Source organism: Myxine glutinosa, chromosome 8 (genome assembly GCF_964187855.1).
Source record: "Myxine glutinosa chromosome 8, kmMyxGlut1.1, whole genome shotgun sequence".
Lineage (NCBI taxonomy): Eukaryota > Metazoa > Chordata > Myxini > Myxiniformes > Myxinidae > Myxine > Myxine glutinosa.
The window spans coordinates 107312533-107558211 of NC_136268.1; the positions used below are offsets into that span (position 1 = coordinate 107312533).

The 245679-nt window shown below is 45.5% G+C and overlaps 1 protein-coding gene across 2 annotated transcripts; it reads left to right on the forward strand.

The window, feature by feature from the left end:
- Positions 1-102226: 102226 nt before the first annotated feature.
- LOC144893313 (contactin-4-like) lies at positions 102227-232206 on the forward strand. Of its 2 annotated transcripts, XM_078783654.1 has the most exons (8): positions 102286-102510; positions 103454-103596; positions 144487-144753; positions 145406-145735; positions 202859-203125; positions 210884-210985; positions 226851-226912; positions 230355-232206. In XM_078783654.1, exons 2-8 carry the CDS (start codon positions 103512-103514, stop codon positions 230460-230462), a joined length of 1221 nt encoding a protein of 406 aa, XP_078639780.1. In that variant the 5' UTR covers positions 102286-102510; positions 103454-103511; the 3' UTR covers positions 230463-232206. The 2 variants fall into 2 exon arrangements, with proteins under 2 accessions (XP_078639781.1, XP_078639780.1); XM_078783655.1 differs by lacking the exons at positions 202859-203125; positions 210884-210985; positions 226851-226912; positions 230355-232206 and adding an exon at positions 180516-181028 and having other exon boundaries at positions 102227-102510.
- The last annotated feature ends 13473 nt before the right edge of the window (positions 232207-245679 follow it).

Below are 245679 nucleotides of genomic sequence, written 5' to 3' on the forward strand. Positions count from 1 at the left end.
GGATGGGTTTGGGACACAAGATTTAGAGGCAAACACAGAGTTGAGGCATTCAGCTTTTTCACGTGCGGAGTCAGCTGTGTAGCCGTTTGAGGTAAGGGAGGGGATGGAGGGGGAACAAACACCAGAAACGGATTTGACCAGACGCCACCAGGATTTGGAAGAGGGAGACAGATAAGAGAGTTCAGTCTTGAGAACGGAGAGATATTGTTTCCTGGCTCTCCTGAGGGTGGACACACACTTGTTTCGGGCTTTGTGAAAGGAAATGAGATTTCCTTCCGTTGGATTTGCTTTCCAGGAGACGAAGGCAAGTTGTTTCTGGGCAACAGCCTCACCACAAGATTCCGTGTACCATGGACGGGAGGAAGGGTATGACAACTGAAGACGAGATGGGATAAATCTGTGCATGAGAGAGAGCAATTTACTTTGGAAGAATTCCCAGGATGAGTTGATGTTAGAGGTGGTAGAGATGGGAGACCAGTCCAGATGATTGATGGCTGCTTGAAGGCCGTGCCAGTTGGCCTGAGTGAAATGCCAGACTTTCTCACTTTCTCAAAAGTGAGACTCAAAACCACTTTCTCAAAGTGTGGAAAGAACTTGGCTACCTCCTTCTCATTGAAGGGTGGGACCAGCCTCACATGTCTGACAACATCCCAGGTGTTCTGAATTGGTGTCGAACCAGTCAGCAGGGATGGTACCTCTCCCCGTTCTCTCATTAACTCCAGCTCCTTGACTTTAATTTCCTGCTGACGCGCCAATTCACGGTCCTTTAACTCCCTTTCGGCTCTTCTCTCCTCTGCTTCGAGGTCTCTTTCCACTCTCCTTTCCTCTCTTTCCACTCTCCTTTCCTCTGTTTTTTTTTTGTCTTCTAACCTTTCCTGGAGTTCTCTTTCCAGTGCTTTTTCCCTTTCCTGGCTCCGTAATTGCATCTCCAGTTTCCGGAGCTCCACATTTTCTTGTTCTTCTGGTAACCAATCCCAGGCTACCTCTTCCCATGCTTTTAATCCCACCATAGATTGTATCACCACTATCTGCAACTCTGCCTTCTTCATATTAGTTCGGACCTCCAAGCTAAAATGTTTGGCCAATTTCCAGAGGTCCGATTTTACTAACGCTCTGAACTGTGCTTCACTCGGGGTCACCGTAAACTTCTCTGCGTCAAACGCCATAGTGACTACTGGTAACACCTGTTAACCTTCACACAAGAAATTTCTAACAAACAAAAACAAAAGTATAATTTTGTTGTTGTTGTTGTTGTTGTTGTTGTTTGTTTTTGGAAAAAATTCTGCCAACTTGGAAAAAATTTGGGAATGTTGGAAAAAGTTCCAAAGTTGGGAATTCTTTCCCGGACTAAATTTAGGAATTTTTTTTAGATGCCGGACGCAGACCCAATTGCGAGTCCACAAATATCAATTGGACGAGCCCCCAATTTCTGTTACGGGGTCCTCCCCTATCGTCTGGTCTCCGTAAACCTCCGAACCCCGAGGGAGTCCCTGGCAGAAAGATGTGTTGTCCTTGGTTGAAAACAAGCCAATCAATAACGAGTCCACACAAAGCGTTACGAACAAACCAGAATATATTATAAATCCCACACAGGAATCCCGACCCACTTAATACAGCACTTCACAATATAATTCCTATCTACAGGTGGCGCCACCTTACCGAGCCCGTTAACCCCGAAACTCACGGCCCTTGCCTCAATGTCTCTGTACGCCTCCAAGGTGACGTCGATTCGCTCCAGCGATCGTGGACTCAATTTCCGATTCCAATCTGGGGAAGCGGAGTCGATCGGACCAACCCGCAGGCCATGTGGTCCAATCTCCAGCACGATGGCGGTAGAATGGGAAACCTCCCCAAAGACGATTTCGGGTACATACCCGGTTGCAGTTCAATCCGCGAGTCTCCTCAATAACCCTCCCACAGCCACTGACTTGAACAGCCGTCCCCGGCAGCCCGCCGGAGAGTAACGCCTGGTCGACGCGCCGCAAAAACCTGGTCACTGCCGGTGATGCGCGTGGCGAAGATGGCGGTCGGCTTTCTCCTGCACCTGGGTTGGGAGGTGAGGATACTCGGCAACCTCCACCACGCGGATACCCGACTACGCAGGCGCCGCAGCAATTCGGCGATCTCCTATCGTGCGGACGTCTTTTCAAGGAGGCAAAGTTCCCTTGTCCTGCACGTTCGACTGCTCGGTCTGGAGCTGCAATCTGAACCCGTCTCCTCACGATCTTCCCCGCTCCCCCTCCCCCTCTCCTTATCTTCCAGGTCACGATCCGATTTCCGGCCACCTTTTACCCGGAGTGCTTTTAACCCTTTTAACCACAATAAGCATTATCAACATCCGCATCATCAATAAGCAAGAAGCATCAACCCTGATAACAAGAACCACCATTATTAGGGCCGGTATCCGTAACACTACACACGTGATCAAATTGCGCCAGATACGCCCTCAAATCGCTCTTGCCGTCATACGGCGCGAGCAAGACCTTATGGCCGCCCGATGGTCGGACCCCGTGCACCGCTCCTTGCGGGGTTAATGCGGGGCCGAACCGTTCGGGCCCCCATAGTACACTATTCCCCGGGGGCTCGCGTGCGTTACTCGTCCCATTAAAAACTACTCCGGTCGGTGTCGATGCCTGGGCCGCCTCTTCGCAACCCGCTGCCCATTCCATACTCGCACACCCCGGCTCACAAACACCTTTCGCACACCCCATGGTCGGACACCCATGCGCACACTCTCCCTCCACGCCCTCTGTGGCGGTCGCACACCTTACATTCGGCCTTTCACGAACGCCCGGGTCTATTCCAAACCCCAAGCTCGTCGAACCTCCCCTCACACCATACACATTTCCGCCAATATCGCCACTCACCTCGGCGCTTCTTCTTCCTCGCTTCTCCTCCGCCACCTGCAAACTCTTTATTTGGTTAACAAGCATGTCATCACGATGTGAACACAGACCTTGCACGTATTCCATCAACTCCTCCTTTATTTCTCTTTTAGTTTCCTTCCGTCTTTTCTTAATTTCACTCACCCCTTCTTCTACTTCCTCCAACTTTTGTTTCACCCCTTCTATTTCCCGGTGTGCCCCCGCAATTTCTTCTTCTAAAACCACCCTGGTCGTCTCGATATGGGTCCTGACTTCTCGTTCCCTTGTCCCCAATGTCTCTACCACGTCATCTATCCTCTTCGTCAGCCCCTCGTGTACAATTTGGCATTCCTTCTTCGTCGCTATGAGTTCTTTTTTTATTTCCCTTTGTGCTGCTTTCAGCCCCCCTATTACGTCGGTATTCTTACCCACTTGCTCCCTTAATTCCTGCTGTCCCATTGTTAGCTTCTCTACCTCCCGCGTCAATTCCTCTATACCCCCATGCAATCTAGCCGTACTCTTCCTCAACCCCTTCTCCATGCGCTCCTCACACTGCTTTACCTCGTCGCATACCAATGCGACCTCCTCACTCAACCAGCGCCTTATGTCCTCTCCCATTTCTTTTATTTCTTTCTTTGACGCCACCCTCATCTTTTCCAATTCCCGGGTGGATTTGACCCCCAATTCTTTCAATTGGCCACCCATTTTTCACCTCTTTCAATTCCCGGGTGGTTTTGTCCCCCAATTCTTTCAATTGGCCACCCATTTTGTTTTCCAATTCATTTTTCACCTCTTTCAATTCCCGGGTGGTTTTGTCCCCCAATTCTTTCCTTTCCCAGGTGGATTTGTCCCCATTACGCCTTGCTTCGTCCCTCTGCATTTCTATAGATGCTCGTAGTTGCTCTACGAGTAAATACAGGTCCCAACCCGCTGGCACCGCGGGCTCGGCTCTCGCCGCCATGTGCGAGGCGCCGCCATTTTCTACCCCTACTGCCGGCCCCTCATCAATGTCCTCCTCTTCTTCCAATTCTTCCCGTGGGTCCTGCGTCCTTAATTCTTCCTCATCTACCTCATTTTCTACCCCCACCGGCATTCGACCGCTTTGGCTATGCATGGCACGAATTTAGAATTTGGATTTTAAAACTAAATTTCGTCCACTCGCAATTTCAAGTGCGTGAAGCGCACTCCGGGTACAATCCCACTCCTGACACCAATTGTTACAGTTCTCTACGCCGGCCTTCTTCCCTTTACCAAGGGGGGATTAATCCCCTTGTCTTTACTGGGCTTGGCGGAACCTAGACTTATTACGTCCCTCCCAGACACACGCGGAGTAGGGTTTCGGGACTACTGCTCGCTCGTACCGAATTCCCCGTGCTGCCCTGGGAGCGAGGAAACAAGCCTCGCATGAACCACATGTGGTTTGAGAAAGCCGAGCGTATTGCGTACATGTGGTCCGCGCAGTCTCACTTTGTGGAACCCGATTGGAGCGATCATATTCATGCCACGCTTAGTCAAATGGAGAAACCACAGGAACGATTGAATCAGGAAGAAAGGAAGAACAAACAGTTTAATTATTGCCACACGTATGTACAGGTTCAAGGACGAAGAGACACAGAGCAATCCTTAAGCAGTCTCAACTTATCCCTTGGACAACGGGCCCGTCTCACACTCACACAGGGAATTGCAGATGGGCAGGTGTTCCCCAACGCGTCGAGAGATGGCCCCCGTCCGGCTCTCCACGGTCCCCTGCACGTCCCACGAAGCTGGTGGCAGGCGAAGGCAGGGACTCGTAGCGTGTCTCTCGAACAAACAGATGATGGGGCGGAACGGTAGAGGGCGGACTTTAGCTCGGCTGGCGGTTACTCAGCCTTGTTCACTCGCGCGTCTCAAATGCGCTATATTCGTTCTAAGCGCGCCTGGCTGCACCCGCGTATATGTAGTGGCCAACTCCTCTTCTTCTATACACTCCAAGCTGGTTAGCGCGCGCGTTCTCGTGCAAGTTCATCATGTTTGTCACAACGCGAGTCCTCTCTTTGCTGCAGTCCTGTCGAGGGCTTTCTCGCAGCCGGTTTTATAGCTACGCCCCCGAACCTTCTGGAACTCACCCGACTATTCTCACCACGCCCTCTGATGCCATGCCGCCACCCCCACCTCTAAGCTCTGATTGGCGGCTCGTGCTTACCGTCAGCGCTTCCGCCGCTCCGCCTCGACTCCGCCCTGATCCTCCTCTGCCTGCCTCGTGTTAACTCACCCAATGATCAACCAATGCTTAACAAGCTGGATCGAGGCTAGGGTGGCTGGAAAATCAGTGGCAAGTAGGGCCTATTTTCTGGCTCCTACTCAACGCAGAATTAACACTGGAAAGGAACTAAGCTCACAAATACTAATACATAACTATACTATTGCGAGGCTACATGTTGCTTGCGTGACTAACTATGGGGGACAGACTTTAACCTTTATTAAACTCACTTTACAGACTCAAAACCGCAACAATATGTATATATGTATATATGTATATATGTATGTATGTCCGCACTTCACCCATTGGTTGATGGCTGATGGGGGATTGTGATGGGATGGGGGAGGGGGAAAAGGTGGTCATGAGTATTGTTAGCTTGGGTGACAGCTGAAGGGGGATTGTGGGGGGGAAGTGGAGTGGGGAAAAGGAGTGTGGGCTTCACCCATTGGTTGGACAGCTGACCTGTCTCCACCCACAAATGTAACCTGAAATACTAAACCTAAAGTACCCAGCAGACCCCAAAGACCTCTCCCCCCATCCCCCACGAAGGCTCAAAATACCGAGAAGACCCCGAGAACCCAAAATACACCAAAGACCCTAAATCCCCCAAAAGACCCCGAAGACCCAATGTACCCCAAATACTGAAAAGACCAAAAACAAATGAATCCAGAAGGGGGAGGGGGGGAGGGGGGGAGGGGAGAGGGGAAGAAGGGGAGGAGAGGGGGGAGCGGGGGTAGGGGGAGGGAGGAGGGAATGTGGGTGAGGGGAGAAGGAGGGAGGAGAGGGGGGAAGGGGGGAATGGGGAGGAAAGGGGGGAGGGGGGAGGCAGGAGAAGAAGGGTGTTCATATATATGCTGGTGGGTGAATGGGATGAATGTGGCGTTCATCACGTTTCTGAGTTAAGTGTGATGCCGATCAGGAAGAAGAAGAAGCCGTACTACCAAACTTCGTACACTTCGGGAATTGTTTGATTTATTTGTATTCAAATGTCTGGCGAATGTGTACTTGTATATAACTGTCATTGATTTTAAAAAGCTTAGGCACTATCGAGGGGTTTTCTTTAACTAACAAAAAACGATCTTTTTCTTTCAATTTTTTTTTTTTTTTTTTTTGCCTAAAACACTCCCAGGCACTCACTGATGAACCTCTGAAAGTTTGACAAAGATCCGTTCAGTCATCTCTGAGAAAATGGCGACAAACAGACAGACACACACAGAGACAGACATCTCTCTTATAATATTGTTACGGACACGACTTAGATGTTATGATGGGCCGAGCGGAATGGCCGCCGTGTTCGCACAAGTTACCCGATTATACTCGAACGTTGGCCGAGTCGCGCTACGCTAGATCAATGAAGGAAAGGACACAACGGCTAGGTTAAATGACACGACACCAGGGGTACGGTTCTCAAGGCCTCCGGAGGAGGTTATATTAGTTCGGAACGTTTAGATTACAGGGATGAGAGAGACAGCATAGGAAGATAGGCACTTAGACACACTTATCTTATTCCCGACAGACCACAGATAAACGGGACAAAACTGACTCAAACGGGGATTGATGGCAAGGAGGGGCAGGTATTCGATGGCTCAAGGTGCACCTTGGCTCAGGGGCAAAATCGACCCGGTCCGGTCCAAAGATGCGGGGAGGTCGCTCAGCGCTCGGAGGTCGCGACTTGTCTTTCCAAGCTGGGGGCGCATCTGACCTCACGTCCGGTAAGTGGCTGCGCATATCCGGCGGGGAGTGACACGCCCTCGGCTCGTGAGCTCCGCCCCAGATGGAATCGGCCCGTTGCTTCTTATTGGCTGCGGGGGGTTACCGGGCTCCGCCCCTGACGAGGAGCTGACAGCCAGCCCCTTCGTGGTAACCCCGTGGAGCGCATGGGCAATGGCGGCTAACCAAGCCGGAGTGAGGACGCACACTCCCCGCACGCCGTTGTTGTAGTTGTTGTTTCATGGGGAAGATGGGAGGAGGTATGGGGAGGTCCTAAACTCACTACTGGTGCCATACAATCACATTCTGGTGCAACGAAGAGTCAGAATTAATGGAAACGAGTCCTTAACTGACATAGACTAAGAATAACTCGCAAGAGGTCCGAAAGTTGTCTACGTGAGATGCGGTGGACCTGGGCACGACATTTAATGGGGGAAGAAGGGGAAGGTCGGTTCTACAGAGTGTTGTTTACAGACAATGGGACTAGGGAATGGGGGATTGGGGATAGTTGGGGAGTATTGGGGAAATAGGGGAATATTTACAAGCGGATATGGAGGCCAAGTCCCATATCCGCAACATTGCACCCTTCTCTACCCTCGGGGCGTCCCGACCCGATAAATTTTTACCTATTTTAGTGTGGCACTCAGATGTAGTTCCCTCTACTATTAACTCTACCCTGAGTGCGACAGTTTTACAGATATTCACAAATGAGTAAATATGTCCCCTTGCGACGTTGCACCCTTCTCCTCACAGAAACACACCCACAGGATAACCGAATCGCGGAAAGAATTCGCAAACTAAACATACAGCCGGTAGGGAGCATTATTTACAAGACTACGCTGATATTTACACTACGATCCAGGACCTGTTTTTGGAGGAACACATGCAGATGTTATGCATAGAGAGAGCACGCATGCCAGCATCGATACACCAACCCACGAGTGCTCTGTGGCCTTACGGCCTTTAATAATGTGCAGAGCACCCCTTCCAAGCACCAAAAGCACCACCCCATCACACAGTCAGCACCATCCGGTGCACTAATAAAATGTTTGATAATCATGGTGTGGTGTCGCAGCCGGCCGATGTTCTGCCGCTGGTCTTGCCTTCGTGTGGTGCACTTGGCCTTCTTACTTCTTTCAAAAATAAAGAAAGGCGCCAACCGCGTCCATTTCTTTATTGTGGCCGTCAGGGGGCCAACTATAAGTGGTTCACCTGTATGGCATAGGTGCCACGTTGACCCATAGGTCCATCCACGGGTGGTGCCTGGCCGCAAAAGAACTGCGGTCCATTGTGGGTGGCCACCAAAATTGCGGTCCATATGGTGTATCGATCCAGGCAGCAAGCAGCGAAAGTGCAGGCCCACAACTGCGGAGCCAGCACCTCTCTCTCCTCTCTCTCTGCCCCAAAGCCAGATCCTCGGAGGTGGGAGACAAAAGAAGCAGACAAGTGAGTAAGGTGGTAATGGCGCAAAAGTGCACGCAATGTAAGGTAATGCACACTGGGGGCACATGGGAACCAGGTGAGACAGGTACGTTCCTACCGTATGCTCCCCCCCCCCCCCCCCCCCACCAGGTAACCTACATGGCCCCTCCCTTACTGTATCCACAAAACACAACACTACCCATAAACATCTACTTTACAAATCAACAAACGTCCCTACTGTCTTCCCCGTTCCTCCCCTAAACCAAATTCGTCTTCTCTCCCTCCTAACCAATCAAATTTGCCATTTTCAACTCCCATCAAAATTTGCCATCTCCAACTCAACATCATAATTTGCTATCACCAATTCATCATCAGTCCCTCCTAGGGAGGGAGAGATGGAATCACCCTAATGTCTCATCCACGTCGTGATGCGTCTCACCAATCCACACAGCAATTCTCATTTCCTGCACACAGAACAAGGAAAACACAGGTGTGGAGTCATCATCATCACCTCAGGTAAGTGGCTGCGTATGGTGCGACAGGTTCATCAATCCTAACTATTTCCTAAATGACTTTAACAACTTTACATTACCCGGGGTCTTTCTCCTGCCAAACCATTGGCCCTCTTACACTATGGGTTCTAAAAACCAATTCCCATTGACCAAACTGTGGTGCTTTTCAATTTGGGGTCTCACTCCCCCGATTCATCTCCCGGTGCCCTCGCACAATTTCTGGGCCGCGACGTGTACCTCTCCCAGCGGGTCTACCCACCTGCACACCCCCACCACTGCAGTTGCCTCCGAGCTTACCTGCTCCTTACCCTAACCTAATTACCTGGGGAAGGCCCTCTGGCGCTCTCCCCACTCGGTGCCCTCTCTGGCACTGGGCTACCCGGGTCCGTCCTCCGGATCCTCGGGCCCCACTGACACTAACGGCTCCCAGAGCCCACCTGCGGCCTCACCTGGCCGACATCCTCACAGTGGTGGAGTGCCCAACCAACTACACACACTAACAGGCTACACGCCCAGCCATTTCCACAACACTAATGCACCCATCCACAATACCATTCTGCAACCGCACCACAAATGCCAATATCCAACCACCATTTACCTATACCCTCTACCTAACACTTACACTACCCGCCCCGGGTATCCGTGATGGGGGTCCACTCTTCCCCCATTCACACCTTCGCACCATGCACACCACTCCGTACCACTTACTCCAACTCTCTCCACACACCTGTACTTGCACACCTGTGCTCTCACACCTGGTGCCACCTGCACCCTTCTCTCCCCAAGCGCATTCGCGCTGATCCACAACACTCACTACTCATACACTGCTCCACACACCTGTCCAGTTGCATACCTGTGCAATCACACCTGTTCCATTCTCACACACACGGTATCATCTCAGCTAACTACTCCCTTCTGAAACTTGCGCTTCCCAGTCGTCCCTTTAAACTATTGCGCTCCCTCGTCATTATCATCCACACTAAACTAACTGCGTCCCCACTACAGGTATCAGTCACTAACTAAACTTAACGTTACCTAATGTCATCTTCTAGGGCCCTATCAATATAACCTAACCCACCCGGGCTAGCTTTCACTGCCATACACCCCATAAGCTATTGCTCCTTTGCCCCACCTATGGGAAGGGTGGCAGGGATGCCACCCTTACCCACCGTCATACGGCGCGAGTGGGACCTTGTGGGACCACCTCGTATGCGAGTCGTTGCCCGCCTGCCGGACCCCGTGCGTCGCCCCTTGCGGGGTCAGCGCGGGGCCGAGCCGGCCGGGCCCCCACAGTACATTACCCCCAAGGGGCTCTCGTGCCTCCCCGGTCCCTCTAACAACTACCCCCGTTGGTGTCGATGCATGGGTCACACTTCCGCAACCCGCTACCCATTCCATACCACCACAACCTTGCTCACCCACACCTCGCACCTCCCGTTCCATACCCTCCGGACCAGCCATACACCTCACTCGTGGCCTCTCATGAACATCCGGGTCCATCTCGACCCCCAAGCTTCTTAAATCCCCTGGCGCATCATACGCACGACCATATTGGTGACCACTTACACCGGGTCCTCTTCCTCTTCGCTTCTCCTCCATCACCTGCGAATCCCTCATCCGGTTAATGAGCACATCATCACGATCCAAACACAGACTTTGGACCAATTCTTTTATCTTCTCTTTTATCTCTTTCTTATCCCCTCTTCGTCGCTTCTTAATTTCGCTCATCCCTTCTTCCACTTCTTCTAATTTCTGCTTCACCTCTTTTATTCCCCGGTACGTCTCCTCAAGCTCGTCCTCCAAGGCTACCTTGACCGTTTCCATGTGCGTCCTCACCTGCCGGTCCTTCGTCTCCATTACCTCTATCACCTCGTCCAACCTCGTTGTCAATCCCTCACGTACCATCTGACATTCCCTCTTCGTCGCTACCAAGTCATTTTTTAGGTCATTTTGTGTCGCTTTTAACCCTCCTATTACCGCAGTGTTCCTTTGTACCTGCTCCACTAACTCCGTCTGTCCCACCGTCAGCTGCTCCACCTCCTGCGTCAGGTCCTCTATGCCCCCTTGTAACTTTACAGTCCCCTTTCTCACCTCCTTCTCCATGTGCTCCTTACAGTGCCTCACCTCCTCGCGCACTCCTCCGACCTCCTCACTCACACCTCTTCTGATCTCCTCTCCCATCACTTGCATCTCCTGCCCAGATGCCACCCTCATCTGCTCCATTTCCTCCCTGTGAGCATCCAGTTTGGTTTCTACCCCCATTCTGACCCCCTCTATCTGCTGCCCCATTTGTTTAACTTCCCTTTCCGCTTGGTCCCTCATGTCCCTCAATTTGCCTTCCATACTGTTTTCTAACCCCTCTAACCCCTTTTGCATCCCTTCCATTTGATTCTCTTGAGCGGCCATTCTGTTTTCTACCCCCATTAACCCCTCCTGTATTTCCCCTAATCTATCGTCTAATTTCCCAAATTTCTTGTCTAATCCCTTAAAATTATTGTCTAATCCCTTAAAATTATTGTCTAATCCCTCACCAGTACCCCTCGCTTCGTCCCTCATTGCCCCCATTTGGCCCTCTAATCGCTCACTATCAGCCCTCATTCCCACAATTTGGTTTCCCAACCGCTCACCCAATCGCTCAATTTGGCTCCCCATACTCATCTGTACAGCTGCCTGTAGCTGCGCAATGAGGGCCTGCATGTCAATCGGCTGCATGTTAAAGCCCGTTGATACAGCGGGCTCGGCTACCGCGCGCTCTTGCGAGGCGCCATTTTGCGCGCCCGCAACGTCGGGCGCAACGACGCTATTTTGTGCGTCTGCTACCCTCACTGCTTCGCTCTCCTCATGTCCCTCAATTTGGTCCTGGATCGACCCTGCCTCACTCTCCTCTACCGGACCCCAGCCGACTTGGTCTGCCATAGCGCGACTTTCAAAATTCGGGTTTTTATATTTTGTAAAACACAATCAAATTTCGCCGTTATAATTTCGAGCGCGTAAAACGCGCTCCGGATCGAATCTCACTCCTCGACACCAATTGTTACCCTAATGGTACAATTGGTGTTCCAAAATTTGGGCTAAATGAATTTAGTCCCAGGTCCGAATCCGACACTCCTGACACCAATTGTTACGGACACGACTTAGATGTTATGATGGGCCGAGCGGAATGGCCGCCGTGTTCGCACAAGTTACCCGATTATACTCGAACGTTGGCCGAGTCGCGCTACGCTAGATCAATGAAGGAAAGGACACAACGGCTAGGTTAAATGACACGACACCAGGGGTACGGTTCTCAAGGCCTCCGGAGGAGGTTATATTAGTTCGGAACGTTTAGATTACAGGGATGAGAGAGACAGCATAGGAAGATAGGCACTTAGACACACTTATCTTATTCCCGACAGACCACAGATAAACGGGACAAAACTGACTCACACGGGGATTGATGGCAAGGAGGGGCAGGTATTCGATGGCTCAAGGTGCACCTTGGCTCAGGGGCAAAATCGACCCGGTCCGGTCCAAAGATGCGGGGAGGTCGCTCAGCGCTCGGAGGTCGCGACTTGTCTTTCCAAGCTGGGGGCGCATCTGACCTCACGTCCGGTAAGTGGCTGCGCATATCCGGCGGGGAGTGACACGCCCTCGGCTCGTTAGCTCCGCCCCAGATGGAATTGGCCCGTTGCTTCTTATTGGCTGCGGGGGGTTACCGGGCTCCGCCCCTGACGAGGAGCTGACAACCAGCCCCTTCGTGGTAACCCCGTGGAGCGCATGGGCAATGGCGGCTAACCAAGCCGGAGTGAGGACGCACACTCCCCGCACGCCGTTGTTGTAGTTGTTGTTTCATGGGGAAGATGGGAGGAGGTATGGGGAGGTCCTACACTCACTACTGGTGCCATACAATCACATTCTGGTGCAACGAAGAGTCAGAATTAATGGAAACGAGTCCTTAACTGACATAGACTAAGAATAACTAGCAAGAGGTCCGAAAGTTGTCTACGTGAGATGCGGTGGACCTGGGCACGACATTTAATGGGGGAAGAAGGGGAAGGTCGGTTCTACAGAGTGTTGTTTACAGACAATGGGACTAGGGAATGGGGGATTGGGGATAGTTGGGGAGTATTGGGGAAATAGGGGAATATTTACAAGCGGATATGGAGGCCAAGTCCCATATCCGCAACAATATATTAGATAATGAGGTTTAATACGCACTCTGTAACATGGAGATCGCCCATTGGCCCAAGGGATCGCCCATACTTCGATCAAATCTAGATATCTCAATGTGTATGTCCCAATCAGCGAGGCCAGGGTCACGTGTCAAGTGAGTTCTTTAACTTCCTTACCTTCCTTTGCTGCTCTGTCTCATCAGCTCTAATCTCTTGGCCAGTGTTTCCCAACTTTTTTCGCTATGTGGCCCAACTGGCTTTTGACCTGATATGTCATGGCCCAGTGGGGATCATAGCAATTTTTTGAAACCAAACAAATGTCAATAAGAACCACAACTTAATTCAATTTAGACTTTTAGAGTATTTAATGGAACAATTTCTTTGTGAAATGAATTTATGCGAGTGAAGTAAAGCAAATTTATTTGTGATAAAGGGTCTTGCGAGACATTTTTAGAATAGAACATCAAGAAAATCAATTGAAAAGGCAAATTAACACTTGAGATTTCAAGGCTTTTCCATAAAAAACAAATATTTATTTTAAATTAAGAAATGAAACTCTATTAACACAGTGCAATAATAACCAGGAAAATAAAAAAATATTTGAAAACTCATCTCCAGGGTGCTTTGCTTGTGGGCTGTAACACAAAACATTGCAGTATCTGCCAATTGAAAAAAAACTCAAACCAGTTTAACCTAAAGCTACTTTAATGAGATATGTTCTCCTGAATTTTCAGCACCAGTTTCCAAATTTATTCCAAATCCTAGGTTCTGTTGTAGAAAGCGCACATCTAAGATCTGCCTCACATTCAAGGCGGTTCCGAGCCTTTGTCTTCAGCTGCACCAACGTTGAGAAGCCTGATCCACAAAGATAAATTGTTGCAAAGGGCAGGAGTTTCCGAAGGCATTTCTTTGCAATGTTGGGGTAGCTTCCCATCATTTTTGGCCAAAACTCAGAGATAGAGGAAGCTTCAAAGACATCTCTGCATCCAGAATCATTTTGAAATTCAATCAGTTCATCCTGCAGGTCATCCTGGATGTCACTGACTTTAACAAGAAAAGGATTCCTCATGAGCGCCAGTCCTTCTCTCCCAATTTCTGGAAAGTACTGCAGAAATTATTCTCGGAGACAGCTGAGATGTGTCACAACATCCTTTGCAACAACAGGATCCAACGGCTCATTAATAGTGACTTCTGAAAGAGATTCGAACATGGTAAAGTTCTCTTCCTCAGCCTTTCATTTCCAGTTTTCAAGCTTCTGTATATAAATGCACTGAGAGTGTCAATGAACTGAATGATAGTTGTTCCCTTTCCTTGCAGCTTTAGATTCAGTCTGTTCAGTTGATCAAATATATCCACACGGTATGCGAGGAGAAAGACCCACAGCTTTTCATGGAAGGAAGCTTCAAGTTTGTGCTTTTCCTGCATCTGTAGGAAACTCTGCATCTCTTCTCGGAGTTCAAACACTCGTGCCACAACATTTCCTTTTGATAGCCAATGCACCTTGGTGTAGTAAAGCAGGTTTTTATGCTCTGAATCCATTTCTGTGCACAATTGCTTGAACAGTCGTGAATTCAAAGCACTGCTTTTCACAACAACAACAACAACATGCATTTTAAGGCCATGTTCCCTGCTAGAGCGGGGGTTAGCCTTCACGTAGTTCACAATTTTGATGACTTGTTCAAGAACATCCTGAAGATGAGATGGAAGGGTTTTCGAAGCAAGAGCTTGCCGATGAATCAGACAATAAACAGAAATGATGCCTGGAGATAGATTTCTAACAAGCACTTGGAAGCCACTTTTTGCTCCGAGCATAGCTGGGGCGCCATCGTTGCACACTCCACAGAGATTGTGCCAGTTCAGTTCCTCATGGTCAAAGAACTCTGTCACTTTTTCCATCACATCCACAGCTCTGGTATTTCTTTCGAGAGAACGGCAGAATAAGAATTCTTCCTTGATGGAATCACCCTTCACATACCAAACGAAGGCAAGAAGCTGGCAACAGGATGAAACATCTGTGGATTCATACAACTGGATTGAGAACAATCCAAATACAGCATCTTTGATTTCAGCAATCACCTGTTCTTTTATGTCGCTTGACAAGTCAGCATCCTCCTTTGAACCGTATTATTTGACAGAGTGATTTTGTTGAACTTTTTTCAGCTTCTTCTCCAAGCAGAATCCTAGCCATCTTTAGAGCATATGGCTTGATCAGAGTCTCTCCGACTGTGTGAGGTTTTTTCTGTTGCGCAATGTGGAGGCTGACGGCATAAGAAACCTCTGTAAGATGCTTGTTTTGCTGAAATAATGTTCACTTTGATCCAAGCGCCGGCGCTTCACGTTCTTTTCGATTCGCTTGAAGAAGTCCACATCCTTATGTTGATGATGTGGATGAATCTTCTCCAAATGGAGCTTAAACTTTGATGGCCGCAAAGATTGATTTCCGAGAACTTTCTGGCACAGAACGCATTGTCCCTTTAATTCTCCACGATCATGTAAGGGTGTGAATCCAAAATTTATGTATTGCTCATCATATCCTCGTTTTGTCATTTCAGAAGGGTTTCTGGGGAAAAAAAGGTAAAATATATTTTTAAAAACAAGACTAAAAAAATATGCAGGGAATAGTGGGTGGCTTCCACTGGCCAGCACCAACACACACAGAATTGAACTCATGTTTTAGGCCTTGTGCGTGAAAAGATTATATTATTTGGGCAAATATTGGGCAGTCTCTGTGGCCCACCTGAAAAACGTGCTGTGGCCCACCAGTGGGCCATGGCCCACTGATTGGGAACCCATGCTCTAGGCCATAGAAATACCACACCACACTGCATGCATGTTTGATGTAGTTTTTGTTAATGGTCTTGTAGCACATCTGCCTGCTGTACTGCTTCAGCATTAGTTTACCTTTCACCAAGCCCAGGTCTGCTTGGACCAGGGTGGGGATTATACGTTCGTTTTATTATTGCCAAATGGTACGAATATTATTATTGTTGTTAATATTATTACTTATTAGTGTTAATAAATGCTTTATTACAATGATATCATTGTTTTTGGTAGTTATTTTGTAATAGGAATACCATGTCATGGAAGGACATTTTAAACTGCTTGATCAACCTTAACATGGTGCATGTTTAGAAACAGAGGAATTTTTCCGGATTCTTTGAAGTTAATAAGCCTAATCATCTCAGGAGATCATATCTAAATCTATTCTCATTTTTAACAGCTACCAGAGCTCTGCTGCTGAGCCCGCTGGGGAAACTTATAGCTCTTTCATATGGCCCCCTCAGTGGGAATTTCTGACCATGTCAATCCCTGCAAGGGGGCGCTATTTTTGACCTTCGCCCCGAGCGACACAAACCATCACTACGCCACATACATACATACAGATGGACAAACACTGTTCTAGACGGCTTTGCCCAAAAGGCAGGTCCAGATTTCAATATATGTGCTTCAAAAAAAGTGATCTAGGCATTTCGTGTTAAAAGTCGGCAAACACGTTTTTAGGGTAATTTGAGGGTGCTGAATTCAAAAAAATTGTTTGCCAGGCTGAATTTTGGGGTTTTGACCCTCAAATCCCCCCCCAAAAATGGCCGCCATTTTCACCATTTTTGCACTATAGCTCGGCATATATGTATCACAGGAGGTTAAAAATTGTGACAATTGTTACGTGCTCCTCCCCAAACCCCGGTCACGGTGTACCTCCGAGCCCCGAAAGGAGTCACGGCAGAACGATGTGTTATTCTGTGTGTCAATGACCAATGGTGAAACCACACCAATTGTTACCAAAAAACAAGTATTGTATTAAGGTCACACAAGAATAACAGCACAAGAACAATATGAATCAATTGTACAACAAATATTATATCATTCCTATGATGGTACCATCAGTTTCTTACAATATAACTCACTGTGCTCCAGGGTGAGCGAAAAGAACATTCCCAAAGTCTCTGTCCCGGCACCAAGCCAAAGTCGATCCATGCTCCGGTGATCGCAAGGAAAATGTCGTATCTAGACCAGAACCCAGTTCGGCTGACAGTCACGCTGCCAAAGGGGCGCAAAGGTGCCCTCAAAAGGCGACTGGGAAATCACACCTTCGGGTATGAATGTTCAACGGCTCCCAAACGGAGGACCGCAAATTCCCAATCGAAATCCACATTACACACGCAAACCAGGTTAACGGCTGGGTGCGGTGAAATGGCTGGAGCGAGGTGAAAATGCTGGAGCGATGCATAATGGCGGGAGTGAGGCAAAGTGGCGGGCGGGCCTGTACTGGAGGCGTACCTGTTCTCCAACGATTCTCTTCGGAATCAACCGCATAACCTGATACGCAGGTTTATCTGTCACAGCGATAACCACTCTGTCACAGGAATCCCTTTCCCAGGAAACCCAAAGTTCGCTCCTGACCCCCGTTCGCCAGCGTCTCCTTGAGACCTCAAAGCAGATCGGCTTTTCTTCCCGACCTCACTTGCTCCGCTTTTTTGCTCCTCTTCTTCTTCCGGTTCCTCCCGATCCGATTTCCGGTTTCTTTTAAAAGACGAATTTTTACCTTTTGAAAACATTTATCTCCATTTCACTTAAACGATAACAATAATAGTACATGACACCAAAAATGCTTACAGTGGATGAAAACCACAACGACGGAAGTGACGAATCCATAACACTCTCCACCCTCAAGAAAGAAAGTTGGAACATAGTGAAAACTTTCTTGTCATGCAAAAACCCTTTTTAACAAACAAAAGTAAAACTCTCACCCCAAATGATCAATTCACGTGAGCAACAATAATTAATATTCCCCAGAAGAAAGCAACAAAACTTCCAAACACCCTTCAGGAATTTTAAACGTTAGTTCACTCTGGATAAAGCATCAGCAACAACATTGTCCCTGCCCTTTACATGCTCAATTTCCAAGTTGAACTCCTGCAAAGCGAAACTCCATCTAATCAACCTCTGATTTTTATTTTTCATTTTTTGAATGAAGGTTAAGGGGTTGTGATCAGTGAAGACTTTTATAGGAAAGGTAGTCGTTCCCAGATATACCTCATAATGCTGAAGCGCTAGCAGGAGAGCAAGGGTCTCTTTTTCCACAGTGGCATAATTTGCCTGATGTTTGTTAAACCTTTTCGAATAGTAGCACACCGGGTGATCCACGCCATCACCATCTTCCTGTAATAGAACTGCCACAGCCACCACATCACTTGCATCAATGGCCAACTTGAATGGTTCTTGAAAATCCGGGGCTGCTAGGACAGGAGAGCTCATTAATATTGCTTTGACGTGGGCAAAGGCAGCCTGACATTTGTCATCCCAAACAAACTTGGTCTCTTTCCTCAGCAAATTCGTGGAAGGGGCTACCACATCAGAAAAATTCCTGCAGAACCGCTGGAACCAACCAGCCATACCCAAGAATCTCATAAGCTCCTTCTTCCCTTTTGGAACTTGGAAGCGATCAATGGCTTCTATCTTGGCTGTCACCGGTTGCACCTGACCCTGACCTACTACATGGCCTCGGAACACCACCTGTGCTTTTACAAACTCACTCTCAGATAAGTTGATGGTCAACCCTGCCTCGGTCAGTTTCTTGAAAAATGCATGAATTTGTTTAATATGATCTTCCATGGTCATGGTGTGGATGATGACATCATCCAGATAAGCCTCCACCCCCTCAAGGTCTCCAATAAGCTTATTAATCAGCCGTTGAAATGTAACAGGCCCGTTTTTCAATCCAAAGTGTTACGTGGTCCCCTCGGTGACTACCTGGTCTCGGTGACCCCCGGACCGTGAAAGGAACTCCGCCAGCAAGCTGTATTATATATGCGCTTTCGCCACGCAATCCATATGAATTTCACCCAGGAGACAACTGATGTTCAAGGATATATTTCCAATGGTAATGATACCATACAATTTCAATGACACAACCACGGAGATTTTCCCCGAGCAATCAACAATACACAACCATCAACAATATTTCAATGACACCACCACGGAGATTTTCCCCGAGCAATCAACCATACTCTACCATCAACAATTCCCCAGCCACAATCAATTCCCTATGAGTAAGATGGCCATCTTATATCCGTGTGTCCCGGTGAGTACTCACTACACCCTTTTGGTCTCGGTCTCGCACAATGTCTCTGGGCCCCTCCTGACCAAGATGATAGTCGGCGTCGCCGCACTCGGGCGGTTGAACGAACCCCGGGTGGACGTGTTTCCACCGGGCAGGTATCGTACCCGGCACCCCGGCTACAGCCCCTCGCGGCCACGCGACGCGGGGACGGGAAAGCAAGCCAAAAGCCCCACGCCGCTTGCCAGGCGTGTTAGGCCCCAACGGGCGACCCGTACGCGTCTTTTTAGACGGTGTCGCGCACGGCGCCAAACGCTGGCTCGGTGCACGGCCACACGACAGTTTGACGTCCACCGGGCAGGTATTCGTCCCGGTAACTCCTCTCGCCAGACAGGCTCGGGAACGCCGCTTGTCCACACGGCTCAATCAATCCCACCTTTGGTCGGAGCGGGGCGAGGAAGAATACTACTCGTCTCTTTTCTTCCTCGTGTCTTTTCTTCTTCCGTTTCCGGTCACTTCCGTTTCCGGCCACTGGTTCAGAAGGGCTCCTGACCCTCCAATCACAACAACCCTTAATATACTACACACGGATAAGCAAAGACCTGAATGGTAATCCACATACATTCACATAAATATGTAACACTCCCCCCCTTCAAGAAAGAAAGTTTGAACCCAGCGAAAACTTTCTTTGCCGGCCAATTTGGAGAAACAAACCAGATAACTCAACCCCCCCACATTGTCAGTTGCGCCCGGGCACAGTTATCACTTAAAAATAAAGCAACCAAAATTTCACCACAACCCCTCCAGATTACTCACTCTGGACTAAGCACCAGCAACGACATTGTCCCTGCCAAATCAAACTCCATCTCATGACCCTCTGACTTTGACCGCCAGTTTCTTGTGAATGAAGGTTAAGGGGTTGATCAAAGATCCAAAGTTAAGCCACTCGATAGCACTTTTTCTGGGAGGCCAAGCCGAGTATTCACTACATGGATGCCTTTAGGAACGTGGAGTTCACGGTTAGTCCGTGCAGGAAAGTTCTCTACATGGGCGCCTTGAGGAACGTGGAGTTCACGGTTAGTCCGTGCATGAAAGTTCACTACATGGACGCCTTTAGGAACGGCGTTCACGGTTAATCCGTGTAGGAATCTTGGCTCGGCGGCTCCGCCGCATTCAGTGCTTCAACTTCTCAGAACTTCCCTAATAATTAGGGTGGGACCACTTGTCCCTGTAGTCCCATGAATAGCGGTCTCCTTCTCGGCCACTACTTTGCCAATCCTTCCTTCGGGAGCGGCCGTAACTCCGGGAGCCTACATAATAATATTGATTGCGGCCACCACCAAAACTACCGCCCAGTTGTTCTCTCCTGTAGACCTCTCGACGCCTACGAAATGCCTTCCCTACTGTTATGGTCCGACCCTCCAAATCCTTGCCATTCCAATTCTTCTCTGCCTCTCTGGCGTCTTTTGTGCTGGCAAACGTGACAAAGCCGAACCCTCTTGACTGTTGCGTTTCCCAGTCTCTTACCAACCGCACTTCCACCAGCGGCCCATATCTGTTGAAGACAGAGGTCAGAACTTCTTCCTCTGTTTTGAAGTTCAGTCCCCCTACAAATAACTTGGCACTTTTGTCGCCATCCCGAGCTGGTGTGGCGTTATTTTCCCTGCTGGGCTCTTTACCAACCCTCAGGTTACCATAAACTTGACTCCCGGCCAAATCATTCCCGATAACCACAGATACACCCTCTACAGGAAGCGTGGCTTGTAAACCGACGGTGACCGGTCCTGACACCAAATCGGACTCCAAATGGATGACATGAAGGGGAGCACTAACACCGCCCCCGATCCCCTGTAAACGAACACTATCCCCCGTTGCCGTCTCCTCGGACCATGGCAAAATGCCTTCAAGCATTAAAGATTGATGTGCCCCTGTGTCCCTCAATATCCTAACCGGTTTCCGGTTAGTCGAGGCTCCATCCCGTGACACAAACCCCTCTGAAATAAATGGTTGGTAACCCTTTTGATGGCGATTTCTCACAATGGCCATTGCGTTTGGAGTCGTAGTAGTCGGACTCCGCTCTGGGTCTTCGCTTTTCATGCGGTAACAACTGGACATCAAGTGTCCAGGTTTCTTGCAAAAAGCGCAAGTAGGCCCGGAGGAAAAACTCGTGGTCTGCCTCGGGCCCCCCGAACTATAAGTTTGTCTTGGGCCCGCATCCCTCTGATTTCGAACAGGTGGGGTATCATAGTTGTCCCCATAATCATCTCGAGGCCACCGCCATGTATGGTCGTTCTCCGCACCTGCTGTTCCCCACCTCCCCTGCGGAGATCTAGGCGAGGAGTTAGGTTCGTGGACCCCTATTCGGTGGGTTAAGGCATAATCATCTGCCATGGTGGCTGCGTCCCACAGCTTTGGTACTTTCTTTTCCTGCAGGTACACTTTGATGTCCTCGTGGACACACTGCTGGAATTCCTCCACCAGGATCAAGTCCCGCAATGTCTCGAAGTCTTTCCCGACTCCTTTTGACTCACACCACCGATCAAACATGTTTTCTTTCACTCTGGCAAACTCCACATGGGTCTCACTCTCCCTCTTCCTGGCATTCCTGAATTTTTGCCTGTAAGCTTCCGGAACCAACTCATACGCTTTGAGGATGTGCGTCTTCAGTACCTCATAATCTGCACATTGGTCCATTGGTAGCGCCGAATAAATTTCCTGAGCTTTCCCCACCAGCACACTTTGCACGAGTATGGTCCAGGCCTCCTCCGGCCAGTTTAATTGTCGAGCCACTTTCTCAAAGTGTGGAAAAAATTTCGCGACTTCTTTTTCACTGAACGGTGGAACCAGCCTCACATGTCTGCCCACATCCCAGGTTTTCTGGTAAGGTGTCGACCCCGTCAGCAAGGGTGGTGCCTCTCCCCGTTCTCTCATTAACTCCAGCTCCTTGAATTTAATTTCTTGCTGAAGCTCCATGTCGCGTTCCTTTAATTCCCTTTCCGCTTTTCTCTCCTCTGCTTCGAGTTCACTTGTTTTCATCCTTTCTTCTGCTTGTTTCTCTTCTCTCCTCTCCTCTGCTTTCCTTTCTTCTTCTTTTAACCTTTCCTGGAGTTCTCGTTCCACTCTCCTTTCCTCTGCTTGCTTCTCTTCTCTCCTCTCTTCTGCTTTCCTTTCTTCTTCTGCTCTTTCCTTTTCTGCTTTCCTTTCTTCTTCTGCTCTTTCCTTTTCTGCTTTCCTTTCTTCTTCTGCTCTTTCCTTTTCTGCTTTCCTTTTTTCTTCTGCTCTTTCCTTTTCTGCTTTCCTTTCTTCTTCTGCTCTTTCCTTTTCTGCTTTCCTTTCTTCTTCTTTAATCCGTTCCTGGCTCCGTAATTGCAACTCCAGTTTCCGGAGCTCAACATCTTCTGGTTCTTTGGGTAGCCACTCCCAGGCTAACTCGTCCCATGTTCCTAATCCCACCATAGATTGTATCACCGTGGCCTGCAACTCTGCCTTCCTCAAATTAGTTCGGACCTCCAAGTTAAAATGTTTGGCCAATTTCAAGAGGTCCGACTTTAGCAACGCTCGGAACTGTGCCTCACTCGGGGTTACCCCAAAGTTCTGTGCCACAAACGCCATGGTGCCTATCGTTAACACCTGTTAACCTTCACCCAAGACTTTACCCCAATTTCTCAAAAAAAAATTTACCAATTAATAATTAATTAATAAATTTTAATTAATAAAAAAAATTATTATTTTATTATTTTATACAATTTTAAATCCCGGACGTAGACCCAATTGCGAAACCGCAAATCGTAATTTGGACGAGCCCCCAATTCTGTTACGTGGTCCCCTCGGTGACTACCTGGTCTCGGTGACCCCCGGACCGTGAGAGGAACTCCGCCAGCAAGCTGTATTATATATGCGCTTTCGCCACGCAATCCATATGAATTTCACCCAGGAGACAACTGATGTTCAAGGATATATTTCCAATGGTAATGATACCATACAATTTCAATGACACAACCACGGAGATTTTCCCCGAGCAATCAACAATACACAACCATCAACAATATTTCAATGACACCACCACGGAGATTTTCCCCGAGCAATCAACCATACTCTACCATCAACAATTCCCCAGCCACAATCAATTCCCTATGAGTAAGATGGCCATCTTATATCCGTGTGTCCCGGTGAGTACTCACGACACCCTTTTGGTCTCGGTCTCGCACAATGTCTCTGGGCCCCTCCTGACCAAGATGATAGTCGGCGTCGCCGCACTCGGGCGGTTGAACGAACCCCGGGTGGACGTGTTTCCACCGGGCAGGTATCGTACCCGGCACCCCGGCTACAGCCCCTCGCGGCCACGCGACGCGGGGACGGGAAAGCAAGCCAAAAGCCCCACGCCGCTTGCCAGGCGTGTTAGGCCCCAACGGGCGACCCGTACGCGTCTTTTTAGACGGTGTCGCGCACGGCGCCAAACGCTGGCTCGGTGCACGGCCACACGACAGTTTGACGTCCACCGGGCAGGTATTCGTCCCGGTAACTCCTCTCGCCAGACAGGCTCGGGAACGCCGCTTGTCCACACGGCTCAATCAATCCCACCTTTGGTCGGAGCGGGGCGAGGAAGAATACTACTCGTCCCTTTTCTTCCTCGTGTCTTTTCTTCTTCCGTTTCCGGTCACTTCCGTTTCCGGCCACTGGTTCAGAAGGGCTCCTGACCCTCCAATCACAACAACCCTTAATATACTACACACGGATAAGCAAAGACCTGAATGGTAATCCACATACATTCACATAAATATGTAACAAAAGGGAAGAACCTTGTACTGATACAACCCATTTGGTGTGACTAAAGCCGAGATTTCCTTGGCTCTATCAGTAAGAGGAATCTGCCAATACCCTTTCAGCAAGTCAAATTTAGTTACAAATTTAGCGAGGCCTATTCTATCAATACAGTCATCAATCCTCGGGATGGGATATGAGTCGGTCTTGGTCACTGCATTAACCAGTTTTAAATCCGTACAACAGCGAAAACTGCCATCGGGTTTTGGAACCAACACACATGGTGAGCTCCATTCACTGCTGCTTGGTTCGATGATGTCATTCTCCAACATATACTGAACCTCCTTCCGAAGATACTCCATCTTCACAGGGTTCATCCGATAGGGGTGTTGCTTCACAGGAGTGGCTTCCCCAACCTCAATATCATGATATACCAAGTCAGTACGACCAGGTACATCTGTGAACAAATGTGCAAACTCAAAAATTAGGCTGGATAGTTGTCCTTGTTGTTCCCTCGTCAAATGACCTAATTTCTCATCTAAATGACTCAACACTTCCGTGTTCGTCAATCTGGGACCAGCCTGGTCATCAAAGTTATCAAACTTCACACCAGCCTCAACCTCTGGATTATCTTGCACCCCGCACTACACGCACGACAGGTGAGACAGGAAACATTTTTTCCACAGGCTTCCTCTCATAATATTTCTTCAGTCGGTTGACATGACACAGCTGCCGCTTTTTCCGTCGGTCGGGAGTTGTCACCACGTCATCTGTTTCATTAACCCTCCTTTCGATTGCATAGGGACCAAAATACCTAGCCTGTAGTGGCTGACCTGGAACAGGAAGCAACACTAACACCCTGTCCTAGGGACTGAAATTTCTTATCTGAGATTTCTTGTCATGTCGCACTTTCATTTTATCCTGTGTCACTTTCAAGTTTCCTCTCGCACCTTCACAAGCCTTTGCCAATCTGTGCTTAACCATTGACACATACTCTACCACTGTTGACTGTGACTCCTCCTGTAGCCACTGTTCTTTCACCAATTTCAATGGTCCTCGAACTGCGTGTCCAAACACAAGTTCAAAAGGACTGAATCCCAATGACTCCTGAACAGATTCCCTCGTAACAAACAACAATAAGGGTATTCCTTCATCCCAATCCTTGTCACATTCAAAACAGTACGTTCTGACCATATTCTTCAATATCTGGTGAAACCTTTCCAAGGCCCCTTGGCTCTCGGAATGGTAAGTACTTGATCTTACGTGCTCCACTCCCAACAGGTGTACCACTTGCTGAAAAAGCGTTGACATGAAATTGGAACCCTGATCAGACTGGATGACCTCAGGTAGGCCAACCAAAGTAAAAAATGTAATCAAGGCCTTCGCAATAACTGCTGCAGTAATTTCTCTAAGAGGCACTGCTTCTGGGAACCTCGTGGAAGCGCACATGATGGTCAGCAAATACTGATGTCCAGCCTTAGTTTTAGGTAAAGGGCCTACACAGTCAATAATGACACGGCTGAATGGCTCTTCAAAAGCTGGAATTGGTTTTAAAGGTGCGGATGGGACTTTCTGATTAGGTTTTTCCACCAGCTGGCAAGAATGGCAAGATTTACAGAACTCCGCCACATCACGTCGCAATCCTGGCCAGAAAAAATGCACCAATATTCTGTCACATGTCTTGTTCACTCCAAGGTGCCTGGCCAAAGGTGTCTCATGTGCCAAACTCAATATCTCCATCCGGTACAGCAGTGGCACCACAATTTGGTAATGAACTTTCTGCTCATCATTTGCTGGCACCTCTGGTGGTCTCCATTTTCTCATGAGTATTTCCCCTTTCATGAAGTAACCAACAGGTATCTTCATAGCCTCTTCCTCTGTAATGGCTTTATCAATCAAACTCCGGAGCTCCGAATCTCTGTGTTGTTCTTCAACAAGTCTCTTTTGGACAAGCACCGTTTGTTCAGCCTCGTTCCCAGATGTCTCTGACGGACACTCCATTTCCTCTTTTGATCCAGATGCCACCTTTTCCTTCGGTTCCTTGATGTCACTCCCTTTCCTATTACCTCTTCCAGAATTTTCCTCCAATACCTCGAAGAAACCCAAATCCACATCGCCTTCCTTCTCCTTCTCTTCAGAGCGCTTCCTACCCATAGCACGAGTCTCTGCACAGGATGGAAAGATACCCGGAATCTCCTGCTCTAACTGTGCTGTGTTATTTTCCGTACTGGGCTTTTCAATCAGCATCTGATTACCAGAAACTCGACCACCGGCCAAATCATTCCCGATAATAAAAGAGATTCCCTCCACAGGAAGAGTGGCTTGTAACCCCACAGTGACCGGTCCTGACACCAACTCAGACTCTAAATGGATGACGTGAAGAGGAGCTTTTACATAGCCACCCACCCCCTGTAAAAGAACACTAACACCAGTTGCCGTCTTCTGTGACAATGGCAAAATGCCCTCAAGCATCAAAGATTGATGTGCTCCTGTGACCCTCAATACCCTAACAGGTCTCTGGTTCGTTAAGTCCCCATCCAGTGACACAAACCCCTTGGAAATAAAAGGTTTGTAACCCTCTTGGAGAAGGTCGTTCTGTGATGCCATAACCTTGGCATGGGAACCTTCACAAGGCACTGTGCTCCAAGGACGATTTCTCGCATTGGCCAACGCATTCGGAGTTGCACTAGTCTGACTCCGCTCCTGATTTTTCCTTTTCAGGGCATAACATTGAGACATCAAATGCCCAGGTTTCTTGCAAAAGGCGCAAGTAGGCCCGGAGGAAAAACTCGTGGTCTGCCTCGGGCCCCCCAGAAGATAGTTATGTCTTGGAACTTCAGTCTTCTGATCCCTAAAAGTCGAGGTATCAGATTTGTCCCCATAGTCCTCTCGGCCGCCTCCATGAATATTTGTTCTCTGAACCCGATTTTCCGTAACTCCCCTGGCTAACTCTAGATGGGAAGTTAGGTTTGTGGAACCCCATCCTGTGTGTCAAGGCATAGTCATCTGCCACTGTTGCTGCCTCATACACCTCCGGTACTTTTTTTCATCCAGATGTACTTTAATGTCCACGTGGACACACTGTTTGAATTCCTCCACCAAGATCAATTGTCGCAAAAGGTTGAAGTCTTTCCCAATCTCCTTCGAGTCACACCACCTATCAAACACAGTTTCCTTCATTCTGGCAAACTCCACATGGGTCTCACTCTCCCTCTTCCTGGCATTCCTGAATTTTTGTCGGTAAGCTTCAGGGACCAATTCATAGGCTTTGAGAATAGCTTTCTTCACTATCTCATAATCTGCACATTGGTCAATCGGTAAAGCAGAATAGATATCTTGAGCTTTACCCACCAGAACACTTTGCACTAACATAGTCCAGGACCCTACAGGCCATTTTAACATTTGAGCCACCTTCTCAAAGTGTAAAAAAAACTTGCTACCTCCTTTTCATTGAAGGGTGGGACCAACCTCACATGCCTACCAACATCCCAAGAGTTCTGAATGGTTGTCGAACGAGCCGGCATGGATACTACTTCTCTCCGTTCCCCCATTAATTCCAGCTCCTTGAGTTTAAGTTCCTTCTGATACTCCATGTACCATTCCTTTAACTCCCTTTTGGCAGGCTGAATTTTGGGGTTTTGACCCTCAAATTCCCCCCCAAAAATGGCCGCCATTTTCACCATTTTTGCACTATAGCTCGGCATATATGTATCACAGGAGGTTAAAAATTGTGACAATTGTTACGTGCTCCTCCCCAAACCCCGGTCACGGTGTACCTCCGAGCCCCGAAAGGAGTCACGGCAGAACGATGTGTTATTCTGTGTGTCAATGACCAATGGTGAAACCACACCAATTGTTACCAAAAAACAAGTATTGTATTAAGGTCACACAAGAATAACAGCACAAGAATAATATGAATCAATTGTACAACAAATATTATATCATTCCTATGATGGTACCATCAGTTTCTTACAATATAACTCACTGTGCTCCAAGTGAGCGAAAAGAACATTCCCAAAGTCTCTGTCCCGGCACCAAGCCAAAGTCGATCCACGCTCCGGTGATCGCAATAAAAATGTCGTATCGAGACCAGAATCCAGTTCGGCTGAAGAGGCACAAAGGTGCCCTCAAAAGGCGACTGGGAAATCACACCTTCCGGTATGAACATTCAACGGCTCCCAAACGGAGGACCGCAAAATCCCAATCAAAATCCACGTTACACACGCAAACCAGGTTAACGGCTGGGTGCGGTGAAATGGCTGGAGCGAGGTGAAAAGGCTGGAGCGATGCAAAATGGCGGGAGCGAGGCAAAATGGCGGGCGGGCCCGTACTGGGGGCGTACCTGCTCTCCAACGATTCTCTTCGGAATCAACCGCAAAACCCGACACGCAGGTTTATCTGTCACAGCGATAACCACTCTGTCACAGGAATCCCTTTCCCAGGAAACCCAAAGTTCGCTCATGACCCCCGTTCGCCAGCGTCTCCTCGAGACCTCAAAGCAGCTCGGCTTTTCTTCCCGACCTCACTTGCTCTGCTTTTTTCTCCTCTTCTTCTTCCGGTTCCTCCCGATCCGGTTTCCGGTTTCTTTTGAAACACTAATTTTTACCTTTTGAAAACAGTTATCTCCATTTCACTTAAACGATAACAATAATAGTACATGGAACCAAAAATGCTTTCAGTGGATGAAAACCACAATGACGGAAGTGACGAATCCGTAACACAATACCCATGTTTGTGATACTGAGGATTCCAGATATACTGTTACATCGGGAAGAAGAGTGGAGGCATTGTGGGGATTACCAGAACAATCACAGCATTAAGCATATGGGCTCTGTCATTTAACTTGAGAAGTTGCATGTCAACTCTAACTCACCAAATGCTGATGATTGAATTGGACAATGACTATGTACAGAATGAGCTCACACCATCCAGGAAACACCGTGACAATCTTGATGAAGACAAAGTACACTACTCACAATAAGTTAGGGATATTGTGGGAGTGAGTTTTTTTATGGGGGTTAGGGTTATGGTATTGAAATCAAGAATGCTGTGTTTTTCACACTCATTAATAACCATAGAATTAGGCCCAACAACCTTTTTCAACATAATTAATACACAAAATCAACCACACCGAAGAACCTGCCAATATCCCTAACTTATTGTGAGTAGTGTAGTCTCAGCTTTCCGGCGATTCAATGTATTCAGCAAGGACGTGGCTTCTCCTGAACTGCAGAATATCGCTACCAAGGATCTGGCATCTGAGAGCATCAAGCATTCTTTGCTTGATGCAGAGAAACTTGGGGAAAATCAGCTGGATGAGTTTGTTGAGCAATGTCTCATTGAGCCTCCTGATAATGCACAGCATACTGATTTCAATGCTCCATTGCATAAGAACAAGGCAGAGACCTTCTTGTCGCCATATGCTGTCGACTCCAAACAAACCACAGCAAAGCAGACAACCATTACAGCTGATAGAAACATTCTACAGCGAATTGTGACAGCTTATAAGGCAGGACGCCCCGTAAACCTAGACCAGATACTACAGCATGAATCAGAACCAGATACTATAATGCCTGTGCCAATTTCACTTGCTGCAATGAATGGAAGTCTTCACACAGGCAAGAAATCTCTTCTAGCAGATGTGTTAACACAAGATGTCTCAACCCCTGCAAAGGTAACGCTGAGTGGAACTACTTGCTTAGTGATCAATGGCCAAGCACCAGTGATGGCCCTTGGAAAGCCCCGCGGAGTAACTACTTTTGGTGAATATGCAGATGTGTTCGTGAAGTCAATTTTTGACATGGGTGCAGCGTTTGACAAGATTGATGTAACTTTTGACAGATACCAGCAGGATTCTATCAAGACTGGCACCAGAATGAAACGAACACATGGCATTCGACCCATATGCAGGGTAATATAAAATGAATCTGTTCCTCTACCGGACAAATGGTCCAACTTTCTGTCACTTGGAGAGAATAAAGCAAATTTGGCAGAGTTTCTTTCTGAGCAGCTCATGGCACATGCTTCTTCTTTTGTATCCAAAACACTTGTAGTGGCTGGAGGATTCAAGGAGATAACAGATTTGAAATCTTCAGATCCAGGGATGGACATATCGCTCCTACAGGCTACACATGAGGAGGCGGATACACGCCTTATTCTGCATTGCATTCACACCAATGCCGAAACAGTTGTGGTTTCAGAACGTGACACTGATGTGCTTGTCTTGCTAATTGCACATTTTAATAAGATGCAATGCACTCAGCTGTGGAGGAAGGCAGGGACTTCTAAGAAGCCTAAATACATTCCCATCCACAATATCCACCAGGGACTACCCTCTAGTCAGGTGGAAGCCTTGCTCTCATTTCACGCCATTACGGGCTGTGACAGTGTGTCACAGCTTGCGGGCCATAGTAAGAAGTCAGCCTGGAAAGTATTCCAGAAAGACAGTCAACTTTTGACAGACCTAGGTACAGGAGATGCCACGGAGGATGTAATCAAAGCTGCGGAGAAGTTTGTATGCCGCTTGTACAAGCTGCCTGATAATGTTGACACCTGTGACAAGGCATGTTTCATGCTTTTCTGTGAGGGTCGTTCGCAGGAAGCACTTCCACCAACATCTGATGCAGTGAAACTACACATTAGACGTGCACATTATCAGGACTTAATTGGAAGCAAGCAAACATCTCTACACCAGCACTTCCCCAAGTAACTGACACAGGTTGGACACATGCCGCTGGGCACTTGGTGTCAAAGTTAATGACACTTCCTCCTTTTCCTAAGATGTGCCTGATATTGTCACATGCAGGCAGCTGCACCACAGGCTGTCAAAGCAACAACTGCGGCTGCAGGAAAGGGAAGCTACCTTGCACTGGAGGATGCGTATGTGCATATGGACAAGAAGAATGCAGAAACAGAAGAGACTAGGACTTACTCAGAGTAAGAATGAATACCAAAGCAATGAGTGGATGGACAGAAAGGAGGAACAATTAATAATGATTTTGTGTGCTTATTTCAAGAAATAGTAATACAAAACACCCTACTGTATTACAGAACAAAGCAAGGTGTTGGTTTTCCGGAACAACTGTTTCCAATATTGATCTTTTGTATCTAAAACTCTATGTCGGTAAATGAGGGGTATTGCACAGGTAAAGCACTGCTAAAGTAAATTTCAGCGACTTTGCAGCAAGATCCCAGGTACCGGGTGCAAGATACCATTCTGGTGTAGGTCAAGTATTGATTTGATGGACAATGGGTAGATTTTAATTATCATTGACACATAGCAATCAACCGATGATCTCTCTGAAGCATTGCTAAAGTTCAAACCAAATCATACGGCGATACCCTAAATTTCACCAAATGGACACGTCCAAATTCACCTTCATCTGCCAGGATCGCTGGAATCTAATTTAACAGGCAGCAAGTGCTTAATTAATGTATGTACTTTGAAGAATGATTTCACGTCATTCTAATTTATCATAAAACTTTGAATTCAAGATGGAAGGCAAACCAAACTGGTTACAACCTATGTGGAAGCTTTTGGGGGGGGGGAAACTTTGGTATTACAGACATGGGCATTGTCATCATTTTAAACATAAGTGTTATTCATACATATGGGCTGATTAATGCATTTGGTGAATAATGGCGGCCATCTTGGAATTCAAGATGGCAGATAAACCAAACTAGATACAACTTAGGTGACAACATATTTGGAATCCTTGGTATCACAAACATCGGTATTGCCACCATTTTAAAACTTCAATAATGCTTAGAAGCCGAGTTATAAGGCAAAAAAGATGACAAATGGCGGCCATTTTGTTTTTTCCAAATTTGAGGGCCAGAATCTAAAAATTCAGCCTGGCAAACAATTTTTTGAATTCAACACCCTCAAATTATTCTAAAAAACTTGTTTACCCACTTTTAACATGAAATGCCTACAACATTCAATTTTTCCTCAAATCTGGACCTGTCTACTATGGGCTATGCCATAAAAATGGCAGCGATTTCTGGCCCACTGGCATCGCCTGGCTAATGGACGGTGCTTGTGATGCAGGCAAACGAGGAGGCAGGGCGTGGCCTGTAGAATGGGTGGCACTTATGACCCACCACAGACACTAACTCAGAATTATAATTTTAATACAGTACTCGCAGGAGTACCCAGCATTGCCAGGTGAGGGGCAGGAGGGGGAGACTGGAGAGGGAGGGTTGCGGAGGGGAGTGGGGTGAGTGGAAGGGAGTGGGGTGAGTGGAAGGGAGTGGGGTGAGTGGAAGGGAGTGGGGTGAGTGGAAGAGGGTGGGGTGGTGAAGGGAGTGGGCGGGGAAAGATATACTACATATTGTTATGTCTGGGGGTAGAGCAAAATCTAGAGCTAGGTAGATCTGTATAGGTAGGTATTCGACTGTCGCGATAGGGAATCTACCTGTAATAAGTTCTTCATGTTTAGGCGTTTGTCGGGGTAAGATTTATAATTGTGGTTCTACCAGGAGATTCATGTGATAGTTAGATAGGGATTAAAAGATAACGCCCCTGTGAGTCTCACCTGGTCATCAAACCCTTGTCCATTATGCCACTGCAAACCACATAAACACTTAGTTAGGTCCCTAGCACAACATTAAATAATTCCTCCCCTTTGACATGACTTTGGAAGAGAATAGATGGGAAATCGGGCTAGAACACCGCCACAATTGGCCGCCACCATTTACACCTCTGCAAGGCCTACCAATCTCGGATAGCATGTGCTATGAAGAAGAGGCAGGAGTAGAGAGAGCGGCAGTGACGCAGTGGGCATGCCCCTGGGCAAGCCGGGGGAGGCTCTGATAGGCTAAGGGGTGCGCCAATGTGACGTCATCGGCCGGAGATATTATCGAGGGCAGGACGCCATTTTCGGCAGTTGGCTGCCAAGCAGTCCCGGCGTGAGTTGAGAGGAGAGGAGAGCAGAGCCCTGACTTGAGTCAAGAGTTCGAGTGCAGTTTGTTCGAGGCGTTGACGAGTGCCATACTCAAGTTCAGGCAGTTCAGATCAGAGATCCTGGAGACGAGTTCAGGGCACGAGGGGAGCTTGCTGTCCTGCTTTTGGGGCCTCGTGTGCGAACGGAGTAGGCGTTGGCTCGGGCCTTTGCATTGCTGTGGTGCTCGGAGGCGGTCGGAGAAGGCCTGGTGGTGGCCGAGCGGGGCCGTGTTACAAGAAGACGACAGAGACAGATAAGCCCGAGCTCCGCGTACACTGTACACGACGTGACGTGTTTCTTTTGTAATTCATCATCCCCCCGTTTTGTATTTGAGGTCTGGAGTGCGGGATCCCGATTTAGAATCGCTTATTACCGGCGCATATTTTCCTGTCTTGCTTTTATATAATAAACCCTTGTATTATGTTTGTATATATCTGAACGCTGTTTTCCTGGGTGTTTGATTTTAATAGGTAAGGCTGCAGAGCTTTCGCTGTGTCCCGCCATTCCGCGCGTTTAAGCACTTTGATTTGGAATCCGCTATTGAGGTTTCGCCTCGGGAGTTGAAAGCCTCGTAATCGGCCTCCGCAACTTTGATGTTAATCGCAGTTGCGCTACATTTGGTGTCAGGAGTGTGGGATTCGAACCCGTCGGACAATTTTTTTTGTCCGCGGCGAGACATCGACACGGTCGGGCGTACATTCCGCCCGACGTTCGGGCGCAAACTTTTTATAGGCGAGGCGGAGAAATTTAATACTAATAGTCAATTTTTTTATTTTTTTTTTATTTTTTTGTATACAAGATCGAGGCTCGTGAAAGAGCGAACATTAATCACACAGAAAGACAAACCGACACATAAAACATATAACATCGGGAGCGGTAGACAAGATGTAATCGTTTTATCGATTTGGAGGTATTATCTTTATCGTTTATCAATGAAGGTATTATCAATTATCAGGTATTATCAATTTGGGCATACGGAGCGCGATATCGTGTCTTCGTCAAATTTAAATTGTGTTTTTAGAATTAAAATATATACGCGTGCGGGAAGCAATCTTCCGGAAGGCAGATGTCGGAAATTGACGAAATGGAGGTGCGTAGCGAGGCTTCCGGCAGCGTAGGGAGTGAGCCGGAAATAGGGGAACTAGAGGTAGAGGTGAGCCTTGGAACCTCCCCCGTCCCGAGCACCAACTTAGGGTAGGGTGGGGCAAGAGGCCCCGTAGGGGTCAAACGCCTACCCACAATATATACTAAACCACGTGATGCAACGAGCCCCATGATGCCTTGCGAGCTTCCTTCCGCAAACTTCCTTTCCCGCCACGACGGCGACACAGGCAGAGAAAGCGGTACGTTTCTCAGATGTTCTTCTTTGTTTTCGTCCTGTTTGTTGTAAATTTCATACTTCATTTGTTCAGTACCATCATCTAAATAGCAGAAGAAACAGAACGTCTCTACTTTTTCTTGTTATAGGGATCTGTTAGCTATCTGTTGATGCCAGACTAAACTAGTTGCCTCCCTTGCTTTAAGTCAGATTTCCAAAGATAAGATTTGTAACAGATTGGGGGTCAAACGCCCACTGAGATGTTGGGGCAAGACGCCTAATGTGCCCCTCATTCCACTGAATGTAATACCGACTTGACTTGAAATGCTAGAGTACTGCATGTCTCTCTCTCTGTCTCTCTCTCTCTCTCTCTCTCTCTCTCTCTCTCTCTCTCTCTCTCTCTCTCTATCTCTCTCTCTCTCTCTCTCTCTCTCTCTCTCTCTCTCTCTCTCTCTCTTCTCTCTCTCTCTCTCTCTCTCTCTCTCTCTCTCTCTCTCTCTGTCTCTCTCTCTGTCTCTCTCTCTTCTCTCTCTCTCTCTCTCTCACTCTCTCTCGCTGTCTCTCTCTCTCATCTCTCTCTCTCTCTGTCTCTGTCTCTGTCTCTGTCTCTGTCTCTGTCTGTCTCTCTCTCTCTCACTCTCTCTCTCACTCTCTCTCTCTCTCTCTCTCTCTCACTCTCTCTGTCTCTGTCTCTGTCTCTGTCTCTGTCTCTGTCTCTGTCTCTGTCTCTCTCTCTCTCACTCTCTCTCTCACTCTCTCTGTCTCTCTCTCTCTCTCTCTCTCTCTCTCTCTCTCTCTCTCTCTCTCTCTCTCACTCTCTCACTCTCTCTCTCTCTCTCGCGCCTCTCTCTCTCGCGCCCCCTGCTGGCCGTTCGTGTGTTGGGCGTGGCGTCATGGCGGCTGTGAGCAACTGCTCTGTGGTGTAGCGAGTTCTTTGTGAGTTTTCCTCCTCTCCTGCCCTCCCCTGCCCCCCCCCCCCCCTCCCTCTCCTTTCCATCCTGTGTACTTTGGCATTTTGTTTTTCATCCTTCCTATACCTTTGTCTTCAAGAGAGAGAGGTTTGAGAGCGGACCCATTTTGGGTGCGGCCTACCGGCTTCGACGACGCTTTGTAAGCCTTTTTGTGCTTATACTGCACGTTTATTATTTATTCTAGTTTGATTTATTTCGTTTTGGTACCTACTTGTCCGGTTCGGACAAGTGGGGGGGGGGTGTTAATTCGCTGGGATGGCGAATGCACGCTCTCGGTTAGAGGCGTTCGACAACTTAACAAGGAAGCATGCATTTGTGTGTGTTCCACCCGAAGGAACTTCCACTGAGGACATTGTTTTGTCGGTGGGGAAAATAATCGGTTGTGAAAATGTACGAGCAGCGTCGAGAATGAATCAAAAAGTTGTTGTATTTGTGTCCGATGAAAAATTCGTTCACGATGTTGTAAGTGCGGGTTTAACCACAGAGACAGGTCTCTTTGTCTTGGCGTCGCCTATGGACACTCCGTCGATGAGGGTCGTCATATCTAACGTACCCCCATTTATAACCTGCAACCAGCTGATGTCCGTTTTGTCCCGATACGGAACAGCTGTGTCAAAAATCACAATGATTCCGCTCCGGTCTCAGGATGAACGTGTTAAACACGTGATGAGCTTCAGACGGCAGGTGTATATGGTGCTTCCGGATCGAGGCGATGACACGGGGTTAAACATCACGTTCAAGGTAAAGGTGAACAACCATGAGTATCAGATGTATGCGTCATCGGCCTCATTAACATGTTTTCAGTGCGGAGCTTTTGGCCATGTGAAAAGGTTTTGTCCGAAGGTATCGTGTGTAAGGTGTGGTGAAGCAGGTCATAGTGACGCTGATTGTAAAAGAAATAACACCCCGGTCTCTAACGTGCGAAACAACGTAAACCGAAATACCCGAACGGTTCCTAGCGACGCTCCCTCGCACTCGAGGAGTAGGGATAATACTCCTGTTCGTCTTAGTGTAAACGACAACACCGCTGATTCGGTAAATAATGAAATAACCCCAGATAACCCACCTGTGGTGGCAGATGCTACGTGCAGTGAGGAGATGGAAGAAAATCCCATTGTGGTGACAAAGAAACGAAGAGCACCTAGTGCTTGTAACTCCAACATTACTTTGAAAAAGGTAGTGTTGGATAAAGACAGTGTGGGTGCAGACGCCCTGGAACGTCTTTCTCAGGTGTCCACAAGCTGTGTTGACACCAGGGAGAAGGAACATGAATTAATTAATTCTGAAACATTATCGGGCAGCACCGAAAACCTGGGAGAAAAAGTAGATGGTGAGACTAAAGATGATGGTGAGCCCATTAGTGAGCCGCCACCTTCACTACCTGCTGAGACCGAGCGGATTGGGAATGTCTCAGCCCCAAGCTCCTCTTTACCCCTGCAAGATCTAAATCATGACACTGGTTCGTCAACTGAGCCAGTGAACATCTCCCTGCAGGAGGGTGAAGCCGAGATTTCAGCTCCTGCTGAATGTCCCGGGTACCAGAGTGAGGATGACTCTACCATAGAACATTCCAGCAAATCTTCGGACTTGGCTGGAATCAAAATGGTGACTGTGCAGACTGATATATGTGACCCGGGTGGAGCTGTTTCTGATTTGTCAGATTCAGAGGATGAAGTTGAGATGACTGAGTTGTCTCAATCTTCATCTGATCAGTCATCCATAGCCCCTCAACTCGTTATTTCTTTTCTGAATGACACCTACCGACACCGAAATGTGATTGTAAAAGATCATTTTCCTGATTTAATTTCATTCATCCAGGCTGCAAAGGACATAATTAGGAGGCCGGATGAATTTCATTTAACAAGGTCGCTGTTTCATCGGCTTAGAAAGGCTGTTACAAAAGCAGGGAGCGAGATTTCCCAGCAACCGCTCACGCCTTTTGATAATCCATGAAAAAAATCACCTTTGGAACCTTAAATATGAATGGCGGAGGTGCAAGCCAAAACCGCCAGGTTCAGGTGAAAAGTTTATTTGAGCGCAAGAAAATTGATGTGCTCTTACTCCAGGAAACCCATATAATTCAAAATGGGGAGTACGACTGGTGTCGCCTCTTTAAAGGACAATGCTTTTTTAGTAACATGTCTTCTTCTTCTGCTGGTGTAGCCTTTTTACTCAGACCAGGCCTGGTACCTGAGTCATGCCTCTTCCAGGAGGTGATTAAAGGCCGGTTTATTTCATTGGAACTGGTCATTAATAATTTTCGGTTTACACTATTCAACGTTTATGCACCAAGTGAGAGTGTGGAACGAAGAGCTTTCTTTTCATCTTTAATTCGACACATGCAGTCGATAGATCTCAATAATTGTATTTGCATGGGGGGTGACTTTAATTGCACCTTTAAACCCAGTATAGACCGAAATACAGCAGAACCTCATCCCGAAGGTAGTACTGATTTGTTAAATTATTTTTCGGCAGTGGGTGTGCTAGATGCTGCATTACCCCAACAAATCTGAGTATACTTGGGGACGATGTGCCAATGGGAGAATGACCTTCGCTAGACTTGACCGTTGGTACATAAACTCACAGTTCAGGAATGCGGTTATCTCTCCAAATCATTTTCCATCTTTGTTTTCTGATCATCATTTAGTTACCATAGGCCTCTTTTTCCCTCAACCCTTACGCAAAAGTGCATACTGGAAATTCAATACCAGTCTTCTCGAAGATGCTTTGTTTAAAGACGCCTTCCGTGCTTTTTGGGTCATCCAACTTTCAAGAAAGCCCTCTTTCTCTTCTTTAGCATTATGGTGGGATAATACAAAAGCTCAGATTAGAGTGTTTTGTCAGCAGTTTGTTTCAAATGGAACTGACATAAAAAATATAACAATGGCTTGTTTAGAAGCTGATATTATACGGTTAGAGTGTAAACTGGCTAAAGATAATATCAGAAGAGACCACAGGTTATTGGTTGAAAAGAAGGCTCAACTGAGAGAGCTGATTCAGGAGAAAGCAGCAGGCCTGTTAATTAGATTAAGAATAAACAATTTAAAGGTATCAGACACCCCGAGTAAATCTTTTTTCCAAATGGATTTTGTCAATAAGTCACCCAAAACCCTTTTCTCTGTACAAGACTTTAGGGGAAACATGGTTGCCAACCCTGGAGATGTAAGGTTGTGCATTAGAGAGTTTTTTTCAAAAGTCTATGCAAAACAAAATGTTTGTGAGCAAACCATGGAATTTTTAACTTCTCACCTTTCATCCCTAACTGAGCCTCAGTGCCTGGGCCTGGATTCAACAATTACTTTGCCTGAGCTAACGCAGGCCCTAAGTGAAATGGACTCGGGGAAAGCTCCTGGGATTGACGGCCTACCGGCAGAATTTTTCTTGGCTTTTTGGGACCTTTTGGGCCCTGAATTATTGAATGTCCTGGAATCATCCTTGGTGCTTGGAGAACTCCCACTAAGCTTCAGAAGAGCAGTGGTGTCGCTGATTCCAAAGACTGGGGATCTACGACAGATAAAGAATTGGCGGCCGGTCTCGTTATTATGTACGGACTATAAAATATTGTCAAAAGTGTTGGCCAGTCGGATGAAGACGGTAATCGGTGATCTAGTCCACCATGATCAGAGTTACTGCATCCCAAACAGATCTATTTATGATAATATTTTTTTGATTAGAGACTTAATGGAATGTGATTGCTTGGAAAAAGATTTTGGGATAATATTCCTGGATTTGGAAAGGGCTTTTGACAGTGTGGATCATGTTTTTTTGTATCGGGTGCTAGAAGCATGTGGCTTTGGTGTCAATTTTAGGGCCTACGTGACTTTGTTGTACAACAATATATTTAGTTTATTTAAAATAAATAACGAACTCAGCTCTCCGGTACAGGTTCAAAGAGGGGTGAGACAAGGATGCCCGGTTTCTGGGTTATTATTTTCCTTGGTAATGGAATCACTCCTAATTTTATTTAGGAAAAATATTTCAGGAGTGACTGTATCCCCTGGGAGTCCTTCAGTAGTTGTATCGGCTTATGCAGATGATGTCTGTGTGGTTGTTAAGAAGGAGAGTGATATCCCAGCACTTGTTGAATGTTTAAATCTTTTTTGCCTCGCTTCTTCTTTGAAGTGTAACTGGGACAAGAGTAAGGCCTTATGGATTCCCTGTCTCAAGAACATTCCACCTGGAAGAGTGCTGGTACCACCTGTGCATCTACCAACAAAGTTAAAATGGGTGGAAGACGGAGTCAAATACCTTGGGGTTTTCCTGGGATCTCCACATTACGTCCTCAAAAATTGGGACGGGATTGTTGAGCATGTCAAAAAAAGACTGGGACTGTGGAAACGAGCTCTGCCCCACCTTTCCTACAAAGGCAGGGTTCTAGTGGTGAATAATTTGGTGGCTTCTTCCCTGTGGCATAGGTTTATCTGCCTTCAGCCGCCAGAGGCACTACTAAAGGCAGTGCAGAGGCTACTCGTGGATTTTTTTTGGAGTGGTCACCATTGGTTACTACCAAATGTCATATGTAGCCCCTTGTCTGAAGGTGGCCAGGGACTGATCGACATAAAAAGTCGTATCATGGCTTTTCGGCTGTGTACCATACAGCAGTTGCTGTACAAGGAACGACTGCCAAGCCGACTTCTGGCCTATCACGTGCTGCGAAAAGCAAGCGGGCTCGGATATGGCCTTGAACTTTTCTTAGTCCAACTCCAACATGTCGACACATCTCATCTACCATCATTCTATCAGAGCCTTCTGAATGCCTGGCAAAGCCTTTCGACTAGTCGCCAGCAAGAAACCTATGCGACAAGCATGTTTGTGGAAGAACCCCTTTTTTACAACCTACTGTTTCCTGCAATTCCAAGAAGCCGAGACTTTTATCAACACTTTATTACAGCGGGCATAATCAAAGTGTTGGACCTCCGCCATGATTCTGGTTGGGGGTGGAAGTCGGTGCAAGAGATAGCCGATATGACTGGAATATGGTCAAACAGAATAATCGGAAGAATACTAAAGGGAATAGTAAAGAAAAGCTTCCAACTTGGACTAAGATGGACCCAGGAAGTTTTGGTGACATCCAATGACTGGCATTTTCCTGGTTTATTGGTACAGCCTAGTCACGGAGACTTGCCCCCAATTAGTGAGGGACAAAACATTTTTCAGAAATGCAGTAGTAAAGACCTGTATCGGTTATGCACTGCAGTTCTGCTTGGGAACTCACCGTTAAATGGAGTGGCCAGGTGGAAAGGGCTAATGCCGGAAGGACTCCCATCTGAGCCTGCATGGGAATCAGTATACAGTAAGCTGGTAAGCAAAAGGACAGGTGATCTCCAGTGGCGAATGATACACTGGATCATTCCATCTAATAAATTAGTGAGTCATTTTGCGTCCATATCTACGTGTTGCCCGTTCTGTGTTTACACAGAGGATGTGTTCCATGCATACGTTGATTGTGCAAGGCTTGTGCCTTTATTTCAATGGCTGAACTACATGGCTGGAAAAATGAAGATCACTTTTTCTCTGCGATCATTTATTTTTGGTTTCAATGATATGAAAGAACATGTACATATGTTGTTTTTGTTTTTAGTGGCCACGGCGAAAATGGCAATTTATTTATCGAGGAAGGAAAAACTGAAAGGAAAGCCGATTGGGCAATGTGATGTCTTGTTCTTTTTTAATGCCTTGATATCTGCAAGACTCAAACTTGAATTTTGTGATTCTGGAAGAAAGAAATGTATTGATGAGTTTATGAACATCTGGTGTTTTGATGGGATCTGCATGGTGCAGGAGAATGAATTATTGATATATTTGTAGGTTTGTTGGGATTGAATCAGTGTGTGGTCGGTTTTTCTGTTGTTGTTTTTCTTTTCTAGTTCATTGGACTGTTTTGATTTCCTGTCATTATCTCTTTTTCTTTTCTGTATTTTTGATTATTGTGCCTGTATTGAATAGTATCTTCACCGACTGGCTTGTATTTTTATATTTTTGTAATAAAAAGTCTAAAAAGTCAAAAAGTCTCTCACTCTCTCTCTCTCTCTCGCGCCCCCTGCTGGCCGTTTGTGGTGGGTGTGGCGTCATGGCGGCTGTGAGCAACTGCTCTGTGGTGTAGTGAGTTCTTTGTGAGTTTTTCTCCTCTCCTGCCCTCCCCTGCCCCCCCTCCCTCTCCTTTTCCATCCGTTGTGCTTCGGCATCGTGTTTCCATCCGTTCTGTACCCTTGTCTTCAAGAGAGAGAGGATTGAGAGCGAGCCCATTTTGGGTGCGGCCTACTGGCTTTGACGACGCTTTGTAAGCCTTTTTTTGCGCTTATAATGCACGTTTATTATTTACTTTAGTTTGATTATTTAGGTTTGACACCTTCTTGTCCGGTTCGGACAAGGGGGGGGGGGGGGGGATTTCGCCGGTATGGCGAATACACGCTCTCGTTGCGAGGCGTTCGAGAAATTGACACGTAAGCATGCATTCGCATGTGTTCCGCCCGAAGGAGCTCCTACTGAGGACATTATCCTTGCCGTGGGATCCATCATAGGAGACGGTAATGTTCGTGCGGCGTCACGAATGAACCAAAAATTTGTTGTCTTCGTGTCAGAAGAAAAACTCGTCCATGACGTCGTTAGTACCGGTCTAACCATAAAAGGGGGCCATTACATTACGGTATCCCCTATGGATACGCCGGCGACCAAGATAACAATATCCAACGTCCCACCATTTGTGCCAGGCGAGAAACTCCTATCTGTTCTGTCTCGTTATGGAAAAATTGTTTCCCGAATCTCAATGATCCCGCTCGGGTGTCGCAGTGATCGTGTTAAACACGTGATGAGCTTTAGGAGGCAGGTGTACATGATCCTCCCGGATCGCGGAGCCGATACAGGTTTAAATATATCCTTTAAAGTATCGTTGGATGATCGAGAATACCACATGTATGCTTCCTCAGCCTCCTTAACTTGCTTTAATTGTGGAGAATTCGGACACGTTAAAAGATTCTGTCCTAGGGCCGCTTGTCCGAAGTGTGGTGAACCGGGACATAACGAAAGGGCTTGCAAAAAGGCCAATCCCTCCACCGCGCCTTGTGACACCCCGACCATGCTCGCTGACACCCGGACCGTATCTCCTGTTACCCCTACCGTACCTTCCGTCACCCGGACCGTATCTCCTGTCACCCCTACCGTACCTTCCGTCACCCGGACCGTACCCTCTGACACCCCGACCGCACCTTCGGACGCCCGGACCGTACCTTCTGACACCCTGACCGTACCTTCTGACACCCCGACCGTACCTTCCGTCACCCGGACCGTACCCTCTGACACCCCGACCGCACCTTCGGACGCCCGGACCGTACCTTCTGACACCCTGACCGTACCTTCTGACACCCCGACCGTACCTTCTGACACCCCGACCGTACCTTCTGACACCCCGACCGTACCTTCTGACACCCCGACTGAGTCGTCTGTCACACCGGTGCTTTTCGATTCCAATGTGACGACACCCACCGATGCGACTGACACAACTAGCATTGCCCCCTTTCCCGAACCCATGAACGAAGAATCCACAGTGTTTTCTAAAAAGCGAAGAGCACCAGCGCCAAGCAGTTTCGCTGGTGCTGCAAAGAAGGCGGTCATGGGCGGCACCATTTCCGGCGCACACGTGTCCGAGTGCCCCTCTGACATTCCCTCACTAACTGAGAACATGGATACCGTTGCCAATGACACCAGTGAGTCTCATTATGTAAATGAGCCAAAAAATAAAATTTGTACCTCTCACCTGGAAGTTTCCGAGTGCGAAACCTCCAGTGAAAGTATTACCATTTCCGAGCTGGGAAATGGTTTTCCGCCTGCCCCCCCTTTAAATACCGAGCAGACTAAGGATTCAATAAACGCTCCCACTGTACAAACGGGGCCGGTAAATCTGAGTTTGCCGGGATCTCAAACCCAAGCTCCGACCCCAGAAACAAATATCCACCAAAGTGTTAACGAGTGCCCTCGGGAACACCTTGAGAAACTTGTGAAGGTGCCCCCAGACAAGACCGCGGGGGCAGCGGGTAATACCCCAGATCCCGACGACATGTTATCTGACGTGTCTGAGTCCGAAGATGACATTGAGGCAACCGCGCTGTCACAAACAATGACAGGTCACTCGCAGGTATCCCCTCAACTCGTTCTTACCTTCCTTAACGAAACGTATCGTCACCGCAACATTGTCATTAAAGACAATTTCCCTGACTTGGCTGCATTCATGTGCACCGCAAAGTCAATAATCAAAGCGCGTGAGGATTTTGACCTGACGAAATCTCAACTCCACAGGTTAAGAAAGTTTGTTACCCGAGCAGGTGCAGAGTGTTCCCAAGCACAGGGCGATTTCATTACCACGGAATGAAAAACATTTCCTTTGCGACCTTAAACATGAATGGTGGGGGTGCAAGCCACCTCCGTCAGGCCCAAGTCAAAAACTTGTTTGACCGTAAAAAGGCAAGTGTTCTTTTACTACAAGAGACCCACATCACACCTAACGTGGAACATGACTGGTGCCAAACTTTCAAAGGGCAATGCTATTTTAGCAATCTGTCAGCCTCATCTGCTGGGGTTGGGTTTTTTCTAAAGCCAGGCCTAGCTTTCGAGTCTTGTCATTTTCAGGAAGTCATAAAAGGCCGGCTTATTTCCCTCCAGCTTGCACATCAAAACTTCCGCTGTACCATTTTCAATGTGTACGCACCTAGTGAGAGCAGGGACCGAAAGGCCTTCTTCACTTCCATGGTAAACCACCTGAAATCAGTTGATCTCGATCAATGTGTGTGCATTGGTGGTGACTTTAATTGCACCTTTGACCCTCCGAAAGACAGAAACTCGGCAGAACCCCACCCCGAGTCCCATGCGGACCTATCCCGTTTCTTTAAGACGGCCGGTCTACTGGATGTTTGGCGATTGCACCACCCCAACACAGTCCAGTTTACCTGGTGTCGATGTGCCAATGGCCGGGTGTCTTCGGCAAGACTCGACCGCTGGTACATAAATGTACCCTTTAAGAACGTCGCGGCCTCGTCAGGTTGTTTTCCGTCATTGTTTTCAGACCACCATATGGTAACCTTAGATCTTTCCTTTCCTCGACCCACATGCAGAAATAGTTACTGGAAGTTTAACGTTAAACTTTTAGAGGACAGTTTATTTACAGACTCCTTTCGTGATTTCTGGGCTGAAATGAGTACTAAAAAATCTTCTTTCTCCTCAATTAGCCTCTGGTGGGATAACCTAAAGGCCCAAATTCGAGTATTTTGTCAACAATTTAATTCGCACTGTACCAATGTAAAACACATCACGATGGCTTGCTTGGAAGCAGACATCTTAAGGTTAGAGAGCAAGTTGGCCAATGAGAGCAACCCAGTGAACTATCGGTTGCTACTCGAGAAGAAGGCCCAATTAAGGGATTTGATCCATGAAAAAGCAGCGGGCACACTAGTTCGGCTAAGAATACAAAATATAAAGGTTTCAGATACCCCAACTAAGGCTTTCTTTCACCTAGAAACTATAGAGAAACCAGCACGACTCATATCTTCGGTTTTGGACCCAGGGGGGAACATCCTAACAAATCCGAGTGATATAAGATTAAATATAATTGATTTCTTTTCTGAACTTTTCAAGGCCAAAACAGTTTCTCACGAAATGATGAATGTTTTGACCTCTCACCTTTCTTCCGTGGCTGAGGCCCAACGTCTGGAGCTGGATGCTCCAATTACCCTTCCAGAGCTATCCGGTGCACTCGCTGAGATGGAGTCGGGAAAAGCCCCTGGCATCGATGGCCTACCGGCCGAATTTCTTTCGGCATTCTGGGACATTTTGGGCCCAGAGCTGCTCAATGTTCTGGATGCATCTCTTTTATCCGGAGAATTACCGCTCAGTTTTAGAAGAGCAGTACTCTGCCTGCTACCCAAGACTGGCGATCTCCGACACCTGTCAAACTGGCGTCCGATCTCGTTGTTGTGCACGGATTACAAACTGTTTTCCAAGGTCCTTGCGAACCGGTTGAAGACAGTTATCGGGGACCTGGTGTCACCTGATCAAAGTTGCGGCATCCCTGGCAGATCCATCTATGACAACATATTCCTAGTCAGAGATTTGTTAACTGGTAAATGTGTTAAAGAGGATTTTGGATTGGTGTTTCTTGACCTGGCAAAAGCCTTTGATAGCATTGATCACGAGTTTTTGTGTCATGTGTTACAAGCTTGTGGGCTTGGCACAAATTTTAGAGCCTACATAGCTTTGTTATATGCAAACATCTCCAGCCTGATCAAAGTTAACAACGAATTTTGCCCACCCATAAAGGTTCAGAGAGGGGTAAGGCAAGGTTGTCCACTTTCAGGTCTATTATTTGCCCTCGCCTTGGAGCCCCTCTTAATCGCCCTCAGAAAGGATATCCCTGGACTTGCCCTTTCTCCAGGACACCCACCTTTGACCCTGTCAGCTTATGCCGACGACCTGTGTGTCATTATAAAAAGAAAATGCGACAGTGACGCCATGGCAAAGTGTTTGTCGGACTTCAACCTTGCCTCATCATTAAGGTGTAATTGGGGGAAAAGCAAGGCTCTGTGGATCCCCTTTCCAAAAAACGACTTATCTATGCCACCGTTATTACCACCACCTCCCCTTCCTGCAGAACTAGTGTGGGCAAACGATGGCATCAAGTATTTGGGCGTCTTCCTCGGACCTCCTCAGTATGCCCAGAACAATTGGGACAGGATCATTGACCAGGTAGACGGGCGTTTGAGCCGATGGAAAAGAGCTCTACCCCACCTGTCCTATAAGGGTCGCGTGCTAGTTGTCAACAACCTCGTCACTACCCTTTTGTGGCACCGGTTCATCTGCCTGCAACCACCGGAGGTTTTGCTCCAAGCTATCCAGAGGAAACTGGTGGATTTTTTTTGGGGAGGCTACCACTGGCTTCGACCCAGCGCCATATGTTGTCCCTTGGCCGAGGGTGGTCATGGCCTAGTCGATGTGAAATGCCGCCTGTTGGCCTTCCGGCTCCGCTCCATCCAACGCTTGCTGTATGCAGAACACCTACCAGGAAAGCCCTTAGCCTGCTCCATTCTTCAACGAGCTGGGAGGCTCGGATACGGACAGGAACTTTTCCTGACCAACCTTCAACACACCGATACATCTCTGCTCCCAGTTTTTTATCAGAGCCTCTTGAATGCCTGGCAGGGCGTTTCGATAAGTCGCCAAACAGACTCGTATGGCACTAACATGTATGCACATGAGCCTTTATTTTTCAACCCACTTTTCCCCGATATCCCGAGGAGTCGCGACTTCTGCCAGCATTTTATAGCGGCCAACATCCTGAAAGTGTGTCATCTCCGACACGACTCTGGACAGGGATGGAAGCCTGCGAACGAGCTGGCGGACCTAACAGGTGTTCGGTCCAGGAGGCAAATCGAGAATATACTAAGAGCGGTGATCCGAAAGGGCCACCAGCTAGGCCTACATTGGACGCAGGACATAGAGGTCGAGCCCACAGTCCCAAAATTAGGGGTCACTTTTACCCCAAACGAGCTGCCCCCCATGAGCGCAGGGTCACCCCCCTTCCATGGCATGAGCAGCAAGAGTATCTATAGGTCTTGTGTGAAACTTCTTCTTGGGGACCCACCTCTAGCTGGGGTTACCCGGTGGAAAGGACTCTTGCCTCCCGGTCCCCCCTCTGAGCCTTTATGGGATACAATGTATGCTGGACTTATTTCTAAAAGAACAGGTGACCTTCAGTGGCGTTTGGCCCACTGGATTGTTCCTTCCAATGCTGTCATCCGTTTTTTTCCCCCCATTTCCGGCTGTTGCCCCTTTTGTCCGGCGAGGGAAGATTTGCTTCATGCTTTCATTAATTGTGAAAGACTTTCTCCTTTGTTTCATTGGTTAAATTTTATTTCCCATAGATTGCAGGTTACCTTTTCTTTGAAAGCTTACATCTTTGGCTTTCCTCCCAAAAAGGGAACCACATCCATTGTATTCGGGTTCCTAACCGCTACTGCTAAACTGGCAGTATACCTGTCGCGGAAGGCGAAGCTGGGCGGCAGACCCATGCAGGAATGCAGTATCATGGTGTTCTTTAGTTCATTGGTGTCAGCAAGGCTCAAGCTTGAATTTGGCTGTGTCCAAACGGCAAACGACCTTGCTAATTTTGTTGCGACTTGGTGTGTTGGAGGGATTTGTGAGGTCCAGGAAAACAAATTGTTAATCTCCGTATAATACAGTGCGGGTGTTTCTTATCGTGTGCTGTTTTTTTCTGGCATTTGCACCTTTCTGTTGCTGGGTTTGCAGTGCACCGTTTGTTTTTTTCCTTTCGGGATTGCTATGATTTTACTGATTGCCCTGATTGATTGCTTTTGGTGGTATTCTTGTTTTATACTTTTATAATAAAAAGAGCTTAAAAGTCAAAGTCTGTCTCTCTCTCTCTCTCTCTCTCGCGCCCCCTTCTGGATGGTTGTGAGTCGTGCGTGGGTGTGGTAATCATGGCGGCTGTGGGTGTTGAGCTGTGAGTACGGTGCTGTGTTGGTGGTCTTTCCTATCCTCCTTTCACTCCATTTGTGTCCTTGTACGAGTTTGTGAAGGTTTCTCCGTGTTTCCCTTCTGCTCTTGAGACAAGAGAGGGAGAGAGAGACAGCACGGTAACGGTTAGCCACCTGTATTAAATTATAACGTGGGTTGGTTATATCGTGCCGATTATTTATTTATTTATTTATTTACTTATTTAACTAATTTTGATTTGTTTGGTCAGTTTATTGCATTGTTACCGTTTAGTTTGTTTAGTTTATTGCCGATAAATGGCTAATAGGAATAGTCAAAGGACTGCTGATCGTGTTAGTGATGAGGTGTTATCGCGTAAGCACGGGCTGTGCCTTGTTCCGCCGGAAGACGTGCAAATGGACGATGTTCTACTTGCAATCGGGGAGTTGATCGGGGTAAATAACATTCGTGCTGCGTCTCGAATGAACCACAAAGTGGTGGTTTTCGTGTCACAAGTTAGCCTTGCAGACATCGTGGTGCAAAACGGGTTAACGTTGGGGAACGACCAATTTGTTCCGGTATCGTCCATGGACACGCCGGCGGTTAAAGTTATTTTAAGTAACGTTCCGCCCTTTCTGAGGAATGAAGAAATCCTACGAAAATTAGGGGAGCATGGGACTGTCGTCTCACGAATTATCACGGTCCCCCTACGAACCAGGAACGGAAGGCTGAAGCATGTAGAGTCGTTTAGACGTTTTTGTTTCGTCGTACTAAAGGATGAGGCAAAACAGCTGAACATATCTATAAATTTTAAAATAGGAGATCATGATTACCGGATCTTTGCAGCTACTGAGACCTTGATTTGCTATACATGTGGGGCATACGGACACACTCGGCAGTATTGTCCTGATGTGAGGAAGAGTTATGCCACAGCAGCTGGGGCAGCCCCCCCCCACCCCCCCCCCCCACCTGTAAATGACTTGAACGACCCTGTAGATGAGCCAGGTGTCGAAAAAAGGTCAACACCGGAATACGAGGGTGCGGGTGACAGTGGTGCTGGTGGAGAAGCCCATACGGTAGTGGAGCAACCATATGTGGAGGAGAGGCTGCAACCTCAAGAACAAAGGGACTTCGAGGAGGTGAAGCTGATGGAGACCGAGTCGAGGAGAAACTTGAAACGCTCTCTTGCGAGCGATGAGAATGGAGGAAAAGGAAACAAAATGGTTCTCGTGCAGGAAGATGGTAATACAGACCAACCTGATGACCATGAGCAAAATGGTAATGCAATAGGTAGAGATGCGAATCTGCCCATTGCACAGGATGAAGAGAATCGAAGCATTACCGAGCGTGTCACCGTGTGTGATGATGGACACCCTGCACCATGCGACGAGCAGTTAAGGACCCCCATCTCAACGGAAGATGATGAGAAAGAGATCGATAAGTCGGTGGCAGACAACAACGATGGGGTAGTTGGTGCCATGCAGACGCAACAAAAATACCATGGTGACAATGACACAGATGAGGTGCCAGTACCTGACACACCACTGGGTGAGAGTGGGGTCGAGGCTGATGAGGAAGGATGCAGTCTTGCTGCCCTGAGTGAGTCTCAGAAGGAGCAGGTGAGGCAAGCAGAGGTGACAAAAGGGAAGGTCATTGATTTCTTAAACGCAACGTTTAGACAACGTCACGTTGTAATTAGAGATCACTTCCCTGATGTTCAAGCTTTCATTAAAGTTTCGAAACCTCTTTTACAGAAAAATGACCCCATGCTCTCAGAGCCTCAATTTCAACGTCTTCGCAAAGCAGTAACAAAGGCGAACAAAGAATTGCAGGCAGACGGTGAGCTACCACCTTAGAATGACAACGCGAGAAATACATATTGCCTCCCTGAACATCAATGGGGGATGTGCCCCCTTACGGAAAATTCAAGCAATCCAGGCAATGGAGAGGGTAAAAGCAGATGTCATTCTATTGCAAGAGACCCATGCCACAAACAATTTGGCAGCTGAATGGTGTAAACTTTTTAAAGGGCAATGGTGGCTGAGTGGGGTTTCCACACCCAAGGCTGGTGTTGCCATCGCCTTAAGTCCCAGGCTTCCCACTCAGAGTGTTATTTATAGGGAGGTCTATAAGGCACATTTGATAGCGGTGGAGTTCTACTGCAATACACAAAAGCTTATTATAGTAAATGTGTATGCACCAAGTGAACCTATAGAAAGAAGAACATTCTTTTCCACACTGCGGGACTTTGTAGAGGGACTGGATCCAGCTGCTCTCACCTGTATCGCAGGGGACTTTAACTGTACAATTGATCCTTCAGTTGACAGGAATGGACATGAACCCCACGGCGCTTCTGCAAAGGTGTTAGCGAGCCTCATCAAGAACTATTGTTTTGAGGATGTGTGGAGGTTGCAGCATCCAACTTCACGGGCCTACACATGGTGCAGATGTCGTGATGGCGTCATATCAAGGGCAAGGCTGGACAGGATCTATATCAATAAGCCAATGCTGAATGTGGTGTCCACTACCCAAATACTCCCAACAGGGTTTTCAGATCATAATTTAGTGGCAATGTCCTTTAAATTACCCCTGACATCAGGAGGTAGCGCATACTGGTCACTCAATACTCGGTTGTTAAGTGATAAGAAATTTAAAGATGCCTTCCGAACCGTGTGGGGGAAAATTCGGTCATCTAAGCTTGAGCATGCCAACCTTCGCATATGGTGGGACCTTGCAAAGTGTCAAGTTAAAACGTTTTGTCAACAGTATAGTCTGTTTACTACTAAAATGCAAAGTCTCTCAATTGACTCATTAAAGGCCGAAATTGCAGAATTGGAACAGAATCGTAATGGGGCTGGGAAAGATTTTGGATATGATCAGTTGCTATGGACAAAAAGGTCATTACTGACCGAAATGGTGAGGCAGAGGGCAATGGGTACCTTGGTGCGTATGAGGATGAGTTACTTGACTTTGGATATGCCAAATAAGGACTTCTTTAGCTTGGAGAATTCGGTGAAAAACTCGCAGCAAATTCATAAGCTCTGTACTGCTAATGGGTCAACGGTTACCTCCCAACTGGAGATTAAAGCGGCCTTGAAAGCATTTTACTCTGACCTGTATTCTGCCCAGAGTATCAACAGTGAGGCGATACAGGAGCTGATTGCTGGGCTCCCAGAAGTCGAGGAGGACAAGCAGCACACACTGGAATCGTCAATTTCACCTGATGAACTTGAAGCAGCCACGCGAGGCTTGAAAGATGGTAAAGCCTCGGGGATTGACGGGCTGCCTGGAGAGTTTTATAAGACATTTTGGAATCTTGTGGGACCGGATCTGCTTGAAGTCATTGACGAAAGCCTTCGTGCTGGAGAACTTCCTCTGTCCTGTAGAAGGGCGGTCGTATGCCTTTTGCCGAAGCCTGGGAACATTCAACTCATTGAGAACTGGCGACCTGTCTCCTTACTGTGTACTGACTACAAAATCTTGTCTAAAGTATTAGCGAATCGGCTGAAAGAGGTGATCAGCTCTGTCATACAGCCGGATCAAACCTACTGTGTTCCTGGACGGTCCATGCATGATAACCTGTTTCTGGTAAGAGATATTATTTCCTGTAAAAAGTATGTGCCTGCCAGTTTTGGGTTATTGTTTCTGGATCAAACAAAGGCTTTTGATCGTGTTGATCATGCATACTTGTTTTCGGTTCTTAAGGGGATGGGTTTTGGTGAAACCTTCACAGCATATGTTAAACTGTTATATACAAACACTTTCTGTATGTTGAAAGTAAATAATAACTTATGCTCCCCCTTTCCCTTTCGACGGGGTATCCGCCAAGGCTGTCCTCTCTCGGGACTGTTGTACACAATCGCCCTTGAACCACTTTTGGCATCCTTCAGGAAGCGATTGCCTCAGGATATGGGGGTAGAGGGGTTAAAATTTGTCGTAACAGCTTATGCTGATGATGTTTGTGTTTTACTTAAAGGCCCGGGCAGTGTAGCTGCAGTACAGCAGTGCTTAAAAGACTTCTCTGCAGCCTCCTCTGGTGAAGTAAACTGGAGTAAAAGTGTAGCCTTGTGGTGTAGTTCAGGTAACCCCTCAGTCATATCACCACCATCACTCCCACAAAATCTGGTATGGAAAACAGACGGGGTCAAATATCTTGGAGTTTATCTTGGAAACCATGAAATGGAAATGAGGAATTGGGAAGGAGGTGTGGAACAAATCACATATCGTTTAAAATCATGGAAAGGACTACTGCGGTCTCTTTCATATAGAGGCCGCGCTCTTGTTATCAATAACCTGATTGCAGCGAGATTGTGGCATAAAGTCATTACCCTGCAGCCACCCAAGGAGCTGATCCCGGCCATCCAGAGGAAGCTGATAGACTTTTTTTGGAGCGGCTACCACTGGCTGCGGCCCAGTATACTGTACCACCCTCGGAAGGAGGGGGGCCAAGGAGTCATTGATGTCTCTGGGCGGCTTATGGCTTTTCGCCTGCAGTCTGTGCAGAGACTACTGTATGCGGAGGAGCTGCCCTGGCGCCCATTTGCACATTTTCTATTACAACAGGCTGGTGGAATGAACTATGATCGGCACCTTCTCTTGGTGGACCTTGATTGTGTCAGCAGTGCTTCACTTCCCGCTTTTTATCGGAGTTTGCTGGATGCATGGAAAGGCCTTGAGGTTAAACGTTGTCATGAGGCATATAATTGTCGTAATTTCCTCCAAGAGCCTCTGTTCTATAACAGCTTTTTCCCATGTATTCCTCGTAGCCATGCTTTAATTCAAAAATTCATTAAAGGAGGCGTAAGCAAAGTGAGTGATCTAAGGGATGCATCTGGAACCAAGTGGAGGTCTGCTGGGGTGGTGGCGACAGGTGTTTGTGTAGCATCTGTTCGAGTTGTTCAACAAATCAAACAGGTAGTCGTAAAAAAATTCAGGCAGCTAAACATTGGCTGGGAAGGTGCCGGAATTGTCGAAGATCTTCGACTATCTTTCCCCGAAATCAAGGTGCTGCCCTCTGTCCAGTCCAATGATGATGGGTTTCCCTCCCCCTTTCACTTAGTAACTAAGGCTGGTGTCCTTAAACTCGTGAGGGGGAAAGAAGTCTCATCCCTGTCTGGAGCGATGCGTGTGGCCTTGTGGTCAGAACGGTTAGGGCCGGGGTTTCCCTCTACTCCACTGTGGCATAATATGTTTGTTCCACCCATCTATGGGTTCTTAGCGGATATCCAATGGAGGCTAACACATTGGGCTCTCCCCTCAAACACTTTTATCCACCATCTTAATGCCTCGGTGCCTGTAAATTGTCCCTTCTGCGAACAGGAGGAGGATCTTTTTCATGCATATGTCCAGTGCAGGAGGTTAGCACCTCTACTTTCTGTGATTGCACACCTTTCTTATAAATTATCCTTCACTTTTACCGTGCATATGTTTATTCTTGGTGTACCCTTTACCTCCTCTTGTAAAAATGCTGGTGCCTTGATGAATTTCCTGATTGCCATTGCAAAATATGCAATTTATAAGTCAAGAAAATTAAGATTGACAAATGTTATGGCGATGACGTCATTCCAATATTTAAAGGGCTGGTGTCAGCAAGATTAAGGCTGGAATTTGATCACCATATGAGTAACGGGAATATTGAATTTTTTGAATGGAAATGGTGCACTCACGAGGCCTTGTGTGTGGTTCAGGACTCGAAACTCGTCATGATGTTTTAAGAATTGCATCAAGAATGTGATGCTTTGGTGTTGTTGTACCTTTTTTTTCTCTGCTCCTGCTTGTAAATACCCTTGCGGTATAGGTTGACATCCTTGTGCATTTTGTGGAAATAAACGGTGTTCAAAATTCAAATTCTCTCTCTCTCTCTCTCTCTCTCTCTCTCTCTCTCTCTCTCTCTCTCTCTCTCTCTCTCTCTCTCTCTCTCTCTCTCTCTCTCTCTCTCTCTCTCTCTCTCTCCTAGTAAAAGTGACTATCATTTGAATATATTCCGCTAAGTTATGAATAAATGAAATTATGATTTAGAGACTGAATCATTTTTAAACACTTGTCAACAGATACATGATGGTGAGAACATACAAAAGGAAGACAGAGAGGGGCAATTATGGCCAAAGCAACTTGTCTGCAGCCTTGACAGCAGTGAGCGAGGGACTTCCACTCATTCGTGCCAGCAAGGACTTTGGTGTTCCGGCACGTAGGCCTACCCTACGAAGGCACAGAGACCAGCAAGTAGCAGCACCTGGTGTGCTGAATTTTGGGAGATATAAGAACGCCCTTCCTCCTGAGATCGACGCGCAGCTGAAAGCACATGTAACGGAGATGCAGAGGCGACTGTACGGTCTGAGGATGCGGGACATGCAGCGTCTAGCGTTTGATGTTGCTGAGAAGGCTCAAATTAGCCACCCTTTCAACAGAGAGTCCCGGATGGCAGGAAAGGACTGGGTCCAGAACTTTCTCTCCCGTCACGACCTCACCCTCAGGCAGCCTCAAGCAACCAGCATAGCGCGTGTTGTGGGCTTCAATAAACCCAGGGTCCAGGGTTTCTTTGACCTCTTCAAGGAGTGTTTGACAGCTGAAGACTACACCCCTTCAAGAGTGTGGAACATGGATGAGACAGGGCTGACAACTGTTCAAAAGCCCGGGAAAGTCATGGCCACAAAAGGTGCTCGACAGGCTTCGAGTGAGGAGGAAGACTGACCTTGTCTTATATGCTGTGAGGAGTACAGCCGTGCCAGACCCAGGGAGGTGTGGGTGCAGTGCCAGTTGTGCCTTCATTGGGCACATGAACAATGTACGCCAGGACTGGCCCAGTTCCTGTGCCCAAACTGCGAGTCGGATGTCTCGGACTGACATGTGCCCATGACTGTTTGAATTTGACCAAGTCACAATTCATGACATTTTGTATTTACAGTGAAATTTCCTCTATGTAGGAGACTATGTTTTTCTAGTCAGACGTTAGTATTATCTTCTTTTTATGTAATTCGGAAGTAAGGGGCAAAACGCTCACTTCTCAGGGGTAACACGCCCACAGTAAGCGTTTTGCCCCAACCTGGTGGGCGTTTTACCTCCGGCATGGGGCAAAGAGGCCAAAAAAAATAAATAATATTTTCACTTCTTGTTCTTTTTCGTTTTTTTCTATCTTGGTGTGCTTGTGCTATTATGTAGCACTAATGTGTCCTTATTGTTTGCATTTACTTTTAGTTCTCTATAGCTGCAACAGGAGCAGATATCAGCAATCTTGCTTAATGGGGGCGTCTTGCCCCATGCTACCCTACCCCCCTCCCCTACCGGGGAGTCGGGAGCAGTAGGAGCGGCCCCGATAGATCTCCAGACCATAGTAAATTTATTAAATGCTCAGAGGGCCGATGGTGAGCGAGCCAGTTGGGAATTGAATGACAAAATTGATGGGCTGGAAAACAAAATGAGTAAAGATATGGGAGAAATGAAAAGTGGGTTGGAAAATAAAATGGAGGGAATGAGTAATGATATGGGAGAAATGAAAAGTGGGTTGGAGAATAAAATGGATGCTCAGATTGAGCAGATGGACCAAATGATTAACAAAATGAAGGAACAAACGAATGAATTGAAGGAGGGACGAACGAATGGTGCCGCCGGGGCACAGGAGAAGCCAAAGGTGGCAGGGTTTGTATCTGAACGGGGGGGGGAAGTCAAATTGGGAATTGCACCGGGAATGGCAAATTTACAGGTAGATGGGGAATGCCTACAGGTAAAGGGGGAGTGCTCACAGGTGAGCGTGGTGTGCCAATTGGGAATGGGAGAGAGTACGGCCCATGCAGATGTGCATGTTTCTCACGAGCAGGGAATTGCACCGGGAATGGCAATAGGGGAATGTGCACAGGTGAAGGTGGAATGCCAACAGGTGAGCGAGGAATGTGAGTATTGTAATAGGGAGTGTTTCCCTCCTGGTGGCCTGGTTGTTTGTCGGGACCGTGTGGATGTCACAACACCTCAACAGGGGGATGAATTGGAATTGGTGCAGTACCAGGGCGGTGGTGCAGAGCAAGAGGGTGATGGCACTCTTTCATTCCTCTTTTCTCCCGCCTCTGGAACAAACTCCCTCACTCCCTTCAATCCCACTCCTCCCTCCAGGTCTTTAAAACAGCTGTTCACCACCATCTCTTATCTTCCCCCATCCAAAACCTTGATCTTTTCTACCCCCGCTAATTCACCCCAGATCCACCTTGTTTGAAATTCCAACTTCTTTCCTGGAAGTCCTGGCAGTGTCCATATGTTTTATACCTCTCCCACTGCCCCCTTCCCACGCCCCCCCCCCCCAAAGCCCTCACCCTCTCTCAGATCTCTCGATGTCTCCATGTCTCTCGGTCCCTGCTCTCAAATGTTGTGTTTGTGTCCTTCCCCCTCTCTCCCCATCTTGTCTACCGCTCCCTATGTTATGTTTTATGTGTCGGTTTGTCTTTCTGTGTGATTAATGTTCGCTCTTTCACGAGCCTCGATCTTGTATACAAAACAAAAAAAAAAAAAAAAAAAAAAAAAAAAGGTACAGTTTTTGGGGGTCCGTGCAATGGAGCCGGACCGGGTATTTATTGGGGATAATGATGAAGACCTGGCGGGGCCAGAAATGATTTGTAATGATGATGATGATGATGAGGATGATTTGATTCAGCGGCTGGGGACCTGGGATAGTCCCATGGAGGTAGAGCTTGACCAGGCCCAAAGGAGTCTGGGTAATGAGGTGAGTTGGTCCGAGGAGGTGGTTGGAATGACCGAGGGGACTCTCACCGAACACTACGATTTGGCAACGGAGGCTCCAAAATTGGACAACCAGTTGGGGGAGTGTGTTGACTCCGGGCTGGATTCGGACATTGGAGAATCGGGAGATCGAGCCTCTGACGATTTGGTCCCCGTAGGGAATTTGGACCAACTGCAGAGAGGGGCAGAACAACCGGTGGTAGAGGTTGTTCCCTGCAGCTGCGGTTTGGCAGTGGGAATGAAAATTTGTAAAAGGAAATTTAAAATAAAATTAAAATGGGAAATTGATTTGGAGCAGCCATGGTTGGGATTGGTCCCCGGGCTGCGGGATTTGGACATTGAGAGGTCATGGGTGATGGCCTCGGGCAAAAGTTGCCCCTTTCAAAATTTGGGGATGCCAGCCAGCTGGGGGGGCTGTGCTGGCGAGATTTGGACGTGCGGTCCAGCCATGGGTGGCATGGTACGACCTGGGTCCCACGGGGGTCTGGTGGAGTGTGGCATCCCTTGTCCGTCGGGGCGCCGGCCGGGCGAGTGGCTCGGTCCGGCAGGGTCACCGGACCCTGGTGGGAGTTAAGACCTTCAGGGGGTCCGAGGTTGGCTCTCAAGCCTGGGATGGCATATATTGAGGACCACTAGGGGGAGGTGTTGTGGGTCGCACTTTGGTGGTGGCACCGTGGACGGCCAGCTTGGGCCTGATGTAGTGACCACCCGGGCATGCGACCTGGCACCCTCTCCCTGAGACTTTGGGACAACCAGCATGTGGTGACCTGGCATGGTGGTTGGTCTATGGACGCGGGTCAAACCGAATGGACAGGAATGAGACAACCTGCCGGACAACCATTGGGGCATCTGTGGAACGTGATGGTGTGAGAGTGACCTTCCACAGATGCTTCGTTATGATTTATGGACTTTCGGTTTGGGAAGAGAGCCATGGGATTGATGGATCGGGAATGTGTAACGAGCCGAGCATATGGGCCATGCTCGGCTGGCATGTGTATGGCAAAGCATCCTTCTTTGGTGAGGTTAGTGAAATGTGACAAATGTTTGGCATGGGTAATCTGTGGGTTAGATGCAAATTTAAGGGTGGATTTTGAAATGTCATGGTGGACACTGTACAGTGACGCCATTATTGATCCAGGTGTGTAGACCAAAGTGTTGGAGGCTGTGATAAAATTAATAGGGTAGCAGGACACAGCTTCAACTGGTTGCGGGGGCAACTGTGCTGATATTTGGGATGCGGGATTATGGGGATGTAGTTGTGTAGCCTGGGGGTCACCGTGGTGCTGTGTGTGTCTGAGGTGTGTGGACCATGTCTGCTGGTGCCCCCCAGGGCCGAGGTTGTGTGTGCAGTCGTGTGTGCTGTGGCAGCAAGTGCTCACCACATTGACCAGCTGGGGCTGGTGCAGTTGTGTTTCTCGCAGGGGGGCCGAAGGATGGATGGTGGGTCGCACCCTTATGGACACTCATAGGCCATGTTGGCGTTTTGACTGCTCACCTTGTCCCGATGACCCTTGCACGGTAGAGGTGCAGAGCTGTCGTTGCCACTGGTAGTTGTGTAGCGATGATCACCGTTGGATGCGGATCCACATACCTGCCAGTGTAGTGGGGACAAAAGAGAAATTCGGAAGTATTTGGAAGGCCCAATGTGAAATTTTGGGATTGGGAAGGGTGGATGGCACTTTGGACCTGATCAACCTTAGTTACCTCCATTTGAGGTAAGTGTTTTGAGGAGTACTGTCCCAGGCTTCAGGACTTGCTTGGTAAATTGAGGGACATGTAATTTGGAGTTGGGAGGCGGGTGAGAGTGATGACATGGCCAGTGAGGGGATGGAATGGGGGCCACACAGTGTCTTGTGGGTGGCGTGTGTTTATGTGTAGAGGTGATGTCTTTTCATGTGGTCGTGAGAGTGGAAACTGGAGAGTGAGTGATGATTCTTGGAGACCATGAGTGGTGATTATTGAGTTTTGAAATGTGTTTTGGAAATGGAAAGGTGTAATGATTCAATGATTTGAACTGTGAATGGGATTTCACATGTGGTGGGCCATGGAAAGCTTTGTAACACCATTACACCATCTATGGAATTGTGCTGAATTGTGCTGAGTTGTGTGGAGAATTGAATGGCAGTGGGGGAGGAAGTGTTTTGGGGTCTTGTGGGTGGGGAAGGTGTGTGTGTCCGCAGGTACAGATCAAGCTCTGAGGAGCGATGCCTGCGGCCCCCTCTCTGCGGCAATTACCTCTGGCAGCCGGTGGTAACTGGAAATTGGAGCTCGTCGGTGGAGGGTCTGGTTGGGCGCCGCGGGGTGAGGAAGTCCCCCGGTGACCCATGTTGCTGCGCTGAAGCAGGAGGCCGCGGAGGAGCCTGGTGTGTGTGGAGACCCTCACCGGCGAGGTAACGGCGGAAAGGGGCTGTTGGGCTGCCATGGGCCAAGAGGTAAAGGGGGCGTGGGGGGGGGGGAATGAACTTGTAAGTCGGTTGACTTGTTTTCAGGACTGCGGGCACCACAGCCTGAAGCGCCCCCACCATCTTTTTGTGCAGTACCTCCCCGCTGCCTAGTTGAGGAATGCACACACACATGTATATGACATCAATGCCATGGTCCTGCAGGGGGGGTGTATTGAGAAGAGCTTTGTTGATTTTTGAAATGCCTTGATGAGTTATGGAGTGAGAATGAGTGGTTAAGGGGTTTATATTGTATGAATGAGGGCGAAATCCAGCGAGCCATGTCACTCACCTGCAACATTTGGACAGGTCCCGTGGAAATTTAGGGGGTGCATTGGGGGTGGCCCTGCAGGTAAGGTTGTCTTGTGTCATCCACCGGGGGACGCCCGGGGTATGTACAAAGGTTAGAGTTTTGAGTTTTTGTAAGATGGTTAAGTTTGGTGGTGGTTAAGTTAGAGTTGCGTGTTGTTTCTTTCCTCTCTCCGCAGGAGCAAAGAAGAAATTGTAAATACATGATTGCATGATTGTTAAGGGGTTTAGCATGTTAAGGAAGTGTAGGTAGGTAGTCCGACTCACTTCCCACAGCCCTTCCTAATTTATTTCATAGGTTAATTAAGTGTGTGACAGTAAGTGTTAAGGCTGGAATGGTAGCGCCTGCAGTGAAACTTGCAGGAGCTACGGTTCCAGGGGGGGGGGGGGGGGCTGTGTTATGTCTGGGGGTAGAGCAAAATCTAGAGCGAGGTAGATCTGTATAGGTAGGTATTCGACTGTCGCGATAGGGAATCTACCTGTAATAAGTTCTTCATGTTTAGGCGTTTGTCGGGGTAAGATTTATAATTGTGGATCTACCAGGAGATTCGTGTGATGGTTAGATAGGGATTAAAAGATAACGCCCCTGTGAGTCTCACCTGGTCATCAAACCCTTGTCCAATTAGGGCACTGCAAACCACATAAACACTTAGTTAGGTCCCTAGCGCAACATTAAATAATTCCTCCCCTTTGACATGACTTTGGAAGAGAATAGACGGGAAATCTGGCTGGAACACCACCACAATTGGCCACCACCATTTACACCTCCGCAAGGCCTACCAATCTCGGATAGCACGTGCTATGAAGAAGAGGCAGGAGTAGAGAGAGCAGCAGTGATGCAGTGGGCGTGCCCCTGGGCGAGCCGGGGGAGGCTCTGATAGGCTGAGGGGTGCGCCAATGTGACGTCATCGGCCGAAGATATTATAGAGGGCAGGACGCCATTTTCGGCAGTTGGCTGCCAAGCAATCCCGGTGTGAGTTGAGAGGAGAGCAGAGCCCTGACTTGAGTCAAGAGTTCGAGTGCAGTTCGTATGAGCAGTTGACGAGTGCCATAATCAAGTTCAGGCAGTTCAGATCGGTGATCATGAAGACGAGTTCAGGGCACGAGGGGAGCTTGCTGTCCTGCTTTTGGGGCCTCGTGTGCGAACGGAGTGGGCGTTGGCTCGGGCCTTTGCATTGCTGTGGTGCTCGGAGGCGGGTCGGAGAAGGCCTGGTGGCGGCCGAGCGGGGCCGTGTTACAAGAAGACGACAGACAGATAAGCCCGAGCTCCGCGTACACTGTACACGACGTGAGGTGTTTCTTTTGTAATTCATCATCCCCCGTTTTGTATTTGAGGTCTGGAGTGCGGGATCCCGGTTTAGAATAGCTTATTACCGGCGCGTATTTTCCTGTCTTGCATTTATATAATAAACCCTTGTATTATTTTTGTATATATCTGAACGCTGTTTTCCTGGGTGTTTGATTTTAATAGGTAAGGCTGCAGAGCTTTCGCTGTGTCCTGCCATTAAACGTTTAAGCGCTTTGATTTGGAATCCGCTATTGAGGTTTCGCCTCGGGAGTTTAAAGCCTCGTAATCGGCCTCTGCAACTTTGATGTTAATCGCAGTTGCTCGACAATATACACCTTTTTGGGGGGGAGCGGGGGGAGGGGCTTTGACAGGCTCCTCCGTTTTGGGGAGGGTGGAAGGGAAGGAGGAAGAATTTACCTGTGCAAAGAGTGCTTTAACCTCAGTGTTGCCCAGGTAAAAAAGGAAATTGTAATACCCTCTGCCACCATCACCAGGTGGCGCTCCACACGGTACACATTTACATAGAGAATTTACGCTCCTCTACCGGTCCCCCACACCCCCGAATGAAGCCCCGGCCATATAGCCTATGTTACCACACAGCCTATGCCAAAGTTGTATTTGAATTTGTACCCGGAGTAACATACAAAAGTGTTTATAGCTGGAGTACCCGGTATTGCTCAAGCGAAAACGAAACATTAACATATTTGAAATGAAGGCTAATATAATGGAAAAGCAATTACATCCAAATCAGAATCCATCACAAATGTCAAATCATCATTTTACCTTTTCATTGAATATCTGCTGGTGAATGTGCAGTTCCTCACGTTTCTGAGTATAGTTTGATGCCGTCAGGAAGAAGAAGAAGCATTACTACCAACTTCGTACATTCCGGAATTGTTTGATTTATTTGTGTTCAAATGTTTGTGAATTGTTTTGTATATGTATATATATATATATATATATATATATATATATATATATATATACAGTATATATATAGTTGCGGTTTTGAGTTTGTACAGTGAGTTTAATAAAGGTTAAAATTTCCCCCTCATAGTTAGTCACACAAGCAACATGTAGCCTCACGATAGTATAGTTATATCTTAGTATTTGTGAGCTTAGTTCCTTTCCATTGTTAGTTCTGCGTTGAAGTAGAGTCAGGAGAATAGGCCCTACTGCCACCGACTATCCAGCGTCCGTAGCCTCATGCCCTTTTGTGCTAACGTTGGTTCATTTTGGGCGAGTTAACGCGAGGCAGGCTAAGAGGACCGGGGCGGAGCTGAGGGTGGAGCGGCAGAAGCGCTGACGGTAAGCACAAGCTGCCAATCAGGGCTCAGAGGTGGTGACGGCGGCGTTGCGTCACAGGGTGTGGTAAGAAGGTTCGAGAGGATGCCAGAAGGTTCGGAGGGCATAGCTATAAAACCCGCTGCACAAAGCCCTCGGGAGGACTGAAGCAGAGGACTCGCGTTGAACAGGACTTGCACGAGGAGGACTCGCGTGGAAAGGACTCGATGCAAAATGACTCACGTTGAACGGGACTCGCGTTGAACAGGACCTGCAGCAAGAGGACTAGCAGATGAACGAAGAACCCGATAGGACTTGCAGCAAAAGACTTGGTGAGCAAAGGACTCGCGCGCACTGACCAACCAGCTTGGAGGGATCGAGGAAGAGGAATTGTGAGCGTCCGAGAACTGTACCAGATACGCGGGCGAAGCCCGATGCGCATGAACCGAAAGACATGCTTTTATGAGTGACGCTCAGGTGAGTTTTCGGCCGATCGCTATACAGTGCATTTAAGACGCACGAGTGAGGAAAACGGCTGTGTAATCGCCAGCCGCGCTGAGAGTCCCGCCTTTTGCCGTTCCACCTCATGATCTGCTTTGTTCGGGAGACACGCTACGAGGTTCCTGGAATCGCCTGCTACCATCTTCACGGGACGTGCTGGGACCGTGGAGAGCCGGACGGGGGCCGTCTCTGGATGACCACGTCGACGCATTGGCTGAACATCTACCCATCTGCAATTCGCTGTGTGAGTGTGACGGGCCCGTTGTCTGGGGATAAGCTAAGACTGATTAAGGCTGCTCTGTGTCTCTGCGTCCCCGATCATTGTACATACGTGTGGGAATAATTAAACCTGTGTTCTTCCTTTCTTCCATTCGATCGTTCCTGTGGTTTCTTCATTGGCTAAGTGTGGTACGAATAGAACCGCTCCAATCGGGTTCCACTAATTAACTAAGACTGCACGGACCACGTGGTACTCAATCCGCTCGGCGTACTCAAACCACACGTGGCTCATGCGAGGCTTGCTTCCTCGCTTCCGTGGCGGTGCAGGTATTTAGGTACGTGCGAGACTTGGTCCCGAAACCCTACCTTGCGTTTGTCCGGAAGGGGCGCAAGCCTCGGTTCTGCCAAGTCCAGCAAGAACAAGGGGATTAATTCCCCTTTGGTAAGGGGAAGAAGGGCGGCGTAGAACCGCAACAATATATATATATATATATATATATATATATATTATATACAGACTTGGCATTTAATATGGAATATTTTTTTTTCTTGACTTTGGTTTACTTTCTGAACTCGGTATATCAATCTGGTGAGTTTCTTTTACGCTTCGGTGATTTCTTTGTTAAAAGAACCATGTCACTGATTGTCTGTCGTAGCAAGAAGTCAATAAAAGGATTATATCACAGGTGGCGGAACAAAATCAAAAAACGTGACAAACAGGTACATTTGACGATTGGCTTCACAATCGGGTATACTACTGTGTTCAAAAAGTATCCGACCTTTATTTTTCGTGCGTAAAAAAAAAGAAGCTAGGGAGGCGTTGATTGGTGCACGTATGTAGGCGATCCTAATGCGCACGCGTGAATTTTTTCCCACCTACAGAAGCTGTCATTCGACGGCAGACCGCCGATGAGTGAGGACATGTAAGCGAGCGCTGTCGGATTTTCGTTTTTGACAAAATGACGGAAAAACCTGAACAACGCTACTGCATCAAATTTTGTGTAAAGCTTGGCGATTCCCAAGTGGAAACGATCCGCAAGATTCAACACCGTTCATTCCATTATGAAGGAGGATTTGGGCTTCAGGAGAATCTCAGCGAAGTTCGGACCAAAGCTGCTAACGATTGAGCAGAAGCAACTCCGTTTGGAGATCGCACATGACATGCTGGAGACTGTGAACAGCGATCCCAGCTTCCTCAACACAGTGATCACTGGCGATGAGTCCTGGGTTTATGGGTACGACCCAGAAACCAAGTTTCAGTCATCACAATGGAAGCATCCAACATCCCCGAGGCCAAAAAACACAAAATTTGATGCAGTAGCGTTGTTCAAGTTTTTCCGTCATTTTGTCAAAAACGAAAATCCGACGGCGCTCGTTTACATGTCCTCACTCATTGGCAGTCTGCCGTCGAATGACAGCTTCTGCAGGTGGGAAAAAATTCACGCGTGCGCATTAGGATCGCCTATATACGTGCACCAATGAACGCCTCCCTAGCTTCTTTTTTTTATGCACGAAAAATAAAGGTCGGATACTTTTTGAACACACTACGTATAAGGGTTGTTGCGTTCTGTATTAGTGGAAAACAACTGCTGCACATCTACAAAAGTTATTGCCGCTTCCCGTGGAGATGGTCCGTCAACTCGACAATGCTGTTTGTCATGGAGTGGTGGCTTTACGAAATTACGGCATGAAACAGCGTGCTATTGCTAAGCAGTATGGCATCACTCAAGGTCAGGTGTCAAAGATCCTGAAACGAAATGCTCAGAGGGGTGTCCCTACTCCAATACCGAGGCCAGGATGTCCCCGCAGAACCACAAGGAGGGATGATCGCCAGCTGCACCGGTTAGTCCGCAATGGCCGAACCAAGTCAGCTAATCGGCTTAGGGCTGAGTGGCAGCAACTGACAAATGTGCCTGTATCCAGAAGGCTAGTCAACCAACGACTGGTTCAAGCAGGCTATCGTGCCAGGCATCCCCTGAGAAAGCCACGCCTGACCAGACAACACCGCCAGCGCCGATTGCAGTGGGCCAGAGAGCACCGTCAATGGCAGCCAGGACACTGGAATCACGTGATCTTCAGTGACGAGTCTAGATTTCTGGTCTATCGTCAAGATGGCCGCGTCCGAGTGCGCAGACAAGTGCATGAAGCCTACAACAAAGATTGTATAGTGCCAAGAGTCCAAGCTGGAGGTGGTGGGGTGACCGTTGAGGCTGCTTTTCATGCAGGGGGCAAAACTGACCTGGTTGTTCTGAATGGAAACCTGAACCAGTTCAAGTACAGGGCCATTCTGGAAGAAACATTCCTTCCATTTGCTCGTGCAGCCTTTCAAGGAAACTTTGTCTTCCAAGATGACAATGCACGGCCTCATCGTGCTCGCATGATCAAACACTTTCTTGCTGACCGTGGTGTAGAGCATATGGAGTGGCCTGCCATGTCCCCGGATATAAATCTGATAGAGAACTTGTGGGCAGAATTAACGCGTCAAATCGACCACTTGGACCAGCAGCCGACCTCTGTGCGTGAATTGCAGCAGGCTATTGTCACTGCATGGCAAGCGATTCCTGTCCAAACCTTGGCAAATCTCGTGAACAGCATGCCTCAATGTGTACGTGCTCTCCTGAATGCTCGTCGGGGTTACACGAAGTACTGAACTGTAATTTTACTGTCCGTAATCCCAGTCGTAATTTAACTTTTGTTAAAAAATTTTTTGACTAATGTGCAAAATAAACAGATACTTCTGGAAAACGTACAGAAGTTTAACAAAGTGCTGTCCATGAATTGAGTTCGATATCAGTTTACATCACTTTCAAGGATCAATTTATTTATTTCGAAATGTCAAATGTGGTTTTTCTTTCTTTTAAAGGTCACATTAACAAAATCTAGAATAATTTCAACATAATTCCAATTAACTTTAGGTTCTAAGACCTCTTGAAAAGTAAGTTCACCCCCACAAAAAAAATATTCCATATTAAATGCCAAGTCTGTATGTTGAAAAAGTCAAAACTTTACATGGGGTGTACTTACTTTTTCACGTGACTGTATATGTTGAAATTCAAATTACTCGGGGTTCTTCACTGGAATAATTTTGCTGTCTAGTCGCAAAATTGAGTTTTTTGGAATTTTAATTAACACTTCACAAAACAAAGTCAACGTCACACTGTGGTAAGTTTACAAAACAAAATAGTTGAAAAATAACAGGAATAGTAAAAGACAAAAGTCAAAAGTGGCAAAGACAAAAAATGGCGAATGGCCTGAAACAAAGTAAAATAAACAATTCCCTCGTCAGAACCATTCTCCCGGCCCACACATTAAACCGATTCCCGGGACATAATTTGTCACAGGAGGATAAAACTCCAGATTTACCCATAAAAAAACCCGTGCTATCTCTTGTCACAACCAGCACTAATCTCGTCCAAGAATATCCCCCTGGAACATCATACAACATGTGCTCAGCCACCAGATCCGAAACCATCCAGCCATTATGTGCAACATTCCGTCAATCAAACACCACACAGTGCTACTTTGTACTCCATCATGTCTTTCAATGGAAAATGCAAGTCTATTTACCACTGGAATGGCACCATATGATCCTCACATGCAAGGTCCTCACATAATAATAATAATAATACATTTATTTTATATAGCGCTTTTCAAGAAGCCCAAAGGCGCTTTGACAGAGTACAAAAAACAAGTGCAAAAAGACAAAAATCAATAGGTAAATAATCAAAGCAAAAGGAAGGAGCTTTTTTATTTCTTTTTTTTTTTGTATACAAGATCGAGGCTCGTGAAAGAGCTAACATTAATCACACAAAAAGACAAACCGACACACAAAACACAAAAAACAAGGGGAGCGGCAGACAAGATGGGGAGAGAGGGGGAAGGACACAAACACAACATTTGAGAGCAGGGACATCGGGAGGACTTGGGGGGAGGTGGGAGAGGAATAAAACATATGAACACTGCAAGGACTCTGGGGTGAATTACCGGGGGTAGAAAAGATCAAGGTTTTCGATGGGGATGAGATAGCATAAGAGATGGTGGTGAACAGCTGTTTTAAAGACCTGGAGGGAGGAGTGGGATTGAAGGGAGTGGGGGAGTTTGTTCCAGAGGCGGGAGAAAAGGGGAATGAAAGAGTGAAGGTGAGCAGAGAGCCTAGACTTTGGCAGTTTAACCATAAGAGGGTTGCAGGCAGATCTTGTGCGACCTGAAGGAATATTGGAGGGACAGAGCACAGAGAGAGCTGGGGGAGCAAGGCCGGAGAGGAGTCGGTAGAAGACAGAAAGACCACCAACCTGCCTGCGGTGAGTGAGTGAAAGGCCCTCGGAGTTGACTACATCGCAGGAGATTCCAATGATTCTGAAAGCTTTGGCCTCAACAGCGTGAAGCCGAGCAAGGTGTGAGGCAGGAGCACCAGCCCAGAGGGGGGGACAGTATTCCATTGAGCTGCGGATGAAAGCCTTGTATGTGGTGAGGAGCTCAGGTGTGCCAAGGAAGGACTTCGCACGACGGAGGATGCCCAGTCGGCGACTGGCTTTGGAGGCCAGCTTGGAAATGTGGTTTTCCCAAGAAAATGCAAATGCAGATGAAAGTAGTAGTAGCAAGGATTGGAATCTACTTTTTTGAAAGCAGTCTCAGGAGAATGACCATGTGGTGATTGTATTTGTAAATGAAAACCTCCAGGGAGTGGTATATCTGCCTACCTCGCCTGGACCAGTGCACACGTGGTGTCAATCTACCTGTGATACATGTGGACCCAGTTCACACTGTGGTTGGCTTGTAATGCTACCAGTGTAACTTCAGATGGGCATCTAAATGTTACCTTTGCAAAGACTGCCATCAATATCTATGCAAATCGGGAAAGGTAGATGAAGTATAACGACACTCGGTAGAGAGCATACCTCCTCCAGGCAGAACAGTTTACGTTTTGTATCCCAATGATAGGCCGGATCTGGAATCAGCCCTAAACCAAAATCGAATCAATTCGTCCATGTCACATTCCCAACATGCCCACCAAGTTTCATCCGAATCCGTCCATAACTTTTTAAGATGTCGTGCTCACAGACAAAAAACGAACAGACAGGGGTGAAAACATAACCTCCGTCCACCTTGAAGGTAACCATCTATTGTCCCTTTGCCCTCTAGAGAATGACCAACATGACCATGGCCGACCGTCTTCTCGGGTCTCAAACGTCACCCACAATCCCACGTGGCTTACACAACTTCTGCTCCAAATCCCGTGGCACACCAATTCTCGTGGGATTAACGGAATATTCCAGTGTGGAATTATCGGTGCTTTAACTTGTGATTTGAGCTCTGGTGTTGGGCTAGCGGCTAGGGTGCCAGCTTAGGATCCTAGGATCCTGGGTTCGAATCCCGGTCGCTCGTTGAATATAACGCCAGGGGGGTTGACTCAGCCTGTGCATCCTTCCGAGGTCGGCTAATTGAATACCAGTTCACTGGTAATTCCCTGTTTGTCGTTAAAGGCGGCAAAAAGGGTTGGCGTCAGGAAGGGCATCCGGCCGTAAAACATTGCTTCAAAAAGGGGACCAAAAAACAACAACTACCACGGTCCCCGAAAAGGCCAACCCCCGCTTTGCGGGGAAAAATGGCCTCTAAACGGTGTTTTTTTTTTTTTAACTGAGGATAATGACCTCACAACCTGAGTTGCTGTGTTCTCATGATTTACACCAAACATAACACATTTTTATGGCATAGCCGATGGGGCTACACCATCTAGAACAGTGTTTGTCCATCCGTATGTCCCCTCAAATGTATACCAATCAGAGCTGAGGATCTGGTCACATGACAGGGTGCTGTGATTACGTCTGATGCCATTATGGCAGTACGGCGGCTGACTCTCCACACGCCGGAATTTTGATTCCAATTTTGTTCAGGCCGAACATATTGTTGCGGATATGGGATTTGCATCCATCCATATCCGCTTGTAAATATTCCCCTATTTCCTCACTCTTCCCAACTATCCCCAATCCCCCATTCCCTAGTCCCATTTTCTGTAAACAACACTCTGTAGACCCGACCTTCCCCTATTTCCCCCATTAAATGTCGCATCCAGGTCCACCGCATCTCACGTAGACAACTATAGGACATCTTGCTAGTTATTCTTAGTCTATGTCAGTTAAGGACTCGTTTCCATTAATTCTGACTCTTCATTGCACCAGAATGTGATTGTATGGCACCGTTAGGAAGTTTAGGACCTCCCAATACCTCCCCGCAGCTCTTCTTCACGGTTCAGCAACAACAACAACAACAACAACGGCAGCGGCGCGGGGAGTGCGCGTCCTCACTCCGGCTTGGTTGGTAGGGGGTGTTGGGAGGGCACCAGGCCTTTCCAACGAGCCGCCATCGAGCATGTGCTTGACGGGGTTACCAAGTAGGGGCTCGCTGTCAGCTCCTCGTCAAGGGCGGATCCCGGTAACCCCCGCACCCAATAGAAGCGGCGGATCGGTCCCATCTGGGGCGGAGCCAACGAGCCGAGGGCGTGTGACTCCCCGCTGAGCATGCGCAGGAAGAGGGAGGTGACGTCAGATGCGCGCTGAGCTTGGAGAGAGAAGGACGCCACCTCCGAGCGCTGTGACACCTCCCCGCATCTCTGGACTGGACCGTGCTGTATCCTGTCCCTGAGCCAAGGTGCACCTTGTGCTATCGACTGCCTGTCCTTCCCTGCCATCAATCCCTGTGTAAGTCAGTCTTGTTCCATTTGTCTGTGGTCTGTCTGGGCGAGATAAGATTGTATCTAAGTGCCTATCTCTTCTGTGTCTTTTACCTCACTCTACCTTGTAATCTACCCCTTTTCTCCACCACTAATTATATCCTCCTCCGGAGGTCTTGGGAACTGTACCCCTTGCGTCGTTTCATTTATCCCAGTCGTTGTGTCCTTTCCATCATTGATTTAGCGTAGCGCGATTTGGCCAACGTTCGAGTGGAATCGGGTGAGTTGGGGGTAATCAGGTAAACTGGACGAACACGGCGGCCATTCCGCTCGGTCAAGCAACATCTTTAGCCGTGTCCGTAACAATTGGTGTCAGGAAGTGAGATTGGACCCGAAGCGCGCTTCACGCGCTCGAAATTATTAACGGTGAAATTTGTTTTGTTTTAAAATAAAAACCCGAATTTTGAAAGTCGCGCTATGGCAGATCAAGACGGCTGGGTTCCGGTAGAGGAGAGTGAGGCAGGGTCGATCCAGGACCAAATTGAGGGACAAGAGGAGCGAAGCAGTGAGGGCGGCAGGTTCGCAAAATGGCGTCCTCGCGCACGAGGTTGCGGGCGTGCAAAATGGCGTCTCGCACATGGCTACGGCGGCCGCACCCGCTGCACAAGTGGGAGGGATGGCCCAAATGCAGGCCCTCATGGAGCAATTTATGGTACAAATGCAGGCGTCCCTCAACCTGCAGAAGGACGAGATGAGGGCTCAGAGTGAGCAATTGGGGGTAATGAGGGACGAAGCGAGGGCTCAGAGTGAGCAATTGGGGGTAATGAGGGACGAAGCGAGGGTACCGGTGAGGGGTTAGACAATGGGATAAAAGAGGTAAAGAATGGGTTAACGGGGGTAGAAAACAGAATGGCCGCTCAAGAGAATCAAATGGAAGGGATGAAAAAGGGGTTAGAGGGGTTAGAAAACAGTATGGAAGGCAAATTGAGGGACATGAGGGACCAAGCGGAAAGGGAAGTTAAAAAAATGGGGCAGCAGATAGAGGGGGTCAGAATGGGGGTAGAAACTAAATTGGATGCTCACAGGGAGGAAATGGAGCAGATGAGGGTGGCATCTGGGCAGGAGATGCAAGTGATGGGAGAAGAGATCAGAAGAGGTGTGAGTGAGGAGGTCGGAGGAGTGCGCGAGGAGGTGAGGCACTGTAAGGAGCGCATGGAGAAGGAGGTGAGAAAGGGGACTGTAAAATTGCACGGTGGTATAGAGGAGTTGACGCTGGGAGTAGAACAACTGACAGTGGGACAAAAGGAGTTGGGGGACCAGGTAAAGAAGAACACAGCGGTAATAGAGGGTTTAAAATCGACACAGAAGGAGATGAAAAAGGACGTAGGGGTAATTAAAAAAGAGTGTCAGACGGTACATGAGGACCTGACGAGGAAAATGAACAAGGTGGTAGAGGTGATGGAGGTTAAAGAGCAGGAGGTGCGGGAACATATAGAAAAAAATAAGGTGGAGTTAGAGGAAGAACTTAAGGGGGCGCACGAGGAGATGAAGGAGGTGAAGCAGAAATTAGAAGAAGTGGAAGAAGGGGTGAGCGAAATTAAGAAGCGACGGAGAGAGGATAAGAAAGAGATAAAGGAGGAAGTAAAAGAATTGGTCCAAAGTCTGTGTTCGGATCGTGATGATATGCTCATTAACCGGATGAGGGATTCGCAGGTGATGGAGGAGAAGCGAAGAGAAAGAGGACCCGGTGTAAGTGGTGACCAATATGGTCATGCGTATGATGCGCCAGGTGATTTAATAAGCTTGGGGGTCGAGATGGACCCGGGTGTTCGTGAGGCCATTGGTGAAGTGTGCGACAGGTCTGGTGTGCGAAAAAGGAGGTGTGCGAGAAAGTCCGACTCTGGGGTGTGTGAGGAAAGAGTGCGCAGTCAAGAGTGAGGGAGGACGCACGCCTGTGGTGAGTGTTACAGAGGGTGTGACGGGAGAGTGTGCGCAAGAGTGTGCGTGAGAAAGGTGTGTAACGGACGGGTGCATGAGGAAAGAGTGCGCTGTCGAGAGTAAGGGTGAGTGCGCTGTCAAGAGTGGAGGTGAGAGTAGTAAGAGTGACACGGAGCGTGAGTTGGTTGTGACAGGTGAGAAAGGAAGCACACCTGGAATGGTAGAGCGTGTGTGGGAATGCACGCTGGAATTGGTAGTGAGGCACGTGGTTGGGTGTGCGAGTGAGAGCACACCTGTGATTGTCACAGAGGAGGTGACCGAGGAGGGGGCGCGAAGAGGTGTGTTGGTGAGGTGTGCGAGCGATGAATGTGTGCCAAGGTGTTCGGTGGTCAGGTGTGTGACCAAGTCTGTGAGTGGAATGAGTGTACCGAGGTGTGTAAGGAAAGGTACGAGGAGCATGGGAACAGCTGGAGGTATGAGCAAGAAAGGGGTAGCGTATGCGTGTAAGCATGCAGGTGAGGCATCGACGGTAACCGGGTTAGCGGTTAGAGCGACTTTTAGCCGAATCGGGCCCTCGGTGCGTGCCGGGCTTCTCGTGCCGCGAGAACCAGCGGGGATCCGAGACACGGCGGGTTCGAAAGGACCGCCGTACGCGATCCACGCTGGGCCTCGCTTGGAACGGCCGCGTCCGTGCTCAACTAGGCGGAGCGGGCAGCTCGATAGGAAGGGTCGTCATGGCGACCACTTTTTGTTGAGACGTGCCGGCAGGTCGAGATCGGGACATTGGACGGCTCGGTGCCGAGATGGTGCGTGGGATCTCGGCCCGGGTAAGCCCCCGTTCCGGCCCCGAATGCGGGACGTATCCAGCCGCTGGCACAAAAGAACCCGCGTTCATTGCTTGGCTGTACGAAGCCGGGCTGTAGACGTGAATTGGCGCACCGAGAGGACCTAATAAGTAGACGAGTGATGAGGTTAGTGTTTTGGACCCAAAAATTAGAAAAAGGCAAAATTTGATGATTGGCAGATGATTGGCAAATTTTTGATTTGTTGGATTTGGGGTGCATAATTGATAGTGGGAACGTCCCCCATGTGGCGGGATGGCAACTCTGTCATCCCTCACAAAGGGGGGCAAAGGAGCACTAGTTATGGGGTTGATGGCAGTGAAAACTAGCCCGGGTGGGTTAGGATATTGTGTGTAGGGATCTAGAAGAGATTGACATTAGGTAACGTTAAGGTTTAGTTAGTGACTGATACCTGTAGTGGGGACGCAGGTAGATTAGTATGGATGATAATGACGAGGGAGCGCAATAGTTTAAAGGGACGACTGGGAAGCGCAAGTTTCAGAGGGGAGTAGTTAGAGGAGATGATGCTGTGTGAGAACTGGACAGGTGTGTGGAGCAGTGTATGAGTAGTGAGTGTTGTGGATCAGCGCGAATGCGCTTGGGGGAGAGAAGGGTGCAGGCGGCACCAAGTATGAGAGCACAGGTGTGCAAGTACAGGTGTGTGGAATACATGGAGTATCGGAATGAGTGGTGTGGAGAGAGTTGGAGTAAGTGGTACGGAGTGGTGTGCATGGTGCGAAGGTGTGGATGGGGGAAGAGTGGACCCCTTTCACGAGTACCCGGGGCGGGTAGTGTAAGTGTTAGGTAGAGGGTATAGGTAAATTGTGGTTGGATATTGGCATTTGTGGTGCGGTTGCAGAATGGTATTGTGGATGGGTGCATTGGTGTGGTGAAATTGGCTGGTCGTGTGGCCTGTTAGTACGAGTGTGAATGGTTGGGCACTCCGCCACTGTTAGATGTCGGCCAGGTGAGGCCGCAGGTGGGCTCTGGGAGCCGTTAGTGTCAGTGGGTGCCTGAGGATCCCGGGTGTGGATCGGGCAGCCCGTGCCAGAGAGGGCACTGAGGGGGTGAGAGTGCGAGAGGGCCTTCCCCAGTTAGTTAGGTTAGGGTGAGGAGCAGGTGAGCTCGGTAGGCAACAACAGTGGTGGAGGTGTGCAGGTGGGCGGACCAGCTGGGAGCGTCACACGACCCAGCCACCGAAATTGTGCGGGGGCACTGAGTGTTGAATCGGGGGAGTGAGACCCCAACTTGAGAAGCACCACAGTTTGGTCAATGGGAATTGGTTTTTAGAACCCATAGTGTAAGTTGGCCAATGGATTGGCAGGGAAAGACCCCGGGTAATGTAAAGTTGTTAAAGTCATTTAGGAAATAGTTAGGATTGATGAACCTGTCGCACCATACGCAGCCACTTACCTGAGGTGATGATGATGACTCCACACCTGTGTTTTCTTTGTTTTGTGTTGCAGGAAATGAGAATTGCTGTGTGGATTTGTGAGACGCATCACGACATGGATGAGACATTGGGGTGATTCCATCTCTCCCTCCTTAGGAGGGACTGATGATGAATTGGAGATGGCAAATTTTGATGAGAGTTGGAAATGGCAAATTTGATTGGTTAGGAGGGAGAGAAGACGAATTTGGTTTATGGGAGGAACGGGGAAGACAGTAGGGACGTTTGTTTGATGTGTAAAGTAGATGTTTATGGGTAGTGTTGTGTTTTGTGGATACAGTAAGGGGTAAGGGAGGGGCAATGTAGGTTACCTGGTGGGGGGGGGGGGTGCGTACGGTAGGAACGTACCTGTCTCACCTGGTTCCCATGTGCCCCCAGTGTGCATTACCTTGCATTGCGTGCACTTTTGCGCCCTTACCACCTTACTCACTTGTCTTCCTTTTGTCTCCCACCTCCGAGGATCTGGCCTTGGGGCAGAGAGAGAGGAGAGAGAGGTGCTGGCTCCGCAGTTGTGGGCCTGTACTTCCGCTGCTTGCTGCCTGGATCGATACACCATATGGACCGCAATTTTTGTGGCCGCCCACAATGGACCGCAGTTCTTTTGCGGTCAAGCACCACCCGTGGATGGACCTGGGTCAACGTGGCACCTATGCCATACAGGTGAACCACTTTTAGTTGGCCCCCTGACGGCCACAATTTAGAAATGGACGTGGTTGGCGCCTTTCTTTATTTCTAAAGAAGCCAGAAGGCCAAGTGCACTCCATGAAGACAAGACCAGCGGCAGAACATCGGCCGGCTGCGACACCACCGGTGACCATGGACACTTAATTGTGCATTTTTATGAACACTTTATTGGTGCACCGGATGGTGCTGACTGTGTGTATGGGGTGGTGCTTTTGGTGCTTGGACGGGGTGCTCTGCACATTATTAAAGGCCGTAGGGCCACAGGGCACTCGTGGGTTGGTGTATCGATGCTGGCATGCGTGCTCTCTCTATGCATAACATCTGCATGTGTTCCTCAAAGAACAGGTCCTGGATCGTAGTGTAAATATCAGTGTAGTGTTGTATAAATGATGCTCCCTACCGGCTGTATGTTTAGTTTGAGGATGCTTTCCGCGATTCGGTTATCCTGTGGGTGTGTTTCTGTTAGGAGAAGGGTGCAACGTCGCAGGGGGACATATTTACTCATTTGTGAACATCTGTAAAACTGTCGCACTCAGGGTTGAGTTAATAGTAGAGGGAACTACATCTGAGTGCCACACTAACGTAGGTAAAAATTTATCGGGTCGGGACGCCCCGAGGTAGAGAAGGGTGCAATGTTGCGGATATGGGATTTGCATCCATCCATATCCGCTTGTAAATATTCCCCTATTTCCTCAATACTTCCCAACTATCCCCAATCCCCCATTCCCTAGTCCCATTTTCTGTAAACAACACTCTGTAGACCCGACCTTCCCCTATTTACCCCATTAAATGTCGCATCCAGGTCCATCGCATCTCACGTAGACAACTATAGGACATCTTGCTAGTTATTCTTAGTCTATGTCAGTTAAGGACTCGTTTCCATTAATTCTGACTCTTCGTTGCACCAGAATGTGATTGTATGGCACCGTTAGGAAGTTTAGGACCTCCCAATACCTCCCCGCAGCTCTTCCTCACGGTTCAGCAACAACAATAACAACAACAACAACGGCGGCGGCGCGGGGAGTGCGCGTCCTCACTCCGGCTTGGTTGGTAGGGGGTGTTGGGAGGGCACCAGGCCTTTCCAACGAGCCGCCATCGAGCATGTGCTCGACGGGGTTACCAAGTAGGGGCTCGCTGTCAGCTCCTCGTCAAGGGCGGAGCCCGGTAACCTCCGCACCCAATAGAAGCGGCGGACCGGTCCCAACTGGGGCGGAGCCAACGAGCCGAGGGCGTGTGACTCCCCGCTGAGCATGCGCAGGAAGAGGGAGGTGACGTCAGATGCGCGCTGAGCTTGGAGAGAGAAGGACGCCACCTCCGAGCGCTGTGACACCTCCCCGCATCTCTGGACTGGACCGTGCTGTATCCTGTCCCTGAGCCAAGGTGCACCTTGTGCTATCGACTGCCTGTCCTTCCCTGCCATCAATCCCTGTGTAAGTCAGTCTTGTTCCGTTTGTCTGTGGTCTGTCTGGGCGAGATAAGATTGTATCTAAGTGCCTATCTCTTCTGTGTCTTTTACCTCACTCTACCTTGTAATCTACCCCTTTTCTCCACCACTAATTATATCCTCCTCCGGAGGTCTTGAGAACTGTACCCCTTGCGTCGTTTCATTTATCCCAGTCGTTGTGTCCTTTCCATCATTGATTTAGCGTAGCGCGATTTGGCCAACGTTCGAGTGGAATCGGGTGAGTTGGGGGTAATCGGGTAAACTGTACGAACACGGCGGCCATTCCGCTCGGTCAAGCAACATCTTTAGCCGTGTCCGTAACAATATCGTCGAACCTGTCATATGTCACAATCGCCATGCTCTACTTTTACGTTTTCATTCTGTGTGAAGCACAAACAAACCGATTGTTAAAATGATCATCAAATATTCCAAAGCGTCGGCGTTACGGCTCTTCCAACAAAACAGTACATATAGGCCTTATGTTTCATGCCTCATCTCCGGGCCGCTCTGGACAAATTAAGCCCGGATTATTAAATACAGTAGTGTATCGTTTCAGTAGTATCGCTTTCGTAATAGTAATAATAATATTATCGTAAATATGACCATAACACTTTAATCCCAATGTCGTGAATACAAAGGCAATGGCTTGAAGCAGTGTATGGTTCATGAATCAATGATTAAGCGGTGTACGGTATCAACAACCACAGAAGTGAGGAATTTGCCTTGGTTTTTTTATAGCATGTTATTTACCCAACAATTGTGGGGTATATAGATTACAGTAGATCTTCCCTCAATTTTGTAAGTAAAACTTACCTCACGGATGTCCGGATTCCTCCAAAAGTTTTTGTTTAATGTTATACACAGCAATAATGACTGTTTGAAAAGCTCATCATACGTGTTTGTGGTTTATAATATTTTACAAACCCGCCTACTGAGGATCTGGATAAAGATTAAGCGTTAGACTTTAGGACTACTGTTTGAAGCGTTAGACTTTCGGTCTTGTTTTGTACAAATTTATTTGTAACATTGGTGATATTTACCTACGCCACTGTAGAAGTATAGCTTCTACTTAATTAATCAAATTGAGACAATCCTTATGGATGATTTTTCCTGTAGTTAATCACAATTCTGTTTGTACTTTCTTCTTTGCAGGAAAATCACAGAGATATGAGTGTTGTTGTGTAAAATACTCTGAACAACTCTGAATAGGTGCATTTGGAAAATGTATTCTTGTGTTAGTAAGTGGAAAGGGATGGTGGTGAAAATGAGTAATGCTTTACTCTCTGTGGAGCTGGAAACTATTCAACTCAGCAATTCTTTCTATGCATGCATCTTCCCTCTGCAAGTAAAATAGACTGTGGGGCAAGCCCATTTAAGATGTTGTTTCGTAGTCCCCTCATTGGCAGAGGCAAAAAACCTCTGTCAAATGTATGAAAAAATATAATAATCGCAAAATCGTTTTGTTCTCTCAATAAACATCCCATCTCTTCTTGAAAATCAATAAAATAAAAGCTTTATTTGGTTTCGGAATATCTGTTAAAATCGGCTGTAAATAACCCTGCATCGACGAAATGAACCAATCACAAAGCAGTTATAGCATCCTCGTTCGCGACTGAAGAATACTTGACAACAACATGGCGGACGACGCCACTTCCGCGAAAGCCGTGGTAGCTGATAAAAAGAGATGTTTCATTCACTTTTCTTCAGTAAATGAAGCCGTTCTGAAACCATTTACCAATACAACTTGGTCCAGAGCATTGGAATGTGCTCAGGTTTGGAAGAGTTCTGACGGAGAAAAGGCCAAAATCGCCACCGATTTCATAAGTTCCATCGGCGGTAGCTCGGACTGTGTGCAATTAGATCTACCCAGTACCAGTACGACAGCTACGACTACGAGTACGAGTGATCCGAAGCCTCATAATGCTCGATTCCATCGGCGATGCTATCAGAAATTCACCGATAAATCTAAGATAGAACAAGCCCAAAGAAAGAGTAGAAAGCCTACAAATGACTGTCCTACAGAACTAATCAAAGGTGAGCTCCGTGGGTATTATATTGTTACAGACGCGGTTGTGGATGTTGGTTTACCGAGCGGTTTGGTATGACCGCGTCTGCACGTTTACCCGATTATACTCGAACGTTTGCCGAGTCGCGCTACGCTAAATCAATTGAGGAAAAGGACACAACGGCTGGGTTAAAATGACATGACACCAAGGGTTCAGTTCTCAAGACCTCCGGAGGAGGTTATAATATTGCGGAAGGTCAGATTACAGGGATGAGAGAGACAGCATAGTAAGGTAGGCACTTAATTACGGTCTTATAATAGCCCCGACAGACGACAGATAAACAGGACAAAACTGACTCACACGGGGATTGATGGCAAGGAAAGCGGGTAGTCGATGGCTCAAGGTGCACCTTGGCTCAGGGACAGACTCGGCCCGGTCCGGTCCAGTAGATGCGGGGAGGTCGCTCAGCGCTCGGAGGTCGCGACTTGTCGTTTCAAGCTGGGGGCGCATCTCACCTCACATCCGGTGAGTCGCTGCGTATATCCGGCGGGGAGTGACACGCCCTCGGCTCGTTAGCTCCGCCCCAGATGGAATCGGCCCGTTGCTTCTCAATGGGTGCGGGGGTTACCGGGCTCCGCCCCTGACGACGAGCCGACAGGCAGCCCCTTCGTGGTAACCCCGTCGGCGCACATGGGTAATCGCGGCTAACCGAGCCGGAGTGAGGACGCACACTCCCCGCGCGCTGTTGTGGTAGTTGTTGTTGTTGTTGTTGTTGTTGTTGTAGTTGTTGTTGTTGTTGTTGCATGGGGAAGATGGGAGGAGGTATGGGGAGGTCCTAAACTCACTACTGGTGCCATACGATCACATTCTGGTGCAACGAAGAGTCAGAATTAATGGAAACGAGTCCTTAACTGACATAGACTAAGAATAACTAGCAAGATGTCCGAAAGTTGTCTACGTGAGATGCGGTGGACCTGGGCACGACATTTAATGGGGGAAAAAGGGGAAGGTCGGTTCTACAGAGTGTTATTTACAGGCAATGGGACTAGGGAATGGGGGATTGGGGATAGTTGGGGAGTGTTGGGGAAATAGGGGAATATTTACAAGCGGATATGGAGGCCAAATGCCATATCCGCAACATTGCACCCTTCTCTACCCTCGGGGCGTCCCGACCCGATAAATTTTTACCTATTTTAGTGTGGCACTCAGATGTAGTTCCCTCTACTATTAACTCTATCCTGAGTGCGACAGTTTTACAGATATTCACAAATGAGTAAATATGTCCCCCTGCGACGTTGCACCCTTCTCCTCACAGAAACACGCCCACAGGATAACCGAATCGCGGAAAGAATTCACAAACTAAACATACAGCCGGTAGGGAGCATTATTTACACAAGACTACGCTGATATTTACACTACGATCCAGGACCTGTTTTTGGAGGAACACATGCAGATGTTATGCATAGAGAGAGCACGCATGCCAGCATCGATACACCAACCCACGAGTGCTCTGTGGCCTTACGGCCTTTAATAATGTGCAGAGCACCCCTTCCAAGCACCAAAAGCACCACCCCATCACACAGTCAGCACCATCCGGTGCACCAATAAAATGTTTAATGATCATGGTGTGGTGTCGCAGCCGGCCGATGTTCTGCCGCTGGTCTTGCCTTCGTGTGGTGCACTTGGCCTTCGTACTTCTTTAAAAATAAAGAAAGGCGCCAACCGCGTCCATTTCTTTATTGTGGCCGTCAGGGGGCCAACTATTAGTGGTTCACCTGTTTGGCATAGGTGCCACGTTGACCCAGAGGTCCATCAATGGGTGGTGCTTGGCCGCAAAAGAAATGCGGTCCATTGTGGGTGGCCACCAAAATTGCGGTCCATATGGTGTATCGATCCAGGCAGCAAGCAGCGAAAGTGCAGGCCCACAACTGCGGAGCCAGCACCTCTCTCTCCTCTCTCTCTGCCCCAAAGCCAGATCCTCGGAGGTGGGAGACAAAAGAAGCAGACAAGTGAGTAAGGTGGTAAGGGCGCAAAAGTGCACGCAATATAACATGATGCACACTGGGGGCACATGGGAACCAGGTGAGACAGGTACGTTCCTACCGTACGCCCCCCCCCCCCCCACCAGGTAACCTACATGGCCCCTCCCTTACCCCTTACTGCATCCACAAAACACAACACTACCCATAAACATCTACTTTACCAATCAACAAACGTCCCTACTGTCTTCCCCGTTCCTCCCATAAACCAAATTCGTCTTCTCTCCCTCCTAACCAATCAAATTTGCCATTTTCAACTTTCATCAAAATTTGCCATTTCCAACTCAACATCATAATTTGTCATCACCAATTCATCATCAGTCCCTCCTAAGGAGGGAGAGATGGAATCACCCCAATGTCTCATCCACGTCGTGATGCGTCTCACCAATCCACACAGCAATTCTCATTTCCTGCACACAGAACAAAGAAAACACAGGTGTGGAGTCATCATCATCACCTCAGGTAAGTGGCTGCGTATGGTGCGACAGGTTCATTAATCCTAACTATTTCCTAAATGACTTTAACAACTTTACATTACCCGGGGTCTTTCTCCGGCCAAACCATTGGCCCTCTTACACTATGGGTTCTAAAAACCAATTCCCATTGAGCAAACTGTGGTGCTTTTCAATTTGGGGTCTCACTCCCCCGATTCATCTCCCGGTGCCCTCGCACAATTTCCGGGCTGTGGCGTGTACCTCTCCCAGCGGGTCTACCCACCTGCACACCTCCACCACTGCAGTTGCCTCCGAGCTTACCTGCTCCTTACCCTAACCTAACTACCTGGGGAAGGCCCTCTGGCGCTCTCCCCACTCGGTGCCCTTTCTGGCACTGGGCTGCCCGATCCACACCCGGGATCCTCAGGCACCCACTCACAACTACCGGCTCCCAGAGCCCACCTGCGGCCTCACCTGGCCGACATCCTCACAGTGGTGGAGTGCCCAACCAACTACACACACTAACAGGCTACACGCCCAGCCATTTCCACAACACTAATGCACCCATCCGCAATACCATTCTGTCACCCGCACCACAGATGCCAATATCCAACCACAATTTACCTGTACCCTCTACCTAACACTTACACTACCCGCCCCGGGTACTCGTGAAAGGGGTCCACTCTTCCCCCATTCACACCTTCGCACCATGCACACCACTCCGTACCACTTACTCCAACTCTCTCCACACACCTGTACCTGCACACCTGTGCTCTCACACCTGGTGCCACCTGCACCCTTCTCTCCCCAAGCGCATTCGCGCTGATCCACACACTCACTACTCATACACTGCTCCACACACCTGTCCAGTTGCACACCTGTGCAATCACACCTGTTCAATTCTCAACCACACGGCATCATCTCAGCTAACTACTCCCCTCTGAAACTTGCGCTTCCCAGTCGTCCCTTTAAACTATTGCGCTCCCTCGTCATTATCATCCACACTAATCTACCTGCGTCCCCACTACAGGTATCAGTCACTAACTAAACTTAACGTCACCTAATGTCATCTTCGCTAGATCCCTACACACAATATAACCTAACCCACCCGGGCTAGTTTTCACTGCCATACACCCCATAATCTATTGCTCCTTTGCCCCCATATGGGAAGGGTGGCAGGGATGCCACCCTTACCCACCGGGCCCATCGCTCACTACCAATTTTGCACATCAAATTCCAACAAATCAAAAATTTGCCAATCACTACCCATCATCTGCCAATCACTACTGCCAATCCCTTGCCAATCATCAAATTTTGTTTTTCTCTAATTTTGGGTCCAAAACACTAACCTCATCACCCAGTCTACTCACTAATGCCTCTCGGTGCGCCAATTCCTGTCCAAAGACCGGCTTCGTAAAGCCGAGCCATGAATGCGGGTTGTTCTGTGCCAGCGGCTGGATGCGTCCGGCACTCGGTGCAGGGACGGGGGCTTACCCGTGCCGAGATCCCACGCACCATCTTGGCACGGAGCCATCCAATGTCCCGCTCTCGACCTGCCGGCACGTCTCACCAAAAAGTGGTCGCCATGACGACCCTTTCTATCGGGCTGCCAGCTCAGCCTAGTGGAGCACGGACGCGGCCGTTCAAAGCGAGGCCCGGCACGCACCGAGGGCCCTATTCGGCTAAAAGTCGACCTAACCGCTGCTCCGTTTAACGTCGATGCTTCACCTGCATGCTTACACCCCGCAGCCCGTTCCTTGCTCACACATCCAGCCGTTCCCATGCTCCTCGTAACTTTCCTTACACACCCAGGTACACTCATTCCACTCACAGCCTTGGTCACACACCTGACCACCGAACACTTTGGCACACATTCGTTGGTCGCACACCTCACCAACACACCTCTTCGCGCCCCCTCCTCTGTCACCTCCTCTGTGACAATCACAGGTGTGCTCTCATTCGCACACCCAACCACGTGCCTCACTACCAATTCCAGCGTGCATTCCCACTCACGCTCTACCATTCCAGGTGTGCTTCCTTCCATCCCAGGTGTACATCCTCGCTCACCTGTCACAACCAACTCACTCTCCTTGTCACTCTCACTACTCTCACCCCCATTCTTGACAGCGCACTCACCCTTACTCTTGACAGCGCACTCTTTCCTCATGCACCCGTCCGTCACACACCTTTCTCGCGCACACTCCTGCGCACACTCTCCCATCACACCCTCTGTAACACTTACCACACCGCGCTTCCATGTGCTCCCCCGCACACGCGCTACGACCGACTCACTCTCGCCAGCACCCTCACTCCTTGGCACGCACTTTTTCCTCACACACCCCAGAGTCGGACTTTCTCGCACACCTCCTTTTTCGCACACCAGACCTGTCGCACACTTCACCAACGGCCTCTCACGAACACCCGGGTCTATCTCGACCCCCAAGCTTCTTAAATCCCCTGGCGCATCATACGCACGACCATATTGGTCACCACTTACACCGGGTCCTCTTCCTCTTCGCTTCTCCTCCATCACCTGCGAATCCCTCATCCGGTTAATGAGCACATCATCACGATCCAAACACAGACTTTGGACCAATTCTTTTATCTCCTCTTTTATCTCTTTCTTATCCCCTCTCCGTCGCTTCTTAATTTCGCTCACCCCTTCTTCCACTTCTTCTAATTTCTGCTTCACCTCTTTTATTCTCCGGTACGTCTCCTCAAGCTCATCCTCTAAGGCTACCTTGACCGTTTCCATGTGCGTCCTCACCTGCCGGTCCTTCTTCTCCATTACCTCTATCACCTCGTCCAGCCTCATTGTCAGTCCCTCACGTACCATCTGACATTCCCTCTTCGTCGCTACCAAGTCATCTTTTAGTTCTTTCTGTGTCGCCTTTAACCCTCCTAATACCGCAGTGTTCCTTTGAACCTGCTCCGTTAGTCCTTTTTGTCCCTCCGTCAGCTGTTCCACCTCCTGCGTCAGGTCCTCTATGCCCCCTTGTAACTTTACAGTCCCCTTTCTCACCTCCTTCTCCATGTGCTCCTTACAGTGCCTCACCTCCTCGCGCACTCCTCTGACCTCCTCACTCACACCTCTTCTGATCTCCTCTCCCATTTCTTGCATCTCCTGCCCAGATGCCACCCTCATCTGCTCCATTTCCTCCCTGTGAGCATCCAATTTGGTTTCTACCCCCATTCTGACCCCCTCTATCTGCTGCCCCATTTGTTTAACTTCCCTTTCCGCTTGGTCCCTCATGTCCCTCAATTTGCCTTCCATCCTGTTTTCTAACCCCTCTAACCCCTTTTGCATCCCTTCCATTTGATTCTCTTGAGCGGCCATTCTGTTTTCTACCCCCATTAACCCATTTCTCACCTCTTTTATCCCGTTGTCTAACCCCTCAAAATTATTGTCTAACTTCCCAAATTTCTTGTCTAACTCCTCAAAATTATTGTCTAACTTCCCAAATTTCTTGTCTAATCCCTTAAAATTATTGTCTAACCCCTCACCGGTACCCCTCGCTTCGTCCCTCATTACCCCCATTTGGCTCTCCAATCGCTCACCCTGAGCATCCATCCGGTTCCCCATTACCCCCATTTGGCCTTCCAATCGCTCACCCTGCAGGTTGAGGGACGCCTGCATTTGTACCATAAATTGCTCCATGAGGGCCTGCATTTGGGCCATCCCTCCCACTTGTGCAGCGGGTGCGGCCGCCGTAGCAATGTGTGAGGCGCCATTTTGTGCGCCCGCAACGTCGGGCGCAACGACGCTATTTTGTGCGTCTGCTACCCTCACTGCTTCGCTCTCCTTATGTCCCTCTATTTGGTCCTGGATCGACCCTGCCTCACTCTCCTCTACCGGACCCCAGCTGTCTTGATCCGCCATAGCGCGACTTTCAAAATTCGGGTTTTTATTTTCGTAAAACAAAATCAAATTTCGCCGTTATAATTTCGAGCGCGGGAAACGCGCTCCGGATCGAATTCTACCTCCCAACACCAATTGTTACCCTAGTGGTACAATTGGTGTTCCAAAATTTGGGCCTAATAAATTTAGTCCCAGGTCCGAATCCGACACTCCTGACACCAATTGTTACAGATGCGGTTGTGGATGTTGGTTTACCGAGCGGTTTGGTATGACCGCGTCTGCACGTTTACCCGATTATACTCGAACGTTTGCCGAGTCGCGCTACGCTAAATCAATTGAGGAAAAGGACACAACGGCAGGGTTAAAATGACACGACACCAAGGGTTCAGTTCTCAAGACCTCCGGAGGAGGTTATAATATTGCGGAAGGTCAGATTACAGGGATGAGAGAGACAGCATAGTAAGGTAGGCACTTAATTACGGTCTTATAATAGCCCCGACAGACGACAGATAAACAGGACAAAACTGACTCACACGGGGATTGATGGCAAGGAAAGCGGGTAGTCGATGGCTCAAGGTGCACCTTGGCTCAGGGACAGACTCGACCCGGTCCGGTCCAGTAGATGCGGGGAGGTCGCTCAGCGCTCGGAGGTCGCGACTTGTCGTTTCAAGCTGGGGGCGCATCTCACCTCACATCCGGTGAGTCGCTGCGTATATCCGGCGGGGAGTGACACGCCCTCGGCTCGTTAGCTCCGCCCCAGATGGAATCGGCCCGTTGCTTCTCCTTGGGTGCAGGGGTTACCGGGCTCCGCCCCTGACGAGGAGCCGACAGGCAGCCCCTTCGTGGTAACCCCGTCGGCGCACATGGGTAATCGCGGCTAACCGAGCCGGAGTGAGGACGCACACTCCCCGCGCGCTGTTGTGGTAGTTGTTGTTGTTGTTGTAGTTGTTGTAGTTGTTGTTGTTGTTGTTGTTGCATGGGGAAGATGGGAGGAGGTATGGGGAGGTCCTAAACTCACTACTGGTGCCATACGATCACATTCTGGTGCAACAAAGAGTCAGAATTAATGGAAACGAGTCCTTAACTGACATAGACTAAGAATAACTAGCAAGATGTCCGAAAGTTGTCTACGTGAGATGCGGTGGACCTGGGCACGACATTTAATGGGGGAAAAAGGGGAAGGTCGGTTCTACAGAGTGTTATTTACAGGCAATGGGACTAGGGAATGGGGGATTGGGGATAGTTGGGGAGTGTTGGGGAAATAGGGGAATATTTACAAGCGGATATGGAGGCCAAATGCCATATCCGCAACAATATTTACTAACTTAGATGTGATCTAGTGATGATGAAAGCCTAGAAAATTTGGCTTAGAAAGGCGACATTGACAACTTCGATCACAGATATTGAAGTGAAAAAGTGACATTTTACATTTTCCATTTATTTGCCATGGGTGCGGTCAGTTCTGTTTACCAATGTAAATTATGTTTCCCGAACAAAGAGTGATGATCTAACATTTCGTAACGAGCATGACGGAGGCAGTCGCTGCAATAGACCACTCCACCACCATTTGTCATATTAAAGCTAACCATGTTTTTATGAAATATAATCGATATTCATAGAAACGTATTTAAAAGGATATCAAAAGATTCAAAATCCACCGTGTGGCATAAATTACCATCATATTGATATGGATCCAGCTTCGTCTCTGTGCAAGCGCACGGGGACGACTTTGTGTTTATAGAAGTAAGCTAAGCGTTCAATTGTGCATGTTCTGTCCGAGAATGAATTATAACAATACTTTTTTATAATTACTCGGTAGGCTTACTCAGTATGCATTTTCATGGCAGCATCCTTGCAACAACACACCTTGCAACATCCTTGTATGCAACAAGCATCAGCTGGTGAAATTCCTTGTGGCAGAATGGAAGAGATGCAAGGCAGACCAGCTCAAAGGAATTCACTTGGTTGTAGCCCATGAAGACAAATGTCATTCAATTTGTACAGACACAGACAGAACTGTCAAGTTTGAAGCAATAGAAGAATTATCCTGTGATCACGAGGAAGCAGATACTCGCATGCTATTACACGCCAAGTACATAGCTGCTACAAGTAACAGCCCACCAGTTATCATCAGGAGCCCAGATACAGATGTATTTGTGATCACCTTGGGACTTACTAATCAAATCAGTTCACCGCTGTACTTTTATACTGGTAGAGAGGACAAAGTGCGCACAATTGATGTCGGTGCTGTTCAGCAGGAGTTGGGAGATGAACTGACGGAAGCTCTCATAGGATTCCACTGTTTCACCGGTTGTGATTCGGTCAGTTCCTTTTATGGAAAGGGGAAACAAAGAGCCTTTAAACTACTGCAGAAGAATCCCACCCTTATAGAGTCATTCAAGGAACTTGGTACATCTTATGACATATCTGAAGAGATGGTCAGTCGTCTAGAAGAGTTTGTATGCCTACTGTATGGGCAGAAGGAAATTACTTCAGTAAATGAAGTGAGATATCTCATGTTGAAGACAGCAACCAGAACTGAAAGTGTCATGCCCCCAAACCAGGACTCCCTCAAAAAGCACATCCAGAGAGCTAACTATCAAGCCAGCATCTACAAGAAAAGCCTGGTGCAACACCAGGATCTGCCATCGCCTGCAGGCAATGGTTGGAAGATGGATGGCACTGAGCTCACAATTGACTGGATGCACCTAGCTCCAGCTCCTGAAAGTGTTCGAGAACTTGCATTCTGCAGATGTAGGGGATCAAAGTGTAAACCTCCAAATGCTGATGAGTCATGCTGTATCTCTCTTGGACTGAGATGTACAGATCTGTGCCAGTGCAAGAAATGTGAGAACATTCAGCTCCCATCAGACATTGAAGAGACAGAAGACACCGACAATGGTGAAGGTGATGATGAGGAATATGGATAGGACCTGGAAGTTCGCAAGTAAGGTGCTCAAGTATAAAAGAATATAATACAAACATAAAGTGTATGCTACTCTATATATGACAAGGCAATTTCACCTAGTATATTTTACTAAATAAATTGGTAATAACATGATCAGACAAGTTATGTCGCTTTTTTGTGCAGATTTTTGATTGGGTTTAATGATCTGAATGCATTTTCATGAACTGTCCATTACAAAATTATAATAATCTTTGATTAGGTTAACCCATCTAGGACGAACCCCACGTATTAGTGGTTTGGTGAAATAACTGTTACAGTCATAAACATCATACATACATTAGCAGAAAGAGAAAAAAAAAATACAAACTTTGAGCCCATTTTAGTCACAGTGCGAGATATAGTTCATTCACAGCTATATTTCTTAATGTGAATAGCACTAAATCATCAAATTGGCAACAATGGAACATTCAAAATCACTATTTTTCCATTCAAATTGGCAATTTTATGCTTTGTAATTAAATTTATGTTTATATTTTCATTTCTAATAAACTACATCCCTTTGTAAATACTTTAATAGTGCAAGAAAAAAAAAATATTGCCAATTTGACTAATTAATAGTTATCTATCTATAATTCCAGTAATCTCTGTGTGTCTGTGTGTGTGTGTGTGTGTTTGTCTGTGACCGCTGTTTCTCGACAACCACGGGTCCGATCTAATTGAAACTTGCCAGATATATTGCTGGGGACCTGAGGATGTGCCTTTTCAAGGTTTCATATTAATCGGAGAAGTAGTTACCGAGCTATGTCCAAAAAACGATTCAACCAATCAGAGAGCAGCGAGCTATCACGTGTGCCGAACATGGCGAACAGACTCTGCCTCGGACGGCACATTTGAGAGCGTATTCATTTATTTCACGTTGGCAAACTATGTTGGCGCTATGTTGGCGTTAAACTATGTTTTAAAACTAATTAAAACTAATTTGCGATTCATCGTAACTGCGATATGCGACCTTCCGGACAGTCAAATGAGGACGTCACTTCCGGACTTACGGATAGTCATAGTGACGACGTACTGATGCTGAACGTGGCGAGCAGACGCTGCCTCGGACGGCACATTTGAGAGCGTATTCATTTATTTGACGTTGCAATCTGTGTTGATTGTTGTAAGGTACGATCGATTGTAGTACACGTTTATAATAACTCTGCCGATACAGGCCCGATTAACTGCAGCGCCATCCGAGCTGCGGCGTCGGGACGATACATTCATTGTACGGTCACATCACGCACTTACGGGCACGCCCATGGGCCCATGGGCACGCCCATGCATGCATGGGCGAAGACATTTTTTTATTTTTTTTTGGCAAGGAACGGGCACCCACGTACGGGCACGTCCTAGTATAATTAATGTGCACTAAAAAAAATAGGGAACAATGCATTTTTTTCCCTTGGTAACTATTGACAATTCAATTTATAAAGTTTCTTTCCAATGCCAATGAGGAGACTACGAAAATATTTATCCAAGACATTAATAAGCCATCGCCCCACTGTCTAAAATCAGATGTACATTCCTCTAATTTGACTCTCATACTCACTGGGACATTGCAGTAAAATGATTGCCAGATGATTCCAGAGGAACACTTTTGTCAAGGGATTACTCCAAGCGGTAACTTTTCTTAAACACATCTTTCAGTTTGACATCTAAAAGCATACCTACTGGTTCTCATGGCTTGTATAATAGCAGAGCAGTTAAGAGGAAGCATCGTTCATTTTTTCAGGAAAGCACCAAATGTGGCACAGATGTAGTATGGACCTATACAATTGTTTTCCTGAGGGGCGCCCAAAAATTCAGAACCCCTGGTGGCCGCCATATTGAATTTCAACATGACCGCCCTCTGTGACCTATTTCACTCAATAACTTCTATACTATGAGTGGTCTTGGTCTTGTATTGTGGTCTTGGCAATAGCACACTACTTTACCTACCAGTCACATGGTGTGGAGGAACTCTGGATTGCCATTGGCACTGGAAAAAGCTACCGCTACCTTGCCATCCATAAAATTGCCACCGGCCTTGGCCGCAGGAAGTCCGAGTCTTTGCCATTATTTCATGCCTTCACTGGCTGCGACACTGTGTCTTTTTTTGCCCAAATTGGGAAAAAGACAGCCTGGAAGGCTTGGGAGGCATACCCCAGCATCACGCAGACCTTTCATGCTCTCGCTTATAGGCCATCTGTGGACGCTATTACTATGGAACTACAGAGCATAGAAAGATATGTTGCCATCCTCTATGACCGGACTACCGAGATAAAGACAGTGAATGACATGCGCCGACACTTGTTCACGAAGAAGGCAAGAACAATTGATCACATTCCCCCAACAGCAGACGCCTTCGAACAACACCTAAAACGTGCATGTTTTCAGGCTGGACACGTATGGAGTCAGGCACTTGTGCCCTACCCAGAACTTCCATCACCAGCTGATTGGGGCTGGATGAAAACAGGGACTTCTTGGACACCAATTTGGACCACAATACCACTGATACAGGAGGCATGTTCAGAGCTTACAAGCTGCCATTGTAAGTCGGCCTGTGAAGGCAACTGTAAATGCTCCAGGGCAAATCTGCCCTGCACATCACTGTGTGACTGCGATGGACAGTGCTTGTAGTACTACGCGTCTGTGCGAGAGCCTCCACTTTTCAAGTGCCCACAATATTTTAAGTTAAAACTGCAACTGTGTGTAACTTTGATTAATTAATACCATTCCATTGTTATCAGAGACCAATAAAACAATGTGTATCACTTGGAATTGAAATTTTACCTAAAATACTATGAGAGATTCAAGGAAAATGGAAACACCATGGCGGCCATCTTGAAATTAAAGATGATGGATGCCAATCTTTATGCAATTGATCCCATTGGATTCAGAGACCATGAAAACATGGGGTAAGACACTGGAACTGTGGTGTTATCGCTCATAGTATCGAAGTTATTGAGGGAAATAGGTCACAGAGGAGGGTCATGTTGAAATTCAATATGGCGGCCACCAGGGGTTCTGAATTTTTGGGTGCCCCTCAGGAAAACAATTGTATAGGTCCATACTACATCTGTGCCAAATTTGGTGCTTTCCTGAAAAAATTAACGATATGCCCTATTTTTCGGTCTTAACTGCCTCAGTATAATGAGAGTCAGATGTTGTGGGACCAGAATGTCCCATTCCTAGTGAACCCCTCCATGCCCTTAGGCCCCTCCCGGGGAACTTCAAAGGACTTCGCTCTTATAAAAGAGAGAACTCTGGGAGAGAATTTCAGAAGACTTACCTGATTTACTGTGTTATATTGTGTACACTGTGCTGTAGCTTTTTACAATCAAGTGAGCTTTTCCATGGAACTCTGCTCAACTCTTATATGCTTATGTATTATGTGAGGTAAATCAGTGCTTTATCAAGCAAAGTTTCTTCTCCAATAAGTAATAAATCTCTCCAACCTAAAGGAAGGTGTCTGTGGACATTGCTTAGACAAGCACACCTCTTCTCATCTTCAACACCACCAAAGGTGGATGGAGGTTATGTTTTCACCCCTGTCTGTCTCTTTGTCCATTTGTCTGTCCGTTTGTGAACAAAATATCTCAAAAAGTTGTGGAAAGATTTGAACAAAACTTGGTGGACCGGTTGCGTGTCTGACAATGACGATTCGATTCGATTTTGGTGAAGATCCGGATCCAGCGAGTATAATTTTAAAAATGATTCTTCACCATCGAGTGATATGGCCAACCAGGTGGAGGTATGGTCTCTACTGAGTGCCGTTCTAGTTTTTATTTGTTATCTAAAAAGGTTGAAGTGGCCTAAACCTATAAATAGTCAAGGGTCCAAGCTGGTCTAATGGGTCTAAAGCATCTTATGGTTCTCTTTGGGTCTTCAGGGTATTTTGGGTCATCATTTTTTTGTTGTTGTTGTTGTATACAAGATCGAGGTTCATGTAAGAGCTAACGTTGATCACAAAAGACAAACTGATACATAAAACATATGATAAAGGGAGTGGAAGACAAGATGGGGAGAGAGAGGGAGGCACACAACATTTGAGAGCAGGGACATCGGGAGGGAGAGGGCTTGGGGGGAGGAGGCATGGGAAAGGGGGGGGGGTTGGGTGGAAGAGGTATAAAACACATGGACACTGCTAGGACTTCCAGGAAAGATGTCACTATTTCAAAAAAGTGGATCTGGGGTGAATTAACGGGGGAAGAAAATATCAAGGTTTTGGATGGGGGGAAGATAAGAGATAGTGGTGAACTGCTGTTTTAAAGACCTGGAGGGAGAAGTGGGATTGAAGAGAGTGAGGTAGTTTGTTCCAGGGGCGGGAAAAAAGAGGAATGAAAGAGTGAAGGTGAATAGAGAGTCGAGATTTTGGCAGTTTAACCATAAGAGAGTTGCAGCGAGATCTTGTGCGACCTGCAGGAATATTTGGGGGACGGAGCACAGACAGAGCTGGGGGAGCAAGGCTGGGGAGGAGTCGGTAGAAGACAGAAAGACCACCAAGCTGCCTGCGGTAGGTGAGTGAAAGGCCCTCGTAGTTAGCTTCATCATGGGAGATTCCAATGCTTCTGAAAGCTTTGGTTACAACAGTGCGAAGCCGAGCTAGGTGTGAGGCAGGAGCACCGACCCAGAGGGGAGAGCATTATTCCATTGAGCTGCGGATGAAAACCTTGTTTATGGTGAGGAGCGCAGGTGTGTCAAGGAAGGACTTTGCACGACGGAGGATGCCCAGTCGGCGACTGCCTTTGGAGGCCAACTTGGAATTGTGGTTTAACCAGGAAAGATCATGGCAGATAGTGAGACCCAAAAGCTTGAGTGATAGAACTTCTTCGAGAGAAAGTAGATGGGGTTGTCCAGTCGGTCTTTTCGGAGAGACATATTAAGAGTGTGAAATTTGTCAGGATTGAAAGACATGTTCCACTTGTTTGACCAGTCTGTGATTGAAAGACCAGTCTACGATTTTTTCCAGGTCTGCAGAGAGTGAGGAGGCTGCAGACTGCCGATTTGAGGGATGAGGTATGGAGCGGCAGAGAGTGGTATCATCAGCAAAGAGTGGAGTGGAGTCATCAGCATCAGTATTCGGGATATTTTAAGTCTTTGGGTTATTTGGGAACTTTACGGATCTTGAGGAACTTTATGCATCTTTGGGATATTTAAGTATCTTTGGGGTCTTTTAGGGTATTTGGGGTCTTTTGGGTGTTTAAATGGTTAAAAGGTATATTCCAACAGTACATAATTAATACAACAACACAACAACAACATGCATTTTAAGGCCATTTTCCCTGCGAGAGCGGGGGTTAGCCTTGCGGTCCCCATGACGATCTTCTCCATTTTGCCCTATTTTCTGCATCGCTCCTTGTTAACCCCCTTGCCCACATTTCTTCTTCCACCATCTTTAGCCAAGTCTTTCTCAGTCCTCCCCGTCCTCTACTTCCTTCTACATTAATTTCCATCACTCTTCTCAACCAGTCACTTTCAGCCTTCCTCAACACATGACCAAACCATCTCAACCTGTTCCTCTTCACAGCATCAATCACAGGCAATATTCCCATCATCTTTCGCAATTCATCATTTGTCTTACTCTCTCTCAACGATACTCCGCACATCCGTCGAACCATTCGCATTTCCACCCTTTCCAACCTTCGTTGCTGCTCTACGTTCATTACCCATGTCTCGCTCCCATAAATCATAACACTTCTCACACATGCAGCATACACCTTTCCCTTCAGCTTCAGCGACACTCCCCTCATCATCATCATGCCACTCAGTTCCCAAAACTTCTTCCATGCACATCTCACTCCAGCAACCGTTGCCGAGTCTGATCCACCTTCTCCATTCAGCATGTCTCCGAGGTAGCAAAATGTTTTCACACCTTCCAGCTTCACGCCATCTCCAAGATCCAACTCAACATTTCCTCCATCTGCAGCTCCCTCGGTGCACACCTTACATTTGAATGTAGCTGCCACACTGGTAAATGACCCTCTCAGACCACTACATTTTTGATGAACCCACTCAGCGCACATTGTACATTGAATGGAGTTCACTCCGACACCCTTCCTGCACACAGCACACGGCCACTTCCCAGTTCTTTCCACCACACCACATGCTTTACCACTTGCCATCACCTTCGTCTTTCCAATATTCACCTTCAGACCTTTTGTCTCCATACATTCCTTCCACTTGTTCACCTTTTCCTTCAGTCCATCCATACTGTCCGCAGTCAACACCAGATCATCTGCATACAACAACTCCCACGGTAAACCCTCCTTTACGTTCTGAGCCAGCACCTCCATCACAACTACAAATAGTAGTGGACTTAGTACCGACCCCTGATGCACTCCCACCTTCACCTCAAATTCACCACTGTTCCCGTCCTTCATCCTTACAGCTGTGCGCGCTCTTTTGTACATTGCCATCACTACTCTGATCAACCATTCCTCCACTCCTAACTTCCTCAATGCCCAATGTAGTGAAATCGTATTCGTACTGAACCCGGGGTGATGCTCGCTGCTCGTTGACACCACTAGGGGCGTGACTATAAGACCCGCTGCTGCGGACGGTGCTCCGAGACTTCTCCTGTGACACGTTACATCTGGTAGACTCGCTAACGGTACGCCTGCATAGAATATCCAGCTTGCTTGCATTGAATGTTATGAATGGTCCCATGTGATGTCACATCGTATACTTATTGTATTTCCTACTTTACAGGATGATGTCATGATCTAAATGCAATTAAACCACCCGTTGGACTAAAGTTGTGTGGACCTGATTGGTTTTCCACAACACTTAATTGCATTTAAGATCTACCGACATGGCTGGCAACAAGACGCTGACGGTTGCCGTATTCTGCGCCGACCCGCAAGCCCCGGATGGTGGCTTGCAACTGAAGCACTGGCTCAGAACATTGGAGAATCAGTTTGACGAGCCTGAGACCGCGCCGACGGCTGCCGCGAAGCTAGCAACACTACATTCAAAAATCGACTACCGGGTGTACAACTCTATCGCTCAATGCGCGACGTATGACCTCTCCATCGCGGAGCTCAAACGGCTGTACATAAAGGAAAAAAGCCCGGTGTATGCACGATATTTGCTGCAAACGCGACGTCAGCAACCCAACGAGGCGATGGACCACTACGCCCAGGAGCTCCGGCAGCTCTTGCTGGACAGCATCAGGGAGCCACGGACTCCCGCGCAGGCTCAGGATGATCTTCTTTTAGATGCCTTCATTGCGGGGGTCTCCTCCCAGGAACTAAGGCTCGAGCTCTTAGAGAAGACCGACCTGACCTTCGCTACGGCACTCGAGCAAGGGAAAGTATACACTGAAGCGCGGATGCAATCGAACACCTATGATCGCACGCGCCTCTTGGCGGGCACTACACTACACGCCCGGCCGGAGAGTGCTACCGCCGAGGACGCGGACCCGCTCGCGGAACTCCGGGATGCTCCGGAGGAAGACCCAGCCCTGACGGCTGCCGTTACGACCAGACCCAAGGCCTTACGCGGGGCCGCATGCTTTTTCTGTGGGGGGCCACGCCATGCCCGGCTCGTGTGTCCGGCACGAGACGCTATATGCCATTTGTGCTCGCAAAAGGGACATTACGCGAGAGTGTGCAGGAAAACGGCACGCTGCTCGCGGCTCATTGAATCGCGCGGTCGCGGTCGCGCGGGCGCGGCGACCTTGAATGGGCTCATTGCGGAGCCCGCGAGCCGAGCTCGAAACCCGGCGCCTTACCCGACTTCGAAGGGGAGGGCCCCTCTCTGCGGGCCCCTGGGTGCTCAGACGTCCTTGGCGGGCGTCACCGGACAGCCACCACCGTCTCATCCTCCATCGGGCACGAAGTACGTGTCCTTGACCAAACTCCGGGCCACGCAAGGGGCTTTGAAGCCTCGCCAAGCCCCAGCGGAACGTTCTCCTCGTGTCGTCCACGAGCTAACGGTGGCCCACGCCCCGACAAAGGCGATTTCGAATACTACGGAGGCCTTTTGCTGCCAAAAGTGTCAAAAGGCGATTTCAAATACTACGGAGGCCTTTTCCCGTCAGAATTGTCAGATTTTGAATCGCGAAACACCGGAATGCTTGGGAAAGCCCTCTGATGGCGTTAATGGATTCCCCATGGTCAACGCAGACTCCGGCCACGACCGCAAAACTGCTGCTGGCGTAGGATCCACCCGCGAGGCTTGTCCGACCCATTCGGGGGGCTCAGTCCCGCTCCCAGCAGCCTCGTCTGGCCTGGCTCAAGCCCTTATTCCCCTCATGGTCGAAGGCCATTGTGTTCGGGCCTTGGTGGATACAGGGTCTACGGATAGTTTTATCGACCAGCGACTTGTGCTCAGGCATGGATGGCGGATCTGGAGGTCTACGAGACGGATCTTCATGGCTTCCCAGGGGCTTCGACTCAGCACGAAGGGGGAATGCCGATTGAAACTCGTGCTAAAGGGACGGGTTTTCCCTGATGTACACATTATGGTTTTACCCGCATTATGTGCTGATATTCTGTTAGGAAACGATTTTCTTAAGCTGCATGGACGTCTGGTAATGGAGTTTGGTGGGCCTGACACGCTTGTTGTGGGGGCGGACGACGCGCTTGCGGTGTGTGCCCTAGTGCAAATGGACGTCCAGCCGCTTTCGCTGTTCCCCAATCTAACCTCCGACTGCACCCCTGTCGCGGTGAAATCACGTTGCTACTCTCGCGCAGACATGCAATTCATTGCGGATGAAACGGCTCAGCTCTTGAAAGACGGCATCATAGAACCTAGTAGGTCGCCGTGGCGCGCCCAGGTCTTGGTGGTGCGCAGCGAGGCCCATCGCAGACGCATGGTAATCGACTATTCCCAAACGATTAACCGCTTTACACAGCTGGATGCCTACCCCCTTCCGGGGATGGACGCGCTAGTGCAACAGGTGTCCCAGTATTCAGTCTATAGCACTCTCGATCTCCGTAGTGCGTACCACCAGATCCCTATCTCTAGGGCGGATCGTATCTATACCGCATTTGAGTCGGGGCAGCGGTTGTACCAATTTACACGATTGCCTTTTGGGGTAACGAACGGGGTCTCTTGTTTCCAGAGGGCCATGGATGACCTCATTGCGCGGGAGCACTTAACCGATGTTTTCGTCTACCTCGATAATCTTACGGTTTGTGGATATGACCAAGGGCACCATGATGCTAATCTGAAGCGCTTCCTTGAGGTCGCGCAGAGGTATCACTTAACTATGAACGAGGATAAGTGCCAATACTCCCTATGCACGATAGATCTTCTGGGGTACACCGTGACCCATGGCTCTGTCGCTCCGGATAAGGAGCGTCTGCGACCTTTGCTCGACATGGCCCCTCCCTGTGATCGGGCGTCCCTGAAGCGCGCCCTTGGGCTGTTCGCCCATTACTCCAAATGGGTGCAAAGTTTCTCCGCGAAACTTCGCCCCCTCGTGGCCTGCGACACCTTCCCCCTGAGTCCGGCCGCATTGGCGGCCTTTGAAGGCCTTAAGGCCGACATCGCCCGAGCCGCCGTGGCGACAATCGACGAGAGCGACTCGTTCGTCCTCGAAAGTGACGCCTCGGATCAGGCCATCGCGGCGACCCTCTCCCAAGGGGGGCGTCCCGTGGCTTTCTTTTCATGGACTCTTACCACCGCTGAGCGGAGACACTCGTCCGTTGAAAAGGAAGCGTATGCGATCGTCGAGTCTATTCGGCGATGGCGCCCGTACTTACTCGGGCGGAGCTTCCAAATCATCACGGACCAGCAAAGCGTTGCGTTCATGTACGACACGTTACACGCCCAGCGCATTAAGAATGAGAAAATCACTCGCTGGCGTATCGAACTCGCCGACTTCTGTTACACCATCAAATATCGCCCGGGGAAGGATAACCGGGCCGCCGATGCCTTATCACGACCGGCTACATGCGCGGGTATCACCTCTTTGGAGGGCCTACGGGTGCTGCATGCCACTGCGGGCCATCCCGGCGTAACGCGTTTCGCTCATTTTGTGCGGTGTGGAAATCTCCCATACTCGATTGACGATATCCGCCGTATCTGTCGCGACTGCGCTATCTGCGCGGAAATCAAACCGCGTTTCTATAACCCTCCCATGGGGACTCTGGTGAAGGCTACGCGCCCGTGGGAACGCTTGGCGATGGATTTCAAGGGCCCATTGCCGGTGTCGAGCGGCTCTCGCTATCTGCTCACTATCATTGATGAGTACTCGCGATTCCCCTTTGCTTATACGTGCGCGGACATGACTGCTGCCACGGTGATGCGATGCTTACAGAACTTGTTCTCAATGTTCGGTTACCCGGCCTATGTCCATACCGACTGGGGTGCGGTCTTCTTGTCTCAGGAGGTGCGCGGCTATCTGCTCCAAAATAACATTGCTTCTAGTTACACCACGCCGTACAGACCCCAGGCTAATGGGCAGATCGAACGCTTCAACGGGATTATCTGGAGGGCCGTCATGCTCAACCTCCGGACCCTCGGCCGGGGCCTCGATAAATGGGCTTGGTCGCTACCTGCGGCGTTGAACTCGATCAGGGCTCTCCTGAGTACGGCAACCAACCAAACTCCCCACGAGTGACTTTTCCACCACCCCAGGAGCTCGGGGTGTATACGGTCTTTGCCCAGTTGGCTCGCTGGGCCCGGGCCGGCCTACCTTAAACGGGCGGTTCGCGCGAGCAAGTACGACCCCCTAGTGGACAAAGTGCAGATTCTCCAGGCTAATCCTGAGCATGCTCGTGTGATGACGACTGATGGCCGTGAGACTACTGTCTCCGTCCGTCACCTTGCCCCTTGCGGGGTCGCCGACCTAAGTAGGGAATCGGACGAACCGATCGAACCCATCTATGAGACTATGGCCTCTCCCGACGCTCCCATCGCCGTAAGTCTACCGACCCTCCCCTCGCCGTGACTACCTGGGCCCGACGACTTGGATTTACCCCCTTCGTCACCCGACCCTGTTGGCGCCTCCGACGCCGGGGACACAGGGATACGTGATGCCGTACCCGGGGAATTTCGGACGCGTGCTGGCAGAGAAATTCGCCGCCCGGCCCGATACGGTTGGGTCGACTGATGTTCCGCACCCAGTTCGTGCTGACGCTCACTCGCTTTTAGCCGCGCTGCCATATATTCTGACGGGGGGGAGAATGTAGTGAAATCGTATTCGTACTGAACCCGGGGTGATGCTCGCTGCTCGTTGACACCACTAGGGGCGTGACTATAAGACCCGCTGCTGCGGACGGTGCTCCGAGACTTCTCCTGTGACACGTTACATCTGGTAGACTCGCTAACGGTACGCCTGCATAGAATATCCAGCTTGCTTGCATTGAATGTTATGAATGGTCCCATGTGATGTCACATCGTATACTTATTGTATTTCCTACTTTACAGGATGATGTCATGATCTAAATGCAATTAAACCACCCGTTGGACTAAAGTTGTGTGGACCTGATTGGTTTTCCACAACACCCATGTCAATACTTTGCGTGGAACCCTATCGAATGCTTTCTCCAGATCAACAAACCCAAGAAACAACTTCTTCCTCTTCTCCATGTACTTCTCCTGCAACTGCCTCACAATGAAAAGCGCGTCTGTCGTTCCTCTTCCTGGCATAAATCCAAACTGCATTTCGTCGATCTTCACTTTCTTCCTTATCCTCCTCTCCAACACCCTTTCCAATACCTTCATTCCATGCTCCAATAACTTTATCGCTCAGTACGAGCCACACTCCAGAGGGTCACCTTTCCCCTTGTATAGAGGGACGAAGGTACTCAGTTCCCAATCCACTGGAATGCGGCCTTCTTTCACCACCAGATTACAGATCTCTGTCATTCTCTTCACACCCCAACTTCCTGCTGCCTTCAACATATCTCCCACAACTCCCGTCGACCCTCCCGCTTTTCCACTCTTCATTGCTTTTATTGCTTCCTCAACTTCCTTCTCAGTTATCTTCTCTGCCGGTCCTAAAACTGGGTTACTCTCTATGTTGCCATCCCATTCATTCTCTGTATTCAACAGCATTTCCATATATCTTTTCCATCTTCCTTTAATTCCATCTGGGTCGACAACGATTTGTCCCACTTCATCCTTCAAGCGACTCACCCCCATCACATCACACCTCTCTTTCGCTATCTGCTTTGCAATCCTGAATACTGCTTTCTGACCCTCTTCCGAATCCAAGCGTTCTCCGAACATTTTCCTACATGCCTCCTGCGCCTTTGCTACCTCTTTCTTTGCAGCCTTCCTGGCTGCCTTATAACTTTCATTCTCTGCTGTCTCTGCTCCCGTACCCTTCGCCTTCTGCCACTCCTTGAACTTCTTCCTCTTCTCGTCAATCCTCTTTCCAACTTCATCATCCCACCACCATGTTTCCGAGTGCCTCGGTGGTCCTTTTGTCCATCCACATACCTCACCAACGGCTCCCAACAAACTAGCTTTCATTGACATCCAACCACTTTCAAGCTCAAACACATCATCCTCTACCCGACTCAGCCTCTCTTTTAATGCCTCCCTTACTGTCACCTCTTTCAACCTCCACACCTTCATTCTCGGTTGGTACTTCACCCGCCGAGCTCTCCTCGCACCTTTCACCCTTATGTCGCAGACAACCAAGTGGTGCTGTGAAACAGCCTCCTCCCCCGGGATCACCTTTGTGTCCCGGAGGTGGCCCCTATCTCGCCCACGCACCATCAGGTAGTCAACGGTTGACGTCGACCCACCTGACGTGTATGTAACAAGCTTATTATCCTCTTTCTGGAACTGAGTATTACAAATCAACAAATCAGCTCCATCAGCAAACTCCAAAATCCTTTCACCTTCTCCATTTCTCACACCATATCCGTAACCCCCATGAACTCCCTCAAAACCATCCATACTCCTTCCCACATGTCCATTCAGGTCTCCTCCCACCACAACAACTTCCTCATCTTTCACGTTTTCCATCAGCTTCTCTATCGCAGTCCATCCACCCCTTGGCCTGGGCACGAACGATTACACCCGGAGGAAATTTATCCTTTGGTAGCGTCTTCCTCTTGAAGATGATATACGGCGGCAGCTTTCCCCCATCAGCGGTGCACGCTAGCATCAACAGTACATAATTAATAGACATACATAATTATTATACAGGATGGAAATGAAATTCAAACGTTAAGTAATTTATAGATATATAGTTGCACGGCTTCTCCGCCTCACCGCTTCACAGACAGCTTCACGGACAGTGTTTTTCGGTTTTATATATATTTGAAGAAGAAGACGTTTTGGTCACATAATTATTAGACAGGATGGAAATGAAATTCAAACTTTAAGTAATTTATAGATATATAGTTGCACGGTTTCACCGCTTCACAGACAGCTTCACGGACTGTTTTTTCGGTTTTATATATATATTTGAAGAAGAAGACGTTTTGGTCACAATTACACACACATACTGTACATACTGTTGTGCCCGTAGCTAGTTAACACCAGCATTGGATGGATGAGCCTAACAAGCTTTAACTCCCGAGGCGACATCCCAATTATGATGGTTGTTGCACGCACAGGATGGAAGAGATGAGGAGCGTTTGACCACACAAAAACATGGGTTTAATCCGAAACCCAACCAGATACACGACAACGAAAATGTAACGATAATTATTTACAAGCAAGTAAAGCGTAGAATGAGAACATAAGAAAATAAAGCTGAGGTAACTAAATTCTACTTCGAGAATCCTCTCACACCGACACAACTACACACATGGGTAAAAGTAAGAAAATAATAGTTCACTGTCCAGCACTTAGCTGGCCCATAAGGGATCCTGTTGGTGAGGTCGGCAGTTGTCGAAGCTTATAGCCACCCATGCGGGAAGCTCGGCAAAATGGCTGTAACATCGAATGCCGCTTCCCAAAAGCGCTGGCTATCGAGCTGGTGGCGAGCACGTAGATGTCCCGCTGGTGTATGGGGAAAGACAGCGCGGCCTCCAGCTCCTCGAATAGTCCAGCAGTCAAAGCTCCTTCACGATCCCATCAAAAAACGTTCTCTTCAAAAGCGCAGAAAATGGCCAAACTCCTTGCTTGCCAAAGACCAAATTGTGCTCCTTCTTCCTCGCCCCTCGAACCAATCGTGAAGCTCCTTGCTGCCGCCAGCACTCCGCGTACGTCATTCGGGAGGCATGGCCTGCCGGCCCTTTTCCCTCGCCCACCGAACCATGGTAGCTCCGCCTCTTCACTTTATTGTGTCCATGGAGCGTGATTAGCTTGGCCGACTGCCGTTTGGCTTGGCCGGCGGCTGCCATAAATGTTAGGGATGGCCCCAGAGGGTATCTCTAACAGGGTAATTAGCCTTAAACCCTACTACTAATTAACACATCATCATCCCTCGTATGATGAAATTTAAACCCAACCTTAAGCTACATTTCATGAGCTTATTACATGGAAATGCCCTACACGTCACACAGTCCATACTATTTCATCTGCAATTCTACCTTTCCTACTGTATTATCTTACGTACCCCCAAAAACGTAACAATACATACATACATACATACATACATAGACATATATGTTTGCTCCATTATAATAAGAGATATATTAATGAGGCACAATGGACATGTTATCCTTCCTTCTGTATCCATCTTGTCCACCCCACCCATCCTCCCTTGCCCCCCATTTATCCCCACATCCATTGTTTGCCCATCTACTTCTGCCGTGGGTGTCCCCCCTCACCCCCACCACCTCTCTGCTGTTCCCTTTGTCCTCTTGCCTCCTGATCCATTCAGTGTACGAGTTTGAGCTCTTCCACGAGCCTCGACTTTGCGTATAAAAAATAAATAAATGGACAATCCAACATGGTATCTGGAATTTTAACCTGCGAGATCCCAACATCTTGTGGTAAATGCAAAGAAGGGAACAACAAAGAGGTGAAACCCAATAATTATCCCTCATGTAAAGAGAAGGTGTGAGTACATAATTCAGGCTTTTGAAATATCCTTGTGACTTTAAAACATAAAAAGAGAAACAACTTCCCCTAAACTGTGTATCAGTGTCAGTGTGAGTATGAGTAGGAGACGAAGAAGAAGAAGAAGAGGAAGAGGCGGAAGAAGAAGAAAAGGAAGAAGGAGAAGAGGAGAAAGAAGAAAGAGTAGTTGTGAAGTGCCCAGTTTTTCTTTTTGTTCAAAATTATTTTAGTTTTGTATTTGTTCAAACTGTTGTCAAGGTTTAATTGTTTATTAAACAAATGTCATCACACCGACGATATAATGTTTAACTGAATTATAGTTATGATTTTGTTACCTGCAGACACCTGAGATTTAAAATGTGAAAAGTTCATCATCAAGTTTTCGCAATTACAAAGATGAGATCAAATTCGCAGGAATGGATTCAAACTTGTACAAAATGAGACGTGATCATTGATTCCCCTCCTTATCTAAAGCACGAAAACTGTAAAATCGTTTTTGGTTTGAAAACCCATCGTCACGTGACCAGTCTCGGTGGTGGAATGGTTGGAGTGTTTGCTCTGAGTCTGGGGGTCGGAGGTTTGAACCCCGGCCGAGTGTGCTGCTTACTTGCTTGATGATCAGAATTTACAAAGGCTAGCCGGCACCGACAAAGAACCATAGGTTGGTAATAATAGCGCAGCCTTTGATGGATCCAATGGTCTCCTCGTGTGTTGAAGATCCCTCGAAGGTAACTCGTATTTCTATCATTAACTTTAACGTTTCCCTGAACAACTTTTCTCAACTTCAAATAGAGGAAGGAAAAGAGTAACATGATGTGTCAGAAAACCGAGTGGAAATAAATCCGCCATACTTCCCTCACCTCGAACCACAAACACTCCCCAAATTCTGGTTTTAACAAATCTTTCTCACCCCAAACACAGAACACACCGTGAGGGGTCAACCGAGGTCGCCCGGACAACACACCGTGAAGGGTCCACCAAGGTCGCCCGGACAACACACCGTGAAGGGTCCACCAAGGTCGCTCGGACAACACACCGTGAAGGGTCCACCAAGGTCGCCCGGACACAAGGAGACCCCGTTGATCTGCGACTACCTCCGGTGAGACTTTGGATCTGCAATCAGAATATAAACAAATTGTTATGAAATTATTTGTGGGGAAAATACAATCGATTATGAATTAAATATAATAACAAGTGACCATTGATTTCAAACTTGTGATTGTACGTTTATCTTCATTTCACATTATATATAATTATTACAATTTACAAACACTATACAGTACAGTTACTACAATGAATGATATAATATAAGTTATCTTCTAAAGAACTACAATGCAGGAGGACATGAGGCCAGTTAATCTTGCACAATGGTAGTCAACCTATGGTTGTTTGTCCTTTTTTAAGTGTTGAACATCAAGGAAGGAATCAGCACGGACCATTTAAAAATTATTTGTTGTAGCACGGCCGGGATTCGAACCACAGACCTTCCTGACTCAGAACAGACACACTAATCATTATGTGCAACCAACAATGGTGGATAAGGTGGCTGGCTGGAGATCTTAGGGCCCTGAGTTCAAGCCCCCCATTGAGATGTTAGGGTCCTGAGTTCAAGCCCCCCATTGAGATCGTAGGGTCCTGAGTTAGAGCCCCCCCACCCGCCCCCATTGAGATCTTAGGGTCCCGAGTTCGAACACCCACCCCCATCATGCCGTTGAATTAACACGAGGTGGGTTGACTCAGCCTGTAATTCCTATGAGCTTGGCAAAATGAGTACCTGCTTACTGGTAATGGGGGGCACTGCATCGGTGGCATAGCAACAGAAAATGATGAGAAAAAATAACCAGAAAATGATGCAGCCAAACAGTCGCAGGATGCACATGAACCACCACTAATTGTGGATGACACAACATGTAGAATCAGTATCGGTTGTTTTATTTTTACCTGACATTGTGAACATTCCTTGCTTACCTGTACAAGGTACAGTGATCACCTTTTTCGAGGTACGATGTTAGCTTTGTGTACCTTCTTGTCTGTTCGTGAAGGTTGCTGTTCGTTTTGAAGACCTTGTGAAGGACTGAAGTGGATTTGAGGGTGGGAAGAATGTCTGTGGCTGCAAACGTGAACCTGGATAGATCTCTCCGGGTCTTCATCACAGTTTTCTGCCTTTCCACACTTGTTGATGCAGGTGATTAAACTTGTTTATTCCAGATCGGGGTAACTCATCATCCCAAAATTACAAATCATAATATTCTCTGAAGTATAAATCTATCCAACTTTTTGTACACCTCTCCTTTCCGATTCCATCCCAAGGCACAGCATGACATCATCGCCAGGCACTAAAGGGGGGGCCCGGTGATGATGCACGCTGAAAGGGAGTACTCAGTTTTCACTCCGTTTTTTTTTTTTTTTTTTTTTTTTTTTTTGTATACTGAATCGAGGCTCGTGAAAGAGCTAACATTTATTTCACAAACAAATCAACCAGACAAACAAAATATACAAAAAGAGGGAGCGGAAGACAAGATGGGGAGAGAAGGGGAAGCACACAACCACAACATTTGAGAGCAGGGAGAAGTGTGGGAGGGAGAGGGCTTGGGGGCAGGAGGCATGGGAAGGGGAGGGGGGGAGGAGAGGTATAAAACACAAGGGGACCGAAATTAGCGGGGGTAGAAAAGATCAAGGTTTTGGATGGGGGAGGATAAGAGATGGTGGTGAACAGCTGTTTTAAAGACCTGGAGGGTGGAGTGGGATTGAAGAGAGTGAGGGAGTTTGTTCCAGAGGTGGGAGAAAAGATGAATGAAGGAGTGAAGGTGAGCAGAAAGTCTTGATTTTGGCAGTTTAACCATAAGAGGGTTGCAGGCAGATCTTGTGCGACCTGTAGGAATATTTGGGGGACAGAGCCCAGAGAGGGCTGGGGGGGCAAGGCCAGAGAGGAGTCGGTAGAAGACGGAAAGACCACCAACCTGCCTGTGGTGAGTGAGTGAAAGGCCCTTGGAGTTAGCTTCGTCGCCGGAGATTCCAATGATTCTGAACGCTTTGGTTTCAACAGCGTGAAGACGGGCTAGGTGTGAGGCAGGAGCACCAGACCAGAGGGGAGAGCAGTATTCCATTGAGCTGCGGATGAAAGCCTTGTATGTGGTGAGGAGCTCAGGTGTGCCAAGGAAGGACTTCGCACGACGGAGGATGCCCAGTCGGCGACTGGCTTTGGAGGCCAGATTTGAAATGTGGTTTTCCCAGGAAAGATCATGGCAAATAGTGAGACCCAAAAGCTTGAGTGACAGAACTTCTTGGAGAGGATTATTCAGAAAGTGGATGGGAGGGTTTTCCAGTCGGTCTTTTCGGAGAGACATCGTAAGAGTGTGAGATTTATCAGGATTGAAAGACATGTTCCATTTGTTTGCCCAGTCTGTGATTTTGTCCAGGTCTGCAGAGAGTGAGGAGACTGCAGACTGCCGATCTGAGGGATGAGGAATGGAGCGAGAGAGAGTAGAGTCGTCAGCAAAGAGATAGAGAGGATTTTCAAGAGAGTCAGAAAGATCATTGATGAAGACCAGAAAAAGCACAGGGCCCAGAACACTACCTTGGGGAACTCCAGCCTGAACAGGAAGAGGAGATGAGAGAAACCCATTCAGGGCCACACGTTGACTACGACCAGAGAGGAAGTCCGCCAGCCATGTGTGGAGATTTCCATGGATACCAAAGGAGGAGAGTTTGGTGAGCAGAGCAGGGTGCCAGACCGTATCGAAGGCACGTGAAATGTCAAGGGAGACAGCTCTAATTTCCTGTTTGGCGTTGAGGACCTCCATCCATTGTTGAGAAAGCAGAAGCAGCATGTCCAGAGTAGAGTGACCAGGTCTGAAACCAAATTGATGATCAGAGATCAAGCCATTGGAGAAGAGGAAAGATTTCATATCTGAAGCAATGATGGATTCCATGACTTTGCTGATAATTGGGAGAAGGCTGATTGGTCTGTAGTTGCTGGGATCTGTTTTTGCACCTTTTTTGTGCAAAGCGGTGATGTTGGCTGATTTCCAAGCAGATGGCAGATGACCTTGACTAAAAGAGAGGGTGAAGAGAACAGAAAGAGGGAGTGAAAGAGCGGAAGAACATGATTTTAGGACCCGTGGGCTGATGCCGTCAGGACCAGTTGCAGAATCAGAGTCGAGGGTTGACAGAAACTTTTCCACCTTGTCAGGAGGAAAGGACACAGAGTCCAGGGGCAGCTGGGTACGACTGGGTACGGTGGGTACAGAGAGGGATGGGTTTGGGACACAATATTTAGAGGCAAACACAGAGTTGAGGCATTCAGCTTTTTCACGTGCGGAGTCAGCCGTTAAGCCATTTGAGGTGAGGGAGGGGCTGGAGGGGGAACAAACACCAGAAACAGATTTGACCAGACGCCACCAGGATTTGGAAGAGGGAGACAGATAAGAGAGTTCGGTCTTGAGAATGGTGAGGTCCGTTTGTTTGTTCAGGCGATATATCACCCATCATTTGAACTAGGAAGCTAAAATTTTGGTACACTAGTGAGCACATGCTTTGATATTAACGGTATTTTTAAATTTTGATTTACATCTGTTCATTAATTTACCATTATTATTTATTTATTTTCATTATTAATCACTTATTTCTTTTCTTTCTCAACTGGGCAATATATCTGGCACGTTTTGAGCGAGGAAGCTGATATTTGGACACGACAGTGACCAAGTGATTTGGCTATAAATGTCGTTTTAGTTTTAAAAAAATCAATGAATCGATTCTTTTTCTTAATTTTTCAATTGTTTATTCGTTTCATTAATTTTCAAAAAATGACAGATTCGGTTGAAACGGTGTTGGTTTAGGTACGCTATTAGCCAATTGATGAAGAAATTAATTATTTTACGATTATTATTTATTTATTTTAGTTACACAATTAATCAATCTATTATTATACACCGCTCCCTCGCAATTCCGTCACCATGTGCTGCATGGCGGCATCGAAGGCTCTCTGGTGATGTTGCGTACTGGAGGATATGTTATGGCATGGGGCAGTGTCCTTTGAATGTAGCACTACCTTTTTCATTAATTATCTTTGCCACCAAAGGTGGATGGAGGTTATGTTTTCACACGTCTGCTTTTACCTCTGCCACCGAAGTTGGATGGAGGTTATGTTTTCACCCCTGTCTGTCTGTCTATCTGTTTGTCTGTCTGTGAACAAGATATCTTAAAAAGAGACAACGATATCTCAAAAGATATCTCAAAAGATATGGACAATATATCTCAAAAGATATCTCAAAAGATATCTCAAAAGATATGGACAATATATCTCAAAAGATATCTCAAAAGATATCTCAAAATATATCTCACACGATATCTCAAAATATATCTCACACGATATCTCAAAAGACATCTCAAAAGATATCTCAAAATATATCTCAAAATATATCTCAAAATATATCTCAAAAGATATCTCAAAAGATATGAACAATATATCTCAAAATATATCTCAAAATATATCTCAAAATATATCTCAAAAAGAGCTTAAGATATCTCAAAAGATATCTCAAAAGATATGAACAATATATCTCAAATGATATGAACAATATATCTCAAAAGATATGAACAATATATCTCAAAAAGAGCTGAAGATATTTCAAAAGATATCTCAAAAGATATTTCAAAAGATATCTCAAAATATATCTCAAAAGATATCTCAAAAGATATCTCAAAAGATATCTCAAAAGATATCTCAAAATATATGAACAATATATCTCAAAAGTAGCTTCCACGTATTCAGGCTGGCAACGAGTATGTCGTCCAGGTAGATGAACAAAAAGTCCAGGCCACGGCATCCCTCATATATGAAGCGCTGAAAGATGTGTGCGGCATTGTGCAATCCATATGGCATTGTGGTGGTTTTTGAAAAGACCTAAAGGTGTGAGGATGGCCGTCTTCGGAATGTCCGGCTCCGCCATGGGGACTTGGTGATCGGCCCTCACCAGATCAATCTTTGAAAGCACTTAGGCCCCTGCCAGCGTCGAGGAGAAATCATGGATCCGGTCAGGGATGGTGGCGCTATTGAGCACATGTTAGTCGCCGCATGGATGCCACTCACCATTTTTCTTCAGAACCATGTGTGACGGTGACGTGTAATTGCTGGAAGAACACAAACGACAAGCTTTGGCAAACACAGCTGGTCCACGGGTCTCAATATGATGTACATGGTGTGAACGGCGTGCCGACCTGACCTGTGGTGCTGTGAGTTCCGGGAACGCAGACCATAAGTCTGAAATTCACGCCTGTTGGCGATGAAAGACAGCTGGTTATCTCCTCGCGTTTGGAGAGTAGCCATCGTGGTTGAGTTGAGGAGGCGATTGTTCTTGAGCTTGACAAGGAGTGCAAATTCGCGTCAGAATTCAGCGCCAATGACCAAGTAATGCTCTAGAAAAGTTCATATAAAGGGGCGCCCAACATCTGGCAAATAAAATACATTTACTTCTTCAGGCAGGTGTATGAATCAAATTGGTACCCCTTCATATGAACTTTTCTAGAGCATTACTGGTTCCTCCTCAGAACACAAGGGTAGTCCAGAATGCACACGATATTTTTTGAATGTCCCTTATTTTGTATTGTTTGGCATTTTCTTCAAGCTTTGGAATGTCCATTCTTTTCTATACTTTGCCACATGGCACATACCATATTATAGGGGCCTTTTCTATGCCCCTGGCATTTTTCACAAGATACATTTTAAATACGAACAAAATGCATTTCTTCATCGTACAAGACTTCAGTCAAGACGATATAAAAGACTTGAAAATAAAGGGGAAAGAATATTCAACCCAGACAGAATTCAAACCCACAATCCACAGCTTGGGAGTCTGACGCTTTCTCCATGAGGCCATCTGCATTCAACAGCATTTTGGCCTTGCAGGCCCCATGACAATCTTCTCCATTTTGCCCTATTTTCCACATCTTCTCTTGTTAACCCCCTTGCCCGCATTTCTTCTTCCACCACCTTTAGCCAAGTCTTTCTCGATCTTCCCCGTCCTCTACTTCCTTCTCCATTCATTTCCATCACTCTTCTCACCCAGTCACTTGTTTCAGGACGAGGTGAAGGTTTCACCAATTTTGCCTCTTATTTTTCTTTGTAGACCGTTACAAGTTCGTGGCTTTCAGCCTTGTGTGAAGTGTTTGGTAGTTTGATAGTGTGAAGTTGTTAAGCTCATGGTCCTACACGGATTAACGTGTCCGAAGATAAACGTCCCCACTGTTATGGGACCAGGAACCCTGTACTTGACCGACAGACAGAGTGGTGTGTGGAAGGCACATCTTGTTGGTCGGGGTCCAATATTACACTGCAGAACAACCAATCACATGAGGGTCTTTAATGCACAGCAGGTTCTACTTGACAGTTTGTGCAGAGACGAAGAATTTAAACTTCTTTTTAATTTAATCTAATTCGAAGCTCAGACATTTTCATTTGTTTTCACGCACACTAATAGACTCTTAAAATTCAGGATTTACTCCTAAGTAAATTTATCAATGAACACACCTTCAGGGGAAGGATGGGATGTTGTTTTTAACAACATTGAAGTTCAAAATTAAAATATAACCTTCTTTCAACATTTCTTGGTAATTCACCTTATTAAGCATTCAATGTTCCTGAAAGCACAAAGAACGAGTCTAAATTAATTTCCTGCAACCAAGGATTCTCAGGCCTTTCAACCCCTGGGGACAAAACCAGGCTCGAGACCCCCAACCTGAAGGGAACGCATCGCTGTGTTGACCATGTCGATACAAACAACAACAACAACATGCATTTTAAAGGCCATTTTCCCTGCTAGAGCGGGGGTTAGCCTTGCGGTCCCCATGACAATCTTCTCCATTTAGCCCTATTTTCTGGATCTCTCCTTGTTAACCCCCTTGCCCGCATTTATTCTTCCACCATCTTTAGCCAAGTCTTTCTCGGTCTTCCCCGTCTTCTACTTCCTTCTACATTCATTTCCATCACTCTTCTCAACCAGTCACTTTCATCCTTCCTCAACACATGACTAAACCATCTCAACCTGTTTCTCTTCACAGCATCCATCACAGGCTCTATTTCCATCATATTTCGCAAGTCATCATTTGTCTTCCTCTCTCTCAACGATACTCCACACATCCACCTAACCATTCGCATTTCCACCCTTTCCAGCCTTCGTTGCTGCTCCATGTTCATTACCCATGTCTCGCTCCCATAAATCATAACACTTCTCACACACACAGCATAAACCTTTCCCTTCAGCTTCAATGACACTCCCCTCCTGGTCCGCACGCCACTCAGTTCCCGAAACGTATTTCATGCACATCTCACTCTCGCGACCGTTGCCAAGTCTGATCCACCTTCTCCATTCAGCATGTCTCCGAGGTAGCAAAATGTTTTCACACCTTCCAGCTTCACACCGTCTCTGAGATCCAACTCAACATTTCCTCCATCTGCAGCTCCCTCTGTGCACACCTTACACTTGAATGTAGCTGCCACACTGGTCAATGACCCTCTCAGACCACTACATTTTCGATTAACCCACTCAGCGCACATTGTACATTGAATGGAGTTCACTCCGACACCCTTACTGCACACAGCACACGGCCACTTCCCAGTTCTATCCACCTCACCACATGCTTTACCGCTTGCCATCACCTTTGTCTTGCCAATATTCACCTTCAGACGTTTTGCCTCCATACATTCCTTCCACATGTTCATCTTCTCGTTCAGTCCATCCATACTCTCCCCAATCAACACCAGATCATTTGCATACAATAACTCCCACAATAAACGCTCCTTTACGTTCCGAGCCAGCACCTCCATCACAGCGACAAATAGTAGTGGACTTAGTACCGACCCCTGATGCACTCCCACTTTCACATCAAACTCACCACTCTTCCCGTCCTTCGTCCTGACAGCTGTGCTCTCTCGTACATTGTCATCACTACTCGGATCAACCATTCCTCCACTTCTAACTTCCTCAATGCCCATGTCACTACTTGCCTTGGAAGCCGATCAAATGTTTTCTCCAGATCAACAAACTCAAGAAACAACCTCTTCCTCTTCTCCATGTACTTCTCCTACATGTATCCGATGCTCCCCCTTCCTCTTCATTAACGGTATGGAACTCAAACATCTGGGGCCTTCGTTCAAACTTAACTGATCTCTCCATACAGGTTGCTTCTGACAAACCAGACATGATCTGCTGAACAGAAACTTTCCTCCTTCATGATGTCTCTGATTCCTTAGTATATCTCACGGGTTACACCCTCCTCCGGTATGATAGACCTGAGCCTCGTCCTGGAGGTGGGGTTGCTATCTTTATCAAAAACTCTCTTTCTCACTCGCCATGCACTGCCCTCTCTCCACCTCACCCCCAGGAATACCTCTGGCTACGGCTTCCCCTTCGCTCCCACCTCTTGTTCATATGTGGGTTGAACCGTCCACCAAACAGTGATGACTCCATCTACATCTCGCTGTCTGATAATATGGGCCAACTTCTATCTACTCATCCCAACTCTCTCTTCCTCATATGTGCTGATTTCAATTGTCACCATGCCAGTTGGCTGGGTGTGGGTACCTCTCTCACCAGCCATGGCTCCTCAGCAAAGGACTTGTGCGACTCACTGGGACTGACAAAATCTGTCAATTTCCCGACCCGGATCTCAGTCAACGGAGCAGCTTCTCTTCAGGGCTTGGTTATGACTAACTTCCCTGAAAATGTCTGCTGCTCTTCTTCTGCACCAATCGGCTCATCTGATCATGTGCTTGTTAAAGTGGACATCTCTCTGACCATTCTCAGGGAGCCTCCTCAGCGTCGACGAGTCTGGCATTTCACTCAGGCCAACTGGCACAGTCTTCAAGCAGCCATCAATCATCTGGACTGGTCTCCCATCTCTACCGCCTCTGACATCAACTCATCCTGGGAATTCTTCCAAAGTAAATTGCTCTCTCTCATGCACAGATTTATCCCATCTCGTCTTCAGTTGTCATACCCCTCCTCCCGTCAATGGTACATGGAATCTTGTGGTGAGGCTGTTGCCCAGAAACAACTTGCCTTCGTCTCCTGGAAATTAAATCCAACGGAAGGAAATCTCATTTCCTTTCAGAAAGCCCGAAACAAGTGTGTGTCCACCCTCAGGAGAGCCAGGAAACAATATCTCTCCGTTCTCAAGACCGAACTCTCTTATCTGTCTCCCTCTTCCAAATCCTGGTGGCGTCTGGGCAAATCTGCTTCTGGTGTTTGTTCCCCCTCCATCCCCTCCCTCACCTCAAATGGCTACACAGCTGACTCCGCACGTGAAAAAGCTAAATGCCTCAAGTCTGTGTTTGCCTCTAAATCTTGTGTCCCAAACCCATCCCTCTCTGTACCCACCATACCCAGTCGTACCCAGCTGCTCCTGGACTCTGTGTCCTTTCCTCCTGACAAGGTGGAAACTTTTCTGTCAACCCTCGCCTCTGATTCTGCAACTGGACCTGACGGCATCAGCCCACGGGTCCTAAAATCCTGTTCTACCGCTCTTTCACTCCCTCTCTCGGTTCTCTTCACCCTCTCTTTTGCTCAAGGTCATCTGCCATATGCTTGGAAATCAGCCAACATCACTGCTTTACACAAAAAATGTGCAAAAACAGATCCGAGCAACTACAGACCAATCAGCCTTCTCCAAATTATCAGCAAAGTTATGGAATCCATCATTGCTTCAGATATGAAATCTTTCCTCTTCTCCAATGGCTTGATCTCTGATCATCAATTTGGTTTCAGACCAGGTTACGTTACTCTGGACATGCTGCTTCTGCTGTCTCAACAATGGATGGAGGTCCTCAATGCCAAACAGGAAATTCGAGCTGTCTCCCTTGACATATCACGTGCCTTCGATACGGTCTGGCACCCTGCTCTGCTCACCAAACCCTCCTCCTTTGGTATCCATGGAAATCTCAATGCATGGCTGGCGGCCTTCCTAAGTCGTAGTCAACGTGTGGCCCTGAATGGGTTTCTCTCATCTCCTCTTCCTGTTCAGGCTGGAGTTCCCCAAGGCAGTGTTCTGGGCCCTGTGCTTTTTCTGGTCTTCATCAATGATCTCTCCGACTCTCGTGAAAATCCTCTCTATCTCTTTGCTGATGACTCCACTCTCTGCCGCTCCATTCCTCATCCCTCAGATTGGCAGTCTGCAGCCTCCTCACTCTCTGCAGACCTGGACAAAATCACAGACTGGGCAAACAAGTGGAACATGTCTTTCAATCCTGACAAATCTCAAACTCTTACGATGTCTCACTGAAAAGACCGACTGCACAACCCTCCCATCCACTTTCTGAATAATCTTCTCCAAGAAGTTCTGTCACTCAAGCTTTTGGGTCTCACTATCTGCCGTGATCTTTCCTGGGAAAACCACATTTCAAATCATGCCTCCAAAGCCAGTCGCCGACTGGGCATCCTCCATCGTGCGAAGTCCTTCCTTGGCACACCTGAGCTCCTCACCACATACAAGGCTTTCATCTGCAGCTCAATGGAATACTGCTCTCCCCTCTGGGCCGGCGCTCCTGCCTCACACCTAGCTCGTCTTCATGGTGTTGAAACCAAAGCGTTCAGAATCATTGGAATCTCCCGCGATGAAGCTACCTCCGAGGGCCTTTCATTTACTCACCGCAGGCAGGTTGGTGGTCTTTCTGTCTGCTACCGCCTCCTCTCCGGCCTTGCTCCTCCAGCTCTCTCTGGGCTCTGTATCCCATATATTCCTACAGGTCGCACAAGATCTGCCTGCAACCCTCTTTTGGTTAATGCCAAAATCAAGAATCTCTGCTCACCTTCACTCCTTCATTCCTCTTTTCTCCCGCCTCTGGAACAAACTCCCTCACTCTCTTCAATCCCACTTCTCCCTCCAGGTCCTTAAAACAGCTGTTCACCACCATCTCTTGTCTTCCCCCATCCAAAACCTTGATCTTTTCTACCCCCGCTAATTTCACCCCAAATCCACTTTTTTGAAATACCAACTTCTTTCCTGGAAGTCCTTGGTGTCCTTGTGTTTATATTTCTCCCACCCCCCACCCCCCTTCCCACGCCGCCTCCCCCCAAGCCCTCTCCCTCCCACACATTCCCGATGTCCCTGCTCTCAAATGTTGTGTTTATGTGCTTCCCCTTCTCTCCCCATCTTGTCTACCGCTCCCCTTTTTATCGATTTATCGATTTTTATCGATCGATTTCATCGATCAAGATGAAATTTCTTGAGCATTATCAAGGAATAAATTAGTTTAGAAAACAAGTAATGATGACGTCATTGGTCACGTGGTTCGGCCGCCATATTTGTCCAAAATGGCCGATTAAAAGTACATTCCGGCAAGTCCTCGGTCTCTGACCGATTTTTCATTTGTTTGTCTGTTTGATTTGTTTGTGTGATAAATGTTAGCTCTTTCACGAGCCTCGATTCTGTATACAAAAGACAAAACAAAAAAAAAACTGCCTTACAATAAAAATCGTATCTGTCAATCCTCTTCCTGGCATAAATCGAAACAGCATTTCGTCGATCTTCACTTTTTTCCTTATGCTCTTCTCCAACAACCTTACCAATACCTTCATTCCATGCTCTAATAACTTTATCGCTCTATACGAGCCACAGTCCAGAGGGTCACCTTTCCCCTTGAATAGAGCGACGAGGGTACTCAGTTCCTAAACCACTGGAATGCGGCCTTCTTTCACCACCAGATTACAGATCTCTGTATTTCTCTTCACACCCCAACTTCCCGCTGCCTTCAACATATCTCACACAACTCCCGTCGGCCCTCCCATTTTCTACTCTTCATTGCTTTTATCGCTTCCTCAACTTCCTTCTCAGTTATCTTCTCTGCCGGTCCGAAAACTGTGTTACTCTCCATGTTGCCGTCCCATTCATTCTCTGCATTCAACAGCATTTCCATATATCTCTTCCACCTTCCTTGAATTCCATTTGGATCCACCACAATTTGTCCCACTTCATCCTTCAAACGACTCACCCCCATCACATCGCACCTCTCTTTCGCTATCTGCTTTGCAATCCTGAATACCGCTCTCTGACCCTTTTCCGAATCCAAGCGTTGTCCGAACATTTTCCTTCATGCCTCCTGCGCCCAAGGGTTACTTCGGGCTGTACCCTGCCCAAATGTTGGTGTAATTGTCATGGTTCCCTTTTTGAGGTAGTGTTTTATGGCCGGATGCCCTTCCTGACGCCGACCCTTTTAGTCGCCTTTTACGACATGCAGGGATATGGTGTACCTATTCTAAACTGGGGTACACACCGGGTACATTGAGCCAGCACGTTAGAATTTTTTTCATATTTTAAAGGGGTATAATGTGTGTGTGTATGTATGTATGTATATATATATATATATATATATATATATATATATATATATATATATATATATATATATTGTAGCGGATTTGAGAATCATGTAATTTTTGTAAATATCACCCTCTGTAAATAGTAATTCTTTGTAAATACCTCCGTTTCATGTGAAGGTCAAAGGTCGTCCCCTTAGCTAGTCCATGTACAAGCACGTAGCCAATCATAAGAACCTCTATAGTTATTTCTTTATTCTATGTGAGTTTAAGGCTCTGTTTCCCATTAATTGACTCTGCATTGCACCAAATGAAATAAGATAGATCCCCTACAATATCGCCGTGGCCTCCAAAGCAGCGTTTCGCCACCGTTACATTGGGTGGGGTTATTGGCATCATCATCGCCCCCAAACTCCATTGAACACGAGGTCATCTCGGAGCAGAAGGTGGGAGGAGTCAGCCAAGCGCCAGGAACAATGCGTGGCTTTGCCAACGCCTCATCAAGGGGCGGGATCGGTGAGCCCTCGCGACCAATCAAGGCCGAGGCGAGCTGACCGATGGGCGTTTCCAAAAGGCTGGCGGTTTTGATCGCCACGTGCCTCATGAAAAGGAGGTTGGGAGGGACTGCTTAGCGGATGAGTGAGGAGGACGCACTGAGCAGTTTATTCGAGGGGGAGCTGAGCATTGAGGAGGAGCTGAGCGTTGAGGAGGAGCTGGGAGTTGAGGAGTTGAGCTTTGACCCGCAGTTTCGATCCACGGCCGCGAAGCATCGCCGCCGTGGGAACCAGATTGCGATGGCGTCGGTGGCCGTCGTTTTCCAGCCCGTCGTCCCGTGCGGGATCAAGCTCCAGCCAGCGTCCAGCTGAACCTTCCTCCCCTTCCAGCCATTCATTCCTGCTTCATTCCCACCCGTGTAAGTCTGACTGTCGGCTGTCCTTTGTGTTGTCTGGGGTATAAGTTAAGCCTGTATAGATAAGCTAGAATTGCACTGTGTCTTCTTCTTCTTCTTCCAGTTACTTTCGTTTTCATTCCTTCTCCCTTGGTTTCTTTGATTGTGTAAATAGTAGTTAATAAATCCCTGTTCTTCCTACCTTTGCCTTCTTTCCTTCACATCTGTTTGTCTTTGTGATTTCCCCCATTGAGTACCTGTGGCGCGATTTCGGCCAACGTTCAGAATCGGGTTAGTCTTTGCTAATGGTTCGAACCGCGGGCTGCTAAAACCGCTCGGCAAATAACATCTTGTCCATGGTTTCGAACGGAGCTATCCACCGGCTTCGTGGAGAGGTTGGCGGAGGTTTACGGGACTCCCTTGACCAATCACCTCGGCCAATCTCACCCCACGAAGAAGCAGGATAGTTCCAGGACCGGGGAGACGGCCAGCTTAACAGGACAAGGGGATTAACCCCCCCTTGCTAACGGGAGAGCCGTCCCCCATTTCCGTAACAATTGTAGTCAGGAGTGGGATTCGGACCCGAAGTGCGCTTAACGCACTCAAAATTTGGAGCGGCCGAAAATCTATTTAACAATCTAAATTAAATCGTGCCATGGATAATCAAGGCGACCGGATGCCGGTAGGGGAGATAGAAGAAGGGGTAGAATCGACCCAGGATCCCGGGGAGGCAGTGGGAGTAATAATGGAGGAGGAGAGCAATGAGGATGTGGTCGCGGAGGTTTTGGGGGCACGAGATGGCGGCGCCTTGCATGAGGTGGGGGGGCGCACAAAATGGCGGCTCGCATGTGGTTGCGGCAGCTGAGCCTGCGCCACCGATGAATTTGGACCTGTTTATGAAGCAGATGATAACCTTTATGGTAAAGACAGACGATAATTTCAGGGGAATGGGGCAGCAATTGGGAAATCTAATTGAAGGGTGTTGTAATAGAATAGAGGGGGACAAATCAAGGGCAGAAATGAGGGCCGATTGAGAGCAAATGGGAAATAATTGGAAAACCAAATTCGGGGGATTGAGTAAGGAGGTGGAAAAGATGGATGCAATGCCAATGAGGGAAGAAGTAAGGGCCAACACCAATAACTTGGGAAGCAAATTGGAGGGACTCGGGAGCAAATTGGAGGGACTCGGAAGCAAATTTGAGGGATTCGGAAGCAGATTAGGGGACAAACTGGGGGGCATAATTGGCCAAGCCAAAGAAATTAATGAGAGGTTGGCAAGGGGGCAAGCCGCATATGAGATAAGGGAAGCCGAGAGGGAGGTTAACCGCAGGTTGAGCGAAGAGGTTGTGGTGGTGCACGACGAGGTAAAGCGGGTTGAGAAGCCCTAGTTGAGCGAGGCGGAGCAAAGCGCAGGTAAAATGACGGGTATAGAGATCGCGACCCGGGGTATGGAAAAGCCGGCAACCGCTGAGGTAGAGGGAATTTCAATAAAGCCAGCGGTCGTCGAGGTGAATAAACAAAACGAAATAGTTAAAACCGGGCTTGTAGAGACGGCAGAATTAGAAAAGCACCAGCAGAAGGAAGAAATGGATTGTGCACAAAGTCTGAATTCACATCCTGATGCCGTACTTGCTAATCCTTATAAAGACTTGCAGGGGCGCGAGGAGCGAAGAAGAGGAACCCCGAAGGTGAGACGGGCTGTGTTTGGTGCTAAGAGGTTTCTCGGCAAAATGTTTGGCGTGAAAAGAATAGTCGCGCGATTGGGGTCGATATGGTACCCGGGCGTTTGTGGGAGGTCCGTGGTGTATGAAAGAATGGCACTCGTGTGAGGAAAAAGTGTGCGTCGGCGAGTGAGTGTGTTATAAGGTGTGGGAGTAAAACCGAGTGTGAGCGGGAATGCACGTCTGAGTGTACGGAGTGTGACAGAGAGTGAGAGCGATACGGAGTGTACGTGCGAGGGTGAGAGTGATCCGGAGAGTGAGTTGGTGGAGGAGCGGGTGCGAGGATGCACGCTTGGGATGGACGGGGAGAGTGTGCGAGAAAGCACAACTGAGTTGGTTGTGGCGTGGGTGTGGGAGAGCCCATTGAAGCGCGTGAGTGGGTGGATGCGAGAGTGCACGCCCATGGTGAGTGTTATGGAGGACGTAACGGAGGAGAGGTGTGGAACGAAGTGTGCGAACGATGAGTGTGCACAAGAGGGTGCGCAAGAGGTGTGGTGTGTAACAGGGAGTGCGGTGGTGGAATGGACGGAGTGTGTGGAATGTGCGGGCGGCGTTGGAACGCCGGGTTTGGTGAGTGTGAAAAGGGTCGCGTATGCGTGTGAGCATGTGAGTAAGGCTTCGACGTGGACCGGAGCAGCGGTGAGACCAACGGTTAGGCGACGCGAGCCCTCTGTTCATGCCGGGCTTTGGGTGCTGCGGGAACCAGCGGGGATCGTAATCACGGCGGTTTCAAAGGAATACCATGTGCTCAGCCTGAGACAAGTCTGGCAAGGCCAAAGGGAGGAGCTGCAGGGGGAGGGGCCAGTGAACAGCGAGCCGCCAATCAGAGCTCGAGGGGAGTGGCTCACAACGGCGGCGAGGGGAGGGGCATGGAACATTCGGGTAGGACCGGGGAGCGGCTATATAAACCCTGCCCCAAGCCCCCGCAGCAGAGTTCGGCAGACGAGTCAGAGGTGAGAGGTGAGAGTTCGCTGTGAGACAAGGAGAGATAATCGCCCAGCCCCTGAACGAGTCGGAGTGCTTGAATCGAACTGTTTGTAATAGCCTCGTTGTACACGAACTCTCCCCGTGCCCTGCACTCTGCTACCTGTATTAAACGCGCTGTGTGGAGACAACCCATTCTGGGCCACAGACGCGCGATCTCCTTGCCTGTTCTCTCAGCATACGTGCCGTGACCACCAGAGGGCCACGCAGGGCGAGCTGTCCCGGAACGACCGACGGCAAGTCGCGTTTGGCGCGCGAACCTGCTCTTCTTCTTTTTCCCCGAGTGAGAGATTGGGCCCTTCGTCTGGGGATAAGTTAACATTGCTTAAGTGCCTGCTCTGTGTCTCTTTGGATCAATGAACATAATAAATAAATTGTGTTCTTCCTGTTATTTGATCGTCCCGTCCTCTCCATATGTTGGCCTAGAATCGTCCGAATAGAACCGCTCAATCGGGTTCAATAGAAAGTAACAGCACAAATCCTCTCTATCTCTTTGCTGATGACTCTACTCTCTGTCGCTCCATTCTTCATCCCTCAGATCGACAGTCTGCAGCCTCCTCACTCTCTGCAGACCTGGACAAAATCACAGACTGGGCAAACAAGTGGAACATGTCTTTCAATCCTGACAAATCTCACACTCTTACAATGTCTCTCCGAAAAGACCGACTGGACAACCCTCCCATCTACTTTCTGAATAATCCTCTCCAAGAAGTTCTGTCACTCAAACTTTTGGGTCTCACTATCTGCCATGATCTTTACTGGGAAAACCACATTTCAAATCTGGCCTCCAAAGCTAGTCGCCGACTGGGCATCCTCCATCGTGCGAAGTCCTTCCTTTGCACACCTGAGCTCCTCACCACGTACAAGGCTTTCATCCGCAGCTCAATGGAATACTGCTCTCCCCTCTGGGCTGGTGCTCCTGCCTCACACCTAGCTCGTCTTCACGCTGTTGAAAGCAAAGCATTCAGAATCATTGGAATCTCCCGCGATGAAGCTAACTCCAAGGGCCTTTCACTCACTCACCGCAGGCAGGTTGGTGGTCTTTCCGTCTTCTACCGACTCCTCTCTGGCCTTGCCCCCCCAGCTCTCTCTGGGCTCTGTCCCGCAAATATTCCTACAGGTCGCACAAGATCTGCCTGCAACCCTCTTATGGTTAAACTGCCAAAATCAAGACTCTCTGCTCACCTTCGCTCCTTCATTCCTCTTTTCTCCCGCCTCTGGAACAAACTCCCTCACTCTCTTCAATCCCACTCCACCCTCCAGGTCTTTAAAACAGCTGTTCACCACCATCTCTTATCTTCCCCCATCCAAAACCTTGATCTTTTCTATCCCCGATAATTTCACCCCAATTCCACTTTTTGAAATACCAACTTCTGACCTGGAAGTCCTTGGTGTCCTTGTGTTTTATACTTCTCCCACCCCCCACCCCCCACCCCTTCCCACGCCTCCTCCCTCCGAGCCCTCTCTCTCCCACACATCTCCCTGCTCTCAAATGTTGTGTGCTCTCAAGTGTTTGTGTGCTTCCCATTCTCTTGTCTTCTGCTCCCTCTTTTTATATATTTTGTTTGTCTGGTTGATTTGTTTGTGAAGTAAATGTCAGCTCTTTCACGAGCCTCGATTCAGTATACAAAAAAAAAAAAAAAAAAAAAGTCACGTGATACGCACACCGCTTGGGCGTACTCGATTAGTGTGGCTTGTGCGAGGTCCGGTCCCCGTTTTCGTGGCAGCGTGCGTCAAAGGTACATGCGGCGTCGACCCGATACCCTTTTCCACGCTCACTGTGGAAGTGACGACTCGGCCTCGTGGACACAAAGACCCTAGGGAAAGAAGGGGGTTGCCCCCCCCCTTTTGTAACGTCGACGGGCTGTGGGAGATCCGCAACAAATTGGTCTCAGAAGTGGGATGGCCCTCCCCGGAGTGTCAGGAATGTCACTACTTAATTCTCAGTCTCTACTGTCGTCTAAATCCCTAACATTATCCTAGCCCTCCCTCGGCTAGCTTCGGCGCCCTCATGGATCGCCTTGGCCTTAGAGGCCGAGGCAGGACCCAGTACCTCCAATGACGGGGGCTCAAAGTTCAGAGGACTGGGGGGGGGAGTAGTGTCCCCTCCATGGGGGAATGGTACTGATCATTCCTCACACGGGGGGGCCCATGAGCATTAGTTTAGGGGGATAGCAGTGTTAGGCACATGGAGGGGCCAGCAATGGTTGCCTCCATGGGGCACCGAAGCTAGCCGAGGGAGGGCTAGGATAATGTTAGGGATTTAGACGACAGTAGAGACTGATAATTAAGTAGTGACACCTGAACTATAGAGGGGACGTAGAGATTTTAGGTGGATGTTAAATAAAGGGTGTGCTTAGTTTAAAGGGACGACGAGGGAAGCACGAGTTTTAGGGGAAATTGGGTAGGTAGATGATGCTGTGTGTAAGTGTGAATTGTGCTGAGACAAATGGAGTTGTGTGGTAGTATTTGAGGAATTGTGTTTGAGGAATTGTGAGAGTGAGAACAAAAGGAATTGTGTAATGGTGCGTAAAAGTAGTGTGTGAGATATTTGGTGTGAGAATGCTTGGTGTTGTGGAAGTGTAACTCAGTGTAACTTATTAATTGGCACTGGTAACTTATTAATTAACCTGGTAACGAAGCAGATACATTTTACATGCAAACTCTGTGAAAGACGAGTTTGTAAATGAGTGTCAGGAATGCGCCCGAACATGATAATCTCTTGTCCACCTGGTCACAGCCCCTGGCTGAAGCACCCCCCTATCGTTTGGTAAACGGAACTCACAGCAGGAGGGGAGCGAGCTGATGCCAGGACTTGGTACATGCATGACCTCGGGGCATTAGCGGAGAAAGGATTAACGGTCAGCGGACAGAGGATTAACTCCAGTTTGTCCATATAAACGAGAGCAAACGTTGAGTCGACAGAACTTGCTACCAGAAGCTCTGACCAACGGGAGTGGCGGAGGAACATCAGCCGAACGAGAAGGACCATGCGAAAAGAGTTAATCTCAGCCATTGAATTATGCGGTATTATTTGGTAAATGGAATGAAGTGAATAACCAGTTAATAAACCAGACCTTTTGTAAACCTGTGTCCGATCATTGGAGTCTTGAGTCTCTCAGCTACAAATTCCCCCACAGTGTGGAATAAAAGGTGTGGAATGCATGGTGCGAAGGATCGAATGGGGGAGAGTGGAACCCATTCGCGAAAGCCCGGGGGGGGGGGGGAGGGGTAGTGTAAAGCCAGGTAGAGGGCAAAGGTAAATTGCATGGATATTGACACCTGTGGTGCGGGCAGTAGCAAGAAATGCTTTGTCGGGTGCAGTAATCAGTGACATGGCTGGACGTGTGGCTTAATTGGTGCGTATGGTTATTGGGGCACTCCGCCACTGGTAATTTGTCGGTCAGGTGAGGCCGCAGGTAGGCTCTGGGAGCCGGTTAGGTTCGTTTGTGAGTGGTGCCCGAGGATCCCGGGAGAGGACCCGGGTTGCCCGATGCCAAGGTGGACATAGAGGGGGTAAGTGCCAGGGACGGCCTTCCCCAGTTAGGTAGTTGCAGGAGCAGGCAAGCTCGGGAGGCGGCTTCAGTGGTGGAGGTGTGCAGGTGGGTAGACCTGCTGGTAGGGCCACACGACCCAGCCCCGAAATTGTGCGAGGGCACGAGTGAAAATTTGTGGGAGTGAGACCCAAATTCGGAGGGCACCACAGTGTGGGCAATGGGAATTCGGGTTCTTAGAACCATATAGTTTAAAGAGGCCGATTGGCAGGGTACGACCCCGGGTAGTTGAAATGAGTAAATGTCAGTAGAGTAATTAGGAAGTGAGATCCCTTCGCACCATCCACAGCCAGTCACCGAGGAAGACGAGCTCCACACCGAGGCTCTGTAAGCTGATTTGAGTAGTGAGACGCATCATGAAGTAAGTAGGACATTGTTGTGTTCCATCCCTTCCTTCCTGGGAGGGAGTTGGGGATGAATTTGGCATAGAGGGGGATATGGGAGACAGGATGTAGAGACGGATTGTAAATACAAGGGGGGGCTAGGGTAGTGTAGCCAACGGTGGGGGGTACGAACGGCTAGGGATGAGTTTGCTCTGCTCGCTCTACCGCATCCCTCGCACCGCACCAGGCATGGTAGTGCCTGGTCACCTTGTTTTCGTGGCCACTGTTTCCTTTCCACTTGCTTGTTGTGCCTTGTCTTCCCTCCCCGCCCCAGGACCATTTTGGAGGCCGAACTGTGCAGCATCCATTCTGCACCGGTGCAGGCGAACTGTGCAGCACCTTGCTGCCATGGCCTTGTTACACCTGTGCAGCCGACTTGTGCAGCACTCTGCTGCCAAACCATCTTTCTGCCATATCTTTTGCTACACTTTGTCACTTATGGACCACAAGCCTTGTGGCCTTGCACCTCTGCTGTGCAGCATCTTGCTGCAAAATCATCTTGCACTTCGGACCACTTGTTTGAGTGGCATTGATGCCACACAGTTGGACCACGTGGGAGTGGCCCTGCTAGCAATGAGAAGCATTATTTACTATTGTGTGCTTGGGATGATGAAGATGTGGAAGTTTAGATGGCCCTGATGCTTCAAATGGCCTGTATGCCGGTCAGGGCCAGCTGGTTTTGTTAGCCGCACACAGAAGAAGCAAGATGCAAGATGCAAGCAGCAAGTGCCATTCAAGTGTGTTTTTCTCTCCTCCAATTTCTTCCCAAAGTACAGGTCCTGGGTCATATATTGTAAATATACATGCATGTAAATATAAGAATGTGCCCACCAGCTATGTGTGTAGTTTGAAAATTCCGAAAATACTCGGGTAGTTGTGGGTGTGAATCTGTTAGAGTAGCTGCTCAACACAATAGGAGGGACATATCTAGTGCTAAAAATGTCGCACACATGGGTCAGAGTAAATGCTAGGGGGAATCACACCAATGTGTCACATTTAAAAGTAATGGTTAAATTTGCATGCCAGGCTCTACCGGTCATTCCATTGTTGGGGTCGACTCGGGGTGAGTCTGGTGAGAGAGGGGTGTAGTGTTATGGTTTTGTGAATAAAGGATGACCCCCCCCTCGTAGGTAGATGCACCACAACATGTAACCTCGTTTTAGTTCAGTTATTTCATAGTAAATGTAAGCGTAGTCCTTTCCTGTGTTAATTTTGCGTTGAGCAGGCCAGTGAGTAGGCCTCAATTATGCTGGAATACCATGTGCTCGGCCTGAGACAAGTCTGGCAAGGCCAAAGGGAGGAGCAGCAGGGGGAGTGCTCGGTGAGCAGTGAGCCGCCAATCAGAGCTTGACGGGAGTGGCTCACAACGGCGGTGAGGGGAGGGGCATGGAACATTCGGGTAGGACTGGGAAGGGGCTATATAAAACCCTGCCTCGAGCCCCCGCAGCAGAGTTCGGCAGACAAGTCAGAGATGAGAGGTGAGAGTTCGCTGTGAGACAAGGAGAGAGAATCGCCCAGCCCCTGAACGAGTCGGAGTGCTTGAATCGAACTGTTTGTAATAGCCTCGTTGTACACGAACTCTCCCCATGCCCTGTGCCCTGCGCTCTGCTACCTGTATTAAACGCGCTGTGTGGAGACGACCCACATCCGGGCCACAGACGCGCGATCTCCTTGCCTGCGCTCCAAGCGTACGTGCCGTGACCACCAGAGGGCCACGCCGGGCGAGCTGTCCTGGAGCGACCGACGGCAAGGCGCGTTTGGCGTGCGAACCTGCTCTTCTTCTTTTGCCCCGCATGAGTGATTGGGCCCTGTCTGGGATTAAATTAACATTGCTTAAGTGCCTGCTCTGTGTCTCTTCGGATCATTGTACATAATAAATAAATTGTGTTCTTCCTCTTATTTGATCGTCCCGTCCTCTCCATCTATTGGCCTAGCATCGTACAAATAGAACCACTCAATCGGGTTCAATAGACAGGAACGGCACAAGTCACGTGATACGCACACCGCTCGGGCGTACTCGATTAGCGTGGCTTGTGCGAGGTCCGGTCCCCGTGGCAGCGTGGGTCAAAGGTACATGTGGCATCGTGTGATTAGGGTTGAAGGGAAAGGGTTATTATAGTTAAAAGATTTAAAAGCGCTCCTGGTAAAATGTGGCCGGAAATCCGGATCGTGACCGGAAGAGGTGGAGCGAGGAAGAAGAGGCGGTAGGAGATCGTGAAGAGACGTGGTTGTTGAGGCTCCGGACTGAGCGGTCGACGTACAGTGTGAGTGAACTTTGCGTCCTTCAAAGGAAGTTCGGGCGATAAGAGATATCGCCGGAGTGTGTGGAGCCTGTGTCATCGGGTATATTCATTGAGGTTCCGGAGGATCCTGGCCTCAAAGCCCGGGTTCGAGTGAAAGCCGTCCACCATCTTCGCCACGCGAGCAACCTGCAGTGAACCAGTTTTGGTCGTGTCGGTTGTGCATTATTCCCCGGTGGTTTGCCGGGGACGGCTGTGCAAGAAAGGGCACTTGAGAAGTATACGGAGGCTTGCGGATTGAACCACAAAAGTTGTACGTCGGAGCGCGTCTTTGTGAGGTTCCTTTCCACCGCTGTATTGCTGGGTGCTGAACAACGTGACCTCGGGGTCGCCTCAATCGCCTACGCCTCAATTGACTTTGATCGGGCCTTGACTCCCCGATCGCGGGAGCGCACAGAGACATTGGGACTTCGCCTTGGAGGGGTGCAGAGACATTGGGGAGGTGCCGTAAGTTTGGGGTTAAGGGGCTTGATATTGCCCCCATTGCTGTATGGCTCTTTTTGTGTGATTTCTAATATATTATTGTTTGTTCATAACCTGGTGTGGTTGCATTATTGATTTGACTGTTTCATTTGCTGGTTCCATTGAGGGTTTCATTATTTGCTTGATTTCAACCAAGGACAACACATCTTTCTGCCGGGGACCCTCTCGGGGTTCGGAGGTCTACCGAGACCAGAGGTAGGGCGAGGACCGCGTAACAATATATATATATATATATATATATATATATATATATATATATATATATATATATATATATATATATATATGTTGGTGAATCAATCGAAGGTCCACCACGATGAAGAAAAAAAGTAACAAGATTTATTGATATACCAAGTACACGATTGCGGAGATGCTCAGGAAAGAGAAAGACTCATGCAGCCTTCGGAATCCCCAAGCATCTGACTCTACCATACCAAGAGTTGAGTTTAAATACAAATCCTATTCAAATTATTCCCCCGCGAGACAAAAGGCAGTTTCAAAGGGATAAAGGATTTGAATCGGCCCATCCTGTCTTTATCAGATTGAATTACAAATGAGGCCAGGCTCCAGCCTTATCCTTTATCAAACTGCTGAGCCAAGCCAAAAGGCTTTTGTTCTAAAGCCCTTGCAAAATTCCTTAGCCTATCTCCTTGCACAACATGTTTGAGTTCTCAGATGTTGCTTCTTCGTCAGACTCAAATCTTATCCTTAAAAACAGATGGTGAAACTGCTACCCTTTCGTTCAGCTGACCTAGGTCATGATTCGCTTTTAATATAAAGTGAAACTAACTTACTAAGAAAACAAATCGCAATCATTAATGGCACAATCTCCCACAATACCCTCCTTTGGCTCTTTTGAGACAATGTAATCAAAGACACAATTTTAATGTCAGCATGTAGGCATTTCTTTGTTCCCTGTGGTCCGTCCTCTGTACACCCGTTCGCGCCCGAGGAAATTTCCAGTTCACCCTTGGCACCACGTAGGCATCTTACCTTCGACAACCTCAATCGTTCGACTGAGAATGCAAGACTTAGGAAAACCGGCAAAAAGATACACCTGCCATGCTGGATCTCGTGGTGGGAGATTGTCACCAATCAGCCCCTCGTGGCTGGCCTCTTGCTCCTCTGCATCTTCATGTCGTGGTCGTACATGTTGTAATTGTAACGGCTCTCCAAGGGCAGTCAGATCCGAAGCTAGGTCAACGGGGGTTAGACTGGCCCCGAGAGATTGCCAAACATATAGAGAAACAGGAGTCGATAAGTCCTGCACCCGTAGGTGATTTTGTAAAAAAAATCATCACAATTATCATATTTATCGCTATCTAACGACACGTCGTCCATGTACTCGTCCATGGACTCGTTCAGATCGGTGGAAAGAACCATAGTCTACGCTGGCGCTTTCTTCGACGTCCATCCTGAAAAGTATTTCTTTACACACACAAGCACGAAGGCTTTCATTAGTGCCCCCCCCCCCCCCCCAAATTACGACCCCAATTACCACCGTAAGTGCGGTAACCAATCATTTAACAATCGTGCCTGTCCATCCTTTGAACCAATCTGCGATCCATCCCAAATCGCTCCCAATCCCAAATCCAAATTTAGAGGCCTTGAATCTAAATTGAATTTAGAGGCCTTGAATCTTGAATCTAAATCTAAATCTAAATTTCATGCATGACCAGCACTGAATCCTGTTCTGCATTTTTGCCACCTCTCTTGCTACCTTCCAATATGTGTTCTCCTTGTTTCTCACTCGGGCCTCATCCCGGGAGTATAATTTCGAAATTTGCTTTAATTGGCCATCTATAATTCCCCTTTTCGACCATCCTTTACACCTAAGCTTCATGAACATGCCTTCTTCCAAGTGTGTGCGCATCCGTATCCTTAAATTGGGTGACCCCCATTTGTACCCCGGCTGATCCTCCACCTGGAAAGTGGTTACCCCCCAGAATGATTGTACCTGAAATTTTTAATACCTGTTTGAACCTACTTCCATTCAATGACACTTCCCAGGTTACGGTTCTCCACACACTATCATGGCCGCTTATGATTGTTTCATGAAAACATGGAAGTGATATTTCCTGCCCCATTACTACGGTGAGGTTTTGTGTTTCCCAGATACCCCCTTGTGCGCTACCAATAGATGATCCGTCGCCCGTGACGCATGTTACTGTTGCTATCAGAAGCATCATTCCTGTGGCTGACAACGTCATTACTGTGTTGTGGTGTCTGATGCTGGAATGGCCAACTTACAATGCGTAGCGTGGATCCAGGAAGATTTATTCTTGCAGAAGACTGCAGTCGGTGTAGTCAATATTACCTGGAATGGCCCTGCCCACCTTGGTTCCAGGGCGTTCTTGCGAGTGAAATGCTTCGCAAGCACTTGGGTCTCCAGCTTGAAAGTCGTGGATGGCCATGCTTCTATTGGTTCGGGCATAATCTCTTGGATCAATCAGTTGCACAAAATTGTTGCATCCAACAGAAACCATTATTCCAACGATTATTTTAAACAAACCAATTTTCTCTCATCCACTTTTTCAATTTTCATTTCAATTTCAATTCAATCCAATTTTCTCTAATCCCGCTCTCAGCATCTCATGCACCTGTTCCCTGCACCTGTTTCGGCCCCTGGCCCAATATCCCTGGCCCAATAGTTGCCCAATATCTACTATGAATCCCAATATCTACATCGATATTATCCCAATAATTATATAATAATAATATTCCAATATCCCAGAAATATCAATATTTAAATTCTGAGAAAATGCCCTCTGACAAATAGCATTTTACAACTAGAATTACAACTAGAATGGCACCAAAAATTAAATAATTCTCACATCCAAAAGCCCGTCCAAAAAAACATTTGCGCTGGCCCTCTCATCAATCATCGCCTTGAAACCTCCCCCTTTATTTATTTATTTATCACAAATAAAATAAATAAAAAATAACCTCGTTCATTTATCAAAAAAAATTAGTTCTCATATGTCTTACTGTTGTCCAGACTTACCTCCATCGAACCGCGATGCCGCAATCACAACCACGGCACCCATGAAGTCATTGTCAACAACCAGGCCACAACATAAACAGAGATCCACAACATCCTGGCCGATTAACATTTCCACACTCGCCACCTGGCATTCTCCACAATGACATTGCGCACCACAACACCACAACACAAGTGCCAGGTGCAATCAGCATCACCACCGTTTGAGTCTGCACCAAACGAGCCAAAGCGAACCCACAGCTTCCTCAGGGCACACACCCCGGCCTGCCACAGGCATCTCCAAATAGTGACCTCCACCTTTTGACCATTGAGGAGTCTAACATTTTATATTTATACACAGTGAGGATACTTACATTTTATATATATACACAGTGAGGATACTTACATTTTATATATATATACACAGTGAGGATACTTACATTTTATATATATATACACAGTGAGGATACTTACATTTTATATTTATACACAGTGAGGCGTCTAACCTTTTATATTTATACACAGTGAGGATTCTTACCTTTTATATTTATACCTAGTGAGGATTGTTACCTTTTATATTTATACACAGTGAGGATTCTTACCTTTTATATTTATACACAGTGACGATTCTTACCTTTTATATTTATACACAGAGAGGAGTCTCACCTTTTATATTTATACACAGTGAGGCGTCTAACCTTTTATATTTATACACAGTGAGGATTCTTACCTTTTATATTTATACACAGTGAGGATTCTTACCTTTTATATTTATACACAGTGAGGCGTCTAACCTTTTATATTTATACACAGTGAGGATTTCTTACCTTTTATATTTATAATACACAGAGAGGAGTCTAACCTTTTTTATTTATACACAGTGAGGCGTCTCACCGTTTATATTTATACACAGTGAGGATTCTTACCTTTTATATTTAAACACAGTGAGGATTCTTACCTTTTATATTTATACACAATGAGGCGTCTAGCCTTTTATATTTATACACAGTGAGGATTTCTTACCTTTTATATTTATAATACACAGAGAGGAGTCTAACCTTTTTTATTTATACACAGTGAGGCGTCTAACCTTTTATATTTATACACAGTGAGGATTCTTACCTTTTATATTTATACACAGTGAGGATTCTTACCTTTTATATTTATACACAGTGAGGAGTCTAACCTTTTATATTTATACACAGTGAGGATTCTTACCTTTTATATTTATACCCAGTGAGGATTGTTACCTTTTATATTTATACACAGTGAGGATTCTTACCTTTTATATTTATACACAGTGAGGATACTTACATTTTATATATATACACAGTGAGGATACTTACATTTTATATTTATACACAGTGAGGCATCTAACCTTTTATATTTATACACAGTGAGGATTCTTACCTTTTATATTTATACACAGTGAGGATTCTTACCTTTTATATTTATACACAGAGAGGAGTCTCACCTTTTATATTTATACACAGTGAGGTTTCTCACCTTTTATATTTATACACAGTGAGGATTCTTACCTTTTATATTTATTCACAGTGAGGATTCTTACCTTTTATATTTATACACAATGAGGATTCTCACCTTTTATATTTAAACAAAGTGAGCATTCTTATCTTTTATATTTATACACAGTCAGGAGTCTAACCTTTCATATTTATACACAGTGAGGAGTCTAACCTTTTATATTTATACACAGTGAGGAGTCTAACCGTTCATATTTATACACAGTGAGGAGTCTAACCTTTTATAAATATATATATATATACACAGTGAGGATTCTTACCTTTTATATTTAAACACAGTGAGGATTCTTACCTTTTATATTTATACACAGTGAGGCGTCTAACCTTTTATATTTATACACAGTGAGGATTCTTACCTTTTATATTTATACACAGTGAGGATTCCTACTTTTTATATTTATACACAGTGAGGATACTTACATTTTATATATATACACAGTGAGGATACTTACATTTTATATTTATACACAGTGAGGCATCTAACCGTTTATATTTATACACAGTGAGGATTCTTACCTTTTATATTTATACACAGTGAGGATTCTTACCTTTTATATTTATACACAGAGAGGAGTCTCACCTTTTATATTTATACACAGTGAGGATTCTCACCTTTTATATTTATACACAGTGAGGATTCTTACCTTTTATATTTATACACAGTGAGGATTCTTACCTTTTATATTTATACACAATGAGGATTCTCACCTTTTATATTTAAACAAAGTGAGCATTCTTATCTTTTATATTTATACACAGTCAGGAGTCTAACCTTTCATATTTATACACAGTGAGCAGTCTAACCTTTTATATTTATGCACAGTGAGGAGTCTAACCTTTCATATTTATACACAGTGAGGAGTCTAACCTTTTATATTTATACACAGTGAGGAGTCTAACCTTTTATATATATACACAGTGAGGATACTTACATTTTATATATATACACAGTGAGGATACTTACATTTTATATATATATACACAGTGAGGATACTTACATTTTATATATATATACACAGTGAGGATACTTACATTTTATATTTATACACAGTGAGGCGTCTAACCTTTTATATTTATACACAGTGAGGATTCTTACCTTTTATATTTATACCTAGTGAGGATTGTTACCTTTTATATTTATACACAGTGAGGATTCTTACCTTTTATATTTATACACAGTGACGATTCTTACCTTTTATATTTATACACAGAGAGGAGTCTCACCTTTTATATTTATACACAGTGAGGCGTCTAACCTTTTATATTTATACACAGTGAGGATTCTTACCTTTTATATTTATACACAGTGAGGATTCTTACCTTTTATATTTATACACAGTGAGGCGTCTAACCTTTTATATTTATACACAGTGAGGATTTCTTACCTTTTATATTTATAATACACAGAGAGGAGTCTAACCTTTTTTATTTATACACAGTGAGGCGTCTCACCGTTTATATTTATACACAGTGAGGATTCTTACCTTTTATATTTAAACACAGTGAGGATTCTTACCTTTTATATTTATACACAATGAGGCGTCTAGCCTTTTATATTTATACACAGTGAGGATTTCTTACCTTTTATATTTATAATACACAGAGAGGAGTCTAACCTTTTTTATTTATACACAGTGAGGCGTCTAACCTTTTATATTTATACACAGTGAGGATTCTTACCTTTTATATTTATACACAGTGAGGATTCTTACCTTTTATATTTATACACAGTGAGGAGTCTAACCTTTTATATTTATACACAGTGAGGATTCTTACCTTTTATATTTATACCCAGTGAGGATTGTTACCTTTTATATTTATACACAGTGAGGATTCTTACCTTTTATATTTATACACAGTGAGGATACTTACATTTTATATATATACACAGTGAGGATACTTACATTTTATATTTATACACAGTGAGGCATCTAACCTTTTATATTTATACACAGTGAGGATTCTTACCTTTTATATTTATACACAGTGAGGATTCTTACCTTTTATATTTATACACAGAGAGGAGTCTCACCTTTTATATTTATACACAGTGAGGTTTCTCACCTTTTATATTTATACACAGTGAGGATTCTTACCTTTTATATTTATTCACAGTGAGGATTCTTACCTTTTATATTTATACACAATGAGGATTCTCACCTTTTATATTTAAACAAAGTGAGCATTCTTATCTTTTATATTTATACACAGTCAGGAGTCTAACCTTTCATATTTATACACAGTGAGGAGTCTAACCTTTTATATTTATACACAGTGAGGAGTCTAACCGTTCATATTTATACACAGTGAGGAGTCTAACCTTTTATAAATATATATATATATACACAGTGAGGATTCTTACCTTTTATATTTAAACACAGTGAGGATTCTTACCTTTTATATTTATACACAGTGAGGCGTCTAACCTTTTATATTTATACACAGTGAGGATTCTTACCTTTTATATTTATACACAGTGAGGATTCCTACTTTTTATATTTATACACAGTGAGGATACTTACATTTTATATATATACACAGTGAGGATACTTACATTTTATATTTATACACAGTGAGGCATCTAACCGTTTATATTTATACACAGTGAGGATTCTTACCTTTTATATTTATACACAGTGAGCAGTCTAACCTTTTATATTTATGCACAGTGAGGAGTCTAACCTTTCATATTTATACACAGTGAGGAGTCTAACCTTTTATATTTATACACAGTGAGGAGTCTAACCTTTTATATATATACACAGTGAGGATTCTTACCTTTTATATATATACACCGTGAGGATTCTTACCTTTTATATTTATACACAGTGAGGATTCTTTCCTTTTATATATATACACAGTGAGGATTCTTACCTTTTATATTTATACACAGTGAGGAGTCTTACCTTTTATATTTATACACAGTGAGGAGTCTAACCTTTTATATTTATACACAGTGAGGAGTCTAACCTTTCATATATATACACAGTGAGGAGTCTAACCTTTTATATTTATACACAGTGAGGAGTCTAACCGTTTATATTTATACACAGTGAGGATACTTACCTTTTATATTTACACACAGTGAGGATTCTAACCTTATATATTTATACCCAGTGAGGAGTCTAACCTTTTATATTTACACACAGTGAGGATTCTTACCTTTTATATTCATACCCAGTGAGGAGTCTAACCTTTTATATTTATACACAGTGAGGAGTTTAACCTTTTATATTTATACACTGTGTGGAGTCTAACCTTTTATATTTATACACAGTGAGGATACTTACATTTTATATTTATACACTGGGAGGATACTTACATTTTATATTTATACACTGTGAGGATTCTTACCTTTAATATTTATACACAGTGAGGAGTCTAACCATTTATATTTATACACAGTGAGGATACTTACATTTTATATTTATACACAGTGAGGATACTTACATTTTATATTTATACACAGTGAGGATACTTACATTTTATATTTATACACAGTGAGGATACTTACATTTTATATTTATACACAGTGAGGATACTTACATTTTATATTTATACACAGTGAGGATTATTACCTTTTATCTTTATACACAGTGAGGAGTCTAACCTTTTATATTTGTACACTGTGGGGAGTCTAACGTTTTATATTTATACACAGTGAGGATACTTACATTTTATATTTATACACAGTGAGGATACCTACATTTTATATTTATACACAATGAGGATACTTACATTTTATATTTATACACAGTGAGGATACTTACATTTTATATTTATACACAGTGAGGAGTCTAAGCTTTTATATTTATACACAGTGCGGATTGTTACCAATTATCTTTATACTGAGTGAGGATTCCTTCCTTTTATCTTCATACCCAGTGTGGATTTTTACCTTTTATATTTATACCCGTTGAGGATTGCTACCTTATATATTTATACACAGTGAGTATTGTTACCTTTTATTATTCATACCCAGTGAGGATTGTTACCTTATATATTTATACCCAGTGAGGAATGTTACCTTTTATTATTCATACCGAGTGAGGATTCTTACCTTTTATATTTGTACTGAGTGAGGATTGTTACCTTTTATATTTATACCCAGTGAGGATTGTTACCAATTATCTTTATACTGAGTGAGGATTCCTTCCTTTTATCTTCATACCCAGTGTGGAATTTTACCTTTTATACTTATACCCGTGAGGATTGTTCCCTTATATATTTATACCCAGTGAGGATTGTTACCTTTTATTATTCATACCGAGTGAGGATTGTTACCTTTTATATTTGTACTGAGGATTGTTACCTTTTATATTTATACACAGTGAGGATTCTTACCTTTTATATTTATACACAGTGAGGATTCTTACCTTTTATATTTATACACAGTGAGGAGTCTAACCTTATATATTTCTACACAGTGAGGAGTCTAACCTTTTATATATATACACAGTGAGGATTCTTACCTTATATATATATACACCGTGAGGATTCTTACCTTTTATATTTATACACAGTGAGGATTCTTTCCTTTTATATATATATACACAGTGAGAATTCTTACCTTTTATATTTATACACAGTGAGGAGTCTTACCTTTTATATTTATACACAGTGAGGAGTCTAACCTTTTATATTTATACACAGTGAGGAGTCTAACCTTTCATATTTATACACAGAGAGGAGTCTAACCTTTTATATTTATACACAGTGAGGAGTCTAACCGTTTATATTTATACACAGTGAGGATACTTACATTTTATATTTATACACAGTAAGGCATCTAACCTTTTATATTTATACACAGTGAGGATTCTTACCTTTTATATTTACACACAGTGAGGATTCTAACCTTATATATTTATACCCAGTGAGGAGTCTAACCTTTTATATTTACACACAGTGAGGATTCTTACCTTTTATATTTATACCCAGTGAGGAGTCTAACCTTTTATATTTATACACAGTGAGGAGTTTAACCTTTCATATTTATACACTGTGTGGAGTCTAACCTTTTATATTTATACACAGTGAGGATACTTACATTTTATATTTATACACTGGGAGGATACTTACATTTTATATTTATACACTGTGAGGATTCTTACCTTTAATATTTATACACCGTGAGGAGTCTAACCTTTTATATTTATACACAGTGAGGATACTTACATTTTATATTTATACACAGTGAGGATTATTACCTTTTATCTTTATACACGGTGGGGAGTCTAACCTTTTATATTTGTACACTGTGGGGAATCTAACGTTTTATATTTATACACAGTGAGGATACTTACATTTTATATTTATACACAGTGAGGATACTTACATTTTATATTTATACACAGTGAGGATACTTACATTTTATATTTATACACAGTGAGGATACTTACATTTTATATTTATACTCAGTGAGGAGTCTAACCTTTTATATTTATACACAGTGAGGAGTCTAACCTTTTATATTTATACACAGTGAGGATACTTACCTTTAATATTTATACACAGTGAGGAGTCTAACCTTTTATATTTATACACAGTGAGGATTCTTACCTTTTATATTTATACACAGTGAGGATTCTTACCTTTTATATTTATACACAATGAGGATTCTCACCTTTTATATTTAAACAAAGTGAGCATTCTTATCTTTTATATTTATACACAGTCAGGAGTCTAACCTTTCATATTTATACACAGTGAGGAGTCTAACCTTTTATATTTATACACAGTGAGGAGTCTAACCTTTCATATTTATACACAGTGAGGAGTCTAACCTTTTATATTTATACACAGTGAGGAGTCTAACCTTTTATATATATACACAGTGAGGATTCTTACCTTTTATATATATACACCGTGAGGATTCTTACCTTTTATATTTATACACAGTGAGGATTCTTTCCTTTTATATATATACACAGTGAGGATTCTTACCTTTTATATTTATACACAGTGAGGAGTCTTACCTTTTATATTTATACACAGTGAGGAGTCTAACCTTTCATATATATACACAGTGAGGAGTCTAACCTTTTATATTTATACACAGTGAGGAGTCTAACCGTTTATATTTATACACAGTGAGGATACTTACCTTTTATATTTACACACAGTGAGGATTCTAACCTTATATATTTATACCCAGTGAGGAGTCTAACCTTTTATATTTACACACAGTGAGGATTCTTACCTTTTATATTTATACCCAGTGAGGAGTCTAACCTTTTATATTTATACACAGTGAGGAGTTTAACCTTTTATATTTATACACTGTGTGGAGTCTAACCTTTTATATTTATACACAGTGAGGATACTTACATTTTATATTTATACACTGGGAGGATACTTACATTTTATATTTATACACTGTGAGGATTCTTACCTTTAATATTTATACACAGTGAGGAGTCTAACCTTTTATATTTATACACAGTGAGGATACTTACATTTTATATTTATACACAGTGAGGATACTTACATTTTATATTTATACACAGTGGGGAGTCTAACCTTTTATATTTGTACACTGTGGGGAGTCTAACGTTTTATATTTATACACAGTGAGGATACTTACATTTTATATTTATACACAGTGAGGATACTTACATTTTATATTTATACACAGTGAGGATACTTACATTTTATATTTATACACAGTGAGGATACTTACATTTTATATTTATACACAGTGAGGATTATTACCTTTTATCTTTATACACAGTGAGGAGTCTAACCTTTTATATTTGTACACTGTGGGGAGTCTAACGTTTTATATTTATACACAGTGAGGATACTTACATTTTATATTTATACACAATGAGGATACTTACATTTTATATTTATACACAATGAGGATACTTACATTTTATATTTATACACAGTGAGGAGTCTAAGCTTTTATATTTATACACAGTGCGGATTGTTACCAATTATCTTTATACTGAGTGAGGATTCCTTCCTTTTATCTTCATACCCAGTGTGGATTTTTACCTTTTATATTTATACCCGTTGAGGATTGCTACCTTATATATTTATACACAGTGAGTATTCTTACCTTTTATTATTCATACCCAGTGAGGATTGTTACCTTATATATTTATACCCAGTGAGGAATGTTACCTTTTATTATTCATACCGAGTGAGGATTCTTACCTTTTATATTTGTACTGAGTGAGGATTGTTACCTTTTATATTTATACCCAGTGAGGATTGTTACCAATTATCTTTATACTGAGTGAGGATTCCTTCCTTTTATCTTCATACCCAGTGTGGAATTTTACCTTTTATACTTATACCCGTTGAGGATTGTTCCCTTATATATTTATACCCAGTGAGGATTGTTACCTTTTATTATTCATACCGAGTGAGGATTGTTACCTTTTATATTTGTACTGAGGATTGTTACCTTTTATATTTATACACAGTGAGGATTCTTACCTTTTATATTTATACACAGTGAGGATTCTTACCTTTTATATTTATACACAGTGAGGAGTCTAACCTTATATATTTCTACACAGTGAGGAGTCTAAGCTTTTATATTTATACACAGTGCGGATTGTTACCAATTATCTTTATACTGAGTGAGGATTCCTTCCTTTTATCTTCATACCCAGTGTGGATTTTTACCTTTTATATTTATACCCGTTGAGGATTGCTACCTTATATATTTATACACAGTGAGTATTGTTACCTTTTATTATTCATACCCAGTGAGGATTGTTACCTTATATATTTATACCCAGTGAGGAATGTTACCTTTTATTATTCATACCGAGTGAGGATTCTTACCTTTTATATTTGTACTGAGTGAGGATTGTTACCTTTTATATTTATACCCAGTGAGGATTGTTACCAATTATCTTTATACTGAGTGAGGATTCCTTCCTTTTATCTTCATACCCAGTGTGGAATTTTACCTTTTATACTTATACCCGTTGAGGATTGTTCCCTTATATATTTATACCCAGTGAGGATTGTTACCTTTTATTATTCATACCGAGTGAGGATTGTTACCTTTTATATTTGTACTGAGGATTGTTACCTTTTATATTTATACACAGTGAGGATTCTTACCTTTTATATTTATACACAGTGAGGATTCTTACCTTTTATATTTATACACAGTGAGGAGTCTAACCTTATATATTTCTACACAGTGAGGAGTCTAACCTTTTATATATATACACAGTGAGGATTCTTACCTTATATATATATACACCGTGAGGATTCTTACCTTTTATATTTATACACAGTGAGGATTCTTTCCTTTTATATATATACACAGTGAGGATTCTTACCTTTTATATTTATACACAGTGAGGAGTCTTACCTTTTATATTTATACACAGTGAGGAGTCTAACCTTTTATATTTATACACAGTGAGGAGTCTAACCTTTCATATTTATACACAGTGAGGAGTCTAACCTTTTATATTTATACACAGTGAGGAGTCTAACCGTTTATATTTATACACAGTGAGGATACTTACATTTTATATTTATACACCGTAAGGCATCTAACCTTTTATATTTATACACAGTGAGGATTCTTACCTTTTATATTTACACACAGTGAGGATTCTAACCTTATATATTTATACCCAGTGAGGAGTCTAACCTTTTATATTTACACACAGTGAGGATTCTTACCTTTTATATTTATACCCAGTGAGGAGTCTAACCTTTTATATTTATACAGAGTGAGGAGTTTAACCTTTCATATTTATACACTGTGTGGAGTCTAACCTTTTATATTTATACACAGTGAGGATACTTACATTTTATATTTATACACTGGGAGGATACTTACATTTTATATTTATACACTGTGAGGATTCTTACCTTTAATATTTATACACAGTGAGGAGTCTAACCTTTTATATTTATACACAGTGAGGATACTTACATTTTATATTTATACACAGTGAGGATTATTACCTTTTATCTTTATACACAGTGGGGAGTCTAACCTTTTATATTTGTACACTGTGGGGAGTCTAACGTTTTATATTTATACACAGTGAGGATACTTACATTTTATATTTATACACAGTGAGGATACTTACATTTTATATTTATACACAGTGAGGATACTTACATTTTATATTTATACACAGTGAGGATACTTACCTTTTATATTTGTACACTGTGGGGAGTCTAACGTTTTATATTTATACACAGTGAGGATACTTACCTTTAATATTTATACACAGTGAGGAGTCTAACCTTTTATATTTATACACAGTGAGGAGTCTAACCTTTTATATATATACACAGTGAGGATTCTTACCTTTTATATATATACACCGTGAGGATTCTTACCTTTTATATTTATACACAGTGAGGATTCTTTCCTTTTATATATATACACAGTGAGGATTCTTACCTTTTATATTTATACACAGTGAGGAGTCTTACCTTTTATATTTATACACAGTGAGGAGTCTAGCCTTTTATATTTATACACAGTGAGGAGTCTAACCTTTCATATATATACACAGTGAGGAGTCTAACCTTTTATATTTATACACAGTGAGGAGTCTAACCGTTTATATTTATACACAGTGAGGATACTTACCTTTTATATTTACACACAGTGAGGATTCTAACCTTATATATTTATACCCAGTGAGGAGTCTAACCTTTTATATTTACACACAGTGAGGATTCTTACCTTTTATATTTATACCCAGTGAGGAGTCTAACCTTTTATATTTATACACAGTGAGGAGTTTAACCTTTTATATTTATACACTGTGTGGAGTCTAACCTTTTATATTTATACACAGTGAGGATACTTACATTTTATATTTATACACTGGGAGGATACTTACATTTTATATTTATACACTGTGAGGATTCTTACCTTTAATATTTATACACAGTGAGGAGTCTAACCTTTTATATTTATACACAGTGAGGATACTTACATTTTATATTTATACACAGTGAGGATACTTACATTTTATATTTATACACAGTGGGGAGTCTAACCTTTTATATTTGTACACTGTGGGGAGTCTAACGTTTTATATTTATACACAGTGAGGATACTTACATTTTATATTTATACACAGTGAGGATACTTACATTTTATATTTATACACAGTGAGGATACTTACATTTTATATTTATACACAGTGAGGATACTTACATTTTATATTTATACACAGTGAGGATTATTACCTTTTATCTTTATACACAGTGAGGAGTCTAACCTTTTATATTTGTACACTGTGGGGAGTCTAACGTTTTATATTTATACACAGTGAGGATACTTACATTTTATATTTATACACAGTGAGGATACTTACATTTTATATTTATACACAATGAGGATACTTACATTTTATATTTATACACAGTGAGGAGTCTAAGCTTTTATATTTATACACAGTGCGGATTGTTACCAATTATCTTTATACTGAGTGAGGATTCCTTCCTTTTATCTTCATACCCAGTGTGGATTTTTACCTTTTATATTTATACCCGTTGAGGATTGCTACCTTATATATTTATACACAGTGAGTATTGTTACCTTTTATTATTCATACCCAGTGAGGATTGTTACCTTATATATTTATACCCAGTGAGGAATGTTACCTTTTATTATTCATACCGAGTGAGGATTCTTACCTTTTATATTTGTACTGAGTGAGGATTGTTACCTTTTATATTGATACCCAGTGAGGATTGTTACCAATTATCTTTATACTGAGTGAGGATTCCTTCCTTTTATCTTCATACCCAGTGTGGAATTTTACCTTTTATACTTATACCCGTTGAGGATTGTTCCCTTATATATTTATACCCAGTGAGGATTGTTACCTTTTATTATTCATACCGAGTGAGGATTGTTACCTTTTATATTTGTACTGAGGATTGTTACCTTTTATATTTATACACAGTGAGGATTCTTACCTTTTATATTTATACACAGTGAGGATTCTTACCTTTTATATTTATACACAGTGAGGAGTCTAACCTTATATATTTCTACACAGTGAGGAGTCTAACCTTTTATATATATACACAGTGAGGATTCTTACCTTATATATATATATATACACCGTGAGGATTCTTACCTTTTATATTTATACACAGTGAGGATTCTTTCCTTTTATATATATACACAGTGAGGATTCTTACCTTTTATATTTATACACAGTGAGGAGTCTTACCTTTTATATTTATACACAGTGAGGAGTCTAACCTTTTATATTTATACACAGTGAGGAGTCTAACCTTTCATATTTATACACAGTGAGGAGTCTAACCTTTTATATTTATACACAGTGAGGAGTCTAACCGTTTATATTTATACACAGTGAGGATACTTACATTTTATATTTATACACCGTAAGGCATCTAACCTTTTATATTTATACACAGTGAGGATTCTTACCTTTTATATTTACACACAGTGAGGATTCTAACCTTATATATTTATACCCAGTGAGGAGTCTAACCTTTTATATTTACACACAGTGAGGATTCTTACCTTTTATATTTATACCCAGTGAGGAGTCTAACCTTTTATATTTATACACAGTGAGGAGTTTAACCTTTCATATTTATACACTGTGTGGAGTCTAACCTTTTATATTTATACACAGTGAGGATACTTACATTTTATATTTATACACTGGGAGGATACTTACATTTTATATTTATACACTGTGAGGATTCTTACCTTTAATATTTATACACAGTGAGGAGTCTAACCTTTTATATTTATACACAGTGAGGATACTTACATTTTATATTTATACACAGTGAGGATTATTACCTTTTATCTTTATACACAGTGGGGAGTCTAACCTTTTATATTTGTACACTGTGGGGAGTCTAACGTTTTATATTTATACACAGTGAGGATACTTACATTTTATATTTATACACAGTGAGGATACTTACATTTTATATTTATACACAGTGAGGATACTTACATTTTATATTTATACACAGTGAGGATACTTACCTTTTATATTTGTACACTGTGGGGAGTCTAACGTTTTATATTTATACACAGTGAGGATACTTACCTTTAATATTTATACACAGTGAGGAGTCTAACCTTTTATATTTATACACAGTGAGGATACTTACATTTTATATTTATACACAGTGAGGATTATTACCTTTTATCTTTATACACAGTGGGGAGTCTAACCTTTTATATGTGTACACTGTGGGGAGTCTAACGTTTTATATTTATACACAGTGAGGATACTTACATTTTATATTTATACACAGTGAGGATACTTACATTTTATATTTATACACAGTGAGGATACTTACATTTTATATTTATACACAGTGAGGATTCTTACCTTTTATATTTATACACAGTGGGGAGTCTAACGTTTTATATTTATACACAGTGAGGATACTTACATTTTATATTTATACACTGTGGGGAGTCTCACGTTTTATATTTATACACAGTGAGGATACTTACCTTTTATATTTGTACACTGTGGGGAGTCTAACGTTTTATATTTATACACAGTGAGGATACTTACCTTTTATATTTGTACCCGTTGAGGATTGTTACCTTATATATTTATACACAGTGAGTATTGTTACCTTTTATCATTCATACCGAGTGAGGAGTCTTACCTTTTATATTTGTACTGAGTGAGGATTGTTACCTTTTATTATTCATACCGAGTGAGGAGTCTTACCTTTTATATTTGTACTGAGTGAGGATTGTTACCTTTTATATTTATACACAGTGAGGATTGTTACAAATTATCTTCATACTGAGTGAGGATTCCTTCCTTTTATCTTCATACCCAGTGTGGAATTTAACTTTTATACTTATACCCGTTAAGGATTGTTCCCTTATATATTTATACCCAGTGAGGATTGTTACCTTTTATCTTTATACCTGTTGAGGATTGTTACCTTTTATATTTATACCCAGTGAGGATTGTTACCTTTTATATTTATACCCAGTGAGGATTGTTACCTTTTTTATTTATACCTGTTGAGGATTATTACCTTTTATATTTACACCCAGTGAGGATTGTTGCCTTTTATTATTCATACCGAGTGAGGATTCTTACCTTTTATATTTGTACTGAGTGAGGATTGTTACCTTTTATATTTATACCCAGTGAGGATTGTTACCAATTATTTTTATACTGAGTGAGGATTCCTTCCTTTTATCTTCAGACTCAGTGTGGATTTTTACCTTTTATACTTATACCCGTTGAGGATTGTTCCCTTATATATTTATACCCAGTGAGGATTGTTACCTTTTATCTTTATACCTGTTGAGGATTGTTACCTTTTATATTTATACCCAGTGAGGATTGTTACCTTTTATATTTATACCCAGTGAGGATTGTTACCTTTTTTATTTATACCTGTTGAGGATTATTACCTTTTATCTTTATACCTGTTGAGGATTGTTACCTTTTATATTTATACCCAGTGAGGATTGTTACCTTTTATATTTATACCCAGTGAGGATTGTTACCTTTTTTATTTATACCTGTTGAGGATTATTACCTTTTATATTTATACCCAGTGAGGATTGTTACCTTTTATATTTATACCAAGTGAGGAATCTTCCCTTTTATCTTTATACCCATTGAGGATTGTTACCTTTTATATTTATACCGAGTGAGTATTCTTACCTTTTATCTTTATTCCCGTTGAGGATTGTTACCTTTTATCTGTACACCCAGTGAGGATTGTTGCCTTTTATTATTCATACCGTGTGAGGATTCTTCCCTTTTATCTTCATACCCAGTGAGGAATGTTACCTTTTATATTTATACCCAGTGAGGATTGTTACCTTTTATATTTATACCCATTGAGGATTGTTACCTTTTATATTTACACCCAGTGAGGATTGTTGCCTTTTATTATTCATACCGTGTGAGGATTCTTCCCTTTTATCTTCATACCCAGTGAGGATTGTTACCTTTTATATTTATACCGAGTGAGGATTCTTCCCTTTTATCTTCATACCCAGTGAGGATTGTTACCTTTTATATTTACACCCAGTGAGGATTGTTGCCTTTTATTATTCATACCGTGTGAGGATTCTTCCCTTTTATCTTCATACCGAGTGAGGATTGTTACCTTTTATATTTATACCGAGTGAGGATTCTTCCCTTTATCTTCATACCCAGTGAGGATTGTTACCCTTTATATTTATACCGAGTGAGGATTCTTCCCTTTTATATTTATACCGAGTGAGTATTCTTACCTTTTATCTTTATACCCGTTGAGGATTGTTACCTTTTATCTGTACACCCAGTGAGGATTGTTACCTTTTATATTTATACTCAGTGAGGATTGTTACCTTTTATATTTATACCCGTTGAGGATTGTTACCTTTTATATTTACACCCAGTGAGGATTGTTGCCTTTTATTATTCATACCATGTGAGGATTCTTCACTTTTATCTTCATACCCAGTGAGGATTATTACCTTTTATATTTATACCGAGTGAGGATTCTTCCCTTTTATCTTCATACCCAGTGAGGATTGTTACCCTTTATATTTATACCGAGTGAGGATTCTTCCCTTTTATCTTCATACCCAGTGAGGATTGTTACCCTTTATATTTATACCGAGTGAGGATTCTTCCCTTTTATCTTCATACCCAGTGAGGATTGTTACCCTTTATATTTATACCGAGTGAGGATTCTTCCCTTTTATCTTCATACCCAGTGAGGATTGTTACCCTTTATATTTATACCGAGTGAGGATTCTTCACTTTTATATTTATACACAGTGAGGAGTCTAACCTTTTATATTTATACCCAGTGAGGAGTCTAACCTTTTATATTTATACCCAGTGAGGAGTCTAACCTTTTATATTTATACCCAGTGAGGAGTCTAACCTTTAATATTTATACAAAGTGAGGATTATTTAATCTTCTCCTTACAGATAAACCACAGAAAACGACGGTGACAACAAAGGGTTCTTTTTCACTCGGACAATCACTCACTCTGTTGTGTGAAACGGAGAGCAACCCTCCCTCCACAATCTCATGGGACAAGGACTATAAATGGAGGCGAAATGGGAAATGTCCGAAAGAGACAAATACTTGTTCTCATGAACTGAACCCCCTGCAGTGGGAACACGCCGGAGATTATGACTGCGTTGCCAGAAACACCGATGGGGTCCACTACAGTCCGACGTTCACACTTACCTGTAAGTATGACGTTATAATCACAGAATGGATCACACAGTAACCAACATTCACTCTTTTCATCAAACCCTCGACGACATAAATCTGTCCTCAGGTAACACTGATTAAACAAGCCGACAAGACGTGTACATCGGGTTATTCCACATTGTCCGATAATTGTCCAAAATCCCCACATCGGCTCGGTCTGTCCACCTGCGGCCGATGTTGGTCCCACAAACCAGTGTCTCCTTTACCTCTGATTTACCTGTGATTGTTGTAGTAATTATACAAATCACAATATAGTTGATAGTACAATGCGTTGTATTATTTATTAATAAACACAGTCCAAACCACAGAACACCTTGTGTCAGGTCTGGCACAGATTCCATGTTTTTGATCCAAAGGAATTTTCACATCACAATAATTAACGTTTATATTTCTCTGTTTTATTGTTTAAAATTTCAATGGATTTGTTAAACAAATTCAACAGCATCATTCATTCTGATGAGAAAGACTAAATATGTCTCACATTATAGAGTGTGGAGTGAAAATCAGTGTTAAATGTTGTGGTTTTACCATGCCTGGCATCGTTTAAATATATTCAATAAATACCTGGTATTACCTGTACTTGGTATTAACCCTTTTTTCTCCCTGTGCCATGTTCTCTCTCCACAGTGTATGACGTCACATATGGGGTGAAGGTTTACGGATTTACTGGAGGAACAGTCATGTTACCATGTAAACTCCGGTACGAACCAAAACAGGTCGGATCAGTGTTCCCAACTGGAGAGTGGTTCATCAAAAGCACATCATATTATACACAGGATGTTTCCATTGACTCTCTGAGTTCAACAAATCGTTTCACATTTAAAAGAACCAGAATGAATAACAATTGTTCTTTAACAATCACAAACCTGATCAAATCCGACACTGGAACTTATTACTTCAAGCTAACGGAACCGAGAGAGCAATCGTGGGAATCTGGAATTCGAGTGGAAGTTTATGGTGAGTACAAGGATAAGACTAAGAGTAGAGGGAATATAACAGCCTGTTAAAATGATCTATTTTATCATGAAAAGTGTGGTGTCTATCATGCGTTTGTACGTTTGTCTTCCATGCGTTTGTGCGTTTGTCTGTCTCCAGTTTCCGGCGTCCCCTTTCCGCGCTGCTTTTGAATATCTCCGCATGCAGGCAAAGCTCAATATTCAATATTCTACCATAAGAACAGCTTTGTACCGAACGAGATACGTTTTAACGGAATAAATACAACATGGAACCGCAGTTTGTGTATTAACAGTGCGTTAAGATACAAACTAGGCTGACAGGATGGCCTCAAAGTGTGCACACTCGCCTCCAAGCTGTCTAGCCTGGGTTCGAATCCCGACCGAGCTGTAAACTCTCATCCCGTTGTTTCACAGAGTGGAGGAATTAATCAATGTGTGTGTCTTCCATCCGATTGATGTGAAACTGAGCGTCCCGTACATCTGCTGACATTAGTTGGTGGACGATAAAGATCCCACAGACCACAGTGTCCTCCAGAAAGAGTCGGCGTGCTATCGCTGGCACCATGAACAGATTACAAATGCCTGCTCGAACTACTGCTGGGAAGGCAATGGCAAACCACCCAGTGTAACCCTTGCTCAGGAAGCTGCTCCTGAGGACCCGACACGCTGTGACAGATTATGAGGATCATCACAAAGTTGAACAAACCATGTCGGTGTTATTGTCCCCCGTCGCACAGCGGAGCGAAAGGGGGACTATGGTTTTCCCCTCCGTCCATGTGTTCGTCCGTCCGTCCGTCCGTGCGTGCTTGCATGCGGGCGTGCGTGCGGGCATGCATGCGTGCGTGCGTAAGCGAAGTACCAACTTCTAATCTGGTGTGTGGGTGTATCTAGGCATAAGGAAGAACGCTATTGAAAATTGGGTCGCCACGTCAAAATCCAAGATGGCCGCCTCCATGTGTGTCTGACCCTTGTGAGCGAAATATCATATCATCGCATGTTTTCTGCGTCTTCCACTTTGTCAACTCACATCACTTCACCGACGGGGGACCTAGGCGTAACGCTTGTTAATAACAGTAGCCCACACTGAAAATCTTTGAACAAACGTTCCAGTACAAGATTGTTATTTAAAATATAACCCTATATTTAGTAATGTTGACCTAAAAATAACGTTTCATAATGAACCTCAAAGAGGTCAAAATAAGCTCAAACTTAATTATTGATGGAATTGACCTAATTCGTTTGGAGTTGAGGAGTTTGTCATTTCCAACCCGGCCTGTTGATGAGTTCCATGAGACTCTCTTCAACAATCAATCTCTTCGATCTCGTTCTTCCCTCCGGATATTCAAGACAACTGCTCACCCTCATCCAGTCATCATACCCTATTCAAAGCCATGAGATTTTCTACACCCGTTAAACCACTCTTATTCCTCCCAAAAAATTACCTGTGTATGCACCTTGTTCACACCTTGCGTTCTCCCCTCACCATCATCGTTATCTACATCCCTTCTTTGTCCGTTTCTGTCTTCTTTCTCCCTCCGCCCTGATGTTGGCATTTCCATTTTCTCCTGCTGTTCCCTCTGCCATGTTGTGTCCCAGGTCTTCCACGAGCCAAGGCCTTCTATTAAAAAAAATATTGTCGTGTTCACCGGGATTAACACCCCTGGATGACCAACCGAGTTTTAACTCCGAGGCGTATACTCAACTATGGCGGTAGTGACACACGGGGTGGGGGGTGTGGGTATTGGAGGGCAGCGAGAGCTTACCTGTACGGCCAGATGCGACGCCGGTTTTACGAACCACAAACAAATGGACAAGACAAGGGATTTAAAATGTAACAAATAATGATTTAATGAAAGTTATGCCAGGATAACAAAGAATGTGTTGCAAAACTAAAATTCCTATATTGAGGATCCTCCAGTCAGACACAATTACAGTCATCCCTCACTATATCGCGGTTCACTTTTCGCGGCTTCGGTACATCGCGGGTTTTTCTCGCTAGTATATGTAAAATTATATCGCGGATTTTTCGCTATATCGCGGGATTTTGCGGTATAAATGTATTTTTATACACTATTATTTTAAATATTTTTGTGGTAAAATAAGCATTTTCTAGCCTAAAAAATTAAAAAACGTAAAAAAATAAGAAAAATACAGTATTTAAAACATATTACAAGAAATAAAATACTGTACATAGTGTACAGTAGTAGACAAAGAGACAAAGAGTCGTGCGTATGGAAAACGCAGATGCGGCAGCTTCCACTTGCGCTAGTTACCCATGTAATGGGTAACTGTAATGCTCTTTCTGGCTGTGCAGTACATTCATCATCGTCATCACCTTCATCGTCATCAGTACTGCACAGCTAATTCATCATCATCCTCATCACGCAAGTTGTAGTATTGAAGAGCCGGGGCTCTTTCTTGATACGGACGAAATGACGGGCAAGACACAAACTCGTCCGAGAAGATATTTATTCTCAAAACCAATTCGGGAACACTGAAAAGCCCGTTTATCGGGCTGAATTATAAAGCACAACCAGAAACCGAAAGCCACGCCTCTCAAGCATGGCGTGCTTGGTGGTCACGTGATCAACAGGTGTAGCTGATTATACCCGCACGCGCGGAACGCTTTGGCGGTCACGTGACCAGCCACTCTGGCGCCGGGGATCCCCGCCGGTGACGTCACCGGCTGGAGCAAGGAGATTCTAATGCTGGTCTTGCTTGGGGAACCCATGGGTCGCTACAGTATCTTCAATGGTGAGTACCCATTAGAATTTTATATGTTGTTAAAATTACGTATGTTTAAGAGTGTAAAAAGTGTTTAAGAGTATAGGAAGTGTTTATAAGAGTATGGGAAAGGTTAATAAGAGTGTGGGGAGGGTCATAAAGCTTTAAAATATATATAAATAATAAAATAAAAATATGGTCGCTACTTCGCGGATTTTCCTCTATCGCGGGGGGTTCTGGAACGTAACCCCCGCGATAAACGAGGGATCACTGTACACACGAGGGGATGATTAAATAACGAAAGTAAAGATGTGTGTAATGTTAGCTGGGACTCAGTTCTGGTCTCTTTGACCGTCCAGGGTCGTCAAAGGTCCCGCACCCCTGCACGAGAAAACACGCGTTGGGGTGAAGTTGCGTTAACTGCCAGTCACCGACGTGAAGCGAACAGGCCCGAGCTCCTCCCACGTTCTTCTTGCTCAGCTTCACCGAGCTCCAACCGTCCCGGACTTCCCAGGTGCACATGGCACCAAATGCAGCCATCATGATTCAACACCAAGGAGAGGAAATAGAAGGATGCGTCCGCTCGCAATGAAGGCCAGGACAGACGAGAGTAAATGTTCAACAACAACAACAACATGCATTTTAAGGCCATTTTCCCTGCTAGAGCGGGGGTTAGCCTTGCGTCCTCATGACAATCTTCTCCATTTTGCCCTATTTTCTGCATCTCCCCTTGTTAACCCCCTTGCCCGCATTTCTTCTTCCACCATCTTTAGCCAAGTCTTTCTCGGTCTTCCCTGTCCTCTACTGCCTTCTACATTCATTGCCATCACTCTTCTCAACCAGTCACTTTCATCCTTCCTCAACACATGACCAAACCATCTCAAACTGTTTCTCTTCACAGCATCCATCACAGGCTCTATTCCCAGCATCTTTCACAATTCATAATTTGTCTTCCTCTCTCTCAACGATACTCCACACATCCACCGAACCATTCGCATTTCCACCCTTTCCAGCCTTCGTTGCTGCTCTACGTTCATTACCCGTGTCTCGCTCCCATAAATCATAACACTTCTCACACATGCAGCATACACCTTTCCCTTCAGCTTCAACGACACTCCCTTCCTCGTCAGCACGCCACTCAGTTCCCGAAACTTCTTCCATGCACATCTCACTCGAGCAACCGTTGCCGAGTCTGATCCACCTTCTCCATTCAGCATGTCTCCTCGGTAACAAAATGTTTTCACACCTTCCAGCTTCACGCCGTCTCCAAGATCCAACTCAACATTTCCTCCATCTGCAGCTCCCTCTGTGCACACCTTACATTTGAATGTAGCTGCCACACTGGTTAATGACCCTCTCAGACCACTACATTTTTGATGAACCCACTCAGCGTACATTGTACATGGAAGAGTTCACTCCGACATCCTTCCTGCACACAGCACAGGGCCACTTCCCAGTTGTTTCCACCTCACCACATGCTTTACCACTTGCCATCACCTTCGTCTTTCCGATATTCACCTTCAGACCTTTTGTCTCCATACATTCCTTCCACTTGTTCATCTTTTCCTTCAGCCCATCCATACTTTCCGCAATCAACACCAGATCATCTGCATACAACAACTCCCACGGTAAACCCTCCTTCACATTCCGAGCCAGCACCTCCATCACAGCTACAAATAGTAGTGGGCTTAGTACCGACCCCTGATGCACTCCCACCTTCACCTCAAACTCACCACTGTTCCCGTCCTTTGTCCCTTACGAGAGTAAATGTTTGTCCGTCCGTAATCAAACCCAGCGCAAGAGAGCAAATGCGACTGCTCGTTATGAAAACCTGAACCAAGAGAGGGAAAATGGCGGTGCTCTGCCTTTTTGTTCCTTGGTGCTCGAATATTCTCTCTGATGTCACGCGCGCTCCAACCACACCGAGCGCCATCCACTCACCCCATCGTTTCTTAACCAATCGTCCTTTGGGACATGGCCTCACTGCCCTCATCGCGCCCATCGAGATGATTCGCATTATTAATTTCGTCCTGGGGATATTTGACGGACCGACTCAACTCATCTCCCAAACTCTTGGACCCGAGCAATCTCCTCCTTGACGATATTGTCCAAGGTGCTCGGCCGCTCCTGTACAAAATCATTCATACTTTCCCCTGTCAATTGTGGCCATAACAGGTCTTTATCTACCACCACCCGCTCTGGTTCCTCCAATATTTCCACCACGTCTTGCTCCAAACCACCGCCCTGGTGATGCAAGCATCCCAATTAGTACATGAGCCAATCATAAAATTTTTGAAGTTGAGTATCAATTGGGGGAGTAATTCTCACTATTATTTTCAGTTAGACCAATGTTTGTAGTATTTGAAAAAATGTGATGGACGTGTCACAGGCATAGCTTTGTGCCATTTTGGACGCCATATTTAAAGATGGCCGCCACGTTCGAGAGTAGCGGTAGGAGCACACTGTTTCATAAATATGTCATAAACCGTTTGGTGCACATTGCTCAAACTTTGCAATATTATAGACATAATCTGGGCATCATGTTGAAAAATATCATTGAATTTTATCATGGTCAAGGTCACTCAAATTGACCTTGAGTTACAGATATTCGCAAAAAAATCAGACTTAACCCAGTTCAGAAATATTTTTAAAATATAAAATATTAAAGAAATTGCATTTTTTGTAAATATTTGGTTTCCATGGTTTATTACCAATATATATATATATATATATATATATATATATATATATATATATATATATATATGTATATATATATATGTATATATATATGTATATATATATATATATATATATATATATATATATATATATATATATATGTGTATATATATATATATATATGTGTATATATATATATATATATAAATATATATATATATATATACAGTATATATGTATATATATATATATATATTATATATATATATATATATATATTATATATATATATATATATATATATATATGTTAGGTAGTTGAAATATTTTCTTGCAGAAAAAAACTTTTTTTTATGAAAACATTCAAATAATCAGAAAACATTGATTACGCATGTTTTTGTTTATATATAGCCAACAACATAATGCAGACAATTCATATTCCATACTTCTATAAATAAAAACCGTCTATAACAACATAAAGATTATGGTTAAATTTCAGAAAGGTTAAGGTCACTTGCAATGACCTTTTTTGTGAAAAAGGTCAATTAATTAAAAACATTGTGATTACGCACACAAATATGAACTTATGACACAACATTTTACTTTTAATTGTCTTCACTGTCACAATCACTGTCACTGGATTATTGTTGGTCTCCAGCATCTTCCTCATCCCGGGCCATGTTGGAGCAAGTCTGCAGCTTGCAGACATCAGTGCACTTCAAGCCATTAAGTAGCAAAACAGTCCGACTGGCAACTACGTGTGCACTTGCATGAAATGAGACTCAGGACGACATTTGGAGCTGCCTGACCAGTCATCCAGAGGATTGTCAGGTCGCCTTCATTGTTTAGTTCCCAACCATGACCTGCAGATGGCTGTGGAATATCTGGAGAGCTCTTGAGGCTGCGCCTCCAGATGGCAGCTTGGTAATTGTCACGGAGTGTGTGCTGCATCAGAGTGTCCTCACAGGGTAGGAGCTGCCCAGATTCAATGTCACCCTTCTTGCGCAGAACATCTTATGGCGCGGATCATTCACTCCTGCAATCTTTGTGTTCCTGCAGTACAGCTGACACCGACTCCTCTCTGGCCTTGCCCCCCCCCCAGCTCTCTCTGGGCTCTGTCCCCCAAATATTCCTACAGGTCGCACAAGATCTGCCTGCAACCCTCTTATGGTTAAACTGCCAAAATCAAGACTCTCTGCTCACCTTCACTCTTTCATTCCTCTTTTTTTCCACCTCTGGAACAAACTCCCTCACTCTCTTCAATCCCACTCCTCCCTCCAGGTCTTTAAAACAGCTGTTCACCACCATCTCTTATCTTCCCCCATCCAAAACCTTGATCTTTTCTACCCCCGCCAATTTCACCCCAAATCCACTTTTTTAAAATACCAACTTCTTTCCTGGAAGTCCTTGGTGTCCTTGTGTTTTATACTTCTCCCACCCCCCCCCCCCTTCCCACGCCTCCTCCCCCCAAGCCCTCTCCTTCCCACACTTCTCCCTGCTCTCAAATGTTGTGGTTGTGTGCTTCCCCTTCTCTCCCCATCTTGTCTTCCGCTCCCTCTTTTTGTATATTTTGTTTGTCTGGTTGTTTTGTTTGTGAAATAAATGTTAGCTCTTTCATGAGCCTCGATTCAGTATACAAAAAAAGAAAACTACCCCCGCTAATTTCGGTCCCCTTGTGTTTTATACCTCTCCCCCCCCCCCCCCCTCCCTTCCCACGCCTCCTCCCCCCAAGCCCTCTCCCTCCCACACTTCTCCCTGCTCTCAAATGCTGTGGTTGTGTGCTTCCCCTTCTCTCCCCATCTTGTCTTCCGCTCCCTCTTTTTGTATATTTTGTTTGTCTGGTTGTTTTGTTTGTGAAATAAATGTTAGCTCTTTCACGAGCCTCGATTCAGTATACAAAAAAAAAAAAAAAAAAAAAAAAGACTTCCGTTGTCAGGGACCACGATTCCCCGAGAGACTTAAAAGCTCCTCTGTATTTTGGATTCTGCTGCACAATCTTCAGGGCTTTCATCTTTCCTTGGTTTGCAAGGGCACTCACTGTGTCACATCCAGTCCACGAGTGTAGTCCAGGCAGTGCTGCACACACTTCACTTCCTTATACTGCAGACAATTTGGTAATGTCAACTAGCCTGACACGAGCCTTTGTTCCATGCCTAAGGTAAATATTACTGGTAATGTAACTGCTTAGGCTGAGACAGATAATAAATACATCGGTGTCATCTGATACAAAAACAAGGGACTGGTATTTCCTTGCAGCATGATGTGCATGCAGGAGCAAGCGCGTGTCAGCTTCCTCGTGGCTGCATTTGAGGTCCTGGACCTCCTCCCACTTTTCTTGGGTCAGCTTCAAGCATTTGTCTTCGTATGTGACAAACATCATTTGATCATCATATGATTTGCTCTCGCAGTGACAGAGCTGTTTCTACAATGGAGTTGTCTTTGTTGTCTTTTTGAAAAGCTTCTAGCTTGTATTTCAAATGATACACTCTGCAGCTAACACCTCTTTTTTCAGATTGTCTAGCATGAAGTACACGTGACGATTCTCAGTGAAGAATATTAGGGAGTCACGAAACTCAATCTCTAATTTCCATCGAAGATTTTTCTTGGTGGAGTCTGTAACCTCATTTATACCTGCAGAATCCATTTTTGACAAGCTTGGATGTAATATCAACAAGTGAAACAACCCTTGGATTCAAGAATAAATTGCTTCGGATGTATTCGAAAAAGGTACTGAATGAAGAGTTCTCAACAAAGTTCATATTTTAACTTTTCTTCACTTGGTTCTGTCTGTGGAAGTTCCACTTTCGGAGGTCTGGTGTAATCTCTGTAGCAGGTACCGTGGTAGTGAGCTTCAGCTGCAACAATGTCTCGGGCAGTTATAGCCAAGAGCCTTTCATCCCCACGGGCTGCAGCAATTTCTCTAACTTTTTGGTCTGCTCGAAGCTCAACAGCTGCAATGAGTCTCTCTCGTGTACCTGTCCCCTTGATGTATTTTGTTACTTGCAAACAGAAGATGATTTTTTTTTCATACAATCTTCCTTGTTCAGGTGAAGGCCCATCGCGTATTGATCTTCTAAATTAAGTGTCTGACTCATTTCCCGCATCACTACTGCTATGCTTTTGAAATTTGTGCATCACTACTGCTATGCATGATAAAATTCAAAAATTTTTGCCTTCGTCTCCTGGAAAGCAAATCCAACAGAAAGAAATCTCATTTCCTTTCACAAAGCCCGAAACAAGTGTGTGTCCACCCTCAGGAGAGCCAGAAAACAATATCTCTCCGTTCTCAAGTCCGAACTCTCTTATCTGTCTCCCTCTTCCAAATCCTGGTGGCGTCTGGTCAAATCTGTTTCTGTTGTTTGTTCCCCCTCCATTACCTCAAACAGCTACACAGCTGACTCCGCACGTGAAAAAGCAGAATGCCTCAACTCTGTGTTTGCCTCTAAATCTTGTGGCCCAAAGCCATCCCTCTCTGTACCCAGTCGTACCCAGCTGCTCCTGGACTCCGTGTCCTTTCCTCCTGACAAGGTGGAAAAGTTTCTGTCAACCCCCGACTCTGATTCTGCAACTGGACCTGACGGCATCAGCCCACGGGTCCTAAAATCCTGTTCTTCCGCTCTTTCACTCCCTCTCTCTGCTCTCTTCACCCTCTCTTTTGCTCAAGGTCAACTGCCATCTGCTTGGAAATCAGCCAACATCACCGCTTTGCACAAAAAAGGTGCAAAAACAGATCCTAGCAACTACAGACCAATCAGCCTTCTCCCAATTATCAGCAAAGTCATGGAATCCATCATTGCTTCGGATATGAAATCTTTCCTCTTCTCCAATGGCTTGATCTCTGATCATCAATTTGGTTTCAGACCGGGTCACTCTTCTCTGGACATGCTGCTTCTGCTGTCTCAACAATGGATGGAGTTCCTTAATGCCAAACAGGAAATTAGAGCTGTCTCCCTCGACATATCACATGCCTTCGATATGGTCTGGCACCCCGCTCTGCTCACCAAACTCTCCTCCATTGGTATCCATGGAAATCTCCACGCATGGCTGGCGGACTTCCTTTCTCGTTGTAGTCAACGTGTGGCCCTGAATGGGTTTCTCTCATCTCCTCTTCCTGTTCAGGCTGGAGTTCCCCAAGGAAGTGTGCTGGGCCCTGTGCTTTTTCTGGTCTTCATCAATGATCTCTCTGACTCTCTTGAAAATCCTCTCTCTGTCTTTGCTGATGACTCCACTCTCTGCCGCTCCATTCCTCATCCCTCAGATTGGCAGTCTGCAGCCTCCTCACTCTCTGCAGACCTGGACAAAATCACAGACTGGGCAAACAAGTGGAACATGTCTTTCAATCCTGACAAATCTCACACTCTTACGACGTCTCTCCGAAAAGACCGACTGGACAACCCTCCCATCTACTTTCTGAATAATCCTCTCCAAGAAGTTCTGTCACTCAAGCTTTTGGGTCTCACTATCTGCCATGATCTTTCCTGAGAAAACCACATTTCCAAGCTGGCCTCCAAAGCCAGTCGCCGACTGGGCATCCTCCGTCGTGCGAAGTCCTTCCTTGGCACACCTGAGCTCCTCACCACATACAAGGCTTTCATCCGCAGCTCAATGGAATACTGCTCTCCCCTCTGGGCTGGTGCTCCTGCCTCCCACCTAGCTCGTCTTCACGCTGTTGAAACCAAAGCGTTCAGAATCATTGGAATCTCCCGCGATGACGCTATCTCCGAGGGCCTTTCACTTACTCACCGCAGGCAGGTTGGTGGTCTTTCCGTCTTCTACTGACTCCTCTCCGGCCTTGCTCCCCCAGCTCTCTCTGGGCTCTGTCCCCCAAATATTCCTGCAGGTCGCACAAGATCTGCCTGCAACCCTCTTATGGTTAAACTGCCAAAATCAAGACTCTCTGCTCACCTTCACACCTTCATTCCTCTTTTCTCCCACCTCTGGGACAAACTCCCTCACTCTCTTCAATCCCATTCCTCCCTCCAGGTCTTTAAAACGGCTGTTCACCACCATCTCTTATCTTCCCCAATCCAAAACCTTGATCTTTTCTACCGCCACTAATTTCACCCCAAATCCACTTTTTTGAGGTGAATTTTGTCTTCTTTCCTGGAAGTCCTTTGTGTCCTTGCGTTTTATACCTGTCCTGCCTCCCCCCAGGCCCTCTCCCTCCCACACATCTCCCGATGTCCCTGCTCTCAAATGTTGTGTTTGTGTGCTTCCTCCCCTTCTCTCCCCATCTTGTCGACCGCTCCCCTTTTTATATACTTTGTTTGCTTGTTTGTTTGTTTTGTTTGTTTGATAAATGTTAGCTCTTTCACGAGCCTCGACTCTGTATACAAAAAAAAAAAAAAAATTTTGCCAAAGATTTTTTCTTGGTAAAGTCTGATCTGCATCTCCTGTGATAATATACAGGAAAACTTGGCAGTTCAGTTGAGCTGTCTTTGGCAATCCACAAAATTGGTTCAAAGTCTCACAGTGCTGCTGCATCACACAGCTTCTGCCATGAATCATTTATCATTTGGGCTGCTCAGGTCTGACAAAGGTGAATTTTTGTTACAAATGATGCAAATGTCTTTTCCATGCTGCAGCTTTCTCCGTTTTTCCTTTTCTTCTGGTCCTACCATTTTAGAATTCATTCAACATCACTGCGTATTGTTCAGAGTTAAGCATAATCCTGCAACCTGAAATAAAAATATAAAGGTAAAATTTACATAACAGTCAACCAGTAACACAACATGAAATACACAAAATTTACACAAAAAAATAAGGTTTAATTAGCATCATTTTCAATGGACAAACTGTTATAGTATTATGAAATATTGTTGAAAATATTTTTAAGATCATAAATGTAAAAAAATTCTTTAAAAGTTTACAATAAACCTGGTGAAATTTTCAATTACATGTACTTATTGTGGCACTTATGGGCCACCGTAGTAAAAAAAAAAAACAGAGGCTATTTATAGAACAGATATATTTCATTGTTTCAAGAAATGCATCTATTATCACTCAGCTAAAGTTAATCTGCATATAACTGGGGGAGTGGATACATATAATTTAAGTGTGTTTTTGATGTCGATAAATTAATGTTTTCCTAATATGCTCATACATTTGATTGGTTAAACCTGTTTAAGTGATGTTCTCGTGGGAAATGTTGGTGCCACAATTTGTACTTGCCTCAGCATGATCCCTGTCATCAGCATCCTCAACATCCTCAGCATCCTGAGAAATTTTAGTACCATGGCTCATAGGTGCCATGGCAGTGATGCAAAAACAATTGCATGATTGCCAAAATAAAAACAGCATGAGCAGCAGAGAATTGATTTGTGTGCAACAGCTTTTAATAATGATTATAACGACACTACTATTATCTATGTATTTATCCGAGTATGTATTTATGTATTTTACCTCGACATACAAAGCATTTACTTCGGAAATTTGGAACATTTTACCTCGACATACAAAGCATTTACTTCGGAAATTTGGAACATTTTATCTCGACATACGAAGCATTTACTTCTGAAATTTGGAACATATTACCTCGACATACAAAGCATTTACTTCTGAAATTTGGAACATATTACTTCGACATACAAAGCATTTACTTCTGAAATTTGGAACACTAGGGCATGCCCGTACTATATATATATCTAAAATTATATCCCCCCCCTCTATTTACATGAAATGGTTTGGTCCATGAAATGTTTTGGTCCATTCGCAACGCCAAAGCGAACGGCGAACGCTTTACATGAAATGGTTTGGTTCATGAAATGTTTTGGTCCATTCGCAACGCCAAAGCGAACGGCGAACGGCTTGCGAGTACAGTGACAATCCCCCCCATCTATTTACATGAAATGGTTTTAATTAGTTTTAAAACATAGTTTAACGCCAACATAGCGGCAACATAGTTTGCCAACGTGAAATAAATGAATACGCTCTCAAATGTGCCGTCCGAGGCAGAGTGTGTTCGCCACGTTCGGCACACGCGATAGCTCGCTGCTCTCTGATTGGTTGAATCGTTTTTTGGACATAGCTCGGTAAGTAATTGTCCGATTAATATGAAACCTTGAAAAGGCACATCCTCGGGTCCCCAGCAATATACCTGGCAAGTTTCAAGTATATCGGACCGGTAGTTGTCGAGAAACAGCGGTCGCATACACACACACACACACACACACACACACACAGACAGAGATTAGTGGAATTATTTGGAACATATTACCTCGACATACAAAGCATTTACTTCTGAAATTTGGAACATATTACCTCGACATACAAAGCATTTACTTCTGAAATTTGGAACCTCTTACCTCAACGTACAAAGCATTTACTTCTGAAATTTAGAACATATTACCTCGACATACAAAGCATTTACTTCTGAAATTTGGAACCTCTTACCTCAACGTACAAAGCATTTACTTCTGAAATTTAGAACATATTACCTCGACATACAAAGCATTTACTTCTGAAATTTGGAACCTCTTACCTCAACATACAAAGCATTTACTTCTGAAATTTAGAACATATTACCTCGACATACAAAGCATTTACTTCTGAAATTTGGAACATATTACCTCGACATACAAAGCATTTACTTCTGAAATTTGGAACCTCTTACCTCAACGTACAAAGCATTCACTTCTGAAATTTGGAACATATTACCTCGACATACAAAGCATTCACTTCTGAAATTTGGAACATATTACCTCGACATACAAAGCATTCACTTCTGAAATTTGGAACATATCACCTCGACATACAAAGCATTTACTTCTGAAATTTGGAACATATTACCTCGACATACAAAGCATTTACTTCTGAAATTTGGAACATATTACCTCGACGTACAAAGCATTTACTTCTGAAATTTGGAACATATTACCTCGACAAACAAAGCATTTACTTCTGAAATTTGGAGCATATTACCTCGACAAACAAAGCATTTACCTCTGAAATTTGGAACATATTACCTCAACATACAAAGCATTTACTTCTGAAATTTGGAACATATTACCTCAACGTACAAAGCATTTACTTCTGAAATTTGGAACATATTACCTCAACATACAAAGCATTTACTTCTGAAATTTGGAACATATCACCTCGACATACAAAGCATTTACTTCTGAAATTTGGAACATATTACCTCGACATACAAAGCATTTACTTCTGAAATTTGGAACATATTACCTCGACGTACAAAGCATTTACTTCTGAAATTTGGAACATATTACCTCGACAAACAAAGCATTTACTTCTGAAATTTGGAGCATATTACCTCGACAAACAAAGCATTTACCTCTGAAATTTGGAACATATTACCTCAACATACAAAGCATTTACTTCTGAAATTTGGAACATATTACCTCAACGTACAAAGCATTTACTTCTGAAATTTGGAGCATATTACCTCGACAAACAAAGCATTTACCTCTGAAATTTGGAACATATTACCTCAACATACAAAGCATTTACTTCTGAAATTTGGAACATATTACCTCGACATACAAAGCATTTACTTCTGAAATTTGGAACATATTACCTCAACATACAAAGCATTTACCTCTGAAATTTGGAACATATTACCTCAACGTACAAAGCATTTACTTCTGAAATTTGGAACATATTACCTCAACATACAAAGCATTTACTTCTGAAATTTGGAACATTTTATCTGAATATACAAAGTATTTACTTCTGAAATTGGGAACATTTTACCTCAACATACAAAGTATTTACTTCTGAAATTTGGAACATTTTATCTGAATATACAAAGTATTTACTTCTGAAATTTGGAACATTTTACCTCAACGTACAAAGCATTTACTTCTGAAATTTGGAACATATCACCTCAACATACAAAGCGTTTACTTCTGAAATTTGGAACATATCACCTCAACATACAAAGCGTTTACTTCTGAAATTGGGAACATTTTACCTCAACATACAAAGTATTTACTTCTGAAATTTGGAACATTTTACATCAACGTACAAAGCATTTACTTCTGAAATTTGGAACATATTACCTCGACATACAAAGCATTTACTTCAGAAATAGGGAACATATTACCTCAACATACAAAGCATTTACTTCAGAAATTTGGAACATATTACCTCAACATACAAAGCATTTACTTCAGAAATAGGGAACATATTACCTCAACATACAAAGCATTTACTTCAGAAATTTGGAACATATTACCGCAACATACAAAGCATTTACTTCTGAAATTTGGAACATATTACCTCGACATACAAAGCATTTACTTCAGAAATTTGGAACATATTACCGCAACATACAAAGCATTTACTTCTGAAATTTGGAACATATTACCTCGACATACAAAGCATTTACTTCAGAAATTTGGAACATATTACCGCAACATACAAAGCATTTACTTCTGAAATTTGGAACATATTACCTCAACATACAAAGCATTTAATTCTGAAATTTGGAACATATTACCTCGACAAACAAAGCATTTAATTCTGAAATTTGGAACATATTACCTCGACACACAAAGCATTTACTTCTGAAATTTGGAACATATTACCTCGACAAACAAAGCATTTACTTCGGAAATTTGGAACATATTACCTCAACATACAAAGCATTTACTTCAGAAATTTGGAACATATTACCTCGACATACAAAGCATTTACTTCAGAAATTTGGAACATATTACCGCAACATACAAAGCATTTACTTCTGAAATTTGGAACATATTACCTCAACACACAAAGCATTTACTTCTGAAATTTGGAACATATTACCTCGACAAACAAAGCATTTAATTCTGAAATTTGGAACATATTACCTCGACACACAAAGCATTTACTTCTGAAATTTGGAACCTATTACCTCGACAAACAAAGCATTTACTTCGGAAATTTGGAACATATTACCTCAACATACAAAGCATTTAATTCTGAAATTTGGAACATATTACCTCGACATACAAAGCATTTACTTCGTAAATTTGGAACATATTACCTCAACATACAAAGCATTTAATTCTGAAATTTGGAACATATTACCTCAACACACAAAGCATTTACTTCAGAAATTTGGAACATATTACCTCAACATACAAAGCATTTACTTCTGAAATTTGGAACATATTACCTCAACATACAAAGCATTTAATTCTGAAATTTGGAACATATTACCTCGACATACAAAGCATTTACTTCGGAAATTTGGAACATATTACCTCAACATACAAAGCATTTAATTCTGAAATTTGGAACATATTACCGCAACATACAAAGCATTTACTTCAGAAATTTGGAACATATTACCGCAACATACAAAGCATTTACTTCAGAAATTTGGAACATATTACCGCAACATACAAAGCATTTAATTCTGAAATTTGGAACATATTACCTCAACACACAAAGCATTTACTTCAGAAATTTGGAACATATTACCGCAACATACAAAGCATTTAATTCTGAAATTTGGAACATATTACCTCAACACACAAAGCATTTACTTCTGAAATTTGGAACATATTACCTCAACACACAAAGCATTTACTTCTGAAATTTGGAACATATTACCTCGACATACAAAGCATTTACTTCTGAAATTTGGAACATATTACCTCGACAAACAAAGCATTTACTTCTGAAATTTGGAGCATATTACCTCGACAAACAAAGCATTTACTTCTGAAATTTGGAACATATTACCTCGACAAACAAAGCATTTACTTCTGAAATTTGGAGCATATTACCTCAACACACAAAGCATTTACTTCTGAAATTTGGAACATATTACCTCGACAAACAAAGCATTTACTTCTGAAATTTGGAGCATATTACCTCGACAAACAAAGCATTTACTTCTGAAAATTGGAACATATTACCTCAACATACAAAGCATTTACTTCTGAAAGTTGGAACATATTACCTCGACATACAAATCATTTACTTCTGAAATTTGGAACATATTACCTCAACACACAAAGCATTTACTTATGAAATTTGGAACATATTACCTCGACATACAAAGCATTTACTTCTGAAATTTGGAACATATTACCTCGACAAACAAAGCATTTACTTCTGAAATTTGGAACATATTACCTCGACAAACAAAGCATTTACTTCTGAAATTTGGAACATATTACCTCGACAAACAAAGCATTTACTTCTGAAATTTGGAACATATTACCTCGACAAACAAAGCATTTACTTCTGAAATTTGGAACATATTACCTCGACAAACAAAGCATTTACTTCTGAAATTTGGAACATATTACCTCGACAAACAAAGCATTTACTTCTGAAATTTGGAACATATTACCTCGACAAACAAAGCATTTACTTCTGAAATTTGGAACATATTACCTCAACAGACAAAGCATTTACTTCTGAAATTTGGAACATATTACCTCAACATACAAAGCATTTACTTCTGAAATTTGGAACATATTACCTCGACAAACAAAGCATTTACTTCTGAAATTTGGAACATATTGTTACAGACGTGGCTTAGATGTTAGTTTGCCGAGCGGTTTTGGTATGACCACGTCTGCACAAGTTACCGATTATACTCGAACGTTGACGAAGCCGCGCCACGCTGGATCAATAAGGAAATAGAAGACACACGGCTGGATTATAATGACATACGACACCAATGTTTCAATTCTCAAGACCTCCGGAGGAGATTATATTCGTACGGAAAGGTTAGATTACAGGGACGAGAGGTACATCATAGAAAGACAGGCACTTAGACACACTCTTATATTAACCCTAGACAGACGACAGGTAAACGGGACAACGGCTGACTCACACGGGGGTTGATGGCAGGAAAGCGGGTATCGATGGCTCAAGGTGCACTCTTGGCTCAAAGCAGGGTCGACCCGGTCCGGTCCAGAGATGCGGAAGGTTGCACAGCGCTCGAGGTCGTAACGTTCTTTCACAGGCGGGTTCTCTTCCTCTCAGCGGTCGTAGGCAACGTTCTTTCTCCAGCTGGGGGCGCATCTCTCGTCACATCCGGCGCGGGGCCGCGTATATCCGGCGGGGAGTGACACGCCCTCGGCTCGTTAGCGCCGCCCCAGATGGAATCGGCACGTTGCTTCTCATTGGGTGCGTGCGGGGGGGTTTACCAGGCTCCGCCCTTGACGAGGAGCTGACAAGGAGCCCCTTCGTGGTAACCCCGTGGAGCGCGTGGTCAATGGCGCTAATCGAGCCGGTGTGAGGACGCATCCTCCCCCGCTCCGCCGCCACCTCCTCTGTTGTTGTTGTAATTGTTGGGGAAGAAGATGGAAGGAGGTATGGGAAAGGTCCTAAACTCACTACTGATGCCATATAATCACATTCTGGTGCAACGAAGAGTCATAATTAATGGAAACGAGGCCTTAACTGACATAGACTAAGAATAACTAGGAAGATGTCCGAAAGTTGTCTACGTGTGGTGCGGTGGACCTGGGCACGACATTTAATGGGGGAATAAGGGGAAGGTCGGCTCTACTGATTGTTATTTACATGCAATGGGACTAGGGAATGGGGGATTGGGGAAAGTTGGGGAGTATTGGAGAAAATAGGGGAATATTTACAAGCGGATATGGAGGCCAAATTCCATATTCGCAACATTGCACCCTTCTCTACCCTCGGGGCGTCCCGACCCGATAAATTTTTACCTACTTTAGTGTGGCACGCAATGTAGTTCCCTCTACTATTAACTCTACCCTGAGTGCGACAGTTTTACAGATATTCACAAATGAGTAAATATGTCCCCCTGCGACGTTGCACCCTTCTCCTCACAGAAACACACCCACAGGATAACCGAATCCGGAAAGAATTCTCAAACTAAACATACAGCCGGTAGGGAGCATTATTTACAAGATTACGCTGATATCTACACTACGATCCAGGACCTGTTTTTGGAGGAACACATGCAGATGTTATGCATAGAGAGAGCGCGCTTGCCAACATCGATACACCAACCCACGAGTGCTCTGTGGCCGACGGCCTTTAATAACGTGCAGAGCACCCTTTCCCGAGCATCAAAAGCACCACCCCACCACCAATCGGTGCAGTCACCATTGTTCATTGGAATAAAAATAAATTCGACAACCCCTAACCCTGCAGGTGTCTCTTGCTCTTCTTGTGGTGCACTTGGTGTTAACTAACAGTGGTTCACCTTTATGGCATAGGTGCCACGTTGACCCATAGGTCCATCAACGGGTGGTGCTTGGCCGCAAACGAACTGCGGTCCATTGTGGGTGGCCACAAACATTGCGGTCCATATGGTGTACCGATCCAGGCAGCGAACAGCGAAAGTGCAGGCCCACAACTGCGCAGCCAGCACCTCTCTCTCCTCTCTCTCTACCCCAAAGCCAGATCCTCGGAGGTGGGAGACAAAAGAAGCAGACAAGTGAGTAAGGTGGTAAGGGCGCAAAAGTGCACGCAATGTAAGGTGATGCACACTGGGGGCACATGGGAACCAGGTGAGACAGGTACGTTCCTATCGTACGCCCCCCCCCCCACCAGGTAACCTACATGGCCCCTCCCTTACCCCTTACTGTATCCACAAAACACAACACTACCCATAAACATCTACTTTACAAATCAACAAACATCCCTACTGTCTTCCCCGTTCCTCCCATAAACCAAATTCGTCTTCTCTCCCTCCTAACCAATCAAATTTGCCATTTTCAACTCTCATCAAAATTTGCCATCTCCAACTCAACATCATAATTTGCCATCACCAATTCATCATCAGTCCCTCCTAGGGAGGGAGAGATGGAATCACTCCAATGTCTCATCCACGTCGTGATGCGTCTCACAAATCCTCACAGCAATCCTTACTTCTGCACAAAACAAAGGAAACACAGGTGTGAAGTCATCATCATCACCTCAGGTAAGTGGCTGCGTATGGTGCGACAGGTTCTTCAATCCTAACTATTTCCTAAATGACTTTAACAACTTTACACTACCCGGGGTCTTTCTCCGGCCAAACCATTGGCCCTCTTACACTATGGGTTCTAAAAACCAATTCCCATTGGCCAAACTGTGGTGCTTTTCAATTTGGGGTCTCACTCCCCCGATTCATCTCCCGGTGCCCTCGCACAATTTCTGGGCTGTGGCGTGTACCTCTCCCAGTGGGTCTACCCACCTGCACACCTCCACCACTGCAGTTGCCTCCGAGCTTACCTGCTCCTCACCCTAACCTAACTACCTGGGGAAGGCCCTCTGGCTCTCTCCCCACTCGGTGCCCTCTCTGGCACTGGGCTACCCGGGTCCATCCTCCGGATCCTCGGGCCCCATCCACAACTCTACCGGCTCCCAGAGCCCACCTGCGGCCTCACCTGGCCGACATCCTCACAGTGGTGGAGTGCCCAACCAACTACACACACTAACAGGCTACACGCCCAGCCATTTCCACAACACTAATGCACCCATCCACAACACCATTCTGCAACCGCACCACAAGTGCCAATATCCAACCACAATTTACCTGTACCCTCTACCTAACACTTACACTACCCGCCCCGGGTACTCGTGAAAGGGGTCCACTCTTCCCCCATCCACACCTTCGCACCATGCACACCACTCCGTACCACTTACTCCAACTCTCTCCACACACCTGTATTTGCACACCTGTGCTCTCACACCTGGTGCCACCTGCACCCTTCTCTCCCCAAGCGCATTCTCGGTAAATTGTTACAGACGTGGCTTAGATGTTAGTTTACCGAGCGGTTTTGGTATGACCACGTCTGCACAAGTTACCGATTATACTCGAACGTTGACGAAGCCGCGCCACGCTGGATCAATAAGGAAATAGAAGACACACGGCTGGATTATAATGACATACGACACCAATGTTTCAATTCTCAAGACCTCCGGAGGAGATTATATTCGTACGGAAAGGTTAGATTACAGGGACGAGAGGTACATCATAGAAAGACAGGCACTTAGACACACTCTTATATTAACCCTAGACAGACGACAGGTAAACGGGACAACGGCTGACTCACACGGGGGTTGATGGCAGGAAAGCGGGTATCGATGGCTCAAGGTGCACTCTTGGCTCAAAGCAGGGTCGACCCGGTCCGGTCCAGAGATGCGGAAGGTTGCACAGCGCTCGAGGTCGTAACGTTCTTTCACAGGCGGGTTCTCTTCCTCTCAGCGGTCGTAGGCAACGTTCTTTCTCCAGCTGGGGGCGCATCTCTCGTCACATCCGGCGCGGGGCCGCGTATATCCGGCGGGGAGTGACACGCCCTCGGCTCGTTAGCGCCGCCCCAGATGGAATCGGCACGTTGCTTCTCATTGGGTGCGTGCGGGGGGGTTTACCAGGCTCCGCCCTTGACGAGGAGCTGACAAGGAGCCCCTTCGTGGTAACCCCGTGGAGCGCGTGGTCAATGGCGCTAATCGAGCCGGTGTGAGGACGCATCCTCCCCCGCTCCGCCGCCACCTCCTCTGTTGTTGTTGTAATTGTTGGGGAAGAAGATGGAAGGAGGTATGGGAAAGGTCCTAAACTCACTACTGATGCCATATAATCACATTCTGGTGCAACGAAGAGTCATAATTAATGGAAACGAGGCCTTAACTGACATAGACTAAGAATAACTAGGAAGATGTCCGAAAGTTGTCTACGTGTGGTGCGGTGGACCTGGGCACGACATTTAATGGGGGAATAAGGGGAAGGTCGGCTCTACTGATTGTTATTTACATGCAATGGGACTAGGGAATGGGGGATTTGGGAAAGTTGGGGAGTATTGGAGAAAATAGGGGAATATTTACAAGCGGATATGGAGGCCAAATTCCATATTCGCAACAATATTACCTCGACAAACAAAGCATTTACTTCTGAAAATTGGAACATATTACCTCAACATACAAAGCATTTACTTCTGAAATTTGGAACATATTACCTCGACATACAAATCATTTACTTCTGAAAATTGGAACATATTACCTCAACATACAAAGCATTTAATTCTGAAATTTGGAACATATTACCTCAACACACAAAGCATTTAATTCTGAAATTTGGAACATATTACCTCAACATACAAAGCATTTACTTCTGAAATTTGGAACATATTACCTCGACAAACAAAGCATTTACTTCTGAAATTTGGAGCATATTACCTCGACAAACAAAGCATTTACTTCTGAAATTTGGAGCATATTACCTCAACATACAAAGCATTTACTTCTGAAATTTGGAGAATATTACCTCAACATACAAAGCATTTAATTCTGAAATTTGGAACATATTACCTCGACAAACAAAGCATTTACTTCTGAAATTTGGAACATATTACCTCGACATACAAAGCATTTACTTCTGAAATTTGGAGCATATTACCTCAACACACAGAAGCATTTAATTCTGAAATTTGGAACATATTACCTCGACATACAAAGCATTTACTTCTGAAATTTGGAGCATATTACCTCAACATACAAAGCATTTACTTCTGAAATTTGGAGAATATTACCTCAACATACAAAGCATTTAATTCTGAAATTTGGAACATATTACCTCGACATACAAAGCATTTACTTCTGAAATTTGGAGCATATTACCTCAACATACAAAGCATTTACTTCTGAAATTTGGAACATATTACCTCGACAAACAAAGCATTTACTTCTGAAATTTGGAGAATATTACCTCAACATACAAAGCATTTACTTCTGAAATTTGGAACATATTACCTCGACAAACAAAGCATTTACTTCTGAAATTTGGAGAATATTACCTCAACATACAAAGCATTTACTTCTTAAATTTGGAACATATTACCTCGACAAACAAAGCATTTACTTCTGAAATTTGGAGAATATTACCTCAACATACAAAGCATTTACTTCTGAAATTTGGAACATATTACCTCGACAAACAAAGCATTTACTTCTGAAATTTGGAACATATTACCTCAACACACAAAGCATTTACTTCTGAAATTTGGAACATTTTACCTCAACATACAAAGCATTTACTTCTGAAATTTGGAACATTTTACCTCAACATACAAAGCATTTACTTCTGAAATTTGGAACATATTACCTCGACAAACAAAGCATTTACTTCTGAAATTTGGAACATATTACCTCGACATACAAAGCATTTACTTCTGAAATTTGGAACATTTTACCAGAACATACAAAGTATTTCCTTCTGAAATTTGGAACATATTACCTCAACATACAAAGCATTTAATTCTGAAATTGGGAACAAATTACCGGTACCTCAACACACAAAGCATTTACTTCTGAAATTTGGAACATATTACCTCGACAAACAAAGCATTTACTTCTGAAATTTGGAACATATTACCTCAACATACAAAGCATTTAATTCTGAAATTTGGAACATTTTACCTGAACATACAAAGTATTTCCTTCTGAAATTTGGAACATATTACCTCAACATACAAAGCATTTAATTCTGAAATTGGGAACAAATTACCGGTACCTCAACACACAAAGCATTTACTTCTGAAATTTGGAACATATTACCTCGACAAACAAAGCATTTAATTCTGAAATTTGGAACATATTACCTCAACACACAAAGCATTTACTTCTGAAATTTGGAACCTATTACCTCGACATACAAAGCATTTACTTCAGAAATTTGGAACATATTACCTCAACATGCAAAGCATTTACTTCTGAAATTTGGAGCAAATTACCTCGACACACAAAGCATTTACTTCTGAAATTTGGAGCAAATTACCTCGACACACAAAGCATTTACTTCTGAAATTTGGAGCATATTACCTCGACAAACAAAGCATTTACTTCTGAAATTTGGAACCTATTACCTCGACATACAAAGCATTTACTTCAGAAATTTGGAACATATTACCTCAACATGCAAAGCATTTACTTCAGAAATTTGGAACATATTACCTCAACATGCAAAGCATTTACTTCAGAAATTTGGAACATATTACCTCAACATACAAAGCATTTACTTCTGAAATTTGGAGCGTATTACCTCGACAAACAAAGCATTTACTTCTGAAATTTGGAACATATTACCTCGACATACAAAGCATTTACTTCTGAAATTTGGAACATATTACCTCGACATACAAAGCATTTACTTCTGAAATTTGGAACATATTACCTCGACATACAAAGCATTTACTTCTGAAATTTGGAGCATATTACCTCGACATACAAAGCATTTACTTCTGAAATTTGGAACATATTACCTCGACAAACAAAGCATTTACTTCTGAAATTTGGAGCATATTACCTCGACATACAAAGCATTTACTTCTGAAATTTGGAACATATTACCTCGACAAACAAAGCATTTACTTCTGAAATTTGGAACATATTACCTCGACAAACAAAGCATTTACTTCTGAAATTTGGAACATATTACCTCGACATACAAAGCATTTACTTCTGAAATTTGGAACATATTACCTCGACATACAAAGCATTTACTTCTGAAATTTGGAACATATTACCTCAACATACAAAGCATTTAATTCTGAAATTGGGAACAAATTACCGGTACCTCAACACACAAAGCATTTACTTCTGAAATTTGGAACATATTACCTCGACAAACAAAGCATTTACTTCTGAAATTTGGAACATATTACCTCAACATACAAAGCATTTAATTCTGAAATTGGGAACAAATTACCGGTACCTCAACACACAAAGCATTTACTTCTGAAATTTGGAACATATTACCTCGACAAACAAAGCATTTACTTCTGAAATTTGGAACATATTACCTCAACATACAAAGCATTTAATTCTGAAATTTGGAACATTTTACCTGAACATACAAAGTATTTCCTTCTGAAATTTGGAACATATTACCTCAACATACAAAGCATTTAATTCTGAAATTGGGAACAAATTACCGGTACCTCAACACACAAAGCATTTACTTCTGAAATTTGGAACATATTACCTCGACAAACAAAGCATTTAATTCTGAAATTTGGAACATATTACCTCAACACACAAAGCATTTACTTCTGAAATTTGGAACCTATTACCTCGACATACAAAGCATTTACTTCAGAAATTTGGAACATATTACCTCAACATGCAAAGCATTTACTTCTGAAATTTGGAGCAAATTACCTCGACACACAAAGCATTTACTTCTGAAATTTGGAGCAAATTACCTCGACACACAAAGCATTTACTTCTGAAATTTGGAGCATATTACCTCGACAAACAAAGCATTTACTTCTGAAATTTGGAACCTATTACCTCGACATACAAAGCATTTACTTCAGAAATTTGGAACATATTACCTCAACATGCAAAGCATTTACTTCAGAAATTTGGAACATATTACCTCAACATGCAAAGCATTTACTTCAGAAATTTGGAACATATTACCTCAACATACAAAGCATTTACTTCTGAAATTTGGAGCGTATTACCTCGACAAACAAAGCATTTACTTCTGAAATTTGGAACATATTACCTCGACATACAAAGCATTTACTTCTGAAATTTGGAACATATTACCTCGACATACAAAGCATTTACTTCTGAAATTTGGAACATATTACCTCGACATACAAAGCATTTACTTCTGAAATTTGGAGCATATTACCTCGACATACAAAGCATTTACTTCTGAAATTTGGAACATATTACCTCGACAAACAAAGCATTTACTTCTGAAATTTGGAGCATATTACCTCGACATACAAAGCATTTACTTCTGAAATTTGGAACATATTACCTCGACAAACAAAGCATTTACTTCTGAAATTTGGAACATATTACCTCGACAAACAAAGCATTTACTTCTGAAATTTGGAACATATTACCTCGACATACAAAGCATTTACTTCTGAAATTTGGAACATATTACCTCGACATACAAAGCATTTACTTCTGAAATTTGGAACATATTACCTCGACATACAAAGCATTTACTTCTGAAATTTGGAGCATATTACCTCGACATACAAAGCATTTACTTCTGAAATTTGGAACATATTACCTCGACAAACAAAGCATTTACTTCTGAAATTTGGAGCATATTACCTCGACATACAAAGCATTTACTTCTGAAATTTGGAACATATTACCTCGACAAACAAAGCATTTACTTCTGAAATTTGGAACATATTACCTCGACAAACAAAGCATTTACTTCTGAAATTTGGAACATATTACCTCGACAAACAAAGCATTTACTTCTGAAATTTGGAACATATTACCTCGACAAACAAAGCATTTACTTCTGAAATTTGGAACATATTACCTCGACAAACAAAGCATTTACTTCTGAAATTTGGAACATATTACCTCGACATACAAAGCATTTACTTCTGAAATTTGGAACATATTACCTCGACATACAAAGCATTTACTTCTGAAATTTGGAACATATTACCTCGACATACAAAGCATTTACTTCTGAAATTTGGAACATATTACCTCGACATACAAAGCATTTACTTCTGAAATTTGGAACATATTACCTCGACATACAAAGCATTTACTTCTGAAATTTGGAACATATTACCTCGACATACAAAGCATTTACTTCTGAAATTTGGAACATATTACCTCGACATACAAAGCATTTACTTCTGAAATTTGGAACATATTACCTCGACATACAAAGCATTTACTTCTGAAATTTGGAACATATTACCTCGACAAAAAAAGCATTTACTTCTGAAATTTGGAACATATTACCTCGACATACAAAGCATTTACTTCTGAAATTTGGAACATATTACCTCGACATACAAAGCATTTACTTCTGAAATTTGGAACATATTACCTCAACATACAAAGCATTTACTTCTGAAATTTGGAACATATTACCTCGACATACAAAGCATTTACTTCTGAAATTTGGAACATATTACCTTGACAAACAAAGCATTTACTTCTGAAATTTGGAACATATTACCTCGACATACAAAGCATTTACTTCTGAAATTTGGAACATATTACCTCGACATACAGAGCATTTACTTCTGAAATTTGGAACATATTACCTCGACAAACAAAGCATTTACTTCTGAAATTTGGAACATATTACCTCGACATGCAAAGCATTTACTTCTGAAATTTGGAACATATTACCTCGACATACAGAGCATTTACTTCTGAAACTTGGAACATATTACCTCGACATACAAAGCATTTACTTCTGAAATTTGGAACATATTACCTCGACAAACAAAGCATTTACTTCTGAAATTTGGAACATATTACCTCGACATACAAAGCATTTACTTCTGAAATTTGGAACATATTACCTCGACATACAAAGCATTTACTTCTGAAATTTGGAACATATTACCTCGACAAACAAAGCATTTACTTCTGAAATTTGGAACATATTACCTCGACATACAAAGCATTTACTTCTGAAATTTGGAACATATTACCTCGACAAACAAAGCATTTACTTCTGAAATTTGGAACATATTACCTCGACATACAAAGCATTTACTTCTGAAATTTGGAACATATTACCTCAACACACAAAGCATTTACTTCAGAAATTTGGAACATATTACCTCGACATACAAAGCATTTACTTCTGAAATTTGGAGCATATTACCTCGACATACAAAGCATTTATTTCTGAAATTTGGAGCATATTACCTCGACATACAAAGCATTTACTTCTGAAATTTGGAGCATATTACCTCGACATACAAAGCATTTATTTCTGAAATTTGGAACATATTACCTCGACATACAATGCATTTATTTCTGAAATTTGGAGCATATTACCTCGACATACAAAGCATTTACTTCTGAAATTTGGAACATATTACCTCAACACACAAAGCATTTACTTCTGAAATTTGGAACATATTACCTCGACATACAAAGCATTTATTTCTGAAATTTGGAACATATTACCTCGACATACAAAGCATTTATTTCTGAAATTTGGAACATATTACCTCAACACACAAAGCATTTATTTCTGAAATTTGGAACATATTACCTCGACATACAAAGCATTTATTTCTGAAATTTGGAGCATATTACCTCAACACACAAAGCATTTACTTCTGAAATTTGGAGCATATTACCTCGACATACAAAGCATTTATTTCTGAAATTTGGAACATATTACCTCAACACACAAAGCATTTACTTCTGAAATTTGGAGCATATTACCTCGACATACAAAGCATTTACTTCTGAAATTTGGAACATATTACCTCAACACACAAAGCATTTACTTCTGAAATTTGGAACATATTACCTCAACACACAAAGCATTTACTTCTGAAATTTGGAGCATATTACCTCGACATACAAAGCATTTATTTCTGAAATTTGGAACATATTACCTCGACACACAAAGCATTTACTTCTGAAATTTGGAGCATATTACCTCGACATACAAAGCATTTACTTCTGAAATTTGGAACATATTACCTCGACATACAAAGCATTTACTTCTGAAATTTGGAACATATTACCTCGACATACAAAGCATTTACTTCTGAAATTTGGAACATATTACCTCGACAAACAAAGCATTTACTTCTGAAATTTGGAACATATTACCTCGACATAAAAAGCATTTACTTCTGAAATTTGTACCCGATTTCGTCCAGTAGAAGCAGAGAAACTAATTTTCAGTCGCTGTGTTAAATTTGCATGCAGAGAAACTGTTCCACATGAAGGGAGGGGGGATTTGCGTAATTATACCACTTTAAGATATGGTCTCATAAGTCTTAGAAGCGTAATTATACCACTTTAAGATATGGTCTCATAAGTCTTAGAAGCGTAATTATAAGACTTTCAGCAAACAAACAAAAAATACCCATTCTGGGGGGCATGTGTAGTTTCTGAGAAAAAATCGAAGGAAACCTCGCCCCCCTCTCGTAGATCCCCTTAGACCCCAATTTTTATAATCGGTGAACAAAGGTTGCTCCATATCGGGTGATTAATGGAACGTTGTGGTCATGTTTCATCATCATCATGTGTAGTTTCTGAGAAGGAAGCAAACACCTATTTTGTGGGGGCAACCCCTTCCCCGCCCACCCATAGACCCCCTCGGGCCCCGATTTTCTTTATGCTGTGAACAAGCTTTTGTACATCACGTGTGATGAAGGTTGTGCTCAAGTTTCATTGGATTTGCGTGTGCAGTTTCTGAGAAAAAAAGCAAATAACTCTTTTGGGGGAAAACCCCCTCCATAGACACCCTAAGGGCCCCATTTTGTAGCTCACCTGGAACGAAGTTCAGGGGAGCTTATGCGATGATCGTTGTCCGTCCGTCGATCAGTCCGTCAACACTTGCAACTTCTTTCCCGAATCCGCTGATGGGATTGCGACCAAATTTGGCACTAATTAAATTTGTTGTGTTGTGACTAAAGTTTGTTCACATCATGGTGGATAAGGGGGGTTATTGGGGGTCAAAGTGGGTCCAGGTTTGACCCCCCAATATAGTTATTTGCTTTTTCCTCAGCAACTACACACTATATTTCGATGAAACTTTACCACAACCTTCACCACATGTGATGTACCGAAGATTGTTCACAGCACTAAGAAAACCAAAGTCTAAAGGGGTCTATGAGGGGTCAAAGTGGGTCCAGGTTTGACCCCCCAAAATAGGTATTTGCTTTCTTTTCTAAAACTACACACACGATTTCGATGAAACTTGACCACAACCTTCACCACCAAGGCTGTACCAAAGTTTGTTCACCACATAAAAAAAAAATCTGCCCCTTTGTGGGTCTTCGGGGGGGGGGGTTTCCCCCCAAAATAGGTATTTGCTTTCTTCTCAGAAACTACACACGCAATTTCGATGAAACTTCACCAGAACCTTAATCACACATGATGTACCAATGTTTGATCACGGCATTTGTAAAATTGGGGTCTTCAGACTTATTTAAAGTTTGTTTGTTTAAAGTCTTATGATTCTGTTAGTATGATTCTACATTCTGCCCTGTCTTCCAGCAACCATTGAAATTGGTTTAAAATACCCTTAGTCGGTGCAGTATACTGTTTATTCTACCAGGTGAGCGCCCAGAGGTATTGCCCCTATGTTTTGTTTTTTAATGCCATGAACAAACTTTGGTACATCACAGATGTTGAAGGTTGTGGTCAACTTTCATTGAAATTGTGTGTGTAGTCTGAGAAGAAAGCAAATACCTATTTCATGGGGGTCAAACCAGGACCCACGTTGACCGATGGTACACCCCGATTTTTATGCCTCCACCGACGAAGTTGCTATTGTCCCCCGTCGCACCGCGGAGCGAAAGGGAGACTCTGGTTTTCCCCTCCGTCCGTGTGTCCGTGCGTGCGTGCGTACGCGAAGGACCGAATTCTAATTTGGTGTGTGTGTGCAACCCACTTCAAAATCCAAGATGGCCGCCGCCATGTATGTCTGAACATTGTGAGAGGAATATCTTGAAAAATAAGCGAAGTACCAACTTCTAATCTGGTGCGTGGTTGTATCAAGGCATAAGGAAGAACGCTATTGAAAATTGGGTCGCCACATCAAAATCCAAGATGGCCGCCGCCATGCATGTCTGAACCTTGTGAGCGGAATATCTTGAAAAATAAGCTAAGTACCAACTTCTAATCTGGTGCGTGGTTGTATCAAGGCATAAGGAAGAATGCTATTGAAAATTGGGTCGCCACATCAAAATCCAAGACGGCCGCCGCCATGTATGTCTGAACCTTAGTGATGACTCCATCTACATCTCGCTGTCTGATAATATGGACCAACTTCTATCTACCCATCCCAACTCTCTCTTCCTCATATGTGGTGATTTCAATTGTCACCATGCCAGTTGGCTGGGTGTGGTTACCTCTCTCACCAGCCATGGCTCTTCAGCAAAGGACTTCTGTGACTCACTGGGACTGACACAATCTGTCAATTTCCCGACCCGGATCTCAGTCAACGGAGCATCTTCTCTTCTGGACTTGGTTCTAACTTCCCTGAAAATATCTGCTGCTCTTCTTCTGCTCCAATCGGCTCATCTGATCATGTGCTTGTTCAAGTGGACATCTCTCTGACCATTCTCAGAGGGCCTCCTCAGCGTCGACGAGCCTGGCTTTTCACTCAGGCCAACTGGCACGGTCTTCAAGCAGCCATCAATCATCTGGACTGGTCTCCCATCTCGACCACCTCTGACATCAACTCATCCTGGGAATTCTTCCAAAGTAAATTGCTCTCTCTCATGCACACATTTATCCCATCTCGTCTTCAGTTGTCATGTTGGAACCCATCTGTGGATCGGTCCCATCGGCCGATGGGTCTGCGCCATCTGCGGATGTGTTGTTCACCTTGAAGGAATGTGTATGCATCATAATTCATCTCTGTTAAATTCTGTTTAACGTATTGTATCCGTATTCCGTAAATTGTATCCGTAATTGTATCCGTAAATTCTGTTTAACGTATTGTATTGTTTGTGTTAAAAATCATCTCTGTTAAATTCCTACCACATGTAATTCCAATGACTGTGTACCTGATTGAAGAGCACCATTCTGTCAACACATTCTTTCAAGGTGAACAACACATCCGCAGATGGCGCAGACCCATCGGCCGATGGGACCGATCCACAGATGGGTTCCAACAGTCATACCCTTCCTCCCGTCCATGGTACACGGAATCTTGTGGTGAGGCTATTGCCCAGAAACAACTTGCTTTCGTCTCCTGGAAAGCAAATCCAATGGAAGGAAATCTCATTTCCTTTCACAAAGTCCGAAACAAGTGTGTGTCCACCCGCAGGAGAGTCAGGAAACAATATCTCTCCGTTCTCAGGACCGAACTCTCTTATCTGTCTCCCTCTTCCAAATCCTGGTGGCGTCTGGTCAAATCTGTTTCTGGTGTTTGTTCCCCCTCCATCCCCTCCCTCACCTCAAACGGCCACACGGCTGACTCCGCACGTGAAAAAGCTGAATGCCTCAACTCTGTGTTTGCCTCTAAATCTTGTGTCCCAAACCCATCCCTCTCTGTACCCACCGTACCCAGTCGTACCCAGCTGCTCCTGGACTCTGTGTCCTTTCCTCCTGACAAGGTGGAAAAGTTTCTGTCAACCCTCAACTCTGATTCTGCAACTGGACCTGACGGCATCAGCCCACGGATCCTAAAATCCTGTTCTTCCGCTCTTTCACTCCCTCTCTCTGTTCTCTTCACCCTCTCTTTTGCTCAAGGTCATCTGCCATCTGCTTGGAAATCTGCCAACATCACCGCTTTGCACAAAAAGGTGCAAAAACAGATCCCAGCAACTACAGACCAATCAGCCTTCTTGCAATTATCAGCAAAGTCATGGACTCCATCATTGCTTCAGATATGAAATCCTTCCTCTTCTCCAATGGCTTGATCTCTGATCATCAATTTGGTTTCAGACCTGGTCACTCTACTCTGAACATGCTGCTTCTGCTTTCTCAACAATGGATGGAGGTCCTCAATGCCAAACAGGAAATTAGAGCTGTCCCCCTTGACATATCACGTGCCTTCGATACGGTCTGGCACCCCGCTCTGCTCACCAAACTCTCCTCTTTTGGTATCCATGGAAATCTCCACGCATGGCTGGCGGACTTCCTCTCTAGTCGTAGTCAACGTGTGGCCCTGAATGGGTTTCTCTCATCTCCTCTTCCTGTTCAGGCTGGAGTTCCCCAAGGCAGTGTTCTGGGCCCTGTGCTTTTTCTGTTCTTCATCAATGATCTCTCTGACTCTCTTGAAAATCCCCTCTATCTCTTTGCTGATGACTCTACTCTCTGTCGCTCCATTCTTCATCCCTCAGATCGGCAGTCTGCAGCCTCCTCACTCTCAGCAGACCTGGACAAAATCACAGACTGGGCAAACAAGTGGAACATGTCTTTCAATCCTGACAAATCTCACACTCTTACGATGTCTTTCCGAAAAGACCGACTGGACAACCCTCCCATCCACTTTCTGAATAATCCTCTCCAAGAAGTTCTGTCACTGAAGCTTTTGGGTCTCACTATCTGCCATGATCTTTCCTGGGAAAACCACATTTCAAATCTGGCCTCCAAAGCCAGTCGCCGACTGGGCATCCTCCGTCGTGCGAAGTCCTTCCTTGGCACACCTGAGCTCCTCGCCACAAACAAGGCTTTCACCCGCAGCTCAATGGAATACTGCTCTCTCCTCTGGGCTGGTGCTCCTGCCTCACACCTAGCTCGTCTTCACGCTGTTGAAACCAAAGCATTCAGAATCATTGGAATCTCCCGCGATGAAGCTAACTCCAAGGGCCTCTCACTCACTCACCACAGGCAGGTTAGTGGTCTTTCCGTCTTCAACTGACTCTTATCTGGCCTTGCCCCCCCCCCCCCCCCAGCTCTCTCTGGGCTCTGTCCCGCGAATATTCCTACAGGTCGCACAAAATCTGCCTGCAACCCTCTTATGGTTAAACTGCCAAAATCAAGACTCTCTGCTCACCTTCACTCCTTCATTCCTCTTTTCTCCCGCCTCTGGGACAAACTCCCTCACTCTCTTCAATCCCACTCCACCCTCCAGGTCTTTAAAACAGCTGTTCACCACCATCTCTTATCTTCCCCCATCCAAAACCTTGATCTTTTCTACCCCCGCTAATTTCACCCCAATTCCACTTTTTTGAAATACCAACTTCTGTCCTGGAAGTCCTTGGTGTCCTTGTGTTTTATACTTCTCCCACCCCCCCCCCCCCACCCATTCCCACGCCTCCTCCCCCCAAGCCCTTTCCCTCCCACACATCTCCCTGCTCTCAAATGTCGTGTTTGTGTGCTTCCCCTTATCTCCCCATCTTGTCTTCCGCTCCCTCTTTTCGTGTATTTTGTTTGTCTGGTTGATTTGTTTGTGAAGTAAATGTTAGCTCTTTCACGAGCCTCGATTCAGTATACAAAAACAAAAACAAAAACCTTGTGAGCGAAATATCTTGAAAAATAAACGAACTACTAACTTCTCATCTGGTGTGTGGATGTATCTACACATAAGGGAGAACGCTATTGAAAATTGGGTCGCCACGTCAAAATCGAAGATGGCCGCCTTGCGTCTTCCACTTTGTCAACTCACATCCCATCACCGACGGGGGACCTAGGCGTAACGCTTGTTTTTCAGGTTGTCCGTCCGGCTGTCCGTCCGTGATAGGTTTTTGTTACCACGATAACTTGAGAACGGCTGAAGTGATCTAATGCAAACTAGGTACAGGTTTGTATAACGTTTTGAAGATTAAGTGATGAGATTTTGGGGTCATAGGTCAAAGGTCAAAGTCTGTAATCGGTCTATAACTTGGGAATGGCTAAAGGGATCTAATTCAAACTTGGTACAGATATGTATAATGATGTAAAGATTAAATCATTAGATTTTGGGGGTCCCAAGGTCAAAGGTCAGAGGTCATGTCACATAAAAATGTGAGAACTTGTGAACAGCTGAATGGATTTAAATTAAAACTTGGTACAGGTATGTATGATAATGTAAACATGAACTTGTTAAATTTTGGGGTTAATAGGTCAAAGGTCAGAGGTCATGTCAGGTACAAATGTGCGAACCTGGGCACAGCTGAATGGATTTAAATTAAAACTTGGTACAGGTATGTATAATAATGTAAACATGAACATTAAATTTGGGGGTTAATCGGTCAAAGGTCAGAGGTCATGTCAAATTAAAATGTGCTAACTTGGGCACAGCTGAATGGATTTAAATCAAACTTGATACAAGTGTTATGATGATGTAATAATCTGGGCGGAGGCATATCAGTCGACACCGTGACATCAAAGAGTGCCATTCTAGTTTTCTATGCTGTGAACAAACCTGAGTTGCAACATACCAAATATCATCTGTGCCAAATTTGGTCACAATCCGATCAGCGGCTTCCTAAAGCGGCCAGCGGTGTTTGTGTGCTTCCCCTTCTCTCCCCATCTTGTCTTCCGCTCCCTCTTTTCATGTATTTTGTTTGTCTGGTTGATTTGTTTGTGAAGTAAATGTTAGCTCTTTCACGAGCCTCGATTCAGTATACAAAAAAAAATTAAAATGAAGGTTGTCATCAAGTTTGATTGAAATCGTGTTTGTATTTTCGGAGAAGAGGACAAATATCTATTTTTTGGGGGAGGGGGGGGGCGGTCAAAAGCACCCCCGTCGTTGCCCTTAATGAGCGCAGATTTTGATGCGGTCAACAAACCTTCGTTAGGCATCAGATATGAAGCTTGTGGCACCAAAATCGTGTGTTTGGTTCAAGTGATGATGACTGAAGGGTTACAGACTCACTCACTCACTCACTCACTGACTCACTCACTCACTCACTCACTCACTCACTCACTGACTTACCTACGGACACTGCTTGATCGCATAAGCTCACCGGACTAGTCAAGGTGAACTAAAACGGAACCATTGACGTCATCACCAGAAGTAGTTTTCAAAGATATTCGTTTTCTATTCTTCAGAAACATTTTACCGTTTTCTCTCTACCTGCACAGATCTCCCAACTTCCCGGTTCGTACCAGAGATTCCCGTGGATGGTGAAACCGTTACCTTCTCTTGTGCCGTTCAGAGCCATTTTAACCTCCATCTCTCTGCACGATGTTCGGGAATTGGAACAAAAGAGGTTCAAAGAGATGGAGAACGAACAACTGCGAACCTTGTATTCACAGCTTCCACCTCAAACAACGGAGCATCATGCTACTGTGACATGGAATTTGGCGGGAAAATCTTGAAATCAGGAACAAGGACCCTGGATGTACAATGTGGCAACACACACAAGTTTATTCCTTGTTCAGAGCCCGTACCTGATGTGTATTACCTTGTCATGGATACAAACATCGATTAGATGGAATGATTCATGGATGTTGTTTGTTTGAGATGAACCTTACCCTGTAAATCAAACACCTTCTGCACAAACTCAGCAGTTTCAGAAACTCTTCTTGTTAAACTATTCATGGCATTCTTATCTTTGGAAATAAAAACGAGGAAGAAGAACCATCTTCAACATTACCTGTAAAAATTCCTGCTTCGGTTCGAATCTCGGCCCAACTACAAACTGCCATTCTGGTGTATTAAGGCAGGGTGATTAATCAATGTGTGTGCCGTCTCACGGATGGACGTTAAGCCGGATGGCCTGCTTTGTCTTATTTGGTCGAACGTCAAGCTTGGCCAGTCAGTTCGTGAAAGGCTTCGGCCAAATTTCCTTCAGCCAGCCTCAGGAGGTGGGAATAATTATAGCTGTGAAGGAATAACAACAGGGGGATAAAATCAATATTTCACACTCACCTTTACATGGATATTAAAAAATGAAACATAGGGGCAATACCCCTGGCGCTCACCTGGTAGAATAAACAGTATACTGCACGGACTAAAGGTATTTTAAACCAATTTTAATGGTTTCTAGAAGAGAGGGCAGCATGTGGAATCATACTATCATAATCATGAGACTTTAAACAAACAAACACACAAAAAATACCTATTTTGGGGGGCAACCCCCCCCCCCCCCCCACCCCTATACCTCCTCAGGCCCTAATTTTTGAAATGCTTTGAACAAACATTGGTACATCACGGGTGATGAAGGTTGTGGTGAGGTTTCATTGAAAGTGTGTATGTAGTTTCAGAGAAAAGAGCAAATACCTATTTTGGGGGTCAACCCCCCAGTAGACACCTCACAGCCCGCTTTTTTTTTAATGCTGTGAACAAACTTTGGTACCAACACGGGTGATTAAGGTTGTGGTCAAGTTTCATTGGAATTGCGTGTGTATATTGTGAGAAAAAAATCAAATACCTATTTTGGGGTACAACCTTCCCCCCCTCCCCCCTCCATACATCCCCTCAGGGCCCGATTATAGCATCTGACTCAACATTTAGTTTTGTGCACTCATCATCCCTTCTCCCATATCTTCCTCAAACATCAGCAAAGGGATTTCCCTCTGAGAGTGCTTCAGGCCTGGCACCATCTTTTTGACCATTTTATTGTGCTACATTTTATTCAGCCTTGTGCTATTCGGTATTCAGCATTGAAGACCTGCTCTGGCAGATAGCACTTCTCCTCAATCAGCGGTGCGACTTGAGTGGAGAAAGTTGCAGCTGCTTCATAATCTGCTGAGGCACGCTAGCATGTGAGCTTCACATTGTGGAGGTTGTATGGCTTCTTGAAGCGGTCAAACCATCTCCTGCTCGCACATGAGCTTCACATTGTGGAGGTTATACTGCTTCTTAAAGCGGTCAAACCACCTCCTGCTAGCTCGTGAGCTTCACATTGTGGAGGTTGTATGGCTTCTTGAAGCGGTCAAACCATCTCCTGCTCGCACATGAGCTTCACATTGTGGAGGTTATACTGCTTCTTAAAGCGGTCAAACCACCTCCTGCTAGCTTGTGAGCTTCACATTGTGGAGGTTGTATGGCTTCTTGAAGCGGTCAAACCATCTCCTGCTCGCACATGAGCTTCACATTGTGGAGGTTATACTGCTTCTTAAAGCGGTCAAACCACCTCCTGCTAGCTTGTGAGCTTCACATTGTGGAGGTTGTATGGCTTCTTGAAGCGGTCAAACCATCTCCTGCTCGCACATGAGCTTCACATTGTGGAGGTTGTACTGCTTCTTAAAGCGGTCAAACCATCTCCTGCTAGCTTGTGAGCTTCACATTGTGGAGGTTGTACTGCTTCTTAAAGCGGTCAAACCATCTCCTGCTAGCTTGTGAGCTTCACATTGTGGTGGTTGTACTGCTTCTTAAAGCGGTCAAACCATCTCCTGCTAGCTTGTGAGCTTCACATTGTGGAGGTTATACTGCTTCTTAAAGCGGTCAAACCATCTCCTGCTAGCTTGTGAGCTTCACATTGTGGAGGTTGTACTGCTTCTTAAAGCGGTCAAACCATCTCCTGCTAGCTTGTGAGCTTCACATTGTGGTGGTTGTACTGCTTCTTAAAGCGGTCAAACCACCTCCTGCTAGCTTGTGAGCTTCACATTGTGGTGGTTGTACTGCTTCTTAAAGCGGTCAAACCATCTTCTGCTAGCTTGTGAGCTTCACATTGTGGTGGTTGTACTGCTTCTTAAAGCGGTCAAACCATCTTCTGCTAGCTTGTGAGCTTCACATTGTGGTGGTTGTACTGCTTCTTAAAGCGGTCAAACCACCTCCTGCTAGCTTGTGAGCTTCACATTGTGGTGGTTGTACTGCTTCTTAAAGCGGTCAAACCATCTTCTGCTAGCTTGTGAGCTTCACATTGTGGTGGTTATACTGCTTCTTAAAGCGGTCAAACCATCTTCTGCTAGCTTGTGAGCTTCACATTGTGGAGGTTGTACTGCTTCTTAAAGCGGTCAAACCATCTCCTGCTAGCTTGTGAGCTTCACATTGTGGTGGTTGTACTGCTTCTTAAAGCGGTCAAACCACCTCCTGCTAGCTTGCGAGCTTCACATTGTGGAGGTTGTACTGCTTCTTAAAGCGGTCAAACCACCTCCTGCTAGCTTGCGAGCTTCACATTGTGGTGGTTGTACTGCTTCTTAAAGCGGTCAAACCATCTCCTGATAGCTTGTGAGCTTCACATTGTGGAGGTTGTACTGCTTCTTGAAGTGGTCAAACCACCTCCTGCTAGCTTGTGAGCTTCACATTGTGGAGGTTGTACTGCTTCTTGAAGCGGTCAAACCACCTCCTGCTAGCTTGCGAGCTTCACATTGTGGTGGTTGTACTGCTTCTTAAAGCGGTCAAACCACCTCCTGCTAGCTTGCGAGCTTCACATTGTGGTGGTTGTACTGCTTCTTAAAGCGGTCAAACCATCTCCTGCTAGCTTGTGAGCTTCACATTGTGGTGGTTGTACTGCTTCTTAAAGCGGTCAAACCATCTCCTGCTAGCTTGTGAGCTTCTGATTGTGGAGGTTGTACTGCTTCTTAAAGCGGTCAAACCATCTCCTGCTAGCTTGTGAGCTTCACATTGTGGAGGTTGTATGGCTTCTTGAAGCGGTCAAACCATCTCCTGCTCGCACATGAGCTTCACATTGTGGAGGTTGTACTGCTTCTTAAAGCGGTCAAACCATCTCCTGCTAGCTTGTGAGCTTCACATTGTGGAGGTTGTACTGCTTCTTAAAGCGGTCAAACCATCTCCTGCTAGCTTGTGAGCTTCACATTGTGGTGGTTGTACTGCTTCTTAAAGCGGTCAAACCATCTCCTGCTAGCTTGTGAGCTTCACATTGTGGAGGTTATACTGCTTCTTAAAGCGGTCAAACCATCTCCTGCTAGCTTGTGAGCTTCACATTGTGGAGGTTGTACTGCTTCTTAAAGCGGTCAAACCATCTCCTGCTAGCTTGTGAGCTTCACATTGTGGTGGTTGTACTGCTTCTTAAAGCGGTCAAACCACCTCCTGCTAGCTTGTGAGCTTCACATTGTGGTGGTTGTACTGCTTCTTAAAGCGGTCAAACCATCTTCTGCTAGCTTGTGAGCTTCACATTGTGGTGGTTGTACTGCTTCTTAAAGCGGTCAAACCATCTTCTGCTAGCTTGTGAGCTTCACATTGTGGTGGTTGTACTGCTTCTTAAAGCGGTCAAACCACCTCCTGCTAGCTTGTGAGCTTCACATTGTGGTGGTTGTACTGCTTCTTAAAGCGGTCAAACCATCTTCTGCTAGCTTGTGAGCTTCACATTGTGGTGGTTATACTGCTTCTTAAAGCGGTCAAACCATCTTCTGCTAGCTTGTGAGCTTCACATTGTGGAGGTTGTACTGCTTCTTAAAGCGGTCAAACCATCTCCTGCTAGCTTGTGAGCTTCACATTGTGGTGGTTGTACTGCTTCTTAAAGCGGTCAAACCACCTCCTGCTAGCTTGCGAGCTTCACATTGTGGAGGTTGTACTGCTTCTTAAAGCGGTCAAACCACCTCCTGCTAGCTTGCGAGCTTCACATTGTGGTGGTTGTACTGCTTCTTAAAGCGGTCAAACCATCTCCTGATAGCTTGTGAGCTTCACATTGTGGAGGTTGTACTGCTTCTTGAAGTGGTCAAACCACCTCCTGCTAGCTTGTGAGCTTCACATTGTGGAGGTTGTACTGCTTCTTGAAGCGGTCAAACCACCTCCTGCTAGCTTGCGAGCTTCACATTGTGGTGGTTGTACTGCTTCTTAAAGCGGTCAAACCACCTCCTGCTAGCTTGCGAGCTTCACATTGTGGTGGTTGTACTGCTTCTTAAAGCGGTCAAACCATCTCCTGCTAGCTTGTGAGCTTCACATTGTGGTGGTTGTACTGCTTCTTAAAGCGGTCAAACCATCTCCTGCTAGCTTGTGAGCTTCTGATTGTGGAGGTTGTACTGCTTCTTAAAGCGGTCAAACCATCTCCTGCTAGCTTGCGAGCTTCACATTGTGGTGGTTGTACTGCTTCTTAAAGCGGTCAAACCATCTCCTGCTAGCTTGTGAGCTTCACATTGTGGTGGTTGTACTGCTTCTTAAAGCGGTCAAACCATCTCCTGCTAGCTTGTGAGCTTCTGATTGTGGAGGTTGTACTGCTTCTTAAAGCGGTCAAACCATCTCCTGATAGCTTGTGAGCTTCACATTGTGGTGGTTGTACTGCTTCTTAAAGCGGTCAAACCACCTCCTGCTAGCTTGCGAGCTTCACATTGTGGTGGTTGTACTGCTTCTTAAAGCGGTCAAACCATGTCCTGCTAGCTTGTGAGCTTCACATTGTGGTGGTTGTACTGCTTCTTAAAGCGGTCAAACCACCTCCTGCTAGCTTGTGAGCTTCTGATTGTGGAGGTTGTACTGCTTCTTAAAGCGGTCAAACCACCTCCTGCTAGCTTGTGAGGTTCACATTGTGGAGGTTGTACTGCTTCTTAAAGCAGTCAAACCACCTCCTGCTAGCTTGTGAGCTTCACATTGTGGTGGTTGTACTGCTTCTTAAAGTGGTCAAACCATCTCCTGCTAGCTTGTGAGCTTCACATTGTGGATGTTGTACTGCTTCTTGAAGCGGTCAAACCACCTCCTGCTAGCTTGTGAGCTTCACATTGTGGAGGTTGTACTGCTTCTTGAAGCGGTCAAACCACCTCCTGCTAGCTTGTGAGCTTCACATTGTGGAGGTTGTATGGCTTCTTGAAGCGGTCAAACCACCTCCTGCTCGCACATGAGCTTCACATTGTGGAGGTTATACTGCTTCTTAAAGTGGTCAAACCATCTCCTGCTAGCTTGTGAGCTTCACATTGTGGAGGTTATACTGCTTCTTAAAGCGGTCAAACCATCTCCTGCTAGCTTGTGAGCTTCACATTGTGGTGGTTGTACTGCTTCTTAAAGCGGTCAAACCATCTCCTGCTAGCTTGTGAGCTTCTGATTGTGGAGGTTGTACTGCTTCTTAAAGCGGTCAAACCATCTCCTGATAGCTTGTGAGCTTCACATTGTGGTGGTTGTACTGCTTCTTAAAGCGGTCAAACCACCTCCTGCTAGCTTGCGAGCTTCACATTGTGGTGGTTGTACTGCTTCTTAAAGCGGTCAAACCATGTCCTGCTAGCTTGTGAGCTTCACATTGTGGTGGTTGTACTGCTTCTTAAAGCGGTCAAACCACCTCCTGCTAGCTTGTGAGCTTCTGATTGTGGAGGTTGTACTGCTTCTTAAAGCGGTCAAACCACCTCCTGCTAGCTTGTGAGGTTCACATTGTGGAGGTTGTACTGCTTCTTAAAGCAGTCAAACCACCTCCTGCTAGCTTGTGAGCTTCACATTGTGGTGGTTGTACTGCTTCTTAAAGTGGTCAAACCATCTCCTGCTAGCTTGTGAGCTTCACATTGTGGATGTTGTACTGCTTCTTGAAGCGGTCAAACCACCTCCTGCTAGCTTGTGAGCTTCACATTGTGGAGGTTGTACTGCTTCTTGAAGCGGTCAAACCACCTCCTGCTAGCTTGTGAGCTTCACATTGTGGAGGTTGTATGGCTTCTTGAAGCGGTCAAACCACCTCCTGCTCGCACATGAGCTTCACATTGTGGAGGTTATACTGCTTCTTAAAGTGGTCAAACCATCTCCTGCTAGCTTGTGAGCTTCACATTGTGGAGGTTATACTGCTTATTAAAGTGGTCAAACCGTCTCCTGCTAGCTTGTGAGCTTCACATTGTGGAGGTTATACTGCTTCTTAAAGCAGTCAAACCATCTCCTGCTAGCTTGTGAGCTTCAGATTGTGGAGGTTATACTGCTTCTTAAAGCAGTCAAACCATCTCCTGCTAGCTTGTGAGCTTCACATTGTGGTGGTTGTACTGCTTCTTAAAGCGGTCAAACCACCTCCTACTAGCTTGTGAGCTTCACATTGTGGTGGTTGTACTGCTTCTTAAAGCAGTCAAACCATCTCCTGCTAGCTTGTGAGCTTCACATTGTGGAGGTTGTATGGCTTCTTGAAGCGGTCAAACCACCTCCTGCTAGCTTGTGAGCTTCACATTGTGGAGGTTGTATGGCTTCTTGAAGCGGTCAAACCACCTCCTGCTAGCTTGTGAGCTTCACATTGTGGAGGTTATACTGCTTCTTAAAGCAGTCAAACCATCTCCTGCTAGCTTGTGAGCTTCACATTGTGGTGGTTGTACTGCTTCTTAAAGCGGTCAAACCACCTCCTGCTAGCTTGTGAGCTTCACATTGTGGTGGTTGTACTGCTTCTTAAAGCAGTCAAACCATCTCCTGCAAGCTTGTGAGCTTCACATTGTGGAGGTTGTATGGCTTATTGAAGCGGTCAAACCACCTCCTGCTAGCTTGTGAGATTCACATTGTGGTGGTTGTACTGCTTCTTAAAGCGGTCAAACCATCTCCTGCTAGCTTGTGAGATTCACATTGTGGAGGTTGTGTGGCTTATTGAAGCGGTCAAACCACCTCCTGCTAGCTTGTGAGCTTCACATTGTGGTGGTTGTACTGCTTCTTAAAGCGGTCAAACCATCTCCTGCTAGCTTGTGAGCTTCACATTGTGGTGGTTGTACTGCTTCTTAAAGCGGTCAAACCATCTCCTGCTAGCTTGTGAGCTTCACATTGTGGAGGTTATACTGCTTCTTAAAGCAGTCAAACCATCTCCTGCTAGCTTGTGAGCCTCACATTGTGGAGGTTGTATGGCTTATTGAAGCGGTCAAACCACCTCCTGCTAGCTTGTGAGCTTCACATTGTGGTGGTTGTACTGCTTCTTAAAGGGGTCAAACCACCTCCTGCCAGCATGTGAGCTTCACATTGTGGAGGTTGTACTGCTTCTTAAAGCGGACAAACCACCTCCTGCCAGCATGTGAGCTTCACATTGTGGTGGTTGTACTGCTTCTTAAAGCGGTCAAACCACCTCCTGCTAGCTTGTGAGCTTCACAGTGTGGAGGTTGTACTGCTTCTTGAAGCGGTCAAACCACCTCCTGCTAGCTTGTGAGCTTCACATTGTGGAGGTTGTACTGCTTCTTAAAGCGGTCAAACCACCTCCTGCTAGCTTGTGAGCTTCACATTGTGGTGGTTGTACTGCTTCTTAAAGCGGCCAAACCACCTCCTGCTAGCATGTGAGCTTCACATTGTGGTGGTTGTACTGCTTCTTGAAGCGGTCAAACCACCTCCTGCTAGCTTGCGAGATTCACATTGTGGTGGTTGTACTGCTTCTTGAAGCGGTCAAACAATCTCCTGCTAGCTTGTGAGCTTCACATTGTGGAGGTTGTATGGCCTCTTGAAGCGGTCAAACCACCTGCTAGCTTGTGAGCTTCACATTGTGGTGGTTGTACTGCTTCTTAAAGCGGCCAAACCACCTCCTGCTAGCTTGTGAGCTTCACATTGTGGTGGTTGTACTGCTTCTTAAAGCGGCCAAACCCCCACCTGCTAGCTTGTGAGCTTCACATTGTGGTGGTTGTACTGCTTCTTAAAGCGGCCAAACCACCTTCTGCTAGCTTGTGAGCTTCACATTGTGGAGGTTGTATGGCTTCTTGAAGCGGTCAAACCATCTCCTGCTGGCTTGTGAGCTTCACATTGTGGAGGTTGTATGGCTTCTTGAAGCGGTCAAACCACCTCCTACTAGCTTGTGAGCTTCACATTGTGGTGGTTGTACTGCTTCTTAAAGCGGTCAAACCACCTCCTGCTAGCTTGTGAGCTTCACAGTGTGGAGGTTGTACTGCTTCTTGAAGCGGTCAAACCACCTCCTGCTAGCTTGTGAGCTTCACATTGTGGAGGTTGTACTGCTTCTTAAAGCGGTCAAACCACCTCCTGCTAGCTTGTGAGCTTCACATTGTGGTGGTTGTACTGCTTCTTAAAGCGGCCAAACCACCTCCTGCTAGCATGTGAGCTTCACATTGTGGTGGTTGTACTGCTTCTTGAAGCGGTCAAACCACCTCCTGCTAGCTTGCGAGATTCACATTGTGGTGGTTGTACTGCTTCTTGAAGCGGTCAAACAATCTCCTGCTAGCTTGTGAGCTTCACATTGTGGAGGTTGTATGGCCTCTTGAAGCGGTCAAACCACCTCCTGCTAGCTTGTGAGCTTCACATTGTGGAGGTTGTATAGCCTCTTGAAGCGGTCAAACCACCTGCTAGCTTGTGAGCTTCACATTGTGGTGGTTGTACTGCTTCTTAAAGCGGCCAAACCACCTCCTGCTAGCTTGTGAGCTTCACATTGTGGTGGTTGTACTGCTTCTTAAAGCGGCCAAACCCCCACCTGCTCGCTTGTGAGCTTCACATTGTGGTGGTTGTACTGCTTCTTAAAGCGGCCAAACCACCTTCTGCTAGCTTGTGAGCTTCACATTGTGGAGGTTGTATGGCTTCTTGAAGCGGTCAAACCATCTCCTGCTGGCTTGTGAGCTTCACATTGTGGAGGTTATACTGCTTCTTAAAGTGGTCAAACCGTCTCCTGCTAGCTTGTGAGCTTCACATTGTGGAGGTTATACTGCTTCTTAAAGCAGTCAAACCATCTCCTGCTAGCTTGTGAGCTTCACATTGTGGAGGTTGTATGGCCTCTTGAAGCGGTCAAACCACCTCCTGCTAGCTTGTGAGCTTCACATTGTGGAGGTTGTATGGCCTCTTGAAGCGGTCAAACCACCTGCTAGCTTGTGAGCTTCACATTGTGGTGGTTGTACTGCTTCTTAAAGCGGCCAAACCACCTCCTGCTAGCTTGTGAGCTTCACATTGTGGTGGTTGTACTGCTTCTTAAAGCGGTCAAACCACCTCCTGCTAGCTTGCGAGCTTCACATTGTGGAGGTTGTACTGCTTCTTAAAGCGGTCAAACCACCTCCTGCTAGCTTGCGAGCTTCACATTGTGGTGGTTGTACTGCTTCTTAAAGCGGTCAAACCATCTCCTGATAGCTTGTGAGCTTCACATTGTGGAGGTTGTACTGCTTCTTGAAGTGGTCAAACCACCTCCTGCTAGCTTGTGAGCTTCACATTGTGGAGGTTGTACTGCTTCTTGAAGCGGTCAAACCACCTCCTGCTAGCTTGCGAGCTTCACATTGTGGTGGTTGTACTGCTTCTTAAAGCGGTCAAACCACCTCCTGCTAGCTTGCGAGCTTCACATTGTGGTGGTTGTACTGCTTCTTAAAGCGGTCAAACCATCTCCTGCTAGCTTGTGAGCTTCACATTGTGGTGGTTGTACTGCTTCTTAAAGCGGTCAAACCATCTCCTGCTAGCTTGTGAGCTTCTGATTGTGGAGGTTGTACTGCTTCTTAAAGCGGTCAAACCATCTCCTGCTAGCTTGTGAGCTTCACATTGTGGAGGTTGTATGGCTTCTTGAAGCGGTCAAACCATCTCCTGCTCGCACATGAGCTTCACATTGTGGAGGTTGTACTGCTTCTTAAAGCGGTCAAACCATCTCCTGCTAGCTTGTGAGCTTCACATTGTGGAGGTTGTACTGCTTCTTAAAGCGGTCAAACCATCTCCTGCTAGCTTGTGAGCTTCACATTGTGGTGGTTGTACTGCTTCTTAAAGCGGTCAAACCATCTCCTGCTAGCTTGTGAGCTTCACATTGTGGAGGTTATACTGCTTCTTAAAGCGGTCAAACCATCTCCTGCTAGCTTGTGAGCTTCACATTGTGGAGGTTGTACTGCTTCTTAAAGCGGTCAAACCATCTCCTGCTAGCTTGTGAGCTTCACATTGTGGTGGTTGTACTGCTTCTTAAAGCGGTCAAACCACCTCCTGCTAGCTTGTGAGCTTCACATTGTGGTGGTTGTACTGCTTCTTAAAGCGGTCAAACCATCTTCTGCTAGCTTGTGAGCTTCACATTGTGGTGGTTGTACTGCTTCTTAAAGCGGTCAAACCATCTTCTGCTAGCTTGTGAGCTTCACATTGTGGTGGTTGTACTGCTTCTTAAAGCGGTCAAACCACCTCCTGCTAGCTTGTGAGCTTCACATTGTGGTGGTTGTACTGCTTCTTAAAGCGGTCAAACCATCTTCTGCTAGCTTGTGAGCTTCACATTGTGGTGGTTATACTGCTTCTTAAAGCGGTCAAACCATCTTCTGCTAGCTTGTGAGCTTCACATTGTGGAGGTTGTACTGCTTCTTAAAGCGGTCAAACCATCTCCTGCTAGCTTGTGAGCTTCACATTGTGGTGGTTGTACTGCTTCTTAAAGCGGTCAAACCACCTCCTGCTAGCTTGCGAGCTTCACATTGTGGAGGTTGTACTGCTTCTTAAAGCGGTCAAACCACCTCCTGCTAGCTTGCGAGCTTCACATTGTGGTGGTTGTACTGCTTCTTAAAGCGGTCAAACCATCTCCTGATAGCTTGTGAGCTTCACATTGTGGAGGTTGTACTGCTTCTTGAAGTGGTCAAACCACCTCCTGCTAGCTTGTGAGCTTCACATTGTGGAGGTTGTACTGCTTCTTGAAGCGGTCAAACCACCTCCTGCTAGCTTGCGAGCTTCACATTGTGGTGGTTGTACTGCTTCTTAAAGCGGTCAAACCACCTCCTGCTAGCTTGCGAGCTTCACATTGTGGTGGTTGTACTGCTTCTTAAAGCGGTCAAACCATCTCCTGCTAGCTTGTGAGCTTCACATTGTGGTGGTTGTACTGCTTCTTAAAGCGGTCAAACCATCTCCTGCTAGCTTGTGAGCTTCTGATTGTGGAGGTTGTACTGCTTCTTAAAGCGGTCAAACCATCTCCTGCTAGCTTGCGAGCTTCACATTGTGGTGGTTGTACTGCTTCTTAAAGCGGTCAAACCATCTCCTGCTAGCTTGTGAGCTTCACATTGTGGTGGTTGTACTGCTTCTTAAAGCGGTCAAACCATCTCCTGCTAGCTTGTGAGCTTCTGATTGTGGAGGTTGTACTGCTTCTTAAAGCGGTCAAACCATCTCCTGATAGCTTGTGAGCTTCACATTGTGGTGGTTGTACTGCTTCTTAAAGCGGTCAAACCACCTCCTGCTAGCTTGCGAGCTTCACATTGTGGTGGTTGTACTGCTTCTTAAAGCGGTCAAACCATGTCCTGCTAGCTTGTGAGCTTCACATTGTGGTGGTTGTACTGCTTCTTAAAGCGGTCAAACCACCTCCTGCTAGCTTGTGAGCTTCTGATTGTGGAGGTTGTACTGCTTCTTAAAGCGGTCAAACCACCTCCTGCTAGCTTGTGAGGTTCACATTGTGGAGGTTGTACTGCTTCTTAAAGCAGTCAAACCACCTCCTGCTAGCTTGTGAGCTTCACATTGTGGTGGTTGTACTGCTTCTTAAAGTGGTCAAACCATCTCCTGCTAGCTTGTGAGCTTCACATTGTGGATGTTGTACTGCTTCTTGAAGCGGTCAAACCACCTCCTGCTAGCTTGTGAGCTTCACATTGTGGAGGTTGTACTGCTTCTTGAAGCGGTCAAACCACCTCCTGCTAGCTTGTGAGCTTCACATTGTGGAGGTTGTATGGCTTCTTGAAGCGGTCAAACCACCTCCTGCTCGCACATGAGCTTCACATTGTGGAGGTTATACTGCTTCTTAAAGTGGTCAAACCATCTCCTGCTAGCTTGTGAGCTTCACATTGTGGAGGTTATACTGCTTCTTAAAGCGGTCAAACCATCTCCTGCTAGCTTGTGAGCTTCACATTGTGGTGGTTGTACTGCTTCTTAAAGCGGTCAAACCATCTCCTGCTAGCTTGTGAGCTTCTGATTGTGGAGGTTGTACTGCTTCTTAAAGCGGTCAAACCATCTCCTGATAGCTTGTGAGCTTCACATTGTGGTGGTTGTACTGCTTCTTAAAGCGGTCAAACCACCTCCTGCTAGCTTGCGAGCTTCACATTGTGGTGGTTGTACTGCTTCTTAAAGCGGTCAAACCATGTCCTGCTAGCTTGTGAGCTTCACATTGTGGTGGTTGTACTGCTTCTTAAAGCGGTCAAACCACCTCCTGCTAGCTTGTGAGCTTCTGATTGTGGAGGTTGTACTGCTTCTTAAAGCGGTCAAACCACCTCCTGCTAGCTTGTGAGGTTCACATTGTGGAGGTTGTACTGCTTCTTAAAGCAGTCAAACCACCTCCTGCTAGCTTGTGAGCTTCACATTGTGGTGGTTGTACTGCTTCTTAAAGTGGTCAAACCATCTCCTGCTAGCTTGTGAGCTTCACATTGTGGATGTTGTACTGCTTCTTGAAGCGGTCAAACCACCTCCTGCTAGCTTGTGAGCTTCACATTGTGGAGGTTGTACTGCTTCTTGAAGCGGTCAAACCACCTCCTGCTAGCTTGTGAGCTTCACATTGTGGAGGTTGTATGGCTTCTTGAAGCGGTCAAACCACCTCCTGCTCGCACATGAGCTTCACATTGTGGAGGTTATACTGCTTCTTAAAGTGGTCAAACCATCTCCTGCTAGCTTGTGAGCTTCACATTGTGGAGGTTATACTGCTTATTAAAGTGGTCAAACCGTCTCCTGCTAGCTTGTGAGCTTCACATTGTGGAGGTTATACTGCTTCTTAAAGCAGTCAAACCATCTCCTGCTAGCTTGTGAGCTTCAGATTGTGGAGGTTATACTGCTTCTTAAAGCAGTCAAACCATCTCCTGCTAGCTTGTGAGCTTCACATTGTGGTGGTTGTACTGCTTCTTAAAGCGGTCAAACCACCTCCTACTAGCTTGTGAGCTTCACATTGTGGTGGTTGTACTGCTTCTTAAAGCAGTCAAACCATCTCCTGCTAGCTTGTGAGCTTCACATTGTGGAGGTTGTATGGCTTCTTGAAGCGGTCAAACCACCTCCTGCTAGCTTGTGAGCTTCACATTGTGGAGGTTGTATGGCTTCTTGAAGCGGTCAAACCACCTCCTGCTAGCTTGTGAGCTTCACATTGTGGAGGTTATACTGCTTCTTAAAGCAGTCAAACCATCTCCTGCTAGCTTGTGAGCTTCACATTGTGGTGGTTGTACTGCTTCTTAAAGCGGTCAAACCACCTCCTGCTAGCTTGTGAGCTTCACATTGTGGTGGTTGTACTGCTTCTTAAAGCAGTCAAACCATCTCCTGCAAGCTTGTGAGCTTCACATTGTGGAGGTTGTATGGCTTATTGAAGCGGTCAAACCACCTCCTGCTAGCTTGTGAGATTCACATTGTGGTGGTTGTACTGCTTCTTAAAGCGGTCAAACCATCTCCTGCTAGCTTGTGAGATTCACATTGTGGAGGTTGTGTGGCTTATTGAAGCGGTCAAACCACCTCCTGCTAGCTTGTGAGCTTCACATTGTGGTGGTTGTACTGCTTCTTAAAGCGGTCAAACCATCTCCTGCTAGCTTGTGAGCTTCACATTGTGGTGGTTGTACTGCTTCTTAAAGCGGTCAAACCATCTCCTGCTAGCTTGTGAGCTTCACATTGTGGAGGTTATACTGCTTCTTAAAGCAGTCAAACCATCTCCTGCTAGCTTGTGAGCCTCACATTGTGGAGGTTGTATGGCTTATTGAAGCGGTCAAACCACCTCCTGCTAGCTTGTGAGCTTCACATTGTGGTGGTTGTACTGCTTCTTAAAGGGGTCAAACCACCTCCTGCCAGCATGTGAGCTTCACATTGTGGAGGTTGTACTGCTTCTTAAAGCGGACAAACCACCTCCTGCCAGCATGTGAGCTTCACATTGTGGTGGTTGTACTGCTTCTTAAAGCGGTCAAACCACCTCCTGCTAGCTTGTGAGCTTCACAGTGTGGAGGTTGTACTGCTTCTTGAAGCGGTCAAACCACCTCCTGCTAGCTTGTGAGCTTCACATTGTGGAGGTTGTACTGCTTCTTAAAGCGGTCAAACCACCTCCTGCTAGCTTGTGAGCTTCACATTGTGGTGGTTGTACTGCTTCTTAAAGCGGCCAAACCACCTCCTGCTAGCATGTGAGCTTCACATTGTGGTGGTTGTACTGCTTCTTGAAGCGGTCAAACCACCTCCTGCTAGCTTGCGAGATTCACATTGTGGTGGTTGTACTGCTTCTTGAAGCGGTCAAACAATCTCCTGCTAGCTTGTGAGCTTCACATTGTGGAGGTTGTATGGCCTCTTGAAGCGGTCAAACCACCTCCTGCTAGCTTGTGAGCTTCACATTGTGGAGGTTGTATGGCCTCTTGAAGCGGTCAAACCACCTGCTAGCTTGTGAGCTTCACATTGTGGTGGTTGTACTGCTTCTTAAAGCGGCCAAACCACCTCCTGCTAGCTTGTGAGCTTCACATTGTGGTGGTTGTACTGCTTCTTAAAGCGGCCAAACCCCCACCTGCTAGCTTGTGAGCTTCACATTGTGGTGGTTGTACTGCTTCTTAAAGCGGCCAAACCACCTTCTGCTAGCTTGTGAGCTTCACATTGTGGAGGTTGTATGGCTTCTTGAAGCGGTCAAACCATCTCCTGCTGGCTTGTGAGCTTCACATTGTGGAGGTTGTATGGCTTCTTGAAGCGGTCAAACCACCTCCTACTAGCTTGTGAGCTTCACATTGTGGTGGTTGTACTGCTTCTTAAAGCGGTCAAACCACCTCCTGCTAGCTTGTGAGCTTCACAGTGTGGAGGTTGTACTGCTTCTTGAAGCGGTCAAACCACCTCCTGCTAGCTTGTGAGCTTCACATTGTGGAGGTTGTACTGCTTCTTAAAGCGGTCAAACCACCTCCTGCTAGCTTGTGAGCTTCACATTGTGGTGGTTGTACTGCTTCTTAAAGCGGCCAAACCACCTCCTGCTAGCATGTGAGCTTCACATTGTGGTGGTTGTACTGCTTCTTGAAGCGGTCAAACCACCTCCTGCTAGCTTGCGAGATTCACATTGTGGTGGTTGTACTGCTTCTTGAAGCGGTCAAACAATCTCCTGCTAGCTTGTGAGCTTCACATTGTGGAGGTTGTATGGCCTCTTGAAGCGGTCAAACCACCTCCTGCTAGCTTGTGAGCTTCACATTGTGGAGGTTGTATAGCCTCTTGAAGCGGTCAAACCACCTGCTAGCTTGTGAGCTTCACATTGTGGTGGTTGTACTGCTTCTTAAAGCGGCCAAACCACCTCCTGCTAGCTTGTGAGCTTCACATTGTGGTGGTTGTACTGCTTCTTAAAGCGGCCAAACCCCCACCTGCTCGCTTGTGAGCTTCACATTGTGGTGGTTGTACTGCTTCTTAAAGCGGCCAAACCACCTTCTGCTAGCTTGTGAGCTTCACATTGTGGAGGTTGTATGGCTTCTTGAAGCGGTCAAACCATCTCCTGCTGGCTTGTGAGCTTCACATTGTGGAGGTTATACTGCTTCTTAAAGTGGTCAAACCGTCTCCTGCTAGCTTGTGAGCTTCACATTGTGGAGGTTATACTGCTTCTTAAAGCAGTCAAACCATCTCCTGCTAGCTTGTGAGCTTCACATTGTGGAGGTTGTATGGCCTCTTGAAGCGGTCAAACCACCTCCTGCTAGCTTGTGAGCTTCACATTGTGGAGGTTGTATGGCCTCTTGAAGCGGTCAAACCACCTGCTAGCTTGTGAGCTTCACATTGTGGTGGTTGTACTGCTTCTTAAAGCGGCCAAACCACCTCCTGCTAGCTTGTGAGCTTCACATTGTGGTGGTTGTACTGCTTCTTAAAGCGGCCAAACCACCTTCTGCTAGCTTGTGAGCTTCACATTGTGGAGGTTGTATGGCTTCTTGAAGCGGTCAAACCATCTCCTGCTAGCTTGTGAGCTTCACATTGTGGAGGTTATACTGCTTCTTAAAGTGGTCAAACCATCTCCTGCTAGCTTGTGAGCTTCACATTGTGGAGGTTATACTGCTTCTTAAAGCAGTCAAACCATCTCCTGCTAGCTTGTGAGCTTCACATTGTGGAGGTTATACTGCTTCTTAAAGCAGTCAAACCATCTCCTGCTAGCTTGTGAGCTTCACATTGTGGTGGTTGTACTGCTTCTTAAAGCGGTCAAACCACCTCCTACTAGCTTGTGAGCTTCACATTGTGGTGGTTGTACTGCTTCTTAAAGCAGTCAAACCATCTCCTGCTAGCTTGTGAGCTTCACATTGTGGAGGTTGTATGGCTTCTTGAAGCGGTCAAACCTCCTCCTGCTAGCTTGTGAGCTTCACATTGTGGAGGTTGTATGGCTTCTTGAAGCGGTCAAACCACCTCCTGCTAGCTTGTGAGCTTCACATTGTGGAGGTTATACTGCTTCTTAAAGCAGTCAAACCATCTCCTGCTAGCTTGTGAGCTTCACATTGTGGTGGTTGTACTGCTTCTTAAAGCGGTCAAACCACCTCCTGCTAGCTTGTGAGCTTCACATTGTGGTGGTTGTACTGCTTCTTAAAGCAGTCAAACCATCTCCTGCGAGCTTGTGAGCTTCACATTGTGGAGGTTGTATGGCTTATTGAAGCGGTCAAACCACCTCCTGCTAGCTTGTGAGATTCACATTGTGGTGGTTGTACTGCTTCTTAAAGCGGTCAAACCATCTCCTGCTAGCTTGTGAGATTCACATTGTGGAGGTTGTGTGGCTTATTGAAGCGGTCAAACCACCTCCTGCTAGCTTGTGAGCTTCACATTGTGGTGGTTGTACTGCTTCTTAAAGCGGTCAAACCATCTCCTGCTAGCTTGTGAGCTTCACATTGTGGTGGTTGTACTGCTTCTTAAAGCGGTCAAACCATCTCCTGCTAGCTTGTGAGCTTCACATTGTGGAGGTTATACTGCTTCTTAAAGCAGTCAAACCATCTCCTGCTAGCTTGTGAGCCTCACATTGTGGAGGTTGTATGGCTTATTGAAGCGGTCAAACCACCTCCTGCTAGCTTGTGAGCTTCACATTGTGGTGGTTGTACTGCTTCTTAAAGGGGTCAAACCACCTCCTGCCAGCATGTGAGCTTCACATTGTGGAGGTTGTACTGCTTCTTAAAGCGGACAAACCACCTCCTGCCAGCATGTGAGCTTCACATTGTGGTGGTTGTACTGCTTCTTAAAGCGGTCAAACCACCTCCTGCTAGCTTGTGAGCTTCACAGTGTGGAGGTTGTACTGCTTCTTGAAGCGGTCAAACCACCTCCTGCTAGCTTGTGAGCTTCACATTGTGGAGGTTGTACTGCTTCTTAAAGCGGTCAAACCACCTCCTGCTAGCTTGTGAGCTTCACATTGTGGTGGTTGTACTGCTTCTTAAAGCGGCCAAACCACCTCCTGCTAGCATGTGAGCTTCACATTGTGGTGGTTGTACTGCTTCTTGAAGCGGTCAAACCACCTCCTGCTAGCTTGCGAGATTCACATTGTGGTGGTTGTACTGCTTCTTGAAGCGGTCAAACAATCTCCTGCTAGCTTGTGAGCTTCACATTGTGGAGGTTGTATGGCCTCTTGAAGCGGTCAAACCACCTGCTAGCTTGTGAGCTTCACATTGTGGTGGTTGTACTGCTTCTTAAAGCGGCCAAACCACCTCCTGCTAGCTTGTGAGCTTCACATTGTGGTGGTTGTACTGCTTCTTAAAGCGGCCAAACCCCCACCTGCTAGCTTGTGAGCTTCACATTGTGGTGGTTGTACTGCTTCTTAAAGCGGCCAAACCACCTTCTGCTAGCTTGTGAGCTTCACATTGTGGAGGTTGTATGGCTTCTTGAAGCGGTCAAACCATCTCCTGCTGGCTTGTGAGCTTCACATTGTGGAGGTTGTATGGCTTCTTGAAGCGGTCAAACCACCTCCTACTAGCTTGTGAGCTTCACATTGTGGTGGTTGTACTGCTTCTTAAAGCGGTCAAACCACCTCCTGCTAGCTTGTGAGCTTCACAGTGTGGAGGTTGTACTGCTTCTTGAAGCGGTCAAACCACCTCCTGCTAGCTTGTGAGCTTCACATTGTGGAGGTTGTACTGCTTCTTAAAGCGGTCAAACCACCTCCTGCTAGCTTGTGAGCTTCACATTGTGGTGGTTGTACTGCTTCTTAAAGCGGCCAAACCACCTCCTGCTAGCATGTGAGCTTCACATTGTGGTGGTTGTACTGCTTCTTGAAGCGGTCAAACCACCTCCTGCTAGCTTGCGAGATTCACATTGTGGTGGTTGTACTGCTTCTTGAAGCGGTCAAACAATCTCCTGCTAGCTTGTGAGCTTCACATTGTGGAGGTTGTATGGCCTCTTGAAGCGGTCAAACCACCTCCTGCTAGCTTGTGAGCTTCACATTGTGGAGGTTGTATGGCCTCTTGAAGCGGTCAAACCACCTGCTAGCTTGTGAGCTTCACATTGTGGTGGTTGTACTGCTTCTTAAAGCGGCCAAACCACCTCCTGCTAGCTTGTGAGCTTCACATTGTGGTGGTTGTACTGCTTCTTAAAGCGGCCAAACCCCCACCTGCTAGCTTGTGAGCTTCACATTGTGGTGGTTGTACTGCTTCTTAAAGCGGCCAAACCACCTTCTGCTAGCTTGTGAGCTTCACATTGTGGAGGTTGTATGGCTTCTTGAAGCGGTCAAACCATCTCCTGCTGGCTTGTGAGCTTCACATTGTGGAGGTTATACTGCTTCTTAAAGTGGTCAAACCGTCTCCTGCTAGCTTGTGAGCTTCACATTGTGGAGGTTATACTGCTTCTTAAAGCAGTCAAACCATCTCCTGCTAGCTTGTGAGCTTCACATTGTGGAGGTTGTATGGCCTCTTGAAGCGGTCAAACCACCTGCTAGCTTGTGAGCTTCACATTGTGGAGGTTGTATGGCCTCTTGAAGCGGTCAAACCACCTGCTAGCTTGTGAGCTTCACATTGTGGTGGTTGTACTGCTTCTTAAAGCGGCCAAACCACCTCCTGCTAGCTTGTGAGCTTCACATTGTGGTGGTTGTACTGCTTCTTAAAGCGGCCAAACCACCTTCTGCTAGCTTGTGAGCTTCACATTGTGGAGGTTGTATGGCTTCTTGAAGCGGTCAAACCATCTCCTGCTAGCTTGTGAGCTTCACATTGTGGAGGTTATACTGCTTCTTAAAGTGGTCAAACCGTCTCCTGCTAGCTTGTGAGCTTCACATTGTGGAGGTTATACTGCTTCTTAAAGCAGTCAAACCATCTCCTGCTAGCTTGTGAGCTTCACATTGTGGAGGTTATACTGCTTCTTAAAGCAGTCAAACCATCTCCTGCTAGCTTGTGAGCTTCACATTGTGGTGGTTGTACTGCTTCTTAAAGCGGTCAAACCACCTCCTACTAGCTTGTGAGCTTCACATTGTGGTGGTTGTACTGCTTCTTAAAGCAGTCAAACCATCTCCTGCTAGCTTGTGAGCTTCACATTGTGGAGGTTGTATGGCTTCTTGAAGCGGTCAAACCACCTCCTGCTAGCTTGTGAGCTTCACATTGTGGAGGTTGTATGGCTTCTTGAAGCGGTCAAACCACCTCCTGCTAGCTTGTGAGCTTCACATTGTGGAGGTTATACTGCTTCTTAAAGCAGTCAAACCATCTCCTGCTAGCTTGTGAGCTTCACATTGTGGTGGTTGTACTGCTTCTTAAAGCGGTCAAACCACCTCCTGCTAGCTTGTGAGCTTCACATTGTGGTGGTTGTACTGCTTCTTAAAGCAGTCAAACCATCTCCTGCGAGCTTGTGAGCTTCACATTGTGGAGGTTGTATGGCTTATTGAAGCGGTCAAACCACCTCCTGCTAGCTTGTGAGATTCACATTGTGGTGGTTGTACTGCTTCTTAAAGCGGTCAAACCATCTCCTGCTAGCTTGTGAGATTCACATTGTGGAGGTTGTGTGGCTTATTGAAGCGGTCAAACCACCTCCTGCTAGCTTGTGAGCTTCACATTGTGGTGGTTGTACTGCTTCTTAAAGCGGTCAAACCATCTCCTGCTAGCTTGTGAGCTTCACATTGTGGAGGTTGTATGGCTTCTTGAAGCGGTCAAACCACCTCCTGCTAGCTTGTGAGCTTCACATTGTGGAGGTTGTATGGCTTCTTGAAGCGGTCAAACCACCTCCTGCTAGCTTGTGAGCTTCACATTGTGGAGGTTATACTGCTTCTTAAAGCAGTCAAACCATCTCCTGCTAGCTTGTGAGCTTCACATTGTGGTGGTTGTACTGCTTCTTAAAGCGGTCAAACCACCTCCTGCTAGCTTGTGAGCTTCACATTGTGGTGGTTGTACTGCTTCTTAAAGCAGTCAAACCATCTCCTGCGAGCTTGTGAGCTTCACATTGTGGAGGTTGTATGGCTTATTGAAGCGGTCAAACCACCTCCTGCTAGCTTGTGAGATTCACATTGTGGTGGTTGTACTGCTTCTTAAAGCGGTCAAACCATCTCCTGCTAGCTTGTGAGATTCACATTGTGGAGGTTGTGTGGCTTATTGAAGCGGTCAAACCACCTCCTGCTAGCTTGTGAGCTTCACATTGTGGTGGTTGTACTGCTTCTTAAAGCGGTCAAACCATCTCCTGCTAGCTTGTGAGCTTCACATTGTGGAGGTTATACTGCTTCTTAAAGCAGTCAAACCATCTCCTGCTAGCTTGTGAGCCTCACATTGTGGAGGTTGTATGGCTTATTGAAGCGGTCCAAACCACCTCCTGCTAGCTTGTGAGCTTCACATTGTGGTGGTTGTACTGCTTCTTAAAGGGGTCAAACCACCTCCTGCCAGCATGTGAGCTTCACATTGTGGAGGTTGTACTGCTTCTTAAAGCGGACAAACCACCTCCTGCCAGCATGTGAGCTTCACATTGTGGTGGTTGTACTGCTTCTTAAAGCGGTCAAACCACCTCCTGCTAGCTTGTGAGCTTCACAGTGTGGAGGTTGTACTGCTTCTTGAAGCGGTCAAACCACCTCCTGCTAGCTTGTGAGCTTCACATTGTGGTGGTTGTACTGCTTCTTAAAGCGGCCAAACCACCTCCTGCTAGCATGTGAGCTTCACATTGTGGTGGTTGTACTGCTTCTTGAAGCGGTCAAACCACCTCCTGATAGCTTGTGAGCTTCACATTGTGGAGGTTGTATGGCTTCTTGAAGCGGTCAAACCACCTCCTACTAGCTTGTGAGCTTCACATTGTGGTGGTTGTACTGCTTCTTGAAGCGGTCAAACCACCTCCTGATAGCTTGTGAGCTTCACATTGTGGAGGTTGTATGGCTTCTTGAAGCGGTCAAACCACCTCCTACTAGCTTGTGAGCTTCACATTGTGGTGGTTGTACTGCTTCTTAAAGGGGTCAAACCATCTCCTGCTAGCTTGTGAGCTTCACATTGTGGTGGTTGTACTGCTTCTTAAAGGGGTCAAACCATCTCCTGCTAGCTTGTGAGCTTCACATTGTGGTGGTTGTACTGCTTCTTAAAGGGGTCAAACCATCTCCTGCTAGCTTGTGAGCTTCACATTGTGGAGGTTGTATGGCCTCTTGAAGCGGTCAAACCATCTCCTGCTAGCTTGTGAGCTTCACATTGTGGTGGTTGTACTGCTTCTTAAAGGGGTCAAACCATCTCCTGCTAGCTTGTGAGCTTCACATTGTGGTGGTTGTACTGCTTCTTAAAGGGGTCAAACCATCTCCTGCTAGCTTGTGAGCTTCACATTGTGGAGGTTGTAGTCAAGGTGAACGAAAAACTGAACCATTGACGTCATTACCAGAAGTAGTTTTCACAGACATTAGTTTTCTATTCTTCATAAACATTTTACCGTTTTCTCTCTCCCTGCACAGATCTCCCAACTTCCCGGTTCGTACCAGAGATTCCCGTGGATGGTGAAACCGTTACCTTCTCTTGTGCCGTTCAGAGCCATTTTAACCTCCATCTCTCTGCACGATGTTCGGGAATTGGAACAAAAGAGGTTCAAAGAGACGGAGAACGAACAACTGCGAACCTTGTATTCACAGCTTCTACCTCAAACAACGGAGCATCATGTTACTGTGACATGGAATTTGGCGGGAAAATCTTCAAATCAGGAACAAGAACCCTGGATGGACAATGTGAGTAACACACACAACGTAATTCCTTGTAAAGAGCCCTTACCTGATGTTTATTACCTTGTCATGGATACAAACATCGATGAGATGGAATGATTCATGGATGTTGTTTGTTTGAGATGAACCTCACCCTGTAAATCAAACACCTTCTGCACAAACTCAGCAGTTTCAGAAACTCTTCTTGTTAAACTATTCATGGCATTCTTACCTTTGGTAATAAAAAGAAGAAGAAGAAGAACCATTTTCTACTTTAACTGTAAAAATTCCTGCTTCGGTTCGAATCTCGGCCCAACTACAAACTGCCATTCTGGTGTAATAAGGCAGGATGATTAATCAATGTGTGTGCCGTCTCACGGATGGACGTTAAGCCGGATGTCCTGCTCTGTCTTATTTGGTCGAACGTCAAGCTTGGCCAGTCAGTTCGTGAAAGGCTTCGGCCAAATTTCCTTCAGCCAGCCTCAGGAGGTGGGAATAATTATAGCTGTGTAGGAATAACAACATGGGGATAAAATCAATGTTTCACACTCACCTTTACATGGATATTAAAAAATGAAACATCGGGGCAATATCCCTGGCGCTCACCTGGTGGAATAAACAGTATACTGCACTGACTAAAGGTATTTAAAACCAATTTTAATGGTTTCTAGAAGACAGGGCAGCATGTGGAATCATACTATCATAATCATAAGACTTTAAACAAACAAAATTAAAAAAAATACCTATTTGGGGAGGCAACCCCCCAATAGACACCTCACGGTCCGCTTTTTTTTTAATGCTGTGAACAAACTTTGGTACCAACACGGGTGATTAAGGTTGTGGTCAAGTTTCATTGGAATTGCATGTGTATATTGTGAGAAAAAAGCAAATACCTATTTTTGGGTACAACCCCTCACCATACATCCCCTCAGGGCTCGATTTTGCATCTGACTCAACATTTCGTTTTGTGCACTCATCATCCCTTCTCCCATATCTTCCTCAAACATCAGCAAAGGGATTTCCCTCTGAATGTGCTTCAGGCCTGGCACCATCTTTTTGAGCATTTTATTCAGCCTTGTGCTATTCGGTATTCAGCATTGAAGACCTCCTCTGGCAGATACCACATCTCCTCAATCAGCTGTGCGAGTTGAGTGGAGAACGTTGCATCTGCTTCATAATCTGCTGAGTCACGCTAGCATGTGAGCTTCACATTGTTGAGGTTGTACTGCTTCTTGAAGAGGTCAAACCACCTCCTGCTCGCACATGAACTTCACATTGTGGAGGTTGTACTGCTTCTTAAAGCGGTTAAACCACCTCCTGCTTGCTTGTGAGCTTCACATTGTGGTGGTTGTACTGCTTCTTAAAGCGGTCAAACCACCTGCTAGCTTGTGGGCTTCACATTGTGGAGGTTGTACTGCTTCTTAAAGCGGTCAAACCACCCCCTGCTGGCTTGGAAGGAAGTGGAGCCACTTGTAGCCACATCACATATACCTGCATCACTCGTACCCGCATCCCTCGTCTTCGCAACCAGATGATTAAAATTGTGCTTTGCCTTTCCACGAATGATAGGCCCACATCAAGGCACGTTTTTCTGTGCATTGTCGTGCAGCCATACCTTCAATACCCTCTCCAATTTTTTCGATATGGATGTCCCTCACCTGCGTGACGACTTTTGGCACTGGGTGTAACGCTTTCACAACCGTGACACTTTCACAAATCACCTTCTCGTTTTTCTGTGTGTCGGACAGCGGAGTCTATTATCCTATAATGTCTGCCCCCAGAGGCCATACTCTCACTCATTTGTAATCGGTCAAGCAGCTCCACTTTCACGCTTCAGCTCATCAATTTTTTCTGCTCCTTGGGAGCAGATGCATCTTTTGCACTATACAGAGGCTTAGGCCCCATGATTGACCTGAAGCAATGAGCACAAAAGTTCACCAGAGCAAGGAATCACAACTGGTCAAGGCCGTGAGACAAGAAGAAAATTTAGACCCAGGACACTCTGTGTAGACGAACCTGTGCAGGGGATTGTGGGTAGATGGAGGAGGGGTGTGTCGTGTTTTAGGAGTCGCGGAAGGCGAGAGAACGAGGCCATTCGTAGGGATCGAGGTTGGTTTATTCAAACAGCAAGATCCAGCACACTAAACTCAAACGGAAGTCAGCATGCTTATATAAAGCCAAAAGCCCTCTTCGGAGGGCGTGGCTCCGGCAACCTCGCGTGCGTCACGTCCGCACAACCACAAGTCCAACAGGCCCGTGCACGTGTATTATGCCCAAATAAGGTAATCACATAAGGTAGCCGCCACATGCGGTTACCTGCACATAAGGTAACCGCCACATAGTGACCATTGTTTGTGTGGGATGGTGGTGGAGGGTCTTGCTTTCATGAAGCCAGGGCCGCACAGTCTTCCATGATATGTTTTATTGTGTGTGGTGCGGACTGGCAGTGGCTGCAGGTGTCATCAGTACTGTCGTCAAGTGTATGTTTGTCGTGTAAAAGTTGCAGGTGGTGTCCACAGCAAAGGCATTGAAGCTCGTCGGCGAGGTTGGTCGGCGAGGGCACGTCTTTTCGAAGCTGTCCATGCGCTCACGCTTTCGAAGCTAAGAAATTATTTCACAATTGTGTTTTTGTCGAGACTGTATCTATCTTTCGGTGTGTGTACCTATAGCATGTCTTTAGCAAAATTTTCCGTGTTAAGTTTTCGTACATGTATACACAATCGTCGGTTAATTCGTGTCGCGTATTCTGAGGCCGAGTAGTACTAGTACTACTAGGCTTAGGCTACCGTCTCCGACCTTGTGGTTTTGTTTCCTCTCAGCGGTTTGTCGAATGTGCTGCAATTACTTTCGTTCTCTGTTTCGTCCCAGTCGTTCACCCCATACTTCCTTGTTTAATATCTCTACTCAAAAAAAAAAACCCAAAGAAAAGATTTCCTTCTCAGTTCTTATTCGTTTATTTGTTGTTCTTATTTGTTCGTTCGTTCTTCGTTCACGTTGTTCGTGATCACGCGATCACGTGGTTAGAAATGTTTAATCTCTCCCCTGAAGAACTGTATTCTGTCATATATTATAACACCCTTTTCTTCTTCTCCTATAAAAGGATGCTTTCGTCTTGCTCACCAAATCTATTCATTCCAAAAAAAAAAAATACCATCTCTTACAGTTCCTCTTTTCTACATTCCCGAAACTCTTCAGCCCTCCACCCCTCCTTCAACGTCCTCAAACGTATTTTTGACTCGGTCTCAAACTCATTTTGCAAAAAATGTTTGTTTTCCCATGAATCGTACACTTTTCAAAATCCAATCTCACCCCTCCCCTCCAAATCTTCCCCATCCCCCCTTCCCTCCAAAACTTCCCCATCCCTCCTCCCCTCCAAAACTTCCCCATCACCCCTCCCCTCCAAATCTACCCCCTTACCCCTCCCCTCCAAATGTTCCCCATCACCCATCTCTTTCAAATATTCCCCCTTGCCCCTCCCCTCCAAATCTTCCCCATCACCCATCCCTTTCAAATCTTCCCCCTTGCCCCTCCCCTCCAAATCTTCCCCATCACCCCTTCCCTCCAAAACTTCCCCATCACCCCTCCCCTCCAAATCTTCCCCCTTGCCCCTCCCCTCCAAATCTTCCCCATCACCCCTTCCCTCCAAAACTTCCCCATCACCCCTCCCCTCCAAATCTTCCCCATCACCCATCCCTTTCAAATCTCCACCCTTGCCCCTTCCCTCCCCTCCCTCCTAAACTCCCCCCACACCCCTCCCCTCCTAGACTCCCCTCTCACCCCTCCTCCTCAAAGCATCCTCCCTGCTTCTTCCCCCTTCCAATTTTCACCTTCATCTCCCCCAACCTTCTGCCTCGCTCTTCCCCCTCCTCAAATAACACCTCACTGTGCCTCACCCAATCTCCATCAAACCTTTTGTCCGCCCCATTCTTCCCTTTCTCCAAGCTATTCTGAAATCTCTGAAATCTCTGACACACCTTCAACAGCTCTCCCTACCTCTTCCTCCTCTTCCACATCTTACCCTACCCCTCCCCCCCTGTTCTGCATCCGATGCTCCCCCTTCCTCTTCATTAACGGTATGGACCTCAAACATCCGGGGCCTTCGCTCAAACCTGACTGATCTCTCCATACAGGTTGCTTCTGACAAACCAGATGTGATCTGCTTAACAGAAACTTTCCTCCTTCATGATGTCTCTGATTCCTTGGTATCTCTCCCAGGTTACTCCCTCCTCCGGTATGATAGACCTGAGCCTCGTCCTGGAGGTGGGGTTGCTATCTTTATAAAAAACTCTCTTCCTCACTCGCCCTCCACTGCCCTCTCTCCACCTCACCCCCAGGAATACCTTTGGCTACGGCTTCCCCTTAGCTCCCACCTTTTGTTCATATGTGTGTTGTACCATCCACCAAACAGTGATGACTCCATCTACATCCGCTGTCTGATAATATGGACCAACTTCTATCTACCCATCCCAACTCTCTCTTCCTCATATGTGGTGATTTCAATTGTCACCATGCCAGTTGGCTGGGTGTGGGTACCTCTCTCACCAGCGAAGGCTCTTCAGCAAAGGACTTCTGCGACTCACTGGGACTGACACAATCTGTCAATTTCCCAACCCGGATCTCAGTCAAAACGGAGCATCTTCTCTTCTGGACTTGGTTATGACTAACTTCCCTAAAAATGTCTGCTGCTCTTCTTCTGCTCCAATCGGCTCATCTGATCATGTGCTTGTTAAAGTGGACATCTCTCTGACCATTCTCAGAGAGCCTCCTCAGCGCGACGAGTCTGGCATTTCACTCAGGCCAACTGGCACGGTCTTCAAGCAGCCATCAATCATCTGGACTCGTCTCCCATCTCTGCCGCCTCTGACATCAACTCATCCTGGGAATTCTTTCAAAGTAAATTGCTCTCTCTCATGCACAGATTTATCCCATCTCGTCTTCAGTTGTCATACCCTTCTTCCCGTCCATGGTACACGGAATCTTGTGGTGAGGCTGTTGCCCAGAAACAACTTGCTTTCGTCTCCTGGAAAGCAAATCCAATGGAAGGAAATCTCATTTCCTTTCACAAAGCCCGAAACAAGTGTGTGTCCACCCTCAGGAGAGCCAGGAAACAATATCTCCCCGTTCTCAAGACCGAACTCTCTTATCTGTCTCCCTCTTCCAAATCCTGGTGGCGTCTGGTCAAATCTGCTTCTGGTGTTTGTTCCCCCTCCATCCCCTCCCTCACCTCAAACGGCTACACGGCTGACTCCGCACGTGAAAAAGCTGAATGCCTCAACTCTGTGTTTGCCACTAAATCTTGTGTCCCTAACCCATCCCTCTCTGTACCCACCGTACCCAGTCGTACCCAGCTGCTCCTGGACTCTGTGTCCTTTCCTCCTGACAAGGTGGAAAAGTTTCTGTCAACCCTCGACTCTGATTCTGCAACTGGTCCTGACGGCATCAGCCCACGGGTCCTAAAATCATGTTCTTCCGCTCTTTCACTCCCTCTCTCTGTTCTCTTCACCCTCTCTATTGCTCAAGGTCATCTGCCATCTGCTTGGAAATCAGCCAACATCACCGCTTTGCACAAAAAGCACACTTTGCACACTATCTGCCATGATCCTTCCTGGGAAAACCACATTTCAAAGCTGGCCTCCAAAGCCAGTCGCCGACTGGGCATCCTCCGTCGTGCGAAGTCCTTCCTTGGTACACCTGAGCTGCTCACCACTTACAAGGCTTTCATCTGCAGCTCTATGGAATACTGCTCTCCCCTCTGGTCTGGTGCTCCTGCCTCACACCGAGCTCGTCTTCACGCTGTTGAAACCAAAGCGTTCAGAATCATTGGAATCTCCCGCGATGAAGCTAACTCCAAGGGCCTTTCACTCACTCACCGCAGGCAGGTTGGTGGTCTTTCCGTCTTCTACCGACTCCTCTCTGGCCTTGCCTCCCCAGCTCTCTCTGGGCTCTGTCCCCCAAATAGTCCTACAGGTTGCACAAGATCTGCCTGCAACCCTCTTATGGTCAAACTGCCAAAAGCAAGACTCTCTGCTCACCTTCACTCCTTCATTCCTCTTTTCTCCCGCCTCTGGAACAAACTCCCTCACTCTCTTCAATCCCACTCCACCCTCCAGGTCTTTAAAACAGCTGTTCACCATCATCTCTTATCTTTCCCCATCCAAAACCTTGATCTTTTCTACCCCCGATAATTTCACCCAAAATCCTCCACTTTTTTTCTTTTTTTTTGAAATACCGACTTCTGTCCTGGAAGTCCTTGGTCCCCTTGTGTTTTATACCTCTCCCCCCCCCCCCCCCTTCCCACGCCTCCTCCCCCCAAGCCCTCTCCCTCCCACACTTCTCCCTGCTCTCAAATGTTGTGTTTGTGTGCTTCCCCTTCTCTCCCCATCTTGTCTTCCGCTCCCTCTTTTTATATATTTTGTTTGTCTGGTTGATTTGTTTGTGAAATAAATGTTAGCTCTTTCACGAGCCTCGATTCAGTACACACAAAAAAAAAAGAAGAAGGTCAACACGATCAGACCTGAGGAGTAATTTCTCTGTCATCGATGGACGGGAGTTTGGAGGATGGTGGCGGGGCATGGTGGCGGGCAGGCAATAGTGACGGGGAACGGTGGTGGGGGATGGTTTATGCCCGCAAAAAATGCAAATAGCCAGGGCGCAGGGGCTGCAAATGTAGAAGCAGGTCACATTTTGTAAACCGCAAATGGGCTGGTTCCGCAAGTCTGCAAATGTCGAGGTCTACGTTTTTTTTTAGTCCATCCAGTCTGTGGAGAGTTTGGTTCTTCTCGTTTTACAGTTTTCGAGTGTGGCCTTGTTTTGTCGTAGATGGTCAAATATTGTTCCTTGGCATCCTCTTTTACATGCCTCCTGTAAAAGGCCTCGAGGCATCGTTGTTGTGTTAGGTACCGTTACATCATTTCTGTGCTGATTCCTGTCAGAAGTCTGTAGGTTGTTGGTAGACATGTTAATGGTCTATACTTGTGAGGTCGTTGGGTTTCTTCAGATTTTGTGCTGAGGACGGTGTTACCCTCTGTGAGTCATTTATCCATTACCTCCTCCATTTGGATAAGTTTGTTAAATGGATAAGAGCATCTAGTTGCTTCAGCCAAAAATTCGGAATTCCATCTGGGCTCGGGCTTTTAAAGTTCGGCATTTTGCAAGAAAGTTTTTTTCCTCTTCTTCTTCAATCATCACTGGGGGCATTTCTTCAGATGTCGCTTTTTTCGGACAGTGTTTTTGATGGCCACATCTTCCCCACTCTTTTCCAAGTTTCAGATCCAGTCCACCACCTTGTTATGTTCTATTGGTTCTTCATAGATTTCTTTCGAAAACTTTTCAAGTCTTTCCTTCTTGGGGGGACTTGTTACATCTTGCCTTTGCTTTCTTAGTTTGTGGTAGAATCTTCTGAGGTTGTTTTCAAGCAACTTTTTTTAATCCCTTGTTAACTTTGTCAGCGTTTTTTAAAATCTTCCTTGCTATCATTTCGTTGAAATGCAGAAACGTGTCGATGCAAAAAGCACAGCGCATGCACTATAGGCCTGGTTTGGATTCATACATCATTTCGAAAGTACTGCATTCCAAGGATTCATCGATCAATAATCTTTGTTATTGAATCAAAATGGATCATTTGGACCATTGAACCTGTGGCACAAATTAATTCAGGGTCGTCAGTTGGACTTCTGGGATGATGTCAAGATCAGGATGCAACATCATTCTCACATGGGCAAAGAAAGTTGTTGTTTTTTTGCAACACCCACAATATGTGAATTTTTTTTCGACTTTTAATTTCAGATGAAAATGAGTATCATGTCCTTTGGCTTGGAGGAGCTTTGGGAATCTGCTTGCTGTTGCTGTGCTTACTTGCTGGATGGTTTATCTGGAAGAGGGTTAAAGGTAAGAGAAGCCCAGTTTTACAATCTGGTTTGGTTTGTTTTGAGTCATCTCTCGCACCCCACACACTCAAACCCTCAACTGCACACACACATACACTCAAAATTCCTCACCCCACTCACCAAAGCCTCACCTTGCCCCCCACAAAGACCCACTCCTCTTCTTGCACCCTCCCAACACCCCCCCCCCCCATCCCCATCTCTAACCTTCTGGACCTCAAACATATGAGATCTCCACTCTCACCTGACAGATCTCTCAAGCCAGGCCACCGCCAATACACCAGACATCATCTGTTTAACACAATCCTTCATCCCACAGGATGTCGCTGTTACGGAGTCCTCTACAATCTCCTGGTCTTGGTAACCTCCGAACCCCGAGAGGAACCCCGGCAGAAAAATATGTTACCCTGTGTTGAAAACAATAGTGAAACCACACCAATGATTATAAATGAACAAAATTGTATTAGAAATCACACACAGGAATAACGGGATAACAGATGGCCATTAAGAGTGCACTCTATATATATCTTATATAAAGTCAAGTGACTCACTGCTCTGCCAGCAAATGAACGGACACTCCTCAATGTCTCTATGACTTTTCCCAAGGCAAATGGGAGTCGCTCCAGCGGTCGATGGAACGAAATCCGGTCGAAGCCCGAATCTCGCTCTCCGGTCGATATCCGAAGCGTGTACAGTGGGCAAGGGTGCTCTTCCCGCCAAACTGTACAACGGCACCCTCCAGAGGCGCACCTTCACCGCTCCCTCAGCAAGCCGCAACGTAATTGGAGATGAAGCGGTCACACCCACTCATCCCCGACAGACGGTAGGATGTTGGGGGTGAAGATGACACGAAGCAAACTTTCACAGGTGTCCAACGCACGGGGTGCAAGATGGCCGACGGCTCTGGCTTGAGCCGATGCGACGAGGCAAGGATTCGTCGGAATCTCAGCGCCCCAAATCTGTCTACGCAGATTTCTCCACTCCAGCGAATATTCTTATCGCCGGATGTCCCTTCCAGGAACTCAAAATCCCCTCGCGGCTGTCGGTAAACCTGTTCGTTATGGAGCGCTGACGTCACGTGTCCTCTCCAACTTGGTTCGCGCTGCTTCTTCCTCTTCACCTCATTGTCTTCTCCTTCAGTTTCCTGTTTCACTTACAGTTATCCTTTTTAACTTTTGATAACCGTTCGTGAATAATAAACCTTGTGAAACAAATAATAATACATTATATCAGAAACATGTCCAGTGGGTGAAAACCACCCCAGCGGAAGTGACGAATCCGTAACAGTCGCCTACTCCTTCATGTCTCTCCCTAATTATTGTCTCTTTCGATTTGATGGGCCTGAACTACGCCCCGGCAGCAGATTTGCCCTTTACATCAATAATTCAATTTCTCACTGCCCTTGTAATGATTCAAACCTCCAAAACCTCAGGAGTACCTCTGGCTGTGACATGCCCTCCGCTCGCACCTCTTGTTCATCTGTGAATTATACCATCCTCCTAAATGTGATGAGTACATCCACATCTCACTCTCTCTCAGATAACATGGACAACGTTTTCACCACTCATCCCAGCTTCCTCATATGTGGTGATTTAAATTAAACTCCCCCACTCTCTTCAATCCCACTCCTCCCTCCAGGTCTTTAAAACAGCTGTTCACCACCATCTCTTATCTTCCCCCATCCAAAACCTTGATCTTTTCTACCCCCGCTAATTCACCCCAGATCCACTTTTTTGAAATTCCAACTCCAAGCCCTCTCCCTCCCACAGTTCTCTCGATGTCCCTGCTCTCAAATGTTGTGTTTGTGTCCTTCCCCCTCTCTCCCCATCTAGTCTAACGCTCCCCTTATTTTGTGTTTTATGTGTCGGTTTGACTTTTTGTGTGATTAATGTTAGCTCTTTCACGAGCCTCGATCTTGTATACAAAAAAAAACAACTTGTCACCATGCAACTTGTCTGGGTGTTGTTGCCTCTCTCACCAGTCATGGCACCTCAGCAAAAGACTTCTGTGCCTCAATGGCACTGACTGAACCTTTCAACCCGGATTTCTCCCAATGGAAATCTTCCCTTCTGAACTTGGTGATGACACAAATTTCCCGCAAACGTCGCCTGCTCTTCCTCTGCTCCAATTGGTTCAACTGATCATGTGCTTGTGAAAGTCACCATCTCTCTGACTATTCTCAGAGACCTGCCTCAGCGCTGGTGAGTCTGGCATTTCATCCATCAGAATGACAGGGACTGCAAGCAGCCATGTCTCCTCAGGATTGGTCTCTCACATTTACTGTCCCTGATATTAACTCAGCCTGGGAATTCTTCCACAGAAACCTGCTCCCTCTCATGTACAAATTCATCAAATCTTGTTTTCAATCCTCCTACCCTTCCTCCAGACCATGGTACACTGAATCATGTGGTGAGGCAGTTGCTCTGCAACAAATTGCCTTCTCTTCCTGGAACACTCATTCAGACCGAAGGCAATCTCAGTCGATTCCAAAAAGTCCGCAACAAGTGTGTGTCCACTCTCAGGAGAGCTAGAAAACATCATCTATCCAACCTCATGAAAGAACTTCCAAACTTGTCTCCCTCCTCTTTGTTCAGCTGGTCAATCAGTCGTTTCTTTATTCTCCATGAGTGGATGTTCAAACCGATGTGGACTGGAAGAGGATGATCCCGCTTTTAAGAATGTTGACGCTTATTCTCCTTTTGTAACCTCTTCTTATAGTTGATGAAGCCTGGTGTTGGCTTCGCGGTTTGGGTGCTGACTTGGGATCCTCGGATCCTGAGTGTGGATCTCTGTGCATCATTGAATTAACACCAGGTGTTAGGCAACACCACTCAGGCCCATTTTAAGTATTATCAACACGAGCATCTTGAGACTATTCGACAAAGATTTGTTTTGACAGTTTGTTGTGTCATACACTGAAAACTTGAAAGCCTCAACTTCAAACAGTTATGTTCAGATTATTTTGCAATGTTGGCAGGTTCTGCAGGATTATCTGCAGGCCTTCAGGTTTGTAATCCTGAACCAAACAAACTATCATTTTACATTGTTTGCATCAACAGAAACGGATCATTTGTGCAATTTGACTGCTCTTGGATTCCACATTTCTGGAAATATTCAAGCAAGTCATTTTTGTTGGTGGAGATATCCAAAACAAGTCCCTTTAGGTTTAGGTGTTCTTCATAAGCTCTATGAACATCAGCAAAATTGAAAATATAGTTTCCCTCCTTAATGGAATTTCCATTTCTGTCCCACCTTCGGAAAAACTCTGAGCCTTGGCAATTTTCTCATCTCTCTCTATGACGACAAATAGGTGATTGTTTTCTCTTGGATATCTTTGATATCGGTTGCGGTACTTTGTCCAGCATTTCAATTGGTATTTGGCCTCTGTAGCCACATGATCACTAAAAATTTTCAGTTGGATTATCACAAATTTTGGCAAGTAATCCAACATGTCAGTGGCCATTTCCTTCAGAGACATCTGCATCGAGAGTAGTGGATTCATGAAGTCTTTCATCACTCTCTTCCTCACTTTAGATACACAGGTTCTTGGTCAATGAAGACACTTGCCGCTTTGGGTGATACTGATCATCAGATTCTGCTGATTCCTTTTGTGTTTTTGCTTTAACAGGGACCAACATTGAATTGTTTAATTTCTGGTGACCTAATTTATGCCACAAGGCCTTATTGCCCAGGAGAACTTTTGCTGTTACTTTCACCGGTAAATATTCCATCATTGTGAATTCATCAACATTTTTGAAGAACTTGATGTAAACATCCACATGATCTCTAACACGACTGTGGAGGCCTTCAGATGCCTTCTTCTGACAATCAATATTGGCAGCCATGTTGACTTATACATGAAAGCAGAAGATGGTACACATGAAAAATTATACATGAAATCATCAAGCACTTTGGTGTTTGGAAGAGTAGAAGATGTCGAGAAATGTGCTCTGTATGGCAGCCATTTTGAAATTCACGAGGAGTTTTGTGTCAGCAATTTGATTAGAAAAAATATTCTGTCATTCAAAATGTTATGTACGTTAAAAACATTAATATCGGCATTTACATGTGGGTCTGTAAATATAACAACATGGCATGCATATATGTACTCGTATATACTGTCGCGCAACTCCGATTAACACCAGAGTTGCGGAGGCCGATTACGAGGCTTTAACTCCCGAGGCGAAAACTCAATAGCGGATTCCAAAACCAAAGCGCGCAGGATGGAGGGGAACGACGAGAGCCCCGCAGCCTTATCTATTAAAATCAAACAGGAAACTGCGTTCAGGTATATACAGAAAATAATACAACGATTTATTAATGAAAAGCAAGGACAGAAAAATACGCACCGGTAATTAACTATTCTAAATCGGGATCCCGCACTCCAGACCTCAAATACAAAACGGGGGATTATGAATTAACAAAGAAACACGTCTTTTGTGTCAAAATGTATGCGGATGCGGCTTATCTGTCTCGTCGTCTTCTTCTCGGTCTGGACGAATCCTCCGTCCGCCTCGCACGCTCCGCTAGGCCCGAGGCAACGCCCTCGCCGCTGCACCCGAGGTCCCGCTCCAAGCTCCGAAGCACCGCGAGATCCGTGCACCAATCCCCAAAACACCACGAGGTCCCACAGCAGGACAGCGAGCTCCACCCAGGCTACACCTCAGCCCAACTCGGGTCGGGGTCTGAACTGCGCTGCCAGGAATCCAACTGCTTGTCAAGGCGTCCGGTGCTCACTCTCAACTCAACTCAACTTGGTTCAGCGCACCTCCGAATTGCACTGCCGAAAATGGCGTCCGACCCTCGATAATATCTCCGGCCGATGACGTCACATTGGCGCACTGCTCTGCCAATCAGAGCCTCCCACGACTCGCCGGCTCATCCAGGGGTACGCCTACTGCACCACTGCCGCTCCCGTCCCCGACTCCGTGGTCACCGCACATGCTATGCAAAGTGGGTAGGCCTTTCGGAGGTGTTAATGGTGGCGGCCAATTGTGGCGGAGTTCCAGCCCGATTTCTTCCTCAGTCATGTCAGGGGGGAGGGCGTCATTTATTGTTGTACTAAGGGTCCTAACTAATGTTTATGTGGTTTGCAGTGCCATAATGGACAAAGGTTTGACTACTAGGTGAGACATACAAGGGCTATACTCATTATTCCCAAACTAACTATCACCTGAATCTCCTGGTAGATTCACAATCATACATCTTACTATCACCTGAATCTCCTGGTAGATTCACAATCATACATCTTATCCCGACAAACGCCTAAACATGAAGAACTTATTACAGGTAGATTCCCTATCGCTACAGTCGAATACCTACCTATACAGATCTACCTGGCTCTAGATATTGCGTTACCCCCAGACATAACACAGCCCCCACCTGGAACCATAGCTCCTGCTAGGTTCACTGCAGGCGCTACCATTCCAGCCTTAAAACTTACTGTCTCACACTTACTTAGCCTATGAAACAAATCAGGAGGGCTGTGGGAAGTGAGGCGGACTACCTACCTACACTTCCTTAACATGCTAAACCCCTTAACCATCATGCAATCAAATATTTACAATGGTCTTCATTGCTCCTGCGGAGGGAGGAAACAAACAACACGCAACCCTAACTTAACCACAAACTTAGCCACTTACTCCGAAAATTCCAAAACTCTACAAAACATTTTTACATACCCCGGTCGACAGACCGCGTCCCCCAGTGGATGCCATAAGACACAACCTTACCTGCGGGGCCATCCCCAATGCACCCCCTAAATTTCCACGGGCCCTGTCCAGATGTTGCAGGTGAGTGACATGTGTTACGTGGTCCCCTCGGTGACTACCTGGTCTCGGTGACCCCCGGACCGTGAGAGGACCTTCGCCAGAAAGTAGTATTATATATATGCGCTTTCGCAACGCAATCCCTATGAATTCCACCCAAGAGAAACTGATGTTCAATGATATATTTCCAGGGTGAGGATATCATACCATTTCAATGATACAATCACGGATATTCCCCGAGCAATCAACAACAAACAACCATCAACAATTCCCAATCCACAATCAATTCCCTATATGATTAAGATGGCCATCTTATATATGTGTGTCCCCTTCTGTACTCACGACCCCCTTTTGGTCTCTGCCCCTCACAATGTCTCTGGGCCCCTCCTGACCAAGATGCTGGTCGGCGTCGCCGCACTCGGGCGGTTGAACGAACCCCGGGTGGACGTGTTTCCACCGGGCAGGTATCGTACCAGGCACCGCGGCTGCAGCCCCTCGTGGCCACGCGCAGCGGGTACGGTAAAGCAAGCCAAAAGCCCCACGCCGCTTGCAAGGCGTGTTAGGCCCCAACGTGCGCCCCGTACGCGTCTGTTTAGACGGTGCCGCGAACGGTGCCAGACGTGGGGTCGATGCACGGCCCCACGTCAACTTGACGTCTCCACCGGGTAGGTACACGTCCCGGTAACTCCTCTCGCCGGACGGGCTTCGGAACGCCGCTTTTCCACGCGGCCCAAGGTCGATCCCACCTTTCGTCGGAGCGGGGCGAGGAAGAAGAATACTCGTCGCTTTTCTTCCTCGTGTCTTTTCTTCTTCCGTTTCCGGTCACTTCCGTTTCCGGACACTTTTTCAGAAGGGCTCCTGACCCTCCAACCACAACAACCCTTAATCTACTTCACATGGATAAGCAAAGACCTGAATGGTAATTCACATACATTCACATAAATATGTAACACATGGCTCGGTGGATTTCGCCCACATTCATTCAACACAAACCCCTTATCCACGCATTCTCAATCCATAAATCATCACTACATTTCAAAAATCAACAAAGCACTTACTTCAATACCACCCCCCCCCCCCCCCCCCCCGGCAGGAGCATGGCATTGATGTTATATCATGTGTGCATTCCTCAACAAGGCAGCGGGGAGGTACCGCACAAAAAGATGGTGGGGGCGCTTCAGGCTGTGGTGCACGCAGTCCCAAAAACAAGTCAACCGACTTACAAGTTCATTGCCCCCCCCCCCCCTTTACCTCTTGGCCCATGGCAGCCCAACAGCCCCTTTCCGCCGTTACCTCGCCGGTGAGGGTCTCCACACACACCAGGCTCCTCCACGGCCTACTGCTTCAGCGCAGCAACATGGGTCACCGGGGGACTTCCTCACCCAGCGGCGCCCAACCAGACCCTCCACCGACGAGCTCCAATTTCCAGTTACCACCGGCTGCCAGGGGTAATTGCCGCAGAGGGGGGCCGCAGGCATCGCTCCTCAGAGCTTGATCCGTACCTGCGGACACACACACCTTCCCCACCCACAAGACCCCAAAACACACTTCCTCCCCCGCTGCCATTCAATTCTCCACACAACTCAGCACAATTCAGCACAATTCCATAGATGGTGTAAACGGTGTTACAAAGCTTGCCCATGGCCTGCTACATATGAGATCCCATTCACAGTTCAAATCATTGAATCATTACACATTTCCATAAGCACATTTCCATTTCCAAAACACATTTCAAAACTCAATAATCACCACTCGCTCATATTTCTCCAACCTCACGACCACATAGAAACACATCACCTCAACACATAAACACACGCCACCCACAAGACACTGTGTGGCCCCCATTCCATCCCCTCACCAGCCATGTCATCACTCTCACCCACCTCCCAACTCCAAATTACACGTCCCCAAAATTTCCAAGCAAGTCCTGGAGCCTGGGACGGTACGCCTCAAAACACTCACCTCAAGTGCAGGTAGTTGCAGGTTGGTCGGGTCCAAGAGTGTCATCCACCACACCTAATTTCCCCCTCACCCTTCCAATCCACCCCGGAGCCTCCCAACCCATGTAGGAGCTCAATCTATCCCCGTGAACTATCTGTGGAAGGGTATGCGGGCCCATCTGAATTTTGAACACCACATCAGTCACCTGCCGAAGCACCACCCCGGGGCCCTTCCAAGCTAAGGTGCGTTTTGGGCACACCCCCTTCCTTGTCCGGGGCTAGTAGAGCCAAACAAGGTCTCCGGGAAGGAACTGAGGTGTGTGTGCCCGAGTGTCATACCGCGTTTTCATATGCGCAGAAGCCAAGCCAATTTGCTTCCTCGCAAACTCATGAGCCTTTTCCATGCTCGCTTTCAAATTGGTTGCATAGCTTTCCACAGTTGGCTCACCCGGTTCCCCTGGTGACGGTCCCATCAACAAATCTGTGGGGACTCGCATCTCCCTACCGAACATCAACAAGGCGGGGGTGCACCGAGTCGTCGCATGCTGGGCGGTCCGGTATGCCATCAATATAAAGGGGAGGTGCTCGTCCCAATCCTGTTGGTTTTCAGATGTAAAGAGGGCCAATTGTGTCAACAGTGTCCGGTTGAACCTCTCTACCATCCCATCCGATTGAGGCCTAAGGGGGGTCCGGGTCTTGTGAATTTGGAGGAGCTTGCACACCGACCGCAGGAGGGCGGATTCAAAGTTCCGGCCCTGGTCGGTGTGTAGCTCCCTTGGAACTATCTCCCGATAGCCAAATCGGGAGAAGAATCACTCAACTAGAACTTGAGCTACCAGCCGGGCTTCCTGGTTGGGCAATGGGTAGGCTTCTGGCCACTTGGTGAAGTAGTCCATTGCCACCATAATGTACTGATTCCCTCGGCGGGTGGCTGGCAGGGGCCCCACCACATCCACTGCCACCCGCTTGAGTGGTGCTTCAACATTGTACACCTGGAGCGGGGCCTTGCGCGCACGTGGGCGTCCCTTCTTACCGCAGCAGAGGTCGCAGGATCTCACCCAATTTTGAATGTCTCTGCCCGAATTCACCCAGTAGAACCTCTGCCGCAATTTGGACAAAGTTTTAGCCATGCCCAAATGTCCCATTGTCCTAGTCCCATGCACGTGCCCCATAACCACTTCCTTCAATTTGTTTGGTACAATTATCAACCAGGAAGCTACATCGCCCGTTGGTGTCACCCACTTTCTGAACAAATAGCCATCTTCAACCCCAACATCTGCCACTGTGCCCAATAGGCCTTTACCTGGGCCCCGTGTGGAGCAATCTCCTTCCAAGAAGGTCTTTCGTCCTCCTCTAGCCAATGAAAAAGGGGCCCCAAAACAGGATCCTCCCTTTGACTCTCTCGCCAATTCGCATCGCCCAATTCAGGTGGGGGTTGTGGCAAAGTTCGCCTGGTCACTCTCACTGCATATAGGCATGCATCAATTTGGTCCTGCCCAATTGGATCCTTGGCTTCTTGTCTATCACAAAATTTGCACTGTGCCTCCCAACAGGGGCACCGAGAGAGAGCGTCTGCATTGGAATGTGCTTTGCCGGGCCGATGTTGCACAGTGAAATTATACTGCTGCAGCCTCTCAAGCCACCTTGCAATTTGTCCCTCTGGCTCTTTGAACCGAAGAAGCCATTGCAAGGAGGCATGATCCACTCGGATCACAAACTCCCTCCCATAAAGGTAAGGGTGAAAGTGTCCAACTGCAGACAGGGCCAATAGTTCTTTGCGGGTAACGCAATAATTTCGTTCGGGCCTCGAAAGTGCCCGACTGTAATACGCAATAACCCTCTCGACACCCTGTTGCATTTGTGACAACACAGCTCCCAATCCTTCCTGGCTCGCATCTGTGTCCAGGATGTAATTGCCATCATTCGTCGGGTATGCCAAAACTGGGGCCTCCACCAGACGTTGTTTTAAGTGACTGAATGCCTCGATGCAGCTCGCTGACCATATAAATCGGGCTCCTTTCTCTGTCAATTTGTGCAAGAGTCTTGCAATTTCTGCGAAATTTGCCACAAAACTCCTGTAGTAAGGGCAGAGGCCAAAAATCCTCTGACCTCCCTTACATTTTTGGGGGCGGGCCACTCTTTTACTGATTTTACTTTTCCAGGGTCAGTGGTCACGCAGCTCTCGCTAATCACGTGACCCAGGTAAGTCACCTCTCTCCTGAAAATTTCGCACTTGCCCGGATTAAATTTCAACCCAGCACCCCTTAACCTCTCAAATACCTCTGACAATTTTTAGCAGCCTCTTCAAATGTGGGAGCGTGGACCAATACGTCATCCAGATGGACAAGGCAAGTCTGCCATGGTAAGCCATTTAAAACACGTTCCATCAGACGCTCAAACGTGGTAGGGGCATTGCACAATCCAAAAGGCATGACTACAAACTGCCAGAGCCTTTGCTGTGGTGAACGCTGTTTTCTCTCTCGCCACTTTATCCATCTCCACCTGCCAATAACCACTCTTTGAATCCAATGTAGAAAACCATTTTGAGCCTGAAACGGCATCGAGGGTGTCATCAATCATTGGCAGGGGATACGAGTCTTTGAGTGTCACGTGATTGAGCTGGCGATAGTCCACACAGAACCGAGTACTCCCATCCTTCTTTTTCACCAGCACAATGGGTCACACCCAAGGACTCACCGAGGGCTCGATAAGTCCGGCTCTTTCCATTTTGCTCACCTGTTCTTCTGCCTCCTCTTTCTTAGCGAAAGGGAGCCGCCTTGGTAGTTGGCGAACAGGCTGAGCCTCGCCAGTACTAATTTGGTGCCTGACAAGACTCGTGCGTCCAACATCCTCGGGGGAGAGAGAAAAAACATCCAAGTTCTTACCAACCCAATTGTGCAATGTCTCTACCTGCTCTGATGTTAGGCCCTCTTCAGAGCGTGTCATCATGTCCCGCACTCCCACTGGCCAATCACATTTCCCCTAATTTTCCCCTCTTTCCGGCTGTACTGGCAAGCATTGTGGATCCACTTCCTCCAGTGACCTCTACTCCACTACTGCATTTGGTTATGATGGCTCCGCCCCTTACAGTGCGGGGGCTATCGGACAAGTTGAGCAGCCTAACTGCCAACATAGGCACACGGGTGTCCATGAGGGTGCGACCCACCATCAATCCCTCGGTCCCCTGCGAGGACCACGACTCCACTAGCCCCAGCTGGCCAATGGGTTGAGCACCTGCTGCTAACTCCGTCGTCACCACTCTCTCGGACCTGGGAGGGACGGTCACAGTGCGTGGCACCTCCAGCCACGTCCCCTGCACCCTTCGTCATCCCCCAGTCCCACTAACTGCATCCTCTCAGTGCCCAACCACATGTGACCACGCCCAAGGTCTAGTTGGCAGTCATGTTCCACCAGGAATCTCAGTCCCAACAGACACTGATCACACACCCCCACCACCCACGCAACCACGCTGACCTCCAGACCACCCAACTCCATCCTCACCACTCCGCGTCCCAATATTGGCGCCGTTGCCCCTGTAGCCAGTTGAAAGCTGCATCTTTCTACCCTATCAATTTTGTCCCAGCCTCCAACACTCTGGTCTAGCACATTCGGATTGATAATGGTGTCACTGGCTCCAGTGTCCAACACAGCCTCAAAAAATTCTCCCTCAATTTTGCATCTAACCCTTAGATTACCCATGCCAATTTGTCCGCAATTCACTACTTTCACCAAAGGAGGGCGCTTCTCCACACACTTGCCAGCCGAGCATGGCCCCATATGCTTGGCTCATTCTAGTTTCCTGCACACTCTATTGCTATCGGCCCAGGCCGAGGTGGTGGTCCTCTGTCTGGCGCCTGTGGACCTACTGGGGGCCCCCTCCTTTCTGGGCTGCGAAGCCTGTCAGGAGGTGGGGGCCCATATGGTTGCCAACAATTCCTCTGACTGTGCTCTCTTCTCCCAGATCTAAAACAAGTCCCCAAGAACAGACCCCTCCGGTACCCAGGCGGAGCACCCCTTTCTCCCAGCCCAGCCCAATAAAAATCAGGCTGTCCTGATGGCAAACCTGGACCAAACTGCCGTGACTCGCTCCCTGCAAATTTGCCCCCGGTCAAATTTGTCAGCTGGCAGCTGATTCCCCTCAACATTCGTCCTATGTCACCCTCTGGCTTTTCCTGATCCCGCACCTCGGCCTGCCGTACCGTCACAGGTGCCCTCTCCGATGCGCGGTTAGACCTCCTCAGAAAGGTCAGTCTTGCCGCGCATTCCGCCGCCCGGTGCACCGTGGGTGGGTCCTGTAATTCCACCAACATCCGGACCTCGGGATCAGGAAGAGCAGCCATAAATTTTTATATCGCCAGCTTGTCCCACGCCTGTGCTGGTAGGTCTCTGTATGCTATCCTCATCGATTGGTATATATCCTGGGCCAGCTCCTGCAACGTCTCATTAGGCCTTTGCCTGCGATGCAGCAGCTGTGCCCTGACCAGGTCGCACCTTGCACCTGTCCCGTACCTGTTATTCAAGGCCTCACAGATGGCCTTGCTGGTCAATATTCCCTCTGGGACAACGTTTAACACGTCTGCAGCTGACCCCCGCAGTGTCGTCACCAGATTCCCCATGCGCTCCCGCTCTCCCCAACCATTGAGCTGAGACACGCACTCAAATTGTGTCAGGAAAGCCTCGAGGCTCCCTGATCCATCAAAATGTACGAGGGGAATTGTTTTTCCAGAGACTCTATTCCCCGATTCCTCTCTGTCCAAATCCAGTCCAGGGCCAAAACACCCCCCCAACTGGGTATTCAGTTTCGGAGCCTCTGGTGTCTCAATGTGGCTCGTGGTGAGGGTCTCCTGGGTCACCTTAATCTGATCCTGAAGATGTTTAACAGACCGACTCACCTCTTCCCTTAGGCTTTCTTGGACCTGAAGAACCTCCGCCTTGATGGTATTGTCCCAGGTCTCCAGTCGCTCCTGCACCATATCACTCACCCTTTCATTATCCATTTGCGGCCCCCGCTCCTGCTCTGTTATGCGGGTTTCCAACCCTTTTACCTCCTTGGCCAATTCGCCCCCTTGTTGTTTGAGCAGTCCCCATTCCTCTCTTTGTTGTTGCATTCTGGCATCCACCCGGCCCCGATAGCCTTCCAGGTCTCCATTTGCTTTATCAATTCGGGCATTTGAGGCACCAATCCGACCCTCCCATGCTTCCTCCAGTCGGACAGCCTTGGTCACGCCCTCCTCTATTTTTGACACCAATTCTGTCCGTATCGATTCACTTATCACCCCTATGGCTTTTTCCATCTCCCCCATTCTATTTCCTACTTTACCCTCCAATTTCCCGTCTGCCCGTAATTTGGTTTTGCACCCTCCCTTCTATGCCATCAATTCGTTCCCCCAGCTGCTGTGCCATTTCTCCAATTTTTCCTTCCAATTTTTCAGCCTTTCCTTCATTTGTTCATTCATTTGTTCATTCATTTGTTCATTCATTCCTTTCATTTTTTTCTCCAATCCCTCAATTTTGCTGTCCATCCCTTCGATCTGTTCTTTCAAACCCTCCTTTAATCTATCCATTTGCCCCTCCATGTTTTTGGTCTGGGCATTAATTTTGTTCTCCAATTGCTCGTTCTGAGCATTCATTTCCCCTTTTAATTCATTAATTCGGTCACTCATTTCCTTCATACCTTCCCTACATTCATTCCCCTGGGACTCCATTTTGTTTTTCATTTCTCCCATCTCCTTACTCAATCCCCAATTTGATTTCCCATCCCTTCAATTTTATTACTCTGAGCATCCATTTTATTTTCCAACCCACTTTTCATTTCTCCCATTTCATTACTCATTTTGTTTTCCAGCCCTCCAATTTGATTTCCCAATCGCTCCATAATTTGCATTAAGGCCTGGGTGTCTATGGGTGCCGTCCCACTTGTTCCCGGCTCCCCGGTAGGGGAGGGGGATAATTTGGTGCTCAGGACGGGGGAGGTTCCAAGACTCACTTCTAATTCCTCTTTTTCCGGCTCACTCCCTTCGCTGATGGAAGCCTCGCTACGCACCTCCATTTCGTCGACCTCCGACATCCGCTTTTCGGAAGGTCGTTCCCCGCGCGCGTATTTATTCCAATTCCAAAAAAACACAATTTAAATTTGACGAAGACGCGATATTGCGCTCCGTATATCCAATTGACGATTATATTTCTCCACCTCGCCTATAAAAATTTTGCTTTCGAACGTCGGGTGCAATGTACGCCCGACCGCGGACAAAAAAAAATTTGTCCGACGGGTTTGAATCCCACTTCTTACACCAAATGTCGCGCAACTCCGATTAACACCAGAGTTGCGGAGGCCGATTACGAGGCTTTAACTCCTGAGGCGAAAAATCAATAGCGGATTCCAAAACCAAAGCCCACAGGATGGAGGGGAACGACGAGAGCCCCGCAGCCTTATCTATTAAAATCAAACAGGAAACTGCATTCAGGTATATACAGAAAATAATACAACGATTTATTAATGAAAAGCAAGGACAGGAAAATACGCGCCGGTAATGAACTATTCTAAATCGGGATCCCGCACTCCAGACCTCAAATACAAAACGGGCGATTATGAATTAACAAAGAAACACGTCTTTTGTGTCAAAATGTACACGGATGCGGCTTATCTGTCTTGTCATCTTCTTCCCGGCCTGGAAGAATCCTCCATCCGCCTCGCACGCCCCGATAGGCCCGAGCCAACGCCCTCGCCGCTGCACCCGAGGTCCCGCTCCAAGCTCCGAAGCACCGCGAGATCCGTGCACCAATCTCCAAAACACCACGAGGTCCCACAGCAGGACAGCGAGCTCCACCCAGACTACACCTCAGCCCAACTCGGGTCGGAGTCTCTGAACTCCGCTGCCAGGAATCCAACTGCTTGCCAAGGCGTCCGGGTCTCAGTCTCAACTCAACTCAACTTGGTTCAGTGCACCACCGAACTGCACTGCCGAAAATGGCGTCCGACCCTCAATAATACCTCCGGCCGATGACGTCACATTGGCGCACTGCTCTGCCAATCAGAGCCTCCCACGACTCGCCGGCTCATCCAGGGGCACGTCCACTGCACCACTGCCGCTCCCGTCCCCGACTCAGTGATCACCGCACGTGCTATGCGAGGTGGGTAGGCCTTTCGGAGGTGTAAATGGTGGCGGCCAATTGTGGCGGTGTTCGAGCCCGATTTCTTCCTCAGTCATGTCAGGGGGGAGGGCGTCATTTAGTGTTGTACTAAAGGTCATAACTAATGTTTATGTGGTTTGCAGTGCCATAATGGACAAAGGTTTGACTACTAGGTGAGACATACAAGGGCTATACTCATTATTCCTGAACTAACTATCACCCGAATATCCTGGTAGATTCACATTCATATATCTTATCCCGACAAACGCCTAAACATGAAGAACTTATTACAGGTAGATTCCCTATCGCGACAGTCGAATACCTACCTATACAGATCTACCTGGCTCTAGATATTGCGTTACCCCCAGTCATAACAATACTTAGAGAGGACTTGTTGGATTTTATCTTAAGTGTGATGACATCCTAATATCATCTTTGTCTTCTTGCTCATCGAATATATTTTTTTCATTAAAAACACTGACAAGCAAAATCATAATTTTCACATTTTAAATCATACATGTTCACCTCAGAAAACTGCTCGTCATAATTTTAGATATTTTCAATGTAAATCTGGAGTGATGACGTTATTAATGTTATTCATGTTAGTAATGAAAAATGCTTGTCATAATTTTTGATATTTTCAATGTAAATCTGGAGTGATGCAGTTATTAATGTTATTCATGTTAGTAATGAAAATGCTCGTCATAATTTCAGATATTTTCAATGTAAATCTGGAGTGATGACGTTATTAATGTTATTCATGTTAGTAATGAAAAATGCTCGTCATAATGTTAAATATTTTCAATGTAAATCTGGAGTAATGACATTTAAATGTTATTCATATTAGTGATGTTATTTTCCTTTTTCTTTCCTTTTTTTCAGTAATGACATCAAACTTTTTTTCCCAGCTGAGGATTTTTGGAAATATGATCCCACATGATGTTTTTGTGAAAAGATGGCACTTTTTTTTCCAACAGGTCATGACTATTTCACTCTCAGCCACCTCACTAATTACTGCCTTTTCTTCCAGGTGTGAGAGGGAATACAAATGGAATTCCAAATCGCAATCATGGGGCGAATCCCCCAAATCTGGTAATTATGAAATGATTCCAATAGTTTTCCATTCCAAATATGATTCTTAATATTCATCTATTCATCTAAAATAATAAAAGGCAATGTGTGTCTCCCCCATAACTCTAAAACCATGAACCCTCGTGATCCCAAACCTTGCATGCATATGAAGGGAACACCATTGGAGTGCATGAATGAAATCTGCGTGTTTTCATAAATATAAAGACCAATTTTGAAGAGAAATAACAGCTTAACTTCATGAAAGGGTTTATCCCTGGTCAGGTCAACATCACTTCACAAGGGTCTTGGCAGCCATTTTGTTTCAGCCTATTCAAATGTGCCTTGCCTTTCAACACGATCTACTCTCACAGACTAATTAAAGTATTGTTATGTTTGTGGGGCGTAGGCAATACCTTAGCCCAGGTAGAATTGTATAGGTAGTGTGCTCCGACTGTCGTGAAGAAGAAAAAACCCCATGTAATAAGTAGCAAATTTGTGTAGACCGTATGTCGTGGAAGAGCGTGTCTTCATTTCCATCACGAGGGGTGGGGTATGTTAATTAGCGAGGGATTATGGGTAATTAATCCCCTGTATGTAATGACCTCTGTTTTTTTTCCTCTGTTCCTTATGACACCAGAAGCACACACACATAGTAATAAATCGCCCATTTATGACACAAAATAAAAACCAACCGAAAACAGGACATGGAGCACTACCGTGGATAACATCGACCTGGTGAGCACAAAGGCACAAAAGGTCTGTGAGGCCACACCCCGAAGAGCAGTGATTGGTCCGGGATTGATTGGCGCAAGGACTGCAAAGATGGGACTATGGGATTGGTGGAGAAGGCACGGATGACGTAGAGCCTCAAGTATAAAAGAACACTCTGGCCGACATTTCTTCCTCTTGAGCAAGGGACATTCCTTGAGACACCACAATATTTTCCTCTCTCATCTTCTTCGTCTTCTCGAGTGCTGGCTTTGATGACTAACAGTCGTGTCCTGACATTTTTCTCTTGGCCTCTTCTTTTCTTTGTCTTCTCGTGGCTGGCTCTGATCTTCTGGCTTTGGCGGTGAACGGTCACGATTTGACATCTTGCTCTGCTTCGGGTGTTCACGGCGAGCGGTCGGAGTTCGTGGCTTTCTTGCACTGGGAAACGTGGGTGTTGGTGTTGGTGGGCGAGACCATGAGGGCAAGCGTGGTTGGAAGAGTGAGCTGCGCCAAGGTCGTTCCCGTGCACAGACTTCATGCCAATCAGCGCATTTTCGTGTGCAAGGACGCGGGGCCCGGGACGATTCCTGACGAGATTCAAGAGCCGATAGAGCTAAGTGCCACAAATCACACATTTATTTTCCATTTACTTTTCCCATCCTTTGTATTTGAATGTGTTTGGTTCAAAAAATTTTGGTTCCAAATGCTGGGCGCAATTTTCACCCAGCATTTGGAACCAACATTTTTAACGATTGTTTTTCTCTCATCGAAGGGGAGGCGATTGAGTACCAGGGTGTCCAAATTCTATAGTTATTGGTGTACGAAGTGCAACATCGTGTTTTTCCAAAAATTTTAATAGATTTTTTTTCTGAGGTAAAAATACACACGTGGGAGAACTGCTTTCTCACCGCGGATGGAGGAAGCGAGTGAGATGGCCAAGCAGGTTGGGGATTCCGAATAGTATGGAAGTAAGCCGGAAAAAGAGGGATGAGATGCCAGCAAAATTTTCTAAAAGGAAATTTAAATTTAAATGGGAAATTGGTTCGGCATAGCCTTGGACGGAATTGGTCCCCGGGCTGCGGAATTCGGACCAGGAAAGGTCATTGGGGTCGGCCTCATGGGAAATTGCCCCACTTGGAAATTGGGATGTGCCAGCACAGCTGGGGGGCTGTGCTGGCAGGATTTGGCCTGGGGGTCCGACCATGTGTGTCGTGGTACGGCCTGGGCCCCACGGGGTGTGTGGTGGAGTGTGGCATCCCTTGTCCATTGGGGCGCTGCCCGAGCGACTGTCTCGAGCCGGCAGGGTCACTAGACCCTGGTGGGCGTTAAGACCTCTGGGGGTCCAAGGTGGTTTCTCACAGGTACCTGGGATGGTGTATTATGAGGACCACTATGGGGAGGTGTTGTGGGTCGCGCTTTGGTGGCGGCACCACGGACGGCCAATAAGGGCCTGATGTGGTGACCGCCCGGGCATGCGGCCTGACAGCCTCTCTCTGAGACTCTGGGACAACCGACATGTGGTGACCTGCCCTGCTGTGCTGGTCTACGGACACGGTTCGAACCGCATGGACAGGAATGATATAGCCCACCGGACAACCATTGGGGCATCTGTGGAACATGATGGTGTGAGCATGATTTTCCACAGATGTCATGTTGTGATTTGTGGACTCTCGGCTTGGGAAGAGAGCCATGGAATTGATTTAATCGGGACATTTTGAACAAGCCGAGCATACGGGGCCGTGCTCGGCTGGAAAGGGTATGGAGAAGCACTCTTATTTGGTGAAGATAGTGATATGTGGAAAAATTGGCACGGGTAATCTGAGGTTTAGATGCAAATTTAAGGGTGAATTTTGTGAGGCCATGGTGGACACTGCACAGTGACACCATTATTGATCCAGGTGTGTTCGACCAAAGTGTTGGAGGCTGGGAGAAAAAAATGGATGGACAAGTAGGACAAGTCGGACATTTCTTCAAAAAAGCCGGCTTTTTATTTGTACATTTTAAATATGTGTCGGTTGATTTAATTATTGCAGGGTCGAAGACGTCGGGTGGACCCATGCAGGTAAGCGCTCACAGCTTCTCCCCCACTTGCTCTCCACGCATATAACGAAGGTCCGCCATTGAATTGAACGCCTCGGAGTTTAAGCTTGTTTGGTCATCTGTGTCGCCCTGCGGTGTTCACTTCAGGGTAGTCACACGACAGTATATAATCGAGATCTGTGTTCGGGTTTGAGGATCGGATCTCGAGGACTAAATAAGTGCTGATATCTGGAGTGAAACCTGTAAATTTTAAGAAATCCAACAACTCGGACCAGGAGGACTTGACACAACACTGATGGACACATTTTCTGCCTATCTTGTGGGATTGTGAGTTGGACAGGCGACCGCGACGGTTGGGGAAGGCTGTTTGAAGGCTTGGAGTGGGAAGAGGATTGGCACCTTCGTGTTCAGAGGTTGTAGGTGGGCCTTGGTTCTTGTGGTTTGTGAGCGGGGTGGGGGGAGTTGAGGACTTGAAGTCACATTTTATACTCCGTGGAATTTCCACGGGTTCCTGCTACTTGGATTTATAATTGTGTATTTCAATGTTTCTCCCTCTATCGTGCTTGTACTAACGAGATAATTCACAACTCGATCACAGATCACCTTCCCAGCCATGCGTTGACTACTCCAAATATACATGATTAAGTTTGCTCTGTACAAATGATGAGAAAACCTTCCTGATATTGATTGTCTTTTGCTTCATAATTCACAGCATTTGTGTGAAGATGGAACAGAACAAGACATGACGTACATGCGCCTGAAAAAGTCTCATTCGGAGGGTGATTATGAATGTCTCAAAGTGAACTCAACCAGCACCTAGATATCTCACCAATCAATGCAATCAAAGTTCTCTGCCACAGGCAATGATGTGGAGAGCACTGCGAAAAGCCAGGGAAACTCAAACTCACGGTCTGAATGTTTGTTTTAATATCCGTTTAATCATGTTAAAGTTACACACAGGATGGGATACAACTGGAGATACAACCTCAAACCTTGTTACACACAGGATGGGATACAACTGGAGATACAACCTCAAACCTTGTTACACACAGGACAGTATACACCTGGAGATGCAACCTCAAACCTTGTTACACACAGGACAGTATACACCTGGAGATACAACATCAAAGCTTGTTACACACATGACAGTATACACCTGGAGAAACAACCTCAAACCTTGTTACACACAGGACAGTATACACCTGGAGATACAACCTCAAACCTTGTTACACACATGACAGTATACACCTGGAGATACAACATCAAACCTTGTTACACACAGGACAGTATACACCTGGAGATACAACCTCAAACCTTGTTACACACATGACAGTATACACCTGGAGAAACAACATCAAACCTTGTTACACACAGGACAGTATACACCTGGAGAAACAACCTCAAACCTTGTTACACACAGGACAGTATACACCTGGAGATACAACCTCAAACCTTGTTACACACAGGACAGTATACACCTGGAGATACAACCTCAAACCTTGTTACACACATGACAGTATACACCTGGAGATACAACATCAAACCTTGTTACACACAGGACAGTATACACCTGGAGATACAACCTCAAACCTTGTTACACACAGGACAGTATACACCTGGAGATACAACATCAAACCTTGTCACACACAGGACAGTATACACCTGGAGATACAACATCAAACCTTGTCACACACAGTACAGTATACACCTGGAGATACAACATCAAACCTTGTCACACACAGGACAGTATACACCTGGAGATACAACCTCAAACCTTGTTTTGTCAGTGACCAATTTTAAAATGGCAGTATCTACCTGACTAACTTTTATGACTTGTACACGTTTGGTATGCCAGAATGAACGTCTCTTACAGTATACACCTGTTTTATTGTGTAACCACAACTAACAATGTAATCACATTGATCACGGTAACCACATTTATCAGGGTAACCACATTTATCAGGGTAACCACATTTATCAGGGTAACCACATTTATCAGAGAGTAATGCTGTGATGGACGATCAACACATCTTGACCCTGTCACTGTCTGGTATGGTAATGCTGTGGTGGACGATCAACACATCTTGACCCTGTCACTGTCTGGTATGGTAATGCTGTGATGGACGATCAACACATCTTGACTCTATCACTGTCTGGTATGGTAATGCTGTGATGGACAATCAACACATCTTGACTCCATCACTGTCTGGTATGGTAATGCTGTGATGGACAATCAACACATCTTGACTCTATCACTGTCTGGTATGGTAATGCTGTGATGGACAATCAACACATCTTGACTCTATCACTGTCTGGTATGGTAATGCTGTGATGGACAATCAACACATCTTGACTCTATCACTGTCTGGTATGGTAATGATGTGGTTTATTTGATTTACTTGTACTTGCATTTATTTTTCTATAAGTTATCAATGTTAAGAACCTTTTTTTATTTCTTTCTGGAACCAAGATTAAAACAAATTTCATTGTATATTTTAAACATATGACAATAAAATTGATTTGATTTGATTTGAACATGGAAAAATAAAACATACAACACTGCAGTAATTATTCAATCAATTTTCTGCCTCCGATTGATACCCATGTTAATACCTGTTAACACTCCGCATGTTAACACATTGTTAATACATGTTAACACTGCCAATGCTAATGCATTGTTAATACATGTAACACTCCCCATATCAACACATTGTTAATACATGTTAACACTGCCAATGCTAATGCATTGTTAATACATGTAACACTCCCCATATCAACACATTGTTAATACATGTTAACACTGCCAATGCTAATGCATTGTTATTACATGTAACACTCCCCATATCAACACATTGTTAATACATGTTAACACTGCCAATGCTAATGCATTGTTAATACATGTAACACTCCCCATATCAACACATTGTTAATACATGTTAACACTGCCAATGCTAACACATTGTTAATACATGTTAACACTCCCCATGTCAACACATTGTTGATACATGTTAACACTGCCAATGCTAATGCATTGTTAATACATGTTAACACTCCGCATGGCGGCGGCCATCTTGGATTTTGACGTGGCGACCCAATTTTCAATAGCTTTCCTCCTTATGCGTAGATACACCCACACACCAGATTTGAAGTTAGTAGTTCGTTTATTTTTCAAGATCTTTCGCTCACAAGGTTCAGACATACATGGCGGCGGCCATCTTGGATTTTGCCGTGGGTTGCACCCACACACCAAATTCGAATTCGGTCCTTCGCTTGTGCCCCCATTCCACTTATGCCGATTGGCCCCGATTAGCCCCGATCTCCAGGTCGGGAGCGATCGGGACACTTTGGGAAAAAACTGGTCATCTACGCTGTATCTACGTCCTAAGTACGCTCCGATTACGATCACTACGCTGTAACCACGCTCATCGTGGGTAGATCGGGTCCCTGAAGACCCGATCGAAGCCGTTTAGAGCCGCTGTGTTCCCGCTTCGTGTACGCTGTAACCACGCTGCATTCGCGATTGCCGCCGCTCTGACACGATGCATTCCCGATCGCCGCCGATCTAAAACTGATCCAACGCCGATGCTGCCGATCTATTGCCGTTTCAACTACGTCATTCCCGACCAAACCGATCTAACTACGCTCTATTCCCGTCTTTAAGCCGACTAAAAAGCAGATTTCAGGTCCCGATCCGTATAAATAGGGCCCGATTTGCTTGCCGATCATCAGTATCGTCGAAGACAGCCATGGATCAACATCAGAGAAATGGCCGTCTGCAGCTCGCTCTACTTCTCCAACAATATGCAATTAATGAAAGAAGAGCTGCTCAAGTGAGAAGAAGAATGAGAAGAAGAAGAAGAGCCCCTCAGTTCTGGGTCCGGCCATGGTTGACAGAAGAAAGAAGATTGCAGTTTGGGCACTACGACCGCTTGATGAATGAACTGAGGCTGGAGGACATCAACTCTTTCCAGAACTTTGTGAGGATGCCACCTGCTCTCTTTGATGAAATCCTCCACAGAATCACCCCCAGGATTGAGAAAGAAGATACCAGGCTGAGAAAGGCCCTACAACCTGGAATGAAGCTCGCCATCACCCTGAGGCATCTTGCTACAGGAGACCTCTACCCAACTCTCTCCTACGACTTCAGGGTCATCAGAAACACCATCGTCAAGTTCATTCCGGAGGTGTGTCAAGCCATCGTTGCAGAGTTCAAAGACGAAATGGTGAAGTGCCCTACCACCCCAGAAGAATGGACAGAAGTCGCTGATGATTTCGAAAGTAAATGGAACATCCCTCATGTGCTCGGAGCTCTTGATGGCAAACACGTCGCCCTCAGATGCGCACCCAACTCAGGCAGCCTCTACCACAACTACAAGGGCTTCTTCTCGATCGTGTTGATGGCACTGGTGGACGCCAACAAAAAGTTATTGTGGGTGGATGTTGGTGGAATGGGACACATGTCAGATGCTCAGATTTTCAATGCTTCGGAGCTCAAAGAGTGCATAGAGAATGAAACCATTGGATTCCCCGACCCCCTGGCCATGCGGAACGATGATGAAGAGATGCCATTCTTCATCCTTGGAGATGATGCCTTTGCTCTCCGCACCTACTTGATGAAACCCTATGCCAGACGTGGACTCTCTCCTGAACAACTCGTCTACAACTACCGCATCTCAAGGGGTCGACGAGTGGTGGAGAACGCCTTTGGCATCTTGGCAAACCGTTGGCAATGCTTGCTCAAGACACTACAACAGTATCCTGAGGTGGCGCGTGACCTGGTCGAAACTGCTATCTGTCTGCACAACATGCTCCGCATCCGGTTCCCAGGTATTCAGCATGCCGAGGTGGACCAGGAGGATTATCGACACAACATCATCCCTGGTGAATGGAGAGATCAAGCCAACATGTTAGAGGTGGAGCAGGCAGTTCGAGGTAACAGGGACAGTGTAGAGGCCAAGCGTCAGAGGGAGGTACTGAGACTCTATTTTAACAGCCCTGCTGGTGCAGTTCCATGGCAGGAGAGGATGGTGAGACATCATTAGAGACACTATGGGAAGGAGTTGAAAGACATTTTGGAGGACATTGTTGTATTGTTATGTATTGCATTGATAATGATTTCTATTGATATTCATGTGACAATAAACATTATGAAACTTGATATTCAATGTTTGCCTTGTGTTGGTTGGAAAGGGAGAAGTTATTATTGCTGGGTTGAGGGGATGAAAATGCATTGCAAAATGAAAGGTCTTCAAAATAAAAGCTAAAAATTTGACAAGTTTTTGCTGGGTAGAGGGGATCAAAGTTTGCATTCACTTAATTAAAAGGTCATAAAATTAAAAGCGGTAAAATTGATCATTAATAATATTTGTTTAACTTGTACCGCTTTTAATTTTAGACCATGGGGTTATTGGGCAATGCAATTTGGCTCATGCAGTTATCAATTCCACTTAACAACGTCGACAAAAATTGTCGTGTCGAAATACTTGATCGGGTGAGGCTGATGCAATGCGGACCGATTTGTATGCAGCGGCTTTGATCGGCATTGGAGCGGGACGGATAGGTAACGATCGTCGTCGAAACGGCACAACATAATCCTCCCGCTGCAACGACGCTGTAATCACGATCAAGCCGTTCTAACTACGATCAAGTCGTCCTAACTACGATCATTCCGACGGACTACGTTGCATTCACGCTGTAATCACGATCAAGCCGTTCTAACTACGATCAAGCCGTCCTAACTACGATCATTCCGACGGACTACGTTGCATTCACGCTGTAATCACGATCAAGCCGTTCTAACTACGATCATTCCGACGGACTACGTTGCATTCACGCTGTAATCACGATCAAGCCGTTCTAACTACGATCAAGCCGTTCTAACTACGATCATTCCGACGGACTACGTTGCATTCACGCTGTAATCACGATCAAGCCGTTCTAACTACGATCAAGCCGTTCTAACTACGATCATTCCGATGGACTACGTTGCATTCACGCTGTAATCACGATCAAGCCGTTCTAACTACGATCAAGCCGTTCTAACTACGATCATTCCGATGGACTACGTTGCATTCACGCTGTAATCACGATCAAGCCGTTCTAACTACGATCAAGCCGTTCTAACTACGATCATTCCGACGGACTACGTTGCATTCACGCTGTAATCACGATCAGTCCCGCTATTTCAGATCGGGATGGAAATTTTAAACATGTTTAAAAAATCGCCCCGATCTATTTTTTTGTCCCGATCGACAAAGATCGAAGACGTTCCGTTTACGATCATGCCGATTGATCCCGTTCCAAATAGGATCGTTCCCGTTGTGCAGATCGGGGTCGATCGGCATAAGTGGAATGGGGGTATTACGCACGTACGCACGGACGGCCGCACACACGGACGGAAGGGAAAACCATAGTCCTCCTTTCGCTCCGCGGTGCGACGGGGGACAAAAAAACTTTTGTCTGTTACGGAGGTAAATGTCGATGTCCTTTATTAATACGAGTATGCTGATTCCAAATCTGAAGTCAGAATCGACTCGCCACGTGAGGATTTTTGTTACAGAAAAATGTCATTTTTCAGGAATTGTTTATTTTTTAAATCAAGCACTTTGCACAATTTATAAACACATCGCATGATGTGCAGTACATGTTAACCATACACTGAAGAACATTGAACAACATAAACACATTGTATAAACTATAAAGTGTAGAATGACTGTTTAGAAATGCTTCTGCGCTTGTGACGAGCAGTGGTTTGTCTCTGAAGAAACCAGCAGAAGTCAGTCCCTCATGTTGGGGTTGAAAGGTTCCTGATAGTGCGTCTCCATTGTGCTGACGTATTGGTGGAACCTCTCACCGTGCTCATCGCTCACAGCACCAAGGTCGGCTGGGAAGAAATCCAAGTGTGAATGAAGAAAAAACAACTTCAGCAACATGCAGCAACCCATTTATTCAAAGGCCTTAATCCTATCTTGAACCAACATGGCAAAGTGGGCTGCTCTGTGGTTCCCCAGGAAATTGTGGACCACCACAAGAATTCTCAAGCATTTGTGTGTTTGTTTGTACGTTATGCATTCACGGCCGAAATGTAGCACCAAAAGGCACCAACCTTTGGGTGTTAGTACTTCAGAATCTGGGCAAGGTTTAAAGCTTCCACATGTTGGCCTTGATGTCCGTTTTGAGGCCAACAAAGGCCGTTATAAAGTGAATATTGGGAGGTGGGTCAGGCAGTGCTTCCGCCAGTCCACAGGCAAAAGGTAACCACCATGAAGCCAATAACTCCATAGCTTTTCAATAACCACCATGAAGCCAATAACTCCATAGTTTTTCAATCACCAACATGAAGCCAATAACTCCATAGCTTTTCAATAACCACCATGAAACCAATCACTAAATATCTTTTCAATAACCACCATGAGGCCAATAACTCCATAGCTTTTCAATAACCACCATGAGGCCAATAACTCCATAGCTTTTCAATAACCACCATGAGGCCAATAACTCCACAGCTTTTCAATAACCACCATGAAGCCAATAACTCCATAGCTTTTCAATAACCACCATGAATTAATTAACTCCATAGCTTTTCAATCAATATGCTGAGGCTCATTTAGAGGATGGCAGGTGTATTTGGGTCTTTGTACCTTTCAATGTAACATCTGAGCAGAGTTCATTTATCATCTCTACTTTTTGAAGTCGCCGCATTGTGTTATTCCCACTGTTACAGTCTGATTTCTGTGCTTGGGTGAGGATCAGAGCATGAGATGATCGAAAGCTATTTTGTGAGGGAATAGTTGCATCAAAATGATCTGACCCATTTTGAATTAGAGAGTTCATAGAACACCTTACCCAGCACAGACCTGAGAAAAAGAGACATGGACGGGGTCAGCGAACAGCAAATTTGATTCGACGTGATGATGTAAAATGCTGTAATATTTTGTCCAACTACTGCGAAACAGAATGGTTTTAAAAGTGTCAAAATGGGATTTGTGTTCTACGGTGTTGAAGTATATAAATCAATAGAAATCAAATGAAGATTGTAAGAGTTTTGTGGAAAATAAATGCCGGAAGTTCGTCACCATTGATACACAGGTCATGCATTGACCTGTGTATCAACAGCGTCTCTTAAACCACATTTTTAAAGGCGTTACGTCAGTTGTTGTTTGTGTCGTTTATAACGTCGCTAAAAACTAAGTTTACAGTTTTGGAAGATTTTTAGGTCACGTCATCTCGATTCTGGAAGAGATGAACTCCAATGGGTCGTGATGTCCAGATGTCTGTCTGTCCGATCATCTGTCTATCAACTTTTTTCTATTTTTACTACTCCATTATTATCCAGCTGATTGTTCTGAAAACTGACAGATGAATACAAGATAGTGTCCCACACAATCGCCCGGGCTTCGATTTTTGGGGCTCTCAGAGGTGGTTACCCCCCAAACCTCGGATCCCTACTCGTTCCTTATTTTCCAACCAATAGCTGTGAAACCCACTACAGTCCTTCTACTCGATGGTACACAGGATCACTCGGTCTTAGATGTATCGACTTGAGATCAGCGAGCCCCCAAGGGGGTTACCCCAAATCAGTAGAGGTCTAATCAACAACCTCAAGAGATGACCGTCAGCCCACTCGGGGTCTATTTATTTTGTCTCACTACCAGACAAGAAGACAGAGTAAATAAAAAATATCTCACTCCTCTCTGCGCATGTGCGATCGGGCGGAATTAATAGCCAAAGTACAGGTTTGTTTTCCGATTTGTGTTCAAAATACGACATTAAATTTAAATTGAGCTGTTCCTCGATCAAAAACTGATGTTTGTATACAGACAGACAGACAAAGTGAACCAATTATTGCTTAGCCCTGCTTTGGCTTTATTTTTATTTACTTATCCTCTTCGTCCCAATGGAACATAAGGCTGCTTCAAGCTTTTGCCAATTAGCGTGAGTCGGCGCGCTCCACGCGCCTCACCACACGTCGTTTCAGAGGGGTAGGCATCTTTGACCATTTCGGTGTCTTTTGGGTTTCATGGTGTTTTGGGTCTCCAGGGCCATTTGGGTCTTTGGTGTCTTCAGAGGCTTTTGGGTCTTAAGGGTCTTCAGTGTCTTTTGGGTCTTCAGGGGCTTTTGGTTATTCTTGGTCTTTAAGGGTCTTCAGGGTCGTTTGGGTCTTTGGGGTATTTTTGGTCTTCGGGGTATTTTGGGTCTTCGGGGTATTTTGGGTCTTTGGGGTGTTTTGGGTGTTCGGGGTGTTTTGGGTCTTTGGGGTGTTTTGGGTCTTTCGGTATTTAGGGTCTTTTTGAGCCTCAGGGCCTTGAAGGGTATTTGGGGTCTTTGGGGATCTTGGTGGTCTGAAGGGTCTTGGGGGAATTAAAGGGTCATCAAAGGTCTGAGGGATCTCAGCAGTCTTAACGCAATTAAGAGGGTTAATTAAGTGGGTGGTAATTCTATTTGAAGAAGAAGAAGACGTTTACGTCGCATATAAACATACATACATAGCGACATAACCATATACGTTTGCTCTATTATAATAAGATTCTTAGCTACATTCTGTGCTTCACGCCATGATAGACCACCTCCTCCAGATCAACTACCATATTCCTACGCCAAGTTGTTTTTGGCCTACCTGGTTTCCTCCTTCCATCGGTGGCGGCCACACTTAATTTCAACGGTAATGCTGTGGCACCCAGTTTTTTTCATGTAGGTCTTTGTTGGATATGGTATTGGGCCTGAAGTCGTGGCAGATTTTCCTACAATATGCATTGTGGAAAGACTCTACCTTACTCATATCTGATTTAATTACTCACCAGCACTCAGAGCCATATCGAAGAACAGACTTGACACTGCTGTTTTAAAGTCTTTTATTTGTCTTCAGGCTGCACTGCTTCGACGTCCAGATGGAATTGAGTTGAGCGGATGCATTCCAAGCTTTGCGGAGTCTTGCTTTATTACTTGCAAAATCGAAGATTTTTCAAGTATATTGGTCGGTTGTGTTTGTGACTCTGTTAGTTTGTCACCGGCCTACAGGTCACAATTTTCAACCGATCTTCACCAAACTTCACCAAGTGGTAGAGTTGGTCAAATGCCAGAAGCCTATTGTTTTTGGGGTCAATAGGTCAAAAGGTCAACATAGGCCAAAGGTCACCAACTTTGCTAAATTTCTAAAATCCTCAATTTTTATCCGATTGACTTGAAATTTGAAGACCACTTGCATATATGGTCATTGAATTCAACCACCAAGAATTTTTGAAGTCAACATAGGCCAAATGGTCAACATAGGCCAAATTTCTAAAATCCTCAATTTTCATCCAATTGACTTGAAATTTGGAGAGGACTTGCACATCTGGTCACTGAATTCAACCACCAAGTATTCTTGAGGTCAACATAGGCCAAATTTCTAAAATCCTCTATTTTCATCGAATTGACTTGAAAATTGAACAGCATTTGCACATTGAGTCACTAAATAGGGAAACTAACTATTTTTGAGGTCAAAAGGTCAAAGGTCAACTGAAGGTCAACCTTCCAAAATCATCATTTTTCATCTGAAAAATCGTCACTTTTCATCCTGTTGACCCGAGCTTTGATCAAGATTGTAAATTTTAAACTTCATGAAATGGACAATTTGCTGTATCAATGGTAAACTTTTGGGGGAGGGCGTATTTTGCAAGTATCGTGTTACGCATGATGTTTTCTTGTTTATTTCTTGGCTCCATTGTCTTCGCTGATTTGACTGCCTCGGTATGCAAACTCCTCTACAGGTCTCGAAGGCTTCTCCATTAACAGTAATGGGTGCAGAAGGTGCGGTATTGATATTCATCACATTGGTCTTGATGGTATTCATATTGAGACGTGCCCTGGCGAAGATCGCTGGCCTGTCAGTTTGTTCTTGCAAATGGGTGTTCCTTGATGACAAAACAGTTCAAGCCTTGGCAAAGTCCAGATCTTTAAGTTGGGTGGAAAGGATCCACTGGATTCCTCTGGGTTTATCTGATGTTCCTCGTCATCCAGTCAATAGTTATCAGAAAGAGGATCAGTGATATAATTCAACCGTGACGAACTCCAGACTCCACCGGGAACCACTCTGATGAGGAGTTGTTCATGATAACACATCATCGCGATTCAAAGTGTTCATAGAACTTTATCGTTGGAGGAAGTAACTGCAAAGTCATGAAACGTATCAATTAATTATTTTTCTCACATCACAATGCTCAAGGTTATCTGAAGAGATGTGGTTTGTTACCCTGCGATCGCGAAGCGAAATGCGGGGTTAAGCATTCACTTGCGTACGTGTGCCGTTCTCAAGAACTACCACAAGTAGTTGTGGTACCACAAGACTACCACAATAATTCTCAAGCATTTGTGTGTTTGTTTGTACGTTATTCTTTCACGGCCGAAATGTAGCACCAAAAGGCACCAACTTTTGGGTGTTAGTACTTCAGAATCTGGGCAAGGTTTAAAGCTTCCACATGTTTGCCTTGATTTCCGTTTTGAGGCCAACAAAGGCCGTTATAAAGTGAATATTGGGAGGTGGGTCAGGCAGTGCTTCCGCCAGCCCACAGGCAAAAGGTAACCACCATGAAGCCAATAACTCCACAGCTTTTCAATAACCACCATGAAGCCAATAACTCCATAGTTTTTCAATCACCAACATGAAGCCAATAAGTCCATAGGTTTTCAATAACCACCATGAAGCCAATAAGTCCATACCTTTTCAATAACCACCATGAAGCTAATAACTCCATAGCTTTTCAATAACCACCATGAGGCCAATAACTCCATAGTTTTTCAATAACCACCATGAAGCCAATAACTCCATAGCTTTTCAAAAACCACCATGAAGCCAATAAATCCATAGCTTTTCAACAACCACCATGAAGCCAATAACTCCATATCTTTTCAATAACCACCATGAGGCCAATAACTCCATAGTTTTTCAATAACCACCATGAAGCCAATAACTCCATAGCTTTTCAATAACCACCATAAACCCAATAACTCCATAGTTTTTCAATAACCACCATGAGGCCAATAACTCCATAGTTTTTCAATAACCACCATGAAGCCAATAACTTCATAGTTTTTCAATAACCACCATAAACCCAATAACTTCATAGTTTTTCAATAACCACCATATACCCAATAACTCCATAGCTTTTCAATAACCACCATGAGGCCAATAACGCCATAGTTTTTCAATAACCACCATGAAGCCAATAACTTCATAGTTTTTCAATAACCACCATGAAGCCAATAACTCCATAGCTTTTCAAAAACCACCATGAAGCCAATAAATCCATAGCTTTTCAATAACCACCATTAAGCCAATAACTCCATAGCTTTTCAATAACCACCATGAATCAAGTAACTCCATAGCTTTTCAATAACCACCATGAAGGCAATAACTTCATAGCTTTTCAAAAACCACCATAAAGCCAATAATTCCATAGCTTTTCAATAACCACCATGAACTTCTTCATGTGGGTCATTTTCCTGGAACGTTGAAGCATTTCCCATGCTTGAGCCATGATAAAGTGCTGCGTGTTCATCTATCTATAATTCCAGCAATCTCTGTGTGTCTGTCTGTGTGTCTGTGTGTCTGTGTGTCTGTGTGTCTGTGTGTTTGTCTGTGACCGCTGTTTCTCGACAACCACGGGTCCGATATACTTGAAACTTGCCAGGTATATTGCTGGGGACCCGAGGATGTGCCTTTTCAAGGTTTGTAATTAATCGGACAAGTACCTACCGAGCTATGTCCAAAAAACGCTTCAACCAATCAGAGAGCAGCGAGCTATCACGTGTGCCGAACCGTTAATGCAATGCAAGCGTTAATGCGTTAATGCAAGGCTTTCCTTTTTTTCCCTCTTCTCTTTCTACTTTTCCTTGCGATTAAATTGCAAACAGCCAAAATACGTTGGCGCTAATTGAATAATTGGCCATTAACACTAAAATAATCGTAACTGCGATATGCCAACTTCCGGACAGTGCAGCCTTCCATGTTGTTGTTGTTTGCAGCAGCTGTTTGCAGCAAGGCAAGGCTTTTCTTTTTTTCCCTCTTCTCTTTCTACTTTTCCTTGCGATTAAATTGCAAAAAGCCAAAATACGTTGGCGATAATTGAATAAATGGGCATTAATAGATAGATAGATAGATATGCGATATGCGAACTTCCGGACAGTGTGCGCGTTACGAGCTGACCGCCATTACGGTACGTAATTCGATTTCTTATGCGCATTATTTCTCCCAATTCAGTCAGAGCGAAGGGCGGAAGCGAAGAGCGTTGTTATTTTTTGTTTACGGGCGTACGGGCGGGGTAGAGCGTACGGGTAGCGTTTTTTTTTTTTTTGGGCAAGGAACGGGCACCCACGTACGGGCAATGCCCTAGTTCTGTAAATGTCACTTCCTGTTAGTTCCACTTTTTAAATCCCTACATGGCTTGGTCATGGAACTAACGTCTGTGAATGAAAATCATTAACAATCTCGTATTTTGGTAAATTTAGGGCAATATGCAAATTATTCACATAATGTTCATGTTCACCTGTTCAGATTGTTCACGATGAATATTTCCCCCCCAAAGTGTTTTGCTATTCATATTATGTTTTTATACAGTTCGCAAAGCTCATGTCAGAGGTTGTAGGCCAAATCATAAATGGTATTTATTACACATTGGGAGATATTATACTTTTACCTGAATTGCAAGGACTAGCGTGGATCAGCTCGCTACGCTCGCCTGAGCACACGTCATTACAGAGGACCGGCCTGTTTTAACTGAGCATAATGACCTCACAACTGAGGATAATGAGGGATAATGACGATGAGGATAATGACGAGTTGCTGTGTTCGCATGATTTACACCAATCATAACACATTTTTTTGTACATATGTATTCGTGACATTGGTGATATTTTTATTTGTAATCGAAAAAGGTTGAAGTGATCTTAACCTATAAATAATCAAGGGTCCAAGATGGTCTAATGGGTCGAAAGCATCTTACGGTTCTTTGGGTCTTTGGGGTATTTTCGGTGTTCGGGGTATTTTAGGTCTTTGGGGTATTTGGGATCTTTAAGGGTCTTTGGGGTCTTTACAGGTCTTTGGGAACTTTATGAGTCTTTGGGATACTTAAGGGTCTTCGGGGTCTTTCAGGGTCTTTGGGGTCTTTAAGGGTGTTAGGGGTGTTGAGAGGGTTGAAAGGTATATTCCAACAGGACATAATTAATAGAAGTACATAATAATTAGACAGAATGCAACTGACATTCAAACATTAAGTAATTAATGGATATATAGTTGCACGGCTTCACCACCTCACCGCTTCACAGACAGCTTCATGGTCTGTGTTTTTCGGTTTTATATATATTTGAAGATATTTTGACATTTTCGTCACAATTATACATACATACATGCATACATACATACATACATACATACATACTGTCGTGTCCTTATCTCATTAACACCAGCCTTGGATGGATGAGCCGAACCAGCTTTAACTCCCGAGGCGACCCCCAATTATGGCGGTTGTTGCGCACATGGAAGAGACAAGGAGTGTTTGGCTACACGAAAACACGGGTTTAATCCGAAACCCAACCAGATACACCACAACAAAAATGTAACGTAATTATTTCCAAGCGAATAAAGCACGGAATGAGAACAAAAGAAAATAAAGCTGAGGTAACTAAATTCTACTTGGAGGATCCTCTCACACTGACACAACTACGCACAAGGGGAAAAGTAAGAAAATAATATTTAACTGTCCGGCACTTAGCTGGCCAAAAATGGATCTGTTGGTCAGGTCGGCAGGTGTCGAAGCTCAGAGCCACCCGCGTGGAAATATTGGCGAAATGGCCGCGACATCGAACGCTCACTATCGAGCTGGTGGTGAGCATGTAGATGGCCCGCTTTCTTTTCTCCTGGTGTTTGGGGAAGGACAGCGCGGCCTACAGCTCCTCGAATAGTCCAGCTGTCAAAGCTCCCTCCAGATCCCGTCGAAAAACGTTCTCTTCAAAAGCGCACAAAATGGCCAAACTCCTTGCTCACCAAAGACCAAATCGTGCTCCTTCTTCCTCACCCGCCGAACCAATTGCGAAGCTCCTTGCTGCCGCCCGCACTCCGCCCATGTCATTCGGGAGACGTGGCCTGCCGGCCATTTTCACTCGCCCACCGAACCATGGTATTCATATGCCTTTCCTGGACGGGTCTTTACTGTTTCATGTCCATGGAGCGTGATTAGCTTGGCCGACTGTCGTTTTGCTTGGCGGCTGCCATACATGTTAGGGATGGCCACAGAGGGTATCACGATCACGGGAATTAGCTTTAAACCCTACTTCTAATTAACACGTCATCATCCCTCATATGATGAACATTTAAACCCAACCTTAAGCTACATTTTCCCTGCTTATTACATTGAAATGCTCCTACACGTCACACGGTCCATACTATTTCATATGCAATTCTAACTTTCCTGCTGTATTCTCTTATCGACCCCCATAAACGTAACAATACATACATACATACATACATACATACACACAGACATACATAGCCATATATGTTTGCTCCATTATAATAAGAGATATAATGAGGCACAATGGACATCTTGTCTTTCCTTCTGTATCCATCTTGTCCACCCCACACATCCTCCCTTGCCACCCATTTCTCCCCACATCCATTGTTTGCCCATATACTTCTGCCGTGGGTGTCTCCACTCCCCCCCCCCCCCCCCACCCAAACCCCCCTCCCCACCTCTCTGCTGTTCTCTTTGTCCTCTTGCCTCCTCGTCCATTCAGTGTACGAGTTTGAGCTCTTCCACGAGCCTCGACTTTGCGTATAAAAATAAATAAATGGACAATCCAACATGGTATCTGGAATTTTAACCTGCGAGATCCCAACATCTTGTTGTAAATGCGAAGAAGGGAACAACAAAGAGGTAAAACCCAATAATTATCCCTCATGTAAAGAGAAGGTGTGAGTACATAATTCAGGCTCTTGAAATATCCTTGTGACTTATAAACATAAAAAGAGAAACAAATTCCTCCAAACTGTGTATCAGTGTCAG

What these genes read in the sequence shown, in the direction of transcription:
- LOC144893313 (XM_078783654.1), top strand. Translation starts at nt 103,512, where the DNA reads ATGTCTGTGGCTGCAAACGTGAACCTGGATAGATCTCTCCGGGTCTTC. An exon ending in AATTCGAGTGGAAGTTTATG is followed by an intron (nt 145,736 to 202,858) that starts GTGAGTACAAGG and finishes CTCCCTGCACAG; the next exon opens with ATCTCCCAACTTCCCGGTTC. An exon ending in AAGAACCCTGGATGGACAAT is followed by an intron (nt 203,126 to 210,883) that starts GTGAGTAACACA and finishes TTTTAATTTCAG; the next exon opens with ATGAAAATGAGTATCATGTC.